Raw genomic sequence first — 259,885 nt, forward strand, 5'->3', positions numbered from 1 at the left:
CTGTTGGTATTTAGGGTTGGGCTGTGTGGAACATGGGAAAGTGGGCAGTGGGGGTTTGGTGGTGGAATTCTTGCTCCCCTTGAGAGAAACTGAGGTTCAGTCCTGTGTCTAGGTACTTCCTGTACAGCCAGGACCCACCTGTCAATGTAGGCCTGTGTGACTAGGATGCTGGGAGAGCTTCCAGACTCACACGGATCAGGAAGAAAAACTAGCGAGCCACTTCTGAAAAATCAGCCAGTGAAGAGCCCGTAAATCATAATAGACTGATCCAGCTGCAGCTGGGGTGGTCACGAGCCAGGGACGGACTTGAACTTGAGCTTACAGCAACACCAGCAGGAACTGGAAGGCTCCCCGGAGCTGCTAGACACGGTGGAACCTGCAGCCAGCCCGAGGAATTCTCTCTGGGATGACCTCGGTCCTGCCCAGTCCTGCTCCAGGCCCGACAGGCACTTCAGCAACATCTTTCAACGGAGCTGTCACTCTAAGCCGAGTCCAGTGCTTGCAACAGCTTTTGGGTTGATCGCAAACAAAGTCTTGCCACACTGTCGTAACAGCATTTCTCATATGTCACATCACAAAACCTTGGCTTTGTACTTGACTGGGCTATGGATCGAAAGCTCTGGCAGATTCTAGGATCCGTTTTTCTTCTTGGGTATATCTGCGATTCCTAGTTGGGCTCCCTCGAGTTTCTTTAAGATGGGCTCTTCATCGGCGATGTTCGAATCGCTGCAGGTGCTCTCCCTCTCCCCCACCGCAGCCATCCCCACCCCTGACGAGGCACACGGGATTTATTTCCATTCTTTTCCCAGCCCTCTTCCTCCGACCCCACCACATGCCTCCAGATGCCCTGCCACCAAATGGTGTGCACTGAGTCCTGTTTTTCCTCTTCTAGAAGGAAAACTCAGGGAGAAAAATCTTGGCTTCAGTATTTATCAACAAAATGTAACCTCATTTTAGATCAGTGTCATGCCTTGCTATTTTAATGAGTTCCTTAGGACTCATAAAATTTGCTAAAGAAACCTTGATGGTGTAGTGGTTATGCATTGGGATGCTAACCATAAGGTCAGCAGTTCAAAACCACCGGTTGCTCCTTGGGAGAAAGATGAGGCTCTCTACTCCAGTAAGAGTCTTGGAAACCCACAGAGGTGGTTCAGAATCCCCTCGATGGCAGTGAGCTGAGTGAGTTCTGAGTGAAAGTTGTGGAGGTCCCTGAGAAGAGGCCGGTTGGGGACCCAGGCATAGTTCAGATCAGACCATGTGGCTGGGGAGCCACAGTGGAGACAAGGGACACAGAGAGAACCCTCCCATCTGCGGCGTGGACCAGCGCACACGTGCGTGGCCTAGGCAACCTGTGCTCCAGCTGTATGGAAATCATCTTTGGATGAGCAGAATACTATTTTGATTGCATCGGGGCCTATCTTTGCAAAGCCCCCTGCAGGGATTCAACTGCCCCAGGGGAACCCTGTGTGTTGCCAACGCAGTGAACCTTGGAACAGTGTGCCTTTGCACCCCAGGGGTTCTCACAGACAGTGCATTTATAGACACACAGATGTGTCCCACAGCAACACCAGCAGCTGTAAAAATAAACCCCAACTCACGGTGGCTCAGGCCTCACATAACAACCCCAAGGTGGGGGGCGCTCCTTCTGGTGATTCAGGGACCCTGGCTCCTTCTGTCTCAAGATCCAATGTCCCCTGTCATTTTTCCTCACCTCTCACTGGGAAAGCTCACCCTCCCCCAGAGCAGGCTGCAGGGGGTCCTGGCTGGCAGAGTCTCTCTCTCTCTCTCTCTCTCTCTCTCTCTCTCTCTCTCTCTCTCTCTCTCTCTCTCCCTCTCCCTCTCCCTCTCCCTCTCCCTCTCCCTCTCCCTCTCCCTCCCTCCTCCCTCCCCGCCCCTCTCCCTCCCTCCCCCTCTCTCCCAGCAGACTTCCTCCAGAGTGGGGACTGGTTATCATCGCCCATCACTGTGGTGCGTGGAGTCCCTGGTGACTGAGTAGAAAGACCCCATTGGGTTTTCTTGGCTGTGATCTTTTCAGAAGCAGACCCCAGTTTCTCCCGTGGAGTTGCTGGGTGGGTTTGGTTAACAGACACATGCTTAACCGGGGTGCGAAGAGGGAACGCTACATTTTGGTCTGCAGACGCTGTCTCCACCACACCATCTGTGTTTATGTCTGGCTTAAACAAGCAAACATCCTCCAAGATGTCTAAGCACGGGCATGTGTGAACACTGGAGCAGATGGGAGGAGCCCTGGTGGTGGAGTGGTTCCGAGGTCACCAGTTGGAAACCAACAGCGGCTCCAAGGGAGAAGAATGAGACTTTCTCCTCCAGGCAAGAGTGACAGTTTCAGAAAGCCACAGGGGCTGCCTGAATCGACTCCAGGGCTGAGAGCGAGCGAGCCAACTTCAGTTTCTGCACAGCGAGCGGAGGCCCTCGGGAATGCGCAGACCAGGGTGGGGACACTAGGAGCTCTGCGAGCCTGGGATTTGCCACGCCCACTGTCCTCATCACCAGGCTATTAATTTTCATAAGGATGCAATCAATTTTTAATGGAAGAAACACATATGGAAAAGTTTGAGGCGCCGTATGCCCGACTGTGTACATTTTTACCACAGTTAAAGAAAATACAGGCAAGCAAGAGCTGCACTGCACAGAAGCAGCTCCAGGGCCTGGCGCTCCTTAGACAAGATGCCGGGGTGGGAGGGCAGTTGGCGTCAGGCCAGGGGGCTCTCGAGAGGCTTCAGCCCGCACATCCACCATCTGTTCTATGTCAGCCTGCTCCGGACTTCTCTGTGTTCTGCAGGGCTCTCGCTCCTTCTGCGAACTCACCCAGGGCTCCAGCCGGTTTTGCACACTTTATACTTTACTGAAAGCACTCCCCTGAAACATGCATATCCTTAGGGCTTGTGACATGAAGAACAGGCCAATGGCCAAAAGCCCCCTCGATCTCTTTTGTTGTGTTTTGGGTGCAGTCATCCCTTATAAGGGCAAGGAGGGACCCAGTGCTGGAGTCTCTTAGACTTGAGCCATCACTCAGCTTGGCACCCGAGAGCACCTGACCTTGGGCATGATTCTTGGCTTCTTGGGCTTCTGTGGCCTCATCTGTAAAAGGGGGCAGAACCATTCACCTTGTGCAGAGTTGCTTTGTGGTACAGTGGTTAAAGCATTTGGATACTTACCAAAAGATTGTTGGTTCGCATCCACCTGCAGTTCTGAAGGAGACGGGTGGGAGTCTGCTCCTGTCAAGGCTGATTATGGCCTTGAAAGCCCAGTAGGGGCAGGTCTGCTCTGTCCTATGGGTCACGATGAATTGAAATTGACTGGACAGCCATGGGGTTGGGCCATGTTGGTGGTGTGGGCAGAGGATCTGGGTATGGGTGCTGCTCAGCGAGCGCAGCCAGTCATGGGGAGGAAGTCGGCCCTTACCCTCCACACCGCATCCCACTTCACTGAGCCAGTCCCGCTCCTCAGCTGACTCGCCCGCCCAGGACACTCCCATTGACTGCTCTGTGGGCCATTTCTCTCCAGGCTCTCACTGGCCCATGGATGTATATCCTGTACACAGACCTTTCCCCAGAAGGTGCCTCTTCCCACCTCCCCCATTTACATTTCATTGCATTGCAGTCTTTCTGCGCCTGAATGACAGCCCTGCTGTGCTCTTTCGCTCTAAGTCCTGGGTGGCCTTTGTTTCTGTCCCCTCACAGGCACTGTCTGCACCTCCAGCCACCCTCCAGGTCAATGCCAGATGCACCTTCTTCAACTCTTCCTCTTGGGACGTGTTCCCCCAGGTAAGACACTTGCTAAGGGCTGCCTTCTCTAAGCATCCAGAGTCTTTGACTTGAAGCTCTAACTTTGTAAGCTGATGGCCCAGGTCCCGCGTGATCTCTTTCCTTTATCTCCTTCTTCCTGCCATTCACATTGAGCCCACTCTACTCTAAGCCAATGTTTAGCCACCTGAAGTCACTTGATTTCCTTGAGAAGAATCCAGTTCTAGAGGCTCTAGTTTGCTTTCTGAATTCATTTTATCACTCTTAGAACCCTACCGCCAGCCTAGGATTTAGTCCTTAATCTTCGCTTTTAAAAATATTGTGAATTAGGTAAAGATGTGCAGAGCAGATCATCATTTTCCCTTTCATCAACCCATACACATTTTGTTTAATGTCGTCAATGGCAATTCCCTCAAACCAACACCCCCGATCCCCTTCCTTCCCAGGCTTCCCTACTGCGGGCTGTCAGTGTGCGTCCGGGGAGTGGAGCGATGGTGCACAGCAAAGACCAAGTGCAATTCACTGGGGTTTAAAAATGAGTGTTAGAATTGTTCAAGGTGAGCTTTCAGAATTCAAGTTTCTTTAAGCTATAGAGTTCTGCAGATGTTTTTAATTGTTCTACTTAGTAATCTGAAAGGGGACCTGGTAGCACACAGGGTAAAGTGACAGACTGCTAACTACAAGGTTAGCAATTCAAATCCACCAGCCACTCTTTGAGAGAAAGGTGAGACTGTCTGCTTCCAGAAAGATTCAGAGTTTCAGAAATCTTATTTAGAGTCACTATAAGTCAGAATCCCGTAGAAGAATATTAAAATGACCGAGTACTGACAAAATAACAAACAAATCTGTCTTGGAAGAAGTACAGCCAGAATCATCTTTAGAGGCAAGGATAGCGAGACTTCATCTCATGGACTTTGGACATGTTGAGAGGAGAGACCAGTCCCTGGAGAGGGACATCATGCTTGGGAAAGTAGAGGGGCAGTGAAAAGAGGAAGGTCCTCAACAAGATGGAATCACACAGCGGCTGCAACAATGGGCTGAAACATAAGCACATCATTGTGTGACGGGTGTAGGAGCGGGCAGTGTTTCTTGTGTTGTACACAGAATCGCTGTGGGCGAGAATCAACTCAATGGCATTGAACAACAGTAACAACCTGTGTCAGAGTCAACTGGGTGACAGTGGGAGGATCCAGTAACCTCAGAAGCTCCCGAGGTGCTATGGTGAAGGGACCTGACTATTAACTGAAAGGTCAAACCCGCCCAGCAGGAGGACGCGCTGGTGATTTGTGCCCATAGATACTGTTGTCAGGGGGCTTGATGAGTTGGTTCTGACTCATAGCAACCATATGCTCCACACAAGGCAACACCCCGCACAGGTCTGTGCTGTCTGCAATCGTCACGATGTCTGAGTCCATTGTTGCCGCCACGGTGTCAGTCCATCGTGTTGAGAGTCTTCCTCTCCTTTTGCAAGTTCTCAACGTCATCAAGCATGATATTCTTCTTCAGGGGCCGGTCCCTCCTGATAACATGCCCCCAAAGTATGTGAGATCAAGTCTCCCCATCCTCACTTCTAAGAAGCATTCTGGCTGTCTTCTTCCAAGACAGATTAGCCCATTCTCCCGGCAACCCATTGTACATTGTACATTCTTTTCCAGCACAGAGATTCGGCTGCACCCATTCTTCTCTGCTCCTCCTTGTTCATTGTCCCACTCTCACCTGCACACCAATGACAACACCATGACGGGCGTCTTTGTTTTGTCCACTGGTAAGAGTTCTTCGGCAGCGCCGTGCAATGCATTGTTGGATTTCTGGATGCTGCGGCTGCCAGCTGTGCATCCAAATCAATGAGAGCTTCGTCAAGAGTGTGGTGCAGAAGACCGTACACTGTGGTGTCACCTGGGGTCGCTGAGGGTCAGATGGATGTGGTGGCACCCACTGACAATGCCATCTACGAATCTCCCTGCGATGGGCTAGGTACCTAGGATTACTAAATTTGACGGGTGGGTGTCAACTGTTGCATTTTTTAGGCCTTTTTGGTAGCGAGGAAAAGAAAACTCAGAAAACTTGAAGTAGTAGAAGGGGGAGAGAGAGAGATTGAGAGAGAAAGAGAATCTGTGAGTACCTCGCCCATGCACCTGTCAGTTTGCTGTACGGGGGGCTGTGCCTCTGGTATTTTGCCGGGTTTCCTCAGAACTTCCAGACTAAGACGTGCTAGGAGGAAAAGCCTGGGGAGCTACCTCAGAACATCTTATAAGTCAGAACAGAATATCATCTAATGGACTCAATCGTGAGTGTGGTGCAGGAACAGGCAGCGTTTTGTTGTATTGTACGTGGGACTGCCATGAGTCTGAGTGGCTTCATGATAGCTAACAACAACATCAACAACACGTAACAAACAGAGGAGCATGTCACAGTCAGAGAGAGCCCTGTAGTCGCCTTGGGAGGAGTGGGAACCGGGTGAGGCCCATGCCTGTCCTGGTCCCAGGGTCCAGGGAGAGCCGGCAGGCATGTAGTAGATGGGGACCCAGCCTACCGATGGTCATAGTGGTGAGTGTGTCCTTTTAGACTTGCTGACACCCCTTCAAGGTACATGAACTGACGTTAGTAAACGTAAGGGTCACGTGGGGAGGCTTGGTTATTAGGGGAAGGGTTTCTGCTTTGGCAGTACTTGATGTTCAGCCAAACACTTGTTAAGAGGTGGCCATGAAGGAAAAGTGACCAATATTTTGAAAGGTAGAAGGGGATGGAGAGGGAATGAAGTCCATTGACCCTGAGGGGGTACGGCACAGCCCCGGTGTGGGAAGGGTCTTCTCCCCAGACACTGTGTCCAATGAGTAGCTTCGGAGAGCTCTTGACCTGAAGCATGAGCCCCAAGGCAGGGCAGGCTTCTGATGTGCTGTGAGTCCCTGCCAGCTGCAGGCTTGAAGGGGAGCAGAGCCGGTGCCAGCTTCTCACTATGGCTCCCATGGAGCTGCGGAAGAGCTGCGTGCACACAGAGCAGCTGGGGGCAGAAGAGCTGCTGGGCTCTGCCACCAGCGTGCTGGGCACTAAGAGAAGGCAGGCCTGCATGATGCTCCTGCCATTTCCAGCAGTCACACTGACAGCCTCTAGTTTTCTAGCGGGCCAGTGGAGGTTCAGTAGGAGAATTCTCACCTCCCTGTGGGAGACCCAGGTTCGTCATTGGAGGTTTCCAGGGTGCTATGATGCTGAACAAGTTTCAGCAGAACTAAGACCCGAGGATCTCCTGTAAACCGGCCGGCGCCAACCCAATCCACTCACCACCCATTGTGAGCATGCGCAGGACTGGGGGAGGTACACTGTTCTGAGAGAGTCCGCATGCGTGGGAGGCCCACTCAGCACAGTCAATGATCAGTTTTCTAACACGACTAGGATGTGACCATTCCATTGACTATCACGTTTCCAAATAGTTCCTGGGAGACTTACTTTCTTTTAAAAATCACTTTATTGGGGGGCTCATACAGCTCTCATCACAATGCATCCATCCATCCATTGTGTCAAGCACATTTGCACATTTGTTGCCATCATCATTCTCAAAACATTTTCTTTCTACTTGAGCCCTTGGTATCAGCTCCTCACTTTTCCCACTCCCTCCCTTCACCATCCTCCCACCCTCATAAACCCTTGATAATTTATAAATTATTATTTTTTCATGAGACTTATTTTCACACCATCTCTTTTGTAGATGGCATTGCCCTGCCCTCTCTCGCCATCCCCCAGCAAAAAAGATGTGTTGAAATCTTTGGTCTCAGTACCTGTGAACATGACCGTCTTTGGAAGTGAGGTCTTTGCTGATGCAGCCAAATTCAGATGAAGTCATACTGGATTATGTGGGACCCTAAATCCAGTGACTGGTGTGCTTCTGAAAAGGCCATGTGACACTAAGGAGACACAGACCCTGAGGGAGAAACAGCCATATCATGATTGAAGCAGATATTGGAGAGCTATCTCCATAAACCAAGGTGCGCCAAGGTTAGCGGGCAACCACCGAAAGCTCTGAGAGAAGAAAGGCAGGCTCCTCCCCTGGAGACACAGCGGGAGTCAGTGGTGCCAACCCTGGCTTTGGGACTACTGGCCTCCAGCAAGTCAGAGAACCCACTGCTCTTGGTTACAACCATCTACTTTTGGTACTTTGTTGCCCAAAGATTAAGAAGGAAGTTAATGCCACATTGTAAAATATTTCTGAATTTCAATTGGTATACTCTGAGATGTCATATGTAGAACCACCTAGGGGGTGTGGGAGAGAAAGGTGCGGTTTGCCCCCTGTGAGCAGCTACAGTCTTGGAAACCCACAGGGGCAGTTCCACCCTGTCCTGTGGGGTCAAGATGAGTCAGCATGGCCCCGTGACAATGAGCAAATGGAGAGTGGATTTGACCTGGGGAGTCCAGGCCAGGGATGCTCTGAATCCACAGCGGTCAGCAGACTCTGCTCCATCATATCTGAGGACTGAGTCAGATCTCTTCGTCACCGACTCCAGGGAGGAACGCCTGACAATGGAATGGGGCTGGAGAAGGAGCTAACCACACAGCTGGTTCGGGGTCTTCTGTTCTTTGAGGACCCAGATGGGGACTTGAATGCTCTTTTCTTACCACGAGTGTCTGGCTGGTTCTCACACAGACACCCAGTGCCTGCCTGTGGCTTTGGGGACAGGCTGTTTTCTCCACCCAGTGTCTTGGCCCCAGGGAACCTGTGAGCACTGGAGACTGTCTCTGCAGGAGGGCAGCTGGCCTCAGCCATGGAAGAACGTCCATGCAAGGCGAGCGTGGGAAGTCTTGTGTTTCCTGGCACAGAAATGAAATTGTCGTGTGAACGTCCTGGTCGACCTGAGCAAAGGCCAATCCCTCCAGGCTGGTGGGGCCTCCACTGCAGAGAATGGAGATGGACCATGATAAGACTCTGCTCATGGGGTCATGGGAGTTGAGAGTCTCTGTATTGTGTGCTTGTGAGGAACTTGCTAGGGAGCAGTGGGCATTTGTCTGGTGCCAGCAAGACTGCTCCCCTCCACCATATCCCTTCCACCCCACCCCCAGGGCCGTTCGCCATCCACAAGAAGGCCAAGCCAAGAGATTGCTTCTCAATCTTAACTGCTCCTTTGAGGGATTTTGTGAACTGTGCTTCTCCTTTGAAGCCAGGATCCAGTTGTTTCCATTCCGTTGCTGCTGAGTTCTTTCTAAGAAAGGTGGGTGCCGTTACTGTGCAAATAACAGGGGACCTGTCCTGAAGGAGCAGCGGGGGCTGTGGTTGGGAAGGAAATGAGAGGCAGGGAGGGGATGGAGGGGATCAAATGCTGCCAAAATAAATACATCAAAAGCTCTCAGGCTCCCCATGTGTAGAATTTCCTGAGCTCCTGGGAAGACCCCGGGTGGACATTTCTCTCCTTCACGCATTGAAGTCCGTCATATAAAAAGCCCAAGGAGAGTGTCCGTGACACTTCAAACTGGATTTAGAGAGTGGACTTTCCAAAATCTTTTTCCTAGTCCTAGACAGGACTTGTGAGATCATTGTTTCCCACTGCCTGAACAGGTTGTGACATTGATCGTGGCATATCCGGTGTCCCCCATGTCCTTCCTGAGAGAGTGGTGAGCATCCAGGGTGCCCTCCCCCAGCTCCCCTTGTTCTCATTCGTCTTTCTTCTTGGTTCTCCTTTCTCTAACCCCATTATGCTGCCAGTCAGTAAGCATTCTCTCTCTTTTGTGGCTGTTGACTCCTCCAACCTAGAAGCAGAACTTGCCAAGCAGCTGCACCTACCCACCAAGCTTCCAATAGACTGGTCTTCAATGAAAGAAAAAATAAACTATGGAATTCATAGTTCTCCACAGGCTCCCACTGACGTGTCTTGGGTAATGAAATGAAGTGCCAGACAAATTGTGTTAAGACAGAGTCCCGTCTTCAGGGAGACTGGGTTTGACAGGTAGAGTAGGCCCTCCTTCGTCGCGTCTCCACATCTCCAGTGGCTGCAATCACTGTTTCCACAGCTCTCGTAGCTGATCCTGCAATCAGCTCTAACTTCTGCAGGGGCCCATAAATCAATCTCTGCATTTGACTTGTCATCTCTGGCCTAAACACAGCCTATTAATGTGTTACTAAGTTGAGCATAGCAATAAATGTTTGCTTTTTGTTTTTATTCTTCTAGATCAAGGAGGATACTCTTCTAGGAACATTTTGACTTCAGTAAATCATTCAACTGAGCCTAGGAGTACCAACTCAAGTAGAATTACTGGTGCTATCAACATAGTTGGTTGATATGATTGATACACTTCTGCTATTTCCTGCATATTAATCTGTTGCTTATTACAACATGTTTTGAGACCCACTAATGCAGAAGAAACACAGCTGAGCAGTCAAGAAACAGTCTCTGCCATGCATCCACCCATCCATCCACCCATCCATCCACTCATCCATCCACCCATCCACCCACTCACCTATCTGTTCTTTCATCTCAGGAATACTTGCAATGTAGCGCTGTACCAGGGATTCTAGTCGTGAACCAATATTTTAACAAGGAGGATATGCAATGGAAAATCAGAGAACAGATACTAACCTGAACATTAACTCAAACAATCTGCGTATGGATTTATTTCTATGGAAAACAACTAATATTTTCTGGAGGTCACGCATGGGATATGGCTTAGCTGGATGCCTTTGGCTCAAGGTCTTTTCTGAAGTTGCAATGAATCCATTGGCCAGGGAAGTGTTCTCATTTGAAGTCTCAACTGAAGTTGACATATTTGTTTCCAAGCGAATTTATGCGTTGTTGGCAGGTTCGGTCTCTCACCACATGAAACTTTCTGCATGGCTGCATCATAACACGGCGGCCAGCTTCTTCCAGGGTGAACCATCCGAGGGAGGAGAACACCCAAGGTGGAGCCACCGCCATTTCCATAACCTAACCTGGCAAGGGACAGTTCATGAATTCTGCCATAGTTTGTTGAGAAGTCAGTCTGTCAATCCAGACTAGACTCCATTTAGGGGACCACACAAGGGTACAAACACCAGGGCATGTGATTATTGAGGACCATCTCATAGGCTTCTTACCAAAGCCTGGGTTTAGCTGCTAGTACCAGCCCAGCCTAAGTGTTTTAGCTAATAAAGTCTTATTTTTCTATCGTAGCGAGAAACCAGGAAGCAGATAGTTCCTGATTTATTGAAATCTCCTAGTATTTCACTTATGGCCCCATGATCGCTACTAGAGCTCCGCCATCATATCTGTCCCAAGCAACAGGAGCAAGTGGGTAATGGGGTGGGGGTGAGGGGGGGGGGGTCAGGAGAAAGGGCACCAGACCTGAGGTCGATCTCCTTCATTCCAGGAAGAGCCACTCGACACAGTTCCCTCACTCGTCCTTAGGGAGACTGGGAAATGCAATGTCTCCGCCAGATCCTCACTCAAACTCACCACCATCGAGCTGACGCTGCCTGACTCACTGCTGCGGGAATACTGCCAAGTTTTTGCTGCTAAGAAAAAAGGGGAGAACGCATACTGGGTGGACGAGCCAGTTGCCAGAGAAAAAGTGAGAGAACATTCTGGATGGTTGCCCTGCCTTTCCCTGTCCGTCTCAGGAGCACAGTAGGCTGCAAACCTCCTGGCAGGGTTGACGATCTCTAGCTGTTCCGACCTGCCCAACCTCAGCCAAGACCCCTGCCTGCTGCTCCTTGTTCTCTTGATGTCAGTTGGGTCGTTTGGTGGATTACTTTTGTGGATATGCTTGTTGGCAACTATCACTGCGTGTTGTCTGTTTCCTATTGTAAACAGAATACATTCAGACCACAGATAAACCCCCAACCGCCCTGTCTCCCAGAAAATGTTTCAGCCATTCTACAGAAACCCTACTGATAAACATCCATGTAGTCCAAAAAGATCTCACTTTAAAATTGTCGCCAGCGTTGCACTTTCTCAGAAATAATAAAAGGTGTGAAGGCCTGCCCCAGGAAGATGTATTGAACTCTTAGTGTGGAAGACTGTTAGCATTGATCATACTAACCTGAGTTCCGGGCCCTGGGAACTAGAGAGGATAGGAACAAGGAAGAAAATGGAATTTGAAGAAGATGGAAGAACCGAATAAAAATTTTGAAACTGGGGAATTTGTCTCTGGTCACTTACCCATACAGTCCTCAACGTAGTGGCCACCTCCCAATGTCCCACTGCCTTCCTTTGGCTGACACTAAGGACACTTTATCATAGAAGGTGGGCAGCAAAGGGACAGCAAGGTGAGAAGATGGACGTACACCTGGAAAGAAGGACTCCTGTGCACCCAGTGGCCCTGGAGGCGGTTGCTTCTTCATAAAAAATGGTTGTGAGCTGTGGTGGTCAGGGTTCATGTCAACTTGGCTGGACCAGGATTCCAGTACTTTGGCAGGGAGGCCTTCCCCAGGAGGGGCTCTAACACAGTGTCATCAGCTTCGTGCGAGGATATGCTGAAAGCACCCAAGCCGCCGTGGGAAGTACTCAGATCACTGTCCTATGATGCTTCTTTGGGGATGTGACCTCCTTCCTATGTAAGGACACTCTGTGCAGGGCTTCTTCACGTCCTGCTGGCCCGGATCCTGCATCTGATGCTTCGGTTCTTTGGAGTGGAGCTAATGGCCAGCCATATTGCCTGCCGACCCTAGGAGCCATCAGAGCCTGCCATTGGAGTCTGCCATATGCATTGCTGACCCAGATTCATCTGCCTCTGCTTCTACCAGCCTGTGGCCTTCCTGCTAACAGGTTTACCTTTCTGCTTCCTGGTTCATCAGCCCTGCCACATACACAAGTCAGGAAAGCCTCCCACATGCATAACAGTTGACCCACAGACTTGAACCAGATTCACCCACTTCTACAACTGTGTGAGCCTTTCTCTCTCTCTCTCTCTCTTTCTTTCTTTCTTTCTTTCTTTCTTTCTTTCGGTTTAGGGTAAGGATAATCACTGGGGGTAGGTTTACAGTTAGTGCTAGAGTTAGGGTGAGGGTTAGGATTAACGTTAGAGTTAGGATAGGGTTAGGGTGAATGTTGGGGCTAGGCCTAGGTCTATGACTTGGATTAAAGTTAGGGTTGGGTTAGCTTTAGGCTTAGAGCTAAAATTAGGGCTAGGATTATGATTAGGAGATATCTATACCTAGGGCTGGCGAGTCACTTTTTTGGAATAAATTTGATATACAAACAAATTTGAATTCTTGATTTATAAAATAAAGAACTTTACATTTAAGTCAATGTAATTTAGTCTCATAAACAAGCCTATATCTCACATATAGACCTATTATGTAGTTTAATACATGAACTCAATTTGTGTTCTAATCGTCAGCTTTTAAGGGCGTTTGTAAAAAGAGTTATTTATTCAATAGACTATGCTTAATGTGTCAGGCATGGTGCAGTGGGCATAGGGAGAAAAAAGAGCAAGCCCCTGCCCACGTGTTAGTGTCTTTGCAGAGAAAGGAGTTTTCACTGCAGAGACGAGAGACCACTGGAAGGAGACCAACCAGGGCCAGTTTGGTCAGTCCTCGGTGCTCCTTGGGCGCGAGGGTCTTCTTTTCCAAGTCCATAGCTCCATGACCTACCAGGTGCTCACTCAGGTGCTGCAAGCAGCGGGAGGGCGGCCACGCAGCCACTCGTGTGTCTGTGAGGCGCGGACAACTATTTTCTGCCCATGAAAGCGATGGGTACCAACATCTCACCCCAGAATCACTGGGTTCCGTTTTCTGATTTGGGGTCTGGCCTGTAGCAGCTGCCCTCCCCCCACCCCCCACCTCGCCAAGGTTCAAAGCCAGGAAAGAATCTGTATGTTAGTAGGATCTCAGAGCAGAGGATGTGTGGGTCCTGGGAGCAGGCAGCTGAGCACGTCTCGGCTTGTCTCTCCCTCGGACGCTGGTTCCTTTGCTGCACACAAGGAACAGCCCACGGCCACAGAGGCAGTTACCCCCAGCACCCTGACAACTCCCCCAGGGGCCAGGAGGAGGGGTGATGAACCCAGAGAGGCCCAGCTAAGCCTCACATGAAAGAGGCCTCGCTCAGCTGAGATGCAGGATGGCCGTAGGGGGTTTAAAGCGTGTGGGAAAATGCTCGCGTTGCAATGCTATGTGAAACAGAGCAGGGTATGAAGTTATGTATACAGCACGTGAACAACTATGTAAACACAGAGGGGAGGGGGAGGGGGGAGCGGAAGGAAACACACCCAATGATGACTAGGGCTGACCGGGAGGTGGGATTCGTGGCTGCTTCTCTGCTGGAAGTTCTCGACTTTGCCCAGACAGCAATGACCACTTGTGTCACCATTTCAAACAACGCGATCGCTATGAGCCTAGACCAACCCCCGCCCCCAGCCCCCTGCCCTCGGTCGATTCCCATCCGTGGCACCCTATAGGACCAGGGAGAACTGCTTCTGCGGGTTTCTGAGACCCTTCGCCGTTTGCGGGCGTCTTTGGTTCTCTTCTGCCGTTTCCTTTTTTCTTTTCTATTTTTAAAAATCATTTTATTGGGGCCTCACGCAACTCTTTTCACAATCCATCCATCCATCCATCCATCCATCCACCCATCCATCCATCCATCCATCCATCCATCCGTTGTAGAAAGCAGAGTTGTACATTCGTCACCCTCATCATTCTCAAACGGCCGGCCTTGCCGTGGGAAGCCCCGCGCAGCAGTATCACACTACGAGGGCCGATGTGTTCCCCAACTTTCAGACCATCAAACTCGTAGCTCCCCCCAACTTCAAGATCTTCTCTCCTCCCTCACGTGGTCAGCTTTAAGCAGAACCTGGCGGGGATGGCTGTCCGCAGGGGACTCCATGGATGACGCCCCCCTGCAGCCTGGCAACTGCGTGGAAGGAAAGGGCTGAATCTGTGGTAGAAAGGCTGCCGAGGGTTTGGGGGGGCTGACCTCCCTCCGCACGCAGGGATGGGCCTGGGGCTGATGTTGATGGTGGTCCTCCTCCCCCTGTGAGGCGGTGGGAGCGCCTCCGACCACACAGCGGTTTTACACACGGAGACATGGGAGCTCCAGGCCGGACACGCTGCTAGCAGCTCTGGATGAAGCGAGGGATGTGGGGTGACTGGGGAAGTCCCACGGGCCACCCTGGGAGTGCTGTGCCCCTATTAGTGCTACTAACAGTAAGCTTACATTCGCTGTCATCCATGCGTTACAATACATAGACGATATTTTGTCAACATGTTTTCGGAAACCAGTGAGGGAGAGCCAAGTGGCACTCACTCAGGGGAAGGTCCTGGCACACACTCTAGCCTCTTGGCCCGAGTGCCTCTGTGTGCCCAGATCGTCCTCCTGGTAGTGACCATGTCCCTCCAGCTTTGACCCATGGGAAATGGGTTCTCTCGTTTCCAGCCCCGGGCCATGGCAGTTAGCTAAAAACCCAGTTTTATTTTGGGTGGCAATGTGCCCAGGGAAGACTAGCTTGACTCTGGAAGGGGCCGTGGAACTTGGTTCTGTGCATAGAAACATTATATAGCACTTTGGGGCAGGCTTCCTAATGCACTTGTAACCTGACTTGTCACATGCTCATTATACCATTTCATCCTCCCTCCCTCTCTTCCTCCCTCCCTCCCTCCCTCCCTCCCTCCCTCCTTCCCTCCCTCCTATTGCTGGATGGAGGGATGTGGACTTACCGGCTGGATCTCCAACAGCCTTCTGGAATTGTGAGGTCAGCTTTCCCATGAAAGCCACACTCTAGAGGTTCTCAAACAACTATGAACAAATTCCTGTGCACACTGCACATATCTTATTTTGAAATTTAAAAAACAGGGCAAAAACACCCAGCGGGCTGGATAAATGTCCTCAGCGGGCCGAATATGGCCTGCGGGCCGTAGTTCGAGGACCCCTGCTAGGAGAACCAGGACCAAGCCAAAGCCACTGCCATCAAGTCTATGCCAACTCACAGCAACTCTCCACGGGGTTTCCCAGATAGGAGATCCTCAGGGGAAGAGACAGCCTCATCTTTCGCCTGTGGATCAGCTGGTGAGTTTTGAGCCACTGACCTTGAGATTAAACCACTGCGACCTGTCTTTCAGGCTCAAGAAGTTAAATGCAGCCAGACCCAGTCCTCATCGAGGTACGCGCAACACGCCACGGTGTAGGGAAAGGGTCCAGGGCCACCTGGGAAGGACGCTGCTACAGCAACAGCATGTCCACCATGAAGACCTGACGTTTGCAGAGGGCTTCACAAGGACCCAGCCCAGTGCCAGGCACACCACCTGCCTCAGCTCCTGGAATCCCCGCAGAGTGGAGTGGCAAGGGTTCCCTGGCAGCTAACCATGTTCATTCTCAGTTTACAAATGAGGAAATGAAAACTCAGGAGGGTCACTTTCTCAAGGTCAGGTTCCAATCTGGGTCTGTTTGACTCGGGACAAACCCTTCTCGCCCACAAGGGCCCTGTGAAGCTGGTGCAGACGTGAACGCTGGAGCGCCGCCCAATCAGATCTGGGGCTCTGTCTCATCACAAAAGTGAAAGAAGCAGTGGGTGGGGGTGGGTGGCGCTGGCTGGCTGGGCAGAAAGGCACAGGCAGCCCCTGCGGGGGACTGGGGCCACACAGCGGAGGTGGGGACACCCGGTGGGTATCTGGGGACCTTCTTCTCCAGCCCCCAGTCTGTTTGTCCCCGTGTGGGAGCAGAGGTCAGGTCAGGAGCCCCCACGGAGAGCCACTGTCGATGAACGGACTGTAGACGAAGTTGCTGACTTGACTCACCCACGAGTGGCTGTTGGAAATGTGCCACCTCCCCCACCCTTCTTTTCTTACAACACAGTTAAGGTCTATTATCATGAGTCGTTCAAGGGTAAATTCCAAGCACCTGGACGTGCCTGCACGTTTGTGTGCTTGTCTCCATGTGGTGTTTTGGAGGGAGTCGTCCGGGGCAGGGCATGATGGAAGTACAAAGTGAAAATAAGGAGGCGCATCTCATTGCCATGGAGTCGATGCCGACTCATAGCGACCCTAGCGGACAGAGTAGAACTGCCCTGTGAGTTTCTGACACTGCAGACTCTCAACAGGAATAGAAAGCCTCATCTTTCTCCTGAGGAGCGGCTGGTGGTTTCAAACTGCTGACCTGGCAGTTAGCAGCCCAGCATGGAACCTCTATGCAACCAGGCTCCCCAGGAAGCTAATGCTAACTACCCTTTAAACATCAGGAGGGTATGTCAGAGAGACAGGACCCCACGCCCGGCCACACCAGACTCCTTTCAGTGAGAGAGAAAGATGGACAAACCAACCAACCCCTTGCTTTCTGAGCCAGCATTACTTGTCCCAGCCTTGACCTGGTCACACAGCTAGAGGACGTGTCTGAGGAAGGTGTCCCACCCTGCCTGGAGGCAGTTTTCATCAGACTAAAATGTTATGTAGACACTAAAGGGGCTGTTTGGTTGTTTTCTTGAACGTTATCGAGCCTAGGAAACTCCCAGTTACACCCAATGTGCGAAATGATGGAAACCATGATCTGCCACTGTTATGGAAAGAAGCCGTTTCTAAATTCTTCCTGTCCAAAAGTGGAGCGTTTTAACTGCCTGGCTCCAAGGAATGGTTTTGTTTGCGCGTCCCTTTCTGACCTTCCCAAAGCTTAGTCAGCCTCTGTCTAGACTCGAGAGTCCGCAGGTGCATACAATGATCCAAGCCGACTCTGACTCGCAGTGGTCCCATGCGGGTCAGAATAGAACTGCAGTCTCCTGACAGTTTCAGAGGCTGATTTGGGGGAAGTAGATCACCAGGCCTTTCTTCTGAGGTGCCTCCGGAAAGCTAAGCAAGTTAACTATTACATCACCCGAGGGACTCTGATACAAACACTAAGCTCAGAAGGCTGCAGATGCCTGTGCTGGGTGTGAATGACCCTGGGATGTGTGGACTGGGCACGCATGCCCTAGACGTACAACCAACACTAGACTGCCTCACCACTTTCATTTCGTACAATAATTCTTCTGGGTGCAGACAGATTGGGTTTGTGGGTAACATACAAGAAACCCTGGCGGTGCAGTGGTTAAAGCACTTGACTGCTTACTAAAGGTTTGAACCCACAGCCATTCAGTGGGAGAAAGAGGCAACTGTCTGTTTCTGTAAAGATTCGCAGCCCTGGCAAGTCTATGGGGGCAGCCCTCCTCTGTCCATGATGCATGAGGCTCTACTTGATGGCAGTGGCTGGTTTGGGTTTGGGGTTCGAACTGCCAACCTTGTGGCTGGTATCATGAAACATTGCACTACCCCCATTCCTAGGAACATGAGTGACATTTACTTAACTCAGAAGTTGGTGGGTGGGAGCCTTGGCCTTTGCCATTTATTTAATAGACATCACTGTTGCTAGTCAATGCCTTCAGCATGTTCTGAGCCCCATTCCCTACTTGTCTGTTTTGGAAAGCATGCTCGGTGCTTGTCTCCTCACCCCAACCTCTCCCCAATCCCGTCAGCCCGACCCCAAGCCCATCCAGGCCGCCCCAGTGCCCTCACTGTCCTCACGGCCCTGCGTGGCCAGGCTAGGGCCCTCTGGTTTCTGCTTTCTTCTCACGGCACTGGCAGATGGGTCAACCTTCCCAAACTTCCCTCCCTTTGCATCTGAGCACTTGCCTTCCTGGCCCTTCCTCTCTGGAGCCAACTTGTTTGACTGCTTGAGAGTGCTGGGCTCTCTTTTCCCTTCCCCTTCCTTCCCCCCACCCCCGCCCCTGCCCCCCTCCCCAGGCCCTACTCTCTCTCTCTCTGGCCAGATCTTAACCCCATCTCTAGGCCATTGACTCCCAAATCTGCCTCCAGCAGTGACCTTGCCCCACCTCCCAATGAATATGGCTGAACTAGAGGCCAGAGTTTCTCCTACTCAAGTGCCTCCTCTCTCACTCAACCCTCCCCAAATCAGTCAACAGCACCGCTCAGCTGCTCAGACCAGAACCCCCGGCCTTATCCATGATTCATCGCACTCCATCACTGCCCCACACCCCAGTCCTTCTGTGAACTCCACCTCAGTCATCGCTGCAGCCGCTCCTTGTCCCTCCCACTCTCCCACAAACACGGGCTCCTCACTGCACCCGCAGAACCTGCTTCCTTCTGGATCAAGGCAATTTGCCTCTACACGGAGCAGTAAGAGTCACCCTTTGAGAATTCAAGTAAAGTCCAGCCAGTCTACTGTTTAAAGCCCTTCCGTGCCTCCTCCTTGCTCTTGGCATAAACTCTGAGGAGCTCCTTCAGCCCGTTCCAGTCACCTCTCCCTGGTGCTTACCAAGCATCAGCCAAACTGGCTCCTTCGGGTCCTGCTTAAATGGTACCTCCCCAGAAAGGCTGGCCTGCCCCACCTATCTCAGACACCGTTGCTGGGGGCAGTCAAGTCAGTTTGGGCTCAGGGCGACCCTGTATCATCCTCCCCACCATGGTTATGTTGGGGCTTGTTGCTGCATCCACTGTGTCCACCCATCTCCTTGAAAGTCTCCCTCTTCTACCCTGGCCCGCCACCGTGTGACGTCCTTCACCAGGGCCTGGAAAATGTCCTGATAATCCGCCCAAGGGATGTGAGAAGAAGTCTCCCCACCCCTGCTTTTAAGGCGTGTTCCGGCTGTATTTCTTCCCAGACAGATGTGTTTGTTCTTCGGGCAGTTTGCGGTACTCTCGATAGTCTGTGGCATTTTGCTTTTAAAACCAGTTATCTAGTCAATCCCGAACCCATGTGTGTCAGGGTTGAGCTGTACTCCACAGAGGTCTCTGGGGCTGGTTGTTTGAGAAGTCAATTGCCAGCTCTTTCTTTCATGCTACCTCTCAGTGGATTTGGGCACCAAGCTTTTGGTGTGTAGCCGGCCATGCAGCCAGAGGTGCTCCCCAGGGCCCCATTAGGCCGCTCTTTCCCTAGACTTTCCCCCCCTTTAATTAATTTTTTTCACAGTTCATATCAATAGCTCGCATTTTTCTTGTGTACTTAATTCCTGACTCACCCCACCAGAATGTAAACCCCATAAGAACAGGGACTTTTATTGTCTTCTGTTTCCTGCTGAATCCCCTACCCACCCCCAGTCCTTATAGCGGCACTTGGCATCTGGTGAGCATTCATCAAATATTTGTTGAATGGTTGAGTTCCAAACTTCCTGCCTTTTGCTCCATAAACCTGAAACCTCTTCCAGGCCTGCTTTGTTAGCAACGGCAGCTCTTTCTCAGGCACTGAGATCTCAAAAGTGATGCCTTTTAATGTAGGAATCACTGATCTGAAAGTTTAGGCTTGTGACAGCATCGAGTGACTCAAAGATTCTATTGATGGGAAAGGGGCCTAGTAGTCAACCACACACACCTGGCACTTTACCATGTCCATGGTATTTTGGAATACTACTCAATACTCAGTCCTGGCTATTCTAGGTACTTTATACATATTAAATTTTAGTTCTCATTTACCGCCAAAGGGTCCTGGTTGGCACAGTGGTTAGTGGTTGGGCTATGATATGAAAAGCTGGCAGTTCAAAACCCGCAGCTGCTCCTCGAGAGAAAGACAAGGCTCTCTACTCCCGCCAACAGTGAAAGTCTCAGAAGCGTAAAGAGGAGAGTTCAGTCGGTATCGACTCGAGGGCAGTGAGTTGGTTAGTTTATATAACACTGTGAGGTGGGAAATATTTCTGCCTGCACTTTGCAAATGGGCTGAGTTTATTCAGTGCTGTAATGCTGTGTGGCAAACGTTGTGGCTCACAGCGATTGTCATTTGTTAGCTCATCGTTCTGTAAGTTAGAAATCTGGGCAGATATGCTGAGGGTCTCACATGTCAAAATCAAGGGGTCAGCTGGGCCTGATTCTTTGTCTTGAGGCTTTTTCTGGGAGGGGAATCCCCTTTCAAACTCATTCAGGTTGTTGGCAGGACCCAATTCCTTATGGCTACAGATCCAAGGACCCTGCTTCCTGGATGGCTGTCAGCTCCCGGGTTGCCACATTCCTTGGCTTACCGTCCCTCGTGTTTTAATTCTCTGACTTCCTATACTGCCAAAGAAGACATTCTACTTTTAAAGAGGCCTCCTGATTGGGTCAGGCCCACCCCTACAATCTCCATAGATTAAAGTGAGTTGCCTGGGAAATGTAATGTTTTCAAAATCCATTTACAGAAACACTTAGGGTAGGGTTGGATTGAATAAGCAGGAGATGGAAGTCCTGGAGGGTGTAGGATTTAGAAGTATACTCACCACACTGATATTCAGAGAACTCATGCCATTTGCTCAGGGTCAGGCAGCTAATATTGCAACCTGGATTTGAACCAAGGAATACTGGCCCACAGTCCAGCACCTGACGAACCCTCTACGCAGAGCTTCCCAAACTTATTTGACCTACTGCCTTTTCACACGCAAAAATTTGCTCAGCCACAAACAAAGAGAAGGCACAAATTGACAAGTGGGATATACTAAAGATAGGTCACCTGTGCACATCAAAACACTCATCAAGAGAGTCATAAGAGAGCCCACAGACTGGGAAAACAGCTTTAGTAATGACACATCTACAATACTCTGCCAACTTATAATAAGAAAAAACTAACTGCTCTCTGAGGAGGTGGGCAATGGACCTGAACAGAATTTTCACAAGGGCAGAAATCTAAATGGCCAACAAACATGTGAGAAAATGTCCCCAATCATTAGCCATAGAGAAATGCAAATTGAAACAACTATGAGATACCACCTAACACCCTCAAAGATAGCCCATTTTAAAATATCAGAAAGCAACAAGTGTTGGAGGGGCTGTGGTGAGATAGGAACTCTCGCACAATGCTGGTTGATAAGTACAACCACTATGGAAATCAATTTGGCGATTTCTAAGACAGATGGAAATTGAGCTACCATACGACCCAGCAATCCCCTTACTGGGCATATACCCCAAAGAGGCAAGAAACAAACCACAGCCAGACATCTGTGCTTCAAAGTGCATCGTGGCACAGTGCACAATTGCAAGGAGTTGGAAACAACCCAAATTTCCATCAACAGATGAATGGATCAAAACACTGTGGTACATACAGGCATACAATGGAGTACTACATGTCCCTAAAAAGCAGCGATGAACACATGAAGCACATCGCCGCATGGGAAGAACTGGAGGAAATTATGCTAAGCAAAGTAAACCAAGCGCAAAAGGACAAGTACAACATGAGTCCACCGAGGTAAGCTTAAAAAAGCAACAACCATGCATAGGGGAAAAGCTACTGTACACACAAATCCCTGGGGTGAGGCCAACCCCAACCCAGGGATACATATGGAACCAACTAAAAAGGAGGCAGAAAGAAAGAAAGAGAAAAGGCAGGGTAGTGGGGGAACAGGGTACTAACCCACCCAAGGGGAGGGTATCGTTTGTATCTCCCCAGGAGAAGGAGAGAGGGACCAGGCTTTAACCCAGTGCACCAAGATATGAATGCAACATACCAACATGAAGCAGGGAACCAACAAAGAGGTCTGTGGGGCTAGCCCCAATCCCAACGACGACGTGGACAACCCCCGACCACCCCCTCTCCTGCCACCACCCCAGAAGTATGTACTTCAGAGGACAGCACTGAAGCTGAAGCTCGGGGAGAGGGGTTCTGCTGATCAGAAGCAAACGAAGAGGGAAGGAGCGAGAGTGATACACACACTGGCCCACCAAGCCCCAAGGCCAATATTCCTGCTCTGAGCAGCTAATGCACAGAGAGGACCATCGGGCCGGCCCTACCACGAGACACGACGTCCCTCATTGACCCATAGCACTTCGGGGGACAACACGGGAGGCACGGTGCAGGAATTGTGCCCAATCTGACCCCACCACACCAGGGCAAAACACTAAGGGTATGCAACAGAGCAGCAAGGGGAGCAAAGCAACGAAGTCCCCAAGGAATACCCCCCCCCAAAAAAAAGACTCATAAAGGTCAGCAGACAGACCTCAGCAATGTCACTGAGAAGAATCACTGACACCCAAATGAAGGCCAACACGATAGTGGGACACGAGAAAATCAAAAGGAAACAGAGGAAAGAACTAGGAGGTAAAGGACATTTACAGAGGTCTAAACACAGGCATGTGCACATGTAAATGCATTTATATACGATGACGGGGAAATAGAGCTATGTGCATAGTTAGGCATTAAGGCAGCAGAAGGGCATTGGGCCTCCACTCAAGTACTCCCTCAATGCAAGAACACTTTGTTCTAATAACCCAGCACTCTGTGATGCTCAGCTTCCCAACAGGATCGCTGAAGACAAGATGGGTGCATAAGCAAATGTGGTGAAGAAAGCTGATGATGCCCAGCTAACAAAGATATAGCATCTGGCGTCTTAAAGGCTTGAAGAAAAACAAGTGGACATCTTGCTGAGAAGCAACAAAGCCCACATGGAAGAAGCACACCACCAACCTGTGTGATCATGAGGTGTCCATGGGATCAGGTATCAGGCATCAAAGACCCAGCACAAAAAATCATATCAATGTGAATGAGGGGGAGGATGGAGTGGAGCCCTGTGGTAGTTACATAATCTGTTGTCAATTTGAGACTTATGATCAAAGGGGTGGAGTTTAGCCTGTCAATCAGGTTGCAGCTTGATGACCTCATTTGGAGGTACTAAAGAGATAAGTAGCCCATTGGAGGCCTTGCAAGACGTTCCTGCGGACAAGACATATGGAACTGCACTAGAACCGTGGAGCTGGAGGAGCCACATGGAAACCCCTGCCAGTGCTGAGATGTTTCCACCGCCACTGGATCCACAAGACTTCCCAACCACTGGCTTGTGATCTTCCTGCATTTGATGTCATGCATGTGTTTTGTGAGTCTGAAGAGGACTTTATAGATTGATATTGGACATATGGGCTAATATCGGACCTATGGACTTGATCTGGACTGGGCTGGGATGTTTTCTCAATATTCAATTGCTCTTGTATATAAAGCTCTTTCTTTCTTTCTTCTTTTGAGTGTTAGAGGATTTTATTAAGAATGGACAGCAGAAAAGTGGGTGAAGGGAGACATCGGACAGTGTAAGATATGACAAAATAATAATTTATAAATTATCAAGGGTTCATAAGGGAGGGGAATCAGGGAGGGAGGGGGAAATGAGAAGCTGATGTCAGGGGCTTAATTGGAGAGCAAATGTTTTGAGAATGATGATAACAACAAATGCACAAATGTGCTTTACACAATTTGTGTATGTACGGATTGTGATAAGAGTTGAATGAGCCCCTAATAAAATGATTTTAAAAAGAATGGATATAGAATTTTTTCCAAATACTTTTATTGGGGGCTCTTACATCTCTTATCATAATCCATACATTCATCCAGTGTGCCAAGCACATTTGCACATATGCCGCCATCATCATTTTCAAAGCACTCCTTTCCCACTTGAGCTCCTGATATCAGCTCCCCATTTCTTCCCCCTCCCTTCCCCGCCCATCCTCCCTCACAAACCCTCGATAAGTTATAGATTATTTTTCCATATCTTACATTGTCCTCCATTGCCCCTCTCCCACTTTTCCATTATTCATCCCCCTGGGAGGGGGATTGATCCTTGTGATCGATTCCCCCTTTCTCCCCCCATCCTCCCCTAATCCCTCTGGTATCTCTACTCTCCTTGTTGGCCCTGAGGGATTTATCTATCCTGGATTCCCTGGTTGTGGGCTCTTACCTGTAGCAGTGTACCTGCTCTGATCTAATCCAATTTGTAAGGTAGAATTGAGGTCATGACAGTGGGTTAAAGGAAGCACCAAAGAGCTAGAGAAAAGTTGTGTGTTTCATCAATGTTATACTGAACCCTGACTGGCTCATCTCTTCCCTGTGACCCCTCTGTGAGGGGTTGTCCAATTGTCTATAGATGGGCATTGGGTCTCTGCTCCATGCCCCGCCCCTCCCCCCTTATTGGGCATGATTTTGTTCTGAGTCTTAGATGCCTGCTACCTGATCCCATTGGCACCTCATGATCACACAGGCTGGTTTGCTTCTTCCATGTGGGCTTTGTTGCTTCTCAACTAGATAACCACTTGTTTATCTTCAAGCCTTTAAGGCCCCAGATGCTATATCTTTTGATAGCTGGTCACCATCAGCTTTCTTCCCCACATTTGCTTATGCACCCATTTTGCTTTCAGTGATGGTATCAGGAATGTGAGCATCACAGAATGCCAGATTGTTAGAACAACGTGTTCTTGTGTTGAGGGAATACTTGAGTCAAGGCTCAATGTCCAACTGCAGCCTTAATTCTTGATATATAGATATGACTACATGGTTCTATTCCCCTCTCATTATATATATATATATATATCTGTATTTAGACCTCTATAAATATCCTTTTTCTCTTGGTTCTTTCCTCTATTTCTTTTTACTTCCATCTTGTCCCACTGTAATATTCCACCTAGTAATTCCTCACTCCTACATTGTCCTTGATTAAGCCTCATTAGACACCCTACGCCCTTCCTTCCATTGATTTTAATTCACTTATTGTTCCTGTGGCCCTGGGTTGGTTTCCCGTCTCACTTCCTTTCTTCCACCTCCCCATCTTCTGCATCCCCCCGGGACCTATTGGTCCCTTTCTTTTTATTGATCCCACCTATCTTATCTAGATACAGACGCAGATACATTAAGTGCAAACACCCAGCGAAGCTAAATAAAACAATGAAGGAAGTGTAAACCAACAATAACGAACAAAAACAACAAAAAGAAAGCCACTGACAAAAGTGAAAAAGCCTATAAATAGTTTAAGGTCTGTTTGTTGGCCTTTAAGAGTGTTTTCCAGTCGAGTCTGATGGGGAGCTACACTCTGTCTCCCAAGTCTATTTTTGGTATTCCCCTGGGGTTTCATCACTCTGCTCCTCCTACTGCCCTGGTGCGTGCTCTCAGTGTCTTGTCCCAGCGTGATGGGGCCAGACTGTGCACTATTCCTGCACTGTGTCTCCAGTGCTGACCCCGCAGAGTCATGGTTCAGTGAGGGACGCCGTGTCCTGTGGTGGGGCCAGCCCCATGGTCCTCCCCGCGCATTATGTGCTCAGAACATGAACATCGTCCTGGGGCTTGGTGGGCCAGGATGTCCTTTTCCCCTCCCCATCCCTTTGCGTTTCTCCCACGTGTTTAATCTAACACGCCCCTCTTCCCAAGCTGTAGCCCAGGGCTGTCCTCTGAAGTGCATTCTTCTGAGGTGGGGGGTTGGGGGTGGTGTCCACATAGTTGGGATTGGGGCAGGCCCCTTAGACCTCTCTATGGGTTCCCTGGTACATGCCCGTATGTTGTATTCACATCTTTGCACATTGGGTTGAAGCCTGGTCTCTCTCTCCTCCCCTGTGGAGATATAAACAATACTCTCCCCTTAGGTGGATTAGTGCCCTGCTCCCCTGCTCCCCATGACTTTTTTCCCTCTTTCTTTCTCCCTCCTATTTAGTTGGGTGTCATATATATCCCTGGATTGGGGTTGGCCCCTGCCATGGTTGCTGGACCTCACCTCAGGGATGTATGTATATAGAAACTTTTCCCCTATGCCACGTTTTGTAGTTGTTTTGTTTTGTTTTTAAGTTTACCTCAGTGGACTCATGTTGTACTCATTCTTTTGTGCTTGGCTTACTTCACTTAGTACGATTTCCTCTAGTTCTTCCCATGCAGCAATGTGCTTCACGCGTTCATCACTGTAAACCTTTCCTATACGCATGAGTGTCTAAGAATTTGTTTCTCTAGTCTACCCAGACTAACACAAGACCCAAAGTCCATCTGTAGACAATTGGATATCCCCTTACAGAGGGGTCACAAGGAAGGATGAACCAGTCAAGGTGCAGTATAACATCGATGAAACACAACTTTCCAAGGGGACGGACAATAGAAAAGTGGGTGAAGGGAGACTTTGGACAGTGTAAGACATGAACAAATAATAATTTATTAATTATCAAGGGTTCGGGAGAGAGGAAAGGTAGAGAAGGGAGGGGAAAAATGAGGAGCTGATATCAAGGGGTCAAGTAGAAAGAAAATGTTTTGAGAATGATGATGGCAACATATGTACAAATGTGCTTGACACAATGGGTAGATGTATGGATTGTGATAAGAACTGTAAGAAAGAGCCCCCAATAAAATAATGTTGAAAAAATTGCTCAGCACTCCCCATGCAATTTGAAAACTGTTTTACTATGGCCCATAGGCCAGGCTAAAGTGCTATCTGCTTTTGTATCACCCCTGGATCATTCCATTCCCCCTGGGGGCGATATCATACATTATGGGAAACATTGTTCTATAGTGTAATAAGAAATCTAGTTTCTAGTGTAGCTGTGAGAGACCAGGTGGCGTAGGGGGTTACTTGTTTGGGCTGCTCACCTCAAGGTTAGCAGTTCGAAATCCCCAGCCACTCCTTGCGTGAAAAATGAGGCTTTCTACTCCCATACAGATTTACAGTCTTGAAAACCCAAAGGGGCAGTTCTATCCTGACCTTCGGGGTTTCTATGTGTGAGAGCTGACTTGATGGGAGTGGGGATAGCTGTGGAGCAGATCTCTAGCAATCCTATGCAGCCCTGTGGGTGGGACGCAGTGGGGGCACTCATTTGGAAGGACTGGGGTTATCCGTGTGCCGGTCTCTTCCACTAAGCCCCACCCACCTTGATTATAATAGAAGACAGGTACAGCTGAGAAAGCCAACACACTGCTCTCAGGTGGACCTTGGGAACTTCACAACATCGCACCAGTTAGCAGGCTTACACTGCCCACAGGTCTTGGTGACCGCCACACATCCTGCACGTTCCTCACCAGCGAGTCAACATGACTCCCATGAATGAGACTATGATTGTGCAAATGACCATTTAACCCAAATGGTAACCGTGCTCACGCACGATGCTAATTAGATCAGCTTCTGGGTGGCCCTCCTAAGTCTTCAGTAATTCTTTTTCTCCTGGCACTTAACAGTGGCAGGGAATCATCTCCCAATGCTAATGTCACTTTCTATCTAACTTGGTACTTCTTCTGTGGAGAGGAGTAAAGATGAGGCGGTACCAAGGTGAAAGCACTTGCCAGCTAAGTGAAAGGGTGGAGGTTCAAGCCCACCCATCAATCCTTGGGACAACAATGAGGCTCTCATCCAGATTGACACACGTGGGAGCCCTGTGGGGGCACTTCCACTCTGTCCTGTAACATCGCTATGAATTGGAACTGACTTGTCAGCACCGGGGTTGGTTTTCTGGTCAAACATGGGGGCCGACATCCGCCTGGGCCGTGGTGAGAGGCAACCAGCTGCTCTGTCCTCTCGTCAGGCCGCCACGGGGCCGCGGGTCAGGGAGTGGAAGGGGCCTTGCTTGGCTTGGTGTTTGCAAGAGCTGCGTGTCTGTGCCAAAGTGAGGAAGACAGCCACTCTGCTGCACGCTGTCCTCTTGGGGAGGCCCCGTCTCACCCACACCCAGGCTCCCTGCCCTAGGCACCAAGCTGTCCTTTCCATCCCCCGCCAGCGCTCTTGGCTGCTGTCTGTGCTCTGCACCCTGTGAAGCCCTTGACTGTCCTTTCTGGGGTGCCCTTGCTGTGCTGAACGGCCATGGATCTTGCCACCAGCAGTGTGGTCCTCAAGGCAGAGGCGCTTTCACAGGGTGAGTCCACAGAGTCGGGTGGATGTGGATTGTACATTTTGGGTTGCTTTTACCCCTGAAGCCAGGGAGTCCTTGGTTAAGATGGGAGAAAGTATGGCACATCTACATCGTGATTGTTGGGAGCCCTGGTGGCATAGTGGTTACTCATTGCCCTAATTACTACAAGGTCAGCAGTTCAAAACCACCAGCTACTCCTTGAGAGAAAGATGAGGCTTCCTGTACAGGTACAGTCTTGGAAACCCCCAGGGACCGTTTTACCTTGTCTTAGAGAGTGGCCCTGAGTTGGAGTCAACTCCGTGGCAGTGTGTTTTCGTTGGACTTTCTAATTGGTCAGATGTTACCGGGACGTTACCCATTGGGACCAAAGAGTTTAGAATCGGGTGTACCTTTGAGGCCATCTGGTTGGGGATGCTAACACAGACTCCCCTGGACACCCACACAGAGCAGAGTGAGCATGAGGGGCCGGTGCACATTGCACTGTGAGCTTCATTAAACCCATCCCCACCTCTCCTCGCACCACCGCTCTCTCCTGTCCCATTAAATCATTTCCATCCCTATGCAGAGGTGCTGTTTTCACCCCTATTCACCAAGGAGGAAATCCCTCTGGACTCCACAGCCGCCCATCACACATTTCTAGGAATTGTTGTCTGGGCTCTCTGTCTTCATTTCTTCACTTCCTTTCTCTCCGAACCGTCTTCCGCGGGCCTGCACCCTTCCTCCCCGCTGCAGACCCACTGGCCTGTCCCCATTCCCTGTCTTCCTCGGCCTATCGGCAGTGACCTACTCACGAGCAGCTCTCTCCTTCACTCGCCTTCCAAGACACCACACACCCCTGGCGTCCCTCCTTCCTCCTGCCCCAGACTGTCCCGTCCGCCCTGCTGGCTCCTCCGAGTCCCCCTGCCCTCCTTACACTGCAGGGCCCGGGCAGACTCCTGGCTGTCATCTTCTGCTCTCATTTCTGTGGTGGTCTCACCCAGTCTGGGGACGTCCCCACCTCACTCCATCTAATTTCAGATGCCTCCCATTGCAAGATGCACTGTGAAGTTGAGCTTCTTGAGGGAGGGGGAAAAACCCGCCCCAGTAAGCCAGCACCATTGGATGGGTAGTGGGAAACAGCCCCATGTCAGATGGCCCTTTGTCAGCACCCCCTGCACTGCTCTGGGGCGAGTGGTGGCAGGTCCTGGCCGCAAGCCCCCAGTGAGGAAATCAGGGCCAAACTGCTCTCCGTTTCCCCCACCCACTGCATCGCTCTCAACCGTGGACTCCTTGGTCATCTGGCGATGGAACGACAGCCAGGTGTGTGCTCCAGGGGTGTGTTGAGCCTGGCCTCTCTGAAGGTGCTCCTGAAGTTGTGGAGTGTACGACCTGAGCAACCGCATTGTGTGGGCATCCTTCACTCCTTTTCATAATCAAATAACAATAATAATACACAATCCCTTGAAGGAGTCCTGGCAGTGTCGTCGTGAAGCGCTCAGCGCTCAGCAGGCGCAAGCTGTGGGGCTCCGGGTCTATGAGGAAAGCACAGCCAGGGGAGCCTTCCGAGGCATGGCTACTCTGTCCCGGCACGTCATTCTCAGTTAGAATCCACCCCACGGCGAGAGGTTGGCGAGGCGTTTGAAATAGCAAAGCCCAGACAAGACTCTTCGGTTGCATCCCCTCCTCCCCAAAGCAATGGGCAGAGAGAGTCCTGGACCTTGCTCAGCTGGGTACCCCTACGCCCACCAGCTCAGCTGGGTACCCCTATGCCCACCATTTGGGGAGAAGAAACCCCGCTCCGGGGGACGGAGGCTTGGGAGCCCATCAGGAACCGATCACAGTGGCCATGGGGTGTCGTCAGGTCTTGCTTGGACCAAGGAGTAGAGTCCATCAGCCAGTACCAAAGGTCAAGGCTGCTCCCCAGAAGGGCGAGCCGAGTGAATGTGGGCACCCATGGGATCTACTCCACAGGCTCAAAGGCAGAAAGAGTGGTGTCTGATGAGAGAGAAGAGACTCGGGCCGGAGCTTTGTCCCGTGACCAGGAAGAGGCTGAAGATGTTGGAGGAGAAGAGTCTATCTCTAGGGAAGTGGGGATGGGAGAGAAGGCAGAGGCACTCGATTTGAGATGCGGGGCTGAGTCTTCTCTTGTAGCAGGAGGATGGAGAAGAGACCTGTTTGTTCAAGTGAAGGAAGGAATGTCCCCTCGGATGACCTCACATCCTCTGTGTGGGAGGGACATGTGTCTGCGGGGACACCGTTCGAGTGTGTGATTTCATGATCCGGGGGAAGTTCAATGGGGTACTTCTAACAGATTCTTTCCATTAACTAGAATTGCTGCCATTTGAAGGGAGACATCCCTGAGACCAGACTTTGGTCTTGCTTCTCAGTGGAGTAGAAAACCCTGGTTTGCAACTACGAGCTCCTCCCCGGCCTGGAATACTCATATGGTGCATTTGGGAGACCAAATCATGAGGGGAGGAAAGTGTATGCACAGCGGTTTTTCAAGGTCAGTGGTGGGAATCTGTACGGCAAGATGATGAAGAACTGGGCGGGGTGGCGGAGTGTGGGGAGGGCTCTGTAGGCAGCCTGTGTAGGCTCACATCTTGTTCTGCAGCGTTGACTGGCTCCCTGACCTTTCTGTGCCCTGGCTTGCCCGATAGGAAATGAGAATAACACTATTTGCCCCCTGGGCTTATTTTGAAGATCAGGGGGAATGTGCATATTGAGGACAGTCACCAAATGACCAAATGCAAAAAAACAAAAACAAACCCAGAACAAAAAAAAAAAACCCTCATGTCATTGAGTGGATCTGACTCAGAGCGATCTTGGGGACAGAATTGTCTGTGGGTTTCTGAGGCTATTGCTCTTTATTGGAGGAGACGGCCTCATCTTTCCATCTCAGGATAAATGGTGGGTTTGAACAGCTGACCTTGGGGTGAGCATCCCAACATGTAACCCAGTCTGCCACTAGGGCAGTGATGTAGGCTGCTCAGCATTCATTAAACACTCTTAATGGTGAGCCATCCATCGTTACAGAAGTTCTGCAGCATGCCAGAACACGTTGGCTTTGGGAATGAAATGTGTTTACCTTCCTAATTCAGTGCCTCATAAATTTTCACAGGGTCTTTGAATGGTACCGATGATTTGTCCTTGATGACTGAACGTTGGCTGTTCTAACCCACACCGAGGCACTGCGGCACAAAGAGGTCTGGCAGTCTGTGTCTGTAAAGATTGCAGCCAAGACTGTGCCCTGGAGCAGTCCCACGGCCCTGCTCTTTCTTTGGCCAAAGAGCCTGGAGATGTTTACAGGATGTTTCCAAAGTGTGGTTGTGTAAATCAGACCCTTTCGACACATAGAGATCCCACGTGGCAACGTGGCAGAACCCCCCCCCCCTCGCTTTTTCTAGGCTGTGGTCTTTCCAGAAGCAGATGGTCAACCTTTCTCTTAGCCATGAGGTGCTTAGCTGTTTATACCACCAAGTGCTTTGTCTGCAAAGTAGAAGATATAAACATCACTGCTCTTTCCTTGCTGATGGGATAGGCAAGACTGAGCCAAGCTAAAGAGAATCCACTCTAGAAAATCCCAGAAGGACACTCATCGGTGGGGGTGGAGTCGTTGCGTGCATTGAGGAAGGCTCCCTGGTGGTGTAGTGGTTATGTGTTTTGGGGTTTTTATTTTTGGATACTGGGGATGACCCCCAGGATTCACGGGAGGACTGGCCGCACTCTGCAGAGAGAACACACTCCCACTGGCCCTCCATGCAGGCTGCACGATTGCTGCTTTGAGGGAAGGCTGAGTTGCAAGGCTGATGTCCTGCCATGGAATGTTCCGGAAGTCTCAGTGTAGCTGTGCTGTTGCTAAAGAAACCAGAGCTGGAGCGATGACATCCCTGGCTAGGCCCTTCCAACAGGAGGATGTGGCTGCCACTTGCAGCTTCCATTTCCCTGCCGAATGTTTCCAATGGCTTTCATTCAGCCCTGGTACTTATTATATTTTTATTCATGTGTTTTTTGTATCTTCCAGGAAAATAATTACTTGGCTTAGTAAAATATTTCCTAAATAAGGAGGAGACTTGCTTCCGCCACATAGGCTCTCTAGAGAGCCAGGGTTCTCAAAAGAAATAGAATCCATAGCAGAGATAAATCCATGCAGCACTAGATACAGGTCACTAGGCACACGTCACTAGACCTATGGGCACGAGGCTGTGAACTTCAAGGTCAGTGTTGCAAACTCACCAGCGACTCCCATGAGACGGTCTGCTTCTTCTCAGACAGATTTACAGCCTTGAACACTCTACACTCTACAAAGCTCACTACAAGTCAGGATCGACTTGCTGGCAGTGGGTGTTTGGGGTTTATATATCAATATGTATGAAGGAGGTTTTAAAAGTGTGTAGGAAAGTTCTGTAATCTTTTATTAATTTTTCCCCATGAGCTTGTTGAAATTCCCTCATGTATTTCATTATAGATAGATAGCTAGGCAGACAGATAGACATCTAGTTATACATATTGTGTTAGTCTGGGTTGGCTGGAGAAACAAATTCATAGACCCTCATATGTGTCTAAGAAAGAGCTTTACATACAAGAGCAATTGAATATTGGGAACACAGCCCAACACATTCTAGATCAAGCCCATAAGTCTGATATTAGTCCATATGTCTGATACAGATCTATAAATTCCTCTTCACACTCAAACAACACACGCAATGATGCTGAGTGCAGGAAGACCACAGGCCAGTGCGTGGGAAGTCTTGTGGATCCAGTGGCAGTGGAAGCATCTCAGTGCTGGCTGGGGTCTCCATGTGGCTCCTCCAACTCCAGGGCTCCAGCTCCATCAGTGTAGCCCCATGTATCTTGTCACCAGGAAGATGAGGTAGAGAGTCTCTCTCACCTCCAGGGAGGAAGACAGGAGTTCCCAGAATCCTCAGGAGAAGGCCATGCCCACACAGAGTCCTCGTTGGCTGTGGCCTGATTGACAGGCTAGATTTCACCCCTTCAGAAGCTGACAGATCATGTAATGACCACATATATATTAACCATTTGTAGGTTAACTCAAACTCACTCAGGGGTGTGTCGGAAGACAGGCCTGGTGATCTTCTTCAGAAAGGTCCCAGCCTGGAAAGCTGGGTGGAGCAGCTCTACTCTGCACATGTGGGATCCTGGGGAGGCTGAAAAAGCTTGATGGGAACAAACTACAAGAAGAACACATCTGCAGATAGAATGTTGAAAGTGCCACGGGCTGCCGGAAGGACAAACAAATCTATTTTGGAAGAAGTATGGCCAGCGTGCCCCTCAGAGGCAAGGATGGTGAGACTTCATCTCATCCTTTGGATATTGTGATAGTTACATCATTGCATGTCAACTTGAAGTGTAGGGGTGGAGTCCAGCCTGTCAATCAGTTTGCAGCCTAATAGTGCCTCCTTGTGGGCGTGACCTTCCTAAAAGAAGGGTCCTGGGAAACTCCCCATCTCTCTCTGCCTCACCTTCCTGCTGGCGAGCCACTTCGAGAGCTGCTGGGGACCTGCCAGCTCTTACAGCTCTTATAACAATCCATACATCCACTGTATCAAGCATATTTGTAGATATGTTGCCATCATTATTTTCTAAACATCTACTTTCTATTTAAGGCCTTGGTATTGGCTCCTCTCTTTTCCCTCCCCGCCCCTGACCCCTTGGTAAATTATAAATGATTATAACTTTCTTATCTCACACTGACCAGTGTCTCCCTTTACCTCTCAGCCAGATTGCTGTTTCTCCAACACCCCCAGGATCTCTACATCCTCCTCATTGTTGATTTTAATTCCCTAGTTGTTCCCCTGTCTATGGTGTTGTTTGTTCACTGCTCCCTTCCCCCTGCTTCCTCCTCCTGCCAAGTCCCTCCAGACCCATCGGTCCCACGGCTTTCTCCTCAAGCTTGCTTCTTAATTTTCTTGTCTAACAGCCGGAGCACCAGGTGGTGATTCTAACTGGATGCCATCTTGAGCTCCATGATCTTTTTTTTGAAGCACCTTTGTAGACAGGTGGTGGACAGAAAGATCTAAAAACCAGACTCACTGCCATCAAGTCCATTCTGACTCATGGTGGCTTTAGAGGACAGGGCAGAACTGTCCCTGTGGGTTTCCCAGATTGTAATTCTTTATGGGAGTAGAAAACTGGAACTTTTTCTTGAGGAGTGGCTGGTGCTTTCAAACTGCTGACCTTGTGTTTAAAGGCCAACATAACCCCACCAGGGTTCCTCCAGATGTAGATAGAGAGATGATAGATAGATAATCAAGCTAAACCAGACAACTGATGTCTAGTCAATTCTGGGTCCTAGTACCCCATAGGGTTTCCAAATATTTATAGAGGCAGACGGCCACATCTTTCTCCCACAGAGGTAACCTTTTGGTCAACAGTTGAGTGTTTTAGCCACAACACCACCAAGGTTCTTGATAGGTAGACATTGTTTAAAGGAATCGACTCCAGCAATTTTAAGGGTCTGCTAAATCCAAAATCTGCAGTTGAGGTCAGGGGGGGATGAGATCGGGCTGGCTTGTGCACCCAAATCTGTAGATAAGACGAGACAAGGAAAAGAGTCAGGCGGGAGTGAGGGAAGGCTGGCAAGATGTCGATTTAGAGTTTGCAGGCAGAACGCCCCCTGGAGGAATTCCCTTTTTTGCTCTCCAGGCCTTTACCTGTTTGGACAAGGCACACTCACCTCAGGGAAGGTAATCGCTACTGTTCTTGCAGTCAAGTGATGGCGTCCCGTCAGCACGACACAGCCCAGATGGTGCAGCGGTTCCCCCACTGGCGGTGTGCAGGCAGGCTCGGCGCTGAGCTCACCCACGGGCTCCATGGTCCGCCCACCCTGCTAAACACCACAGACTTAGAAATGCTTTGAGGGCAGCTCTTCTCTGTGGCAGAGGATGGCCAGGAGTGAGAGCACGTTTGTGATCCACCTGTCCATGGGTCCCAGGTTTGGCATGGTCCTCACTGGCCTCGGGTGCAGGAATCAGCAGGCCTCAACTATGTCTTTCTGGAGAGGCTGGGAGAATTCGTTTCACAAGTTTTCTAGAGGTTGCCCTCATGCCTTGGCTGGCCCCCCTCTTCCTCCTGTCACCTCTCTCTGGGAAGCAGTCTTCAGGGAAGTATGGACTCTGATGGTGCTGGTGCTGCTGAGCACAGGTGTGAAATGAGACATCCAAGGGCAGACACTGGCAGGCCCCAGGAGCCCGTGTTTTGCTGCCCCTTGGTGGCATGCTTGAATGAGTTCTGCTTGGGGGACAGCCCCCCTCTTGCTTTTTCTGCTGTGGGAAGAGAGATATGTGCATGGGTGGGGAAAGACTCATTGTGAAAGGCACAGCACAAAGGTGAATCAGAAAGGACTTTAATCTTGCAGAGACAATGATTTTGGAGGTCTCCTTTGAACCTTCAGGCCCTCACACATGCCGCCGGGATGAACTTGAGGGCCAGAGGGATGGGTTCGCTTGTACAGGGAGCACATTCTTCAGCACTGCTCGTAACTTTCGACCTGGAAGTTAAAGAGTCAAGACCATGGCCCGCAATAGCAACAGCAGGGCCCACTGCTTCGTAACAGCAAGTAGGCTAGTGCGCGACCCAGCATTCGGGCACCAGAGCGTAGCTGGAAGTTGAACTAGAAGTGACCCATCACGAGGATAAGTGGAGTGACCCACACCTCTGTGTCTACAGCCACAGCAGCAGTGCCGACACCAACGCGCTTCGCACAAGACGTGACTGCTGGAGCCCATCCTCCACCTTCCCCCCAAGGTAAGCACACTGGCAGGCATTGCACCACTGAGCTGGCCCTAGATTCCAGAACCCGCCTGGCCCTCACGCCCGGCCGCCTCCACTGCACTGGATAAAGCAGCCATGCAGGGAATCTGAACGCGTGGCCTCCCTGCCATCCTCTCCTCGGTGAACTCAAAGCCTACCTCTGATACAGAACGCTGGGATTTTCTAGATCGAAACCCAACGGAACACAAACAGGACCAGAGCTGGGGAATGATGAACAAGCAGTTTCCCCAAGAAAACTCCAGCTGGACAAAAGGAGTCGAGTCTGCTGCTTGCTCCTGGGTGAGAGACAGGTGGATGCCGCCCCTCCCAGGCTCGCCTGGGCCTCGTGTCCTCCTCCAGAGCCCTTTACTGTATCTGCTGTAAGAGTGTCGGAATACGGCCTGCCCAACATGCCGCCTTAAGTCCAGCAGGGTTTTCAAGACCCCAGCGCGCCATGAAGCAGCTTCCATGACCCAGTCGTTAAACGCTTGGCTGCTTTCCGAAAGGTTAGTGGTTTCAATCCATCTGGGGTTCCCAGAAAGAAAGGGTCGGCCATGCGCTCCTATAGGGTGCAGCCTGGGAGATCCTCCGGGGCAGTTCGTTCTACTCTGTCCTGTGAGGTCCTGTGACTTGGCACCGACCTGATGGCTTCCACACCTGGCATGTGCGGGCCTCCAGCTAGGATTGGTTTCAGGTCTCGGGGAGTGGCTCCTCCCACTCTGTACCTGCTGCGCCCCGCCCAGGCTGGCTCTCTCTCATTGCCCCCTGTACTTCAAAACCGCTGGAAGCCGTGGAAGACTGCCCTGCCCCCTGGATTCTCTGAGGGGAAACTGGGGGGGCCGAGCTCATCGGAATGTTAAGGTGCATCACTAGACGGGGGTACCTGTTCAATGATTGAATTCCTTGCAACTTTAGTAATAGGAGCCTTGGTGGCGTAGTGGTTACACATTCGTCCACCTGAAAGGCCAGCAGATCGAAACCACCAGCTGCTCCGTGAGAGAAAGATGAAGCTTTCTACTCCCGTCAACAGTTAGACTCGGAAACTTAAGAGCAGCAGTTCCGGGCTGTTTACAGGGTCGCTGTGAGTCGCCATCGGCTCGATGGCAGTGCGTGTGGAGTTGGCTTTTCGTCTCCGGACCTGGCAGGTCCTTGACGTTTAGAGACAATTGGATTCTTAGTTCTGTAAGGCATTTAATCCTGAAAACACGACGTGCTGCTAGCTGCCATCACGCCACGCATAGTGACCACAGCGGAATGACCTCCTGCTCTGTCCTAAGCCAGCCCCAGGCCCCTTGTGAATCTTCAGGGGTGTCATTGGCTGGTTTGGAGAAGACGTGTGCCAATCAGGTCTGGTCAATCTGAGGCTGAAACCCCCCCATCAGCATCAGAGAAACACCCAAGCCTCCTGACAGACTGGGTCAGAGGCAGTGCCCTGGCTGGGACTCGAACCAGGTCTCTTAAAAGGCCGCAATGCTGCCTTTGCACCACCAGTCCCCAAAGCGGGGCAGATACCTATCTAATCAACAGCTCATACATCCGTTATGATTTTTTTTAAAAATCCTGTGCATTGTTACAGCAGAAGAATGCATGCAAAAGAAAGCATCTGGAACTAGGGATTAGTAGGGCAAAGTCAACCCAACGTCTCAACATCTAAGACGACGTTGCATGTCCCCTCCCTCCTCTGAAAGGCCTTGGGAAGAGCCTGGGTTCCCAGCGGAGTCCTGGGATGCGTTATGACCGGCAGCGGAGCCTTGGGATGCAAATGCACCCGAAAGCCGTGCCTTGTGTCTTTCAGTTGTCTCTCTGTTTCCTGAATAGACCCGGCACCGCGTGTAGGCGACCCCCGGACTGCATGTGGGGACCGCAGGGAGTGTCTGCCTGGCTCCGGCTGGCTCCGGAAGGGCTGCTCCTGGGGAGGGCTTCTGAGACCTTGGGAACTGGACCAGCCCAGCTCAGAAGTATGAAGAGAATGTGGGGAGAGGAAGTGGAGGCTGTGAGTCAGCATGAGTCATATAGTTCCAATGAGAATGAGCCTGAGGTGTGCGCTTTTTTTTTTTTTTTGTCGTCTCAGCCGAGTGGGCATCATTGGGAAATGGAGAGAAATAAGTAACCGTCGGGGCTGCTGCTTGGGTTGTTCCAAGCTTGGCATTCCAGGCCAAGGCTGCCCGGCCCCGGCTCTCTCTTGCTGTCTTCACGGCTCTCTTCCTGGGACAGTGGAGTTACCAGCTTCTCCATGGTGAGTAGGTTTCTGGCGTTTCCTATGAGACTTTTTGAAGTTTGCCTCTGGGTCTGAGCTGTGCTGGGGGGCGTGGGGGGGGAGGACTGTGTCCAGGTGTGGGCACTGTGTTTCCTTCAGACTTTGCAGATGCATCGTTTTGAAAGAGGGGCTTCCCCTAACTCCCATCCTCCCAGAGCGACTGCCCTTCAGCCTGGCTGTCTGCAGGCATTTCCTGGGCATTCACTGTGATGGAGAAGGCAGCATGCTTTCTTGGAAAAGATAGGGGTGCTTGCTGGGGAAGGAGCCTGCAGGAGGGCTCCTGGGCTAGGTGCCTCGGGGACATTTAGAGGTGGAAGTGAGTATACTTGTGCTACCCTGGGGTCCCTCCCAGCTTCTCAAGTGGAGAAGGAAGCAGGGGCCCCAGCAGTTTCTGACCTTGTGGGCTGAGCTGCCAAGTTCCTGTCCAAGAAAAAGTAGGACTAAGAACCCCTGAATGGTGCCGGGCGCTGATCTTAATGCCGTTTCCTTTTTCTGGACACCCCAAAGGCACAGTTTGCAAAAAAAATCAGCCAGAAAGTGTGCTGGGGGGTGGGGTGGGGTGGGGCAGAGGATGGAGAGGGTGGAGGCCTGGCCTGGCCTTGGGGTGTGTTTCACAAGCCGTTGTGATTCTGATGAAGTTTAGTTTGACTGTCAAGTGAAAGACAGGAAATGTGTTTTTTTTTTCTTCTTTTCAAAATGCCACTCTAGTTACTGTAAAAGAAACAGTTAAAATCTCATGCCTTGTGATAAACTTTTTTTTTTTTTGAATTTGCTTAAAAAAACAACCCATCCGTGAGCAGGGCATGACAGGGAGCTTTTTCAGTACCGTCATTTGAGTGCGTGGGCTTCCTGGGTTAATAATGAGTCAGCTCCCCGTTTCTAAAATTGGAGTGGCTCAGAGAAACTTCAGTCTGCCCTCAGAGCGTGTGGCTGCTCTGTCTCAGAGTAAAACCCACTCGGACACGCCACTGCTCCCTGCTCTCAGCTTTGTCCATCGCTCCTGGGTGCTGGGACTTGGGGGGATGTTGTCAGGGCTGGCTAAGGTGCGTGCCTTTCTCGGGTGCTTGTCAGCTGCTGTAGATGGTTCTTGGTTCTGCCTGGAGGACATGTAACAGTGTGTTGACTGGGATAGACTGTGCTTACTGTGGCCCCGGGGAGGCCCGGGCCCAGCAGCTGCCGCTCGTAGAGTCCTGTGACCTGTTCCCATCAGCCACGGTGGCTGAGGGCCTGGTCTGGCCACCGAGTGAGCTTCCGAGATGACATTGCCACATGTAGCTCGCAGCCTGGGCAGATGACTTCAGCTTACAAGCAGACAGCAGGGTTCTGGAGGAGAAAAGCTCAGGTGGAATGTGGAGGGAATACGTATTTGTGGGTGCAACTCACAGCTAGATGCAGCCCTCTTTGACGGTGCCCCCTCATCCAGGTTGGGTTGGCCTCCTTCTCATGGCTGGTCTTCTGTGTTCATCATGTGCGGGTCTGCAGCACACTAATGCCCCACAGCAGCAGGGGAGCCTCTGAGGCCAGGCTTATGACCCTGGGCTGCCGCTGCTCAGTCTCCCCAGGACGTGGCCTTCAGAGTTCAGTGGCTGTGGTGGGGACTCAGTGGGTGAGCGGCAGCCAAGTGCCAGGAGGAAGGCCCTCCAGGAGATGCAGCAATGGGCCTAGACATTGGAACAAGTGTGAGGCTGGCACCGGGCCGGGCAGTGCTCCGTTCCATCGTGCATAGGGTCCCCATGGATCGAAACCAACTCGAGGGCACAAACAGCAAGTGCCTGTTCTAGGACCTGGGCATGAAGAAGCCCCTCAGTATGAGCACTCCCGGTTCCACCAGCTACCTGGTCTCCTGTGCCTGCCAGGGCACAATCCCGAGTACCTTGAGTGGCTTATAAGGGCAGAAAGCTATTGTCTCACACTTCTGCAGGCCACACGTCCAGATGAGTGGACTGGCCCGGCTGAGCCCTTCTGAAGGCTCTGGGAGGACAGAGTCCATGCCTCTTCCTGGCATCTGGCAGCACCGGCCATTCCTTGGCTTAGAGAGGCGGCATCACATGATGGCCTTCCCTGTCTCCCCGTCCCCATGTCTCTTGCCCTCTTTTTACACAAGGGCATAACGGGCAATGTCCTCAGAGACCCTACATCCAGACAAGGCCCCCTTCACTGGGTGGGCATCGAAGACTTCAACATACTTTCTTTTGGGGGGGGTGACACAATTGAATCCATAGCATTGGAGGTGTTGGGGTTTTCCAGCTCTGAATTACCTCCATGAGTTTTTCAAGAAAGATCCCAGTGCAGTTAGTAGTTGTTACCAGGCTGAGTCACAGGTGTGCGGGTGTCTGGCTAGCCCTCAGCAAGGCAGATAGGGATCTGGGTCTCCTAATGTCTGCACGTGGCCTCTCTTAGTGAATTATCTGTGTAAAAGCTCAAAGGTATCCCATCTTCATGGAAAGACCAAACCAAACCAAAGCTAGTGTCAGGATGTAGATTCTAACTCATACTGGCTCCCTGTAGGGTTCAAAACATAAATCTTTATGGGAAACATCTCATCTTTCTCCTGAGAGGTGGCTGGTGGGTTTGAACCACCAACTTTGGGATTTCGTAGTCCAAAACGTACCCTGTGGCACTAACATGGCTCTTTTTCATGGGGATACAAGAGTTGGCAGAAGACATAGGGTGTTCGTCTATGACTCAGCAATCCATGCACCTTAGCGTTTTCTCTGAGTCCGGGTCCAGAGACTGTGCCGAACTGAATGTGCACCTGTCTCTGGGTCCCAGGACTTCAAATCCTCCTAAAGGAGCCCTCGTGGGCCGTGGTTTTCATTATTGGGTGCCGCCGCCATTGTGTTGGTTCCAGCTCACAGCAACCAGGTGTGAAGCAGGAGACTCTGCTCAGTCCTGCCCAGTGCCCACTGCTGTGGTCCGGTTGAGCCCGCTGCCGCAGCTGCTGTGCCGCTCCCTGTGGCCTGCCAGTTTGTAGTGTTGGTACCGGAAGTTCCGTCCCTGGTACTTCAAATGCCAGCAGGGTCACCTACGGTGAACAGGCTTCAGCAGAGCGTCCAGACTAAGAACAGACGAGGGAGAAGGAATAGGCTGTCTACTTCAAAGGAACTCACCGCCCAAACATGCTGGATATCGGCCGAAGAAGTTTTCCGATGGGCAATTTTTGTTCTAGACGTTGCTTGTGTTCATTCATGTAGATGAAGGCCTTTGTAAGGGCTTCCGGAGTTGACTCCCCTCTCAGCCATCCGAAGCAAGTGTGTGATTATTTTTGTAATCTGGAGAAAGGTCCACAAGCAGAAAGGAAGCCCCTGGGCATGTCTGGACATGGAGAGTTTACTCCTGTGGTTTGCTTGCTGGTTCCTACGGTCCAACTACGGAAAGGCTGTGCCCAGCAGAAGGAAACCACTGGCTTGGTGGCACTGTGACAATTGTTGCTCATGCTCTGCCAGCGGGGCTCTCTCAGCCTTGGGCCTGGCCTGTGGCTTGCTGGCCCCGGGTCCCATGCTCCACCCCCTGACTTGGGCCTTAGGTACTGCAGTCCAGAAGGTGCCCTCAGTCTTCGGCTGGTGTCCGCACCACCAGCTGCTGCTGCTTGGTGAAGCCATCCCCAGGCTGCAGGCGGGGGAAGACGTGAGTGCCCTCTCGCACACATTGATTGCAGGCCATCCCTGGGCCGGCAACACATCATGGTTTCTCATAGGCTCCTGGCATCCAAGCCTCAGCCCGGGCCACCCCTGCACAAAGCAGGTCATCTGCCTTCCTCTTTGAAGGTCCCCCAGAGCTTGGTTTGTCCCCTTCTCCCATGCCTTGTTTTCCCAGGAGCTTGCCGCATCTTCGCGCCTCTCTCATTCCACCCTCTGGATGAGAAACTGTGCGGAAAGGGCCAGGCAGGGCTTCCAATGCTTCTGCCATCACAGTGCCTGCACCACAGCATCCTCTCTGCCACTACCTAGCGGCAAGGCGGGGCACAAGTGACCTAACTTCTTTGTGCATCACTTCATCCTGCCATAGAGTGGGACGTGCCTCCGGTGCTCATGTAGAGCCCATGAAAGGGTGTCTGGAAGTTGTAAGGGGACTCGGGATTCAGAAATGCAACCAGATCTCCTTGTGTCTGCTCAGGCTCGGGCTCTCTGCCCTGCTCACCTCCTCAGGCAGGGACTCCCGTGCCCAGGAAAGGGCAGCGCTTTTGCTGCCCTTGGTGACATGGTACGTTTGTTCGGCATTTGCAGGAATAGAACTCATCACTGAACTGACTGCAGAGGCCATGCTCTGCTCGCCCCAGGGCCAGCCATGGCTCTAGACATCCCCGCCGCGAACCTCTTTGCCATCCTTATCACGCGAGCAGTCTCCATTCATTCAGCTTCCACCTTGGGCCCCAGGATAGAAATGTAGCCAGGCGAAGGCCAGAACCTGCAGGACCCCTGACCTCAGACCTGGCCAGGTCTTGGTGCACACTTCCTGTCTAAAGCCAAGGATGGTCGGCTTCGGGTGCTCTAGGGTCTGGTTAGTTGAAAACCACCCCAGTGCGTGGAGAGGACTCACCTGGAAAAAAACAAAGTGAGGTAGTGCCCTTGACACGACACCCCGGGTGAACATAACCCGGCCATTCCTTGCCATTTCTGAAGACGATCGATCCAAGGGTGGGCAGTGCCTTGGATGGAGGCCAAGCCCTCACAGTCTGTTCCCCGGGAAGTGCCAAGGACGTGCCACGGGCCTTTCTCTGTCCCCTGCGGGCTCTGAAGCGGCCTCATGGGTGGTTGACTGGGCTCTGCGCACCGGGGACTGCCTGCATGATGTCAACAGTGAGCTGTGAGTTCGTGGCCAGGTTTTGCCACTCCCCTTCTGTGTTCACATTGCAGGGCAGGCTGGCAGTGAACTCGGCCTCAGGCCTGTGGGGCTGGTCTGGACTTCCCACAGATGCCAAGAAGGTGCTGCTTAGACCACAGAACTCAAAGACAAGCCCACTGAAGGCAGTTAGGCCCACTGGGAGGAGGTGTGGGTGGGATGCTGGGTTGGTCTCAGATTTCTAATACGGGCCTTGTTTCCACGTGTGTCCCTGGAAAACCTATTGGTGACGCGGAACCTCGCCGTTGGTGATGGGGCTGCTTCTGGCTTCCTTTCAAAGGCTTCCTTGACAGGCGCTCTCACCTCCCCGACCTTCACATTGACCCTACTTAACATACCTGAGTGTTTTATGACGGCAGATGGTGTGCTCTTTCAGCCGTCCTCTCTCAGAACTCTACCACAAACTCACTGCCGTCAATCGATGCCAACGCATAGCGACCCTACAGGGCAGGGCAGAACTGCTCCTGTGAATTCCTGAGACTACTATGGGATTAGAAACCTCTGTCTTTGTCCCCAGGAGCAGCTGGTGGCTTCGAACTGCCGACCTTTGGGAATGCAGTTCATTTCCACCAGGGCACCTTCTGGCTCCGTCACAGTGGTGGAAGTAGACAAGATTGGGCTCTGAGGAAACAGGTTGATTAGATGGTGCGCCCTCGCTCCACGGCAGTGGACGTGCCTCCGTGACTCTGTGCCCCACACCCTCTAATGAGAAACACAGGCTTTGTTGCACTATGTCCTGCTCGCTGGTGGCACAGTGAGACCACGAGGACGCCACAGGACAGCACGGTGTGAAGGTGGGCCCGTTTGGTGTCCCTCCACGCTGTGCTCACACCCCTGCCGGGACCTTGCGGCCCTCCCCCGTCTTGGCTCTGGGGAGCCCGGCACTGGTGTGGAATGATGCAGCGGGAGGTGGGAGAAATCATGGCTGTGGGTCAAGCTGCGCGTCCTTGTTTCCGGGACAGGAGGCGGGGTGGAGAGGCACAACTGCTCTGGTGGCCAGAAGGGCTTTTCACGCCACGGCCTCCTTTTCCATCAAACCTGAAATCGAGATAACCACAAGCCTTAAGAACCGCTGCCGTACACAGAGGAATGTGATCCAGAATGGATTCTTTAGTACCTACTCGTTAATTCGATGACATCTTATTCATTTTTATTTTGCTTGGGGTTTATTTCCTGCTGACTTTAAAGTAAATTAAGAAGAAAATGTGTGTGTGCGTGTGTGTGTGTCCCTGAAGGTGAAGTGGAACCACAGGGCCTGCTTGTGAGCATGTAGAGGTGTGTAAGGACCTGGGGCTGGGTGGGGTTGGGGGGGCCCCCATGGCATCGATTAGGGAAATGGGCCCTTCCCCTTGCCGCCGAGGGCAACAGAGTCAATCGTTTGTTTTCATGCCGTGTAAATAGCCGCGTTCGCTTCGGAAATGACCATAGGACTTTTCGCAGCCGATGTGTGATGTGTCCGTGGCGCCTCCATCACCCATCACTCTTCCTTCTCCGTGTACGAGTCCGCTGTGTACACTCAGGTGCGTAATGGGAATGCGTTCCACTCTGCAATGGTTGAGGTATCTGAAATGCATCATCCCTTGAATCTCTCCGTCTTCATATGAAATCTGTCCCCATATCAGCTCTGCACGCTGACCTTCCCATTTCCATACGGCTCCGAGGACAGTCAGGATCTTTTCCTCCTGCCGCCGTCGTCGTCAGAGACACTGACGGCATCGTGTGAGGTGGGTGCCGTGGTGGCGGCTTCAATGTCTCAAGATTCGCAGGTGTGGGTCTGCAGGCGCGGTGTCAGCTGGACAACAGCTTGCACTCCTCGGTGGCTTGGCCCCCGCTGCAGCTATTGTCACGTGCCGCCGAGTCAGCTCCCATTCTCCACCAAAGTCCCCGGTCGTGTCTTCTGGGGTCACCAGCCTAGACCTCCCACCTCAGCCCAAAGAGCAGCCATGCTAGCGAAGGAGGCAGACACCTAGGACTTTCAGGGTGAGGTTTTGCGGTGTCTTCTTGTAGCTTCTTGAACTCTCTAGAGCAGCAGTGGCCTATAGTCCTCTCTGTCATGCTGGACGGACATGGCCTCAGAAGCATATGGAAATCGGACATTGAATGAGGAAAAATGGTGTGAATGAATGCATGTAAATGATGGTGCTGGCAGAGAATATCAAACGTATGGTGGATTGGCCAAAGAACAAACAGGTCAGTCTTGGAAGAAACCAGAATGCTCCTTAGAAGCAAGGATGGACAGGCTACAGCTCATGTACTTTGGACATGTTATTGGAGAGACCAGTCCCTGGACAAGATGGACTGACACAGTGCAAGGACAGGCTCAAGCACAAGAACCACTGTGAGGTCGATGCGGGACCAGCAGGATCCGCTTCCGTCGCCGGTAGGGTTCCTGTGAGTCAGAACCGACTTGACAGCACCTAACAGCAGCAGCATGCCTGCAGCACCCACCCACCCACATGGGTGCGTCTCTGCCCTGCCTGCCCCGCGGCCACTCCCCAGACTCCAGATTTTCTCTCCTGGCCACTCCCGGAGTCCAGCAGAGTCTGTCTCTCTTTGGGGAGGGCGCGCAGGAAGGCAGCCACAGCCCAGGTCAAGCCTTCGCCCTCCCGCCAGCGTGCTGCTTTCTAAGTTACAGGGAGGCAACTCATCATGTTTCCTAGTGATGCGGCTGTTTAGCGCTTGGCTGCTAACAGATGGCTTATCGGTGCCAACCTACCAGTAGCTCTAAGGGAGAAAGCCCTATGGGGCAGATCGACCTGCCAGACCCAGGCCCCTAACAACCACAAAGCAGGGAAATGGACCTGATTGCCTTGAGATTGACTTTAGTTCCGGCAGGAAGAAATCGCAGGAAGGCGATGCCCATGGTCTTTAATGTGATTAGCTGTCATTGTTGGAAACGACGCCATTTCTTCCTCTGGGGACAAGCTCTCCATGCCACATCCACCCCGAGTCCCACCCTCTGGTTCCTCACTTCCTTTTCTCCGGCTCACGGCAGCACTACTTGTCAAGTCAGTGACATCTTGGTACAAGAGGTTTCTCTCCCCAGTCGTTCATTTAGCCACTCAGGACTCAGCAAGGCGGGCTGATAAGTGAACATGGTGGGTGCGGCCAGTGGTGGGCGAGGAGGCTGCGCAGGAGAGCAGGGGACCAGGAAAGCTGTGTGTGTGGAGGAGCCGTCTCATGTGTCGGGTGGACCCTCGGGCCCCTCTGATGGGAGTCCATTGGAGCAGAGTCGCAGAAGTCAGGACTGTGGATCCATGTCTGCTTTTGTCTTTCCAGAATGAATCTGGCAGCCAGAGCGGGTGACCAAGAGGGAGTTGGGAGCTTGAGGGGAAGCCGGGACTATGTCAATGCTAATAGGAAGGGCTGGCTTGCAGCCGGGAGCCCTGGGACTGAGTTTGGCTCTGCTTGCTGCCTGCATGGCCATGAGCACGTCACCGAACAGCTGATGCTCTGTGACGCTGAGGGGAGGCGGCCACAAGAGCAGAGCTTCTGGGACCAGCGTGGAGTCGTCACTGCTTTGAGGGATGAGGTCTCTTCACGATGAATCTTGTGGTGTCACTGCCCTTGAAGGGCCTTGCCCACCACAGAAGCCCCTCTAGGTGAACCCCACCCCCGCCCCAGGGGTGTGTGATGTTATAACAAGAGGTGACACAGCCCAGTTCAAATCAAGAAACTAGCTGGGGCCCTTTTCAGACTCGGGTAGCAAGCGGTCACCGATGCAGACAGGTGAAGCGGGCAGCAGGGAGACCATAGGCCGGTGGGTGGGTGCAAAGTCCCATGGATCCAGGTACACTGACAGTGACTGCTTCCGACAGTGACTGCCCCGGGCTTGGCTGCCCCCCGGAGGAAGATACAGAGTCCCATCAAGGAGGAAGGGGCAGGGGCAGAGAAGAGAGGTTCTCAGTGTCTCTCAAATAGAAAAGGCCTGTCCAAGGAGGCATGTCAGGCAGTGGAGGAGAGGCAGGTTGAACCCAGCCCTACCTGTGCACACAGGGTCAAATTGACATAAAATCTAACTGTACGGGGGGGGGGGTACCTTGTACTGCCACTTGCAGGCTTGTTGGAGGTGCAAGCTGTTTGAGGTCAGCTCCCAAGCTGGAAGTGGACAGCGAGAGCCCACTTTGTGGCTCCGCGGAAGAAAGGCGTGGTGAACTGGTGAACTGGTTCCATCAAGACTACAGTTAAGACAATGGAGCCGCTCTGCTCTGTCACACGTGCGCTCACCGGGAGCGGGACATGACTCTGCCGCAATGGTTTGGTGGCTAGCAATGATTGAAAGCCTGTTGGCTGGCACATGCGCATACTGGACGTAGCTCTGCCCCGTGAGGACCCTCAGCCATAGCCATGATCCTAATTATGGTCATGATGGAGCACACTCACTGAATATGCAGTGTGCTCTAAAACCAGCTGCTTTATACAAAGACCCTCCTTTCCTTCAAGCAGAGCTTCCAGGACGTCCAGGCGTGACTGCTAGTGTTCTAGCCCCTCCCACGTCCCCTAGCTCCCGTCGAGGACAGCGTGTGGTCACATGCTCAGCCTCCCTGGGCCCCAGGCTGCCTGCCTGAGCATGGACCACCATTCCCCACCGTGCCAAGTTCAAGTGAGCACAGCCGTCTCTCTCACTCTGCAGGCGGAGGGTCTTTGGCAACTGCCTCCATCAGGTAGAGTCACTCCGCACCCTCAGAGAGCTGGCATCCTGCCTGTTTGAGGTGGGGGTGTGCAGCTGTGCCACCGTTCCCTCGTCCCACCTGCTGGGTGCCCATTGGTTGGTCCGGTTTTCTGTTTTACCTAGAAATTTACACTTATCCTTGAAAGTCCCCATGACGTACTCGCGATGCGTTTGGCTTCGATCCTCAAGGTCAGCAGGTCTGAACTATCAGCTGCTCCTTGGGAGACAGATGGGGTGGGGTGGGGTGAGTTGGTTCGCCGTATCAGACACCCTCGGGAAATCGACTCAATGGCAGTGAGTGCGGTTTTGCTTGTTTGTTGGTTTTTACACTTCTCCTTCGTCTTACATTCTGGGGGTGGCCACATCTTCTCTGGTATAAGGCACCTCTGGAGGGTGGAAGGGGACTGTGTGTGACTCCTGACGTAAAAGTTGGCCTTCCAACCCAGCCGGTGGTGCCAAGGAAGAAAGGTGTGGCGATCTGCCTCTGCTCAGATCACAGCCAAGAAGATCCCGCAGGGCAGCCCCACCCCATCTCTCAAGGGATCCGTATGCGTCCTGATGGCTGCCAAGGCAGTGGGGCTGTTTCTGGTGTGTTTCTCTGACACCGAACGCAGAGCTTGGTGTCATCTGCACGTGGGAGGTGCATACCCTGCCTGTCGTCACCCAGGTGGCGAAAATCTTTGGGGTCAGCTTGGACCTGTGATGCTCCATTCGAGCTCATCCTCAAGATCGCAGGCATCCCAGACCCTCGGGTACCGACTAGCTGAATCTGAGCGTGTGCCTCCCTGCACATGTGGCACAGATTGGGAAACCCAAGCCCTGCTCCCTCCCAGCCATTGTTGCCGATTCACGGCAACCCCGTGTGGCATTGCCCAGGGTGTACCTCTTCACAGGAGCAGAGAGTCTCCTCTTTCTCCTGCAGGGCAGCTGGTGAGTTTGAACTCGTGACGTCTCAGTTTCTGAGACTGGCACTATTCGTGGGAGTCTAGGAGCCCCATCTTTCTCAGAATAATCTGTGGTATTGAATGGCTGGCCTTGTGGTTACCAGCTCAACGTGTCACTCATGACCCTGGGGCTCCTGAATGGGAATACAGGGGTTATAAAGCACAGGGTCCAATTCAGTGTGCCATATGATCCTGGGGAAAACTGGAGTTCGTCGCGATAATTCGGACATGCCATGCCAAGCTCTTCTTCCAGAGAAGAGGCCAGGAATCCCTCCCTGCTGTCCTCAAGCTTGGTGAGGATCGTGGCAAGCCCAGCTTGCTGGATGGCAGATAACAATGCGTACCCACCTCAGGCACTCAGAACAGTGGCACACTTGCTCCCATGGCTGGTGTTGTGGATATAGGCACATGCATTTGATTTGTTTCGGATAAGCTTTCTGATCGGGCACCGGGGTTGGGGGTGGGGGGAACCAGCGAGGCTCCTCCTGTGTGGTGGTCTCTTTGAAGTCCCCAGGAGAACCTGCTCTGAGTCATGCTTCTCGGCAGCGGGGAGAAGGGAGATTCAAACTGAGCGCAGACTGCCACCCAGCAGCACCCAAGGTGACTGCACACTCAGAGCTCCCATAAGCACCCGTTACATGCTCAGCACCTGCTTCCGTGGTTCCTTCTCCACAGGAGGCACCTGAAAACAACAGGAACATCCCCCTCCCCCCAAGGGGGGGCCAAGTGACTGCCTGTCTTCCCCTCCCGCCTCATAGCACAACCCCCTCTCAGCACGTCCTTCCTAACGCAAACAACCAACCTGTTGCCAGTTAGCTGATTCTGACTTAGAATGACCCTACAGGACAGAGTGCTGAAAAACAAGGATACTCTTTACTGAAGTGCCCCTGCCCCAAGCCGTGGTCCTTCCAGCAGCCTTCTCCGCACGTGAAAGTTGGACATGGAATAAGGAATAGCGTAGGAGAACTGAAAAGTTTAGAAGATTGTATCTCGGACAGTCAAAAGAATAAACAAATCCATCTTGAAAGAAGTACAGCCACCATACTCCTTAGCAGCAAGGATAGGGGGGCTTTGTCTCATGTGCTTTGTACATCTTGTCAGAATGGACCAGTCCCTGGAGAAGGACTTCATGGTGGTAGGTGGTGATGGGGTTGGAGAGAGAATGGGAGGAAAACCTGAGAACACTCTCAGAGTAAGTCCAGTCCCTGGAAAAGGACCTCATGCCAGGCTGTGGAGTAAAAAGAGGAAGGCTCTCAACGAGAGGGGTCAGCACAGTGGCTGAAAGGATGGACCCACGTGGAGGAGCAGTTGTGAGGATGGTGCAGGCGTGGTGCTGGGTGCTGTGGGCCACTCTGAGTTGGAACTGACCACATCAACAACAGAGACAGAGAACTGCTGTCTAGTTCCTGAAGGTCCGATAGCCCTGTGATGGGAAATTCCTTCAGGCCTCTACCCGCCACCTGTCCTGCTGTTACCCCTAGTCCTTTCATCTCAGCAGCTCACCAGCTGGACCAAATGGCACTGAACCCCTCATTCTCTCTCTCCGGTTCCTTCTGCCTCCTCCTGCGATGTCTTCTCTTGTCCTTTGGTCTCTCCCACGAGCCTCTGTCCCTTTCCACAGGCTTGCCCTCTCTGTGCCTCACCTGCCCCAGTCATTCGCCACAGACAGTTTGCTTAGCCGTCCACTCGTACAGAGGTAGCCTGCCACATCTCTCTGAGCACTTGGGGAATCCAACTGCTGATCCTTCCCAGTTAAAGGCCCAGCGCTTTAACTGTCATGCCACCAAAGATCCTCAAAGTCTTTTGGGATTATTTCCAAGAGGATCTAATTTTCTCATGGAGCCTGGCCCAGGGAGCTCATGGCCTCGGAAAGTCTGTTAGTTGGGGTGGCCCCGATCCAGGCAGCATCAGGGGCTGGCCGGTCAGGGCTTCTCATCCCAGGTGGTCGCCGACTTTCCATGGATGCTTTTCAGCATCAGCTGAGATGAACCAACAGAATGCCTCCTTTAACCTGCACATGTGGCGAGTCAGGGGACCGCGTTATCAAGTATGCTTTATGTTTTACCTAATGACTAGGGTACAGAAATAAAGCTGGAGAGCAAGGTATCCAGTGAAAAGCACATTCCCATCCCAGCATCCCATTCAGTGCACGCTCACCTCTCCATAGCCATTCCCATAGCGACTACATCCCCGCTCTCTCTTACAAGGAAGACTGCAGTGGAATCGCTGCATATGAATGATGCTGCTGGGAACTGCCCAAAGAACACACCAATCTATCCTGGAAGAAGTACTGCCAGGAGGCCCCTGCTTCATCTCACAGCATTTGAACATGTCGTTCAGAGAGACGTGTTCCTGGAGAAAGGCATGAGGCATGGGAAAGTAAGGGGCAGCGAAAACGTGGCAGACTCTCCATTAGATGGGTTGACGCAGTGACTGCCGTGGCGGGCTGAGACGTAAGAACCATTGTGAGACCGGCGCAGCACCGGGCAGTGTCTGGTTCTGTTGCTCACCGGGTCGCTACGAGTCGGAAGGGATTCGAGGACACCTGACAATAACAGCCACATGTCCCCTTCTAGAATTTCCTAAGCCAATACCAATCTGCTTGCCTACCTGCCTTTTCCACAAAAGCAACCCCATGCTAAACAACCTTTGCCCTCTAGAGAGGCTGGGTCTGCATCTTCGAGGCACAGCTATCCCAGGCTTGATGGACAAGGGAATGGACAGGATTTCAGGGGGACCTGGGGCAACTGTGTGTCAGGGCTTGGAGGAGACTGTATGTCCCTCCATGCTTCATGAGGCCTGGCCCTGGCACTCAGGGAGGGCATCACATGTGGCCTCTGTGACCCTAGAAAGCCCCATGTGGCCAGACTATGGTGAGCCAGGTCCACGGGCTAGCCCAGCACCAAGAGCCTCAGGAGCCCGTTGGAACTTTGACCAGAGTTCTTGTCTCTTGCTGGCCAGCCCCTCCACCCCCACTTCCAGATGGTGAGGAGCTGCCAAGGGATGTCAAGTCACATGTCATGCAGGGACCTTTCACCTCGTTTCCCAGGCCTGGAACCAGGTAGGCAGCAAACCTAACACAGACATGAATTTGACCGATGGTTCAGAAAACAGGAACTGTCAATTCATGAGAATTTAAAGAAAATAAAAAATAGTTTAAAGAACTGAGAGGTTGCCACATTATAGCGAAAGAATACCAGGTTTGGGAAACGAAAAAATGTAACCATTTTCACCTTGAAGCCTCCGCGGAGTCGGTCCCACAAAAGGCAACCGCACACACGTTCACGGGCATTTCTTATAAAGCGACGGTCTTTACGGTCAAGAGGTTTCTTTCTGAGTGCAGGCAGTCCCCGGGTTACGAAAGGCCCACTGGCAGGCAGCTCCCATTTGTCCGTCAATGTCATGTACGTTTGCCCTCACTCTGGAAGGCTTGGACCAACCCTGCTCCGAGTCATGTCTTTACCATCCCCTTCGCTGGTGGCACATGCAGTTTTCAAACCACTGAAAGGCTTCAGGTCTCTCCTTGCACTAAATCTGACTGCTCTGGACTCAATTCCGACGCAGAGCGACCACATGGAACAGAGTAGAACTGCTGCTTGGGGTTTCTGAGGCTGTCAGTCTCTACTAAGGCTGCCTCACCCTTCTCTCTCAGAGCAGCTGGTGGGCTGTGCTGTTGCAACTTACCTACACATCCTACTAAAAGGATGGATTCCATTCCCAACCCAGGGATGGTCTCTATTTCCTGAGAAGTGATTTTACTAGTCAAGGTGGATTTAAATGATGAGTACTCATCAAGAAAGTGAAACTTTGACTTAAAAGTGCAGGGCAAGACTGACAGACTCAGAACAAGAGACTGGCCCCACGGCCCCCTCCCCACAGCCTCACGTGCTCCACCCCCAGTTCAGGGCATCCCAATCCATGGGGGTGGGGTGGGGGAGGAAGTGCCAGCCACCCAGAGACGGTCACCTTAGGCGTGTGACAGGGTGGCTGGAGGCAGTTAGGCTCCAGGGCGGGCAGGTGGAGCATACAGCCACATGCTGGGTGTTCATTAACCATTTGCTGCAAGTGTCCATGTTTAACTTTTTTAAAAACATTATTCTTTTTTATTATTTGTCAAATTGAGAGCATTATTTGAAGGCAGAAACCATGTGTGAAGAAAAAAAACCTGACTATGGGTGGTTGAGAACTGGCTATTTCCATACATTGATTTCCCTACAGAGAGTTTTGTCCTAATATCTTGGCATCCTGTGAGGCTCACTCTCCCAACAGGATCGCTGAAGACAAATGAGTGCATAAGCAAATGTGGTGAAGAAAGCTGATGGTGCCCGGCTATCAAAAGATATAGTGTCTGGGGTCTTAAAGGCTTGAAGGTAAATAAGCAGCCATCTAGCTCAGAAGCAACAAAGCCCACGTAGAAGAAGCACACCAGCCTGGGTGATAATGAGGTGTCGACGGGATCAGGTATCAGTCACCAGAAGACCCAAAACAAGAAAAATATAATGCTGAGAGCATAGGGGGTCAGAACCAAGACCTCAAACCCATCTGTAGGCAATGGGACATAACCTCACAGAAAGGTCACAAGGAAGGGATGAGTCAAACTAGGTGCAGTATAGCTCCAATAAAATTCACAATATTCCTCTGGTTCCTTGAGGTTTCCTCACCCCCCACTATCATGACCCCAGTCCTGCCTTTCAGTTCTGGCCAGACCTGAGCATGTGCACTGGTACAGATCAGAGATCACAACACACAGAATCCAAGTCAGACAAACCCCTCGGGAACAGAAATGGGAGTAGTGACACCAGGAGGGTGGGGGAAAGGTGTAGGGAGGAAGGGAGGAAGGGGGACTCAATCGCAATGATCTACGCATAACACCCCCTTCCTCCTGGAGGATGAATAACAGAAATGTGGGTGAAGGGAGACAGTGGTTTCTCAGTGTAAGATATGAAAATAATAATCATTTATCATTTATCAAGGGGTCATGAGGGGGTGTATGTGGGAGAGGGCGGGGAAAAAGAGGAACTGATACCAAGGGCTCAAATAGAAAGTAAATGTTTAGAAAATGATGATGGCAACCTAGGTGCAAATATGTTTGATACAACTGATGTATGGATTGTTATCAGAGCTGTAAGAGCCCCCAATGAGATGATCTTGAAAAAAAGAAAGAAAAGGTTCACAGTCTGCTCACCGGTCTCTGGATGGTGTGAGGGGTTTGAGCCCCATCACACTACCGGGAAGGTCCATGGTTCTAGCCCGGCCAGTGTCGCCACGACGGCAAGGCCTGCAGAGCTGCGCGGGGAGACTGCCACCACGGGATCCCTGTGGAGCCCTTGGTCCCAATGCAGAAGGCAGTCCGCTCATCTGCACCGAGTCTGGCTTCAGTTCCATCGCTCTCAGACACCTGGGCCGGTCTCTCCCACTTCCCCTTTGCTCTGTCGGAATTCCATGAACATTCTGGGTTTGAAGGAACCCATTGCTTTGCGGGCCTTTCCTCTGCTTCTCCTGCTTGCCTCTTTTCTCTGTCGACCGGTCTTTGGTTTCCTGGGGGGATTGTGTGTGTCTGTGGGCCACTCCGCTCCTGGAGCTCTCTACGCCGCTCCAAGGACTGTTTTGCTTCCAGAGTCTATGTCCACCTCGAGGTGACAAAGACACACGCCCATTCCCTTTCTCCTGGTGTTGGGCTCTTTCAGTTTTGAGATGTAAACTCTCCAGTCCATTGGAGCGTAGTTTTCATTGGCACTTGGACATGGCGGCCTTCATTTCCCCCTAAATGGACAGGCGACTCTTCCAGCACCCGGCATGCAGTACTTCACCGTGTCCTGCTAACAATGTGCTGATTTCTGTTCGTACTTTTTATGCGTAGCGGGAGGTGAAAGGGTCGAAGTCGGAGACTGTAACTGAGTGTGTGCACTGGGAGCTCTCCTCTCTTCTCCTCAGAAGCTCCTGAGACTTCAAGGCAAACGGACAGAGGGAGTTTGGGGCTTTCACTCACCTCCAAAGTATGTACACAGAGAACGGGAAGGGCCCCGGGCAGGGAGAACCAGAGGCAAAGCGAACTCACTATTCTGGCTCCCAGTGGCCCTGTAGGACAGATGTAAGGGTCTCTGGGTGGGAGTAGAACACCTCATCTCTGTCTTGTGGAAAATCTCATCTTTCTTCTGCCAAGCTGCTGGTGGTTTCAAACTGTTGATCTTTTTCTTTTTTATATCATTTTATTAGGGGCTCATACAACTCTTACCACAATCCATATAGACATCAATAGTGTAAAGCACATTTGTACGTACAGTCATTGTACAAAACATTTGCTCTCCACTTAAGCCCCTAGCATCAGCTCCTCATTTTTCCCCTCCCTCCTCACTGCCCCCTCCCTAATGAACCCTTAGTAGTTTGTAAATTATTATTTTGTCATCTTTCCCTGTCCAATGTCTCCCTTCATCCACTTTTCTGTTGTCCATCCCCCAGGAAGGAGGTCACATGTAGATCCTTGTAATTGGTTCCCCCTTTCCAACCCACCTTCCCTCTACCCTCCCAGTATTGCCACTCACACCACTGGTCCTGAAGGGATCATCTGCCCTGGATTCCCTATGTTTCCAGTTCCTATCTGTACCAGTGTACATCCTCTGGTCTAGCCAGACTTGCAAGGTAGAATTGGGATCATGAGAGTCGGGGGGCGGGAGAGTAAGGAAGCATTTAGGAACTAGAGGAAAGCTGTATTTTTCATCCTTGCTACATTGCACTCTGACTGGCTCATCTCCTTCTGGAGACCCTTCTGTAAGGGGATGTCCAGTGGCCTACAGATGGGTTTTGGGTCTCCACTCCACATTCTTCCCTTCATTCACTGTGATAAGATTTTTTGCTCTGATGATGCCTGATACCTGATCCCTTTGACACCTCATGATCACCCAGTCTGGTGTGCTTCTTCCATGTGGACTTTGTTGCTTCTGAGCCAGATGGCCGATTGTTTACCTTCAAGCCTTTAAGACCCCATACACTATTCTTTTGATAGCTGGGCACCATCAGCTTTCTTCACCACATTTGCTTATTCACCCACTTTGTCTTCAGCGGCTGTGTCAGTAGGGTGAGCATCATAGAATGCCAATTTAGTTGAAGAAAGTATTCTTGCACTGAGGGAGTACTTGAGTGGAGGCCCAATGTCCTTCTGCTACCTATACTAAACCTATAAATATATGCACATAGATCTATTTCTCCATCCTCATACATAAATATATTTGCTTATGTACATGTCTTTATCTAGACCTCTATAAATACCCTTTGCCTACCAGCTCTTTCCTCTCTTTCCTTTGATGTTCCTCCTGGCCCACCTCAGTCCTCACCTGGGTTTCAGAATTCTTCTTGGTTACATTACCCTTGGTCATGCCCTACCAGGCCTCCTATACCCTCCTCACCACTGATTTGGATCACTTGTTATTTCCTTGTCCCTGGGTTTGTTAACACCACTACCTTTCCCCCACCTCCCCCTCTCTCATGTCCCCCTGGAACTCAGTCCCGGTGTTTTCTCCTCTAGATTGTTCATCCAGCCTATCTTATTTAGACAGACCTGCGGAGATAATAACATGCACATAAACAAGACAGAGTAAAACCAAGGAACAATATACAACAAAACAACAACAAACCAATGACAAAAAACACGAAACAAAACACAAGAAAGAAAAGCTTGTAGTTAGTTCAAGGATTGTTTATTGTCCTGTAGGAGTGTTTTCCAGTCCAGTCCGTTGGGAACCACGCCCTGACCCCGAAGTCCACCCTCAGCATTCCCTGGGTACCTCAGTGCTCGGTTCATTCCCTGGCTGTTCTGTTGCACTCCCTTAGTGTATTGCCTTGGTGTGGCAAGATCAGATCTGGCGTAATTCCCACTGTGTCCCTGGTGTTGTCCCCTGTAGGGCTATGGGTCAGTGAGGGGGTGTCATGTCTCATAGTGGGGCCGGCCATGTGGCCCTTTTTGTGGACTGGCTGCTCTAATTGGGAATATTATCCTCATGGCCTGATGGGCCAGGATGTTCCCCACTCTCTCCTCCTCCCCCTTCATCTGCTCCTGTGTGCTCTGATCAGATATGTCCCTCTCCTGGAGCTGCAGATTCAATGCTATCCTTTGAAATAAATTCTTTTGGGGGGAGGAGCAGGTGTCCACGTAGTAGTTGGGATTAGGATTGGGGCCAGCCCCCCAGATCTCTCCACTGGTTCCCTACTCCTACACCAGCAAGTTGCATTCATATCTTGAAGCACTGGGTTGAAGTCTGGTCCCTCTTTCCCTGTGGAGATATAAACAGTACCTTCCCCTTGGGTGGGTTAGTGCCCTGTGTCCCTGGTACCTGTTTCTTTTTTATTATTATATATTTTTTCCTTTCCCCACCTCCTTTTTAGTTGTCTTCTATGTGTATCCCTGGATTTGGTCTGGTCCCTGCCATATTTCCTGGTCCTCACCCCAGGAATGTTTGTACACAGTGGCTTTTCCCTGTGCCCCCTTTGCATTTTTTTTTAAAAGCTTACCTCAGCAGACTCATGTTGTACTTGTCCTTTTGGGCTTGACTTACTTTGCTTAGCATGATTTCCTCCAGTTCTTCCCACGCAGCGATGTGCCTCATACGTTCATCACTCTTTTTAGCGATGTGTAGTACTCCATTGTATGTGTATACCACAGAGTTTTAACCCAATCATCAGTTGTTGGAAATTTGGGTTGTTTCCAACTACTTGAAATTTTGAGCTGTGCTGCAATGAACATCGGAGCACAGATGTCTGGCCTTGGTTTATTTCTTGCCTCTTCTGGGTATAATAAGCCCATCGAACTGCTGATCTTGTGGTTAGCTTAGCAGGCCAACACATAACCACTACACCAGCAGAGCTGCTTAGAACAGAGAAAATGGAGAGACCCTAGAGCTAGTCAGTGGAGCCCTAAAGAGAACTGCGTGTGTGTGTGTGTGTGTGTGTGTGTGTGTGTGTGTGTGTGTTTGAAGGGGTGTCTGCTGATCCCACCCTCAGCTTAACAAAGGCTGAAGTTCCACACTGGTGGGTGGACCAGACCCAGAAGTGTCCCTTGACACTATGCTTTCATTATGTTCAGTTTGTAACAATGAAAATACATCCTGCATATCAGATATTGACATGACGATTCATAACAGTAGCAAAAGTATAGTTATGAAGTAGCAACAAAAATAATTTTATGGTTGGAGGGTCACCACAACATGACGAACTGAATTAAAGGGTTTTGGCCTTAGGAAGGTTGAGAACCCCTGACCTAGAGTCACAGAGACCATCAGTGAAAAAACAAGGACACAATTAAAGGCTCTCTACATTACATTACATGGTGTACACAAGGCATGAATATATTACCATCCAGAATGAAACACACCCACCCTACAGAAGACAAACTAGACGGTGGGGACCTTGCAAAAATACAGCATTTTTTGCACATCAAAAGACTTCATCAAAAGGGTGAAAAGAGAACCCACACATGGGAAAAAATATTGAGCAATGATATATCAGATAACAGGCTAATTTCAAAAATCTATAGAAAACTACAGCATCTTACTAAGAAAAACACGAATTACCTAATCAAAGTGGACACAAGGCCTATCTAGATGGCCAACAATCATAGGAAGAAATGGTCACCTCTGCTGGCCGTAAGAGAAATACGCACCAAAACACTAATGGGATACGACTTCACACCAACACTCACAGCAAAATTAAATTTAAAAAGAACACCAGAACATAACAAATGCTGGAGAGGACGTGGGGAGAATGGAACCCTCATACATTGAGGGTGGGATTGTAGACTTGTCCAGTCACTCCCCTAAGTAAATGCGAACACAATTACCTCATGACCCAGCCATCTCTCGACTTGGCACAGACCTTAAAGCAATAAAGAACACAACATGAACAGATGTAGGCACACTGGTGTTTATTGCAGCAGTTTCTATAGTAACAAAAACACTGGAAACAATAAAACAAAAACCACAACTGAGGAGTGGATAAATCAACTCTGGTACATTCATGCAAGGGAATAGTATGCATCCTTCATAAAAAAGACAAGACCGTCCGATGCCTTGAGGCATGGGAAATTAGGGAGCATGATGCTCAGCAAAGTCAGTCAATCTCACAAAGAGAAATGTCTTATGACACCATTCTTATAAATAAAAAAAGTAAAGGAAAAATGGTTTTCACGCTCAAGGATAAGACGTTAAAGACTACTACCAGGTTGGAGGTGGGGAAGGGGTTTTAAAGGAAAGGGAAAGAATGGGAAAATAAGGGAGGAGGGAAGGAAGGTGTGAAAAGGGGAAGAAAAATTAAAAGATGTGTAGTCTCAGAAACCTTGTACAAATTGAGTACAAATTGAGTTCATGGAAGTGGGTTATCTATCTGTTGACAGCATCCCCTACCATCTTTTAAGGCATAAAAAGGTAAAATCATCCACCAAGATTGAACCTTGCAAACAGAATAATCATCAGTGGAGGGAACTCACGGCCATTGAGGAGGCTCTGACTCATAGCCGCCCTGTAGCAACCGAGTGGAACTGCTCCTGTGGGTTTTGGTAGCTGGAAATCTTAAGGGAGCAGAATGCCTCAACTTTCTCCCAGGGAGTGGCAGGTGAGTTTGAACCGCTGAGGTTGCAGTTAGCAGCCCAACACATAACCCACTCTGACGTGAGCCCTCTTTACAGTTTACGAAGCAGGAGCAAGTAAGCAGAGCTGTGTGAGCACAGCTTCTGGCCCCCGGCTCAAAGTGGGGCTTATTGGTGGGGTGCTCAGCTTCCTGCAGGAAGCTGGCGTTTGACCTCTGACCAGCTCGCCTCTCGTGTGGCCGCCGCCCACCTGCCAGAGGACTCTTGTGTGGTCCTGCCACGGTGGCTGCCAGCCGCAGAACAATGGTGAGACGGGCCCGCGACCAGGCAGTGTTTCTTTCTGCTGCCCATTGAGAGGGATGCTTTGAGTCAGAGTCGACTCCACAGCACCGCCACCGCCATAGGGCTGAGCCAGGGTCAGTGAAGCGTCTCAACAGACAGACCAGGAAGGAGGATTTCTGGAAAGCAAGCCCATGAAACCCCTACAGCTTCCAATGGTCTGGTCCCGCAGCGCCTGGGGCCGCCACGCACAGTTAACAACTACCACGATGCAGATGAAAATATCCCGGATCTATTTCACTGTAGAACCCGGTGGCATACGAGTGGTTACGAGTTGGGCGGCAGTCTGCGGTTCAAAACCACCAGCGGTTCCTAGGGAGAACGACGAGGCTTTCTACTCCCGTCAAGCATTACCGTCTCGGAAACCCTCATGGGCAGGTCTACCCTGTCTTGTAGGGTCCCTGTGAGTCAGAATGGACTCTGTGGTCCTGAGTTGACGAGCAGAGGAAGTCAAACCTTCGCAGCCCCTGCCCTCCGATGCTGCTTGCACTTAGTTTTTTTAAATGCGCGTGTCTGTCACTAAAGAAACCAAGGCCACTTCCGTTTTCCTTTGCCTCCTTTGAGAACCGCTCAGACCAAGGTGGAGATCTGCGGGGTCAGGGATCTGGAGGGGGTGAACCTTCACTCTCTTTTTTTACCATTTATTTTAACTTGATTTCATTTCTCAGGATTTTAAAGAAAAGCCTGTTCTGTGCTGCTGCACAACCCGTCACATCAAATCAAATCAATAAGACTATCCTCTCTCTCTCTGTTGTTTTACGTTTGTTTGTCTCTCCCTCCCTCTCTCCATCATTTCTTGTCCTTGCCCCCTCCATGCCCCTGCCCTCTTCCCTGGCCTCCTCTGGGTCTTCAAGATCCTATCCTTTGGTGTGGAGAAACGCTTTTCTTTTTCTTCTTATAACAATGGTGTCATTAGATAGTTATCTTGATAAGGCTGACGAACTTTCGCTAAACATAATGTCCTCCAGTTTTATTCATGGCTTGTGGTGCTTAACAGAGTTGTCGTTGTTCTTAATTGATTCATAATAGTCCATTGTAGAAAGGCTCCCTAGCTTGTTTATCCATTCCTGTATCATCGGAGTTTGGGGTTGTTTCCATATTTAGCTCTTATAGAAATAGCTCCGATCAACATAGGTGGGCCTATGTCTGTTGGTGCCGCGTTCTCTATTTCTTTAGGATCTCTACTAAGTAGAGGGATGCTGTCTCATAAGGTAACTGCAATGCTGAAGGACTCATCATACTAATGTCTGTAGTGGGTGTGCAGGTCTGCATAGTGGGTGTACAGGTCACATAGTGGGTGTGTAGGTCTACATAGTGGGTGTGCAGGTCTGCATAGTGGGTGTACAGGTCACATAGTGGGTGTGCAGGTCTACATAGTGGGTGTGCAGGTCTGCATAGTGGGTGTGCAGGTCTACATAGTGGGTGTGCAGGTCTACATAGTGGGTGTGCAGGCCTACATTGTGGGTGTGCAGGTCACGTAGTGGGTGTGCAGGTCTACGTAGTGGGTGTGCAGGTCTACATAGTGGGTATACAGGTCACATCGTGGGTGTATAGGTCTACATAGTGGGTGTGCAGGTCTGCATAGTGGGTGTACAGGTCTACATCATGGGTGTGCAGCTATGTGTGAGCTTTCTGATCTCCCCTCATCCTCTCCAGCATTTATTATTTTGTTTTGTTTTGAAATTCTTGCTGAGAGTGTCGTTGTGAGGTGGTTTCTTATTGCTGCTTTAATTCGTATCTCTCTTATGGCGAATGAGCATGAGGATTTCTTCATATGGTTCTTGGTGGCCTGGAGTCATCTTTACTAAATTGACTACTCATGTCTTGTGCCGGGTCGCTGATGTTGTTAGCTGACACTCCTTTTGATTGGCGATCTCCTTTGGGTCTGAGGGTCAACTCAAATGGCTTACGTGGCGCTGCAAAGGAGCTGCATGGTCCAGGCCAAATGGCAGCATTTCTCTGTCCTGAGAAACCGAGTTCAATGGCAACTAGCTGTGTACAGTCCTAAGCCCCAGGAGATGCAGGGGCAGGAAATGTGGGCAGCCACGGTGGAGACCCCAAGGGCTGTGTGTCCCCTCCCAGGGAGCCCACTTCCCCCCACGCTGCCCCAGAATGACGAGGAAAGTGCCCCCAAAGTGATTTCCTTCCTGAGCTCAGCGTGATTCCAGGCCTTGTTCCAGGTAGGTTGGGAGTTTGCTGTCAGCCTGAGACTTTACCCAGGCCTCTGAGACTCCTTCTCCATGGAATATCCTCTGACTGCCCTTCTGAAAGGAGAATCTTGTTTCAACATTGCACCTGGGAGTTTTAAAGTAAATAGAATGCAAATACTTCTTCCTCGGGAACGTGTATTCATTTCTGAGTGAAGAAAGAATATGCAGGACTGGGGTTGGGGGCAGGGGTGGTCAGGAAAATAGTTTGCATAATTGTGTTTGCTGCAGAGTGAAACTGAAACTCCAGTGGTGTGTGGGCGAGGCCTTGTTTCCTAATGTCACAGTGCCTCCCACTGAAAGCTGTCCCCATCCCCTCCAGCGGGCTCACAGAACCAGCCTTATAGCCGAGGCCCTGGGCCTAGGCCAGGCAGTGTGGGGCCAGAATGAACACTGGGGCCACACCCAGGCTGCCCACAGGCTCTCTGCCCTTCACCCTATGAAGAAATACACACCATCTCCCCCCACCCCCACTGTCACAGTGGGGTCTCAACTTGAGGGACATGGCGGCATCTAATAATAATAAATAATAATAATGATAATAATACGGGGGGGGTGTCATTAATTTCTAGAGAGTTTCTTTTATTTCCCCTGAAAGTCTGTTTCTGAGTCAGCTGGACAGTTTCAGAGCCTGAGGCCTGAGCGTTTGCTGTTGCCTGGAGGGGCAGGGCCTCCTAAGGGCAGACACCTCTCCGGGACACTCCAGGGCCCGCAGCCTTTCTCCGACTCGGTCGACAGCCCTGAGGGACAGGCAGGCCTTGAAGATGCTGGTGCGACCACCGCAGTAAGGCAAACACTGCCATCCAGCTCGCCAACCACTTCCCCCCCGGGTCTCAGGTCCATCATGTCCAAGTCGTGCTGACCCCGTAAGCGCCGCCGTCTAGGAAGGTGCAATAGTGCGATGAGAACGCTGGACGGCGGTGAGAATGGCTGCACTGTGAGCCGAGACACCCATGAGAACACGTGCCGCACGCAGGTCGCCACCGCGCTCGAATTTGTAAGAGGACGGATGGTTTGCAAAGCAAGCAAGGAAAGCGAGGCAGGCCTGGATAGCTAGCGTTTAGGGTCGGGGTCGTTTTGAAGCTGGATGACTCGGTGTGTCCTATGGGATTGTCCCGTGTCTCCCAGCGGCCAGGTGAGGTGTTTCGGCAGTCTTCGGGCGTGCTTGATACTTCCGATGCATCGGAGCCCCGTGGCTGACGTCAAAGCGCAGGTACAGGAGTCCTTGCTGCTTAGGCCTCTGGCGTTTTCTTCCTACATGCTGGGATCCGGAGAAGAGAACTGAGTTATGATCCGTGTTCATCTCCACACGTGTTGGTTGCGTGTCTCCTCTGCCCCAGGCATCCTGCACCTTTTTCCCCTGGGGCTTCACCAAAGGCATGAGCAGGGAGTTGTGAGAAAGATGGTAGTCTTCACACGCGTGTGCTTCCTGGAGGCCAAACCTGCTATCAGGCTCCGGATCAGACTTAGCAGGCATGTTCCTTCACATCATCCTCCATAACCAGGAGAGGGTACAGTCAGGACCCCCGTTTTGCAGAAAAGGAAACCGAAGGACAGAGAGGTTCAGTAATTTGTCTAAGGCCATCAAGCAGGGAGGTGACACACTGACTGGATTTGAACCCAGGCCGGTGAACCCCAGAGTGCATATGTTTACCTGCCAGTGCCACTACCCCACACGAGGAACACAGCCCTCAGGGAGCAGAGAAGGGAGAGATTTGAGACTTCCATCTGTTTGAGCCTCAACTCCAGAAAACCATATCTACCGCCATTGAGCAGGCCGAGAGGACGGAGCCGAACCGCCCCTGTGAATTTCCAGGACCATAGCTCTTTACTGGAGCGAAACACCTCCCGTCTTCGCCCCTGGAGAACCTGGTGGCTTGCACTGGGAACGCTACAGTTAGCGGCCAATGCTGAGCTCACTATACCACCAGGGCTCCTGAGGAAGATCAGGGCATGTACCAAGAGGAGCTGGCAGGTCGCTGTGTCATGAAAGGGAAGGGGTACCTGAGTTGGATGAACAGATACGTTGGCATTTTCTGTTCACGACCACAGAACACAAATATCTGACAGGGCATGGGCCCACACTGAAGGTACATTAATTTTAAAGAAACTCGCTTCGTTGTCCTCCTCCTGCATCGCGCGCCTGTGTTTTGTGGTTACCATCCATGAGGGTGATATTCCTTTCAGACTCATGTAGTAAGACGTCTCTCGTCACACACATTCACTCTGGGCGTAGAGCGAGTGAACAGACAGCATGCGAAAGACTATTTCATCAAGATATGACGGGTGGAGGTTTCACTCATTGATACTAGAAAGCCGCCCTATAAGTCATGGGGGAAGACAGCCTTTGGGGACATCCTGAAATAGGCCCTGCTAGACAGAAGGAGGCTGAGTAAGCTGTGGAGAAGGCAGAGCAGGAAGGGAGAGGTGGGCTCTCCTGGCCGGGAGCAGTGACCATGTTTCATTCGTCTTTGTCCCCTTTCCTGTTCCTGCCCCATCCCACCCCCTAACCACCCCCAGCCATCCTTTACCCTTTCCGTTGTGAACGGAGGGACGGCGGACAGAGCAGTCATCCATTTCGGCAGTCCATATTTCCTGTTCATGTCATCTCATCCTTATTGCCACCCCCCACCCCCACTCCCACCCCCTCAGTGCTTCAAGGTACCCTGAGTTATCCCCCATGGCCTCCCCTCACTTCTGGTTTCCATTCCTCCTTCTTCCTGACCTTTCTGAAACTTGTCCTTGGGGGAGGCACATGGGCAGTGGGGGAGAGGGTGGCCCCTGGGCCTAATGGGCTCCCCCTGCCCAGCCTGGCCCTTGCTGTGTCTCAGGGCACCTTGTTTCCTTCAGCATTTCGACCACTGCCAGGGGAGGCTGGTGGAGAGTCCCCTCTAATCTTTGTTGTGATTGGTGGGTGCCATGGAGTCGGTTCTAACTCCCAGCGAGCCCGTGTCTGACAGAACCAAATGCTGCCCAGTCCTGGGCCTCCTCACATGGTTCTGATGTCTGAGCCCTTCGGGGCAGCCACTGTGTCTACCCATCTTCTCGGGGTCTTGCTCTTTTTCATTGCCCCTCTATTTTACCAACCACAATGTCCTTCTCCAGGGACAGGTCTCTCCTGAGAACATGTCCAAAGGTCTGTTTCTAAGGGGCATTCTGGCTGTACTTCTTCCAAGACACATCTGTTTGTTCTTTTTGCAACTCATAGTAATCTAAATAATTTTCACCTACACCATCATTCAAATGCATGGATTCTTCACAGTAAGTGATCACCTTAGAACTATGACCCTTTTTATTTATCCTCAGGTTTGTACAGTGACACGTAAGGGAAGACCGGGATGGGTGAAATGTCAGACCTTAGCAGGTGTCTTTATAGGTAGAGTTATTTTTGTGAAGTAAATTAAAGCGTCTAGTTTCAATAGTTTTTAAAATTGCATTTGGATCAAACTTATATCGTCATTTCTCATTATTTCTAAGAGTAACCTGGGTGAACACTTCTGAAAGTTCTTTTAAAAATGTTTTACTGAGTTGTGATTGTCCATGAGATGCCATGCAATGCCCAGAGGCCCATAAATATGTTTGCGCGCTCTGGTACAATATTAAACCAAGCCCCTTTGCATTCGAAGCTCTTCACGCACGATCCTAGCATACTTGGTCAGAACCCACAGCAAGGGACACTGGGGCCCCCCAAAATATACGATTCCTGGGGTAGAGGGAATTGGTTTCTTACCAGAGGAGACGTTGAAAAGGAATGAAGGTGTAATGAGTCCATAAGAGAATATCCTCCCATGACTTAATTAGTCTCTGTGTTTCAACAGTCATTTGATCCAGCTCTCTGGCTTTTTCGTAGGTTGGTTTTGGTCTTTCTGGATATTGTCATTTCCATATTGTATACAATTGGTGCACAATATTAGGGGGGCTTAGAAGAAGAACTTGCCTAGGCAGCTCAAGTGGGAGAAGGAGTCCTTGCCATGCTGAGGAGCAGCAGGTAGTGAGGAGAGGCCTACTTTCCTGTGGATTTTACTGGATCCTTTGGTGTGTTTCCTGTGGATTTTACTGGATCCTTTGGTGTGTTTCCTGTGGATTTTACTGGATCCTTTGGTGTATTTTTACTGGATTTTACTGGATCCTTTGGTGTGTTTTTACTGGATCCTTTGGTGTGTTTCTGTGTCTGTGTCTGGAGTTCAAAGGGATGAACTTCTCTGTCTTGTGTTTTGTGCATATTATTATCTCTGAAGATCTATCTAGAAAAGATAGGCAGGATAAACAAGCCTGTCACAGGACTGATGGTTCTGGGAGACATGGGATAGGAGGAGGCAGGGAAGAGGAAGTGGGTGTTAACAAACTCAGGGACAAGGGAACAGCAAGTGATCTAAAATTAGCAGCAAGGAGGGTGTAGGAGGCCTGGTAGGGCTTGATCAAGGGCAATGTAACCGAGAGGAATTACTGAAACCCAAATGAAGGCTGAGCATGATAGTGGGACAAGAGGAAAGTAAAAGGAAATAGAGGAAAGAGCTAGGAGGCAAAGGGCATTTATAGAGGTCTAATACGGGCATGTACATATGTAAACATATTTATATATAATGATAGGGAAATAGATCTATGTGCATATATTTATAGGTTTAGTATTAAGGTAGCAGATGGACATTGGGCCTCCACTCAAGTACTCCCTCAATGCAAGAACATTTTGTTCTATTAAATTGGCATTCCATGATGCTCACCTTCCCAACAGGATCACTGAAGACAAAGTGGATACATAAGCAAATGTGAAGAAAGCTGATGGTGCCCGGCTAACAAAAGAGATAGCGTCTGGGGTCTTAAATGCTTGAAGATAAATAAGCGGCCATGTAGCTCAGAAGCAACAAAGCCCACATGGGAGAAGCACAGCAGCCTGGGTAATCATGAGGTGTCTATGGGAGCAGGTATCTGCCATCAAGAAACAAAAAAAATCATATCATTGTGATTGAGAGGGAGTGCGGAGTGGGGACCCAAAGCCCATCTGTAGGCAACTGGACATCCCTTTACAGAAGGGTCGCGGAGAGGAGACGAGCCAGTCGGGGTGCAAGGTAGCAACAATGAAACATACAACTTTCCTCTGTTCTTTAATGCTTCCCCCCGCTATCATGATCCCAACTCTACCTTACAAATCCGGCTAGACCAGAGCATGTACACTGCTACAGATAGGCACTGGAAACACAGGGAATCCAGGACAGATGAACTCCTCAGGACCAGTGGTGAGAGTGGCGATACCGGGAGGGTTTAGGGAAGGTGGGGTGGAAAGGGGGAACCGATCACAAGGATCTACATATAACCTCCTCCCTGAGGGATGGACAGCAGAAAAGTGAGTGAAGGAAGACGTTGGACAGTGTAAGACATGATAAAATAATAATAATTTATAAATTATCAAGGATTCACGAGGGAGGGTGGACAGGGAGGGAGGGGAAAAATGAGGAGGTGATACTAAAGACTCAAGTAGAAATCAAATGTTTTGAGAATGATGATGGCAACAAATGTACAAATGTGCTTGACACAATGGGTGGATGCATAGATTGTGATAAGAGTTGTACGAGCCCCCAATAAAATGGTTTTTAAAAAGGAGGAAAGAAAGAAGCAGAATTCCCTTGGGAGACACTCTCCTTTGGCAGCACAGAGAATATAAGGGCAGAGGCATTTCTGAGTTAGCTAAGTGTATTTTTGCTTTAAAAAAAAACAAAGACAGAAAATCCAGCTCCAAGTAGCTGAAGCAAAACCCAGGATTTACCAGCTCATGACCAAAGCAGGTGCAGGGCTGGCAGAGATGTGGCTCAAATGCTGCCAACAGGTTGCCTTCCCTTCTCCGGCTGGCTCAGCATCTAATGGGCCCACGCCTTCTCAAGCAGCTCAACTCTCATGGTATCAAGGCAGCTACAGCTCAGTCTTCCAGGTTCAAAGCCGACAGGAAAGAATTTTTTTTGTGTGTCCCAGAATGCCCTACCAAAGTTCCGAGACCCACTCTGATTGGATCAGCTATGGTTGCTCACCGCCCCTGATCCAATTACAGTGGGAGGAGTGGGCCGTGCTGGTTGATTTAACATCATATCTGATTTCATGAAAAGATTGTGCGTGGGATGTTGTTACCACTGTTACTAGGTGTCATCGAGCAGATTTGGGCCGTTAGAGATCCATGTGATAAGACCAGAACTGCCTCGCCGAGTTTTCTTGGCTGTTGTCTCTACAGAAGGAGACAACCAGTCTTTCTCTCCCAAAGCTACTAGATGGGTTCAAACTGCCAACCTTCAGGTGAGCAGTAGAGTGCTTAGTCACTGTCCACCAGCTTTGTTTCACTACCTTGATTTCCACGTACTTACTCACCACTTTGTCACACTCGAAAGGAACCCAAATGCACCGCCATGAAGTCATTTCTGACTCTTTTGGGGACCCTGTCAGACAGCACAGAGCTGCCCCTGTGGGTCTCCAAGACTGCGAGTCTTGACGGGAGTAGAGCGTCTCATCTTTCTCCCTGGTGCTTTCAGAGTGCTGACTCCGCAGTGGCAGCCCAACACATCAACCACTGCACCGCCAGCTCCCGGCCTAACGGTCGCTTTCGCCGGCTGCCTGGGAGAGGGGGGACCTCAGTCAACTGCCAAGGTTACCATTTCAGCACTCCCTTATTCCTAAACTCATGGGGTAAGTGGGGACAGGAGAGTTCCTCTTCCCACACGGTGTGCTCTGCTTCCCTGTTCCCCCCAGTACCTCATCAGCAACTGCAGCTCCTGGTGCCAACCCCATCTAGTGCCTTCCTTGTTGGCCCGAAGAGTCGCCTGTTGTGCCTAAGGAGGCCTTTCTTGTTTGAGGCCCTTTTGTAAAGCAGGTGCAGGAGCGTAATCTTTCTGAGTTAGGATGGGGGTCGTTTACTCAGAACCAACCGAGCTGCTTCAAAAACTCTCTGTTGCCGATGAGATGGTTTGCCTTCTCTCCTGCCCGAGGAGCGGCTCCCCCCTTAGCAGAAGTGGTAGAGACACGTTCGCCTCTGTTGGCCAACCACAGGGATGTTCTCTTTAGTAAACGGGCATCCGTCTAGATTTGACTGTTACAAGGGAAGGCTGATCAAAGACACCAAGAAGAACAAAACCACCCCCCCTTTCTCGGTCCTCGACCCCCAAGACGACACCCGGCAGGCCCAGGGTGTCGTTTGGTGGCCTTCATTCGTATTCTGACCGTGCAAGTTTTGAGTTCACAGTTAGCACCTCCGAGTCCTTCGGGCCATTGAGAGAAAGACTATTTGATCTCTAGCCTCATAGTTTGTTCATAGTGTTCATAGTTTGTGGCTGATGAATCAAAAAGGTTCTGCCCGGCACTGACTGGGTTCACCTTTCAGCTTTGACGTATACCTTCCCTGACGTATACCTTCCCCCTTACCAGGAGGCCTCTCCTTGCCCACTGCTCTCATTTCCAAGCGCACAGGTCAGGATATCAGGATAAACGAGGCAAGGCCATAACCAGGAATGCCTACAGAGTGTGAGATGTGAAAGGCGGGTGACCATCCAGTGCCTGATTATTGGGGCAGGGGAAGAAAAGTTGTATGATTCCCAATGGTTTAGAATGATTCAGAATAAATGAGAGACGCCGTTTATAAGAGGAGGCACGAACGAGAACGCTCCCGTGGGAGTGTGTCAAACCCCAGGGCTTTCAAGCAAAGGGAACCGTCAGGCCATTTCTGAGGGGAAATAGGGCCACCAAAGCCGTTGTTTTAAAGTTCTCCGTTCCGTTCATCTCACTGACCCCGGACCCTGCGCGAGAAGAGGGCCGAGGCCCACAGGCCGAGTCCACAGAGAGTTCGGACGGTTCCTTGAGGACCCCATGCCATTGCTAGAAGGAGCCTCGTGGAGACTCAGTTTCTCTGAAGAGAAATCGAGATTTCCCATCTCGATGTCCTCCTCTGACCCGGGGACTTCCAAGAACACCCTTCCCTTGAGCACACACCGTCACCCTCTCCCACACGACCAGGCTCTGCCGCCCGTGTTATCGGGGGCAGGGGAGTTCTAGGTTCAGCGTGTTTGTGGCAATGTCTAGCAGACAGGCAGAAAACAAGCCCACGCTTCATTTAGCTATGCATTTATTGTGAGGCCCATGCATGTCACCATCACGTCTTTCATCTTTTAAAAAAACCTGAGGTTGTTTTAAATGGTCCTTTGGAATGTTCTTTGATGTGTGTCTGGTGAGTAGGACTTGGGAGCGCATGCGTTTGTTTGCTTTTCCCTGATTCATGCAGACTTTTCTTCTGCTTTTAGATAAAGTACTAATAAACAGGAAGTTGGGGGGGGGGGGAGGCCCGATTGTTCTGCACGTTGTTTTTCTCCGAGAGCTCTCTGCGCGGCTGCATGGCGATGGATGTCCTATTCAGAGTAGTCCCTGTAGGTGGTGGTGTTCCTACAGAAATGAAGCTGCCCCAGGCTGCCCCGGGCCCGGCCGCCTGCTCAGCTGCTACCTGCCTCCCGAGGCCTGAGCCTTGGGCATATATGGGGCTTGCTCAGACACCCTCGCGGCCTCCTGGTCATTGTCCAGAGCCAAGTTGTAGAACATTAGGGGCATTCTTACAGAAGATGCCTTTTCCTTCTCCCCACTCCCCACACTGAGTGCACAGGGCTGCTGTCTTCACTCAGAGCGGGGTGTGTGTGTGTGTGTGTGTGTGTGTGTGTGTGTGTGTGTGTGTAAACAAACCAGGAGCAGACCATTTAATAGGAACGTGCAATCCTTTGTTTATCTTTTGAGCAGTTAATTAGCTCTCACCGGGGCGGGCTGCCATCAGAACACGTGGTGAAGGACATCGGAACCTTATTCTCTTTAACAATAAATAAATACATACAAACCCAAGAATGATGTTAATAGTCGCAGCCACAGGCACTGGGCAAGGATGGAGACTCCCAAAGTAACTGGGGGCCTGACCTTCTGCCTGCGGGAACCGAAGGGTCTCGAGCTTCTGCCCCCTGAGTTGCAAGAAGAAGCTGTAAGTGGGAGAGAGGGGGGAGCAAAGCTGCCGGGAGGAAGCAGGCCTGACTTTGTCTGGAAGCGTCTATCAGTCAGGATCCCTGACAGGGAAGTAGAGGCAAAAGAAGGCCTCACGTGCACAACTCCCGGATGCTGCCCTCCCTCTCACTCTCAGCCCCCAAGGCCTCCTCTAAGCTTACCCTCTCCTGCCGCCCGGCCACTGCTGGAGCCAGGGCCACCTGGACTGGTGTCTGCTTTGGCTTTGTGTTGTTCCCACAGGAATCACTGTGCAGAGGACAGTGGAGCCGCGGTCCCAGGCTGTGGGGATGGGCGGCCGCGGCGGGGATGAGGACGGGGGCCAGGTGTGGAGACCTGAGGAGTTTTGAGGCCGATTGAGAACGTTGTGGTGGTGGTTCAGGTCAGGAAATAGGAGGATGCTCACGAGGTTCTCTCTGGTGGGCTTCCACCTGGAGGAACCTCTCCTCTGCCCCCCCCCACCAATGACCACATCAGACTTTCACCAACTAGCAATGTGGGGAGTTTCTGGGGTTTGGCCATTTGTAGGGAAGCCCAGGAAAGCATTCCTCATGGGAGTGTGTGACCCTTCACTGAGGTCCTGGCAGAGGGTCTCAGGGGGCAAGGTTGCCCTGTTGAAGGGCATCTTAGAGGGCAGAGTGGAAGCTTAAATTGCACGGAGCAGCCTTCAGGAGTCTGGCACGATCCTTGGGAACAGCGGTTCTCAACCTGTGGGTCGTGATCCCTTTCCCAGGGGTTGCCGACTCATAGGCAAGATTACAGTGATGAAGTAGCAGTGAAAATCATGTTCTGGTTGGGGGTTGCCACCACCTGAGGAGCTGTCTGAAAGAGTCTCAGCATTAGGAAGGTGGAGAACCACTGTCTTGGGAAGATGGTTTCCTTAACATCTCGTCTGCTGGCTTCAGGGCTGACCACTTTCAGGGGTCCGCAAACTTTTTAAACAGGGGGTCAGTTCACTGTCCCTCAGACCTGTTGGAGGGCCAGACTATAGTTGGTTTTTTTTTAAACTATGAACAAATTCCTATGCACACTGCACGTATATCTTATTTTGAAGTAAGAAAACAAACGGGCCACAAACACCCGGTGGGCTGGATAAATGCCCTTGGTGGGCCACATGTGGCCCGCGGGCCGTATTTGAGGACTCCTGACTTTAATAGTCAACATTACCTTTTTGGACATTTTTTTGGTCTTTCCAGAGCCAGGAACGACATCCACCTGAATCAGTCCCTGTTACGACACTGAATGTTTTCATTCCATAGACCAGACTCCTGCTGTGTGTGTGTGTGTATGTGTGTGTGTGAACATAACATTTGTGGATTCAACACCCCCCAAAATAAAGTCATGGTTACATATTCTGCAAGAACCCTTGGGCTACCTGTATGTGTCTGAACAGCCTTCATTCGCGCTGAAGGTCTTTCTTAGATAATGACACTCCATGGCTAATGAGCAGAGAAGTCGCCTGTCCAGTCGGTACTGAACTGCTTCACCCATTTCAGTCTTCCAGTTGCCCATGTGGTCGATTCTGACTCACAGCGACCCTAGGGGAGGAGCAGTATTGCCTGGCAGGGTCTGTACGGCTGTCAATCTTTACCTGTGCAGACTGCTCTACCTTTCTCCTGAGGAGAAGCTGGGAGGTTCAGGGGGTTGGCAGCCGAAGGCTCTCACCACGGTGCCACAAGGGCCGATTTTGATTTCAGTATTACTCATTAGAAAATAATGTTCTCACCCACGGCGGCCCAGAGTTCTGCGAGGCCCCCATGTGCCTCCACCTGTAGACGTTTGAGACTTTTGCCCACCTCGGTGGCTGTCACAGTCAAATGTGAATTGACACACAGTGATGTGTGGCCCCGCTTTGGGAGGGCGCTTCCCCCTGCCGCTGCCACAACATTTGCTGTTTTTTTTCAGGAGTGTGAATCGAACGCCCACCCCAGAGTCCAAGGAAGGTCACATACCCTGGGCTTCTGCCACTGGAAGGGGAGAGTTAAAACATTCCTACTCCCCCTCCATCTCCTCAAAATAAATATCACAATTAAACAACCCCTTCACGGCAGCCTTGTTTATCTTCTTGTGAAATGGTAGTGATTTCTCAAATGCATGCTGTTTAGCCCATTTTTAAAATGTCAATGAACCCAGCCTAATCAGTATCTATATGTGTATGTGTGTGTGTGTATATATATATATATTTTTTCTTTTTGACATTCTATACTTTAGAGGGGATTGAAAACCCATTTCATCTGTTTATCTTTGAAACTTCCCCAAAGGTGGTTTTTGCCAGCCTCGGTGTTGATAGTACTTTCGTTTTAGACACAGCCATTGGCGCTCGGTTAAATAAATGGTCACTCCTGGCTTGGTGTGTGGTCGGGGGCGGGGGGGGGGGGACGTTGATTTCAAAATACAATGGTGGATGGGAGTGGCCTGCACATGGAGCCCGGCCTTGCCCATCTACCGCACAGCCAGCTGTTGCCCTGGATAGCACGTGGCTGGCGCAGGGGATTGTTGAAAAGGAAAGAAAGGAGGAGGTTGAGTGGTGTGATATTAGAGTTTGTTGTGCTTACCAGTCGGAATGTTCCATTCTTGTCTAGAGAAATGCTACATAATTAGCTACCCCCCAAGAAGCCCCAGTTGGCGTAGTGGTTACGAATTGGGCGACAAACCACAAGGCCCGCAGTTTGAAACCACCAGCTGCTCCCAGGCAGGACGGGGAGGCTTTCTACCTCCGTAAAGAGTTGCAGTCTCAGAATCCCACAGGGGCAGTTCTCCCTGGTCCTACGGGGTCACTGTGGGTTGGAATTGACTCAAGGACAGTCAGTTGAGGGAGGCACCCCCATGAAATCATTTCCCCAAGTCATTAAGAGACCCAACAATAGTTGTGCCCAATCAAGAAGTTGACTTTTTCTAGATGTTTTTTCCTCGTTTCCTAGGAAGTCTATTCATAAACCTTTTCGGTTCTTGTGTGATACACCACCCATGACATAGTTTTTGTGCATGTAAACACTGTGATGCCGTTTAGAATAGTTGATGAACCTCCATTTCTTGCTACGGTCAGAAGGAGCATTTGTAGTAACCCTGATAGGAGACGGTGCAGAAATTAAAACAAGCTGGAATTTACACAGTTCTAAATTAAACGCAGTGTTTGACTTTCGTATTTTCATCTTGGCCAGGTTTCGGTCTCTCTCTCTCTCTCTCTCTCTCTCTCTCTCTCTCTCTCTCTCTCTCTCACGCGCACACACACACACAGCATCAAGGTCCGTTCGAATCTAGAGTAAATATGATTTAGAATGATTTCAAATTAGAGCTGTCAGATGCGGACTGACACGTTTTGCTATTGTTCTGATCTGACACATCATGCTCTCTCATCAATAATTCACATACCAGGTCAGTGATTTTTATCTTCCTTTTCATCTGTTTTGCATGCCATTAATATTTCATGTTTGCTTACCTATTAAATGAATATTTCACGTAAGCCAACCTATGAGATTAATATTTCATATTTGCTCGCCTATGAAATTAATTTTTCTCTGATGCAGCAGCCCCTGATTAGCGCACAAACCAGGAAAGCCAGCACAGGACATGCAGAATCTTATTGTGGGGAGCCAGGGACTCCTTCTGCCTCTTACACACACACACACACACACACACACACACACACTTGTGATTAACAGATGGATTTACAAAATAAACTTGCCTTTTCTATCAACAAGGAACACTGTCTCTTCCTCTCCCAACCCCCCTTTCTGGTTGATTCTCCTCTGTTTTTTTGAACACTAAGAAAATGAGTCAGCTTCAGTACCCTCTTCCGGAGAATTAGTCAATGTACGCTCGGCTAACATGCACCCGGGGTTAAGGCCGGGATTCATCACTGGCTTCTGGGAGTTTCACAAAACTCACTTCAGGGCTTGAGAGAGAAAGAGCATGGTGGTGGGTGGAGTACACCCCGTGGTGTGTGAGATGGTAATATGGTTTATTTTTACTTCTGAAATGACTTTTAAAATGTCAACTTTACAAGTGTGTCTTTTACCAACCCAAACAGCACGCCCCGCCGTTTCCCGGGCTGCCTTCATCACACATGTCCCTGCTGAGGCGACTCAGACGTCGCGGCTCCACTTGCAGGGGCGCGGCCGCTCCCTACGGGTGTCACGTCCACGTTGCAGGCCAGAGCCAGGGCTCCGTAGCAAAGACACTGTCGCCCCGTTCAGTCGTCAGGGTGCCAGGAATGTGTGCAATGACAGATGCACACAGGTGAAAAGAAAACGGTGAGAGAAAGAAAGCAAACCATCGTGATTGCCAGGACCCGAGGGGAGAGAACATGGGAATCAAACCAGCCAACAGACCAAAGACCCCTCAGAGCCGTTGACCGCAGGGACACCTCTTCTACTGTGTGGAGCATAGAGCACGACCGTATTTGAGTCAAAAGCATTTTTTCCCTCATGAGTTATTTTTTGTTGTTTTTAAGACACATTCAGAGAAACAGGGCATTGGAATCACTAATTTAACAAAGGCAGGCTTTGGATGTGATTTTCAAGGAATCATGGACGTGATCGAAGGGACGGGGTTGGAGCAGGGGTGCATACCCCGGCAGCCCAGGCCTCTCATCCCCCTGCAACCTGAGCTGAGTCCCACGGGCGGGCTGTTGGGGAGCCCAGCCCACAGGAGCCTGTCCAGGGCCCTCGTTGGCCTTCTGGTGCCAACTCCCCCCCCCCACCCGCAGTCATTTCTGCTCCCCGTGAGTAGACGTGCCCCTGACGAGATGGGCTTCCTGATAAAGCCTGCCAGCGAGATCACTTGAATCCCCCAGCCTTTTCTCTCGACAGCTTCATGAGTTAGACTAGCCGGCCCCCAAGCAGAGGCTGGTTCCACTTCACCCCTGACCCCCAAGCAGGACAAAGCAGCAGCCTTTTATGACATGGGAATGTTGAGCGTGAAGAAAACTGCTTCCCCAGCAGTCCCCAACCCACGGGCTCTCCAAGAACACAGCACATGCTTCACGACACACAGACCGCGCGCCACTTCACGCCGTCGCGGCGCCTCTCGCGCCCGCCCGTGCTTTCCCAACCATAGCTCACCTTCAGCTGGTCTCTATTATTCTTCAGTGTGTGTGTGTGTGTGTGTGTGTGTGTGTGTGTGTGTGTGTGTGTGTGTGAGAGAGAGAGACAGAGAGACAGAGAGACAGAGTCGCATGGGTTCTAGGAGGAAATGTCATTCCCCAGGCCTTATCCTATGGCATGGCTTCCTCAAGTGCGTTCTTGAGCCGCAGTCTCTTTGTAAAATGCCCCCCCCCCATGGCTACATATAAAGCCCTGGCGGTAGAGTGGTGGGTCATCAGGTTGGAAAACTGCCAGTGGCCCCTCGGGAGAAAGACGGGGCTTTCGACTCCCATCAACAATTACAGACCCACAGGGGTCGCTGTGAGTCAGCATCGACTCCATGGGAGTGAGTTCTGTGGTAATAAATAAAGGAGCACACAGACATATACTTTTAATTCTGCTGGACAAGAATCAGCTTTAATTCCACAGCAATTGCCACCCCAGTGACAGCATTCTAGCACAAGGCTTGATGGGAGGCTCTGAGTGTCCGATTTCAGTTTTAATCGCCATCTCCATGGAAACGACAGGACCATGAAGAAATTGCCCGAGCAAAGAACCGCAGATGCCTTCAGGGCAAGCGTCTCCTCGAAACGAAAGCATGACGTGCTTTTTTAATTTCCAGATGGGACAGGACCGCAATTAAAAAAAGCCAGCTTGCCTTTTCGCTTTCTAAAATATGCCTCGCTGGAGACAGACAGCGGCTCAGCCCTGTCCATCTCTTGCCCACGGAGAGTGAATACTGTTGAGGACAATGCGGCAGGGGGGGCAGTCCTCGGGCTGAATTTATAATGGGGGCTTGCACACGGTCCCAAAGAGAAGCCGGAAGCGTCCCAGTCAAAGTCAGGGTTGTCCGAGGCTAGGACTGCGGTTTGTGATTCAATTCCCTGGGCATTGTGGGGCTAGTCTGTAGTTCTCTTAAACTGCTAAGGATATTCCTGATTCTGAGCTCCTTAGAACCCCTCAGTGCAGAAAAGAGGAAGGCAGAAAACCCAAGGTGCCCCATAGGAAAACCACTGAGAACAGTCTTGCCGTGAGAAGGCTCTTTGGAATTTTGTGCTGAGCCTGCCCGAATGGAGTTTGGGCAGGAGAGGGAACTTAACTATCACCTGTGTGAAGGTTACCAAGACCTACAAAGTAAAAGACATGTTTATCTTCGTATATGAAAAGGGGGAACTAGAGTAATGGAGCAAACTAAAATTTAATATGAGAGATAAACTTCCAGAGAGGGAGCATCCGTGAGCGTGTGGCATGGGCTTATCAGAAAAGCCACACAAACCTGCACTGGCAGAGTCAGGGTAGCAAGAAGGTCGGGACGGGAAGCCAACGAACAGGTAGGAGAGAGAGGCCAGCAGGGTGTGCGTGGGCCGGGGTGGAATGTACAAGGTCACGCGTTTGGCCAGGCTGCTGGCTGGCTGGGCAGTGCTGGATGTCCACAGAACATCCTTCCGGCAGCAGGGCGGCAGGGATGCTGAAGCTGATACTATAGCTCTGCCCTGGTTGGCAGCTGCTGGACTCTCGAGTTGCTGGTCAGCTGCCCTCCCTCCAATGGGCCCTTGCCTCAGGCCAATCCCATGGGCACGTGGAGATGGATCACTCTGTGCTCATCAGGGTCTCCGTGAGTTGGCACCGTAACCCACAGCAACGTCCAGCCCCTAGCTGTGACTGCAGAGCCAGGGGCGCTGACTGCCAGGTGTGGGGAGCCATAGTTCTTCGGTGACACAAATCCCAACCCCATAGGGAGGGCTTACGGGACTGATCGTGGGCACCTACACTAGCCCAGACGGCAGGCTATGGAGCGGAAGCGTTTGATTGCCAGGGAAGGGCACTGAGTCGGTATGTTTGCTCTGAAAAGCGGTGTCATAGGCCACCTGAGTCTGTGAGCCTATACTCTAGAGGGCCTCCCTGTGGGGCCAAGAGTCAGTCAAGACCCAGTCGTGGGAGCCTGCCTTCCAGTCCAGGCCTGCCCGGCTGCCCCCTATCGCCTCACGCCTCTGAGTATTCTATGGCACAGGCTCTCCCAGGGCACCTCAGGGGAGCCCCTGGGCCTTGGGATATAGATGGGACTCATCAGGGGGCCTGGCTCTGTGTCCTTGTACTGTGATTTACCTAAGGAGCCACGTGGGGGTGCTTTTCTGTCTCTACAAGTGTCGTCTGTCCAAGGAACAAATTGACCGATGAGTGGGCCTGAGTCTTCCTCTCTGGGTGGCTTGGAGGTTCACAGTCAGGAGCCCCGATGAGCCAGCAGAGACTTTGAAAAGGGGGGAGAGCATCATGGTGTCATTGGAAGAACCGATCAGTGATTTTTATGAAAGGCATCACGGATTTCTTTCTGGTGCCAACCTCTGCTTCATCCGACTCAACTCAGTAGACACCAGTCCTGAACAGCAAGAGCCGGACGGAGGCACCTCTGATTTAGGAACCCCTCCCCATTGGGCATCCTGGTGATGCAAACCTGAAGCGGTTGGCTGCTGAGCCCAGGGGCTCCCTTGGGAGAAAGGCCCAGGCTGTCCAACAGCTCAGAAAACAAACCAAAAACAACCTTCTGGGACAGTTCTCTCTGTGTCATGGCGTCCCTGGGAATCGAGTGCCCTTGATCCAGCATGCTGCCCACTCTACCCCGTCTTTGCTCTTGAGGACGACCACTGGGACGTTGGGTAATGGAGGCACCGCCGAGCCTTGATTATGAAGATGAGCCACACGCAAGCCTCTGGAGAGAAATGTTACTTCGTTAGATAAACAGCCTTCGGGCCGTTTTTCTTCTCTGGTTTCTTTCAAGGTACTGGCTGGCATGGCTGACAAAGAGATTTACAAACAAAAACGGTCGCTATTTAGTCTGCGTGGAGAGGAGAGGTCTCATCCTGTCACGTATTGGTTGCTCGGGGAGCCTGTGGAATAGGTCAATGAAGGGCAGAATGAATCCGTTCAGATTCAGGGTTGACCCGGATGCGGCCGAGCCCCAGGGCCATGACTGTCTGTTGGCTGGGGTGGGGTCCCTTTAGAAGAGAGCTGCAGCCATGTCCCTCCCTCAATGCCCGGAGTGACCCTTCCTTCATGGCTTTACAGTGCCATCAGACTCCCCCCCCCCTGTGCTCTCAGAGCCCCAGTGGCACAGAGGCTTCAGCACTCCACTGCTGAATAAAAAGTGGGGCATCCAAACCCACCAGCGGCTCCGTGGGAGAAAGAGCTAGGGATCTGCTTCTGCACAGACTCCCCAAAGCATCGAGGCAATGCTGACTCATGGCGACTATAGAGGACAGGTGTGGTACCCTCGTGGGGTTCCGAGGCTGTAACTCCCTCTCTCTTTTAAAAATCATTTTATTAAGGGCTCATACAACTCTTATCACAATCCATATATACATACATTGTGTCAAGCACATTTGTACATTCATTGCCCTCATCATTCTCAAAACATTTGCTCTCCACCCAAGCCCCTGGCATCAGCTCTTCATTTTTACCCCTCCCTCCCTGCTCCCTGCTCCCTTCTGAACCCTTGATAATTTATAAATTATTATTTTGTCATATCTTGCACTGTCCAGCATCTCCCTTCACCCACTTTTCTGTTGTCTGTCACCCAGGGAGGAGGTCACATGTAGATCCTTGTAATCGGTTCCCCCTTTCCAACCCACCTTCCCTCCACCCTCCCATGATTGCCACTCACACCGCTGGTCTAGAAGGGATAATCCCCCCCCTGGATTCCCTGTGTTTCCAGTTCCAATATGTTCCAGTGTCCATCCTCTGGTTTAGCCAGATTTGTAAGGTAGAATTGGAATCATTTTAGTGGGTGGGGAGGAAGCATTTAGGAACTAGAGGAAAGGTGTATGTTTCATCATTGCTACACTGCCCCCTGACTGGCTCATCTACTCCCCCCCACCCCCAGCCCTTCTGTAAGGGGATGTACAGTTGCCTACAGATGGGCTTTGGGTCTCCAGCCCGCACTCCCCCTCATTCACAATGATATGAGTTTTTGTTCTGATGATGCCTGGTACCTGATCCCTTTGGCACCTTGTGATCACACAGGCTGGTGTGCTTCTTCCATGTGGGCTTTGTTGCTTCTGAGCTGGTTAGCCGCTTGTTTACCGTTAAGCCTTTAAGATGCCAGATGCTATGTCTTTTGATAGCCGGGCACCATCAGCTTCAGCCATCAGCAAATGTTCTTCGACACATTTGCTTTTGCACCATTTGTCTTCAGCAAATGAATCAGGGAAATGAGCATACAATGATATGATTTTTTGTTCTGTGATGCCTGATAATTGATTCCTTCTGCACCTCGTGATCACACAGTCTGGTGTGCTTCTTCCATGTGGGATTTGTTGCTTCTGAGCTACATGGCCGCTTGTTTACCTTCAAGCCTTTAAGACCCCAGACTCTATATCTTTTGATAGCCAGGCACCATCAGCTTTCTACACCACATTTGCTTATTCACTCGCTTTGTCTTCCGTGATCTTGTTGGGAAGGTGAGCATCACAGAGTGCCAGTTTAACGGAACAAAGTGTTCTTGCATTGAGGGAGTACTTGAGTGGAGGCCCAATGTCCATCTGCTACCTTAATACTAAACCTATAAATATATACACATAGAATGATTTCCCCATCATCATATATAAATATATGTGCATATGTACATGTATGTATTTAGATCTCTATAAATGCCCTTTGCCTCCTAGTTCTTTCCTCTATTTCCTTTTATTTTCCTCTTGTCCCACTATCATGCTCAGCCTTCATTTGGGTTTCAGTAATTCCTCTTGGTTACATTACCCTTGGTCACGCCCTGCCAGGCCTCCTACACCCTCCTCACTACCGATTTTGATCACTTGTTGTTCCCTTGTCCCTGGGTTTGTTACCACCACTACCTTTCCCCCCACCTCCCCCTCTCCCATGTCCCTCCAGAACTGTTGGTCCTGTTGTTTTCTCCTCCAGATTGTTCATCCACCCCATGTTATTTAGACAAACCTGCAGACATGCACAAAAACAAGACAGAGCAAAACCAAGCAACAAAATAAAACAACACTGACAACAAGCCAATGAAACACAAGAAAGAAAAGCTTTTAGTTAGTTCAAGGTCCTTTGTTGGCCTTTAGGAGTGTTTTCTGGTGGAATCTGACGGGGTGCTAAGCCCTGGCCCCAAAGTCTATTTTTCGTATTCTCTGGGGACTTCATTGCTCCGTTCCCCTTGCTGTTCTGTTGCACGCCCTTAGTGTTTTGTCTCGGTGTGGTGGGAGCAGATCGGGCACAATTCCCACACTGTGCCTCCAGTGTTGTCCCCTGTAGGGCTATGGGTCAGTGAGGGATGTTGTGTCTCATTATGGGGCCGGCCATGTGGTCTTTTCTGTGGATTCGCTGCTCTGAGCAGGAATAGTGTCCTCAGGGCTTGGTGGGCCACAATGTGCTCCACTCTCTCTTCCTCCACTTCAGCAATGATTAGAGCAATGATTAGAGATTCGGGTTCAGACCGGCTCTAGATGACATCACTTCATGGCATCACCAAGAAAACCCTCTTTCCAAATAGGATGACACCATGGGGCCAGGGCCGGTGGTGGGAGATGGGGACAAAATTCCATAGTGAGGGGCTCCATGGGGTGGCGCTGAGGTACCCTGGCATCAGGCAACAGGCCCCTGCCATCCTGACCAGCTCTGCAGCAGTCACCTGTGGCACATGAAGAACCGCCCCGAGCTCGGCCTTCCTCAGCTCCAGAGGGGGCAATGCACTTACATGCCTCCAAAGCACATTTGATCATGTGCGGCGTGCACCCTGCTAAGCGAGTCCTTGGTGAGCGAGCTCTCTTCTTGATACTGTTTGCCTCCTCATGCCCGTTCTGTGCCAATGCTGCAAATGCCCTTCAGTCTGCAGCGAGCAAACTGGTACCGGCTGCTCCCTGGCAAGCTCCATGCACCCTGCCCTCTGTGCCTCCGGTCGGCAGATGTTCACAGAGGGCCGAGGAGCAGCAGCGCAGGCTGGGGTGGGGTGGGTGGGGGTGCAGCTGCACGGGGCCTACGTGCTGCTGGGTGCGTGACAAGATGCGTCCTCTCAGGGAGAGGGAAAGAGAGGTGCCTTCCCAGCACAGAGTGACCTTTGGACACGGTGGCATGCAGTGCGGGGAACCCAGAGAGAGACCGCTTACCCCATCTCCATGCACCCCCTCCCTCCAGTCTGGTGCCTGGCAGACTCAGGCCACTCCCGGGGAAGGCCCGCGGGGAGGGAGGGTCCAGGGGGCTTGGGGACTTCGGTGGGAGATCACTAGGGCTTTTTGCTCATCCCTGGCGAGAAGCAAAAGCAGACGATTGGCACAGCTGTGGTTTTGTGCTTCGAAGCAAGCGAGTGCGAGTGACATCAGCGCCGTGTTCCAGGTGACTTCTGGGAGAGACATTGCGGTGAAGAGCAGCCACGTGCAACGCCTGGAACCGCCATTGCCTCTGGTGTGTGTTCTGATGCGCTTTGATGAGGTGGCTTGCTTGGCTCTGTTCCAGGAAAGACAAACAAACAAACAAACAAAACCAAGCACAGGCTGACAGCTGAGTGAGATCCACTGCCAAGTGCCCACAGTCCATCCTCCCCGTCCCCAGGAAGGACATTCACTAGAGAAAGACTCATTTCTACACACACCAGCCCAGCGTGAAAAGGGGACGGCAATCCCATTGCAGGACAAGGAGGGTGTCTGCTGCTCTTGGGAGGGAGGAGGCACTTGAAGCTGTCTTTCCTGGGGATCTGTTCTACCTGGTCCAGCAACGAGCTGGCTGTGCCGTCTCATTCTAAGAAGGCGATTTGGGCATATTCCTTAGCGACAGGCAGCCCGCGTGGCCTCATAAACCCAGTGAGAATAGGATCAACAGCTCAGGCAGCCAGGGAGGGAGGCAGCCTGTAAGGGTCAGGCCAGGCCCACCCCATCACTTCCTCCCCACCAGAAGCAAGTGGGAAGAAGCCCCAGCCATGTGGGAAGGCCTTTTGATTGGTTGAAATACAGGGTCCCCTTTGATTTTGCAGCCTTGTACTATTGCTGTTCCGAATCAGCTCCAAGCCCAAGGGCCTTGGACCTGTATACATTTTTTCTCTCTCTCTGAGTTTTCCAGACCAGGACTTGAAGCCCATTGATTGACCTGAGACATCTGTGTGCTGCCTCATGCGGGAGCGGGCAGACGGGGCCTCTCAGCCCATAGAATGTACACCCAGATCCCCCACAACCCTGTACTTAGAGGGAGGGAGGGAACCCCCTCACTTCACACCCCTTAGCAGGGAGGCTTCCCCGAGACCCGTGGCTGGTGTCTGTGGCTCCTGGGAGACAGGCTGTACTTCAAGCAAGCAGACGAGAGTTTTTTTTCTGGACGGAAGTTTGGCATCCTGAATTTTGAGTTTAGAAAATAAAGCAAAGTTTTCCTATCTCACGCTCATGAGACAGGTTCCACGCAGATGATAGGTCACAGGTGCTGTAGGCTTCTGTATTTTTTCTTTCGCTAGCAGCTCCATCAGACCCAGGGTGGAAGCATCCTCTGGCCTGACCCTCTCCTGGGGTTGCAGGGAGACATGTACGGGCACCTTTGCAGGCCATGTTTAAAAATAAGAAATGATCAAAAATCAAAGAATTGGAGAATGGTGAAATGGCAAGTGTTTATATATATACATATACATATATATGCATGTATATATATATTTACTATAATTGGGGGGAAAGTGAAGAGATGGGTTTGATGAGAATCTTTTACAAACAAACTATGGAAACTAATTGGCCAGTGGTCACAGTTTCATAAAGCATCTTTTCCTCTGCAACCTTTTAAAAAACGGTTGCTCTGTGCCAATGAACTATACCTGCAGGGAGGGTAACAAATGTACAAATGTGCTTTATACAATTGATGTGTGTATGGATTGTGATAAGCGTTGTATGAGCCCCCAATAAAATGATCTAAAACAAACCAAAAAAGAACTATACATGCAGAAACTGAATGAATGTATGTTCAGCTGTGTACATTTTCACCCACATTTTTTAAGGAAAGACAATAAAAAAGAAGAAGATATGTTGCTCCCTACATCCACATATGATGTTAATATTCTGAGGGTGTACAATTAAGAGAGAGGGGCTGGGAGGAGCAGATCGCCTGTTTGAGTGTACGTTTTGCCCTGTAACATTGCGGATCATTTCTCCTTCTGTGAGAAAGTGCTAGGAGGTCACGTGTGTGCGGCTCTGTGGTTCGGGGCTGCCGGGCTGTGGAGCAGTGGTTTCTGTCGAGCCTGCTATGGCTCCTCTTCACTTATCCTTGCCAGCCGAGTTTCCATTCCCAATGAATTAGGCATTTGGAAAAGAGAGAATGAGTGAGTCACGCTTTCACCCAACACTGTTCTTCTGATAGCTACCTGGTGGCGATGCCCTTGTTCAGCCTTGGTACAGTACGGAGGGATCGTTCTTGGTGGCTAAACATGCTGTCAGAACCACTGAGCCGTGATCCTGGGGGCAGACACCTGAGAGCAGGTGTTTCCCGGGCTCTTTGGCTGTTCCTTTAGCAGGACTCCTATTGAGACCGCTTTCTTCCCGGTAGAGTCCCGCTGGGTTTTCCTCCATGACAGTAGGGAAGAATGAAGTGAAGGAGCCCGCCTTATCTGAATAGCCTTTCTTTCCAAGATACGCCACTGTGAATGTGGGGGCAGAGGGGCCTTCGTTCTGGGTAAGCACCGTGCTTCGTGATGGCCCTTTGGTGTCGTGTTCGCTGTGGTTTGCTTGCCTCGGCCACGTGTGAAAATGGGCTCTCGCCACGCCGTCCTACCTGCCCCCGCTTTCTCTTCAAGACGGCCTTGGGAGAGGTGTGAGGGGCCGTGGAGAAGGCCGCACTGCAGCAAGAAGGGTTGTGTCTTCTCGCCGGGGTTCCAGCGAGGAGGTCCACAAAGCCAGGTGTGCTGGCAGGAGTCGGCTGACATCTCAAGCAAGCATGGCCTGGCGAGCAACCTGCCAGCCTCTGACCTCTTTAAATGTCAGCCCCACCGCACAGTACAGATGACATGGTGCCTCATGATCAAACTCCCTTTAACATGCACTTCATGTAAATACACTTTTTGTGAAACCGCAAGCTTGCTTCTCTCGGTTTTGTTTTCAGCTGGCTTTGATAAGGACATCGGTTGGCATCCTACAGCTAATTAAACCGCTTCCAACCAACATCAACGAGAGGCAGTAGGGGACTGTCAGAAACAGCTTTCTCCATGGCCCAGGACCAGCCTCAATGATTTTCCAAATGTCCCAAGGCACCCCGTCAGTGGGGGAGTGATGTATGTAGCTTGAAGCTGTGTTTGTGAGCAAGACGGGACTGCTTTTGTGGGTGAAGTAGCTGGAGAGCCTGAGCTGCTTCTGTCAGCTTGACCAGAGCACCGGCACGGTGGACCAGAGTCCTAAATACAGAGAGAAAACAAGACAAACTACAATGTAATTTAGTTCTGTGCTCACTCATAGGTTAGCGCTGGACGTGTCATGCCTTGCTCACACTTACTCTTTCTCTCCCTGGGTGTGTGAGTACACTGCTCTCTTATTACCATGATCTGTCCCTACAGGGAAAATAGTAAGTGACGTGTGAGAGATGTTGCTTCTCAGAACCAGAATCCTGAGTGGGCTCGGGGTTTCTCTCGGTTTTGCTGGGGCTAGTTTCTTTCCAGTAGCATTTATATCTAGATTCTGTAAAATGATTACTTGATTTAAAAAAACAAACAAACCACAAGATAGCCTAATTTTACAGTGGAGTCTGTCTTAGCCCCTAATGTCAAATCGCTTTCACAAAACTTCTGTTAGCATCTCATTCAAGATGGGCTAGCTTCAAGTTTAACATTTCTTTTTAATTTTTAAAGGATCTAGTACATGAAGAGGAACGTCCTCTATCACTTATACTCAGGAATGCCTGTACACACAGTAGTGGTATTTTAACATTCGGTGTCAACAAATGCATCTTATGAAAAAGAGGAAGAACAAGTTAGCTAGGTGGCACGGGCAGTACTCATTGTGCTGAAAACATTGATTTTTTTTTTTTTACTAAGGGAAGGTTCACATTTTGATTTATATACTTGCCAAGAAAGAAACAAAGAAAGAAAGAAAGAAAGAAAGAATTTGGCTTATTTTCCCTTTTTTCTACCGCTTTGACTGTTTCTTCAGTGAAAGCCCGGTGATGTAGGAACTCCGTTCTGAAGGAATTCCCGGGTCACAGACACAGTCGAGGGTGAGAGGACTTTGTGCCATGAACACGGCTTTTCAGTTGTGGTAAAGAGAGAATTAAAATGACAGCGGTTCTGAAGAAAGTGCTCTGTGACCATGTCATGTTTCACTCTTTCCAGATGACTAAAATCACCATCATTTCCCAAGTCCTACGTAGGGAGGAGGGGGGTGGATGGCTCAGAAGAATGGCAAGAGCTACGAGCTAAGGTCAGGCTGCTTCTGAAAGTGAGTATTGGGGTTATCTTGGACGGGGACCGGGGCAGGTAATCTAGTGTCACCCACGCGCACTGAAAAGACCATGAAAGTCACACAGTTAGGTGACTCGGATTCCTTGTCAGCTTTAAAAGAAGTGTTTTGTCCAAGGTTTTGTTGCTGCTGCTGCTGCTGCTGCTTGCTTTTAAATGTGCTGGCCTCGCCCACGCCAGGCTACTTGTGTTGAAGAACCCGAAGAATCCCCATGAGATTGACAGGATTGGAACATACGAACCTGAAGCTCAGACTCTGAGCCACACACGTTACCTGTGGGGTTCAGCCTCATCACACTGGCTCGAGAGCTGAAGTTGCTCTTACCTTGAAATCAACATCAGCTCAAATCCACACAACCCCGTGCTGTGTGGCTTTTTTAAAAAACTGACCACGACTGTGTCTCTCCTTCGCCTTCTCGGTGATTTGCAATTTCTCACGCCAAGTTCTCTGTCAGTCCGTGTTTTCAGGGCTGTCCCCGAATGTGACTTGCCCCCCAGTGCCTCTTCACTGTTGACCTTTCTGTCATGTGTTTTCCGAGCCAGTCTCCTCGAGGAGAAGTTAGGATTTCCAAGTCCCTGGAGAATTTTGAACTAGGATTGAATCATCAGGGTACATATTTGTGCAAAGGAACGTGGGGGAAGGAGTTAAAATTTTGGATTTTTTTTTAATTGTTCGACAAGGGAAAGACTGCTGCCTTCACTGGTGTTTTCCAAATTGTTGCTCAATTTAATTAGCCAGAGCCCTGAGAAGTATTTCTTTGTAATATAGATGTTAAAAATGGCTCAGCCTTTCTAAACACAATGGCAAAGACTAATGGCCCTAGCATTGTCTGAAATCTCCAGAAATGTCTGCAGGCTGCTGTGAACAATTCTCTCTCTTTATGGAGAGTTGTTTGGGCTTTTTAGAAACTCATTAATTTGATTGTAAGTGCCTCAGTGTTATCAGGAAAAGGAGCTTTAGAGGATGGTTTCAGAATGTGTCATTTTCTCCTTGGTTTAATCTGAGACAGTGTGTGGGCATGCTGGTATTTTACGAGGCTAAAGATGCTGTACATACTGCTTTCCCTTCAAATAGAAGGGAGCCTTGCAAACACAGGAGGGTTTTTTGCTTCAGTCTTCGGCCTGAAATTCTCCTCTTCTTCCTCGTAGTCATTCGTGGGGGGTTTTAAAGGAAGACGTCTTTGCTTCTCCTTTCTCGTTTTCAATGTGTTATAGCCAAAGAAAAATAAATACGTGGACGAGGGATTTCAGCTTTCCTGGATTTTTATGTTGGGGGCTTTTATTTTGATTTTAGGAATTTGTTTGCTCTGTTTTGTTTGAAAGAAAATCATGTGTGTGTTTTTTCATTTTAACTAGTTTCACTATTTTTTAAACGCAATTGTTGGTGGCATAAAGCTGCCGTTTGGTTTCAATATTAATCTATAACATGAAGGACGTGGGAGTCGTCTATTTTCGGTAGTAAATAACTGCTTAGACGATTGTTTTACCTTGGCATAATTCAGTCGACTCTTTTACAGTTTTGCTTTGCATCAGCAAACAGTATTTGGTGTGTTGTGTGTGCGTACGAAAACTACTAGATGTTGTGTCATTAAAAGTAAGGTTTCTGGTGCCGTGGTGGTCACGGAGAAAGAATCAGGGGTGTCATGAAGGGGCGTCTAGAACCCAATCCACAGGTGAACTCTTCTTTTTCCCAGGATGATTGATTAGGAGGTTTCAGAAACCGAGTTTATGAGAATTCTATTTTTAATCTGTGTGCGGTGTTGTGGAGGTTCAGACTACAGAGGGGTTAATTTAGCACGAAGAGGTCTCTTTTCTGCTGGTACTGCGGCGCGCTCACCTTCTCATAAACTGTATTTGGTAGCTTAAATGTTGAAAGCTGTTTGGGAACAACATGTCTGCTTAAACCATGACAGAATTGGCCACAATTTGCCGATTGGGCTGATAACAAAAGCCAGCAAGACAAAATAGGTAGAAAAACAGTTTGTTCGGTGATGGGAGACCACTAAAGAGCTCTTTGCATAATTTTTTTCATTCTGATGTTTATGATGTGATGGGAGTAACACGAAGAGACTTTTTTTTCCCTTGCCCAGAATTTTGATTAACCGTTTCATCTGCGACAGCCTTTACACTTTGCAGAAAGCAAGCTGTGCCCCTGGCACTGATGACCTGAGTGACTTAAACCAGCCTTGTGCCTACACTCACCCCTTTCTGCCAGGCTTGACCCGGCCGGCAAGGTCTGGAGCGTGTACCTTCATGAGAGTGTGCCACTCGACAATCTTGAATTGCAGGACTGTCCCTGCATTTTGGCAAGTGTAACATCACTCTTTGATCGTTTGCTCTTAAACAAACAACAACCAAAACAAGCCATCTTCTCCCTGGGCATACCTTGGATAAAAACTCCTAAGAATTAAAAGGACATGTTGGCTCTCATGTTACCGTCCCAGGCTGTACACGGTGTTCATGTTTTACCCAGGCTAAGACTGGTTTTCAAACGGCAGAGGAGGATGACGGCACCCTCTCTCTCCCAGTTGGGTTGAATTCTCCTGCCTCTTGTGTGTGTGTGGTGGTCTTAGTTTTTGCCTTAAAAACCAGATCCTCCTGGGCACTAGTTAGGATGAGGTTTGTCTTTCTACTTATCTAATCTTTGTTTTCACAAATAAATACAAATAACTCAAACTGAAACTTGATGGCTTTGGTGATAATAAAATAGCAGCCACGGGGAAATTTTCTTCATTTCAATGTTCTTTCACAACCCACATTGAGTTTCGGTAGGAAAATTGTTAACCTTTTCAGCAGCATGTTCAAACATAGCTTCATAATAGACTCCTGAGTATGATTTGCAGGTTTTGGTTCTATTTTGAGAATTTTTTTTTAAGTATGCTGAGTTTTGTCTTTTTTTTTTTTTTTTGAAAGACCAATTGCATTCTTTGACAGCGATCAATCGGAATGACTTGAAATGTTTAACCTGGAATCTTTGCAACCTGCTCACGTTTCCTTGTGTTTATATTTAGTATTTATTGGGGTGGGGGTGGGGGTGGAGGTGTGAGGGGGCAGAGTGCAGAAGCGGGGCTTCTCCTGTCTGCTGCTCTCCTATTGTCTGGATCCTGGAGAGAAGAGGCTCCCTGGCCTCACTGTGCGCCTCTGTTCTCCCTGTCTCCTGGAGTCCCTGCCGCAGGCATGTTTAGATCCAGTCTGACCACATTTCACGGAGGGCAGATGGCTCCCCATTAGGCTTCAGACTGCTGTCTGCCTCTGGTGGCCTCTTTTCAGGGCCCATCAAACTGGAGCCAGTCTGACCAGTCTGGGCTTGTCCTGAAGTTCTGTGCAGCCCAAGGCTGTGACTGAGGCCCGGGCGCTAGGGCTGTGCTTTTCTGAGCAGAGGAGGGCTGTGCCGGGAGACCTCCTGCTTCTTTACCTGACCCCCCTTGAGTGAGCTCGGGCCAGGGGGCAGGAGACGCTGGTGAAGGTGTGCTCTCCAATGCAGTCTCTGTGCTAGGTGACAGGCAGCACCTCCCAAACCAGAACCAGAGGGGCCCTCTTTGCCGCCTCCCACCAGCGCCACCAAGTTGGGAATGGGAGTGGAGGGAAACACCACATCTCCAACAAGTGCCTGCACTTTCAGTGCTTACGCTTTCTGTGTCGTAGTTGGGCCTTTGTTTGGGGGTTGTTGTTGTTGTTGTTTTTTCTTCTCTAACTTCCTGTATGAGGTTACTTTTAAAAAAAAAAAGATAAACTCTTTTTTTTTCTCCTCCTTTTTTTTAATGTCCTGACCATACTGTTGACTCCTACCTGCCCGGCTGTGAGCGCTTGGTTGGCCCTCTCCACGCATGCATCCTCCGAAGTGGGGAGGAGTGGAACTCCCGGGCAGCCTGGGCCTGGGCCCTTCCCACCCCCAGGTGTGAAGGCAGAGAGAGCAAGCAATGAAAGGAAATTGGGTGTGGGGGTACCGGCCATCTCCAGGCCCTCCACTGCCAGCTTGTCCCTGTGGGCCCATGTGACAGCGCTGGTGCTTATGTTTTCCTGTGAGTGACCTGAGCAGATGAGCCACCTTCAGAAAAGGAGGCTTTCATGAAGAATCCAGGCCGGGCGTTCTGCACAGGGCCCCCTCTAGAACTTGGGGGGACACCAACTCAGAGGACCGCTGATCTGCTGGCTCTTTCCCAGGGTTCTCAGGAGACAGTAGTTGACTAAACTGTAGCCATCAGGAGAGAAGCAACCTGAAGCCACCCACAGTCCCCAGAGACCCTCCCACGGCCCCGTGTCTAAGAGCAGAACTAGAGCAGGTATCACTTGACACCCAGGTCTTTTGAGCCAGCTGGGTGTAGGTGGGGTTGTTTAAACACACAGCCCGGGCCCCAGCCCTGGAGTCTTCAACTTGGAGGGTCTGAGGTAGGGCATTTCTGTGGTTTTGGTTTTTCTCTTTCCCTCCCTCCTCCACTCCCCTTCTCCCAAACCATCAGCCTATTTCTTTTGCTACAAAACCCTTCCCCGCACCACCCCCTCGAGTTTTTCTTTTCAACGGTGACCTCATGAAGTATCTGCCTTTATGTGATGGCTGACTGCCCTCAACATAGCATCTTCCCAATCCATCTGTGGCGTGCGGTGTTTGACAGAGACGCTGTGTGTCCAACAAGTCCCCGGCAGGCTGCTCACCCGGGGGCCGGCTTTGCGAAGCACTGCTTAGGTGCAGGGCACCTGCTGGTTGCAGGCTCTAGGCCTCTCTCTAATGGGCGTGTTCTTTTCATGGGTCCTGACACAGCGCTAGAAGCAAAAGCAACCTTGTAGAAACCCCTTTGCATTTCTCAGTGGCCGTGTAGATGGCCCTGCGAGCTCACCTGCAGCCCGGGCCTTTCACGGTGTCAGCCAGACTCGGCCGGTGTCCCCAGGCCCCATGCATAGGCTGTGCTCCTGGGGCTCCCGTGTCTGAGCACTGCTGGGCTCCGTAGGGTTTTCTCTCGCCGGGTCTTCGGAGGTAGGCGCTACTGTTGCTCTTGTGTGCCCTGGAGTGGCTTCTGACCCAAAGACCCCAGAGAACAGAGCAGAACGGTCCCCCAGAGTGTCCCAGAGTGCGGTCTTTACAGGAGTAGATGCCACTAGGTCTCCTCTGCCGCGGAGCTGCTCATGGGTTCAAACCGCTGGCTTTTTGGTTGGCGTGCCTTCAGGGTCCATTGGCTTGAAAGAAGAGCCTTTACCTTAGAGGTAGAGTGTCTGTTTCTATTGGGCGTGGTGTTTAGCCCACTCAAGGTGGGGCCAAGGGCATAACTGGACCAAGAACTAATGGGAGAAGGGTCCATCTCTAAGTTTCCAAGCCTGTAGTATAAACTAAGAGAGTATTTCCTAGGTCCCTCTTGGTACCCCAAGGTGGGCAAACCTCTAGGCTGTTCCAATCACCCGTGAGCCCCGCGAGGGGCACACCAGCACAAGCGGGCTGTTGGGTTGAAAACTGGGCGCCATCCCTAACCCACTGGTGGATCCTTGCTCGCTAAGAGAGAGGGGACGGATTGTACAACCTTCAGGGTGGAGGCGCTGCTTCAGCGAGAGCTCCGCAACGCTGACTCGTGGAAGCAGGGCTGGGATAGGCTCACGGTCCACTGAAGGGACACTGCAGGTCCCACGCAGGGACCCAGAGTCTTTCAGAATTGTGTCATGATGCGTGGAGTACTTGTAGAAACTGCTTGTCAGGGGAGGTCCCCTTGGGGAAGGCTGTGGAAGAAGGAGTCCCCATCGCAGATGCGAGCAAGGCAGGCTCCTCTAGGGGACCCAAGCCACACTGGCAAATAGACATCGAGCCACATGACCCTAGAGAGCAGGGGAGAACGGCCCCAGAGGGTTTTCAAGGGCGGCGTCTTCACAGAATCAGATTCCCACCTCCTTCTGCTGCGGAGTAGCCGGTAGATTTGAACTGCAGACCTTTGGGCTGGCAGCCAAGTGCTTTCACCCCGGTGCCACCGGGACTCCGGCTCTAGAAGACAGTCTCCTAGAAAGCGACACATAGGACCCGCATCGCTCACCACTGCAGTCAGCCTGCAGTAAGCCAGAAACACTTTCGGCGTGTGCCTCCGGGTTTGGAGGTTGGAGACATGGAAAAGTGATCTCAGAGCCGACAACTTTGGGGTCCTGAGCCGTCGGTCCCCTGTCACAAACTCTCAAAAAGAAAAAGTTGGCGTTCCTACATGGTTGGAATCAGGTGGGACTAAAAGCAGGGCGTGAGGGCCTCCCTCGTGATTTTCCCATGTCCTGAAGAAGGAGCTCTCAGGGCCAAGCAAGGGTGAGAGAATGAGGTTGGGTGTGGGCGTCCCGCGTCGGTGGCTCTGGCCGGGCATCTTAGCAGCGAGGCATTGGCGGTGTGTTACCTGCCACAGCAAATGCAAGGCTGTGATCTTCCCGTCCGCCTTTGTTGTAGCAAACAGTTCACGTGCTCGGCTCCTAACTGCAAGGTGGGAGGTTCAAGTCCATCTCAGGGGCCCAGAAGAAAGAAGGGAGGAAGGAAAGCAATGGAAAGATCCAGCCATTCAAATATCCAGCCAGTAAAAACGCTAGGGAACACAGTCTACTCTGACATGCACGGACGGGGTCTCCACGGATTTCAGTTAACTCAACAGCAACTGGTTCTTGGGAAACTGCCGCCCAGGAAGTAGAGGCTGAGATCAATTCCAAGCACGAAACGCTCAGCCTGGTGTCAGGGCCGGGTTCTGAGACCCTGTTTCTGTCCCCTTCTCTGTTTCCCAGGCGAGGTGCCCGGCTGGGAGAGTGTCCAGGAGAATGCCTGGCCTACACTTCAGGTCCCCATGAGGACGCGCGTTCCCCGTCTGAAGTTAAGATTTACTGCGAGTGACCCAAGCCCATCCATCCCTCAGAGCTGGGGGAAAGCAAGCTCTTCGGTACAGTGTTGCCCCAGTGGGAGGGGATAAACACGGCCCTTTGTATTCGCTGCAGGAAACGGCCCAGCTCCGTTCAGCTGGGGGTAAGAGCCGCCCTGCGCGCCTGCTCACCAGTGGTCCAGCTCCGGGAGCTACAGGTGTTTTCTGCACACCCAGCATATGATGGTCCATGGCGGGCCCTGGGTTGTGATGTGTTGATGAGCTACCCTTTGAAAGTCCCGGGCTGGGTTATCTTGGGTCAGGGGCTCGACTCCTTCCGTATCCAACGCAGATGTTCCCAGACAAGCTGACGCACACCCTGCAGGGGAAAGCCGAGAGTCGGACTCTTCTTCACTTTGGCTGCTGTGCTTCTAGGTATTGGGTTTGTGGGGGGATCCTAGACTCCAAGCTGGGAGACCAGTTCCAAGTCCTAGCTGTCCGCCTCCTCCTTCCCACGCCTCACTTTCTTCACGATATAGCCAAGCTTGGGTCCTGAAAATCCTCCCAAACGTTTGCAATTTTGCTCAGTCCTCAGCTCCCCGCCCCCGCCCCCGTGGCTGAGCACTTCATTCTGATGTCTGGGCTGAACAGTGGGCTTTGGCTTCTCACCCACCCTCAGAAGGGGTGTGGTTGGTCAGGAATGGGGCCCATAAGCCACCTCCATTTCGCTGTGAGGTGGACAGAGCAGATTTCCCCATCCACCCCATGTCAACCACTGATGCGTTCCCTACTTCCTCTTTCTCTTCGCCTACTCAGGAAGGGACCGTGTAAGAAATCCCAGCCCCAGACGCCTGATTCTCAGCCTGTTCGCTCTCAGGACACCACCAGGAAGTGGGTTTTCCCAAATGGCTTCATCCTGGCAGCGGTCTCCAGAGCACATATGGAACCAGCTCCCATAGTCCGGCATTTCATTGCTACTAGCAAATGAGGACTTTAAGGAAGAAAGGGGGCATGAAGATGGCAGGCGTTTGTGCGAATCAACTTTCTTCTCTGTATGAGACACCAGGGAGAAACAATGCTGAGCTGCAGAAATAAACACAGCCTGTCACGCTGCCACGGGGGGTTGTGACAGGGCGAACCAGGCAACAGCGGCTCTGCTCTCTGTGGCCTGCAGTGTTGCTGCGAGTCCTTCAGAAAAGGGCTTCTACCGAGTTGCAGAGGCTGGGCAGAATCTGCCCTCGGCGCTGGGGAAGGCTGGTGTGCAAGAAAGGCTTCTGCCCAGATATGTTCGGGGCAGTGAAAATAGAAATGCAGCCACATGGTGTCTGCTCCCAACTCCTTCTGAGTCTTCTCTGCACTACTGTGACTTGGGAGTCTCCAGGGAAGAATGTAACCTGTTCCCAAATTGTGTACGCTTCTCCCTCTTCCTCCTGACAGGGCTTCTTGTGCCTTGGACCCAGGTCACCAAACGGGAAGGGTCAAGGGGAGTGATTTTCAGGGCCATCTAGGCTTGGGCTTTGGGCTGGTGAACGCAGAGGGGTGGTGGGGAACCCTAGGAGGCTTTTTGTGGTCACAAGCAGAGCCCATCTGTGGTAGTTGTGTGATCTGTCAACTTGCACAGGGGTGGAGTAGAGCCTCTCAATCAGGTCACAGCCAGTGAGGCCTCCATGTGGGCATGGCCTTAGCCTGCGGATTCTGGGATCTCCTGCCTCCTTCATGGCCCCTGGAGGTGGGAGACAGACTCTCTTAGTGTGCTTTGTCTCCCTGGGAGACATTGCTGTTGACAAGCCACATGGAGCTATGCTGATGCAGCCAGAGCTCTGGAGCTGGAGGAGCCACGTGAGGACCCATGCCAGCACTGAGCTGCTTCCACAACCACCAGTGGATCCACAAGACTTTCCACCCACTGGCCTGTGATCTTCCTGCACTCAGCATCACCACATGCCACTCACTTACATGAGTCTGAAGAGGAATCTACAGACTGGTATCAGACATATGGGCTAATATCAGACTTATGAACTTGATCTGGACTGCGCTGGGATGTTTTCTTAATCTACAAGGACTCTTTGATATAAAGTTCTCTATTGCACACATATGAACGTCTCTGGATTTGTTTCTAGTCTACCCAGATTAACACACCCTCCCATCTCCAACCACGCAGAGCAGCTGGTTGGAGACCATGGCTGGACATATGCTGGTCTGGGCGGTCTCCCTCCCCGTGCGATGCTGTCTGCAGGCCTCTCCCGGAGAAGAGCTTCCTCACCAGGGTGACCCAGCTGCGGATGTCAACACCACGCTGGCTTGTCAACTTGTGAATTCGCCTGTCCCTCTGTCTGTCATTGGAAGAATCCTTCCACTTGTTTGGGAGAGCTGAGAGCGGTTCTTCTACAAACAGTGGCGTCATCCTGGCCTGAAGGGACACAACAGTGTTTTGCAGAAATTTCCGGGGCGGCCACCTCACTCACCTGCGTGGCTCAGGCGCGTCCTCTCAAGATTGCCTGGAGGGCAGTGGGGAAGCTGTTCTCAGGGCGGCTCTTTGGGCAGCCTCTCCCACACTAGCTTGGGCTCAAGCTTCCCAGCAAGTCTCTTGGTGACCTTGTATGAATCCTTAACTTGCCCACCAGGAGAATGCCCCCAGCCAGGCCAGGAGTCCGACCCGGATGGGGAGGGTCAGAAGTGCCTCGAACCTGACTGTGAACCCGTAGGGTGAGCTGAAGATGGCCGCGGGCTTCTGGGAACGCCCGCTTGGTCGGCCTCTTCTGAATTCTTGCAGACAGTCGCCCTGCCCCTCCATCACCACCCACACCTTTGTTGTTGATTGCTATTTGAATATATGCTGATCAATTTGATTCCTCAGCCTACCGTGGCCTTTTCAGTTTCCCGGGCCTAGGGTGACTGTCTCTGAGTGCGGTCGACAGTGACCTGTGTTTTTCATGCATGTTTTTGTTTCAGAATAACTGGGAGATGAAACAGGAAGCGCTATGACACACTTGATCGAAAATGACACAGACGAGAAATATCAGGACTCAGCCCCCTCAGTGCCTCTAGCTGCTGCCAGCACAGGGGGGAGGGTGTGCCCCTGGGGCCCGAGTCCTCCCACATTCACCCAGGACGGGCTGGGCAGACTGCGGTGCCATCACGGTGGGGTCTGGTTTGTTTCCCAGTTATGCGGCCAGTCTATGTGTCTTGATCCTTCCTTCCTTCTTCATGAAAAGCAAACACTAAAGAGAGAGAGAGAGAGAGAGAGAGAGAGAGAGAGCTAGCGGTTCGTCTGCTTTTTTATTAGCTATGTATTTAAATGCTCACTGAAAGGTTACTGCATAGCATGTGGAATTAGTCTGCGTAGAGTCACCAGTAAGCTGTGCCATCCCAAGACAGATCAGCATGACATCTCAAAACACACCGCTGTGCTTGTGCCACCGCACACAGCCATGCCACCAGCCTCCCCCACCCTCTTGTTTAGACTTCGAGAAGAGCTCTCAGGAGTCCGGACTTGCTCGCTGACCTTTGAGAGAAAAGTCTGGGGGCGTCTTTCCACACCCACCCTGCTCAGGTCCTGCAGAAAGCGGCCCCTGACTCATCACCAGCCTTGAGTTGGCCCTCTCTGCCGCTGCTCTCCACTCCCCCACTGCCCCCACCCGTCCCCACAGCTGCTGGCTCACTTCCTCATCCCACAAAGATTTATTTAGGATTTCCTGAGAGGTACCGGGGACTAAGTCTTGGGCTGTTACCCACAAGGCCAGTGGTTCAAACCCACCAGCTGTTCTATAGGAGAAAGATGAGGCTGTCTGCACCCATACAGATTTACAGTCCTAGAAATCCACGGGGACAGTCCTACTGTGGCCTATAGCAGCGGTTCGTGACCTGTGGGTCGCGACCCCTTTGGGGGTCAAACAACACTTTCCCAGGGGTTGCCCAGGTCATAACAGTAGCAAAATCACAGTTATGAAGTCACAACGAAAATAAGTTTATGGTTTGGGGGTCACCACCACAGGAGGAACTGTCTGAAAGGGTCTCTAGGCATTAAGAAGGCTGAGAACCACTGTCCTAGAGGGTCACTATGGGTCATAATTGAAGGCTCTCTGCTGCTAAGGTGAAGGTTGCTGACGTAAACGCACCTGAGGCACGGCGGAAAAAGACTTGGAGCTCTCCCTCCCAAAGGTCTCAGCCATTAGAAACCTAGCGTAGCGCACCTGTACTCTGATACCCGGGGGAGCCCTTGGGCTGACCTCCAGGAGGCACTCGGCTGGTGGTTTTGTTCGGTTCTGTGTTGTGTGCCAGGCACTGGGGACAGAGCCGTAGAGGAGACCCACACGAGCCCAGGCGCCCAGCTTCCCCAGCCCTCCTGGGTGCTGGGAGTGAGTGTCCCTGGGCCTTGGCTCCAGAGGTGTCAGCGAGGGCCATTTGGCTTTGGTTGCTGGATTGCCTGAGCCCCCGGATTAGCAAGTAAACATCCCTTAAGATGGGTAAACATCAAAGCAGTCTTTTCTGGAGTGTTCATTCGTGTCCCCAACCCCGAGGAAGACCACTCTGATCTTTACCCACTTTGGTCTTTGCCCTGTCGGCCTTGTGCTTAAGCCGAGCAGATGCGGAAGAGTATATTAAAATGACCACTTTGTACGCCTGCACGACCTCTCTTCATGAACGCAACACTCGGGGCGTCACAGGAACCTCCGTGTGCCTGGCACAATTGGTGGATCCGAGTCTCTAAGCAAAGGCCCCGCCCAGGAAGGACCATGTCCTGAGAGGACCCTTCTTCACTGGTCATTCGCCGTCTCTCCCATGACACCATTCTATCTTCTTCGCGGGACTTACCAGTATCAGGGATCGTCTCATGGACTCGTTGGCTAGTGTCACTTCCACCCCACACTTCAGCTCTGTGAAGGCAGATTCCAGTCTGTCTTCTTCCCGAGCCCGCCCCCTGCAGCAGGCACTCAGCTAAATGCATTCGTGGGGACCACCGGATCCATTATCTTGTTGCTGCTCATGGCAAAGCCGTCCTGCTAAGCAGCCCAGCCTTCTGACCTCTGTTTGATGGGTGGGGACACTACGGATCCAGCTTTGAATCCTGCAAGGGGGGTAACACAGGGGAGGACCACTCAACCAGGGAGGGGCATGGGTTCCTTGCTCATTGAATAAGCAAATTCTCCCCAGAAGCCAACCTTTCCTTCCCCCAAATAGCTTTTCTTTGCTCACATTCCTGGGAGGTCCAAGGCACCATGCTGGGGTGGGTGATGGTCTCAGGAGGGTGTCTAGGAGGCTGGATTCTCCTGTGGCTCTGCCTGCCATCTTGGGCAAGTCGCCTAACTTCTGAGGGTGTGCCTTTCTGTGGCTGTGTATGAAGGAGAACTGAAATGAATGGTTGCTAAGATTCCACCCTGCCCCGAGTGGGCTGGTTTGTTTTCCTCTGGGGCTCAGCAGGGGAGGAGACAGACATCGTGGACAGTAGGGAGACCAGGTCTGTGTCTGTGTGGCCATGCACCTGCCCTGGCACAGCAGCGCCCATTGGGAAGGACATCTCCCTTTAGGGGACACTCTTTACCTTGCCCTTGAGCAAATGGAAACTTCCTGCTGTGACCATTCTCAACTAGGCCTAGGGAGGACCTTTGGGAAGATGAAGTCAGCCCTCCCTCTAGGGAGACGCAGCAATAGTGCAGATGGGGTTTCTGGGATAAGCAGATTCACGGGGGTGATAGGGAGAAGGAACAGAGGAGCGTTGACCATACAATTCAAGATGATTTGGCGCAGTATCTCCACCCTGGCCTGACTTTCAACTCACGCAGGGGCTCAGGCCCCACATGGACCGATTACGGCAGACTCTGGAGGCCGAGGACGGACCTCAGTATTCCTTAAACTCCTGAGGGATTCCTTCCAATGCATAGTCAGGGTTGGAAACCACTGGCTTAGAAGTGACTCTCTGTTCAAAAAGGTGACCACTGGACGCAGGTGTCTTCTGAACACGTAACCTATGACTTGTGTGCCCGAAGAAATGAATGTTTCCTCAGAATGAAACCACTCTGACAGGAATTTGTATATAGCATTATTCGCCCCTGCTGCCTTTAACTCCTGCAAACCTCCCAATGGCTTCTCCAGGACCTTTCAATGCCTCCCCGTCTCGAAGCACTCCATTCTAAATACTCGCGTATGACTTGTGGTTAGCCCGTTGAGCAGCGGAGGCAGAGAACACTCCCACTCTCACAGAGCAGTCTGTCAGGCAGGGGAGAGCTGTCTATAACCTGCCCAGTGACCTTACGGCGCAAAGCAGCCCGCGTGGAGAGACAAGTTGCTACTTTGGTTACTGTGACCGGCTGGCCCTTCCATCCAGCTCTGGGCCCGGGCTTGTTCAGTAGCAGGGCCGTCCGCGAGACTGGCATTCGGAATATCACAATCACTGTGGCGGCGGGTGAAGAACCTCAACTGTACTGCAAAGGCCTGAGGCCCAGTCCAGTCACTCGGCATCGACTCAGGTAGCCTCCTTGAAGGGAACTCCGTGAGCTATTTCATGACCATCATTCAAGAATTTAGGCCCGTGCCACGCCAGGCCCACCAGGAAGAACTTTTGGACAAGCCAGCTGTCAGACGTGAGGCCATTGAGACAGGCTCAGCCGGCTTGGGGTTACAGAGATGGAGAAACAGAAGCCAGAGTTGAATCATTCTCGGCATAGCCACTCGTATGAGGGAAAACACCTTACAGCAAATAATTAGACCAACTTGAATTTCAGCGCTTTCCCTTGTTCAAAGCACGTTGCCATCTCTGACCTTTGGCCTCGTAACAGGGCCATAAGGAAAGTAGGGCAGGGCTCTTTAATGCCTGTCTAAAACCCCAAGACCGTGTTCAACGCTATGGGAAGGGCTTAAAAGTCAGAGGTCACGATTCTGTCCCTGCCCTCCCCCCTGGACCACACACACACACACACACACACACACACACACACACACACATCTCTGGGCATACTCATGTGTCTAGGAGCATCACTGGAATTAAGTGGATCTAACTAACATGAAATCAACCCACTCCTGCCATGAATTCTGTTTGGGCCAGGAACCTGGGACTTCGTGCGCATCCCATCTTGCCTGGGTCTGGCTGCCTAGCCTCGGGAGCCCGAGTCTCTGGGGCCACTTCCTCAGAGCTTCGCGTATCAGCGGCCAGCTTTGTCAACGCGGTAGTTTGTCGTATCTTGTCTTGTTTTGTTTGGGCGAAGGTTCCCACAGCCTCTAACAATTTCCACACAAGCCGCCCAGTCATCTCGGTCAGGACCTTCACAACACCGGAATCTTCTCAGCCCCGTGCTGCTTGATCTGCTTCGTGTACGTCTCAGATCTGGCCACCGTCTCCTTCCAAGTGGATGTGTACATGCTACATGTCAGAACCCAGAACAGAACCCCCGGGGCTCCGTGCGAAATGGTCCGAAGGACATTGCTGGGGCAGGGGCAGCCCCAGGCTCACAGCGGCACCTCTGAGCCGACTTGGCAGCCACGTCTCTGTGTGAAGCTGCAGAGAATCATTTCAAACCACACTTGCCGTGGAGAGGATGCAGCCCACGGTCTTTCCAACCGGCCAGCCTGACCGGTCAGGTTGTTCCCAGCCTCAGAGATGGGGGTAGGAATAGGGCCACTGACAGGGCAGCTATTTGATCTTATTTGGGCATGGCTGACCACCATTCGTGTGACTCTTTCCTCTTAGCTATACCGCCATCTGACCCAGCTTTTGCATCTTATGTAGATGGGATGCGAGGCTTTCAAATGCTTTACTGAAAGCAAGACACGCTTTCTGGGGCATTCCCCTAATCGACTGTTCTGGTGAAACTCGTCAAAACAGGAAATGAGGTTAGCATGGAATAACTTTCTCTCAGAGAACCGGTGGTGTCTCCTCTCCTAAAACCCATGGCTCCCTTCCCAAAGGCTTCCGAGTTCTGGCCATGCCTCTTCCAGCCATGCCTGGGCATCACAGTGAGCCTCCTCTCCTGCGGATTTTACCATCTAGTCCTTTGGAGGAAAAGGTTGGCCCCGGTGGTCCATTCCTCGTTTCCCACCACCTCTCCCTTTCCCTACGGTGTCTCTCAGAGGTTTGCAAGTTGGTCTGACGCTAGAGCTGGGCAGCCTTCAACCACAGCAGACCTGGGATCGAGCCCAGGGCCGAGTGCTCAGACTCGTTCCTCCCCAGCATGGGTTGTTTGATCCACAGGTCCCAGTTCCATCGGAGCCGATGCCAGAAAGAGAAAACGGATCCAGTGGAGATTAAAACTCAGTGGGAACAATCCACCCTCCTCCCCTGCTCCACATGTGAGTTTTGGCACGGAGGCGCACTGTAATTGAAACCACGTGGCCTGGCTTCTTTCAAGTGAGTCCCCGAGTTGGGTTTTTTTCTTTTTTCCCTTCTCTTTTTCTTTTTGCATCAGCTATCAAAAGCAGCCAGGGTTTCATGCAAGCTGCATCAGGCATGTCTTTGTTGAGGTGTCCTGACAAGTGGCTCTACTTTCATTGCCTCGATGGAAATGTCTTCTCAAGAATCCTGAAGTGTGACTCAATTCTTGTCCATGAGTCCCTTCAGGAATCAACCTGGAGGAAAGTGGGGCTTTGACTCAAGGCATCCTGGGAAGACAAACATCTCCAAACATTAGATTTGGGTGACCTCCTGGAGATCCGCCCCTGTGGGGCTCGCCGTTTGGTAATCATGGGTCTGTGGTGGAGCTGGCCCTTTAAAACCGCCCAGAGCTCCCCTGGCTGCCAGGGTTCCCGCCTTCTTCTTCAGTCCCGGCACACCTGTCCCGCTCTGCCCTGGTCTCCAGCCACAGCATCTTCAGGGATGACCGCTTCACAGAAGGATTCATATTGTTGTTGTCGTTAGGTGCCATCGAGTCAGCTCTGACCCACAGCGACCCTGTGCACAACAGAATGACACACGGCCCGGTCCCATGCCAGCCTCACCATTGTTCCTGTGCCTGAGCCCATGGTTGCAGCCACTGGGTCAGTCTGTCTGAGCAAGGGCCTTCCTCTTTTCCACCATCCGTCCACCTTAGCAAACATGACGTCCTTCCCTGGGGTCTGGTCTCTCTTCATGACATGTCCACAGCAGGGCAGGTGAAGTCTTGCCGTCCTTGCCTCTAAAGAGCCCTCTGGCCGTACTTGTTCCAACACAGAGTCGTTTGTCCTTTTGGCAGTCTGTGGTACTTTGAATCTTCTCTGGCACCGCGGTGCCGTATGCAATGAACTGATGGATTCATAAAGGCACACCATTATAATGTTCTCGGTTACAGTCTGGAGCTTCTGCTTTGCACCAGACACACTTTTCAGTGAGTCGCAACATCCATTCCAGCCCTCACAACAGACCCCCAAAGGCAGGTTGTTGTTCCATGTCTCAGCTGAGAAAACTGGGTGTTAGAGAGGCCAAGCAATTTCCCCCAAACAGTGAGACCTCAGACCTTATGATAAGGAGCCAAACGCGTAAGCACTGTGCCACCAGGCTCCTTTGTGGGGAATGTGGTGTTTCTCCTTCCAAGGTCCTGGTCAGAGAGGAGGAGGACTCAGGCCAAAAGAGGCCAGTGAGGAGGCAGCCTCAGCTTGGCAGCTCCTGGGTCTTCCCCTTCTCAGCAAATAGAATCCCGGGCCCTTTGAGAACCAACTGGGCAGAGAGAGAGAGGGTGGATGGATGGCAGAACCGGAAGGAGAGCTGCACCATTAGAAGGGGCCCTTGCTTCCATTCGGAAAGGAAAAGCAGAGGTCAGGAACACTGACACATCCCCGACAAACTCAAGTCAACAGCATCCCTTCCACGCCGACTCATAGCGACCTCCCCGTGGGTTTCTGAAACCGTAATGGTTTAAGGGTGTAGGAAGCCGAGTCGTTCTCCCAACAGAGCTGCTGGTGGTTTCGAACCGCCGACCATGCAGATCCCAGCCCCACGTGTAACCACGACATAGGTACCATCAAAAACAAATGCAGTTCCAGCTTGCCGCCCTCACCACAGATTCTTATTCCTTGATTGATATGGCTGGGCCTCAGCAGGCGGCCAAACACAACTCACACGATTGTCTGTGATTCCTTTAGGGAGGCAACTACGGGGGCTGTTCTGTTCATGCCTAGGAAAGCTCAGCTCAGGCCCCTGAACCATTTTGGCTCCTCCATGCTCAAGTCTGCTGATTTGGACACTAAATTATAGAAGCCACCCCTACCTTATGCCTGAGGTCTCTGAGCAGCCAGGCTCTGCGCTACTTACCTAAAGATTGTGGGCTTGAACCTGCCCAGTGGCACCACAGAAGAAAGCCCTGGCTTCTGTCTCAGGGATGATGTACAAAACCAAATGCACTGCCAACAAGGCAGCTCTGGTGCCCGGCAACCCAACAGGACAGGGCAGAACGGCCCCTGCGGAGTCCCGGGCTGTAACTAACTCTTCCCGGAGTAGAAAGCCTCATCCCTTGCCAATCTCATGGGTTGAAGTCCAGTGTGTAACCCCTGGACCTAGAAACCCCTATGGGGCAGTCCCACTCTGTAACCCATGAGCCTTCATGACCCAGGATTGCCCCAGAGTAATGGACACGTGTCCACCTGCTCTTTTTGCTGGCCCCCTGCCCTAAGTTGTCCAGGGCTTTGCAAGCATGAACTGAACACAGCCGTCATGTCTTTAGGGAGCCAACATGTTTGGAGATCATCTGCAGTCGACAAAGTCTGCCCCCGAAGAAGCAGTCAACCACGGGCCAGTGAGAGGGAGTGTGTATACACGTGCACATGTGTGGAGATGTGGGGGGGTGCGCGGTGAATGTGAGTGTGATGTGTGTCAATGCGGGAGTGGGCTCTGATGCATGAAGGCACACGTGGTGCATGCGTGCGGTTGTGTGTGACATATGCTGTGTAATGGTCTATGGGGCATCTCTGCACACACGTGTGCATGGAGTGTGTGTGGGGGGGATGGATGCGGGGTGGAAGTGGGAGAATGCAAGTTTGGGTGTCTTTGTTCCATGTGCGTGTCCTGTGTGTGGGGTGTTGGGGTGGGGTGTGAGTGGGGGTGGGTAGAAGTGGTGTGGGTATGTGGTGTATGTATTGGTGTGGTGTAGGTGTCTGTCACGAGTGCATGGTTTTGTGGTGTGCGTGTGGTGTGGATCTGTGGTTGTACATGTAGTGCGTGTACACTTGAGTGGGTGTAGGGTGTGGATCACACACTCCGGTTCCTTCCTGAGTCTGTGAAAGACAGTAGACAGCTCACACCCTTCAGGGCCCTTCCCCGGCAGTGGAAGCATCTGTGTGACCTCCCCCCTTCGCTGGCCGGCACCCACTCACATACATAGCACATGCTAGCCCCATCAGGCTGTCATGACCACCCTGACCCGCGGAGGCAGGCTTCAGCTGGGATGCTCACCCCCACTGCGGCTGGCAGGCAGCAGGCCTCGGGAAGGATGTGCTTAAGGCCACCATCCCCCGAGAAAGTCCCTTCCTCCTGTGACCCTCGATGACCAGGGACATGCAGTGAGTGTCCTCAGCTCCACCTCTGCATCACGCTTCCTTGGTGGATCAGGGAAGAGTGCTCTCTGCCAGCTTCCCCTGCAGACACTGCGGAGGGAGGCGACTAAGCCCGCAGCAGCCGGCCTTGCTCAGGGTCTGAGCTGGAGGATGTGCTGGGTCCTTCTTTGGCCAGCAGCCGGCCACTGCCCTGTGCTCCCCAGAACCCTGACCCTCTCTGGTCCCCATGCTCTGGGGGAGCATGCCCTATGATAGAGGAAGGGACCCTGTTTTTCCTTGACCTGTCTTTTTCTGTGGTTAAATGACCCAGAAAAGCATTTCTGAGGACATGGTCCATGGTGGATTTGGGGTCTGGGCTGCCAGCGGCAAGGTCAGTAGTTCAAGCCCACTGATCTCCCCACTCCTGGGGAAGAAGAGGAAGTGATCTGCCTCCATAAGATGTAGCCTCAGAAACCTGAGGGAGCAGTCTGCTCTGTCCTGTAGGGGGGCTATGGGTCAGAATCCATTCCTCAGCAGTACAGTTTGGTTTGGTTTGATTCTGGGTGTTCCTCCCTTAGGGCTGGAGACTCCACAAATGACAGCTCATGGTCAGATGTGTCAGCACTCCTTAAACCTAGGTTCCTCACACAACATCCTCTACTTCTTTAATGCCTTGCCTCCTCTTCTCTCCTCCCCCCCCCCACCCGCCCCACTATCATGACCCCAGTTCTACCTTGCAAACCCGGCTAGACCAGAGCACATACACTGGTACACATAAGAGCTCTGGACACATTAAATCCAGGTTAGATAAACCCCTCAGGAATAGCAATGGGCGTAGCTATACCAGAGGGGATGGGGAAGGTGGGGGGGGGGGATTGATCACAATGATTGACATACTAACCCCCCACCCTATCCTCCCCTACCCACCCCCACTGCCCTGAGGGGGATGAGCAACAGAAACGTGGGTGAAGGGAGACAGCGGATGGTGTAAGATATGAAAACAATAATAATTTATAATTTACCAAGGGTTCATGGAGGTAGGAAGGGGAGGAGGGTGGGGGAAGAGGAGCTGATATTAAGGGCTCAAGTAGAAAGACAATGCTTTGAAAATGATGATGGCAACCTATGTACAAATGTGCTTGACACATTGAATGTGTGCATTCTTATAAAAGCTGCAAGAGCCCCAATAAAAGGCTTTATAAGACAAACAAATGAAGGCTACCTGGGTCTCTAAACAGATTGACGTGGGCAAATAGTCTTCCCACACCCACATATGAGGATATTGGCAAGAACGCATTTGCAGTTGGCAGGCCTGTGCTTAAGCCTCTGTGCCATTAGCATGCCTTCAGGCCTGAAAACATATCCTGCACTGTCAGCACAAAGCGCAGGTTCATGCAGGGGCTGCTGACATCATTGGCAGGGCTCCCTGAGCAATAAAGATGGTTCGTCCTGGGTCAGCCCCAACCAAGGCTGGCACTGGAACCCACCCAGGCGTGCTTCAGAAGGAAGCCTGGTGATTTGTGTCCATAAGATTTCAGACCTCCCTAGGGGGCAGTTCCACTACGTAACACACGGACTCATCCCGTGTCGGAATAACTCTGTGTCACATTTGGGGTTGCTTTGTTTCGTCTTTATCATTATTCGTATGTTAGTCCAGAAGATCTGAGTTTATAAGGAAAATAAATATGTCAGGAAGTAGTAGAAACATGTCGCAGGGAAAAGTAGTCTGATGGGGCTCTAGCGAAATAAGCCAGAAAATATAACACACCCAAGGGAGGGGGTTATCTAAAAAGGAAAGATAACAGCCATTTCAGAAAGGAAAGAAAAAAAGTGCGTGGGGGCAGTGTGTGTGTGAGAGACAGAGAGAGGCCAGCCTAGGGCCGTCCTGCCAGAGCGCGGCTTCCTCCGGCCCCGATAAGCTTGAACAGCCCCGTCCTGCCTCTGCAGGGCCAGACAGGGTATAAGAATGTCAACGGACTTGAATAGAAATATTTTCTTTCTTTTCCTGTAGTCTCAATGTTGCTGGTAAACAGGGTTCATACAGTAAATGAATTGTTTTTCTGTTTTGTTCATTTTTTTTTCTTTCTGAGAACTGATTTTTGAGGAAGTAGGGAGGAAAGAAAAGGATTTTTATTAGCTGACTGTCAGTCAGAGGGATGATTCAAAACCTTGTTATTCTGCTGCTTCAGGGGGTTATTTCATCAGCCCTTCCCACCCCCCAGTTCCCAGAGCTCTATTTTCACATTTAACAACAATCAGAACTGTATGGATGTTTCCCTTGAAAACCAGCCAAACTTACAAGAGGCAGGGCTGTTCTGTAGTAGGTTTCTGGGACACGGCAAACATCCGATTGTTGTTTCTCATTAGAAACGCCCTGCCTCCATTATGGTTGACTGGTCCTCCCCTCACCGTCCGTTTCCGAGAGGTTGCAATGGACGGCAAGAGGGCGTCTGAAGTTAGGCACGATTCAACTGCAAAACCTACTTTCAATACTCAAGGTGTTACCTATTTTCCTCCAGGCAGGAGGTGAACAGAGGACTCTTTGTCAACAAACACTGCCCATGCCCAAGGATTGTGCAAGATTAGTTGGTGATAAATGATCATGGTGACAGGAGACCAAGTCAGAGCAAGGGAGACCTGGATCCCAGCACCGGCTTGTCAGTAGGCACAAGGTGCTGCCGGTGCACAGGAGAGCAGCAGCAAGCGTTGGGAAAGATCGGGGAGCAGGACAGAGAGCCTGCTGCTGCCGGGCTGTGGGGGAGTCAATCGTGCAGCACACGACTTGACAGTGAGCCCAGCCACAGAGCACGTCTGCCCTCTCGGACAAGCTTCCCTTAGTTGTCCTCAGGTCAGTGCCAGCTCAGGAGGACCCCATGTGTGCAGACTGGGGGATAGCTCCGTAGCTGGGGGTTTCAAGGCGAGAAGAGTGTCGGGCCTTATTTCCAAGGTGCCTCTGGGAAGGTTGAAACAACCATTGTTCTGTACCACCCTCACTGTTTGCACCCACAACACGTGTGTCTGTTCAGTCGCACGTGGGAAGCATCTATCAGTCCAATAGGTCTGTTACCGGAAGGGACCCTGAAGAACTTGAGAATTAACATGTCAAGTCTTCTGAAACACAGGCAATATTCAGAAGGCTTCCAAGAAATTCTTCCCTTGGCTCTTAGGAGGAGGAGGAGGAGGAGGGCCAGAGAAGAAGGGGATGAAATAATCCCCAGCATTTTATTCAGATGATTTGCAATCATGCACAATGTGGGCGCAGGGCACTTCCTAACACCCTCAAGCCCCCCTTCCCACCGCCTTTCTGCCAGGACAATGAGAGAGAATGGCTCCATTCCAAATGGTGTGCTTATCTGATTGACCTCATGCTGCTAATCATGTCTTATCTCTGCTCGCAAATGATTAGCGTCCCTTCCCCCATTCCTCCGGTGTATGGCTCCTTAAATCCCGTGAGCATGCGCACACGCGCACACACGCACAATGTGCTCTGCAGAAAAAACATCGCTACTGTGAGCTCTTCGGCCCACTGGGAGTCTTGCTCTGGAAGGCCTGAGCTAGCTCGACGGGCCAGCTCTTGGACCCCCAACCCCCAATTACAACGGCCCTGCAGATAGATGCTCTCCAGAGCCAAACAAGGTGAGAGCCGTCAGGTGGATGTGCCCATCCTTCCCTACCTGCACCCTTTCCAGCGGCAGGGAATCCGAGCCCGGGCACACGTTTGTTGAGACTGTAAAGTGTCCGGCCTCCTTTGTAAGGCTCTGTTTTTTTTTTTTTTTAGAAACTCAATTGCCTGTGGTGAATGCTGTCATGTCATTTCTTTGTTTTTCTTTTCCCTTGAATCACTTCAGACCGTTTGAATGGAACCAACTGTGTGCCATCTACAGATGCAGGCACGCTCTTGAAAATCTCGTCTAGCACCAGTGGAGCCGCCACCGCCACTGCAGCGCTGGTTGCGCCATTGGTACTGGTGTGGACTGGGCCCCTCCTCTCGGGCCCACCCGGAGGGCATGACTCCAGAGCTCAGAACTGAGCCTTTGGGGCGCTTGCCAGATAATGAAATATGTGTTTTCTACATCAAAGACTGCATGGGAAATGTGACTGAATCCAACTTGCATGGATTTCCATGTTCTTGTAGCAAACTGACATTAAATACTTGTTTAATTTGAGGCGTGTGCACAGACATGATTCACTACAAGAAACCTGGGTCCGTAAATAACTATTCCATTGGTTATAAACTTCCCTAATGATAAATGATGGCAACTTTGACCCCCTAGCCCCACTGAGGTGGAAATGGGTTCCCTCAGCTTAATGCCCGAGTATCGCAAATCGGGGAGCCCTGGTTACACGTTGGCTTGCTCACTGCAAAGCCAGCAGTTTGAAACCACTAGCCAGCCCATGGAGAAAGGCCAGGCTTTTTACTCCTGTCGAGAGCTAGTCTCAGAAACCCACAGGGGCAGGTCTACCCTTGCCTACAGGGTTTGCTGAGCGTCAGAATCCACTCAGTGGCCGTGCGTTGAGTTTGGTTTGGCAGCAAGTTGGGAGACTGTTTCCTTGAGTCGTATTTAATGTTTGGGGGCCTTGAGGGACCTGTCAGGCAAGTGTTGGGCTGCTAACCTCAAGGTTGGCAGTTCAAACCCACCAGCTGCTCCTCGAGATCAGGCTGTTTGTTCCTATAAACGTTTATATCCTTGGGAACCTTATACAGGGTTCTTATGAGTCAAACGGACCTGATGGCAGTGGGGGGGGGGGTTCGTATGTAGTTCAAGCAGGGGAATTGTAGTGTGTACTGGGGGGCTGGAGGCAGGGGGTTGGCTCACAGGCAGAGGCTAATTTAAGCCATTTGTGGCACACTGGCTTCAGTGACAAGACATCCGAGGCCTGGAGAGCCAGCGATTCTTCTAAAGCAAAAGGTAGAAAATTGTACTAGCCAGTTTAGGACAAACCTTTGAATGTATGCATAACCCTTGCAGGGTTAGTCAATAGCTGCAGGAATCGAACGATTTTCAGCTTGATTCACGGCATTGTCTGTGACCTTCCCGCGAAGTACAGTCTCCCAGGATCTCTCTGAAATTCTGTGAGAAATCCATCCTTCCGTCTGATTGAGACAGGAACCTAACACACACTGAAGAACTGCTGTTCTAAAAGCAGGTGCTTGCTCTGCCCCACAGTCCACGGGACAAGGAACAGCCTCACTCCTCTTTGTAAACGGAGAAGTGAAGAACCCAGAGTGGGTGAACCAAGCTCTCTGGCATTGAGTCAGTGCCAACTCACAGCGACCCTTTCAGACAGGGTAGAACTGCCCCTGTGTGTTTCTGAGACCGTGTTCCTATAATTCTGTATGGGAGTAAAAAGTGCCATCTTTCTCCCACAAAGCCGACTGGTATTTACAAACTTCAGACCTTTTGACACGCAGCCCGATCCTATACCACCACACCACCAGGGCTCCCTAAAAGCGGGCACTTACCCCAAATGACCTGACTCATCAAAGTCAGTACTCAGAGCAGGCTTGCTAAACCAAACTCTCCAAACATATTAAATAAATCTAGCTTTTGTAATCCCCTGTGCCAAGTGGATTACAGGTTGATCTCCAAACAGTAAGGTTGGCAGTTCAAACCACCAGTTGCTCCTGGAGAAAGAGGAAGGTTTCTACTCTGGTAGAGAATTACAGCCTCGGTCTGAGGAACCTGCCCCAATCCTACTACATGGACAGCCCCCACCCGCACCCTCCCTACAGAAGAATTCACTTCAGAGGACAGCACTGAAGCTACAGCTCAGGGAGAAGGACATGTCTGATCAAAGCACATGGGAGCAAATGAAGGGGGAGGAAGAGAGAGTGGAGCACATCCTGGCCCACCAAACCTTGAGAACAATATCCCTGATCAGAGCAGCCAAAGTACAGAGAGGATCATAGAGCTGGCCCGACTATGAGACAAGAGATCCCTCACTGACCCATAGTGCTACAGGGGACAACACTGGAGACACAGTACAGGAATTGGGCCCGACTTGACCCCACAACACTGAGGTGAAATACTAAGGGTGTGCAAAAGAACAGCAAGGGGTACAGAGCAACAAAGTCCCCAGGGAATACCAAATATAGACTTTGGGGCCATGCATGGCACCCCATCAGACTCGACCGGAAAACACTCCTAAAATACAACAAAAAGATGAACTGTTTTACAGGCTTTTCTCTTTTGGTCATTTTTGTTGTTGTTGTTTTGTTTTCTTTTGTAGGTTTGTTTTGTTCTGTCTTGTTTTTTTGTGCATATTATTATCTCTGTATGTCTATCTAGATAAGAAAGCTGGGATAAACAATCTGGGAGAAAACAATAGAAGTGATGAGTCTGTGGGGACAAGGAAGAGGGGGAGGCTGGGGAAAGGAAGTGGGTGTTAACAAATCCAGGAACAAGAGAGCAACAAGTGATCTAAAATCGATGGAGAGGAGGGTGTAGGAGGCTAGGTAGGGCTTGATGAAGGGCAATGTAACCAAGAGGAATTACTGAAACCCACATGAAGGCTGAACATGATAGTGGGACGAGAGGAAAGTAAAAGGAAATAGAGGAAAGAACTAGGAGGCAAAGGGCATTTGTAGAGGTCTAAATACAGGTATGTACATAAGTAAATATATTTATATATGATGGGGAACTAGATCCATGTGCATATATTTATAGGTTTAGTATTAAGGTAGCAGATGGACATTGGACCTCCACTCAAGTACTCCCTCAATGCAAGAACACTGTTTTATTAAATTGGCATTCCATGATGCTCACCTTCCCAACACAATTGCTGAAGACAAAGTGGGTGCATAAGCAAACGTGGTGAAGAAAGCTGATGGTGCCCGGCTAACAAAATATATAGCATCTGGGGTCTTAAAGGCTTGAAGATAAACAAGTGGCCATCTAGCTGAGGAGCAACAATGTCCACATGGAAGAGGGACACTAGTCTATGTGATCACGAGGTTTCAATAGGATCAGGTACCAGGCATCAAAGAACAAAAAATCATATCATTGTGAATGAGGGGAAGTGCAGAGTGGGGACCCAAAGTCCATTTGTATGCAACTGGACATCCCCTTGCAGAAGAGTCTCGGGAGGAGACAAGTCAGGTTGCAGTGTAGCAATGAGGAAACATAAAACTTTCCTCTAGTTCTTTAATGCTTCCCTCCCCCCCACTATCATGATCCCAATTCTACCTTACAAATCTAGCTATACCAGAGGATATACACTTGTACAGACAAGAACTGGAACATAGGGAATCCAGGACAGATAAATCCCTCAGGACCAATGATGAGATTAGCGATACCAGGAGGGGAAGGGAAAGGTGGGGGAGAAAGGGGAAACTGGACACAATGGTCTACCTATCACCCCCTTCCTGGGGGACGAACAACAGAAAAGTAGGTGAAGGGAGATGTCGGACAGTGTAAGACATGACAAAATAATAATTTATAAATGATCAAGGGTTCATGAGGGAAGGTGGGCAAGGGAGGGAGGGGAAAATTAAGGAGCTGATACCAAGGGCTCAAGTAGAAAGCAAATGTTTTGAGAATGATGATGGCAACAAATGTACAAATGTGCTCGACACAATGGATAGATGTATGGATTGTGATGAGTTGTACGAGCCCCCAATAAAATGATTTTAAAAGAAGAAGAATCACAGCCTCGGGAACCCTCGGGTCGCTATGAGTTGGACCCTAGGGCAGTGAGTTTGGTGTGAGTTTTATGGGATTGGTACTTCGCTCCGATTGGTACTCTGTCCCGCTTTATGCCAAACAGCTAACTCCCAGTCAGTCCAAATGGGAGCACACCCCTAGCGGACTCTCCCCCAACACCTGCTGCCCGAGGCTGTCTTCTGGACACTAGCGCCACTGTCTTCTGGACCGTGTATCACAAGGGGACACCAGACAGACCGGGGCAGGTGGCTGGCTCTCACTTCACCAGGTGAGCCCTGGAGAAGGTACTGCCTGGTCCGAAAGCAGGAGGAGGGGAGCCACCCCTTCTGTGCCTCATTGCAGAAAGAGTGTGGGGATCATGGGACACGGGAGCCCTGCTTCCCTGAAACCAGCAGCCATCACGCCAATAACTACCACCACTTCACACCTGCAAGCGAACCCGGGAGCAGGCAGTGCGGAGGCTTGCATCTCTAGTTCCAGTGCCAGGAGGTGGCAGAGTGGCCTTGACTTACCACCGAGACCATCTCAGGCTGAGAGCCGAGGCCCGGACAGCTACATTGGCACCGCCTGTCCTGCGGTTGAGCTCCGACTGGCTAGAATCAAATACGACGGCTGCTGCTGTCCTCACCGCTGAGGACTTTCTGTGCCCAAAACCTGTGCGGGCTCACAAAAACCAGGGCACTTGATCACTGGGGCCCGACCCGGTGCTCTGAGACAGGGGGCTGGGGAGCAAGGGCGGTGGGAGGAATCACTCCTTCCCTGAAAGCTCCCATCCATTGCTGGGTAAACATCATAAATCTATTGCTGAGAGACAGGCTGCATGTGTGCTCAAATTACCTCCTGCTATAACCGGGGCTTCCCGTGTTCATGCTGTAAACATGAATAACGTTGTAGCCAGCACCGCTCTGATTAATGAGGCGGCTTTGCCAATGTCAGGGCTGCGGAGCGGCCCCCAGCCCCTCCCTTTTTCTCCCCATGGCTTAGTAACCACTTCAGCAAAAATGTCCCCATTAAAAATACAAGGCCATGGAGTGCCATAAACATGGAAGGATGGGGCAGAGCAGCGCCCGGGTCTGTCTGCACAGAGACCCGGGCAGCGCCGTACAAGGCAGGCTCCTTACATCCCAACGCGGTCACCGCACGTTCCACCATAAAGGCCACTAACTCCTGGCCTCGAACCCGTGGGGCCCTGGTCCAGCTGTGAGTTACACTTACGGGGCCAGTCGTGTCCTGGGTGGCCATGGGGTTGGTACAGAGAGCGTCAGATCTAAGATGACCAGTGAGCGCCCCCACAGCAGTTCAGGAGGTGACTCACATGAGCACCTCCTGTCCAACCCAGGAAGTCTCAGGGCAGCACAAACAGTAGGCACTTGACGACTGACTTTGGGGCTGGCTGGGCAAGCCCCTGGTGGTGTAGTGGTTATGCGGCCGGCAGTTTGAAACCACCAGCAGCTCCACGGGCGAAAGACTGGGCTTTCTACTGCCGTAAACAACGACTATGTCGGAAGTCTACAGGGGGGCGATGACAGCGAGTTTTGGTTTTCTTCTTTGTTTGCTTGCGTTTTATAGGTTTGGTTTGAACTCACTCAGGAATGCCAGGAGAGGAAATACCTGGTGACCCACTTACAGACTCTCACCCTGGAAACCCTGAAGAGCAGTTCTCCTTGGTAACACGTGGGGTCGCCATGAGTCAGCATGGGCAGGGCAGCAATGGCTTTGAGGGGGGCGGTGAGGAGGCGGGGTGGCACATTGTTTGCTTGTCTGGTCTAACTGGGAGAGAAAAAGAATTTGCCCTTCTCAGATGCTGGGTTCCTGGAAAAAACCGGGGGGAAGGGGGGGAAGGGGTTCTAGTCCGTGAGCCTTCCACACATCCTGGGCTCTCGAACACGAAATGCCAGGTGTTTCCAGGGACCTTGCTGAGTCCTTTGAAAGATGACAGAGGGGTTTGCTTCTTTGATCCCATTTCCTGTCCACTACCACCCTGTACCACGGCTGGCCTCGCTCCACGTGTCTCCACCTCAAGCCGAGGTGTCATGAGCTGGAACCTGCGACTGCTCAGGCTCCAAATCCAGCGCTCTCCAGCCACCCACACTACCTCAGTTCCACATCAACAGGGCGCCGCCCAGAATTCTGGCTGGATTCCCTAGAGGTCGTGGAGAGAGGGATATTCTGGCTGGGGTCTGAAGGCTCTTGGCTGAGAGCAGAGACTCCCACAAAGATGTTGACTTTCATTTGATCGACTCTGCGGATCTTCACAAACTATGGATAGCATGGAGAAGAACTGGACTTCCAGAACACTTCACTGTGCTCATGCAGAACCTGTCCGTGGGTCAGGAGGCCTCCGTTTGAACTGGCCACGGGAATTGTGTGTGGCTTGACATCAGGAAAGACCTGCGTCGAGGTTGTATCCTTTCGCCGTACTTATTCAATCTGTGGACTCAGCAAATAACCTGGAAATGCTGGACTGGATGAAGAAGGTGTGTGGCTTCGGGATTGGCAGAAGGCTCCTTAACTACCTGTGATCTGCAGACGACACAAGCTTGCATCCTGAAAGCCAGGTGGACTTGAAGAAGTTGATGAAGATCAAAGAGTGCAGCCTTCAGTGTGGACGGCAGCTCAGTAAAACGAAAGCAGAAGTCCTCACCATTGGACCAACAGACAAACCCATGAAAAGCATAGAACACCTTGAACTTGCCCAGGATTTTCTTTGACTGAAGCCCACCACCCGAGTCCAGGAAAGCAGCAGAGAAGAAATCAGATGGCCCATTGCATTCGACAGAGCTGCACAGGACCTTTTAAAGCATTCAAGAGCAAAGAGGTTGATTTGAAGACTAGGATGCACCAGGATGTTTCTAGTCATGTCATGGGCACGGGAGAGTGGCACACTGCACCAGGAGGGCTTCAGAAGAACCGATGCATCCAAATGATGGTGCTGCTGCCGAATACCGAGGTGCCAGGGACGGCTGGAAGATCCAACAAATCCTACCTGGAAGAAGTACAGCCAGACGCACCTTAGAAAAGAGGGTGGCAAATTCCCACCTCACGTATTTTAGACATGTGATCAGTAGACCAGTCCCTGAAAAATAGAGGGCTGATGAACCACAGGAAGACCCTCCAGATGGACTGACACGTGGCTGTGACAATGGGCTCAGGCATAACCACTGTGGGGAGAACAGGGACCAGACGGTGTTTTGGTCTGTAGTGTGTGGGGTCAATAAGAGTTGAAATTGACTATCCCATCCTTCTCCTCCATCCAAAGCCCTATTCCCACGGCCACTACACACACGCACACACACACACACACACGCACACACGCACACACGCGCACACACACTTCTCAATACCTGAATCTTAAACCGCAGCATAATCTTGATCTGTCCAAATTTCTGGGGACTTGGAAGCTAAATTTTCCAGGGTTCTTCAGAGCCAGTTCTGGTTTCCTTTTAAGCCAGGGTTCAACGCACGTTTCCTTGAAAGCAAACATTTTTTAGGCTTCCCAGGCTGTAGGGCCTCTGCGTCAGCTACTCAGTTCCGGCAGCAGGAGGCAAAAGCAGGCAGAGGCAATGCACCAATGCATGAGAGTGGCTGTGTCCCACTGGAATTTTATTTATAAAAACAGGAATTTAGCCTGTGGCTCAAGACCCTAGAGGAGCCCTGGAATGGACTGCAAACTGCAGGGTCAGCTTTTGACCAGCTCCTCCTCGGGAGCAAGACAGGGCTTTCTACCCCCATAGAGAGTCACCGTCTCAGAGACTCCGAGGGGCAGTTCATCCCTGTCCTATGGGGCTTCTATGAGTCAGCATCGACTCAATGGCAGTGAGTTTGGTTTGGGTTTTGGAAAGACTCTGGGGTTTTAGACATGAAAACTCAAGAAACCACACCTACTGCTAGGGAGTCGATTCTGGTCCACAGAGTCCCTGTAGAACTGGGAAGAACCATGGGTTCCCAAGGTGGTAGATCTTCCTGGGAATAGATAGGCATCTTTCTCTCTCAGGGCAGCTGGTGAGGTTTGAACAAATGACCTTTCATTTAGTAGCTGAACCCAGCGCACGATTCCCCAACCAAACCCAGGGCCACCGAGTTCCCTCCAACTCCTTGCACCCTATCTGATGGGTCAGAGCACAAGCTGGGGGGGCCAGGTGCTCCAGATAGACAGGGCTTCACAGGGAGATGCCATTAGTAAGGCATTTTGCTAGAAGAGAATTCTCTGGACCAGGTAGTTTGGGCGACCCTGGACTAGGCAATTGAACTGTTCCATGACTGCAGGACTTCTCAGGAGCTTTAATACATTGATGGATGTGCTGAATCTCTAGGGAAGGAAGGAGGAGCCCAGGTGGTGCAATGGTTAAGCGTTCAGCTGCTAAACGAAGTGGCTTCAACCCGCCAGCAACTCTGCGGGAGAAAAGGCTAGACAATCGGATGGACCCAGTAAAGATTACGTCACAGCCCAGGAAACCCAATGAGATCTACTCTGTCAGGGCGGTGACTCTAAGTCAGAGTCAACGCACAGGCACTAAGGTACAGCAGGAAGGGAAGGTAGTTCAAGAGTCCCAAGCTCAAGTGGGGAGTCCTGGGTGTGCAGACAGACATCTTCTAGGCCAAGACTCTTCTAGATGCCAGGTCCTTAAAATCTTCATGCTCTCTTCCTTTTTGCCATCTTCCCCGATGGTGCCCACTCAAGGGTACCTGCCTCATTTGCTCCCACATTCACCATTGTCACTCCAACCTCCGACTTTGGTAGCCTTGCCTTCCCATGAGCCCCTGGGCTTGGATACAGTGAGAAGTGGGTGGGGAGTGTCTTGGAGACTGGTGTATCTTCGTTTGTCCAGCCTGCTGCTGGAACCAAGATAGATCGCTTGAAGGTCTGCTGTTTATGACCTCTGGGAATCGCTTGCTCTGTCCATTGGGTTTCCAGGAGCTACTTCCTCAGAAGTGGACGGTCCATTCCTTCTGCATAGTCTGTTCTTAGTCCGGAAGCTCCGCTGAAACCTGTTCCCTTGGGGTGACTGCTGGCATGTGAAGTGCTGGTGACAGCTTCCACCATGGCAGCAACCCACCAGCCTCCACAGCACAACACACTGTCAGCCAGACGGTGCATCTGAACCGCGGTGCTGGCGACGGACGACCATCGACAATACCATGCTCGCCTTGAGAGAAGTACCGCCAGCACCTCCTTAGAATCGAGGCTGGCGAGCCTTCGTCTCACCGATTTGGGACATGTCTCCGGGAGATACCAAGTCCCGGGGAAGGACGTCGTGCTTGGGAAAGTAGAGGGGCAGCGACAAAGAGGAAGGCCTCCGCAAAGAGGAAGGACGGACACAGGGGCTGCAGCACCAGGCTCAGATATAAGAACCATCGCAAGGAACTCACAGATCTGGACCGTGTTTTGTTCGGAGCGTTGTTCATACAACAATGGTCTCCCTCAAGGAGCCCGGGAGCCTTGTCAGGAAATCATCGGGCTGTTAACCCGAAAGTCGGCCCTTCAAACCTGCCTGAGAAGCAGGAAGCTAGTTGCTCCTGCAGAGCTTTAAGGCCTCAGAAACCCGATTGGGGCGTGTGTGTGTGTGTGTGTGTGTGTGTGTGTCTGTGTGTGTGTGTGTGTGTGTGTGTGTGTGTGTAGGAGTCAGAATCGACCCCATGGCAGGGAGAGGCATCTCCCAGAACCTCCTAAGTGTCCCCAGGCTCCTGGCTTGAGAGAGCAGATGACAACGGACACCCCCCTATTAAGAAATCCGGCCCAGCTCCCACAGAGCCTGAGGCAAGAGCCGTGGGGTGGTGAGTTCCAGCCCGGGAACTAGACCATCCCTTTGGGGAGGTCGCCACAGAGTGACACCCTGGCGGTGGCCTCAGGGGAAAGCAGGACTTGGAGGTGAGATGAGGCTTCTGTGACCGGTTTCTCAGAACCTCCCTGTGCCAGCTGAGGCGCCTGCGGTTCTGTGAAATGGAAATGCTAATCCTTGCTAGGGCTAGGGCCAGGGCTAGGGCGGTGCGGAGCTCTTTGCAGGGGTGTGTGGGAGCTTCGTGGCACAGGCCCGGCGCTTGGGAAAGAAGTATTGGAGAGAGGTCTTTCCGGAGGACAGGGCTAGAGGCAGGGCAGACCTCCTGGGTCTTCCGAGCAGGGAGGCTTTGCCTTTGTGGCCATGTGGGAGATCTGATGGGAGGGTCCTACTGCTTGCAGCGTCTGCTTTTGTTACTCTCCAGAAAAAAGCCGTCACTGACTAAAAGAAGGTCTCCAGAGCCCTTCCCAGTGTGCAGAGCTGACAGCTCACAGACTGCAGTGTTTGTCCTGGGGACAGTCCCTCCCGCCGGCAGTGGTCAAGAGGTGTTGAACCTTATTTATAATGTTTCAGTAGTTTGCGAGGAGCCGGGGCATGATTTCTCTAATTCTCTGTGGCAGGACAGGCCGTGGGCGAGTCCCCTTGTATGAAGCTCCTAGCAGAGGCCCCAAGCCTCTCCATGGTGCGCAGGAGCAGGTGTGAGCAGAGGAAGACATTCGGGGCTTAGGGGACAATGCAATTCTGTCCCCATGATGGAAACCATTGCAAACAGAATGGCGGTGACTGCAGAGCACCATGGACAAGTATCGGGATGTGTTGCATACATTATGTATTTATCACAATTTTTTTAAAACAGAAGTTAATTTTTAAGAAATCATTTTATTGGGGGCTCTTACAACATTCCAGGCATCAATTGTATCCAGCATATTTGTACATATGATGCCATTATCATTTCCAAAATGTTTTCTACTTGACCCCTTGGTATAAGCTCCTCTTTTTTCCCCTCCCTCCCCCACCCTCCCAAGAAGTTAAATTTTTAAGAGACAAAGGTGACCCGAGTCAGAGCTTAACATTGAAGCATTTTCTAGCCAGGAAAGGAAGAGGGGTGTGTGAAGCCTCTAAGCCCAGGCTCATTTCCATGTCAACAGGGTGAGCTCGGACAGGGGGCATTTGGTCAGATTTGTTGAGCCTTCCCTCACACCTCCTTTTCCTTTTCAGCGGTGATCATGATGAACACTCAGCACCAATGGCAGACCAACATGAAACACACAAATCTGTCACCCCCAGAGCAGCCTGGTCCTTCTGCGGAGCCTTTGCTCACAACCCAACTGCTCCCTTTCCTCCCTCGCGTCCCACCTGGTGTGGACAGAACTGTGTCCCCTGAAATGGACCTCTGTCCCTGTGATGGTGATTCTGTTCAGAAGCAGGGTTTTTCGTCCGTTGTGTTAATGGAGCCATAACAGAGTAGGGTGGGTCCCAACCTAATTGCTTCCAATGGTGCCTTACACTCATGGCCATCAAGTTGATTCTGACTCATCTTGACCCTCTCGCAGCAGAGAGTTGAACTGCCTTGTATGTTTCTGAGACTGTAACTCTTTACAGGAGTAAACCGTCTAATTTTTTTCTCTCTCTGAGCTGTTAGTGGTTTTGAACTGCTGGCCTTGTGGTTAGCAGCCCAACACATCCTAAGCCACTATGCCACCAGGGCTCTCCATGGTCCCTTCTAAAAGGGAGTAGACACATAGAGAGACACAAATACAGAAGGGGAAGGATGTCTGATGACAGAGACAGATACATCTTCAGGTCTAGGAATATCAAGGACTGCCAGCGGCTACTGGGAGTCCTGGTGGCCCTGTTGGCTAACCTCAAGACCAGCAGTTCAAACCCACCAGAGGCACCAAGGGAGAAAAATGAGGCTGTCTCACTCTGATTGAGGACAGGCTCCCTGGAAGTGGGCACTGGAAGCTGAGAGGGACAGAGAGGGACAAAGAGGACCTTGGCTGGAGCAGACAGCCTGAATTCAGACTCTGGGCCCCGTGCGGTGCTGAGATAAGGAGTTCCGGTTCTCTAAAGCCACGTTCTGAGTAATTTCCTCGCGGCAGCACTGGGAAACTAGACGCCAAACCTCAGTGGGGCTCCTTCTCTCTGGCCCAGACCCCATTGGAATCCACAGGAGTTTAGGAACCTATGCGTCCCCTACCCCCATGCCCATCCCCACAGCCCCAGGATCAACGTCTCTTGTGAGCCCAGGCAGCCCTCCCAGCCCCTGCCAGGGCTTTAGTGGAAGCCTTTTGTGGGTATCTCCCTTAGGTGAGGTCTTTGTGTTTCTGTCTAGGGAGCACTTGCTCCTGTTTCCTTTTGTGATGGGAGGCTGTCATCTCCACAAGCACCTCCCACAGGAGCACCCAGTCGGGTCGCCCAGGCCCGCAGGGAAACCTCCAGCCTCCACTTGATCCTGGCAGGACTCGTGAAACCCACTGCCGGTCGGACCCACTCCCACTTGTCCGTCCCACCCGGGGCAGACCGAGTGGAACTGCCCCCGTAGGTTGCCAGGTCTGCATTCCTCACAGAGAGACAGACAGACCGCCACGTCCTTCTATGGGGCACCTGGTGGGTGGGCACCATGGTCCTTTCCTTGCTCCAGCCAGTGGGAAGGTGACTTTCCTCACCACAGGGAACAGACTGGGTGAGTGCCAGCATTTTGGAGCGTGACAGGTGTGAGTCCCAATGCCACCTCTGCCCCTGCCTGGCTGCCCCAAGCCCAGACCCTGCCCCATGGGGCTGTTGTAGGGGAGAAGCAGTGGAGGGCCTGGGGGTGACTCATGGCAGGGCATCATGGAGGGCTGCTGCCAGTCCATCCTGGGGCAGCTGTGCCAGATCAGAGGGAAGCGCAGCAAGCCACTTGAAAGGGCCTTTGACTCATTCTGCGGTAACCAACTGTGCCGTTCAGGAAGTGCTTCACAGACGGGGCCGGGTTCCGGCTGCCCCCCAGGCCCCTGCCCTCTCCTCAGAATTCACAGTGTGAGGGGGGCATTCCCAGCAGCACCCTGCAGGCCATCATCAGTGCTAACAGCCAGACCCGTGTGCTTGGAGTCACTGGAGGCTGGCCGAGCCTGTGCATGTGTGGACAGACTGCTGGGCTCAGAGTGTGCGTACCATCCCTCAGGCCTTCTCTTCTTGTCTGTTCTGGGAACTTCCATGCACCAGGCCCTGGGTGCCAAGGAGGCCTCTGGTAGGCAGAGCTGTATATTGCAAAGAGCTAAACTTCTTACCATCAAAGGATGGGGGGCCTGAGGTACCCAGAAGTGAAGGAATGCCAGGACCCCTGGGTAAGTCCCAGAGCTGGGATTGTGCCAGGGGAGTTGAACACTAGAGTTCTCCCTCCCATCCTCCAGGACCTGAAACCCCGTGGGTGCTCAGCTGTCTCTCATAGAGAGACAATCCCCATGGTATTGATTCCAAGTCATAATCACCTATCTGTAAGCAGGCACAGCCAGCCTTTCTCCCAAGGAGCCGCTGGTGGGTTTGAACCGTCCACTCGGCAGTCAGCAGTCCAAGACCTAGTCCACAGCACCACAGACCCTCCAGGCTCAGCAGCCAGTTTCCATGGCCCATGAAGGCACCCAAGGTGGTGAGTGCAGATGGGGAAATAAATGAGTGAACCCACACAAGCCGCCTGGCAGGAGCTCCGGAGGCCTTGGGCCCTTTGTCACAGCGTCGAAAGGCCCTCTGTTCCCAACGCTGGTTTGGGGAAGCAGATTACCAGGTCTTGCTTCTGAGGTGCTTGTGAGTCGGCTCAAATCTCTAATCACCTGCTTAGCAGGCAAGCACATGAGCGGTTTCCTCCCCAAGATGGATGAGGCACCTTCATACCCCGCTGCTTCTCAGGAGACATGAACATGTCGAATGTGGAGGCAGTTACAGCCTCACTATCACACCACTCTCTGGCCCTGCCCATCGGTGCCCGGTGCTCCCCACACCAGCAGCCCTGGGAGTAGACTTGGCTGCGTTTTCTGTGCACGCCAGGAGCTTCCCACTCCCCAGAGTCCCAGGCACTGACAGGGTCTAGGAGCCATCTGGGGGAAGGGTCCCGGGCACTGGTGCGGGGTCTAGAGACCATCTGGGGGAAGGGTCCCGGGCACTGGTGCGGGGTCTAGAAGCCATCTGGGGGAAGGGTCCCGGGCACTGGTGCGGGGTCTAGAGGCCATCTGGGGGAAGGCACAGGCATAGTTCCCTGATCAGGAGAACTCACTCCCTCGCTGACTTCTATCCAGTCAATCCCGACTCATAGCGACCCTCTAGACCAGTGTAGACCTGCTCCAGCAGATTTCTGAGACTGTAGCTCTTGACGGGGGTAGAAAGTTTCAAATTGCTGAATTGTCGGTGGTGTGCCTGGTGAAGGTGCCCTTCCGCTCCCTGACAGGCAGGCAGTTTGAATCCACACAGAAGTTCCTCGGGAGAAAGGAGTGGCAATCTACTTCTGAAAAATCTCTGTGGAGCACAGCTCTACTCCATTGGGAGTGGCTCCGTGGCGCCTGGCTTTTGCCACTGGGGATAAGAGACTGGGATGGGGTGAAGGGAGGCCAGAGAGAAAGAGGCTGCCCTCACCCTGACCCATGGGTCCCACCCAGTCCCATGCATTGCTGCTCGATCCCTGGGGGACTTCTCATGGAGACGGGAGCGCCTCAGGGAGCAATGGGCCAGGACTGAAGAGTCTGGCTCCCAGACACAACACCAAACCCACTGCCCTCAGGTGGGTTCGAGCTCATGGTGACTCTCCCCTGCTTCCCAGGCCTCCCTCCGATGAGGAGACTCAGTGGCCCAAGCAGGGGACTCTGGGCCTGTCTTAGTTCCCCATTCACAGCATACACTGATTCCCCCGGCAGTTAAAAGAGGGGGCATCTGCTCTAGGTCCTCAATCCCAGGAGCCTGAGTGCCCCATGCTGAGTCCCCAGCTCTGTCCTCAGGACAAACCTGTGGGGGTGGAGGGAGAACTTAGCCCTTGCCTCCCCACCCCTGGGAGCCCTCGTGTCAAGGAGGAAGCTGCCATCCTGATTGCTCAGAAACATCTGTTCCCCATTTGTCATTGTCAAGCTCTGATGTCTTCTGGGACTACCTTTGAAGGGCAGTTTTTACTGTTGTCACCAAAAAAAAAAAAAAAAAAGGAAGTAAACAATTAGTCTCCCCTCCCCCGCCCCTTTTTTTGGTGTGGGACTTTTTTCCCTTGGCAGAAGTAAGCCTTTTCAGTAAACAGGCACATTACCCAGTGTCCCTCCCCCACAAGCAAGTCTTTAAATGCACCCTCCCCCCCCTCCTCACTGGGCTGAGAAACCAGGAGAAGGCTGTGGAGCTGAAATGGGAGTCAGCAGAAGCAGCAGGAAGCCTGTCCTCTTTACCTGGGCAGCTTTCTGCATCTCTGGAAGGAGACCCATGGGTTAGTGCTTTGTGCTCCGATCCGGATGGTCCCCAGCTGCCACCCTTAGCCACACCAGAGCGTGCAGCGCTGTGGGGCAGGCACCGACCCGTTCTTAGACCTCCCAACTCTTACCCCAGCCCTTCACGGCAGCCGCTCCAGTTGCCAGGGGTGGATTCTGCCCGCCTGGTGCTCACTGCCACCCAGTCCATTCTGACTCACAGCAAGCCCACTGTAGGGCAGGGCAGAACTGCCCCTGTGGGTTTCTGCGATGGTAACTCTCTATGAGAGTAGAAACCTCTTTCTCCATGGTTTTGAACTGTGAACCTTGTGGTTGGCAGCCCAAGGTGCAACCACTGTGCCACCAGGGCTCCGCGTGTGGAAGCTGCTAATGCTCACACCAGGAGGCCTGGGCGATGTCTAATGGTGGTCAACTTAAAGGCTACCCTGTTTGAACCCACGGAGAAGAACCTGGGAAGAAAACCCTGTCAAGTCTCTTCAGAAAAGTCAGTCCTTGAGACACATCTGATCAGAGCACACAGGGAGAGAGAGTGGAGTACATCCTGGCCCACCAAACCCCAAGGATGATATTCTTGCTCAGAGCAGACAATGCACAGAGAGGACCAAGGGGGCCGGCCCCATTACGAGACATGACGTCCCACTGACCTATAGCACTATGGGGGCAACACTGGAAACACAGTGCAGGCATCGTGCCCGATCTGACCCCACCACACCGAGGTGAAACACAATAGCAAGGGGAACAGAGCAACGAAGTTCCTTGGGAATACCAAAAATAGACTGTGGGGCTAGGGCGTGGCACTCCATCAGACTCCACCAGAAAACATTCCTAAGGGTCAACAAACAGACCTTGAACTATTTGCAGGCTTTTCTTTTTGTTGTTGTTGCTTTGTTTTGCTCTGTGTTGTTTTTGTGTTTATTATTATCTCTGCATGTCTATCTAGATAAGATATGTGGGATAAACAATCTGAAGGAGAAAACAATGGACTGACGGTTCTGGGGAGACATGGGACAGGGAGGCCAGGGAAAGGAAATGGGTGTTAACAAACTCAGGGACAAGGGAAAAACAAGTGATCTAAAATTAATGGTGAGGAGGGTGTAGGAGGCCTGGTAGGGCTTGATCAAGGGCAATGTAACCAAGAGGAATTACTGAAATCCACATGAAGGCTGAACATGACAGTGGGACAAGAGGAAAGTAAAAGGAAATAGAGGAAAGAACTATGAGGCAAAGGGCATTTATAGAGGTCTAAATACAGGCATGTACATAAGTAAATATATTTATATATGATGATGGGGAGCTAGAACTATGTGCATATATTTATAGGTTTAGTATAAAGTTAGCAGATGGACACTGGGCCTCTACTCAAGTACTCAAGTACTCTCTCAATGCAAGAACACTTTGTTCTAATAACCCGGCACTCTAATAACCCAACACAATTGCTGAAGACAAAGTGGGCACATAAGCAAATGTGGTGAAGAAAGCTGATGGTGCCCGGCTAACAAAAGATATAGCATTGGGGGTCTTGAAGGCTTGAAGATAAACAAGTGGCCATCTAGCTGAGAAGCAACAAAGCCCACATGGAAGAAGCACACCAGCCTGTGTTATCGCAAGGTGTTGATATGTCGATAGGATCAGGTATCAGGCATCAAAGACCCAGAACAAAAAAATTAGATCATTGTGAATGACGGGCAGTGGGGAGTGGACACCCAAAGCCCATCAGTAGGCAACTGGACATTCTCTTACAGAATGGTCATGGGGAGGAGACAAGCCAGTCAGGGTGCAGTATAGCACCATTGAAACATACAACTTTCCTCTAGTTCTTTAATGCTTCCTTCCCCCCACTATCATGACCCCAATTCTACCTTACAAATCCGGCTAGATCAGAGCATGTACACAGGTACAGATAAGAGCTGGAAACACAGGGAACCCAGGACAGATAAACCCCTCAGGACCAATATTGAAAGTAGTGATACTAGGAGGGAAAGGGGAAGGTGCAGGGAGGAAGGGGGGACTGATCACAGTGATCTACATATAACTTCCTCCTAGGGAGACAGACAACAGAGAAGTGGGTGAAGGGAAACACCGGTGTCAGTGTAAGACATGAAGAAATAATAATTTATAAATTATCAAGGGTTCGTGAGGGAGGGTGGTGGAGGGAGGGGGGAAAATGAGAAGCTGATACCAGGGAATCAAGTAGAAAGAAAATGTTTTGAAAATGATGATGGCAACAAATGTACAAATGTGCTTGACACAATTGGATGGATTGTGGTAAGAGTTGTATATGCCCCCAATAAAATGATTTTTTAATATGAAAATAATAATTTATCATTTATCCAGGGGTCACAGGGGGTAAAAAGAGGAGCTGATACCAAGGGCTCCATAGAAATTAAATGTCTAGAAAAGAATGATGGCAACATAGGTACAAATATGCTTTATTCAATTGATGTATAGATTGTGATAAGAGTAGCAAGAGCCTGCAATAAAATGATCTTTTAGCAATTAAAAAACGAAAATCAACCTTTGAAAGCCCATGAAGCACAGTTGTGTTCTGACACACATGTAGGCCCCATGGGCTGGGGTCGCCATGAGGTCGGGACTGCTCCACAGACACTAGTCTGGTTTTGTCCATAAGCCCCTGCTGGATTCAGAATGGCCACCACCTGCCCAGTCTATGGGGAACTCAGGGTGTGTGATGGAACGGGGCCCACCAGGTGTTCACGAAGGGCCTCGGTTGGTCTCAGGGCTCTCTCTCTGCTGAGCCCAGGAAGACCTGGGGCCATTCTTCCAGATTTCAGGGACATTTTCCAGGTTGGGAGGGCAGACTTCCCAACCCCCACCACCCTCGCCTCCCACCCGCAGGAGGCAGAGGAGCCTGGGACGTGACTCCCCACTGATTTAGGGAGGGTCTGGCTCCTCTCAGCTTCCTGCTTTTCTTGCAACCAAGTGCAGGTTTTGCTGCCAGGAACGCCGTCTCTGGAAACTGCGCGCCTGTTTTCCCTCACAGGTCTGCAGGCCACCAACCCGGCCCTGGCCCCGGCCCCCTGGACTCAAGTCCAGGTGCAGGCAGCGCTGGTTCCTTCTGGAGGCTGGAGGGCAGAGTCCCGGCCCCGATGTTGGAGGCCAGCTCTATCCCTTGGTTTGCACTACTCCGGTCTCTCCCTCCGCTGTCAGGTGGCCATCTCTTACTTGACCTCCTTGTCCTCTTCGGAGAAGAGCCCTAAGGGCTCTCTCTAATAACTTTTCTTACCTCAGCTTAATCCCTTTTGTCATGCTGGATAACATGCTCACGTTCTGTTCTGGGGACTGAGATGTGGACATCTTTGGGGCTTCATGTTCGTTCCAGGAAGTTGCAGTTGGCGATCCTTGGACATCTCCTGCGTCACTGTGTTGCACTTGTGGTAACCCTGGTAACCAAGGAGCCACCCACCTTCATGGGGCGAGCTCCCCAGGCCCCCCCATCTCTGTAGCACCCAGGTCCTGCTGGGCCCTGCTGGTGATAACTCCACTGTGCTTTCTCTCTCTCGGGAGGAGCAGGATCCAAATGCCAACTTCTGCCTACGGGGCTGAGGGGTACCAGGTCATCCTGTTCCCACCTGGTACAGCCAGGATTTGGGAGTACATTGTCTGGCTCAGCAGCGCCTTCCTGTCCACAGTGTTCCTGCTTCATGCCCATTCTTGGCCAGGCCTAGTCTGGAGCCCTGGTGGAATAGCAACAACACATTGGGCTGCTAACCACGAGGTCAGCTGTTCGAAACCACCAGCTGCTCCGCTGGAGCAAGAAGGGGCTTTCTACTCCCGTAAAGAGTCACAGGGTCGGAAACCCACAGGGCCAGCTCTACCTTGTTCTATAGGGTTTCTATGAGTCGTCATCGACTCAATGTCTGTGAGTTTGGCTTATTTGTTCATTTTTAAAATCCGTATTGACACCAATGTTTGCATAACCCCCGGGGTAAAAGATGGCTTTGAGTTTAGCCGCCCGCGAGGGGCAGGCTGGTGCGGTAAAGAGTGCTGGCAGGGCACCTCAGTCTGTGTGCAAACCCATCAGCCGCTGGCAGACGGACAGTCTGCTTCCATAATGACGGAGCGGGTGAAGCAATGGGTGAACGCCACCAGTGGGAGCAGCCTGTTTCCGTGGCATTGACTGGGCCGCTATTGAGCTGCCCTTGCACTTCAGAGAGGAATCACTCAGGTGCAACTAAAACGTCACAGAATGCCATGTGTTGTTCCTTTTTTGACGATTCGCTACAATGTTCTACTTAAGCAGCATTCTCCTCAACCGGAAACAATACCCCCAAGTTGGTTTTGTTTGAGGGCAGGGGCATTTGGACTAGTGAAGTGGATGTTGGTGCCACATCATCGAAGGGCTTGGAAGGATTCGCCTTGACTTGTGCCGCCCTGGTGTGAGGTGGTTAAAGCACTCAGCTGCTAACCCAAGGGTCCTGGTTGGAAACCACCAGCTGCTTCCCTGGAGCCATGTGCTGGAAGGCAGTGGATTTGGAGACTGACTCGAAGTCCATGTACCGCACTCAGAAACCTCTAGGACAGCAGTTCTCAACCTGTGGGTCACGACCCCTTTGAGGGTTGAACTATCCTTTCACAGGGACCCCCTAAGACCATCAGAAAACACATGTTTCCAACGGTCTTAGGAATCGAGACACCACTCCTCTATCCGTCTCCAGGCGGGTCTGCCCACGTGCAGATACGCTCACCTACGAGTACCCGGCATGAAGACTGTTACCTGTGCTACACCACGCTTCAAGACAACATTTCATTGATTTATCATTAGAAATAAATATTTCACAATATATAATGACATACTGTTTTTGTGATGAATCACGGTGCTTTAATTATGTTCAATTTGTAACAATGAAAATAGATCCTGCATAACAGGTGTTATATGACGATTCATGACAGTAGCAAAATTACAGTTATGAAGTAGCAAGGAAAATAGTTTATGGTGGGGGGGTCATTAAAGGGTCCCGGCATTAGGAAGGCGGAGAATCACCGCCCTAAGATTTCTCTTGTCATTGTGAAGCCGCATGCACCAAGCCCTGGGGCATTCACCAAGCCCTGGGGCGTTCACTCACAAATTCATAGGGGCTGTTGCTTTTGGATCCTTCAGTGTTGGCTCTTCTATCAAAGCCCCCCAGGAGTTCATGAAAATAGCTAGATTTTCACGACAGAATCAATTCCAGTAGTTGACTCAGTTCTGACATGGTGTTTATGCCAGGTCAATGTGGACACTGCTTGCTCTAGAGGCGAGTTCATTTGAATTTCAAAGGGAGAGCAGTTGCCCTTAAGCTAACCCAGCTCAGTCAAGCCTGTGTGTGTGTGTGTGTGTGTGTGTGTGTGTGTGTGTGTGTGTGTGTGTGTGTTCCCCTCTCGGGTGTCTCAGGCTCGACACTCACTTGATGGCAGTGGGTTTTGTATCAGGAAGAGACCTTGGCACCAAAGCATCTCCCAACTCTGACCGTGGAGATTTTCAAATGTGGGTCCTCTGTGTCCCCTTCTGTTCTCTCTCCTTACAGGCCTCTCCCACGGCCCGCCTCCAATACTTAGATCCACTAGAATTACATCAAGGAACCATGATAACATAGTGGTTAAGCACTTAGTGGTCGAACCCCCAAACAGGAGGTTCCAGCTCACCCTGTGCAGGAAGAAAACCTGTTGATCCGCTCCTGTAAAGATTGCAGCCCCCGTCTGTGGGTCACAGTGGACACTGCAGCGCCCAGCAACAGAAGTAAGGGCATGTCACAAAGACAAACATATCACTTCTCTTTATTAACTGAGCTCATGGTGTCCTTGAGGCCCCATTGCTATTGCTGGCAGCAAAATATTTTACTAATTAAACATTCTTGGAAAACCTCCCCCTCACTGGGATCCAAGTTACAGTCACCTCCCCATGTTTCCCCTCTCCTCTTCCCGCTCACAGCGAAGCTAGTCCCGGGACAACTGGGATGTGCGATTTGTGCTACAGGGGAGGGTGGGCCTGTCAGGAAGCATGGCTCCCCACTCCTAGTTTTCCGGGGCCAGCCCCTGAGCTCACTGATCTCTGCCCAGGTGTCCGTGGCCACAGTGACCTGCTCTCCCCATCGTCATCACCGTTCTAAGGTGGCTCAGGTGCATGCCCACACTGACTTAGCAGAAAGCCAATGTAGGATTACACCACAAGTCGTCTACCCATTGACCCGCTGATGGCCATCTGAGCTATGTCCACCTTTGGAATACCATGAATGAATCTGTCAGTAACATGTACGTGTGATTTTGTGAATAGCTGTTTTTAATGATATCTTGGGGAAGTACCTTGGAGAAGCATTGTTAAGCCACACTGTACGCATATGACTAATCCGTGAGTACTTGCCAGTTTTCCAGAATGATTTTGCACACCTATCAGCAAAAGATCAGCATTCCAGTTGCTTTCTCTCTTCATCAACACTTTGTGTGGTCAGTTTTTTATCATACTAGTTCCCGGAACATGGTATCTCACATGGTTTTAGTGATGTGTCAGGCTGCTAATCTGAAGGTCAGCAGTTTGAGACCACTAACATCTCCGCAGGCAAAAGAGGAGGCTATCTACTCCCACAAAGAGTGACAGGCTCAGAAACCCGCAGGGGCAGTTGCACCCGCCCTACAGGGTCACTGTGAGTTGATATCAATTCGATGGCAGTGAGTTTGGTTTGGATTTTGGAATTGCTAATTACATTGATTACTTTTTTAATAATCCTACACGCTGTGTTGTTGAGTCGTTTCTGAATCATAGCAATAAAACAACACTTGGTGAACACACTCTCGCCGCCATGCTGTTTGAAGCCCCTGCTGCAGACACTGTGTCAGTACGTCCTGCGAAGGTCTTCCTCTGTCTGTGCTGACCCTTTGTATCACCAAGCACGGCGCCATTCTCTTAAGCTTAGTGTGGCCAAACGACATGCCCCACTTACTTAAGACAGAGTCTCACCAACCTCGATGCCAAGGAGCGTTCTCGATTTCATGACAGAGTTCTTCATTCTTCTTTGCCAATATAATTCAAAGGCATACGTTCCTCACCTTACGCATAAGTTCGTACATCTTCTTGAGCTATTCATCGTCCAGCTGTCACATGAACACGAGGTGATTGAAAATACCACTGGTCAGTTACACAGTGGGCTTACTAACCGCAAGTTCAACCCCGTCAGTTTCCGTGTTTCAGCCAAGATCCGTCTAATCAGCAAGAATATCCATCCTTCTGAAACTGGCTTGACTTTCTGGCAGCTCCCCGTCAATGGGCTGCTGCAACGTCTTTGAATGCCTGCCATAGAACTTTACTTTTGTGTGATATTAATATGTTGCTGGATGATTGCTGGAGCACCTGTCTTAGGAATAAGAATAAATATGGATCCCCCCACCCCCGTTGATTGGCAGGGTAACTGTCTTTCAAATTGCTGGGCATACACAAGGGAGTGTGTACAGAGTTGCATCCCTGTGTTGAAACATTTCGATTGGGGGTCCATCAACTCGTGGGGCCTTACTTCTCGCTAATCCCTTCTTCCTTCCGTACCAGAGGTTCTTACTCATGGGCTACCTCCTGAAATGATTGAGGATCGATCGGTTCTGTTTGGTGCAGTGACTCGGTTATTCCTTCCATCTTCTTGTGATGCTTCTTCCCCCCCCCCCAATATTTCCCCCAGGGAATCCTTCAATATCATAACTAGAGGCATGCTTTTTTTCCCTTTATCTCTTTCAACTTGAGAAATGCTGAGTGTCCCGGTCTCCGTGTATTTCATTTTGATACATGACTTCGTCCCGTCCAATCTCCCTTTGAAATCTTCTCTTCAGCTCTTCTACTTGGCATCAATCCTTTTGTTCCTTTTTGCTGTTCTATATTCAAGAGCGAGTTTCAGCATCAATTCAATTTCATCCTTTTTTTTCTTTTTTATAACCTGTTGCTTTCTTCATGTATGATGTCCAAAACTTGTCTGGTCTTTGGTCATTCGTGTGCAATGTATCAAGTTTATTCTTGAGATGGTCTCTAAATAAAGATATAATATACTCAAGGTTGTACTTTGGGTCTTTGTCTCACCCAGATTTAATTTTCTTCATCTTTAACTTGAACTTCCACAGGAGCAATTGAGGGTCTGTTCTGCAGTTGGCCTTTGGCTTTGTTCTAACTGATAATACTGACCTTCTTCATTGGTTCTTCCCCAGATATAGTCAATTTGATTCCTGTGCATTACATTCAGCAAGGTCCATGAGTATGTTAGGCTGGACTCCCTAGAGAAATAAAACCAGTTAGATCTATCTATCGTGAGATTTGTATTAAGAAAATGGCTTATGCACTTGTAGAAATGGGTCAGCCCAGTCCACTTTCAAGTCCATGGGTCAGATGTTAAACCGGAGCCTTTTCCTGACTCAAGCAGCTTCGGGGGTTGATGAGATCGGGATTGGCAGGAACTCTATAGGTTGCAGAGGGGAATGGATCCAAGGTCAGCTGGTCAGGCTTGTGCCTGGATCCAAGGTCAGATGACAGACCACTGATGGCTCCCCAGATTGGCAGGCAGTGTGACAGGCCATAGGGTCAAGTCCAAAGAATCAAAGGCCAATTATCCAGATAAAGAATCCAAGCCCAGCAAGAACACAAGTAGGCTTTCCACAGGGCCTGTCTATATAAGAAGTTGGCCACCCTGCCTAGAAAACCCTTCAATTCCATCAGGGCTGTGACCTGAGTAAAGGAGTTGGACTCTATCCTAGAAGTATGGCCAGCGTACTCCTTAGAGACAAGACTTTGTCTTAGGTACTTTGGCATAGTATCAGGAAAGATCAGTACCTGGAGAAGCACACCGAGCTTGGTAAGGTGGAGGAGCAGTGAAGAAGAGTCAGGCCCTCAAAGAGATGGATGGACAGTGTGGCTGCAATGATGGATTCAGGCATAAGAATGTTGCAAGCATGACGCAGGACCGTGCAGTGTTTCCTTCTGTTGTGCATGGGGTTGATTGGGTCAGAGTCCACTCGATGGCACGTAACCACAGCAACATCGTCTTACGACTGCTTGGCTACCCACAGCAGATACCATCATGGAGTTGATTATATTATGCTAAGTCATATCATGGGGGAGTACTAGGCCTTGACTGCTAAACCACTGAGAATTCTGACCCAGCCAAGCTGACACAAAACCTAACTATCACAATGAGTGTAGTCACTGTGTTTTTGTTTGTTTTTTTTTAGAAAAAGTCTTTTCAAAGAGTAAACCAGTGGTCTTGAAAAAATCTCTCTCTGGTGTCATTTTTACCATCAAGGCCATATTTTCCTACTACTGGTCTTTCTATTTTCTCAACTTTTCTATTCTAATCATCAGTAATTATCAATGCACCTGGAATGCACGTATGATCAGTTTCAAACTGAAGAAGTTGGTAAGCATCTTCAGTTTGTCATCTTGGACATCGGTGGTTGGTGCATCGATGTGAATGATAGTTTGGCTGCCTGGCTCTCCTTGCAGGTGCGTGTGGATCATACGCTGTCCTGGCAGCACTATACTTCAGGACAGGTATTGAGATGTCCTTTCTGAAGACGGAGCTACCGCTCTTCCTGGCTTAATCTACCCTGGGATTGGCTGATCAAATCAGCGAATCCCAGCCTATGTCAGCTCACTCGTGCTTAGGATGTCTATCTTTATGCATCCTACTTCATTTCTGAAGACTTGAAGTTTTCCTACATCGATGCTCTACACAGGCACACTGTTTCTTCTCCCTCTGAGTCACGCTCCGGGAGCCAGCGAAGGTGCGAGAGCTTTGCTTCAGCCACGTCATGAAGGGGACCTACTCTGAGACGGCACTTGTAGTTCGAGTGCCTCCTAACATGAAGGACTTAACTTCAGGCACTTCAGAAGACAACCTTCACAGGTGTGTCTGGTTTTATTTGTTTGTTTATTTCAAGTAGATCACCAGGTTCTTCTTCTTAGTCTGGAAGCTCTGCTAAAATCTGGTCAGCACGAGATTTACCCTGCTGGTTTTTTTTTTTTTTTAAAGCACAGCATCACTCCCAGCATCAAAGCGAGAAGCAAGCCATCACAGTATGACAAACTGAACAACATGTGGTGTATACACACACACACACACACACACACACACTCGTCTATACACACATAAGAGAAGGCTTCAGAAAAGTCCATGGAAAAGTGGAATGGAAAGATCATGGACATTTTCCACAAACTTTTCTGAAGCCACCTCATGCATGCGAATGTGCCTTCTTTTGAGAATTACATACATGTGTTTTAGTTGCCTTTGAACCATTTCTGATTCGTGGCAGCCCCTGTGGACAGAGTCGTACTGATCTCTGGGATTTTCCGGTCTTCCCTTCAAAGGCGGATCACCGGGCCCGTCTGCCAAGCCCGGCGAGTGGGTCCAATCACCAACCTTTCAGCTCCTTTTAAGAGCTGAGCCACGGGCGCCAGCCTGGGGCTCTCATGCACAAGGTGTAGGGGTGTGTGTGTGTGTGTGTGTGTGTGTGTGTGTGTGTGTCTTTACATGTACAGATATGGGAAGGCTTTTACCAGTTCATGGAGAGATCTCAATATCTTTTCATTCAATTTGCCACGAACATCTTGAAGCCCTCCGGTATATTCTTACAGATATAAAGAGAGAAACGTCTTCTCAAAACCTGTGGAGTGTCTCTTTAAATTTTCTTAATCACCTCTTTCAAAGATAAGAATTTGATGAAATCCAATTTATAATTTACAATTATTTCTAGGAATAGTGCTTTCTAATATTTGTTTGAGAACTGTTTTCCCCACGATTACGAAAGTCTTCTTATGTTCCGCTAGAAGTGGTACCAATTTAGGCTTTTACACATAGGTCTGTAACCAATAGGCCTGTGTTGCTTAATTTTTACTTGGAGATTTTCAAGGTACTTATTTGTGGATTGTTTTAAATGTAATAGAAACTATATTACATCACATAGGCAGCAGGCAAAATAATAGGCAAGTGTCCTTTATTGAAGTTAAAGAAGAGGGGAAATACTCTTTTATACTTATTTATACAAGTATTTACTATTTCTAATATTTTCTTTCGTTGCCACACATCCAAGTTTTTGTCTACTGTCATTTCTTTTTCACCTCAAATCATTCCCTTTGAGGTGAAATCATTCACCTCAAATCATTGCGTTTCCTGATGATGAATTCTCTCGGCTTCACTCACCTAAAAATGTCTACATTAATTTCTTTGTTGTGAAGCAGAGAATTCACTGGATGTAAGATTTCAACAGGTATGCATATCATTTCATTTTCTTTGGCCAAATAGGATTATTCTGGATTAAAAAAATCAGGTGTGATTTCATATGACTGGTCCCCAGATGTATGTAACATGATTCATATCTTTAGTAATTTTTCTTTGGAGACACAAGACTTTTCTTATTAAGAAGTTTGCTTAGGATGTGCCTAAATGTGTGTTGTGTGTGAGTGTGTTTATTTTACATGGAGTTTATTGAAAGTCTTAGGCTTGTAAACTCGTATTTAGAATATTTGCAACATTATTATTGCATGTATTTTTGTATGCCCATTCTCTCACCTCTGACCTTCTGAGATTCCAAGCTCATATATAAATCTGCATAATATTTTCCCAAGTCCCAGAAATGCTTATATTAAAAATAATTTTCCTCTATGTGCTTAAGATTAGAGAATTTATAGTCATCCGTGTTTAAATTCACTAACTACATACCCATTGACTCCAATGTACTGTTAAACGTATCCCTTGATTATCCATTTTTTATCTCTGTTAGTTCTAGAATTTCATTTGGTTCATTTTTTATTATTATTGTTTCTATTTCAGTGCTGACCCTACTCCCTCCTCCCATCTGTTCACTCATTATGGCCATGTTGTCCTTGAGCATGTTTATAAGAGTTTCTCTGACGTACTTGCTGCTAATTCCAACACCTGGGTTACCTCAACGTCTATTTTTATGGAATGATTTGTTCTCTTAACAATGGCCCGTGTTTTCCTGTTTGCTCGAATGGCCAGTAACATTTGATCATTAACTGGGTTTTATGGGGGAAAGCTTTGACAGTTTGGGACGATGATGTCTTGCTGTGACAGCAGTGGATAATTCTGACACATCAGCCTTCAGTGGGTCTCCTTGGGCTTTCCCTTAGTCTGAGCGGAAATCCTCAATCCTGGGGCACAGGTATATCCTTTCTGCTCAAGGTGCTTAACAGCCCTTTCAATTGGCAAGATTCCGTGGACAGCAGATAAGATCCCTGCTCAGCTCTTTCGGCCTTTAGTTATTGCTTCCCATCAGGCCCTTACGTCTCTCCCCCAGAGATGCATTTCAGGCATCAGCCAAGGATTTTAGGGGAGATTTTAAGATTTTGGGACTCATTATCTTGACTCTCTCCTTTCAGAACTGGTTCACTCAACTTCCAGCCCCTCTGGGAGCTCCATACTCTGTCCTCCGACACCTCGAACAGGGAGCTGGTGGCTCTCTTCCTGGCTGGCTGGGGGAGTCCTTCGCGAAGCAGCTGCATCAATAGATCTCGAGTGAAGTTCTGTCTCTCAAGAGCTAAGTTTCTTCCAGGAGTGGCCTGTTTCCAGGTGCTCTCCAATGCTCCAAAGAAGAAGTGTTCTTTTGTATAAGGTTCGCGTCCGTGACTGCTATCTGCAGGAAGATTAGTGCAGGAGGACTGGACGGTCTTCTAATCCCGTCGTTTCGGCTTTGAAACATTATCCCAAGTTGGTCTCCTCAAAGATTTAGATTTAATTCCTACTGGCTGATTTCTTTTTTTTCCCCCAAAGAAACGTTTTGTTGGCAGAGAGTTCACTTATCACACAATTCAAAAGTTCAATCACATCAAGAAGAGTTAGAGTTATACAATCATTACCATAATCAGTTTTGGAACATTTTCTTATTTAAAAGAAATCATTTTATTGGGGGCTCTTACACTTCTTATCACAATCCATACATACATCTTACACCAGCTGCTGTCCCCCTCACCCACTTTTCTCTTGTCCATCCCCCTGGGATGGGGGGTTATATGTCGATCATGGTGATCGGTGGTCCCCTTCTGTCCCCACCTCCCCCCTCCAGACTTCCCCTTACCCTCCTGGTATCGCTGCTCTCATTATTGGTCCTGAGGGGTCTGTCTGTCCTGGATTCCCTGTGTTGCGAGCTCTTACCTGTACCTGTGCACATGCTCTGGTCTAGCCAGATCTGTAAGGTAGAACCGGGGTCATGATTGGTGTTCTTAGGTGCCATCAAGTTGGTTCTGCCCCATAGCGACCCTGTGCAACCTGGAAGGAAACACGGACGGGTCGGTCCTGCACCATCCTGACAGCTGTCCCTGTGCCTGAGCCCACGGTGGCAGCCACTGGGCCAGTCCATCTCCTTGAGGGCCTTCCTCTGTTTTGCTGCCCCTCTGCTTTACCAAGCATGATGTCCTCCTCCAGGGACTGGTCTCGCCTCACATCCTGGTGGCGCAGTGGCTAAAGCACCTGCCCACGCCCTAAAGGAGTGAGTGGTGGTTTTCTTCCGGCCAGTCCGTGGGGGGAGGGGAGCGATGGGGCGGTGGAGGTCACTGCTGTCATGATTCCGGCTTTGAAACCCTCTGGGGCAGTTCTGGTCCATCGTCCAGGGTCCCTCCGAGTCAGAATGGGCTCAATGGCAGGGGAGTTTTTGTTGGTGTCGTTTTGAATTTGGTCCTGATTGCAGAGCGTCTGGAATAAAACACTTCCCATTTGCTTTGCATCCAGCCAGGCCAGCAGGGTGGCACCCGGAGGGGAGGCAGGCCCAGGAGCCCCACACCCTATGGCACAGGCAGGGCTTCTGCTGCAGGGGACACTGGAACTGGCCTGCTAGCAACAGGATTCTGGGAGGGAAGGACGGCCCTTCAGAGCCAGGCAGATGGAAGAGGTATAGGAATGGCTTCCTGGAGGGCGGTGTGGGTCGTCTGACCATCTCTGAGTGGAGGCTACTCCAGCGGCAGCGAGCCTGGAGGCTGTCCTGGCCCCACTGTGAGCCCTGCAGCTCAGTTAGGTCCTTCCGATCTTGGGGCCTGGCTCTTCTACCCAGGGAACAAGGCAGGAAGCAGACAGAGCCAGGGACCTGCCGGCTGTGCGGTGCTAATCCTGAGCCTAGAGTCAGGCTGAGATACTTCCTGTAGATACAATATGAGGGGACGCACTGACCATTTCATGTCCTGCAGCCCTTAGAACAGAGATGGGTGTGTCCCACGGAGGGGTGGGTTCTCATCATATGCCTGATCTCTGGCCCTCCCACCATTCTCCCAAAGCATGAACCCCGAGAGGCTTGCTTCCTCTCTCCTCTGAGTTGTCCTACCATTTATGACAATTAAATGAGTTCTAAAGTCAAGGGCCCAGGTGGTACTGTCAGGGAAGCACTGGACTGCTGATCTAAAGGCCAAGGGTTCAACTGACCCGCTGCTCCGCAGGAGAAAGATGAGGTTCTCTGCTCCCAGAAAGAATCACAGCCGTGGAGGCCCCACATAGGGTCACGATGAGTTGCGACGGACTCGATAGCAGTGGGATTTGGGTGTTTTTAGGGGCTCCCTGTGTGTCTGGATCCAAAGCACCCAACAAGAGGGTGTGGGGTCAGGTCCATGGGACCCCTCAGACTTCAGGCCTGTCTCCTGAGCGGGGACCATGGACTGTATTCTCTCTGCTCTCCCTGGAGTGCCTCCCATGAAAGGCTTTGAGAATCTGGATACTCGGGACATATTGCCCAAAGATTCGTAGACATGAACTTGGCTTGCTGCCAGACTGCTCTACTCCCAGCTCCCATTCAGACTAGCTGTGTGGCCTCGACTGAGAAAGGGAACCTCTCGGCGGTGCCTTGGTTTCCTCATCTGTCAAACTAGACCAGGAGAGCTCCAGCCTCACCCTGTCCGTATGGGTACGAAGTTCGTTCTCCAACAGCTGTGGCTCATAGGAAGCGCCACGTGCATGTGAGTCCTGCCTAGTATTCGGCTTCCTTTCTTTCTCTTCCCCACACATTTCAATTTTCTAAAGGAGGCCCAACCTCTGTATTGTTAAAATAAGAGGGGAGTCTACACCACCCTCCCAGCTCCCAAGCCCTGGCCTGAACACACCCTGCACTGTGGTTTCCTAACCAGAGCCCCCAACACTCCTTTTGTTGTCCGTGTGCCAGGGTAGGGGTGCTGGCACACCAGACAGGTATATTTTCTATGATCTGATTTTGGATCCCACATTATTTTTCAAGCTAGAAAGTATCTGTGTAATTTCTTTTTTCATAATCCTCAACAAGGATACCTTTTTTTCAGAGAATTAATTATTTTAGAATGAATCTCTGCACCCTGTCCACCACTTGTCTGTCAGCTTGCCGTACTGTGGTGTGTGTGCATGTGTGTGTGTGTGCATGTGTGTTGCTGCGATGGCAGAAGCTGTGGCACCGGGACTTCTGACTCCAGCCAGGTCATCCAGAGTGAAGAGGTTTGGCAGAGCTTCCAGACTGAGAACAGGCGGCAAAGAACAGACGCGGCTGCCCGGAGGAGTTCTGAGGAACTGGCCGCTGAAAACCTTGTGGGCAACAGCACAACACTGTCAGATCATGAAGTCTGGATGGCACGGGGCCGGCAGGGGTTCATTCTGTTGTACATAGACAGGCTCACTGTGAGTAGGAACCAACTCAACGGCACATGCGCACCCCATGAGAACCACGTGTCTTGGTGAACACAACAGCAACCACGACAACAACAAATCAAGGTCAAAACATTCTTTCCCAGCCAACCTCAGGCAAGCTTCCTTCCCTGGAGGCGATCGCTGGCCAATTGCTGCAGTTTCTGGCCAGGGGGCCTCTAGGACAGTGTCTCCGACACCTTCTCCAGAGCCCAGGTGGCAGAGTGGTTTTCTGCATTGGACTGCTAACGTCAAGGCCAGCAGTTCAAAGCACCAGCAGCTCCTCAGGAGAAAGGGGAGGCTTTCTAGTCTCATAAAGGACTGGACATCGGACATTCCCTCACAGAGGGTCACAGGCAGAGATGAGCCAGTCAGGGTACAGTATAGCACCGATGAAACACACAACTTTCCTCTAGTGCTTCAATGCTTCCCCGTCCCCCCTACTATCATGACCCCAAGTCTACCTTAAAAATCTGGCTAGATCAGAGCATGCACATGGGTACAGATAAGAGCTGGAAACACAGCGATTCAGGACAGATAAACCCCTCAGGACCAATAATGAGAGTAGCAATACCAGGAGGGTAAGGGGAAGGTTTGGGGAGAAAAAGGGAAACCGATCACAATGATTGACATATAACCCACCGCCCTCCAGGGGTATGAACAGAAAAGTGGGTGAGGTGATATAATGGTCGGTATAAGACATGAAAAAAAATTATAAATTATCAAGGGCTCATGAGGGAAGGAGAGTGGGGAGGGAGGGGGAAGTGAGCCATACCAAGGGCTCAAGTTGAACAGAAATGTTTTGAAAATGATGATGGCAATGTATGTACAAATGTGCTTAATACAATTGATGCATGGATTGTGATAAGAGCTGTAAGAGTGCCCAATAAAGTGATATATATATATATATATATATAACTGAAGGAACTAGGAGAAAATGATAACCCTGCTTAAATACATACCCATAGTGTTCACAGTAAAAAAAAGAGCATTTGCTTTGAACACCGCTGTGATAATTATAATTTTTAAAAAGCTCTGTAAGAGTCCCCACTAAAATGACTTTTTAAAATTACAGTCTCAGAAACCCACAGGGACAGTGAGCTCTACCACATCCTCCAGGGTGACTATGAGTCGGAGTTGGGTTTTGAGTCCCGTGGTCCAGGAGGGTCCATCAGCACAGCTGATGCACCGTCTGCACTGGAGTGACTCTGTATCCTCCTGCCCCCTACCAGCAGGGCCATCCTAGACTCCCTGGGACCTTCTACCCGGAGGAGCTCAGGAACCCCATTTCAGTAGCTTGAATATCATTGCAGCAGGAAACTTTCGCATGGAGCCAGGCTGACCTTGCAGGAGCAGGTCTGAAAACCCCCATCAGCCTGTGCCTGATTCCCCAGCTTCCAGTGTGAAGTCTGCCTGGTCTCATCTCCTTAAGCGGGGTCTCAGACCTGATAGTGCTCCCAGGAGTTTGAGCTGCTCCCCAGGCCCCTGCCAGAGCCCGGGTTCCTCAGAAACTCAGCAATGAGGCTAAAACCAAGCCAAGTCAGCTGAATCATGCGACCCCAGAATAGAACTGTGCGCCATGGAGCATCCAATGGCCGCTTTTTCAGAAGCAACACGCCAAGCTGTCTTCTGAGAGGTACCAAATGAAGTCCAGCTGCCCTCCTCGCATCTCTGGGGCCTACCAGCCAGGAGGCCTTCTGGGGCCCACTGCCTCTGACCCCTCCCTTCACTGCATCCATGTCTGGCCACCCAGATCTGTCTGCCTGTAAGACTGTGCCCCCCAGCATCCTCACACACTGTCACCCAGCCCATCTTGGTCATTTCTACCCCACAGGACAGGGGAGACTGCCCCTGCGGTTTTCTGAGACTGTCATTCTTTACCAGAGTGGAAAACCCCATCTTTCTCTGTGGGGCAGCTGGCGGTTTCGAACTGCTGCCAGGGCTCCTTCCCAGCATGCTATGTGGATTCAAGTCCGTGCTGAGTCTGGGAGACTCACTGGACCCGGTGGGGCCTCTGTTTCCTTGTCTGTAAGGGGGTGTGATGGCCTCCCTGTGCCTCACAGGCGTGGTAAGATAGCAGTCCCTTTGTCTTCCCCCCACCCACCCCAGGACAAGTCTTTCCCAGATCCCTGGACTTCCCGCCTAACACTCGCTCAGCTGTGGACTCCCATTCTCATACCAGGCTTGAGACTAAGGAGTTAGAAGCAACTGAGCTTTGTATCCCTGCTAAGCCAGTTGCACCCCTGCGACCCGTCCCAGGAGAAGGTCCTTCTGCAGTTTCGGGGAGGGTGGCCAGTGGTGACTAATGATGGCCCACGCTTACTGGGCAGTGAGTGTGAGCCAGGTACTCTGCCAGGAGCTGTGTGCGTGACCTCATGCATGCGTGTGACAAAAGGTGACAACTGCTGTCTTGATAGAGATGCCCCCACGGAGGTGCAGAGCCCTAGAGTGGCATGGGTAATGCTGCACAGGTGAGGCATGGCGGGGCTGGCATCTCCCCCAACGTCGTGGAATGGCGGGAGCCTGGAGAGGCCCAGGACAAATGTGCAGGAGCCGCTCAGAACACACTCAGCCCCCTCCGCTGGCAGGACCTTTCACACAGCTCTGCAGGGGCGCCCCATCTTCTTTGCAAGCCTTTCCTTGTCTCTGGAGGAGAACAACACAAGAGTCTTCTTCACCCTTGATGCTGGTGTCAGGTGCCGTCCAGTCAGTTCTGCCGCACAATACAGCAGCAGGAAAGGCCACCCGGCCCTGCGCCATCCATCTCCCGGAAGGTCTTCCTCTGTCACGGACCCGCCTGCTACCTCATCCAGCACGGTGTCCTCCTTCAGGGTCCAGTCTCTCCTGACTACACGTCCAAAGTAGGTGAGATGAAGCGTCAGCATCCTTGCCTTGAGGGAGCTCTCTTGTCTTACTTCTTCCAAGACAGATGCGTTTGGCCCGTGGCAGTGCAGGGGACTCTCCGGCTTCTTCTCCAGCACCATCAGTGTTGAAATGCGCCAGTTTCATCATTCTTTGTAGGCCCCTTGATAAATTAAAAACAGCAATAGGCCCAGGGTTAGGGCTTGTCGCCCTCGGTGGTTAGAGAATATTTTACCCAGAGGCACCTCGGAAGAAAGGCCTGGAATCCAATTCCAGACTGAAACCCTGCTGAGCACAGTCCTGCTGTGACACACCGAGGTCCACAGGGAGCTGGAGTGGAGACGACGGCACATGGTCACATGGTCCCCGAGGCACAAAGCAGTAGCCCCCCGTTTGCAGAAGGCTGTGGATGAGAGCGAGGTCCCCGAATTCATTTGCCGAGTGCCCTCATGTATTCAGTCTCTATTGAAATCCCTTGGACCATCGCCCTCGGACAGGGCACAGGAAACAGAATACATGCAGATGTTGGGTTTGCATGGAATGTCCTATCATTTGTTTCTCCTTTGTGTGTGTGTGTGTGTGTGTGTGTGTGTGAGTTTCAATTAACGTGTTTTATTCAAGGACCTACCCGGGTGTTTAGATTGGAATGAGAATAACAGGGACAGGTGAGGGAAGATTATGCTACATTTTAGCATAACTGCATCTGCAACACCATAGGGTGTTTGTTCTTTCTTCTTATTCTTCTTTCTAAAATCATTTTATTGGGGGCTCACACAGCTCTTATCACAATCCATCCATGCATCCATTGTGTCAAGTTCATTTGTACATTTGTTGCCATCATCATTCTCAAAACGTTTGCTTTCTGCTTGAGCCCTTGGCATCAGTTGCTCATTCTTCCCCCTCCCCCACCTTGCTTTCCCTATTGACCCACCTTTAATTAGTTCTGATGTATATTGTTTTCAGCTTTCGTTTGGATCGAGGTCTTCCTGTGCTTTCTCTGGTTGCAGCTGTTGGGGTGTCTCTGTGGGCACTGAGTTCCTGTCCAGGATAGGTATATCTGTGGGGAGATTAGCTGGATCCACAGTTCCTTGAGATTAAGGCATAGGAGCCCAATGAGGGCTTTCTCAGGGAGAGAAAGATGGGGCTTTCTACTCCCATAAAGACTGGTAGTCTCTGAAACCCACAGGGGCAGTTCTACCCAGTGTCACAGGGTCGCGATGAGTCAGGATTGACTGGGTGGCAGTGAGTTGGGTTTGGGTTTGGGTTGTGGCAGGGGAGGTGGGGAAGAAACAAGGAGATACTCCTACTGAGTGCGAGAATGGAGAAAAGGTCCTAGAATGGATTCTGGTGATGATTGCAAAAAACGTCTTTTTCCAATCTTTAAACCATTGAATGGTCGGGTGAGTGAATGATATGCCAATAGAATTGTTTAAAACCAGGAAGAAAGAGAGGTAGTTCTAGCCTGGCCTATGGCAATGGTCACTTCCTCTCTTGGCAGTCATGGATGGGATTATTCCCACCCGACCTCCCGGTATCCCAACTCACACACCGCCCTCAGGTCCATGCCGACTCATGGTGACCCTACAGGACAGGGTAGAACTGTGCCTGTGAGTTTCTGAGACGGTCACTCTCCAGGAGTAGAAAGCCTCAGCATTCTCTTGCAGAGAGGCTGGTGGATTCCAACCGCCGACCCTGTGGGTCGCAGCCCTACGTGTACCCAGTACACCACCAGAGCTCCACCCCCAGCCCGCACACCAAGCATGTGTCTTTGGCTGGGCCGCGATTCTCAGTGGGTTGACTCTGCTGTCGTCAGTCAGTCTGTTTTGAGGGGGCCTAGTGGACTCAGGTCATCGCCCTGATCCAATAATAGGGCTATTTCCCCAGGGCGTGGCCTGAACCACTTTTTCTATTACAAAAGACAAATGAACCAAGGAGAGATCTGATACCATCCAGAAAGAACTAGCGCATCCTTTGGACCTGGGGTCCCTGAACCAAGGAGCTGCTAGACCCCGGGGAAGATAGACACCAGGCCACAGGTGTGGAAGGGACCTTCCCCTAAATTTGGCGCTCATTTCTAACTGCCTAAGCTGAGGGGCTACAGCTGAAGTAATCTACTCCTGAGATTCCTGTACCACCTCACTCCCATATCTGCGCATCATCATGAGGGAGATCATATCATCAAAGTAGTCATAAGAGCTTCCTTCCAGCGCTGAAATGGGTACAGGTCTCTGTGCACTTGCAGGGTGGCCTGTGGGGCCCACAGCTCTAGCCCCCCACTGCTGCAGATAAAGCAGTGACAGGGATGCTTGTTCCCACCTGCAGGTGTGCCGGCTTGGCCTCCACACTCACAGATGGATCCGGGCCAGGTGATCTCACTTCTAGAATAAACCAGTTGCTTTCAAGTCAATGCTAACTGGTGGCAACCCGTGTGAGACAGAGTAGAACCGATCTACGGGTTTTTCTTGGCTGCTGTCTTGAAAGCAGGAGGTGACCAGCCCTTTCCTCTGCAGTACCCCTGGGTGGACCCAAACCACCCACCTCCCAGTGAGGACAAGCCAATTGTATTACCAGGGACCTCCATAGTACTTGGCAACGGGGACAGATATATTCACACATTCTGAAGAGAGACTTGTTTTCACAAGGACAAGCAATTCAATCTTGCTGCTTCTGTTCGGTTGTAAAATTCTACCCTTCCCCAACTCCCCCATTTGTTTTTTCTTAAAAAAGGACTATCCTCTTGTGTTACTTGGGGCCCTGACAGTCAGGGTCGCCGCTTCTCCTTCCAGCTCTGTCCCCGGGAACTAGGCCACTGCTTTTGCACTGTGCTCCCCAGACAGCCAGTCTTCAATGTACAGGCTGTGTCTCGCACGGGTTTTACAGTGGGATTTCCCCAGGTCTGGAAGACTAAAACAAGATGATCGACGGGCATCATGGGGTGGGAGGAGGCTGGCCAGCCTTTCTCCCAAATGTCTGTGCTCAGGTCGCTTGTGTTTTCAATCCTCAGACTAGTCCGGTAAGAAGCGGACTGGGCCAGCTGAGTGCTTGTTCAGGAGACTCATTACAAGTCCTCTCTATCTCCCTATGATTGATGGGATGAGACCCCAGCCCTAGGGTCCTGCGAGAAGTGGCCCCGAGGCCCAGACTCCCATGGATCCACCCTGGGCAGGGCTTGCTCACTCTTGACAGTTGGTGGCCTGCTAGTTCCCGACTGTGTCCACTGTGGCCACCTCTGGGAGCTGAGGCCTGCTCCCACCAATTCTTACATACCCAGCACCCCACAGACCCTGCCAGCTCTCCCCCCGCCCCTGACCCTCTGAGACCAGCACCCATGCCAGACAGCGGCCGGGCTGTCTTCTGGAGCCTGTGGTCCACAGGGTGTGTTTCCTTTCTGCAGCGGCTCATAAAAGTTCACCTCCTGCTCGGGGCCACTTGGTCTTTAATCTTCAACCTCCTTGGCTGCTGCGCTCCCCGTTTCTTTCTCATTATGCCTCTCTTTTATTTATTTATTTATTTTTAATGGAAGTTTCCTATTGAATTTTTATGACGATACAGAGACGTGGATGGGCTCCAAAAAACATGAAATCTTTATGGCCATTTCTCTCCTGGAGCCTCCTGCACAAATGCTCGTGTGTGTGTGTGTGTGTGTGTGTGTGTGTACTTGGTGGGGGCTGGGGAAGTCCCTCTCATCCGTGCTGACACATGGCCGCTTGAGTGGCACGCAGCTGATCCTGTTATTATCACGGCCTTAGGACCGCAGGGGAGGGCTGTGCGGCTCAGCGAGGCGAGAAGCAGGGCCGACGTGAGCCATGGAGGATGAGACATCTTTCCCAGGTACAATCCCTTTCCCTTGGTGGCAGCGACATTAACACCAATCCTGATCCAAAGCAGCCCGGGCTACGTGACAATACGTTTGTGGGTGAGTGCCGCTGAGCCTGGTCTCAGATGCTTTGTCCTCGGGCCTCCTGCGATATATGAGTGTCTGGGGTCACTGGTTCACCAAGTGCGGTCGGGACAGTCCGCGATCCAGGGGCGTCAGGGACCCGGGTTGCTTTAGAAGGGTGTGCGCACTTCACCTGTGCCCTGGTGGGCGTGAGCAGGCGTGCGTTTACAGCAGAGTCCTGGGAGCCACCCCCTACTAGTCAGGCAGATTGGGGCCCTTGGGTTTTGTAGTCACAGCCCATGTGTCCCATCCTCCTGAAGGAGGAAAGAGGCACGAAAGCAAGTCAGCCGTGTCAGCGGATGAGGAGATTTCAAATTGTCATCTGTGCCCTGGACCGCGGGGAGGGCAGTCAGGGTAGCTGTCTGCAAAGGCAGAAAAGGAGATGGGACTCAGCTGAGGCCAACCTCCCACTCCCAGAGCCATTGAGCTGAGTCCAATTCACAGCAACCCTAGAGGGCAGGGAAGAACCACCCGCTGTGAGTTTCCAAGGCTGTAACTCTTCATGGGAGCAGACAGCCTCGTCTGTCTCCCTCGGAGCAGCTGGGGGGTTCAAACCACTGACCTTGTGGGTAGCAGCTCATTGTTTAGCCCACTAGTCCACTAGGCAGGGAGACTATTCCAGGCAGAGGGAGCGGCAAGTGCAAAGGCCCTGAGGTACAGATGAGCTCACTCGGAGTTGAGAGGCAGAAAGAAGGCAAGGGTGGCTGGGATGTCTGAAGACTGAGGAGCGAGACTGGGATGGGTCACACCGAGAGGCGTGAGCAGCCTCCCTCACTGCAGACTCTCATTCCCAGCATTTTATGACAGTCGTTTGAAACCACCAGCACCCCATAAGCTGAACCTTTCTTCTTCTGTGAAGAGTTGCGTCCCAGAAACCCACAGGGGCAGTTCTCCCCCCACCCCCCCACCCCCCGTAGGGTTATGATAAGCCAGAATCCACTGGATGGCAGTGGGTTTGCTTTTGGGGAGGTGCTAATGGTTGGCTCTCAGCTCCTATCTGAAAATTGATGGTTCGAACTCACTCCCAGGAGAGCTGAGAAGCGAAGAAAAAGCCTGGTGACTTGCTTCCATAAAGATTGCAGCCCAGGTAACCCTCCGCAGTAGGTCTGCCCTGTGACCCGTGGGGTCCCCTTGGGTAGTATCAACTCTATGGCAGTGGGACAGACAGGGAGTCCCATTGCGATTATAAATGGTTGGTGGTGTGGTTGGTTAGTGGTCATGTTGGACTGCTAACAAGAGAGTTACAGTCCACCCCGAGATGCCTCAGGAGAAAGACTGCCAATTGGTTCACAAACATCAGCCATGGAAGACCCTGTTGAGCCAGTTGACATGCTTGGGGTCACTGGGCAGCTGAGCTGTAATGGGAGCCATGGAGGGACCTCGGGGAGGGACATCACGGCATGACCTGCTCTTCGATTTCAAACCACTGTTTGACTACAGGGCAAGGAGTGCCCTGTGCAATTATATTAAAACCAAGACGTCAACATTTGGGGTCCACAGGAAAGGTAGCTGAGTCCTCCTCCCCTCCAGAGGTTTGGGGGGAAGGGTGGTAGTGGGATTCCTGGGTCTTCAAGTTGGTTGGCTGTAGGACCCCTTTCTGAAGCTCCAAGATCTTGTGCAGGAGTTGGCCTCAGTCTGGGTGTTGAGGCCAAGTGAGAAACATGGTGCCATTGGTCTCCTTGTAATCTACTGGCTCAGAAGACAGAGCCCATAAACGGGGCGCGGGAATTTTTACACAAGGAGTGAGTGGGTGAACTATTCAGTGGGCGGGAGGAACTGTCAACAACACACACACTGAACAGAGACCTTATACAAAAATCTAACCCAAAGTCTAAGTGCAAAATGCAGCTTTTAATATAAATTGCCAAACTCTGTAATATCTAGAAGAAACCACAGACAACCTACATGACCTTGGTCTAGGCTGAACAAGGAGGTTTTCTGGTACAACAGCAAGCCATGGTCTACAAAAGAGGAAGCAGACACGTTGGACTTTATTACAAGTGCAAACTTCTGCTCTACGGGAACTGCTGGTACAGAGAACGAAAAGAAGGCGAGGCAGGGCCAGGAGAAAGGATCTGTGCGCATATCTGGTAAAGGAGCTCTCCTCCCACTGTCTTTTAAACCTGTTTCCCCAGTAAAATTTGCGAAAGCCCCTGGTCCACACAAATCTGAAAATGTAGCAGAAAACAAACCACACAGCTTTCAAAAAATGGACAAAAGGTCTGAAGAGACACCTCGCCAATGAAGATGACAGCTATGGATAAGGAGACATCACTTGTCATCAGGGAAATGCAAATAATCAAAACAGCAACCAACGACCCCTACACACCCATTAGCAGGGCTGACATCCAAGAGGCTAAGGCCCCAATTGCTGGCTGGGGTGCAGAGAAGCAGGAACCATCATGGCCGGTCACTGGGGATGCAAAACTGAAGGGCCCGTTTGGAAGCAGTTTCTTTCCGAGCTACACATAACCTTGCCCGCTATCTGGTGCAACAATCACACACCTAGGTATTGATTTCCCAACTGATTGAAAACCTGTGTCCACAAAACCCTGCATAGAAATGTTGATGGTAGCTCTCTTCCCCATTGCCCAAAGCTGGAAGTGTCAAGCACATCCCTCAGTAAGTGACTGGATAAGGAAGCTATGGTACATCCATACACTAGAATGACTGAATCGTATATATATATATACACACACACACACTGGGGAGGGGGGAGCCAGTTCATATAGACGGTGCTGTTGTCAGGTGGCATTGAGTCAGTTCCAACCCGTAGGGATCTCATTCACACTAGAAGGAAACACTTCCTGATCCTGCCATCCTCACAATTGCTCCTGTGTCAGAACCCATTGTTGTGGCCTTCCTCTCTCGTGATGTCCCTCCATTTGCGCAAGCATGATGTATCGATGTTGGCTCCTTCGTGTCCACTCTGACAAATGTATCATACGACTTAAGATATTAGCGACGGGGGAACGAGTGTGGGCTCATGGGGACAGCTGTACTAGTTTTCTAGAACGACTTTTCTACAACTCTGATGTTAACAAAAACTTTCCCTTCACCCACCTCTTCTACCTTCTCCCCTGCTACACTCCCCCTCTTCCCCCGTTCCCCTTTCCTTTAAAAACAGCAAAGCCTCACACATGCATCTGGTCTGGGTCACACCTGGCTCTCTTCCCCTGCTTATGTGATTTTGTGTAAGTCTTAGCAGAACTCCGGCCTATTTGTTCTTGTTCTCGCTGTTGCTAGGTGCCATGAGTCCGTTTTGATCATCGCATAGCTGCACCGTGTACAATCGGATGAATTGTAGCCCGTTCCTGCTCCCTTTCACCACTGCCGTGGTGGAGCTCATTACTGTAGCCACTGTACCCATCCACATTTTGGAAGGATTTCCTCTTTTTAAATGACCCTCTACTTGATCACACATGGTGCCCTTCTCCATAGACGAATCTCTCCTGGCAGAATACCCCAAGTACATGAGACAAAGGCCCTCCGCCCTCACCTCTGAGCAGCAGTCTCGCTGTACTTCTTCCCAGACAGATTGATTCCTTCTGTTTGCACTCCATGGCCCCTCCCATGTGCTTCGGCCACATCACCATTCAAGTGCACCGGTTCTTCTTGGTTCTTCCTCATTCATGGTCCGGCTTCACATGCATATGAAGTGACTGAAAATGCCATGGCTTGGGTCAGGCACAGCGGTGGTATTTTCATTTGAAAGAGGTCTTGTGCAGCAGACTTGCCCGATGTAATCGGTTGTGCGATCTCTTACCTGCTGCTTCCAAGAGACTGCTTGTTCATCCAAGCAAAAGGAAATCCTTGACAACGTCAGTCTTTCCTCCACTTATCATGATGCTGTCTCTTGGTCTGGTTGTGAAGGCTCTTATTGTCTTTACGTTGAGTTGTAATCCACACCAGAGACTGCAGTCCCAGCTCCTCGCCAGCAGGTTCCTCGAGCAAAGTGGTAGCATCTGCATATCGAAAGTTGTGAATAAGCCTTCCTCCCATCCTGTTGCCATATTCTTGACATTGTCCAACTTCTCTGATTAATTTCTCAGCATACAGTTTGAATAACTGACTCCACAGCATCCAACAGCAGTTGGCCAAGCTGGAAAATACCGTGAAAGAACTATTCTTATGATCCCAACCTTGTGACAGAGAGCATCGGGGCTCTGATCCGGTGACAAGGACTGAATGTGCTCTTTCTCTTTCTTCCTGTGAATCTGCCTAGGAACAGCTGACCCAGACACCATGGAGAACCTGACACGTCCCCATCACTGTACATGGCTTGATGCGGCACTGTCACCTAGCAGACATCACCTGGCCTTTGCGTGGCCATGTGCATTAGGAAGCGTGCCAGGTCCCAAAGGAGAAATGACGTCCTCTGGGGTGAATATCTGCAGTGGTCATCCTTTAGCCACCCGAGTCCCCAGGCACACGCCGGGCCCTACAAGTGGGGGCAGAGCTGCTTCTGCTTCTGCGGAGTGCGATGCAACCGCCAAGTGCCCAGAGGGTTGAAGCTCCGAAGAGGTGGGGGGAGATCTCTGTGAGCCGAGCAACCTTTGGATCTCCCCTTGGCTCCCCCTACCCCGACCACAAGCCTTTCTCTTGATGCAAAACATGTGTTCAGATGGAAAACAATGGAGCCTACTCGTAGGTTGGCAAGGCTGTTTAGCCTTATGCCTCCTCGCTGGTTGAAAACAGATCTATGTCTGAGATTTTCAGAACGTTTTAGATGGAAGTCACTCACTGTAGTTCACTCAATCCACGGACTTGCGGGATGGAGCCGGGGTCTGTACAGCTGCCACTTGGCACTCCGGGCAGAGTCTGTACAGCCTGTTTGTACCGAGGGGCTGGCCACCCTCCCAGCTGCCCACGGGGAGCGCTGGGGAGAAGTCAGGACAAGGGGAGCATGTTAAGGTTAAAGTGATATGCCCAGGGGCCAAGAGAGGAAACCTTCCAGAACAAGGGCATAGTGTGGCCACGCCAGTCTAGAGACAGTGCTGACCATAAAGATGGCATGTTGCACTATATGACAGATAGCCCAATTTGCCAAGTATCTGTCCATGTGACCCCGAGCAAGTCAGCTTCTCTTTGTAAAAAAAAAAAAAGGAGTGGGGGGAATGCTTTCTAAAGAATATTCCAGATCAAAAAGCATAAGAACTCATTTGTCACTGGCTCAAGTGAAAGGAGCTACATCTAGCACTCCTCTTGCTCTAGTTAATTTTCTGTCGAGCCAGTGGCCCTGCTAATGAAGTGGTTTGCGAGTTGGTCTTCTCTCCACAAGGCCAGCAGTTCAAAACCATCAGCTGATCCTCCTTGGGGGAAGATGAAGCACTCCGCTCCTGCAAAGGCTGCAGTCTCAGAAAGCCACAGGGTCAGTTATGCCCTGTCCTACAGGGTTGCAATGAGTCAGAATTGGCTCATTGGAAGTGAGTTTGTTTTTGGGTTTTAACACTGTTCTATGGGGAGGGGTAGGGGGCTTTGGTGATTCTGTGGTAGAGTTTTTCCAGGAGATTATTTTACTGGGTTTGATCCCCAGCCACTGCAGGAAGAGCTGTCTGTCTGTCAGTGGTGATTGGCATGCTGCTAAGGCGCCCTGGTGGCACTGTTGGATAAGCAGAGTCACCAGCTCTGCTCCCCTAAAGATTTGCAGCTCAAGAAACCCTGGATCATGTTGTTATGAGTTGGCAGGGGTTTGATTTAGAGGTGATGCTGAAGGCAATGTCAGGTGAGTGTTGGACTGGTAATAGCAAGGTCAACAGTTCCAGCCCACCAGCCATTCCTTGAGAGAAAGATGAGACTATCTACTTGCATAAAGAGTTTAGCCTTGGAAGCTGAAATAGTTAAAATATATTATCCCAACCTGGCTGATAAACACATGTAGGGTTAATTGAAAGGTGGAAAGATAAATGGCTCAGTGAGCCTCACCTTTCTAGTTCTCGGGTCTCTTGTTTTGTGATGGTTGGACCAGGGTGCAGCTGCCTTAGCCAGTTCCCTGCTTCAGCTGGCAAGGCTCACTTTCTGCAAGACATCCCCAAGGAGAAGCCGCATGGACCTACCCTGATGCAGCCCTGGGTGCTGGAGCAGCCGTATGGAGACCCCTGCCAGCGCTGAGATGCTTACACATTCATTGATTCAGCTTTCTTCCTGCAGTCGGCATCATTGCATGTGTTTTGTGAGATGGAGGAGGACTTTGCAGATCGGTGTCGGGCATATGGGTTAATGTTGGACTTGTGGACATGGGCAGCACTGGGTTGGGATATTTTCTTGATATACACTTATCCTTTATGTGAAACTCTCTCTTATAAATATGAGTGCCTGTGAATTTGTTTCTCTAAAGTACCCAGACTGACACAGAAGCCCTATACAGAGTCCCTATGAGTAGGAAGCCACTTGGTGGCCATGGGTTCCATGCTAAACAGGTCTCAGTGGGGCTTCTTGACTAAGACAGACTAGAAAGAAATGCCTGGTGATCTACTTCCCAAAGCCCTGTGGATCACAGTAGTCTGGCCGTCACCTAGTCTCAGGCACGGCAAAGGCAGGGCAGGGCAGCACAGCACTCTGTTATGTGCAGAGTGAAGATGCCTGAGTCTGCGCTCAAGCCCCGATGCCAGCAGCAACAAGCACTCCTGTGGCTTTGCTCTTTTGGGGAGTGGGTGGTGGTGTCAGCATCTGCAGGCAGGCTGACAGACACAGATGACAAGAGTCTGGGAGCAGGAGACATCAGGTTGTCAGCCCTCCACAAACTCGTCCTGGGTCACCCTGCCTGTAAACCACAGAAGGGTGAAAATGTGACACTTTCCATCGAAAATGCCTCCATGGTCATCAGCGCCACCAACCAAGGAGATGGAGGAGAGAGCACTGGGGACTGGAGTACATAATAGAAAGGAGGGCTAATAATCGAGATCAACCAAAACCAAACTCACTGCCATAAAGCCAATCCCAACTCCTCGTGACCCCCATACCACACAGAAGAACACTCCCTGTGGTGTCTGAGGCTGTAACACTTTCCAGGAATAGAAAGTCTAGTCTTTCTCCCATGGAGCAGCTAGTGGTCTCAAACTGCCAACCTCAAGGTGAGCAGCCCAGTGCGTCACCACTACACCACCGGAGCTCTTCCTATAGAGCAGGTATTTGGTGGTAAATGTAAGGCGACCAGTAGATCTCAGGCATGAGGGAGCCAAAGGAAATAAGAAAGGGCTGCAGCTGTGTTCAAGCCAGCAGCCCTGGTGGTGCAGCGGGTTATGCATTGAGCTAGTAACCACGAGGGTAGCAGTTCAAAACCACGAGCCGCTCTGTAAGAGAGGGCGAGGCTCCCTGCTCCCATGAAGAGTTGCCATCTCAGAAACCTGCAGGGTCCGTTCAACTCTGTGCTGCAGGTGTGCCATTAGTTGGGATCAACTTGAGGGCAGCGAACTTGGCTCGGGTTGCGTTCAAGAAGTGAAGTCAATGATCAGCCTTATTGTGTGGTGCACCTGGCCATTGTGAAGGAGCCCGGATGGCACAGTGTGTGAAGCATTTGCTGCCAACTGCAAGGTCAAGTGCCCCTGCTGCTCCACAGGAGAAAGAGGAGGCTGTGTGCTCCCACAGAGCGTCACCGTGTCGGAAGCCCGCAGGGTCGGTGCTGCTCTGTCTGTCCTGCAGGGTTGCTTTGAGTGGGAATCCACTCAACGGCAGTGGGTTGGTTTTGCTTTTTTGGGGAAAGGGGGGATTGTTTCTTGTTACTTGAAGTCAGTAGCTGACAGGAAGTCAGTTTGCGACTCGCAGCCACCCTCTGGGATAGAGTGGAGCTGCCCTTGGGTTTTCTGGCCTGTCCCCCTAATAGGACCAAGACCACCAGGCCTTTTCTCCTCAGAGCAGCGCTGGGTTCAGACCACTGAACTCACCGGTTCATGGCCCGGCGCTGAAACATCGCACCAGCCAGCCACAGTGCCCATAGCTCCATCACGGGGAGGGGCCGCCAGGATCCTGGGCACGGTGGCATGTTCTGCACGGACTTCCCAGGACCTTGGAGTCACCAACTGTGAGGACACGCTCCCAGGTGGTGGCTGGTGACCCGGTGCGATGACACAGGGGTGTCAGGGAGCTTCCCCACCCACTGGGAGATGCTTTCCCACAGGGGCTATGCATCTAGTCCCTGGATAAGGCAAAGCCAGCTCTGTCGGGGAACCCACTCCAACGCCCACCCCTGCACTCTCTGTCATGGGCTCCCCCGCCTTATTTCCCTAACTGATGCGTCAGGCTCATCGTGGTCACTTATACCTGAGTCATGTGGGCGCACTGGGGGTGTTCTGGAAACAAGTTGCGGGAAGGAATGAGGCGCTTAGCCAGAGCCTGGGCGTTGCTGTGAGCTGAGAATGAAGAAGAGCGTGAGGAGCGCAGCGGGTCTTGCCCCTCATCCGTTGTAGAGGGTCCTCCCCGGACCATGAGGGAAAGAGCGGACCTGCCTGGCTTGGGAGGCCTTCGAAGGGTGCCACAGGAGTTCTGTGGGGACAAAGTAGCATTAGGATTTAGCGAGCGAGCGCCGAGGACCCGACCCTCCCCTTCGGCTGAGGAGGCCTAGCCTGCACTCGCCCTTGTGGAGTTGACTGACTGAACAAGGGCGCGGAGGATGAAGGTCTGCACAGCGCGGCTGCAAGAAACTTCAGTGTCGAGTTTCAAAGGGATTTCCCTTACCCTGGCCTTGTTACCCGGCTTTCTACGCCCAGAGAACAGCCTGAGGTCCCACCGAGTCACAAGGCAGGAGAAAGGGCTGATGCACACTGGGTCTGTCCCTGTTCCCGGTGGCCCCAGGCACGCTCCGTGCCATTGCCGCTGCAGCTGCAGACTGAGCTGGTGTCTAGAGTCGAGTCCGGGTGTGAACGGAGCTGTGCTGGACACCCACCACACTGGAGGGCAGGAGGCTGCACCAGGCCTGGGCTGGGCTCTCATGCTTCTGGTGCACACCCATCTGTGAGCCCCCACCCCACCTGCGCCTCCTTCGCGATGCCTGCGCAGTGAGCTCAGGTAGACAGGCTGCTCCCAGGTCTAGCTGGACCCACCAGAGCACGATGTGACCTCACTCTGCCTCCGCTTCGTCTGCTGTCAAGTGAGGGCTCTGTTGTCCCTACCCTGCCCCCTCGGGGTCAGGTGATGCTCCCACAGCAAGATGGAATGGCTTTGGAGGACCCATATGCCAAGGTGGCAAGAGGGATTATCATTAGTACACTTGATGCTCTGTGCAGCCCCAGTTGGCAAGTGCTGGCTGGCTGGCTCCTCTCCTGTGGGCATCCTAAGTGCCTGCTGGCAGAGACCATGTCTAATGAGTAAAGCATACCTGCTCTGCCCCATGCCAGGCTTTGCACACAGCGGTGCACTGCCAAACCCTACCCCCAATTCCCTGTCTGCCGTAGCCCACACTGAAGCCCCTCTTCCCTGCAGCGAAGAAATCCCACCCCATTGTCCTGCCTTGGTGAGCACCCAGGGCTCCAGCCAGGTGAGCAGGCCTGCAGGAGGAGGGCAGAGCATCCCATGCACACACCTGTGGCTTAGGCTTCTCCCTCCGTCACCCTCTCTATGGGTTGTTTCCAGGGCACCTCCACAGAGAGGACCTGGCAGCTCGGGGCTGGGAGCAGAGTGTAGGAAGCAGTCTTTTCAAACTTCCCTTGCTGCTCCGCCTGCCAACAGCCCCGCCCCCAAGTTGCCTTATTTACCCTGACTGCCAGGCCCCTCTCGGCTGCTCTAGGAAAGCAGATTACTGTCCAGAGCAAAGTCCACGCTTGTCTCCTCTCTGGAGACAGGTCAAGTTCTGAAAGCAAGGTTGCCTGCAGCCCAGGGACACCCCTGCAGTTTGTTTTATCTGTCTCCACCTGCAGAGCCAGGAATTAACCTGCTGCCCGGGGCCCAGGAGGGTAAGGAAACCGAAGCTGGCCAGTGTGCGCCTGCCACAACACCCCGCCTTGTTCTCTGCGACCCAGCATTGTGCGTGTGCGGGCCCCGGGCCCCCATCTGAATAGAACTTTGTGGAACTTGATATGTTTTCTTTCTTTCCTGCAGACTCCCCGTGCCAAATGTAACTGCGCCCTGATCTGCGATCTGTATATACAGTGTCGTTGCGGGAGGGTGGGGGCAGGCTGGAGGCCATGGGGAGATTGATGGGTGGGCGAAGTGGGGGAGGAGAGTACAGACGTGTGCACATGTGTGTGGGTCCCCCGCCTCTTTATCTTCTCCCTCTTCTAATAGCTTGCCTGCTCTGCACAGTTTGCTATCTATAACCTAAAGCGATGGTCCAGACATCTTTCTCATGAAGCCTCTGGAGAGAACCCGTAAGCTGTGTGCATCCCATAATGCATCTTCACAGATGCCCTCAAGTGCCCTTGTCTGGGAAGGGCTGGCACTGTCGGAGTTAAGGTCAGGCCTCTGGAAACTTGAACTTCCCCACAAGTGCCAATGCAGTGAGGAGGCAGAAATGCAACAGTGCACCAACTTGCACACAAGCCTCCGAGGGCCTCTGAGTAGACAGCCTCTGGCCTGAGGCCCGCAGCGAGCAGGCCCTCCTCACTGCCTTCGTGCCCTCTGCCCCTCCTTGTCTGGAGTGCAGAGGAAGGAAAAGCTGCTGCCCCAGAGGGTTCTGGGGGTAGACAAGAACACCCACAGACCCCCTAAACCAAAGGCACAAGGCAGGTTCCCAGCTTGTCTGCCGAGAAGGCGGAGGGAGTGAGTGGCAGGGAGGGGGACAGTTTGTAGACAGCACCATTCATTGATGGCCTGGGGTGACTGACGAGGCATCTCGGCAGTACGTGGAAGCCTTGCTTCACTTTGCGAGAGATGGCAGACAGACGGACTGACTGGATGTGTGGGGCTGCCCTCTGGGGGGTGCGGGCTGGGTGGAGGTTAGGAAGTGGGCCCTTGCCTTCAGGAGTGGGAGGCAGGGCCACCAGGCGTCCCTGCTCACTTTTGAAACCAGGCAACTGTGGTCAGACATAAACCCCGGCTTTCCTGGTAAGGGGGGTTGGCTTGCTTGGGTCATCCTGGGCTATATTTAGAGCAGAAAATACGCTGGCTCAGAGAAAAGCAGCCATGTGCCCTTCTATAGCCTCACCCTATGCCGGGAACCCCACCCAGCGGCCCTCGGAGCCACCCTGCTGGGGAACTCTCCACTCCCCCGTTTCTTCTTTTCAGAAACTGAGCAAGCATTTTCCTGCTCAAGCACCTTCGGGATCCAGGAAGCCGCTGGGGGCAAGGGCCTTCTAGAACCCAGGAGTGTGGGGGTTGGAACCGCACGTGCCAGCTCAGTGACGCTCACCCAGAGCTCGCCCTCCTCCTCCCACTGCGAGAGTCCTGTTACCCCATGGGCCATGGGTCCTGCCTCAGGCCTGGGGGCTGTCTCCTGACGGCCTGGACTCACACACCAGCACCTGCCCATGTCCTGCTTCTAACCGTCCCCAAGTTCTCCCGGCAGACACTACAGCTGCAACAAGGGACTCAAACACAACGGAGAGGATGCGCAGGACCGACCGGGCGTTGTTTCACTCTGTTGCACACAGGGTCGCTATGCACACAGGGAACTAGGAACAACAGCGATGTAACTGCAAGGTGAGCAGTTCAAAACCACCAGCCGCTCTGCGTGAGAAAGAGAAAGCTTTCTATTCAGCTAGAGCTACGGTCTCGTCTCCGAAACTCACAGGGCAGTTTGCCCCTGTCCTGTAGTGTCCCGAGGCATGGGACTGGGCTCTACGGAGTTAGAGTTGTCTCGGAGAGACGTTGGATTGCGTAAGTGTTCTGTGTGTGCGTCTGCACATGATTTCCCAGAAGGGTGAATCTAGCTCTGCCCCGCACCCCTCTGGGCTCAGACTTCACTTCCCACTTCACTGGGGACAGGGGGACTGTCAGGATGAGGCAGGCCGAGAGGACACAATCCAGCTGGGGACCTGCTGCGGTCTAGCGGCAGCCTGTGCCACGTCTTATCAGTGGGTTTTGTCTCTCAGTGAAGAGACCAGGCACAGAGGCCTGGTTCAGGGACCTCCCTTCGCTTGCTCTCCACATCTTGCCAGTCCTACGTGTGAAACGCAGCAGGAGAGAGCCCATCCACCGTGGCCCACTGTCTCCCACTTTCTCGCTGCTGGCTAGACTCCTGCTCCAGAGAGAAGCCCTCAGGGCCTCTGGGAAATGTCCTGTGAGTCATGTCCTTCTCCTGGGTGAAGCCCAGCCCTGGCTTCCTGTTGCCCTTAGAGAAGAACCCAGTCTCTTCCCGGTGCTCGACACACCAGGCATGACCGGCCCCTCCCGGCCTCAACCATTTCCCACTCACTCTATAACAGCCACAGGGCCTCTGCGTTTGCTGTCCTAGACCCTGCTTTCCCCTCAGGGCAGGTGGAGGTGCTGCCCTAGCTTGTGTTTGCACCCTGCAGCTGCCTCCAACACGTCTATTTTCCAGGGTGGGGCCAGAAACTCCCCCACTGCGGCGCTGGACCCCTGCCCTGAGCCCCAGGTCCCGCAGGAAGGAAGTACAGCAGCACCCAAGTATGAGGCGGGGCCGTGGTGGGACCCTGGGAACGGAGCAGCTGCTTCCTCCTGGCAGAGGCTGCAGTCGTACCCTCGGCCCCTGGGCTCACCCCCGGGCGTCTGGGGAAGCAGCTTTGAGCAGATGGTTCCTTTTCGGTGGGGCTTTCAAATCCAGCAGCCTCTCCTTGGGAGAAAGATGAGGCAGTTGACCTTAGAGACTGACCGCCCTATGGGACAATTCTTCCCTGCCCTGTTAGGTCACGATGAGTCAAGAGGGACCCAATGACAACAGCTTTGTGGGGGCTTTTTTGTAAGGGGAGGGGGGTTGGTTATGTGATTAAGATCCCTGCGCATGGGGGTTGGGGGTGGACAAGATTGTTCCAACAGACCTGGCAGTGCCGTGGAAGAAAGACCTGCCAGTCTGCAGTCTTGACGATTTCAGCCAAGAAGCTCCGGTGGAGCAGGTCCACTCTGGAACACCCGGGTTGCCCCAGGTCTCGGTCAGCGGCGGGGGATTTGGTTTGATGTTAGTGCCAAAAGGAAACTTCGTATGAAAGAGAAGGCAAGGCAAGCGCCGGGAACTGTTGCACAGATACCTGAGACAGCTGCCTGTCAACTTCACGTGCGTCTTCCTGGCTGCTTTTAAACACCCCCCCCCCCCCCCCGGTCACACCTTCCTTATCAACACTTTAACAGGCTCACTTTTTTTTAATTAAAATCCAGTATCGCCGAACAGGCCGCGGAGTCGGAGCGAGAGGCTCTTTGTTCTAAAGATCCAAATATAATGAAGCTGCCATTCACAATTGTTTTCCACTGGGCTGCTTATTAAAAAAATTATTTTCAATGAATAGAAATAGGTAAATTTTCACAGCATGGGGTCTGTTAGGAATGAAAACCTTCCAATCTCATCCCAGCCCCTGGGGGTCCTGTGGGGGTGGGGGTAGGGGGTGTCGTCAGATGTCAATGTCGGTTGATTGTTTCAGAGGCCCGTGTGACTGGTATTCTTGTGTCCTGGGTGCCCTTGATAGCTAGATGTCACGTTTTAAAGATAAGGTACTCGATGGGTGCTGAGACGCTTTTCACAGTGCACCCAGAGTAGAGGAAAGCGTTCTGGGGAAATTGCAAGGCACCAGGACCAGAGCCCAGGCTGAGGCACCCATTGCCCCTGTGACCCAGCCCTCTTGCCCTCCATGTCTCCACCCGGGTCAAAGCCAGGGCAGTTCCTGCCTCCTAAGGCAGCAGGCATTGCAAACATAGGCTGCATGGAGGGGGGGGGGGGTGTTTTCAAACACCTGAGCTAGCTCTGTAGAGCCTGGGAACTGGTAGTTCCTGGCACTTCTCTGCAGAAAGGCAGGAGCCCTGTCTGCACAGTGTCTGCCCCAATTTGCCAGCGCTGCTCCCTGTGGGCCCCGGACATACATGAACTGTGGCTTTGTACCGCGGAACTTCACATGAAGAAAGACCTTGCTCTCTTGAGACGACCCCATTCCTGATAAGTGGCCACACATGGGGCAAATCGTCTGTGAGCTTGGAACTGCAGTTTTCTGCTTTCTTGTGGGGGCGGGGGGGGGGCTGATGAAAAAGCCCAACAAGCTCACCGAATGCCACCAAGTACATTCGGATTCACTGCCATCGAGCCAATTCTGACCCATTGCCACCTAGATGACCCAGCAGAACTGCCCCTGTGGGCTTCCAAGAGTGTAGGTAACTCTTTGTGGGAGTGCAGAGCCTCCTCTTTCGCCCCAAGAGTGTGTGGTGGTTTCCAACTGCGGACCTTGTGGTGAGCCTAACCTCGCCTAGCTGGTTGCCTCGATGCCAAATGGGATCCTGATGTCTGGCAGCGGAGAGCAGTGACCCATGCGGCGCTCTCACTGTATTTACAGAGGGCAGCCTGGTCACCAGTCCTTCCGTCCACAGTGCCACTGGGTGTGTTTGAGCAGCCAGCCTTTCGGCTAGCGTGGTTGTCAAGTGCTCTGCACTCGGCGGTGATGCACAGAGTCGACCCCCCTGCACGTTTCCTGCGGTGCAGTCTTACGGGAACGGCGTGCCAGGCCTTCACCCAGCTCCGGGTTAGCAGGGGAGCACTTCGCCGTGGCGCCACCATGGCTGCTGATGTGTGAAAGAGCACTCAGCCCCAACCCAAACCTCTGCCATGGCGAGGATGCCAAGCCATGGGGGAATTCCTCGACGTGGCAGACACCTTCATCTTTCTCCCATGGGGTGCCAACTGAGACTGAACCACCAACCGTGTGAGGGGCAGCCCCACGCTTCGCCCAGAGCCTCGCCAGGACTTCTTAGAAAGCGAGCACTAATCATAATGGTAACAACCGCACAAACTCACTGCCACGAAGTCTATTGCAACTCACAGTGGCCTTATAGGGCAGAGTTGCATGCCCCGTGGCTTCCCAAGGCTGTAAATCTTGACTGGTGAAAAATGCCTTACCAAGGGGCAGCTGGTGGGTGCGAACCCCTGATCTTGTGGTGAGCAGCCCAGTGCATAACCCACTCCACCCCCAGGGGTCCTTGTCAAGAGCAGAGTGTTCCCATAAAGAGGTCCCAGTCAGCGCACCCTCCCTGCACGTCCTGGGGCGCGGTGCACAGGACACGGGGTCTCTGCGCCACCTTCTTCCTCCTCCGTGGCTGCGTGGGGAAGAGGAGCCGGGATGACCGAAACGCACGGCTTCCTCACTGCGGTCTCCTCTCTGATAACAAAGGCCTGGGCCCCGCTCGGAGGCCAGGCAGAAAGGCTGTCGGGACATCTTGAGTTTGTTTGTAACTAATCTCAAATAATTTAGATCTTTCTAATTTGCAGCAAATCTGATTCCCTCAACATCTGTGGTAAAATGTTAGGAGCACGTGCTGAGGCCAAGTGCAGGAGGGGCTTATTTTTTCCACAGCCAAATCCATAGCTACCCTCCAAGTTGTAATCTTATCATATTTAACTGGTTCCACATAAACAGATCTATGTATATTTTCAGTAGTTTCAGCTGAAACCTGTTAAGAACAGATGTGCAAATGGTTCCGTGGCACTGATCCATTTAAATGTATTTTTCCATGAACAGCTTTACACACACACATACACACACACACACACCACACCCTTGCCCTTTCTTGGAGGAGGGGGGGAACGAGAGTGGAGCCCTCACTAAAATGGATATTACACGCTTCTGAGTTCTCCACAACCAGTGTTTACTGTTGGTTTTCAAGCGGCAATTTGGCACGTGAGGCTGGGAACGCAGACTGGGTGCTTGGCAGACAGTGTTTGCACTGAGACAGGGGGCGGCTGGGAGGTGGGCCCCGGAGCCCCCTGTGGCTACCACTGCCTTCCTCCTCTCCCCCCCTACCCCCCGGCAAACCAGAGGTCACCAAGTCCATTCCTGCTCCTGTGTCAGAGCCGAACCATGTTCCACCGGGGTTGCCCTGGTGCATGTCTCAGCAGTAGACGGCAGCATATTTCCTGACTGCACCCCACCACCCAGGGGCCCCAGCCCTCCTCACGCCAGTCTTTCTCTGCTGCAGGAAGAACAGGGCAGCCTCCTGACCTGGAGACTTGAACAAGTCACGCACCTGGTTAACGCAGAGAGAAAGCAACTGAGAAAGAGAGCCAGAGAGAGAGCCAGAGAGAGAGCCAGAGAGAGAGAGAGAGAGAGAGAGAGAGAGAGAGAGAGAGAGAGAGAGAGAGAGAGAGAGAGAGAGAGAGAGAGAGAGAGAGAGAGAGAGAGAGAGAGAGAGAGAGAGAGAGAGAGAGAGGTTTACTCATGATCTCAGTCTCATAGACGGTGAAGAGGGTGCACGGAGGTCATGCGTGCGGACCAAGTCACCAGGCTAGCGGGAGATGGAGTTTATAAGTTCAGTTTGTTACCAGTAAGAGACTAAAAGCCCCATGATAGCCGAAAGAACAAACAGCTCTGCCTGGGAAGGACGGCGAGCCTTGGTCTCAGGTGGCTGGACGCATTGTCAGCAGAAAAGGGCCTCATGCTGGGTGGAGAGGAGGTGCCAGGGAAAGAGGACGCCCCCCAGTGAGCTGAATGGGCACCGTGCCTGCAACAGTGGGGGCCAGCGTGGGCACAGTTGTGAGGATGGCGCCGGCCGCCGGGCAGTGTTTCCTTCGCTGTGACTCGATGGCACTTAATGGCAGCAAGAACGAGAGCGTGCCACCGCCTGGCTGTCCGTCTGGGGCCCTGTGGGAGCTAGCTGTGTGCGGAGATGGTATGGGAAGCAATACCAATGGCATTCCATCGCCAGCAGGGTCACCCGCGGTAGACTCGTTTCCGCAGAGTTCCGGACTGTCCGAGATAAGCGCTGGTGGATGATCTGCTTCTGATAATTAGCCAAGGAAACCCCCACGGGACACGGCAGAGCACGGTCCAGCAGAGAGCTGGGAGGTGAGCCCTCTAGGTCCGAAGTTACCCTAAATGCACCGTGCTCACTGCAGTGGCCTGGGGCAGAGCAGCCGGCAGGGAGATGGAGCAGGCCAGGGCAGGGGTTCGGCTGTGCATGGGGCTGCCGTGTACTGATACAACTCACCGTGCAAAGGGGGCATGGGCACAGGGTTGCTGCCTGGACGCTAAGGGTTCCAGATCTCTTAGGGAGGGGCCCTGGTTTCCAGAGTTCTGTCCCAGCAGTCACCTCAAGAGAGAAGAGGATTGCTTCTCCTGCCTGTCTTTCCTTGTGTCCTGTTGGATGTCCAGGATGGATTTAGGGACACACCTGTGTGTTTCCCCACAAGCTGGGACTCCATGGCTCTGAGAACAGAGAGGGCAGAGAGATTCCCTGAGTCTGAGCTGAGGCGTCTTTGGCAAGGTGGGCTCTTCTACCACCTGGCAGGAGAGGGCCCCTCACCGGTCTCCAGGGCCAGGCAAGGGCAGCTGAGCAGCGTACTGGCCAGCTGGCTTGGGAGGTGAGCCGAGCTTTCCAGGGCACAGTGTAGTTACTTTGGCCTTGATGAGGAGGAAAGAGTTGAATTAAAGGATTCATTAGCACAGCTGGTTCACACTGACTGCCCTCCCGGCCAGCCCCTGTCTTGTGGAGAATCCCATTATCCTAATCCCAGGGCCAGGTGCCAAGGGCTTCTCCTGCTGGCTGCGACTTCCTGCTCTGGGAGGACCTATTCCTCCCCACCTCTCCCCGAAACCCCTTGCGGGCTGTGTCCCCCCACCCCAGATCTGTTGAAGAAGCAACCCTAGGGATCAGTTCCTGTTTTCCAGAACCTTGATCTTCTCCAGGACTTTCAAAGGCACACTCTATGTCGTTCTTTTGCCTCATTCTTTTCTTGCCTGCTGTTTTTGCTCCTTTCCCCAAACTCAAAGACCTTGGTCTCTCTAACCCATTCTGGAGTTTCTCATAAAAATCCCAAGCCAAACCCACTGTCGGTGCGTCTATCCCAACTCACAGTGACCTGGTGCGGCGGCGTGGGGCTGCCCCGCGGGTCCCCGAGACTGTCCCTGCTTAAAGGAGTAGATAGCTTCGTCTTTCCCCCCTGGGGTGGCTGGTGGTTTGGAACTGCTCAGTTTACTGAAGCAAAAATCAATAGGTTAAGGACGTGGATCCATTCGTCAGACTCGCATTGGTTGGGTCCACATCTCTAGGCCCAAGACCCAAACCTCCAGAAAGTGGGTGATTGCATGGAACTTTGGGGTTCACTCAAGAGAGTCCACTTGGACTATCACAGTCTCCTCACTGAGTAAGCAAGAGAGATGCCTCTGGCCAGGGTTCAGTCCCTTCCTGACGGAGGGGCCAAGGTGGGTGGGGCTCGTCAGACTCCCATCCAACTGCATCTTCTCCATTGAGCTGACAGACTGCCAGTATCCGCCCCGCTACTGCCCCTGCTTGCCCAGTCTGCAGAATGCGGGCACATCCTCCCTCCCTCTGCTTCCAAACCATTTCACAGTCGATAGAGTGGCAGCCCGTGCCCTTTCTTTTCCGCCTCAAATGAAAGGAACCAGCACACAAAAAGCACTCACTGCCCTTGAGTCCCTTCTGAGTCGGGTGACCCTGTAGGACAGGGTAGAACTGCCCCTGTGGGCTTCCCAGGCCATGATCCCTCACAGGAGACGAAAGTCTCTTTCATGACAACTTTTATATACACGTGTGTGTGTGCGCACGCGCGCACAGGTGTGTGTATGTGTAATGCACCTACTCCTAATGAAACACAGGATAAATTACAGAGAACGGCGACATAATGATTACAAAAAGGTATATGAGGCATAACCCATTAGTGAGCTACATTTTGTTCAAAACTGAGATCCTGGCAGAATAACCCGCCTTTGTGCCGGAAAGCATTCAGCTGTAGCAATGACTAATAATATACCCAGGGATCTGTTCCCTTTCCCCCCTTTTGTGCCTATTTTCATAAGTTAATAACTCAAGCATGAAAATTGTTTCATGCTGAAAATGAGGGGGGTGGCAGGACAAGAGCTGGGTGAATGACGTGGGAACAGCTTCTCGATGCTGCTGTTCCTTAACGTCATAGGGCTGTTTTTACGGGGTGAGGGGCAAAAGTCAAGGTGAGTTGACCTTAGCCATGTGGCCTTGTTAAGCTCCTGAAAGTGCGGGAGTGTGTGAATCATCCACTGCCATCGAGTCGATGTGCACTTATAGCAAGCCCATAGGACAGGGTAGAACTGCCCCTGTGCTTTTCTGAGACTGTAACTCTTTTCTTTTTTTTAATAATTTTATTGGGGGCTCGCACAATGCTTATCACAATCCATACATCCATCCATTGTGTCAAGCACATTTGTACATTTGTTGCCATCATCATTCTCAATACATTTGCTTTCTACTTGAACCTTTGGTATCAGTTCCTCACTTTTCCCCTTCCTCCCCCATCTTCCCTCCCTCATGAACCCTTGATAATTTATAAATTATTTTATCATATCTTGCCCTGTCTGACGTCTCCCTTCATCCACTTTTCTGTTGTCCATCTCCAAGGGAGGAGGTTATATGTAGATCCTTGTAATCGGTTCCCCCTTTCCACCCCACCCTTCCTCCACCCTCTCAGTATCGCCACTCTCACCACTGGTCCTGAGGGGTTCATCTGTCCTGGGTTCCCTGTGTTTCCAGTTGCTATCTGTACCAATGTACATTCTGTGGTCTACATATTGGGGTATAAGACCTCATCTTTCTCTCGTGGAGCAGCGGCAGTTTTGAACTGCTGACCTTGCACATCTCAGCGCAATGCATAACCACTAGGCTGCCAGGGCTCCTTTTAAGAATGTATTGCCCACAGAGCAGTTGTAACGGTCATCGAGAGTAATCGCTCAGTAAACAGGTATATGTTTCCATCTGGTCTAGGTGGGGATTTTTCTATAGGGGTGCCAAGTAGAATCAAAATAGTGTACATGGTCTTGTGTTGGGCTCACCCATCGTCAGCTAAAAATGCTCATCCAACACACAGATCATCAACATAGCCCAGCGAGCTGACTGGATCCTCGGACAGATTTCTGGGTGTGGGTTGGATAAGCCTACTGCTCTAAAAAAATACCTCACAGCCGTCAAGCCAATTCCAACTCACAGAGACCCTCGAGGACAGAGTGGAGCTGCCCTGTGGGTTTCCAATACTGGAACTCTTTATGGAGTAGAAAGCCTTGTCTTTCTCCCGAAGACAGGCTGGCGGTTTCAAACTGCTAATCTTGAGGTTAGCAGCCCAGCACATCACCCACGAAACCACCAAGGTTCCTTTTAAGGTCTTAGTAAGTTTCTAGAGCCATGGGAAGAAGAAGAGAACCAAGATGAATAATTGGAACACTTCTTATGGGTACACGTCTCTGGGGTTTGCTGAGCGTTTATTTTCATGTACATAAAAACAGCAAGTCCAATTGGAGGGGACCAGATTTCAAACAATATTTCTCTTTTCTTCATTTAAAATCACCTCTTCTGTGTTTGGCGGTTGGGAGCCCTAGTGGCAGAGCGGCTTCTGGGCCAGATTGCTCACTGTACAGTCAACTGTTGGAAGCCACCGGCCATTCCACAGGAGAGAGATGAGCCTTTCTCCTCCTGTAGAAATGCATAGTCCTGGAAACCGACAGGGGCAGTTCTACCCTGGCCTGTGGGGTCTCTCTGCGAGTCAGAACTGACTCCCTGGGGGTGAGTTTGGTTTGTGAGTGGCCTTCCTTTGGGTCCGGCGACCTTCAAAGACACAACAAATCCCAAGGGTCCTCTCGCAAGCACCAGCGTACTCTCATCATTCAACAACTAACAAATGTCAAGTGGTTTCCCTTGGCTACGCCAACTTTAAGGTGGGAAAGGGTGACATAGTTGAACCATGACTTACACACTTGTGCCCTTGCCTTTATTTCACAGATGAGAAAAGTGAGGTCCCCGAGGGGAAGGTGCTGGGCAGAAACCTCCAGGCCTGGGTGGAGGCATGGCAGAACGCGGCACTTCTGACATCTGCTCCAATACCTTTCCTGGCCTTCAGAAACTTGATCTTCAAGAAGGAGACGACGAGACCAGTAAGACAAGCATCCTTGTTGATGGCCCCCATGGATGTGTAGTGAGATCCTGCAGCATTCTGGGTCCCGAGCACCAGGGCAGAGCAGTAGACAGGACAGACGGGGTCCCTGCCTACAGAGGGAGCAGGTGCACAGCCCTGCTTGGAGGAGCTGCCTAAGCTACAAGGCAGCCTGGATGCATTATACACAGGCGCCATAGAAACAGATCCACTTCAGGTGGGTGTATTTTCATCAGTGACTCAATCACAGCAAGAGGAAAACAAAGTGCCAAGTGCCCTGGTGCTCATTTGCCACCCTGTCAGAAAGGAGTTCGTGATTTTTTTTAATGTTGTGTGTCTTCATTTTTTATATATATAATCTTTGTTCAGTTTGAAATGTTGTACACCTATAAATTGCTATCCAGATAGACCGCCGAAATAGACACAAACAGAAAAGACACACATCTTCCTATCACATGAAAACCTTTTATGTTTTGAGTGTCACGGCTAGGTTTTGTGTCAACCTGGCTGGGCCAGGATTCTCTATGGTTTGGCAGCGAGGCCTTCCCCGTGATGGGATAAACGCAGTGCCGTCTCCCCGCCCCTCTCTCCCATGGTGGGCCCTGCTCTGGGCCCAAGATGAGGACGCAGTGCAGCCTCCTTGCTTAGGTCACAGCCCTGATGCGCGGCTTGACGATGTTCATCTTGATTGCCTACAGTGCCGTCCTTCTTAACCACCCCTCCCCAATGCCCAAGGGCATCTGAACTTTTTTGTGGGCTTTGACCATGATGTTTTGAACCAAGGATTCAAATCGAATGTTTAGAAAACAATGGCAGCAACATATGTACAAATATGCTCGATGCCATGGATGTATGGATTGTTATAGGCGCCCCCAGTAAAATGATCTTAAAGAAAAAAGATGATGTTGTGAAACTGAAATTTGAAAGGGATGAGACAGAACCTTCTGTGTGCCTCAGTTTCCTGCTCTGTCCGGTAACGCTTTGTTAAGCCCATGCTGGACAGTCTCCTAGCTTCCAAGGCCAAGTGCCCGGCATGGGCACTGTAGTCTCAGAATGAGGACTCACTCTTTAGTATCCCCTCTGTGGTCTCACTTGTAAGGTTCCATTTATGTGCTAACTATACGTATGTGATGTGCACGTATATATCAAACCAAGTGCCGAGCAGACCTGCGCCCCGGGTTCCAAGGCTGCAACTTTTTACAGAGGCGCCAGCCTCGTCTTACACTGGCACTGCTGCAGAGGGGTGCAAACGGCTAGCCCAATGCAGAAAGTCATGCCCCTGATCTATACATACTTCCGACGTCTTGTCTTTTTCCTTGTGGATTAGTTTGGGCTTCCGAAGAGATCTCACTGGTCCTTTAGGAGTGGCTGAAACGGCTCTTAATTCTCCAGCTTTGTTCTGGGAAAAGCAAAAGGCAGCAAATAGGTGCCAGGAGCCTGGCTTGGTCAGGGTCCAAGGATCAGGGTGTGCAGGACTGGCAGCTTGATGGCCGCCAGGTTCACCTTCCATGAAGGGACAGCTGTGGGTGACACTGCACACTGGACCTGCCGGGTCTGCAAGCTGGCCCTTCTCCCACCCAGCAAACAGACCCATGGGGCTGACATACTTAGAGGCTGCCTCCCTGGGCCCATCCCCGCTGGGGAAGTCGCCTGAGGAGGGTGAGCATTGACCTTCACCCACTTCCATCTTGTCCATCTGACTCACAGAGACCCTACAGCAGTGGTTCTCAACCTGTGGGCCGTGACCCCTTTGGGGTTGAACAACCCTTTCACGGGGCTCACCAATTCATAGCAAAATGACAGTTATGAAGTAGCAACAAAAATAATTTTACGTTTGTGGGGGGCAGTCACCACAACATGAGGAACTGCATGAGGAAGGTGGAGAGCCACTGCAGCCTACAGAAACATGTAGAACTGTTACCTGGGGGTTCTGAGCCTGTGCGACTGGATAGACACAGGCCGTCTCCTCTTCCTCCTGTGGAGCAGCTGGTGGGTTTGAACAAACACCTTTGTAGTGAGTAGCCCAACGCTTAACCCACTGCACCAGCAGGACTCCTTGGACCTTCGTGGTGAAACCACTGAAGAGAGAAATCGTTGCATACAATCATCCACAGGTGGAGTTGGCTACCCCGCTTCCTCAGCTTGCCCTCACCTCCTGAGCCTCGGCAGGGACACGAGCTCCATAGACTGTCTTGTTTCCAAAGGCAGAAAAACAAGCCAACACAAAAACCCGGCTCCCTTGCCTAAGGCTTTAGCCTTCTGAGTGTAAAGCCGGACCCTCCGCCGGGCTCCTTCCTCTGCCTGAGACCGGGACACGCACAACTGCACGTTGGGTGTGGATACACTTGAATGACGGTGCTGGCTGGTGAGGAACGTTGAAAGGACCCTGGCTGGCCAGAAGAGCACGTCAATCTGTCTTGGAAGAAGTAGAGCCCGGAAACTCCTTAGAGGCGAGGATGTTGAGACTTCGTTCCATGTACATGGACATGTTGTCAGGAGAGACCAGTCCCTGGAGAAGGACATCATACTTGGTGAAGTGGGAGGGGCAGTGGCAAAGGCCTTCAACAGGAGGCACTGACACCACGGCTGCGACAGTGGGCTACAATGTCACAACAGAGGTGAGGCAGGCACAGGGCCAGCAGTGTTTCATTCTGTTGTGAGTCAGAACCCCCCGACAGCACCTGACAGCAAGACACACTGGCAGTCAGGGTTTGCCTCAGGAAACTGTCTAGAAGAGATGAACTGGATGTACTCTGCCTTCCTGTCTTTCATTTGATCGGGCACCATGTCTCCTGTAGGAAGGCCTAGCCATTGGGGTGGTAAAAAGATTGGGGTCATAACGACCCTGTCATTTCTTACACCCACTGCCAGTGCAGGAAAGCTCCAGGTTCATGATGATGTTGCCAACGTTATGGTCAGTCATTTTATGTTGTAGTCATTCTGGCGGGTTTATCGTGGTGTCTCATTGTGGTTTTAATTTGTACTTCCCTGATGACTGATGAAGGAGCCCTGTGGTGCAGTGGTTATAAGTTGGGCTGCTAATTGCAAGATCAGCAATTCGAAACCACCAGCCACTCTGGGGGAGAAAGATGGGGCTTTCTAGTTCCATGAAGAGTTACAGTCTCAGAAATTCATAGGAGACAGGTCTGCCCTGCGCTATCGGGTCACTGTAAGTCAGCATTGGATTGATGGCAGTGACTAATGAAAAATAGACCTGGTAGCATTCTCAGGTAAGCGTTTGACTGCTAATCACAAGGTTCGCGGTTCAAACCTACCAACCGCACCGCAGCAAGATGGTGAGACTGTCCGCTTCCATAAAGATTTGCAGGCTCAGAACCCCTATATAGGATTGCTATGAGTAGAATCACCTCCATGGCCGTGAATTTGGTTTGGGTTAATGGCCACTGAGGAGTCTTGGTGGCATCGTGGCTTAAGCACTGGGTTCCTGACTACAAGGTCAGCAGTTTACCCTCCAGCCAGTCACAGTAACTCCTACCAGCCAGTAACCAAAACCAACCAAACTCACCGCCACCCTCTAAGACAGAGTAGAACTGCCCTTGTGGATTCCCGAGGCTGAAAAATCTTTTCAGGAGTAGAAAGCCTCTATTTCGCTCACAGAGCAGATGGTGGTTTCAAACCACTGACCAACTTGTAACCCACTAGACCACCAGGCTTCCTCCACCAGCCAGCAAGCAGTTCAAAACCACTAGCTGGTCCTCAGGAGAAAGGTGGGGCTGTCTGTTCCCAGAAAGAGTCATCAATTCAGAAACTCTGTGGAGCAGATCTAGTGTGTCTAGGGGTCAGGACTGACTGGATGGCAGGGGGTGATTTCGAGGTGATGAATTAGAGGCGCACGGTGGTGCAGCAGGTTAAGCATGGTGCTGCGTTGCAGGGAGAAACAGGTGATCTGCCGCCATAAAGATTACAGCATTAGAAACCTGCGGGGCAGTTCTGTTCTATCCCGCAGGGTGTTTGAGTCAGACTTGACTCCATGATCGGAGGTGGGAGTGGTGGAGCCATGGTGGTGAAGGGGTTAAGCACTCAAGTGCTAAGGTCATTGTTCCAACCGGCCAGTCTCAGGGCAGTCTGCTTCACTGAGCTTTCTAACCATGAAAACTCTAGGGGCAGGGCTCCCCTGCCGTATAAGGTCACTGTGAGTCAGAATGGCCTTGACAGCAACCAGTTTTCTGAAATGACTAATGATCTTTTTGTTCTGTTTGTTGTGCAACTTTTCATAGGTATATTTACCATTCATCTGTCTTCTTTGGTGAAATGTCTGTTTGAAGATTCTGCTTGCTTTTAATTTGGTTGTGTAAATTCTCATTATTTAATTTTGGGGGTTCTTTTTATAGTCTGGATACAAGTTCTTGGTTAGATGAACGATTTTCATTTCCTCCTGCTCTGTAGCTTGTCTTTCATTTCTCTTAACAGCAAGTGTCTCTTGATTCCAATTTTGAAGCGGTCTAATTTGTTAATGTCTTATTTTATGGGTTTTACTTTTTATTGTTACAGCTAAGAAACCTGTACTTAATCCAAATTCATAATGATGTCCCCATTTTCCTCTAGAAGATTTTTCTTAAATTTTAGGTTTGTTTTGAACTTTAATCTGTGATGATTCGTTTGAATTGTTGTTGTTTTTTTGTAAGGGAGTGAGGCATGGATCTGAAGTGACTTTTAAAAAATATTTTGGCCCTTAAAATTATTATTGCGATTCCAGGGATATTTGTTAGAAAAACTATCATTTCTCTACTGCATTATCTCTGCATCTTTGTCAAAAATGAATAGTCGACACATAGTTGGATCCTTCTGGATACTCTGTCCCAGTAGCCTATCGATGTTTGGGAGGGGACCTTCATTCAAGTTTTCTTGAACTCAAGAAATGTTTCTTCAATTTTATTCATTTTCAGAGTACTTCTGGCTGTGCTAGATCCTTGGTATTTTCATATGCAATTCAGAATCAGCTTATCTTTCTACAAAAAATGGAAATCTTGCTGAAATTGTGGTCAGGGTTTCATTGAACAGCTCAGTAAGACAAGAACTACTTTGAAATATTTACACAGTTGATCCACGAACACAGTGCATTTATCACTTTAATTTCTCTCAGCAATGGTTGATAATATCCAATGAGCAAATGCCAATATTTTGTGAGGAATAGCCTCAACATTTTATATTGTGGTGCTATCGTAAATGGTGTTTAAAATGGTTTTTATTTCCAGTTGTTCAATGCAGGTATATGGAGATATAATCGATTTTTGTATATCAATCATATTCTGTAGCTTGGCTAAGCTCTTTTCTTTCCGTTTTCATAGGTTTTTTGACAGGGTTTCCTACATGGGCCTTCATGTCATCTGTGGTTTAAGAACATTATTTCCGATCAGAACCCCTTTTATTGTGATCCCTTGCCATATTGCACAAGATAGAAATTTCAGTACCCTCATGAACAGAATTGGTAAAAGTTTCTGATTCTTAGGGGCAAGACATTCCATCTTTTTCATCGAGAAGGATGATGTTAATCCAACTTTTTTGAAGATGCTCCTAGTCAGGTTGAGGAAATGTCCCCTAGTCAGGTTGAGGAAATGCCCACCCACTCCTAGTTTGCTGAAAGTTGTTTGCTTGTTTGCTAGGAATATCTTTTAAATTGTTTATCAAATGATTTTTCTACAGACATCTATGGAGACTTACCACAGCCTATGAGTGCTATCATTTGGGAAGGTCGCATTCAGTACAGCGTGCTCAATCTTTATTCTTGTTTTACATAGTTCCTCTACGTACATTTAGAATCACACCCATCAGGCTGTATTACAATGTTTGTTTCAACAATAAGATACTAAACTCAAGCGGAGAAGGAATGTCTTTTGTTTTTTAACCAATATTTTTGCTTACTCTCTTCCTTCCTAATATTCCAGCTAGCCTTCTGTTTAGAAACTGCTTTTGGACCCTCCTGTAAGATAGGCCTGCCGGTGACACAGTCCCTTCATTTTCCTTCTTCTGAGAATGTGTCCATTTCTCGAACGTCCTTGGAGGATCTCTCCTCTAGCTCTGCAATTGTGAGTTGGCAGTTCCTTTCTCCGGGACTTGAAAGTTCCAGGGTCTGGATGGTGTCTACTGACATTTTGCTGGTTTGAATTGCTTTTTGATTTGCTTTTTTCCCTGGCCTTTACTTTTCAAAGTTTGATTACGATGTGTCTTAGTATGGAATTCTCTGATTGTATCCCCTGTCAGGTTTGTTCAGCTTCTTGACTGTATAGATTTAGATCTTTTTTCCAGATCAGGAGAGTTTTCAGCTAGTGTTTCTTCAAGGACTTTCTAATGGTGCCCTCCTTCCTCCCCCCTCTTTCTAGAACTCCTATGACACAAAACTTAGATCTTTTGTTAGAATCCCACAAGTCTCTAAGGCGCTGTTCATCTATTTTTTTTTTCAGATTATTTTCTCTTTGTTGCTCAAGTAGGTATTTTTGATTGTTTTAGCTTCTCGTTCACTGAAAGTTCCCCTCCCTGTGTCCCCTACATTCATCTGTTGAATCCATCTTTAAGGTGTTTTTTTTTTTTCATTGAGTTTTTCAGTTTTAACCTTTCCATCTGGTTCTTCTTTCTACTTTCTATTTCTTTTCTGGGGCTTTATTTTATTTGAGAGTGTTTGCAGTACTTTTAAATATTCTGATTTGTAGTACTTTTAACTATTCTGATTTGTAGCACTTTTAAACAAATACTTTTAAGTGTTTTTGGTGATGGTTTGTTTATCTTTTTTTTTAAATCATTTTATTGGGGGCTCTTACAGCTCTTATAACAATCCATATATCAATTGTATCAAGCACATTTGCACATTTGTTGCCACCATTATTTTCTAAACATTTACATTCTATTTGAGCCCTTGGTATCAGTTTCTCTTTTTATCCTCCCTCCCACCCTTGTGACCCCCTTGATAAATTATAAATTATTATTTTCCTATCTCTTTTAAAATATCATTTTATTGGGGGCTCATACAACTCTTATCACAATCCATACATCCATCTACTGTGTCAAGCACATGTGTACATTTGTTGCCATCATCATTCTCAAAACATTTTCTCCCTCCCACACCCTTCCTCCCTCATGAACCCTTGATAATTTATAAATTATGGTTATTTTTTCATATCTTACACTGACTGATGTTTCCCTTCACCCACTTTTCTGTTGCCTGTCCCCAGGGAGGAGGTTATATGTGGATCATTGTGACTGGTTCGTCCTTTCTCTCCTCACCTTTCCCTTACCCTCCTGGTATCGCTACTCTCATTACTGGTCCTGAGGGGTTTATCTGTCCTGGATTCCATGTTGCTAGATCATTGTAACATCTCTGCCATCTAGATATCTACATCTGTTGGCTGTTTTCTTTCATTCTGTTTGAGTTCTTTGTGAGTCTTGCACTGAGTCATTTTCGATCATTATTGTGGGGTGGGGGGTGGGATGAGCGTTCTGGTTCCTAGGCTTCCACTGAGACCTTCCTGGTTGTGGAGGATGGGGTAAGAGTGGCTAAAGGCCTCCTTACCACTGAATAGTGGAAGTCTAGGGACCCGAAACATCTGTCATCAAGTCAAATCTGACTCAGAGTCTCTACATAGGATTTCCAAGTCTGCAAACCTTTATGGGAGCAGACAGTCTCACCTTTATCCCAGGAAGCAGCTGGTGGGTTTGAACTGTGGTCAACATACATATCATTAACTGCAGTTCAACATCTGTTTATACTTGCATTTTTTAATTAAAAAATTATGCATACTATGAAATGTGCAAATCTTAAGTGGCCCACCTGAGGCGTAGAACCCACCTCTCGATCAAGACAGAGAACTTTTCCATCACCTCAGAAATCCCAACATGGTCTTCCCAGTCAACCCAGCCCTCACTGACCCCAAAGGCACACACTGTGTTTGGTGACCTACCATCCTAGATGGTATTGGCTGGCTCCAGGGCCTGTGTGAACGGAGGCACCCAGAAGGCAGCCCTCTGGGTCCAGCTCTCTTTTGTTCAGCTTGACTTTTTCTTAAAATATCTATCCATGGTTTAGAATTCATTCCTATCTGTTACTAAGTAGTATTCCATTATGTGGATAGACTTGTTGGTTCACTCTCTTACTGAGCTGTTCAAATAATTTGGCTATTACAAATAAAGCTGAAGAGCTGTTCTAAGAGGGGCATCTACATATGCATGATATAAATAATATGAGTGAACCATCTGAGCAGCACTTTTGGTGGTTGCGTTAGTCTGGGTGCTTTAGAGAAACAAATCCACAGAAACGCATATTATAAGAGTTTTATATAAAGGGTAAGTGTACATCAAGAAAACATCCCAACCCAGTGCTGCCCAAACCCACAAGTCCAATATTAACCCATATGTCTATTTGACACCAATCCACAAAGTTCTCCTCCATCTCACAAAACACAAACAATGATGCCACTGCAGGAGGAAAGCCAAATCAGTGAGCGTGTAAGCATCTCAGTGCTGGCAGGGTTCTCCACATGGTTGCTCCAGCACCCAGGGCTAAATCAGGGTAGGTCCATGTGGCTTCTCCTCAGGGATGTCTCGCAGGAAGTGAGCCTTGCCAGCTGAAGCAGGGAACTGGCTAAGGCAGCTGCACCCTGGTCTGACCATCACAAAGCAAGAAGCCCAAGAACTTGAAAGCGAGGCTCACAGAGCCATTTATCCCTCAACCCTTCAATTAACCTCACGTGTTTATCGGCCAGGTTGGCACAATAAACTAACTACCTCAGTGGTAATGGTCTTTGAAAGTACCACTTACGGCTCTGACATGCTCAGTTGGCAGTTTCCTTAAAAGACGTCAAGAATCAGTCCTTACTCTGCTCATGTGTTCATGAGACCACTACATAATGAGCCTGGTCTGTGTGCCCAGACTCCTCCTGAGCGCTGGGGTTCGGCTGTGGAAAGGATGGACCCAGGGCACTGGTATGTGCGGCTGACACTGTGGTCGGAGGGAGGGGGTGGAGCGGGCGGCAGCAATAAATCAAACCGCAAAAGACCTCTAACAACATCAGTGGGCAGGTGGGCAGAGTATCGGTGTAGCTCTGGGGGCCAGGGGAGGCACTTTGGAGCAGGTGAGATTTGAAGAAGACACAAAGGTCTTTCCCTCCTTTCTCCTTCCTCCCTCTCCTGCGCTGTAGCCGTCTCTTCCTTTTCTAAAGATAGGCCTGTCACGGTCCTTCATTCTTGGGAATCCGGGGCACGTCAGAGGTGAGTCCCCAGAGGCAAGGGGGGGCACAAGGCTCAGAGAGGCAGCCACTGGCCAAAGTCACTCTGTGTGACAACTCCTGAGCCTGCCGGAGGTCACAGGTCTATCCTGTGACCCTGGGTTGGTGGGCAAATCTGCCTGAAAGGTCAGCTCACCCCAACCCTACGCTCTCCCAGCCACTCTGCCAAGCCCCTCCACAGCTGGAGGTCCTTTCCCACCAGAAAAGTGGAGTCAGAGGTTCTCCCAGCTTCCTTTGTGTGTCCTGGAGCCGTCCCCTTAACCTCCCCCAAGGCTGGCCAGTGCTGAAAGTCAAGACTAAGAAGGAACAAAGTCATGGTTGAGGGCCACCACCCTACATTGCCATCATTTGTAGCCTCTTGTCACCACACCCTCTGAGCTGCCTCTCAGATGCAAACACTGGCCTGGGAGCTCTTTATAACTTTTCTCCTTTAAGAGGCCCTGAGGGTGGGAGCTGCTGAGCCCTCTGCGTTTACAGGTGGGAGGCGGGAGCGTCTGAGAGCTGCAGAAAGGCTAACGCAGAGTTCTAAGCCACAGCCGTTCCTTCAGAAAGCCCTTGCTTTGCGCTGTCCTGTTTCATTGCTTCTTCACTTCTGAATAAAGGGCAAGCACGTGCTTCAGTGAGCTGAGTTTTAAGGGATCACAAAGAGGGAACAAGGGAGGAAAACAACCCAAACCCAAGAATGTTTATAAGGGGGAAGTCAGGCGGTGATGGGCCTGGTGCTGGGTCTGGGAAGGTCCGCGGAGAGGGAACGTCTGGTGTCGGCTGTCAGGCGGAGAGGGAAGGACAGTGCGACATGATGGTAAAAGCTGGGAGCCTGGCTGGAAAAGTCAGGGATCCAATCAAGTCTCTGCCGCTAACTGCGCGGGTGGCGAGTGGGTGGGCAAGTTGTTTGGGCCTCTCTGCTTCTCTTTCCTCATCAGTAGAATGGGGTGATAGGGCGTTCCCCTAGGGCCCCGAGGGTGGGTACGTGAGACGGTGCCTACAAAGTGCAGAGACAAGGCCAGGCTCACAATGGACGTGCCTTCAAGGCTGCCTGCTATTCCTCTCCGGTGCTCTGGAAGGCTCCCTGCACTCCTGGCAGGTGCCGCAGACACAGATGCTATAGATGGACAGGACAACAGTGCTTTATAAACAGGCTCAGCCCAGCTGTGGGGGCCATTTGTCCCACTGGACCTCAGAGGAGTCTATTTTCAGGCACCTGGACTCGCTGTGTCTTGGGAGGGAGGGACCTTTGAGGTGTCTTCTGACTGGAGAGGTCCTGACCTCTCTTTGCGACGGCAGCGGCAGCAGCTGCAGGAAGAGAGCGAGAAGTCACCTCGGTTGGCCCTTGGCCTCGCCAGCTGTCATCTTTGGGAACGTGTTTATTCTCTCCTGAGGGAGGAGGACGCCGAAGGCGAGCATGGGGCGGGGGTGGACGGTGTGTTGGCCACGAACAGCAGGCCACAGCACGGCAGGCTTGTGGCACTGCACCCTGACGGCACCAAGAAGATGGATTCGGTGAACGTATTAGACACAGATTACATTTCTTATCCTAATGTGGCTGTTGGCTCCCTGCCCGTGGATTTTAGCCTCCGGGCAAAAACCAATTTGCGTGGGCAAGAGTTCACTGTTTATCCGTTCCATACACGAGTCCAGGCTCCTTCCAGTCTCCTTCACCCAACTACACGCACGCACACGCGCGTGCACGCACACACACGCACGCACACATTCACACACGCACACACACAGGTGCTCGCCTTCATTTGGCCATGTCAGCCACATTCCCATGGACCCCCTTTTCTTTCCTGGCTGCAGACCCAGCTCTGTATTTGGGGGCTGCAGGAACCGCCGAGGCGATCGTGTCACGATGTTGACTTTTCTAGAAAAGCCTGCACCCATTTCCACCTCTAGCAGACTCCCTGGGGCCTCTGCCTACCAACTCCTCTTCCCCCCAGACAGGTGCACTCATAGGTCTCCTTTGTCAGTTGAGGTCTGCAGGACGCTGGAGCTTCCCCCTGCCTTCACATAGGGAAAGGGGGGCCCAAGAGGGGACATCATCTCCCCAGGGCCCCGGGTGAGGGGCCGTCTGCACTCCTCAGGAAGCGGGAGTGGTTAGCCGCCTTGGAAATGCCCACAGCCCAAAGCCCGGGGCGGACTGCACAGGTTGTGGGATTCCAAATCCCTGTGGGGGGTGCAGAGGGCCGCTAGGCTCGGGGTGCTTGGGGTGGGCTCATTCCCATCCCACGGTGAGCGATTCAGTGGGAGAAACGCAGCTAGGGCTGCGCCCCACATGCCCCTCTCCGCCTTCCCTCCATCCTGGAGGGCATCACTGGGCTACAGGGATGGAGTTCTTCCTTCCTCTCTCCCTTTGTGTTTTCTCTCCCCGCACCCCCTCCGCCCCCTTCCCTCCCTCCTCCTGGTCTCTTGCACTCTCTCTTCCTCATCTTGCCCCGAAACGCTGCAAGCTGTGCTTCCTGCCGGACACCGGCCAACACAATCCTTTTCTTGTGAGCCAAGAAAGTGAGCACCGCATGCAGGCCCGGGCCGGTCCCCTCCTGTCCACAGTGTGGAAGGCCAGGGAACCGCTCTCCTTGCACGTCCACTGGCAGGTCAGCCCCCTGATCGCGGGGGCAGGGTCTCCTGAAGAAGCAACCCCGGTTGTCACATGGGGTACCCAAGGTTTGCCTTTTGCATAGCAGACGCCTCTGGCTCTGCCCAGGTGTGAAAAGGCCGGAGGCAGGGGCCAGGTCCTGAGGGTGACTCTGGGCAGCCCCCGGGCAGCTGTGTGCGCTGCTGCCTACTGCCCTGCCCGTGTTGGGTTGGACACACACACACACACACACACACACACACACACTCACAGCCGCACCCTCCGGAGTCCTGCCAGGCCTCTCACTCAGCACTTCCTTAGTCATCTCGTTAAATAAATACAAACTTTCAAAGGTCTCAAGTTGCACTGTGGCACCTTGTGGAGTGGGGGAGGCTTGGGGCTGTTGGGCCTGCCAAACTCGGTTCACGCACGGACCTCTTCCAAAGAGGCCAGCCCTCTGCTGGACCCACCCCTGCCAGCCCAGAAAGGAGAAGCCCGGCCTGCCTAGGGGCCAGGGTAGCCTCTCAGCACATGGGCCCAGGAACAAACTCAGCCCGATGAGTCCCCCGGCAGACCGCCAGAGCCCCTGAATGCCAAGAGGACTTCTGTCCTCCACAGGAGTGGCAGCTGTGAGCGTGCGCCTGCCAGGCACCTCCGTGAAACGAGAAATCAGCCTGTTCTCCACTCAGGGCGCCTGTCAGAGGAGCCAAGGGGTAGGTGCCAAGCCAAGCCCACTAGGGGCTTGGCAGAAGCTTGTCACCCACAACTGCTCACTGATTCCAAAGGCGGACTGCAAAGCCAGGAGCTTGCGTGTGGTGACACTGTGACAGCGTGCGAAGCCACCGTGCACACGGTGTCATTGGCAGGAGCAGTGGGGCCCTCGGCCGAGTCTCCCCGGTTCCTGTGGTTCATTGGCTGGCACAAGGAAGGGAAGGGGACCCTGGTCATAGACTGGTCCACCGCCCATCTAACTCTCCATCATACCGACGTGTTAGAAACCCCCCTACATTTTAATCCCCTCTGCCCTCAACAGGACCCCGAGTGGCAAAATGGTTGAGATGTCAGCTGTTGGGACCTATCAATCTATGGGAGAAAAAAAAAATCATTCGAACTCCTTCCACAAAGAGTACAAAATAAACACCCCAAAATCGCTGCCAGAGAGTCTTGCCGACTCAAAGCACACCAGAGGACAGAGTGGAACTGCCTCTGTGGGTTTGTGAGACTGCAACTCTTCTTGGTTGTTGTTAATTAACTGGGATTCGATCCATATAACATCCCATCCAAGATGGTCACTCTTTAAGGGAGTAGAAAGTCTCATCTTTCTCCCACAGAACAGCTGGTGGTTTTGAACTGCTGACCTTGCAGTGTGCAAGTAACCTTCTACATAACCACTGGACCGCCACGGCTCCTTCCAATAACGAGTACAGCCTCAAAAGCACCTCCGGGCTGTTCTCCTCTGCGAGTCGGCACCACCTGTACGGTTCACAGCAGCCCACCCTTCCATGTTGTCAGTGGTGGTTTTGAGAGACTCCAAGATTCTGCAAAACACACCCTACACCAAATAGAGAAAAGCTCAGCCCAGAAGCGTGGGCAAGAGAACTGGGCTCCGGCGCAGTGGCACAGCTCTACCCCACAGAGAGCAGGGGCCCGGGGTTGTCTGTGTGCCTCAGGATGCCAGGTGGTGGTGACCACACCAGGGCATGGAGGGTGTTGTTAGCCTGGGCCCTCGGTTGTGTGCCCATGGTCCCTGGCTACTCCTGTGGTGGAAAGGTGCAGTTGTAATACTTACTCATTTAGAAACATCCATATTGTACAAGTAGCTCCAAGTATTTTCCAGTTCATGTTTTGGTATGTCATTTTTCAGTGTGCCATGCCCTTGCACATCGCCGAAGATGTAAAGGATCCAGTAGGCTGACACGAGAAGGATTTTTCTATCTACCCAGTTCCTAAGCCTGCCCCGCCCCACTGAGATCCCTTCCTCACTGGCAACCACGGTTACTGGATTCTTAAACAGAAACGTTTCCTGTTCAAGCCTACCCAGTGTAGTTCGAGGTAGAGGAATAAAGATATTTGTGGTTTTGATAGGTATGTAAATGAGCCATTCCAGAGGCGCAGGACAGTGAAAGGGGGCAGTAGAGAAACAACAGCCGCAGAACCAGGAGACCAGTTGGATACGGTGCGGTGGGCTACTGGTAGCCATCTTGTTCCATCTCTGGTCCTATAGCTCTCTGGCTTCTGGGTATACAAGGTTCTCAGCACAGGGACCCCAGGCCCAAAGGATTCACTCAGCTCTGGCTCTTCTTTCTTGGTAGTAGTGAGGTTCCCTACTTTCCAACTCTGGGAGGGCTCATTTTAAATCTAATAGGATGGTAGAATTGACCACTCTACTCATTTGGGTGCTAGATGTCTTATTCCCATGGCCCCATCCCCTAAGGCTGTTATATACCTTATTTGCAGGCTGTCCAGTCCCCTCAGTGGCCACAAACACTGTAACTGTGTAGTCCCACCGTATCATTTGGAGAGAATGATGAGGTCCTGGTGAGAAATAACAAACACTCAGTAAAATCAATCCATGACTCTTCATGAATCCCGTTGCCATGGTCCAGTCAATTCTAACTCATAGTTTCCTGACTATAAATCTTTCTGGGAGCATACAGCTTTTATCTTTCTCCTAAAGATAGGCTGATGGATTTGAACCATCAACCTTGTGGTTAGCAGGCCAACCTTTAACCCACAGCACAGTATCAGTTCACCACCATGGACTCTATTCGGACTCATGGGACCCTCTATCACAAGGGAGACCTGCCCGTCTGGGTTTTTGAAACTGTCACTCTTTACAGGAATAGAAAGCCTCATCTTTCTCCTGTGGAGCTACTGCTGGTTTTGAACTATTCACTTTGTGACTAACAGCCCAATGCATCACTCCGACAGCCCAGGGCTCCTCACACTGCAGTAGGATCACAGAATTCCCCTGCAGGAGCACTGCCCTGCCTTCCAAACAGCTGGGATGAGTCCTAGGAGCACCTGCTTTGGAGCACTGTGGTGAAGATTGCGTGTTAGCACCTTGAGACCTCCTGAAAGGTGATGAACAGCCGCTCCGTGTAGATTTCCATTGCATTTCTCTTCTTGTGCACCACGAGGGATTTTCAGGTGCATAAGAGCTACTCGTGTGTACTTTGCTGTTGGATTTCTGTTGGATTGTTGGTCTTTTGTTGATGTCTAGTAGTAAACATATTCCTTTTCACCACTACGTCTTCTTCTTGAATTTTGCATTTTGAGTTTATGCTTACAAAGGCACTCCTGCCTCTGAAATGGACACATCAAAAGCATGATTTTTTTTCAGTTCTTGTCATGGAATGAATGAATGTTGTCGTCTTCCGGAATGTGTCATCCTTCCTAACTTGTCTGACACTGGGGATGATTCCATTTGGGGTGGGTTGTCCTTGCTACCATAAGAGGCGGGATTAGCTCAGGCTGGGTCTTGAGTCCATCTCTTTTGATATTTAAAATAATTTTTAAAAAAGATTGAAGGAGGCTAAGGAGTAAAGATGGGGGAAGCTGGATGCCAAGATACATAGGAATCATGTGGAACCAGGAAGCAAACGTTGAACAGACAAGAACCTTCCTCCAGAGAGTAAGCCTTCCCGCAGAGCCAGCGCCCTGCGTCCGGGCTTCTAGCCGATTCACTGGTGAGAAAATTAATGTCGGTTGGTTGAAGCCAGCCACTTGTGCTATTTCTGTAACAGCGGCACTAGATCATGACAACAGCATTTTTAGGATTTCATTTTTTACTCTAGAGCTAGTTTTGAGATGTAATGTGAAGGATGGATTTGGTTCTTTCTTAGAGGGCTACCATGTTGTCCCACTGTAATTTATTGACTGATCCAGCGCCCCTTGCCCAGACCCCAGATTGAAGTGCTAACTTTCTCTGCCACACAGCCCTGGCACGCACGTGGCTCTCCTTCTGGACCACCTGCTAGGAGGAGCAGAGACATCTTTCCATGATTGACACAAAGGCACAGGCTCAGAAACCCAGTGGAGGAACCACCGCTAATGGCCTTTCCTCTTATCTATAGTTTAAAATACATCATCATCAACTAAACCTTGTTCACACATTAGGTCCCATGACTTTATCTGTTTGCCCAACTTCTAGCTGGTCGATCCCAAGTTTAACACCTCCCCCCGCCCCACCCTGTACAGAGGGCCCCACTGGTCAGAAAGTAAGCTTTCATTCTATTTGCCCTAAATAAAAAGTCCAGACACTAAAAGCAGCCAGGGAAATAAATCTAACTCGGAGTGGCTTAAGGAAGAAATTTATTGGTCTGCACCTGAAGTGTCTGAGACTGGCTGGACTCCAATGACGTCACCCAACCTGGGTGTCAGTCACGGCCTCTCCCTTGGTGCCGGCTCTCCTTTAGGGCCCCTCTGCTCTAGAGGAGGCTGGCTGCCCCTTGGCCACCAACAGCTCAGCTCCCGCACAGGCTGTCTGCTCGGTAGTCCAGGTGACTCACCGCGACCCTGCAGGGCTGGGAAATGAGTTCGGTGTTACTGAACTGTGGCAAAGCAACTTCTGGACGCCTTTTGTCACCGTTGACACGATGCCTACACCTCTCACAAAGTGGAAGACTTCAAAGATCAATCCACGCCGAGTAGACGTCTCCCAGGAATACAGTTGCCCAGTGCCTGCTGGGGATGGCCACGGGCAGCTGGGGGGATCTCACCAAGGGCACCCCAAGTTTGGCAGACCCAGAACCCCATCCTTCTTCCCTAGAGGGTCCGCTCACTGAGAAGCGGTGAAGTGTGTTTGAGAAGGCAAAATCGGGATACACCTTGCTGTATCTGTCTTCAAACGCGGGCAGCTAGACTCCATGGGCCCCACAGCGACTTTTGATTCCCAAAGCCACACGTCACCACGGGCTCCACCTGCTTCATGTACAAGATTTCCAGCAACCTGAGCATACTGTCATTCTCAATATCGTCGAGGACACAGTTTAAGACATTTTGCTTTGACATTTGGGGTTTTTTTGGTCATCAACAGATACCATTTTTCAAAAGTTTTGTTTCTATTCTTTGTTGTGGGGTTGCTGCTTCTTTCCTCTCTAAAAATATAAGTAAATAAAGCATCATCTGTAAGCCCATCACCCAGAAATAACCACTAGAAAGAAAGCAACGTTAAAGAATTTGAATCATCCCCCACCCCCCGATGGTAACAGGGATGTGTGCATTTTCTCTTGTAATACACGGATGATAATCTCTGTAGGTTTTTTTTTCATTAAGAAATAGTCTTTTACAATATGCTTGATGTCTGTGTAATAGCTCATTTTATAAGCATAACATGATTAATTTTAACAGTTCCCTGATTGCCTGCCTCTAATTAGGAAGAAATCCCTAAAAATGTCGCTACTGGTTACAGTAAACGCAGCCCATTGCACTGACAACATGTGAGACAGGAATTACAATGATTATCAGTTTACAGACAAGGAAACTAACAGAGTGAAAGATTCTCTCTAAAATATGGCCCAAAGACGCTCAGTGGGCGAGTGCCGGCAGAGAGCAAGTCCAGGCATGCCCTGGCATTTCCACAGATGCTATTGTCCGCATTTTGGGGGGGGCATTTCCCCAGGAAAAATTCCAACTCCGGGAGAGCCCCCGGGCGTTGCAGCGTAGACCTGTGTTCCATCAGGTCCCCAGATCTGTCCTCGGAGGACCCTCAGTGTGGACTCACACATCCTACCTTTCCATAGGAGCGCGCGCATCCACTGTTTGTACTTCCCCGGCTGGCCCCCGGTGTATGCTCCTGTCCGTCTGCGTCTCTGGAAAGAGACACGTGAGCTGACTGTTGGCTTGTATTTCTTTGTTGTTCCTCCGTGTGCTCGTCTTTTCGATTCTTACAGACAAAATGCAAAAACGTAGACCTGCCCGCGGGGGTTCCTGAGACTGGAACTTTTTAGGGGACTAGAAAGCGCCAGCTGGCTCCTGTCTTACCGACCATCTGCATTTATTTTCCTGTAAAATGTTGGTTCATATCTTCTGCCCAGTTGTTCTGCTAAAGTTATCCTTAGATGCACACACATACACACACCCACACACACACACCCACACCCACACACACACACACACACACACACACACACACACACACACACATCATAAATATTCTCCAGAGGGTTTTTTCTGGCTTTTTAATTTTGCTTCCTGATTTATGAATGAGAAGTTTCTGAAAAAAATAGGATATCTAATAATATTTCTTCTGGAATTATTTGTTCATTTTAAGCTGTGGGGAAAAACCATCCGATAAACAATTGTTCATCCTATTTTGTTTGGGCTATTCCATCGGTTTCTGTTTTCACATTTGATTGTTTAATATACGTAGACATTCATGTTCATTCCCTTCCCGGAAGGCCGGTCTCCAAGTAACTGAACCAGCTCCAGTGGAGCCACCTTAACCATGACCTGTTTAATTATACCCACGCTTTGATGATGGGGTTGTCGTAACTGTACCTCAATACTCCCCCGAGGACAGCATGCACACATTCTACCTCCACCGAAGAAAACAGAAAACCACTCACTGTCCTGGAGCCTATCCCAGCTCCTAGGGACCCTACAGGACAGGAGAACGGGCCCATTGGGTCTGTGAGATTCAAATCCTCCAGAAGCGAAAACCTGAGCTTCTTCCCTGGGGAGTAGCTGGTGGGTTAGAACTGCTGGTGCGATTTGAGGTCAGTGGGCAATCCATTATGCTGGGGTGTCTATCTACTTCCCCCACAGACAGACGAAAGTCACATGGACCTACAACCCACGACTGAGTGATAGTAATCCCATGGTCAACAAAAATAATCAAATGTTCTTTTGTTCTGGAGCGAAGGTACAAGTCTGAGAGAAAACTGCTGCCCATAAAGAGGGCTCCTTGCTATCCATTTGCAGCTAACACCTGTACCTAGCTGTTCACCGAGCCCTGGTGGCACATCTTGTTGAGCTCTCTGGTGCTGATCAACGACTGGGGGTTCCATTCCAGCTAGCAGGTCTGTACGATAGAGACCTAGTTATCTGCTTCTATCAAGACACCACACCCACCCAGTGCAGTGGAGCCCATTTCAATACACAGCCACCCTGCATGTAGTTTCTTGTGGTATAAATCTTGACAGGAGCTGAGAGCCTCGTCTTTCTTGTGGGGAGTAGCTGGTAGGTTTGAACGGCTGACCGTGCGGTGAGCAGCCCAGTGCTTTTCCGATGGCACCATGAGGGTTCCTTCTATAAGGATTCTAAAACAAAACCAAGAAAAGTTAAACCCACTGCCAGCAATCGATTCGGACCCAAAGCAACCCGATAGAATAGAGTAGAAACTGCCCTTGGGGGTTTCCTGCCCTAAATCTTTATGGGACAGCAGCCTTATCTTTCTCCCACAGACCAGGTGGTGGGCTCAAACTGCTGACCTTTTCGTTCGCAGCTGACATGCATAATCCACTATACCATCAGAGCCCCTTCCTCCCGAAAGACTCCAGCTTAGAAGATCCCATGGGGCATCTCTGTTACAAGTGGTACCTTTGAGTCTAAGTCAAGGTGATGGCGTATCACAACAATCAAGGGGGTACTCCTTGGTGCTCGGCTTTCTGTAACATCATTTCAATTTCCATTCCCAGGGGTCACAATACTCTGACCCTTACATCTTAGTCTTCAGCGTGTTCCACATGCACCTCCAGATCACTTTGTCCCCTTGGCTCTTTCACTGCTGTTGGGCATTTGGGTTTTCCCTGGGTCTCGTTTCAGATAGGCAGCTGCCAAAATAACCTAGCCACCCCCAGCAGGCTCTTCTAGGATGCATTTCCGATGCCTGGTGCTTTTCTTGGGACCTATTCCTACTGTATTTTTGTGTGTGTGTGTGTGTGTGGGTTGCTATGTATTGAACCATTGCTCTCAAAAACCTGTCTTGCCATCCTAGCTTTCCACTTGTGGATATGATCCTGATTGGAAATAAGGCTTCTCATTGTTCTGTTCACGAGGTCACATCAGAGCGGGCCGAATCACAGCCTAAGTATTTCTGCGGGATACAAAAAAATGGGAAAGACACAGAGAGACACACAAGGGGGAAATGGATGCCATGTAAGAATCATCTCCTAGCCAAAGGACGGAGGGGTACCCAGAACCAGTGTCGTGGTGGGTTATGAGTTGGGCTGCAGATCACAAGGTCAGCAGTTCGAAACCATCAGCTGCTCTTCAGGAGAAAGGCGAGGAAGGCTTCGACTTTAGAACAGAGCTGCCATCCTGGGAACTCGTGGGCCATTCTACTCTGCCCTGTGGGGTCCACTCGACGGCAGTGGGTTTGGTTTGGGGGTGTGTTTGTGTTACAGCAGCATGAGGTGCCTGAGACATGGATGTTGATGGGGGGCTGGGCTTCAGAGCTCATCCTGTTAAGATGAGTTTGAGTCATTTGACTCGGTTAATTTTTGCAGTTACTGTTCCTTTACACCTGTCGTGACTGACACCTCTGACACACATGACTTTGAGAGCTTGGATTGAAATCCATGTCTACAGATTAAGAAAGTCGAGTGTGACCTGACTGAGTCGCAGAACGATGGCAGGGAGCTGAGGTCGGAATCCAGGCTCTGTCTGCGCAGTCAGGGCTCTGGGATGGCCTAGAGAGGGCTGGCACCACAGGAGCCTCCGCGTGGCAGCAGCGGCATTGCCTGTATCCTTGGCATCATGATAAGAACCTCACCCTCCTCTCGTTTTCCTGGCCCTGCTCTTCATGTGCCTTAAAAACCCTCTTCAGTCGTGGTTCTTTTTGTAGCCCTCCTCCCCTTGAGCAGGTTTATTGACATATAATTCAACTATCATATAATTCAATACTCAGATCCTAGTAAAAAAAGTTGCGTAATCATTTCCACAATTTAGAAAAAAACCTATTCTTTCTTGTACTCGTTGTTAGCTCCCCATTTCCCTTGACCTACCCCTGATGTGCCCCCTGGGAATCCAGTAACCCAGTTACAGTCTCCATATATTTACCTCTCCTGGAGTTCACATACTGAAAACCATACAAAACAAACACAAAAAGGGAAAAGACAAAATAAATCAGGAAAAGCCCCAATCAGAAAGAAAGCACAGTAGTGAGGTAATAATATCAAGAGGGTAGGGGGATGGTCTGGGGAGGGAGAAAGGGGGAACCCATCACAAGGTTATTCACCCCAAGGAGATGAATAACAGCAATGTGGGTGAAGGGAGACCATGGACACTGTAAGATGTGAAATAATAATAGCAATATATAATTGATCGAGGATTCACAAGAGTGGGAGGGTGAGGGAGGAAGGGGGAAAAGAGGAGCTTACACCAAGGACTCAAGTAGAAAATGTTTTGGAAATGATGACAACATATGGACAAATATGCTTGATACAACTGATGTATGGCATGGTAAAAGAGCTATAAGAGGCTTCAATAAAATGATTTTTTAAAAGAAAGCAGAAAATATTAAAAACTGCAAAAACTTTAAAGTTGACCACACTGGAGATGAAATGATAAGCTACAGCATCAGATGATACGGTGGTGTATTTTCACCTCACTGTATCTGTAGTAATCCCTACAACGCTCTGTGTCTGACAACAAGGCCATCTGCACCCTGGTCTATGGTCGGAGGGGAGTGTCCCGAAGCTTAATCCACAAGGGAACGCTACGAAATGGATTTGGGGCTGCCGACCAAGTGTTGACAATTTAAGCTCTGATACCATTCCCTCCTTCAGGATATGAATCTTATTTACAGTCCTTGGATCCTACAAACTGATGTGCTTCTTCCATGTGAACTTAATGCCTCACTTAGATGGCTGTTTAGAGACGAGCCTTCAAGACCCCAGATGCTATTCTTCCTGAAAGCCAGGCACCATCTGATTTCTTCGCCATGTTTTGTGATCACACCCCTATCTTCAACGATCTCTTCATGAGGACAAGTACAGAGTAGCGTCACCTCCTAAGAACAAATGGTTCTGACAGTAGGGTGTTGCCCCCTTTTACCCTTCCTGGGCTTTACCCTTCCCAGTGTTGTTCTCAGAGGTTCAGGTCCCTCGTGTGGGTTTTCCTGGATTCTGTAGCCCCTCCACTCCCCACCCCTGCCCCTTCATCTGTGTTCATCCATTTCTAAAATTCTGAGTTCATCAAAGCCACTCTGTGCGGCCACATTGGTGCTGTATGTGTTTCCTCTCGTTCTGTCCCTCTCTGAGAGTATTCAGTTACTCAGTATTATTCGGGGGGTGGGGTGTCCTCCTAAGTCTCTTGTCTCACTTGGCAACTTTGAGCGTTTTGACCTCATAGCCTTTCCATCCATGGTATTATTTTGGGGGGCACTATCAAATGTATTTAGTATTTTTGTGCCTGAGCTTCTGTACCTCAAATTGGTCATGATAATACATTTCATTTCTGAGAACCATTGCAAGATTGAGAGAAATCATGTACCCAAACTCAAACACCAAATTCACTGCCATCAAATGAACTCCAACTCATTGCAATCCTGTAGGACAGAGTACAGCTGCTCTCATGGGTTCCTGCGGCTGTACCTCTTTTAGGGGAGCAGACAGCCACATCTTATTTCCTTCGGTCAGCTAGTGGGTTCAAACAGATGACTTTGCGATTCACGATCCAAATCTTACCCACTAGGCTACCAGAGCACCTTGAGATCACGCATCGTCGTTATTAATACTAGTTGCTATTAATAACTAGTTATTAATACTAGTGTTATTAATAGCGGCCTATTACTGGAGGGCCCCCTGGGTGGTGCAAAGTGTCAGCTCACTCAGCCGCTAAGGGAAAAGTTGAAGGTTCAAGCCCACAAAGTACTTTGGAAGAAACGCCTGGCAATCTACTTAAAAAAAAACCCAAACCCCAGCAGCGGAAACCCTACGTGCACAGCCAGACACGAGGGCGCCATACATGTGAACAGACTCAGTGACACCTGGATGTTTTCAATGATTGAAGGTCTTGGAGGCTGACCTTGACAGAAACCCGACTCGACCCGGACACGGCACATCAAGAGAAGCTCTTCGCTCAAGAAGGTTCCCCCAAGGGCTCCCCACCAAGCCAAGTCCCGGCAGGCCTCCACTGGGGTCATCAAGACCCAAGTCTCTCCTCGCTCCTCAGCCAAGTCACCTGCAGGCAAGATGGTGGGGACAGCTCCAGACCTGAGGTCATCCTCAGCTCCCAGCTCACCAGACCTGTGGAGAAGAGACAGGATCGCTGGGTGCCTATCCCTGTGAACTGGGGCCATTTCCAGAAAGGGGCCAATCAGCTTAGGAAACCTGTTTTCCCAACCAGAAGCATACCCGGGCGTTCCTGGAGGCCATTGCTTCAGCTGCATCTCCTCCCCTCTGCAGCCAGGCCCTGCAATCAGCTCTTCACCAGCAGACCTGGCTCGACACCCCACCAGAACTGAGATGGATGGCTCCGAGCCTCACCTCGTCAGTCCTGCCTCTCGCTCCCTCACCCGCCTCCTCCATTCCTGACCTTGACTCCTGTCTTTGACATCTGCTAGACATCTTAATGGGCTCCTCTCAGCGTAGTCCTGATAGCTGGTAATGAATAGGCCCTGTCTTTACTCTTTGACCCCAAGGAGCCTCTCCGATGAGTTTTCCACACCTGGTAATTGACCTTGGTGTCACTCTGCCCAGGCCTGCAGGATGACATTGTAAGTTAGCTCACATTTTTCTGAAAAAAGAGTCTTGATCTGCCCTGATCCAGGTCACTCTCTCTATTCTGCTGGGACCCTGTGGTGTCCCATGTGGCCTGCCAGCCAGTTAGTTCCAACGGCAAGGTTGTCAATTTGATTGATTTTTGTGGAAGTAACTCTCCTCTGGGCCTTTCTTCCAGGGACCTTCTGGGTGCTGGATCCTCCTGACTTTCAGCCCGCAGCTGAGCATGTTAATTATTTGGACCGCCTTCCGCATTTGTTTGTCATCTCCTCTGTTACAAAGCATGCTGGGGGCATCGTGGGTTATGTGTTGGGCTGCCAACCACAAGGTCAGCAGTTCAAAACCACCAGCCACTCTGAGAACGAAAGGTGAGGCTTCCTACTCTCACAAAGATCCACAGCCTCAGAAATACTCAGGGGCAGTTCTACTCTGTCCTGTAGGGCTGCTAGGAGTTGGAATTGACTTGATGGTGGTGAGATTTTTTAGCTTTCTGTTACTGTGGTGGTGGCTATTGTTTGGGTAGTGGGTATTGTTTTAAGCAGCCTTTGCCCCTTCATCATCTCAATTCAGCATCTCTTTGTGGCATTGCATCTACTGCTGTAAAGTCTTCATGAGACTTGGCCTTCTCTATGGGAGTAGAAAGATGCCCATGTGGAAACTTGCCCACAGTGGAAATAGATCTCTGTGCATGTATTTATAGGTTTAGTATTAAGGTAGCAGATGGACATTGGGCCTCCACTCAAGTACTCCCTCAGTGTAAGAACACTTTGTTCCATTAAATGGCATTCCATGATGCTAATCTTCCTGACATAATCGCTGAAGACAAAGTAGGTACATAAGCAAATGTGGTGAAGAAAGTTGATGGTGCCCGGCTATCTAACAATATAGCATCTTGGATCTTAAAGGCTTGAAGATAAACAAGCGGCCATCTAGCTGAGAAGCAACAAAGCCCCCATGGAAGAAGCACACCAGCCTGTGTGATCATGAGATGTCGTTGGGATCAGGTATCAGTCATCAAAGAACAAAAAATCATTTCATTGTGAATGAGGGAGAGTGTGGACTGTGGACCCAAAAACCCATCTGTAAGCAGCTGGACATCCCCTCATAGAAGGATTGCGGGGAGGAGATAAGCCATTCAGGGTGCTGTGTAGCAACAATGAAGCATATAACTTTCTTCTAGTTCTTGGATGCTTCCTCCCCGCACCCCTACTATCATGATCCCAATTCTACCTTACAAATCCGGCTAGACCAGAGGATGTAAGGTGGTACAGATAGGAACTGTAAACACAGGGAATCCGGGACAGATAAACCCTTCAGGACCAATAATGAGAGTAGTGATACCAGGAGGGGAAGGGGAAGGTTGGGGAGAAAGGAGAAACTGATCACAAGGATCTATATATAACCCCCTCCCTGGGGAACAGACAACAGAAAAGTGGGTGAAGGGAGACATCAGTCAGTGTAAGATATGACAAAATAATAATTTATTATTTGTGAGGGAGGGGGGATGGGGATGGGGGGGGGCAGTGAGGAGCTGATACCAAGGGCTCAAGTAGAAAGAAAATGTTTTGAGAATGATGATGGCTACAAATGTGCTTGACACAATGCATGCATGGGTTTATGGATTGTGATAAGAGTTGTATGAACCCCCAATAAGATGATTTAAAAAAAAAAAAAGAAGTTGCCCACAGTGGCCTCCCCCTGCCAGTCTTGCTTACTGGCTTTGGAAGGAGAGACTGCCCATTCACTCCGGTGGAGGCACCTGACAGCGTTCCTGTCCTGAGCTGAACCTGGCTTTCCAGCTCCAAACCCTGCTTCCCTGCCGGGCCCATGGCTTCGCAGTGCCGGGCCCTCTTTGCTGACTTCAGCAGCATGAGCTGTTTTCAAGAACCCAAGCTGAGCTCCGTGTGCAGTGCTCCATCTTCTCTGGTTTTATAGGTTTCTTTAGGCTTTTTGCATTCCTCTCTGAAGTTTCCCCGTAAGCTCTTTCTGGTCACATTGGCAGGTCTCCTACAGCATGTTCCTCTTAGATTTGGGTCAGTACAGCCTGCTTCCTGCCAGGACCCCGCTGTTCTGGGGTGGATCTGGGCTGCGGGCCAGGAGACAGAATTCTCCACTCTGACACCATCCGCATACCCAGATGTTCCCCTCGTATACTTCCTCTCTCCTCCTTTCGCTTCCAAAGTCACGGACTGCAAGTCAAAGAAGGAATGAAACCACCACCTGTAGCACCAATCCCTTCAATTTCCTCCCCTGAGCTTCAAAGTCCAGAGAAATATACCGAATTTAGCCTGGCGGGACCACAGACTATCAGGCTTGGAAGAAAAGTGAGAAGCCTTCACAGGTCTTGATTCAAGTGGCATCTTTGATCATTTGGTTGTGGCTGACTAGGTTGCCACATCAGGGCAGGGCTGGGAAGGGTTTGGGAGTGATTAGCAATGTCTGCATGGATGTGGTAAGGGAAAGTAATAGCATATGAGCTAAGTATTTGCCTACAACCTGCACTTGGTTTTACAAAGCAGGAAACCGAGTCACAGGCATCTCGAGCTGTCTGAAGCTGCAGGAAGCTACAGGCTTGGAGAGAGACTCCAGGCTGTCAGAACTTTCCTACCAGTAATAGTGACTTTTCTCTTGCCCTGGAATTCAGCCTCACCGGAGACTATCGGAGTCCAGTGACTGATTGTGTGGCACTTCCCGTGCATGACGCCAATTCCACTCGCAGCCACTTCTATTCTTGGGAAGGAGTCCTGCTGCCCTCGGGCCGGAGGGTGGTGTAGAACACGGGGAAGCTCCTCCCGAGCTGTGCTGGCTACAGAATTGCAAAGACTGTCTGTGAGCTGACCTTGTAGCTGGGACTTCCTGTGAGCCTGCCATTGAAGATGGTTGGGAGCTGCTGTCCCACTAGAGCCTACACCCTGCAGTCCCTTCCGAGGGAGGAGAAAGCAAACAGCCCACGAACCTTTCTCAAAAGCTTGCCACACATCACACTCAAGTTGCCAGCTGGGTTCACGTCCCAAGGTGGCATGACGCATTAGGCCTGGCTGTGAGGACACAGAAATGAAATATCTTCATCCTTCTGGGAACTAGCTCTTCATTTTGAAAATCAATTTGGTTTGACTGTCAAGGCCAAGGTCTTTATCAAAGTCCAAATGCATGCATAGAATGACACGGAGCATGCGTACTGATGGCAAGAATCAGGCAGAAGCAGATGGCCCCTGGGGCTTGTGGCCACCCTCCAACACTCACTTAACCCCCAAGGACTGGGCCCTTTCTTTAGGGCCAGGGCTGCCAGAGTGGGGGGGGGGAGGGGGGCTTCCCAATAAGGAGTGAAAGCACTGCTGCTTCTTAGGAGAGGAGATTGTGGGGACTGGGACGCATTCTCCGGGCCTGCCTTGGTAATGGGACAGCATCCTGTTTTATTAAAAGCCTGTTGCTGGCAGGGAAAGCAGTCTGCCTGCTGTGTGGGCAGGGGCCAGCACTGTGAGCCGACATGGAATCGGGAAAGGACAGGGCTGTGTTTTAGCTGATGAAGCAGTAGGGCGTGTGTGTGTGTGTGTGTGTGTGTGTGTGTGTGTACGTGCTTATTGTGTGTGTGCATCCATATCCCTCTCTGGCACCACCTTTCCCCCACCCCTTTCCGAGCCCCTCAGCACCCCCCTCCCCTCCTGAGACACCCTGCAGGAGGCCCTGACTGGCCAGGGGTTATTTACAGAGCTGGGCGGGGGTGGGGAGGGAAAGCAAAGCCTTTGTCTTCTAAGTCTCCAAACGCTACACAATGCATTTATTTCCCAAGAAGCCTCCTTCTTGGTTTCCTTAAATGAACGAGGGAAAGAGATTCACTTCAAAAGACGCCTGAGTCATGATCGTCATCAGCGCTGGTCAATTTACTATGATTTCACTTTTCTAACATTGGGTTTGGGATGAGGACTATAAACGTAGTTGATGTTTTTTTCTCCCCCAGTCACGTTTCATGGCGTCCTTGCTCTCCGCTTCCTTTGCCTTTATCAGCGGAGAAGCGGTATTTGAAGAGACTCGGCATCTCCAAACGCGCCCTCCGCTCCAGGGATGTCACATCTGGCCCCGGGGCACCAGGGGTTTTGCGTGCAAACTTTTTCATCGCATCTTCTGACATGGTTTTAAAGGGCCCGTGGGAGCCTTCCCTTCATGGAGTAAACTAAAGGACGCTCAAACGCCTTCCACTTTTACAAGTGAAAAAGAACAAAAGCTCGTGAGCTTCAAGCAGATTTTCAAAATAAAGTTTGAGGGTTGTTTCTTAATACCTTAAAAGAAAAACCTAAATACGTCTCAATAGGCTGGTTAGTGGTCTGCGCATGATGTCTCTGAGTCTTTTTAAAAAGTGCAGTGAACAGGTCCCATATGAAATATAGCCTGTGGATAGATTGGATTTTTTTTTTACTCTGAACTCAAACAATAAGCTTTTCATGGAGTGGCAGAATACAATAATATGAGCTGCAAACAATTTTTGTTTTTAGAGTCAGCAGGCAGAGATAGATTTGGGGGCTGGTGGAGGGGCAGCAAGGACACATGTGAAACGGACCTTCATGCATCGCTGGAATGTCCACAACACCTTGTGTGAAACAGGGCCTTATGCCACGTGGGTGGGCTCCCGGCCCTGCGTTTCTATTTTCCCTTTGAAGCATCTCAAATAAGCTTCCTGCCTTAGCCAGAAGGGAGCGTCATCCTGCTGAAAGGGGTTCACTTCTGTGTCTGGCCCTCGGTCCATGTAGTTAGTGTTTTCTCAGTCCCTGACAGATGTCTCTGCTCCCGGAAAGAGTGGCAGTGCGGGACCCACAGGGGCGATTCTACTCTGTCCTCCGGGTGGCTGTGACTCATGACTCGTGACTCGTGACTCAGCAGCAGTTCTAGCAACCTGTAGCTTTCGAGGGCACGCATCCTTTAATAGCTCGCAGAGGTGTTTTCTTCGTTGGTGACTGTCTAGAGCAATATCCCCGAGTCACGAGCACTAACATTGCTCGATTCTACCTTCAACAAGACCCTCCCGCTCACTGCCATCAAGTGAATTCTGACTCATCGTGACCCTAAAGGACAGGGTAGAATGGCCCCCGTGGGTTCCCAAGCTTGTAACTCTTTATAGGAAGAGACAGCCTCATCTCTCCCCCAGGGAGCAGCCGATGGTTTCAAACAGCTAACCTTGCTATTAGCAGCAGCCCAGCTCACGACCCACTCTGTGATCAGCACACCCGGTTATTTAATAAGCGTTGGCTTCTCTTCCAGGTGGATCCTTCTAGGGCTCTTGTGGCTGTGATCCCTAGCGCTGGTTTGGCTGGAGCCAGGAGGCCTTCCACAGTCATGTTTGTGTGAGAAAATTAAACCAAGACCACCCTCCCACCCTCCAGAAGTGCAGGAGACCTGAAATCCAAGGCAGCTGCCTCTGAGTCAAAGCATGCACACGCATACAGCAAACTTTTAATTTTCTCGATTGATTTGTTAAACCCTTTTATTGTGAATTACTTGAAGGTTTACTGAGCAGAGCATCGCTTTCACATCCAACAATTTAGACATGTTGCGTTTGAACTTGTCCATTGGAATCTACTTCGTCCTCCGCTTCCTGTTTCCCAGTCCTCCTCCTCCTCCTTTTTTTTTGTAATTTATTCCCTCCTTTTCTAACCCTTTGTCCTTGGGCAAGGAGCCCTGATGGCAGGTGGTTATTTGTTAGGCTGCTAACTGCAAGGCCAGAAGTTTGAAACCACTAGGCGAAAGATGAGGCCTTTTCTACTTCCCTGAAGAGTTGCCATCTCAGAGATCCGCCGGGGCAGTCCGACCCTGTCCTGTGGGGTCGCTGTGAGTCGGCATCAACTCAGTGGCAGCGTTTGAGTTTGGTCCTTGGGGGACTGCCGCTTTTAAAAAAACCTTAACTGGTTTGATCTTCACGGTTTCAGATCTGAAGGGTCACTAAGGGCCATGGCCTTGGGGCCTCACTAATCTCTATCCAGCCAATTTTGCTCAGCCTAACATCCTCCAGGTCCAGCCCTGTCATGATGTCCAGAGACGCTGTGCAGATTTATCATTCTTCTTTAACATCGCTTAGCATTCATTATGTGCACGTAGCAACATTTACTTATCCCTTCCACGGATGAGCGTGACGGTGTTACCATCCTCTTGCTATTGTGCATAGTGCCGAGATGAATATGTCTGTGTATGTGCCACGCCATGGCTCTTATTTCTCTAGGAAAGAACGCAAGTAGAGGGACTTCTGGGTAATACGGTATTTCTAGTCCCAACTCTTGAGTCAGAGTCATATCATTCTTTTTTTTAAAAACGTTTTATTAGGGGCTCATACAACTCTTATCATAATCTGTACATACATCAATTGTGTAAAGCACATCTGTACATTCATTGCCCTCATCATTTTCAAAGCATTTGCTCTCCACTTAAGCCCTTGGCATCAGGTCCTCTTTTTCCCCCTCCCTCCCTGTTCCCCACTCCCTCCTGGGCCCTTGATAATGTATAAATTATTATTTTGTCATATCTTGCCCTGTCCGACGTCTCCCTTCACCCCTTTTTCTGTTGTCCATCCCCCAGGGAGGAGGTCACATGCAGATCCTTGTAATCGGTTCCCCCTTTCTAACCCACTCACCCTCTACCCTCCCAGTATTGCCCCTCACACCCCTGATTCCCTGTGCCTCCAGCTCCCATTGTAGCTGCACCATTTCACAGTCTCACCAGAAGTTGATGAGAGTCCTAGCCTCCCCTCACCCTCAACAGCGTTTGCTGTTTTCTGTTTTGGTTTTTCTTTTTTAACATATAACTTTGCTATTAACGATGGGATGACATATCTCATGATTGTTTTGATTTGCATCACTCAGCTGGCTAATGACCTTGAGCATTTCTTCGTGTTTGTTGGCCACCTGAATGTCATTTTTGGTGAAATGTCTATTCATGTTCCCCTGCCTATTTTTAATTGGGTTACACTATGAAATAGTACAGTAGGTACATAGGCACTTATTATTGACTAGGAAGACATACGTACCATAGATTATACGTAGACTGTACCATTATACTCCTGACCGCACAACTGTTTTGTATGCAAGAGACATAAGTTATAAATACGGCTGAAACTATGGCGCAGCCCTCACAATCAGACAAGATCATGCTGACTGGTTGGCTAGAGATGGATGGAACCCTGAGACGATGGCCCCAGAGAGGATGGCCCTAATCACCCTTCAGGTTTGAAAGTACGACCCCCAAACAACAGGCAGGTCCATGAGGAGAACACTAAGTCTAGAAAGCCCCCTACGTCTGAGAACCCTCAGCCAGTCGAAATCACAAAGGTAGCATTCCCCGGGGGGGGGGGGGGGGGGGGGCACGTTTCAGCAGGGTCAGGAAAAAGGGAGGAAGGGAAGTCGAAACACAAAAAGGAAGTGGGACAGTGGCGGTCCACTGGGGAGACTGCCATCCATGGGTGAAACCAAGTGTGGGTGACGTGTTGACGGACAAACTCATTTGATCTATAAAGCACCACCCAATTCACAATTTTAAAAAGGGGGGATTTTTTGTTTTGTTGAGAGAGATGCAGGTGCCGCCCAAGGGAAGCGATTGAGTTTGGTGCATCTTGTTTGCCAGTTAGGAGACTCTTTTGACCTTGTAGAGGCCTGGTGGCGCATGGGGTTAAGCGTTGGGTTGCTATGGACAAGGCGTGTAATTCAAACCTACCACAGCTGAGGCAGTCTGGAATGGCTGAGAGCCCTGAAAACCCTCTGGAAGGATTTTATTCTGCGTGATTGGCTTGCTACGAATCAGAATAGACCCAACAGAATGGGTGTGATCTTAACCTGTTACCTGGTCCCCCTTTGGGTTGTGATCCATGGAGCAGAGAGGGGGCTTTTAACACCCATAAAGAGTTCTATTCTCAAAAACTCACGGGGGGGGGGCAGTTCTAGAGTGTCCTATAGAGTCCCTGTGACTCAGCATCAACTTGCTGGCAGTGAGCTTGGTTGGTCTGCTTGTTTTTGTTTTGATGGGACCACAGATGTGTATGTAATCAGATGTTGTCCAAATGCACATGATGCGGCACAACTGTACTCAGGAATTACTGTATAGTTTCACAGTTGAATTTTTCATTTCATCTTAAGGCCTTCAATAGTCAAGTTTACAGGATGCCTTCATCTAGCCCATTCTCTAAAACAATCTAATGATGCAAACCTAAAATCATGTGAGCTCAATATTTATAGATATTTAAATATTACATGAGTTCATTTTATAGTTTTCAAAATCCTTAGGAGAAGAAATATATGGAACAAACAAGGACAACCGAAAGCATGTGAAATCCAGCCTGCTCTTTCCGAAACTGTAGTTTTAAGGGAAAGGATATTGAATAAAGTGGACCTTTCTCATCCTCTTCTGCTCCCTCGTGACGTAAGAGAAAGCAGAAGGTCTATTTATGGCTGGGCAATGAGAGAGAGGGTGCTTTTGGGTTGTGAAGAACAGGTCGTGCCCTATCAGTTGGCTCAGTGGCCCATGTATTGTGTCTTTGTTGGTAAATGTAAAACATGCATTCCAAGTTTTTATTGGCGTACTTTCCCACGAACCACCAGGCCAAAAGCTCATCCCGTCTGTGTCAGGCCAGGGTCCCAGTTGGGAAACAAGGAGAATGCCGATACAGACAGTCTTGCATGGAGCAGTTAGATGGTTCTAATTAAGAAAGCGCCAGGACGTCCGGGGCAGGCTGCTTCTAGGTAAATGCAGTTGCCGGCTCTCAGTGCCCGAGGGAGGGTTCTTCGTTCAGGACGCTGCACGCGGAAGGGGGAAGGTTCAAAGAAAGCACGGTCATCGGTCACACAGCCAACTCTTTCCACTATCACCAACGTTTGGTGGGGAGGAGGAAGAGACGGCTTGTTTAGGTTCTCACAAGGAATTCAATATCCTGTTGATGACATCCGGAGCCGACTCAGGGAAATGTGACCACGGAATGATGCCCTCGATCCCCTCCAGGAATGCAGAGGGCAGAGCCGGGAGCCTATGAAGTTCTACCGATCGTACTCTTTCTACTTTCGGGAAAACCACTCCGGAAAGAAAACGCGTCTAAAAAATAAATTTTTTAAGAGGTTGTCTTGGCTTCTGGTTCCAGAACAAGATGGTGTCCCTCTGAACCCCCTGGATATTATTCAATAGGGACTGATGATGATAGAAGCTGGAAGGCAGAAAGGGGTCTGGCTAGGAACCCGAAGACAGGGAAGTACTGAGTTCCCTGGGTTATGTCCTTATCTAGGACTCTGTGAGTACTACACTGGGCACTAAGGGCCACACCCCGAAATGACCAACAAAACCCAAACCAAACCTGCAATCTGCAAATCCGTTGTGGCACATAGGAGCCCGGAGGACAGGACAAACAACTCCAGAGGTTCCGAGGTTATAAATCTGCCTCATCTTCCCCCTGCAGAGAGGACATGGGTTCAAACCACCAACCTTTTGGTTACCAGCCCAATGTCAAACTCAATACATCACCAGGCGCAACAGGAATAGGCAAAAACAAGCAAGCAAATTGAGATCGTTAGTTTATTGTGCCAATCTGGCCGATAAACACATGTGGGATTAATTGAGGGCTCGGTGAGCCTCCCCTTTCTAGTTCTCGGGTCTCTTGCTTTGTAATGGTTGGACCAGGGTGCAGCTGCCTTAGCCAGGTCCCTGCTTCAACTGACAAGGCTCACTTCCTGCAGGACATCCCTGAGGAGAAGCCCCATGGACCTACCCCGATGCAGTCCTGGGTGCTGAAGCAGCTGCATGGAGACCCCTGCCAGCACTGAGATGCTTACACGTTCACTGATTTGGCTTCCCTCCTGCTGCCAGTGTCATTGTGTGTGTTTTGTGAGATGGAGGAGGACTTTACTTTGTGGATTATTGTCGGATATATGAATTAATGTTGGACTTGTGGGCTTGGGCAGCACTGGGTTGGGATGTTTTCTTGCACTTAACCTTTATATGAAACTCTCTTATCCATATGAGTTTCTGTGGATTTGTTTCTCTAAAGCACCCAGACTAATACACAAATGGAAGCACATCCTGTTCTCTCTGACCAAAGACCCCAATAAGGAGAAGGCTAGCAGAAAGCCCAGGGCCCACCTCCTTCATGATGAAAGGTTTTTAGCAAGTAATTTGATCTGCCAGCAGCAGTAAGCCTCAGCAGTCCTGAGTCCCCGGATCCACGCTAAGACAGCAGAAGTGAAGCCCTGTGGCTCCCTGGCCTCCACCGGCAGCAGAAGAGCCCTGCCCTGTGAAGGTTGCCCAGGGACAGCAGATAGCCTGGGAACGTGCCCGATGCCCCTTCAGAAAGCACCAGCATGGATTCAGTAGGAGCCCCAACAGCACGAGAAGAACAAACAAACAAGAAGACCACTGCCAAGGCTCGGAAGACTAAATACACACAGGAACTCAAAGCCACAAACGGCATCCAAATTTATATATTAAACAATGCGACTGCTCACATGGAAGATTGAAATGGGATAAGGAGTCTCCTACCATAATAATGAAAATGTCCAAGACGCAATTGAAAACCGCCTGTCATATGAAGAACACCAGTAAAACACCATCTGAACGAGAAGAGCTAGTCTAACGGCACCGACCCTGAGCTAAATCAGATGTTGGCGTTATCTGTCAGAGATGTCCAAGCAGCTGTCGGGAAAATGCCTCAACTTCATTTGCATATATGTGTAAATATGTAATGGATGTATTCAAATGGAAGTCACAGAATGGAAAAATACAGTAACTAAAAGTAAAATCTTAATGGAGAGGCCTAATGGTAAGATGAAGATAGAGGAGAGAATCCGTTAACTTGAAGATGCTGTGGTTCAAGTTAGCCTGTGACCCAGGATGACCTTGTGCACATTGGATTGAGATGCTGCCCAGTCCTGCATGATCAGGTATGTGTCAAACGGTTGCTGTAATGGACTAAAATTGGGGCAGTAGATCCCCAGGCCTTTCTTCCTTATATGTCTTCGACTGGACCAATTTCTGAAACCCATTGAGCATCATGGCAAACACACAAACTTCCATCGGCAGGTGGGCGGTGGCAGTATCAGATCCTTACATCCCACACCGAAGGTGAGGATTCCACACGGAATGCCGCTGTCTCTGAACTTGAAAACCAGCCAAGAGAATTTACTCCACTTGAACAGCAGACACAAAATAAATTTTCTCCCCAAGTGAACAGAACCGCAGCGGTCTGTGGGACAAGAACAAGAGAGACAGCCTTCTTGTCCTCAGCAGCCTGGAAGGAGAGAAGAAAGCATGGGGAGGACTGGGGGAGGCACTACCCAAATAGTCAAAGTCGTCATGGCTAAAGACCACCAAACATAGCCAAAAGGCCACCCACAGATCCAAGATACACCCAAAGAGTTCCACACCAAGGCACATCCTAATCAAAATCAGAAGGCTGTAGACAAAGGAGAAACCCTTGGCCAGGGTTAGAGAGGAACATTATCCATCAGGAACACCAATTGGAATGACTATGAATTTCTCATCAGCAACCATGAAAGCCGGAAGGACGAGGGCACAACATTTTTCAAGGGCTGAAGGTAGGAAATGATCAGCCCCACACCCGACACCCTAGATTCAGCGAGAGCTGAAAAGAGAAGTAGAGAACTCCATAATGATGCTAAACCCTCCTGTCGGCAAGTCATAGGACAACTAGAGAGAGAAAATCAGCAGAGACAGAAAAGAACTCAACAGCATTGTCAACCCACAGGGCCTAACAGACCATTATAGAACGGTCTGCCCGACAACAGCGGAATCCACGTTCTTTCAAAGGGCCTGGCTAGTCTCTGTCCCAGGTGAGACAGCAGCAAACCTTGTAAATGGTATGGAATTAAAATCATACCAAATGGGTTGTCTGATGGTCATGGAATCAAGCTAGAAATGAAAAAAGAAATTAGTCCCCGGAAAATGTCTACACCTGGAAACTAAACAACACAGCTTCTGAAGAGGCAGTCACGAAGGCGGTGATAAAACACACAGGACTCTGAGATGGGGCTGGAACTGCACTGGAGGCAAACAATGGCGCCAAGTACTTACTTGCATTCGGAAAGAGCAAAGATCTCAAACGACTGGTCTCCGTTTTTCTCTCTCAAGAAATTAGAAAAAGATCTAAATCAATGCCAAGCAAACAGAAGGAAAGCCTATTAAGGAGCAGGGGCCAAAGTAACACTTTAAATAATAGGAGAAAAAGTCCTTAACCCAAAAAGATGCCTCTTCAAAGCTGCACACAACTGAAATCCTCTAGCAAGAAGAGGAAGGAGCCTTGGTGGGCAGTTAAGCTCCTTGTTGGGCTGCTAACCAAAAGGTCAGCAGTTCAAACCCACTAGCCCCTCTGAGGGAGAGAGAAAGGTGAGGATTTCAACTCCCTTCAGGATTACCATCTCGGGAAGCCAGAGGAGCAGTGCTGCTCTGCTCTTGAGTCAGAGGGGCTCAACGGCAGTAAATGTGAGCTGAACAAGAAGAGATACAAAAGAAAGAAGATGCAAACCACCGAATCAGACATGGCGCGAGGACATTATAACAGAGTCCGTAGCTATTAAAGGGATAAGGGGGCGGGGGGACTATGAGCAACTCTATGCTCATAAATTCAATAACTTAAAAGAAACAGACCAGTTCTCCCCTAAACCACAAACTACCCAAACTCAACCAAGATAAACTAGATAGCCTGCATAAGTCCTGTAGCAACAATTACAGATGAATAAATGTTCCTCCTCTCAAGGAACTCTCCAGGCCCAGATGTTCTCACTGCGGAATTGGACTCAGAGTCAAGGAAAAATCAATGCTGTTTCCATACAGCCTCTTCCAGAAAATAGAAGCGGAGAGGCCACTTCTCAGTTCTTTTATTATGAGGCCAACATTACTGACAAGAAAACCAGTCAAAGACAACACACACACACACACACACACACACACACACACGGAAACTAGCAGCTAATATCTCTCATTAACTTCAAAGCAAAAATCAGCACAACTTACCCAATCAAGCCCAACCCGCATCAAGAGTAAGACCCGGTGAGGAAGCCAGGCTTGTGAGTACTCTAGGTCTGTGAGTCCTAAGCGTAATGACAGCCACTAAAGTCAACCGAGCGTCTCTCACTGACAGTAACATCGCTTGTCCCAGCAGCAGCAGCACGGTTTGAACTTCAGCTGTTACTTAGTCCACAGAGGCATGAGCGATACTATTCGTCCTGGCCAAACTCAAAGCCAAACCCATTGCCATCAAGTCGGGTCTCCAGGACTGTGAATGCTGATGGGAGAACAGAGCCTCTGGGGGGTTGGAACCAGCCACCTTTCGGTTAGCAGTCCCATGCTCACCCCGCCACACCACTGGGGCTCCTTTGAGCCAGAGGAGCTAAGTCGCAGAAAAATAATTTGCCCAAAGACACCACTATTAGACAGTAGATTTGGACTCCCTGCACCATGGTCCCATGCTTCCCTGAGGCAGGAGCAGCTTGGCTCCGGGGCTCACTTCCCACTGGCCAGGTGGGTACAACCTGGCATGGGAGACTAGGCGTGCAGCGGGTGCCAGGGGAAAGGAGAGCCAAGAGTCATCCCCAGCCTTGTTGTCATGGCCTCCAAACTAATGAGCTGCCGGAGTAGGACGAGGGCGGGTGGTTAGTCAGAGTAATCCTCAGGTTCCTTGAAGGATCCAAAGCTCTGCCCACGTCTAAAAATAAACTCCGCCACTTCTAGTAAGGACTCGGGCTACACTGAAGTCATTCTTTCAGGTGCCGAGCGAGCGTGACGGTGCGTCACTGATTTAAAATAGGAGTGGGGTCAGAGGAGCAGCAGCTGGGCTCACCAGTGCCAAGTGGGAAGTTCCCCAGCTGGTGGTTCCTAATATGTCATGCTGGGGACAGCAGCTTCCTGTCTGCGTTTTTATGTCGAGGGAAAGGATGTATAAATATCCCACTTGCCTGGCCCTCTTCTCATTGTGAGTAGGCAGTAGTGATCCGTACTAGACGCTAATGCATTGTCCAGAAGGAGTCCTGGTGTCGCAGTAGTTAAAGCACTCTCTAGATAACAGAAAAGGTTAGTGATTTGAAGCCACCGAGTGGGAGGAAGATGTGGCAGGCAGCTTCTGTAACAATTACTCGTGGAAACTTGATGGTACATCTACTCTGTCCTAGAGGGGCGCTATGCAGATTTGACAGTAATGGGCTGTTGGTTTTGTGTGTGGGCATTATCTTGAGAATTAGCATGTGTCGATATTAGGAGCTTTGGAGAGGGCTCAGACGCTCAGGTACCCGATGTACAATACAACACAACACTGGCCTTGTGCCAGCCTCACAGTTGTTATGGCGGTCAGCCTGTTAGCAACCACTGTATCAATCCTTCTCGTCAAGAGTCTGCCTCTTTTTTCACGAACTCTCGACTTTACCATGTATAATTCTCTTTTCCAGGGCTAGTCTGTCCTGAGCATATGTCCAAAGTAGATTAGATGATGTCTCACAATTCTCAGTCCAAAGGAGCATTGTGACTGTACTTCTCCAAGATAGATCTGCTTTCCTTCTGACAGTCCACGCACGGCATTTCTAAGGTTCTCCAGGACACCATAATCCAGATCCCTCCATTCTTGTCCATTCTTCCTCATCTGTTGCCTAGTAGGTACCTGGAGTTACATTAGAATAGGGGAGAGCTTCAATACGACCTTGTATCACCCTTCAGGTTGCCGAGATGGCCAAGGTCAGAGAGAGGAGGGGACATGGGAGCAGTACACAGGTTCTGCAGGCTGTCTGGCAGCGATTCCACATCAGGGCGTTGAGGACCAAACAAGCTCTTGTTCCTACAGAATCAGCCCCTTTTTCTCTGTCTCCTACCATCAGATGGGTGCAGCTGTTCTGTTTTGACTTTGAATGTTTGCAATTACTCCTGTCGATCGCTACAGAACATGCATGCTACAATCTTCCTCCAATCACGTGGATCTAAAAGTGGGTTAGCCAAGGGCCCTCCAGCCCGCAATCCAATCACTCACGCTGTGAAGAAGGATGCTCTGGGACACTGACCCACACAGGTCAGCAGATGGTGCCACCCAGTATGTCCTGCGTGACCTCTGATGCCAATATCACCCACAGATTTCTCCACATCTTTCTTGACTCTGTTTGCCTCTCTGATCTGCAGGACCTCACAGAATAATAAGGGCCCCAAGTACCTCTTACCAACCACACACATTAGTGTTCAGGACATCGGAAGCCATTCTCTATTTCTGCCAGCCCCCTTACTTACAGCATTTTCACTTTGGGTAAGCAAACCCCAGTTTACCCTATCAGTAGCTGCCAGGATTTCTTTGACAGTAAATGTGTTCCCTGTCACTCACCATCTTCACAAAGTAAGAGCTCCTGCTCTCTTTGGTAGCTCTTCACTCATAGTCCTATCAGATGCAGAATGGTTCCATTCGATTTCTGACCCAAGACAAGCACCCTCACACAGAATCAGCTAGTGCACTCTCCAGCCGACTTCAGTTTTGGATGAGAGAAGGCCCACATGTCCAGAGAACTGTCCAAGAAAGACCCGTTTTCACTCCACTGCTCCAAATGGAATGCTGATGGTCACCCTAGACTCCACATCCAGGATGACTGGGCGCCCATGCCCCCGAGCCCAGCGGGGCAGGGAGATCAGACAGAGAGACGCCACCGCTATACAGGGACATGGGCTGGCGGGGAGGACTTTTAGCTAGGGAAGACGCCATGGAAAAGGAATCACCTAATAGGTTCGTCAAGGGAGGGAGCGGCTTGGTCTCACCACTAGTAGTTGAAAGTCATCAGAGAGCGACTGCAAGCGTCACAAATGGGCTTTGGGAAGACTCTGTGAAAGTCCTGCAAATGAATGTTAAATTTTAGATGTTCTAGAACATACGCGCTTACTGGAAGAAAAACCCCATGACTTTTAATGAGATTCACAAAAAGAAGTAGGTCAAGTTCTGATCTGAGAAACAAGATGATGGAATGGGAGAAAAATGTAGAAGGGAGCTCAATTCTTACAATCGCCAGGCTTACTCACCCAGTTAAGACTAGGTGAGTAAGCCTATCACTATGAGACACTCTTTAAACTTTGAATGGAAACTGCTCCCGAAAGTCAACATTTACTCAAAAGCAAAAATGAGAAACTATCGAGGGGGTAGGGAAGCTAGACTGATAGAAATGAAACAACCAAAGTGTAAATGATGAGAATATTGACCCGTTGTGAAAAATGTAAAGGATATCACTGAACAATGTGTATAAAAACTTTTAAATGAGAACAGAATTTGATGTATACATTTTCACCGAAAATGCACTCCTAAGAGGAAAAAGAAAAAGAAGGAGGTGCTAAGGAGGACTCTAGGCGGGAGCATGTATGGAAGCGATGTGCTTCCCCCAGTCAAAGATGAACGAGATCATAGTCGGTGTAAAAATAATGGTTTCTCAATGGTTTGGACCACCATCAGGAGTGGTGTCTTACATGTTACCATGGTGTTGTGTGTTTTGCATACTGTAGTGTCTTGCATGTTGCTATGATGCGAGAAGCTAACAGGTATTTCGAATACCATCTGGGTCACCTATGATATGCCACTTTCCTGAAGCTTCCAGACAAGGGAGACGAAGAAGAAAGGCCTGGAAATCCACTTCCAACAATTGGCCAGGGAAAACCACACAATCACCACCGAGCACTGGTGACCCACCCTTACCAACACATGTGCAGATGGCAAAGGAGTGGGCAACGTCCCCTTCTGCTGTGCTTCGACTTGCCAGGAGGTAGAACTGACTCGGTGGTGACCACCAGCAACACCAGCTCTTTGCTTGGCGGGATCCATTATGATCTGGCGCAAGCCCCAGACATCCCAAGCAATGGGGAGTGTGAGCCGTAACAGCTAGTGTGCTCTATCCTCTTTCGCTGTCTTAGAAGTTGTGTTTTTCGGCAAACAATATTAGCCTTGGCGGCAGGTAATTGTTTATTTTTGCAAACAATAATGCAAACAATGGCTTCCCCGTTGGCAGGGGACACCCACTCTGCCTTGGCCGTGGGACTGGCTCGGACCAAGGAGGCATGGGGGCACAAATGACAACGCGCTCAGTCCGATAGCCCAACGCGGCGCACTCTTCTCTTGATCTCTCCTTCCACCCCGTCCGTCCAATCAGGGACCCGGGGAAGAATGAAACCCACACCCCCTCGGGGCTTTCTGACACCAAGTCATCGGACAGATGCCTAGGGAAGAGAAGTGTGTGGCACTTCCGGTGAGACCCTGGAGTCCGGAAGGATGGACCAGAGGAACCATTTTGCACCTGTGGTGGAAAAGCTTCAAGCGAATGCGGGGATCTGTGGGGTGGATGGCGTAGTGCTTACAGGTGGGGCTGTTCAAATCCACCAGCAGCTCCCCGGGAGAAAGCTCCCGGGGGCTTCTACTCGGGTCAAGATCTACAGGCTCGGAAACCCCGGGGACAGGGGGGCAGTTCTACCCTGGCCTATAGGGTCGCTATGAGTCACCATCGACTCAATGGCAGTGAATTTGGTGTTTGGGGTTTATTAGATGTACTAAGCCAAAGACTATGACACCCAAACAGGACCCTTAACCTGGATTCCAGTTGCCTTCAGTCTCCTAAATGGTGTCCTTACGTGATGCTTTTATTTTTGTGCATTTTTCTGGAATGTGGTCCGTGGCTCTCATGAGCATCTCAGAGGTGCTGAGCCCAATAAGCAGGTGCAGCATCACTTCAGAGAGGAGACACAAAATGTAACTGAAGTGGGGAGGGTGGGCCCACGCAGGACAGAGCGGCTCTCGATTTGGAGTGTGTGGGTCCTAGAGGACAGAGTGGGGGAACCCAGAATCCGAAAGCAGAGTTTGGGGTCTGTTTTCAAAGTTCAGTGCAAAATCTTGGTACTGATGCAGCTTGACTGATTCCCCAGCTACCCCAGAGACCCCTGAGCCTCTTCCAATGAGGACCTGCTGAGATCACCAGTCGTGCCGCTCCTGCGCCACTCCCTGGAGACCAGGCCCACCCCAGAGCAGGGCACTGGGCCAGAGAGGCCTTCGCAGGGTCTGGCACTCAGACACACATGTCCCCAGTGTCTGGGTCTGCTCCCCACCCCTCGCCAGAGGTCAAGGACCTTATCGCTCTCAGAAGGCAACCAGGGAGAGGACCCCAGCCTGTGTGCCACCCCAGCCGCTGCTCCTGTGCACTTCTTTCCAAGATGAAGGCTGTCCTTCATTCCTAAGCCTTCCTCCCTACGTGTGGGCGTGGGGACGCATGGACAGAGTTCCCCGGAACTCAGGTCACCTGCCCTTCTAAGTGCACCAAAGATGCTCCTTTGCTCTGCTTGGAAATAGGCCTATACTTACAGCCTCTTGGCTGGCTCACTCACTCATTCACTCACTCGGCACCCACCCATCCACCCACCCACTCACTCGCTCACTCTGTGAGGGCGCCGTCACTATCGCCAAAGCAAGGGGGAAAGGAATGCAGAGTCCTAGGAAGATCTAAGAACAGGCACCAAGCATTCGGGCAGTTCTGAGTCAAGACTTCCTCTTAGTGCAGCAGCGAGTACCTGGGCTGGACGGGAGCTGACCACAGCAGGGCACCGCCCCACACCAACACAGAGGAAGGGTCTGTCAGGGTAGGACAGGTGCCCAGCAGGACACAGACCCTGGCCAGGTCCCAGCATGCGCACCTACTTCTGTCTCTTCCAAACCCATCTTGACTTCAGACAGCCTACCAACTGTTTGCATTTTGACCAACTCATTGGCATGAAGGGCCAGCAGTACACACTGGCACCATAAACTTCCCCTGCGGTCCTGTGTTCCCCTGCCTGCTGAGGGGCTCCTAAGCACTCCCGTGTGCTTGCTTGCTCCTCAGGATGGCAGCGGCCTCAGTTGGCTTGCAGAGGGACCCCGAAGGTGAGGCACCAGCCTCCCAGGAGTGTGAGCTCCCTGGCTGTCTTTCTGGTTTCTCTGTGAGTCAGTGGAACCACCGAGCAGCTGTTCCCAAGGAGACACAACAGTCACAGGCGAGGGTCACGAGGGTGCATTTTGACCCCCCCAAGGAGGCCTCCCACACCAGCTCATTGTGGATCCACTAAGTCACGGCCAGCCCTGCTCAGCTGCCCATACCAGTGGCAAACCCCAAGGCTGGGCACTTCACTCCGGCAGAATCTGGGCATTTCTGCCACGTGCTTAGCTGTCGCAGCTGATTTTTTAAACGAGAATTGACAATTTTCCTGTTTAACTCAGAAATCAAAATATGTAAAATCCGTTTCTCCAACACCAAAGTAACAGGGGGACGATGTTCTCCCGTGTGAAAAGTCTTAATTTTTGATGGGTTGGGCAATCACACAGAATATGTTTTGTTTTTAATAAATAAAGAAACCAGCAAAGTTACAATTATTTTTAAGTGAGGGAGAGAGTGAAGACTCACAGCTGTAAAATCCTCCAGAGTTCTCGCCCCACCCCATCCCCACCGCCCTCAGATGTTAGCATCGGTCTGAGCTGCTCTCGTAGGAGGGAAATTCAAACTAAAGTGGACTTTCGGATTCCTCCATGACATCCAAACTCATTTCAAACAAACACAAGCAATGTTCAGAATTTGGGGAAATGTCAAGGAACCACCCCGTTGAACACTCGCTGTGAATCCAGTACATCAGTAGGAAGGGTCTGCGCCGCCGACAAGGTGGAGGGAGATTCCCAATTCACACCCAGTGCAATCAAGTGTCCCCAACAACTTGGCACTTGGCTGATTAGTTAGGGTTTACACACACACACACCATTTTGTTTGTTTTTGACAAAATGTCTTCCTGAACTCTCTAAGGACCCTGAGTCAAACATGTTTTACGGCGCTTCTTGGTTCCCGGAATCCTCTTTGCCTCTTCTGGGCCGGCGGGCGGGCGGGCGGGCGACTGGAGGGCGCAGTGCAGGCTGCTCTGTGCTGCTGGAGGGCTGGAGTAGTCCCTCTGGGGATGAAGTAGGAGGTGGCATCGCTTTCCCTGTGCGGTCAGGCAGGCTGAGCACCCCATATCAGAACCCAGCAGGAGTACCCAGCTCTGGGATTCTTGGGCCCCTCAGAGTCCTGCCCCTTCTGGAAGAGCCTGCATCTCCTTAGGGACCTCCCACTGAAGTTAGAGAAAGAAGGTCATTGAGAAACTAGACAGACAGTGCGCTCCCGGGGACCCCGCTGGTAGGCCAGTCCTGGTCAGCACCAGGGGGAAGCCTCACTCCTGGACTCAAGCCTGAATTCCTCCTGGATTAACTGCACGACCTGACCCTCACGCTGCCATCTGCCTCCCAGGCACTGCCAAGTCCTTTGGTCTACTGAGATGTCTCCTGATTTTCCTCTTTCCAAGCTCTGGGGGTTTATCGTGTGGGCAGTGGATGTTTTGGGGGGCATCAGAGGAGGGGAAGGCACATAGTCACCCCTAGCTTCCCCAAGTCTCGCCTCCACCCAGGTGTCTCTTCATACAAAAGGCCTTCATGGAGGCCTGGGTGAATCAGAGTTAGACAGCTGCTGTGGGGTTGATGAGGGTACAGGAAAAGCAAATGTTGCTGGGTCCTGTGCCAGCCAGTGAATTGGAGTTCACCACCGAGGTCTTGAGGCCAGTCCACCCCCTGAGGGTCTCCCTCACCCTCAGCACCTTCCTGCTTCACCAAACAAGATGTACTCCTCCAGAAACTGGCCTCCCCTTCCCATGATGTGTCCAAAGCCAGAGGTCAGACTTGGTGCAGTTTTCCTGGGCTAATGTTGGGAGCAGATTCCCAGACCTTTCTCCCTGGTCTGCCTCAGTCCAGGAGATCCGTTGGCACCAGCGTACCACACAAGTAGCAGTGCTGGCACTGGGCATACTGGCAGCATAATGCCATCCTCACCAGGGGCCTTAGGCTGGAGCCTGTGTTAGTCCCGGGGGACTAGGGAAACCAATCCACGGAGACACTCATGTGCATAAGAGAGAGTTTTATGTCAAAGAGTAATTGTACATTAAGAAAACATCCCATCCCTTGCTCACCCAGGGCCCAACGGGGGACAATACTGGAGACTCAGTGTTGGGATTGGTCCAGACTGACCCCGTGACACCGAGGCAAAACACTAAAGGCGTGCAGCAGATCAACAGCGGGATCAGAGCAGGGAGCTCCCGAGGGAGTGCAAAGGACACACTCTGGGCCAGCGTATGACACCCCATCAGACTTGACTGGAGGACACGCCTAGAGGTCAAAAATCAGACCTTGATCTATTTACAGGTTTTTCTTTCTTTTTAAAATTATTTCTTTTAAAAATATTAATTTATTCTTTTATGGGTGATTGGTTTTCTTTTTTGTTGTCATAGTTGTGTTCTCTTTTGTCGCTTTGTCTTGCTATGCCTTTGGGTGCATACTATTATCTCTGCAGATCTATCTAGATAAGATAGGCTGGATGAACAGTCTGGAGGAGAAAACAAAGGGACCAATGGTTCCGGGGGTCATGGGAGAGGGGGAGACGGGGGTAAGGAGGTGGTGTTGACCAACCCAGGGACAGGGGAGCAACAAGTGATCCAAAATTAGTGGCAAGGAGGGTGTGAGAGGCCTGGTAGGGGATTCAGCAAGGGCAAGGTAACCAAGCAGAATTACTAAAACAAATGAAGGCTGAGCATGATGGTGGGACAAGAGGACAGTAAAAGAAAATAGAGGAAAGAACTAGGAGACAAAGGGCATTTATAGAGGTCTAAATACAGGCATGCACATATGTAAATATATTTATATAGGATGGTGGGAAAATAGATCTATGTGCATATATTTATAGGTTTAGTATTAAGACAGCAGATGGACATTGGACCTCCACTCAAGTACTTACTCAGTGCAAGAACACTTTGTTCTATTAAATTGGCATTCCATGATGCACACCTTCATGACATGATCGCTGAAGACAAATGTGTGCATAAGCAAAAGTGGTGAAGAAAGCTGATGGTTCCCAGCTATCAAAAGATATAGCGTCTGGGGTCTTAAAGACTTGCAGAAAACAAACAGCCATCTAGCGCAGAAGCATCAAAGCCCACATGGAAGAAGCACACTAGCCTGTGTGACCACGAGGTATAGAAAGGACCAGATATCAGATATCAAAGAACAAAAAAAATCTTATCAGTGGGTACCCACCTTCCTGATATGATCACTGAAGACATATGTGTGCATAAGCAAATGTGGTAAAGAAAGCTGATGGTGCCCGGCTATCAAAAGATATAGTGTCTGGAGTCTTAAAGGCAAATAAGTGGCCATCTAGCTCAGAAGCAACAAAGCCCACATGGAAGAAGCACACCAGCCTATGTGACCACGAGGTGTCGAAGGGATCAGGTATCAGGCATCAAAGAACAAAAAAAATCATATCATTGTAAATGAGGGGGAATGCAGAGTGCAGACCCCAAACCCATCTGTAGGCAAATGGACAACCCCTTTCTGAAGGGTCGTGGGGAGGAGACGAGTCAGTCAGGGTGCAGGGTAGCAATGATGAAACATAAAACTTTCCACTAGTACTTAAATGCTCCCGCCCCCCACTATCATGATCCCAATTCTACCTTACAAATCTGGCTAGACCAGAGGATGTACATTGGTACAGCTAGGAACTGGAAACACAGGGACTCCAGGACAGATGACCCCTTTGGGACCCGCAGTGAGAGTAGCGATACCTGGAGAGTGGAGGGTAGGTGGGGTAGAAAGGTGAAACCGGTTATAGGGACCTAGATATAACCTCCTCCCTGGGGGGTGGACAACAGAATGTAGGTGAAGGGAGACATCAAAAAGTGTAAGATATGACAAAATAATAATAATTTATAAATTATCAAGGGTTCATGAAGGAGGGGAGCGGGTAGGGAGGGGGGAAAATGAGGAGCTGATGTCAAGGGCTCAAGTAGAAAGCAAATGTTTAGAGAATGATGATGGCAATAAATGTACAAATGTGCTTGACAGAATGGATGGATGTGTGGATTGTGATCATTGTACAAGCCCCCAATAAAATGACTTTAAAAATAAAAGAAACAAAACATCCTAGCCCAGTCCAGATCAAGTCCAATATTTCCCCATATGTCAATACTAGTAAATTCCTCTTTAGACTCACGCAGCCATGCAATGATGCCAAATGCAGGAAGATCACAGGCCAGTGGGTAGAAAGTCTTGTGGATCCAGGGGTGGTAAAAGCATCTCAGCGCTGGCGTGGGTCTCCTCCACGTGGCTTCTCCAGGTCCAGGGTTCTGGCTGCATCAGCCTAGCTCTATGTGGCTGGTCAACAGGGATGTCTCACAGCGAGTGAGCATGTGTCTTGCCTCCAGTGAGGTATTTAACTATCTCCTTAGCGCCACCAAATAAGGTCAGGTCATCACACTGCGAACTCCACCCCTTCACTCATAATGGTCTCCACGTTGATAGCAGATTATGTAACTGCTACAGAGCCCATTGTTGCAGCTACTGTGTCAATCCATCGTGTTGAGGGCCTTCTTGTTCATTGCCCCTCCACTTGACCGAGCACGATGTGCATCTCGGAGCTGACTTCATCGTCTTGACGTTGAAACGCCTGCAGGCTGCCCTCCTCCTGAAAGCCAGCCCCCTTGGTTTCCCTCTCGGACAGTTTCTCCCGTCTCCCCTGGCTGGGGAATTCCACATTTTAAGACACCTTATATGACGACATAGAAGCCCTGGGGGTGAAGGAGGAAGTGCAAGGTCAGTGGTTCAAGTCCATCCACTGCTCTGCAGGAGAAGGATGAGGCAGCAAAGATTTACAGCCTCGGGAACCCTGGGGAGAGTCCACTCCATGCTAGTGGGATGGGGTCCACAGGGACAGCAAGCCAGCCACCTGGAGCAAGGACTAAGCCATAGCCCTGTTCTGGCCTCTTCCACCCCCAACTCTCACTTGGCCTTCTGCCCTGCACTCTGGCTCCTAGTTCGGGAGGTCCCCTTCTCTCCCTTCTTCTCTTTATCCCTTTATTCATTGACTGTTTATTGGGCTCTGACCCCACCCCTGCCCCCTCACTCTGACACCTTCTCAAGTCCCCACGCTCCCTCCCCTGAGGCCCAGCAAGCTTCAGCCCCTGGCTCCCTCTTCATTGTTGGCCCCAGGGCAGGTTCAGACCCTGCCTCTGAGTAGCCACTGGAAAACCCAGGCAGGGAGGGCCAGACGGTGACAGGCGAGCTGCTCACACCTTGGTCACAGTCACTGGCCCACATCAATGTGGGCACGCAGCACTGGACTTTCCCAGCCCTCCTGACGAGGTGACCCCCTTCCAAACACAGATGTTCTCCCAACACAGATGTTCTGTCATATACATTCTTCCTAAAATGTATTGTTAGGAAAAAAGAAACATTCCCGTGTGTGTGTGTGTGTGTGTGTGTGTGTGTGTGTGTGTGTGTTTCCCCCACTAGACAATAAGAGCTACAGACCGCTCTGTTTTTCCTCGGTTACCAGGAAGGAGCAGACATGCTCGGTCTTGATGTCATCGTCAGCTCCCCTTTCTCTCTCTTCCTGCCCGCGGCCGAGTTTAACTTGGAGTACTGCATGGATGTGCTGTCATGAGTTGAGTGAGAACCGGTCTAGCCCTGCCGGAAGGGTGTCCAGCCACCCACTCTGGACACACTGCCCTGGCTCTTCTTCCTACATACCACCCAGTGGCTCCCAGCCCCTGCCAGGGAATCTCCTTCCAAATTAATGCACAATGGCTCTCCCCACCAAGCTTTCTGGTCTGCCCATGCCATGGACTTGGGGTCCAATGACACCCAGAGCAGGTCCTGGCTGCTCATACCCCATCCCATGGAGATTTCCCTAGAGAGAAGCCATGGTTCCAGGGAGATGATGCCCCAAAGCCAGACCTCTTGGGACTCCTGGCCAGTATCCCAAAGCGCTCTTGCTCTTCCCTGACACCTGGCTGGGTGACAAGCCACACCTTGTCTCAGCAGCACCAAGGGGAAGGTGACAAAAGAGGAGTTTTGGTCTCACAGGCCCAGGAAGGGGACCTTGGCAAAGAAGGAAGTGGGAAAAAGACCACCAGGCCTCAGGGAGGAGTTCTGTACCTGGCTACTTCATCCCAACAGGTCACGGCAGGTATGCAATGCGTTCTGACAGAACCCTCACCAGGGCTGGGACTGGATCTCTGCAGGTCTTTCTGCAACTTCCTGCAGCTGCTGGACGTCTCGACATGCACAGTGATGGAGAAAGAAGCGCGTGGGTGCCTCTTCGAGGGTGGCAGCTCCGTCTTTCACAAAGGCCCAAGCCTCTCACGGCCTCAGGGAGAGAGGCTGCTTTCTGAAGCACGGCCGCTTCTCCTAGGGGCTTCCGTAGTTACTGTTCAAGCTTTTCCTTAGCGGCCCAAACAGTACAGCCACACAGCCTTTCCTTACTGCCTTGCACACCCTCTCCCAGAGCTCAAGAGCCATACAAGGCACTTTAAAATAAGCAAGTAGAAGGCGTGGGGCCTCTGTTATAGCCAGGAGAGCGCTTCCCATAAAGTGTCAAGTTCACACCTGGAGCCTGTGTCCTCCACGCTCTCCCTCAAATACAAGAACGGGCAGGTCGCAAGCCCTCTGAGGCTGCCAGACACCAGGCCATTCTTCTTGGTGTTGAGCAAGAGAGTGAGCCATCCACTCTTTTCAGACTTGGCACCAAACCAGTCCCTGGGGATTAAAGCTCCCATTGTCTACTGCCCTGAACCTCTGCCACAGCTCCTGCCAATCGACCCGAGCAAGGACCAGCACTGGTGTCTGGTCATCAAATGGGCCAGTGTCTCAGACAGTCGCACAAACAAGCCTTGGTTCTCTCCAATCATGGCTGATGCCTCCTCTTTCTCCTACACACACACACACACACACACACACACACACACACACACACACACACGGCTGAGGAAACTTGAAAGGTGTGAAAGAAAGCCTGGTTAAACCTGAGGTCCCTGTAGGCTTCGCTCTACCCAAGACAGCAGGCACACTCCAAAGATGGTCTCCAAATTGCTTCACACGCCATTTTTGTTTGTCTGTTTGCCAGGGATACTTCTGCCCCAGATTGGTAACAGAGTTGGGAGGGGTGCTGCTGCTTTGGGGAGAGAGTCTGCCCGGCCACTGTAATGCCTTTGGGTTCTACCGCAGACTATCTTTGAGAGCCTTGGAAAGGCCCGATTCTGGCTGGCTCTGACCCTTGGCTTGAGGTGGGAATCATTTTGCCCACCGTGGCCAGCCCATCCCTTTCATCCTTCTCATCCCAACCTAAGAGGTTCCTGTTGGCCCCACAAGACTGGCCTAACCCCACCTCTCATGCTTCTCACCCGACCCCTGCGCCACGGTGCTCACTCTGTGGCCCCTCCCTCAGCCCACTCGCTGTCAATGAGGCTGTTCTTACTCATCGTGAAGGACCCTCCGGGCCAGAGTGGAACTGTCCCTGTGGGTTTCTGGGCCGATAAACCTTTATTGGAGCAGAGAGCCTCATCTTTCTCCCACGGATCGTTTGGTGGGTTTGAACTGTGGGTTTAACGTCCGTACATCTGCCGCAACCACTTTCCAACACACTCTGCAGGACCGCTATTAGCAGCTGAACTCATGACCCGCGAAGTCACCAGGGTTCAATGTGGACTCAACGAAGTGAGTTTGGTTTAGTCAAGCGATGGGGAGTTTAGGCGAGTGATGGGGAGTCATCCTGAATTCTTGAAGTGGGTCCAGTGTAACCACACGGACCGCTTCACAGAGGAAGAGAGGGGGAAGAGCTTGTCAGAGGTGTGGCATAGCCCGCCATTGCTGGCTCTGAAGATGGAGGAAGGAGGCCACAAGCCAAGGGCTGCGGTGACTACGAGAAGCTGCAAGCGATCCTCAGTTTACAAGAAAATGGAGAGTGTAGTCCCATTTCAGCCAAAGAACTGAATTCTGCCAACAAGGGAGACGCAAAGAAGCAGGCTCTTTCCTAGAGCCTTCAGAAAGCACGGCCCAGCCGAAGCTTCCATTTCCAAGGGCCAAGGCCCATGTCGGGCCTCTCAACTCCAGCACTATGAGCTATGTAGCATTTTATGTCATGGGTGGTGGATTCCAACTGTTGAACTAGATTAGCACTCTAGCGCGTGATCCACTAAGCTACCAGGGCTCTTGGCCTTTCCCTAGGTGAGCCCAAGTCCATTTGGGTCTCTGACGTAGTCCTCATGCCTCGTGTCAAGTCTGGCCAATAGCAGACACAAAAAAGATTCCATGAACGAGACACCCTGGGATACGCAAGGTGAAGATTCAGCTGGAGAGGACAGGGAAGGCACCCCTCAGAGGAGCTGTGGCAGGCAGAGCTCAGCACCATGGGGAGCGCAGGATTTCCAGATCAAAAGAGCTGCCCTGTCTACCATCAGGACAGGCTGAGAAGCAGGGTCTGCCCAGCGGAGCAGCTGAGGTTTTTGGTCAACTGTAAACAGGTGCACAGTGAGAGGGGCTCCTCGTTGTCTGGGGTGCAGTTGCCCAGGCTAGGGCATGTGGGAGACCCCTGACTCTACATCCCTCATAAAGCCGCAACTGTTTTTGACTTCGACTCTCTCTTTCTCCAGAAGACAGAGCAGGGAGGGACCACAACTCGGCCATCCCCACGAAGTCAGATACCCAGGCACTTGGACCCTGCAAGCTACGAGACCAGGCATCAGGGCACTTCCCACGGGTCAGCAGTGGACACAAAGATGGAACACCCTGGAAGCCTGACTCTGCAGATGAGTTTGAAGGCAAGATTTAGCTCCCACTGGTTCCCAGCTCTTTACCCAGTGCCCGGCCCAGTGACTCTGAACAGGGGCCAGGCGACGGCTTGCAGGGAGAAAGCCTGAGTGCACAAACAGAGAAAGGACTTTTTGCTCTTTGGGTTTTGGCTTGGAACAGATAAGTGGCACATAATCCACATGTCCTACAATGAAGAAGTTCAGTCATATCAAGAAGAGTTGTTGGACAACCATTGTCATAGTTGATTTTAGAACAATTTCTTCTTTCTTGTCCTCGTCGTTATTAGCTCCCCATTTCCCTCCAACATCCCCTGCCATGCCCCCAAGAAACCATTAATCCAGTTCCTGTCGCCATCGATGTGCCTCTCCTGGAGCTCAAATACAGGAAGACATGCAAGACCAACCAACTGACTCCAAGGGCAGAGTAAAGCCTCAGTGGGAAAGAAAGGAGAAAATATTGCAGTGAGAACAAAATTAAAATGGGTCAAAAGGAAGATCAAACGATAAGGTATGACATGTTACTCTAGCTGCATCGGCAGTGATCCACTCTCCAGTGCCCTCTGCGTGGCAGACAGCAGGCTGCCCACCTCCCTGGCCTGTGGTCAGAGAGGAGTCACCGGGGGCTTAATCCACGGCTATTTCCCAAGAAAGGGTCTCACGAAAAATTGTGTGATTCCCGTTTAGTATTAGGAGACCTAATCATTAGAATGGGAAAAGATAAATAACAATCCTCTCTTCATATATTTATAAATCATTCCCCCAGTTCCAGCACTTACTCTCCCCAGAAGCCCCCGGAGACAGTGATCGGGAACTTTGCCCAGTGTCCATGGCGGTGAGAAAGGGGTTGCGTGGTGGATGGAGAACCACCTGCAATGAGAGGAACTGGGGGCACAGGCAGCAGCAAGGAGAGAAATCCACCACATGGGCGGGGCCATTGCAAAAGGACTCCATCGTGTTAGTGAACAAAACTCAGTGAGCAATACTCTTCTACTCTTTAAGATTTAGGTGTAGGGTACAAGTCTAACCACCTGGACAGGAAGTCCCATGCCAACCTCAGGATGGTGAGAAGGGGCTGGGGGCCCAGGAGAGACTTAAGCTGTATCTTTAAAAAAATCTGAAGCTGATATGGTAAAATTTTACTATATCTGCCTAGTGTTATTACCTGCCCAGTGTTCTCGTGATTAAATGTATTTGTTATATTATTCTCTGGATTTACAAAATGTAATCTTTTGAAGTCTTTTCTCTCATTTTTTTAATTGTAAATTGGGTGGGAGTTTCCCTTTAGTTTTCCATTCAGTGAGCCAGACACATGTTGCTTTGTGACATATCCTACAGAGTGACCCTCTTTCTACTTCCTCTCAGTGTCTGCTAGTTCACTCTGTCCATCTCTCCTTGCCGTCCTACCTTCTGAGCTTTCTCGCCGGCAAACACCGCCCTTTGGATCCCTTGTGGTGCAGTGTGCTAATGTGTGTGTTACTGTTAACCTGGTTGGACTGACTGTGACTTGGCTGAAAGTTAAGCCGAGGGAGCTCAGTTCAAGGCTTGAAGGGGATCGAAGGGCCTGAATCATGAGACTCTCTAGAGTTCTAAAAATGTTTTTTAAGGGTCAATAATTTTTAAAGCATCTCAAATGACCCGAAATAATTTAGGAACCAAGGGGTTGTTTCATGTGGCATTTGAAATGGAAACTATTAGAGCTGTTTTACTTGAGGCATGTACCTGGGATTCATCCTTGAGTTAAATTCTCCTAGTTGCCTCGCTAGGAACCTTGGTGGCATAGTGGTTATACGTTGGGCTGCTAACTGCAAGGTCAGCAGTTTAAAGCCACCAGCCAGTCATAGGGAGAAAAACAGGGCTTTCTACTCCTACAAAGGGTTACAGTCTCATAGGGACAGTTCTACTCTGCCCTACAGAGTCACTATATGGGTTGATCTTGACTCTGTAGCAGTGAGTTAAATTGCTGTTGAGTTTCCTAGTTACTCAATTCGGTCTCCTGTTCAGCAGGCTTCCCTCTAAGCTAGGGGTCCTCAAACTTCTAAACCAGCGGGCCAGTTCACTGTCCCTCAGACCTGATGGAGGACCGGACTATATATATATGAACAAATTCCTATGCACACTGCATACATCTTATTTTGAAGTGAAAAAAAACAAACAAGCAGGGTAAAGTCACCAGCGGGCTGGATAAATATCCTCGGCGGGCCATAGTTTGAGGACGCCTGCTCTAAGCAGTACAAGTCTCCATGAAACTCTGCAGTCTCCTTGCCACAAAAATCCCTGCCTCTCTTCCCTCTACTTCTTCACCCCATGTCCTCCCACTGCATCTACCCTGTTTCCCCAAAAGTAAGACATCCACCGAAAATAAGACCTACTTGCAGTTTTGCCTCTTGCTGAAATATAAGGCATCCCCGGAAAATAAGACCTCCCCAAAAATAAGGCCCCCCAAAGCTTCCGTAACTCTGGACTCTGGACCGTAGAGGTTGGCACTGCCATGCAGTTCATTGTTGGCTGCAGTGCAGCTGGAGCAGACAGGAAGTGCGAAGTCTCTTTTAATAAAGCAATAAATAATAAATGTGTAACGTATTCTTCTTCATGAAAAAATAAGACATCCCCTAAAAATAAGACCTAGCGCATCTTTGGGAGCAAAAATTAATATAAGACACTGGTGTGAGGGGCGATACTGGGAGGGTAGAGGGTGAGTGGGTTAGAAAGAGGGATCCAATTATAAGTATCTGCATGTGACCTCCTCCCTGGGGGGGCGGACATCAGAAATGAATGAAACAAATGAATGAAATGCCGGACAGGGCAAGATATGACAAAATAATAATTTATAAATTATCGAGGGCGCGTGAGGGAGGGAAGAGCAGGGTGGGAGGGGAAAAAAGAGGACCTGATGCAAAGGGCTTAAGTGGAGAGCAAATGCTTTGAAAATGATGAGAGCAAAGAATGTACAGATGTGCTTTATACGATTGATGTGTGTATGGATTGTGATAAGAGTTGTATGAGTCCCCAATAAAATGTTTTATTTTTTTAAAGACACTGTCTTATTTTCGGGGAAACAGGGTAGGCATCTGGTGGCCCCATCTTCAAACCACCACCAACAACCATTCACCTGATGATAGCACATTGTCTGTGCAGTAGAAACAATGGCTCTGCACCATCCAGCATGCATTTGAATCCCCAGAATTTCGGATTCAGCAAGTCTGGGATGGAACTGCAGAATCTGCCTTTCTCAGCAGGTGACTTTGAGGACTCAGGGGCGCCTGACCCAATGGGAGAGTTGGGCATCCGATAAGGAAGATTGAAGGAGAATCGATGTGTTTCAATGATGGTCCTGGTGAAGAATATTGAGGGTGCCATGGACTTTCACTGCCAAAAGAACAAACAAATCGGTCCTGGAAGAAGTACAGCCAGAATGCTCCTGAGAGGCAAGGATGGCGAGACTTCAGATTAGGTCGTTGGGCCATGTTGTCAGGAGAGGCCAGTCCCTGGAGAAGGACATCATGCTGGCGAAAGAAGAGGGGAAGCTAAGAAGAGGGAGGCCTTTAACAAGATGGATGGACAGAGTGGCTGCAAAAATGGGCTGAAGCACAGGAGCCATTGTGAGGACCGGGCAGTGTTTCATTCGGTTGTGCATACAGCCAACATGGGTCGGAACTGACTCGATGGCACCTAGCAACACCGACAACGATCAGCACTCAGGTTGTGCCAGTGCCACAGATTCAGGAACCGCATCTTGAGAGCCTCTGTGGTAGAGAATGCTGCAAGGGTACAGCTCCTGCACTGTCCCTTCCTGGTACCCTCTGCCAGAGCGCACCAGCACATCCCCGAGGCTAAGTCGTAGTCCCTCCGAGCAGAGGACCTATCTAACCATGCTCGGTTTTGTCTGCGCCGCAAGCAGCTAATTCTTGACCAGAAGAGTGCCTTTATTCAAAAGTCTAGATTATTGGCTGAAGAACGAAGGGGGACATGTGGGGGTCGGGGGGTGGGGTGGGCGATAGGTCAGAAAAGCAAAAAAAGCTGAAAGATGAAGAAAAGCAACAAGACCAGAGGAAAGACAGAAATTATAAAGTAGATGCTCCCCCTTCTTGCTGCTGCAAAGTGACCCCAGAGTTGGCAGCTGCCCACTCCAGCTGAGAGAGGACAGAGGGACCATTTCTGGTTCCTGTATGCAAATGTTCTCCCCCACGCCCTTCCCCATGCTGGTGCCATGCTCGCCAGAAGAGGGTAAGTTATGACTGGCACACATTCTCTCTTCTGAAAACTCGTAAGCACCGGATTTTGTTGTCACCATCTCTTGCAGGGCCTTCTGAGTTTTGGGATTTTTCTTGGGTCTTTTCAAAGCTTTCTTGGAGCTGACCTGGCGATCTGTGTCCACAGGACCTGTCCCTGGTGGAGTCTGCCACCAGGTATCCATGGCAGAGGGAAGAGGAAGTGTAATTAGTGGGGGGGCTTCCTAATCTCAGGAGCTTGGGACTTAAAAATATTCAGTCTAGAAGCAGAGGAGGAATAACAAGACGGCAAAAAGGACAACGTGGGGAAGGAATTAGATTCGTGTCCAAGAACCTCCTCCTGTAGGAGTGGACACTGAGTCAGAAAGATTAAGTGACTTACTTGAGGTTTACAAGACAAGAAGGTAGGTGAGAATTTGAATTCTCTAATGACCGTTCTCAAGCGGAAAGAAAGCAAGTCGTCTGTCTTTGAGATTAGACCTGTTGGTCAGTCTCTCCCCTGACTACCACCTAATGGACTATGCCTCAGAGCTAGATAGGAACAGGACCTGGATCTTGTGCATGCAAGCCCTACCACCAGTCTGGAATGTTCTCATCCTGTCAAGTGCATTCCCAGGAGGCCCGATGACTCCTGGCTCTTGGTGATTGGCCTATGACAATATCCTGTGGACGCAGGACTGCTCCTTCATTGATCCTCTGCTTCTAGGATGGAGCTGGTCACTTGTGTGGTGGCCCAGCCAGTGTGGACCATGCTCCCCATGGAGGGAACTATGCAAGACAAGAAGATGACTGACCAACCCAAAACACTCCAGGCACGTGCAGTTGTGGCATGCTCACTCTGTGTCAGGTACTAGACCTGATACCGTGTCACTGTCATGAAGGCTCTGTAGAAATCACCCCATGGCTGGGCACAGGAGTGGGGCATGGGGGAGAACGGGGGGCTCAGAGGCCAGACCTTTTGGTACAGCTGTTTTCTGAGCAGAATGGGGCCAAGGCAAGAGGCCAAGGAGCTAGGAAAACATGCTGGAGGCGAGAGGGCCCGTGAGCCTCCAGCCTTTCCTGTGCAAGATGGTGAGAGAGCGCTGGCCACTGCTTGAGGGCCTTGATTTTCTCATGTCCGCAAAGAGATTTACTGAGATGACACATGTCAAGCTCTCAGGATAGTGCTTGGCTCCCCCCGGGCCATCAGTCAACGGATGGCGTGTTTGCCTGGCGAAGCTCTGGTGGTCAGTTGCTTGGTCAAACTGTGGTCTACGGGCTCTTAGGAAGTTGCTACCTGAGAAGAGAGCAGCTTGCCCTCCCTGCTGTGAGTGAGCATCATCCAATCGTGGAGGCCTGAAGGAAGGGGAGGTTTCCCCAGAGAGAAGTCGGCGTCCAGACTGTAAATAAACACCCTGGCAGCATGCCTCTCTCTCTCCCTGGGCCTGACCAGGGATCTGGGAGACAAGACTGATGGAATTTCCAGCCCACCCCCTGACCTACAGCACCCAGCCTGAGACACTAACCAAATATAATGTTGCCAGTCTGACTGCAGCTTGGCCTACCCCAACATTCTTGGATGGACAGACCCTTCTCCGGTGGGACCTTTGTCCAGTACCCCTGCCCCGGCTCCCACTCCCTGCAGGCGTCCCTTCCCACCCCCCAGGACCCAAAATAGAAGTGAGGCAGGAAGCTGCACATGGGCCCAGAAGCCTTGTACTCTTCTCTCTGAAACCACCAGCAGGGAGGTGGGGGGGCAGAGGGGGGGGTACTGCTCTCTCATCTACAAAATGGGGGTGATTTCTGCTTCACAGGATAGTTCAGAGGGACACAGGGGACAGTGGGAGTGATAACACTGTGTAAGCCACAGGAGTGAGCTTGGCACCCTTGAACTTGGGGCAGGCCTGAAAGCTGGGTGGGTTTTGTCAGGTGTCAGCCTGAGTACCCATCATTATTTTCTCTCAGAAATGGGGGCCTCTGTGAGCTTTCCCATCACCTTCTCGGACACCCATGTGCGTGTAACCCGGCAGTCAGCCATCACTACGGCCAGGGAGGGCTTTCCTCCAAGTCTCAGACAAAGAAATGACTCTCTGACAGCGCACGTGTCAGTCATGAACTGACAGACCCTGATCCTACACCGGGCCGGACTTCACCAAGGCTGGTGTTCAGCGGGTCGCTTGGGCAATACACTGGCTTAGGTCTGAAAGGGGTCGCCTCCCTAACTTTACCCCCGTGGACACGCACCAGGCCTCTGTGTGACTTTTTTCTCGTGGAAGAAACGGGGAGCACGGTGTGGCCGTTGCGCTCACAGCTCGGTGTGAATCACGGGCTCTAACCTAAACACATCGCACACTAGCCGCTCCTCACCGCAACCCTGCCAAGTGCGCACAACTAGAGAAACTGAGGCCCACGCAGAGCGATTAAGAAGAGAGCCCGTTCAGCTTCTAGGTTGGAGCCCACGGGTCCGTGCTCTCTGCGCTCTGCTCCATCCCCAAAAGGAGCACATGTTTCTTCCAGGCTGGTCTTGCTGCTCAATGTCCCAATGAGGCCCTGGAGGAGGCAGCCGGCTCCTGGATCCCCGGTGCAAGGCTTTGGGAACACACTGGCCCCAGACTTCCGTACTGGCTCACTGTCCAGGTCTGAGCAGCTGTGGCCACAGCCCCTCTCTAATTGGGGCTGAGAGGGGATAGCCAGCTGGGCATAGCCGTGGCATAGCCAGCTGGTCCCAGGCCTTTCCCTGGTCCCTGGCAGAGGCATTGGGCAAGTCTGATGATGTCACCCTTCTCCTCGTACCACTGGGCATTCTCCTGGAGTGGGAGTGAGTGACGGGTGCGACCTGTCCTTCCTTGGTTTCAGCACCCTGCACACCGGCATCCGTGCCAGGCGCAAAGGTAGGGCATGAAGCCAAGAGAGAGGGTCAGGCCCTGGCTGCAGAGCAGGAAGAGCAGGCTAAGCTGCCATGGGCTGGCCAGAGTTGGGGCAGGTTGACCCATGTGGGAAGGCCTGAGGCCAGTCACGTGGAAGGCAGGTCTGAGCCAAAGAAGAAGGCAGAGGAGAGAGGGTCAGGCCAGGTCTGAGATCAGGAAAGGGGCAGGGCCAACGGTGTGGCAGGCCCTCGATCCAGTCCCTTCACACAGTTCCCAGGGGACACGGGAACAGCACCTGCCCTGTCTACATCAGAGGCCCCCAGCCAGTGAGCCCTGGTGGAACCAGTGATAGGCTATGAGTGGAGATAGATGGGGATGTCGGAACAGTGCTGGAACTCAAAGGGAAGGCCGTGTCACACGGACATTTTGGGATTCTAGATTTACCGCTGAGTCTTCAGGTTACTGCAGTTGGGACTGAAGGTTACCTCGGTGATGACCAGCTCCAGCTACCTGAGTGTTACCTGCCCCCTTCTCATCTCCTCCCACAATGACTGACCACCTGCCAAGTCTGCTTCAGAGGGGCATTTGAACTCTGCCCATCCCACCCGCCTCCTTGAGGGAGGTTTCACCCTAGTGACCATTCCAGAGGTGGCAGAAATAGGGACAAGTCACAGCACGACCCGGGTCCATCAAACAAGAAGAAGGAGAGGTGGACACACGAGGAAGAGAGACGGCCCAAGTGGGGATGGCCCTTGGAGATGGGTACCTTAAAAGGCCCTGGGTGCCACAATCTGGGTGTCACCCTTGTTCTGGGCACCGCTCCGTGCCCCAGTTCTGTCTGCCTGTGGAATGAATGCAAGTGGTGGATCTCAGTAGGGTGCCCGTTGCTTGGCCTGCGGACGGACCCCCTGCCATCCTCTAAGCCAGCGGCCAGTCAGCACACTTTTGAGATGGAAGAGCCAATGCTGTCTCTCAAAACACTTTAAAAATTATGTGAGAGCCATAATATATATTACAGACCAATGGAATCACCATGCTCTGCATAATATCCTTTCATTGTTTTTCAACTTTACTTCAGAGCCAAATGTACATGCAGGAGCCGCAGTTGGCTCACCCTGTTCTAAGCCGGGCTGCAAATTGACCTTCTCCCATCACTTCCAGGGGACCCTGAACTCATGTTTAATTAAAGCTCAGTCTGTTGTCCTCTGCCTTTCTGCCTTCCCATCTAAAAGCAACTTCATGACAACAGAGGCATCAGGAGAGTGACCACTCAGAAGAGTCCAGCCTCGGGTCTGTGCCTGGCTGTGGCGACCGGAAACCGCAGCAGGACCTCACAAAGATGGTGCGGTGCATGGCCCAGTTCATAATAGATGGGGAAATTGAGGCTCAAATGGTGAAGTGACCAGCTCGGAATCACGTGGCTGGGAATGGCACCCTGGAAAAGGACCATGCAAAATTAGGCTCTGAAGATGCTACCCTGATTCTCTTGGACATGATGCTACAAATTCTCCCTACCAGCAGCCTCTCTGCAGTCCCTCACACCGGAAAAGAGACTTTAAGTAAGAATAATCCATGTTTTCAACCACTTGTCTGTCTGTCATACTGTGGTAGGTGTGTGTTGCTGGAAGCGGTGCTACTAGGCTTGAACAGTAAGGATGTTACCTGGAGCAGTGAGGTGCGCCTGACCCAAGCCATGGTCTGTTCAGTGACCTCCTATGCATATAACACTTGGAAAAAAGAAGAGTCGCTGCATTTGAATGCTGGGGAAGAGTGTTGAAAGTACCACGAACTGCTAAAAGGACAAGCGGGTCTGTCTTGAAAGGACAGCCAGAGTGCTCCTTAGACACATCTTCCACAGTTTGGACATGTTGTGAGGAGAGACCAGTGCCTGGAGAAGGACCTCGTGTTTGGGAAAATAGAGGGACACAGGGAGAAAGAGGAAGGCCCCCTAGGAGACTGACTGGCATTGAGGCTGCGACCACGGGCCCCTCGGAGGAAGGATTGTGAGGCTGGCCCAGGACAAGTGTTTCCCTTCTGGAGGGCGGAAGGCCGCCACAGCAGTCAATGCCGCTGGGGACAGGCTTCCCTGTGGGCCTCTCCCCGTCTCATAATATCCTCGTCATGCCTCAGTCTTCCCAAATGAGCCCCACCAGCTGCTCCTTGCGACGCTGCAGCTGTCTGCTTTTGTAAAGACCAGTCTGGAACTCGCTGGGCTACGGCCCCTCTGACCCTAGCCGTCTGCCTCAGTGACAGTGGACATGGCCATTTGGGTTTGGGCTCTCCCCCAAGCTGCCGGCACGGCGACCCACTATCCTGTTGGCAGCAGCTCATGCATGTGGCGGCTTTGCCTTCAAAACCGTCGCAAAGGAGGATTCACCGGATTCGCTCACCTGGTTCCTCGGGGGGCTCATTGGTTACAAAATGAGAACAGCGACTATTGATTCGCTGTGTCTTAGTTCGATAGTCCTGGGGGCGGGGGGGGGGGTGTTGGTAGGGAGGGGTAGGAGGGCAGGTGGGAAGAGGCAACAAATTACAAAGCTAAAATGATGTCCCGAGTCATGTGTGTGTGTTTGGGGGTGGGGGGAGGGAGAGTTAAATTCAAAAAGGTCATGTCCTTTATAGTTTTTTTTCAACAACGAAAGAAAGAAAGAGAGAGAGGGAGGGAGGGAGGAAAGAAAAGAAAAAAGAAAAGAAAAGAAAGGAAGGAAGGGAGGGAGGGAGGGAGGGGGAGAGAGAGAGAGAGAGAGAGAGAGAGAGAGAGAGAGAGAGAGAGAGAGAGAGAGAGAGAGAAAGAAAGAAAGAGAGAGAGATGGGGGCAGAATAGTACCCAACAGGCAGGCAGGTTAAAGTGCAAACCTCCAGCCCAGAGCTCCATTGTGGGCGCCAAGGCGAAGCCGTGGAGCAGGAGCCGGGAGGGAGGAGCGCATCTGATCCTGGCTCCAGTTACCAGACGAGTGATCAGCGTGTTTAACTCTCTGTGGTTAATATCGCGGACGCATTTGGCCGTCGTCGGGGTTTCGGGCACGGCCCAAAACCTGGATCTGCCTGGTTGTGGCCAAACTTTGTTTTTAACCACTAATTAAATTCAGGTTGTTTGATTCACATCTGGCTGATGAAGTCAGTGCATGGCTCAGGGCAGCCTGCTTTGCTGACCAGAGGCCAGAGCCCCAAGCGCCCAGTGAAAGCACATCTTTTCCTGGGGGTACCAGGCCCACCCTCCAATTCGGCACTTTAGCTCCATGAAGGGGCGGGGGGAGTTCTTTGGACAAGCCCAGTCTCTGACCTTACCAAAGCAGAAAGCCAGGTGTAGGGATTGAAGCCCCTGAATGTTTCCCTCATCCGTTGGCAAAGTTAAAGAATTATACATGTGAAGTCCCTAACCAACACTGCCGTCCTCCCTAGGTGTGGCGGCTGCTAATCCCAGCAGCCCCCAGGAAACCAGCTTTGGACGCCCTCCCGCACCCCCCATCCCCACCCCTGGTATTGCGAGTGGCGATGGGGAAGGATGGGAGGGCAGGGGCAGCCCTTGTTCTTAATGGGGTCGGCTCTGGTTTGGGAGCTGCCTTGCGCACATGGCTCAGAAGACCCAGACCCAGTTACGCTAAAGGCATGTTACGCTAAAGGCATGTTACGCTAAAGGCATGGCCTGTTACGCTAAAGGCATGGCCTGGCATGACGGCCTGGGTGGGAGCGGGGCGCCCCCACAACGCTGCAGTGAGCACGCGGGTCCTAGCGTACCTCAATTGTAATAGCCCTGGACTGAGGGTGCCCAGGCAGGGGCGCTTGTCTGGGCAACATGGCCCCCACCCTGACTAGCAGAAGGAGCATGGACGGTGCTCTTCAGAGCAGCCTGGCTGCCCAAGCCCCCTGTCAGTAAGAGCCAGGCTGCCTGCCACCTCCGTAGGCAGCTGCAGGGCAGAAATGAAAACCACTCCAATCCTGACTGGTCGCCATTGACCCTGCGCGTGGCAGGTGCTCCCGTCTCCTTGACTGCCGTTCATTGCAGAAGCAGGTGGCCGGGGCTCTGCTTCTGAGGTGCCATCAAGTGGGTTGGAACTACCGGCCTTTAGGTTAACAGCAAGCTGTATGCACCACCAGGCTCCCGAGACCCCTCCCGGGAAGCCTTCCCCCACACTCGCCCCTGACAAACGTCAGGGTGGGCTTGCTTCCACATCTCCCCCCTGAGACCCAGAGTGCACCTCTGTCCCACAGGGCCCCGTGCCGGCCCCCACGACCTTGGGGTGCCCTGCCTGGTCCTGGAGTAGAGAAACCGTGCTTTTCCCCTAGTGGGTGCGGTGGATAGGGTTTCTAATATATTCCTCGGTGACTCTTCATCAGCTTCAAATGTACCAGGATGTCCTGAGGGCAAAAGAACCGATTCCACTCTGATTAGCAGAAAGCCTCTTGGCCTGCCGCCTTCTCATTTTGAAATACTGACACGAAGCAGGGGGAAATCACTCAAGCTCAGTTGCTACTTCCTGCACTTAATTAAGTGGCTCTGCAGGTGACTCAACCCTCTCATTTCTCAGAATGACATCAGACTTATTTTCCATTTTAATAGCCTGCTTACCTAATTGATTTTTTTAATCCAATTTCACTTTCCAGTGCAAAAATGTATATAGATATATTTTTTCTCTTTGATCTGATTGCTTCACTCCAGGAAATGCTGAGTCCCAGAGGGGCTCAACTCCAACTATGACGAGCAAGCCCCTCGGTGTCTCGGTCACCAACGGCCCGGGTCAGAGCTGGAGGAAGGGACGGCGGTGTTTGCCTTATTTTCTGGTCACCTATAGAATGTCGACAGGCGCTAGAGTTGCAAATACAATGAGCCACCTGGCACCACTCTGAAGAGCACTTAGGTCCTGAGGTGTCATCGTAGGCCCTACGAGGCCCCACCCACGCCGTGGAAGCCACATTTGACCCTTAGACCGGGCCTGGCCCAGCCCAGAGAGCTCTCTCTGGCCCGGCCGTGACATTCTGCCGGTTGGCGGAGGGTCCCTCTGGCTTCCTCCAAAGAGGGAGTGGAGCTCATGGGCCATCTTTATGCGGCCCTGGGTGGGGGCAGAGAGGGTTTAGCACTGCACTGGCATCCACAAGGTCCGTGGTTCAGGCTCTCTTTCCTCAAGAGAGAGATGAGACTCTCTTGTCCTCTTGCCCCATGAAGACTGGCAGCCTTGGAAACCCTGAGTGACAGTGCAGTCCGTCCAGCCGGGGACTACGAGCTGGAATGGGCTTGAGGACTGGATGATGGGAAACAGTGCACGTGCTCAAGAGGTTGGGGGTTTGAGTCCACCCAGCAGTGGAAGTGGAGTCCACCGTTTCTCTGTGGTAGATCGCCACATCTTTCTGCCCAGATCTGATGACTCAGCCACTGGAAACCCCAGGGCCCACGGCTCCTCTCTGTCCCTCAAGGGGATCACCTCTGTGGCAACATTGCACGTGGCTATCTGCGTGTGGCTGTCTGGGATTTGGCACCGGGGTGGCATAGTGGCATAGTGGGTGATCTCAAGGTCAGCAATTCAAATCCACCAGCCACTCTGTGGGAGACATATGAGGCTTTCTGCTCCCAGGAAGTTACAACCTGGGAAACCCACCGGGGCAGTTCTTCCCTATCCTCTATAGTTACGATGAGTCCCAGTTGACTCCCTGGCAGTGAGTTTAGGGAGCTTGTCTATGATTTCTTCACACAGCAGTAGGTTGCCATGGTTGTTTATTAAATAGTGTTGTTTTTGGAGGGAAATGAGTAATTGCTCATCTTAGTGGAACATGAATTGAATTCAAGGGCTTTGGTGAGACCAGGCGCCAATGTTCAGCATGGTATTTGACAGTTGTTTGTTTTTGTTCTTGGAGTTTGCGGTTTTGTCTTATTCTGCTTCTTGGCTCCTCTGTCCGGTGCTTGGATGAGTTGGGTGAATTTCATTCTGGGTATATGTTGAGGGCTGGGTGCTCCACTTTTATTTCCAAAGGGCAGTTCTTCTCCAAAGACTGGTCTATCCCTAACAGCTTGCTCAAAGTAGGTGAGACCAAGTCTCGCCATCCTTGCTTCCAAGGAGCGTCCCCACTGTACGTCTCCCAGGACAGATCCACTTGCTCTTTTGGCAGTTCCTCCCACTTCCAATCACCTTCACCCGCACAATAGTTCAAATGCATCCATTATTCGGCAATCTTCCTTACTCACTGTCCAACTTTCACAGAGATTCCTGAGACCTCCTAAAAATTAGCCACCTAAGTGCGTCGCAGAGGGGCCCTGAAAAAGAGAAAGGCCTTTGACGAGATGGGCTGACAGATGGACTGCAACCATCAGCTCATGAGAACAATGGTGAGCATGGCGCAGGGCCGGGCGGTGCTTCATTTTGCTGCACGAAGGGTGGTTATCAGAGAACCGACTCGATGGCCCTCACATGAGCATCAATGGCTTGCAGCCAAAGAGAACCCGTAGACGGAGCAACAGTGTTGAGCAACAACTTATTGGACAGTAGACTAAGCTCTAAAATTCATTAAAAATTTCAAAGCATCCACAAGAAAAATAAAAGTAATCGAATTTTAAAATGGTTGGAGGACATGAACTGACATCTCACCAAAGAAGACTCCCAGAGAGCCACAGACACAGGAAGAAACGCTCAGGAGCATGAGCCATTCGCGAGATGCGAATCAAAACAGAAATGAGATCTTATTTCATCCCAGCATTAATAGCAAAGTTTAAAGAAATAGGAAATAACAAATGCTGGGGAGGGTGTGGAGAGATTAGAACCTTCGCACTCTGCAGAAGGAACTGTAAATGGTGCAATCACTGTAGAAAGTGGTATGAAGCTTCCTCAGAGTAGAAATATCATATGGCCCAGCAGTCGCTCTACTTGGTTTATAGCCTAGAAAAATGAGAGCCGGCGCGCAAATAGATATGAGCACACCATGTTCATCAGAGCGCTGTCCAGTGAGAGCAAACAGAGGGAGGCAACCTAAATGCCCGGCAGAGGAAGAACGGGTCAGCTTTGGTACCGAGTCATAATGCAATAGTACGCAATCCTAAAGAATAACACCACGCTTCAGAACACAGATGAATCTGGAGAACGTTGTGCGGAGCGGAATTGGTCGCTCACAAGGGGCACAGCAATATTGTATGAAGCTACAAGTATTAAAAAGTTAAGAATAGATTTTTACATGAAAAGAAACCTTTTTGGATGTTTACCCAGGCCTGCAACCGTGGCTCGAACGTCACAGCGCTGTGAAGCTGGCGCGGCATCAGCCAGCTTTGTTCTGCTGTCCATAGGGCATGATGAGTCACAACTGACTCGATAGCACTTCGTGGCAACTGCAGGGTGGGAGGGAAGGAGAAGCCACGGGCTGGAGGGGGGAGCAGTGCGGAGTGCGATGAAAGGGGAGGCAATCGGCAATAAGAGGGAGGTCAGGGAAAATGATGGCGGCAGGGTGAAAGGTATCAGAGGCAAATACTGTTCGATACTCTATCCTACAACCATGAGGATCTATGAGCAGGTGCCTAGATGGACATCAAGGCTGAACAGGTGAGAGGGGGAAAGGTATACAGACAACCATATATATATGCATGTAAATATATCCATATACATGCATGTATATGCACACACACATTTATATGTTTGTCAGAGGATAATTGTATATCCTGTGCTGCAACTGTATCCAGGAATGTGGTAAGGCCTAAAAAGGGGCAAGTCGTCAGAGCTGCTGAGACATTACCTGAACCCCTGATCCTACATCAGGATGGTAGTTTTAGGGGCCAGTGGCATAGCAGCTCACCAAAACGATGCTCTATATCCTAGTTTGGTAAATAACAATGGGGTCTTAAAAGCTTGTGAGCAGTCATCGAAGGTCCAACTCTCGGTCCCTCCCCATCCAGGGTTAAGAAGGGTGCTGACAACCAAAGGCGCATGAAAACAATCCAACGGCCTCTTGGACCACGGCAACATCGTCTCTGCAACCCTGAGACGAGAAGAACTAGATGGTGCCTGGCTCCCACTACCAACTGCTCTGAGAAGGCTCACGTTAGAAGGTCTTGGCCAGAGTGGGAGAAACTGTGAAACAGAACTCACCATCATGAAAGAGACCACATTTACTAGCTCGGTAGAGATAGTGGAGTTCCCACCCCAAGACTATGACTCTTACCCTAGGATTCACCTTTGCATTAGAATAATGAACCCCAAAACCCCCAAAAGTCCCATACCCTCAAAAGCTCGTTGCCACTGAGTCAACGCTTATTCACAGTGGTCCACTGTCGGTTTCCAAGACTGTGACTGTTGACGGGGCAGAATGCCCAGTCTTTATCCTACAGAGGGGCTGGTGGATTTCCACTCCTGATCATGCAGCTTACAACCCAATTTGTAACCACTGTGCCAGCAGAACTCCTAATAATAATCAACACTTGAGATTAAAAAGGTAGCTTTACCCAAGGATCGAGGTAGGAAGAAACGCCTAGGACCAGGAAGCACAGGGAGGAAGTGGGATAAGCCATACGGGGTGGTATTGCAATCGACGAGTGGAATCAGAACGTGTTTGAATGTAAAACTCTGCTCATCTCTGTCAACCTCCACCTAAGTCACAATAATTCTTTTTTAAGAAAAAGGACTCCAGACTGAACGTCACAGGAAGCAGCTGTTTGTCAAAAAGCCTTCATCCATCTTGTGTCACTGGTCTGCGCTTAGCCCACAGAACAACTCTGGGTGTATTCCTCACACCCTCTCAACCCAGGCCCTCACCCTCTCCCAATCCTGTGTCCCCAGGGAATAAAGACCTGGGCATGTCTGTCTGTTCTATGCATCTCATACTTCCCCTAGCAAATGTACTGGTACGCTGTGCTCCGTCAGCTCTCCCCCAGGAGAGAGGGGGCTGTAGCCAGGGCCGGCATGGGAAGGAGGCGGCCGGTGTCTAAAGTTCTCGTCACCCTGGGTATCCTTTGTGCAATTGAGGTTGGGGCAGAAAGTGTCACCTCTCAGTCTGTTTCCCTGGGATGCCATGTAGCAGAGCCTTCACCAGGGCCTGCTGGCTGCAGTGCCCTTCTGGGAGTGCCCATTTCCTCTCCATTCTGCATGGCACATGTGAGAGCAGCTCTCTGTGCAGCCCCCAGAGTCAGCCTGCCTGACTCTGTGATCCCTGCAGGTGGGATCTGCCACAGAGATGCGCTCACTATCTCTATTCCGTCTCTAATGGAGGGCCGACAGGACTCTTCCGTCTCCAGCTTTCCTGGGCTTGCTGTAACTGTCCGGAGTGGTCCAGACTCTTGTTCTTTAGCCCACCTTTCCCAAGTCATGCCCCCCCACCCCTCAGTTCCCTCCCCAGACTCCCTCCTGGTCTCACCTTTCTCGCTGCATGTGACCTTAGTTTACGGTCCACACAAGTCTATGGAGTCTTCTCTGTAAACAGCTTCATGCCTAGATGTCTTGACAAATACATGCCCAGTCTATCACTTCCGACCTTTCCCAAGAAGGTTGATACTTCTACCAGGAGGTGGACCAGCAGCTTACGGACGTGGTGGATGCCAACAATACTTATTGACCCCACTGTGCAGACCCTCGCTTTCCCTTTGAACCCGTTTCTCTAAACAGCAGATGCACTGAGCTCAAACTAATATTTGGACTATTATTTTGCAAAAAGTGCCTGTAGATATTGGTTTGTTGCAGCAAACACTTCGTTTGGCAAATAGTCAAGGGCTGTCTTACCAGAATAGCCCACCTGTGTGTCTGCAGATGTGTAAAGAGGATACCAACGCTGTTTGAAAAGGGCGAGGGTCGGGGAGACCAGCTTGCTGCCCCAGCTCTTTTCTTCCATGTAAAGCAGTACGGTAGGGACAGTTTAGCTGGGCCCGGGTTCAAATCTTGCCTCGGCCACTTTATCTGGGTGTTCCTGGGAAAGTTGGTTTACCTGTTGGAGACTCAGTCCCCTGGAGCACAGAGTAAGGGCGATGACACCTGCTTCACCAAGTTGATGGAGGTTTGAATGAGAAAATTGAGGTCACCCACTACCGTAGGGCACGGTTCTGAGCTGGCCCTCAGGACTCGCTGGTACTTTGTACCTTGTGTCTTAGCTTCTTAAGACTGCCATCAAAAAGCACATGTATTAACATCTCTTGGCTCCTTGTCCTGGGGTGTGGTGGGTGGGTGTGGATTCAGGGTGCTAGCAGAGCCAGGTTCCCTCTAGAAGGAGAACCAGCCTGGTCTCCCATAGTCCCTGGCAGCCTCAAGCACTCCTTGGCTTGTAGCTGCAGCTTTACTCCATCATCACCTGGCCATCTGATGACTTTCTTCAATCTGTGTCTCTTCTCCTTTTTTTTTTAGAAGGATGCTGTTTGGATGGGACTGGCATTGACCCTACTCCAATGTGACCTCCTGAGAACTGGTCACGTCTTCAAAGATCCTATTTCTAAATAAAGTCACATCCACAGCCACCAGCTTCTCGTGTGTCTCTCATTCCCAGGAAACTAGGTAGCCTCTAGCCCAGGATCGAATCACCTACCTGCTCCAGTGAAGTCCTACCGCAGGGACGTGTTCTGCCCAACACCCCAGCCTCGTGTGAAGCGCTCTTTGCTGTTTCATGCTATTGGCTAGTCGGTTCTGACTTACAGCGGTCTGTGGGACAGAACACACGTGCCCCAAGGCTTCCAAGGCTGTCCTGAGCATTTTACCAGGTCGATTCTCCTCCAGAGCCACTGTTGGGTTTCAACTGCCAATCTATTGGCAAGGCTAAATGCTTAATACTGTGTCACCAAAGCTCCCTGAAGACCCCTACCAAGGACTCAAGGAACTGCGGGGAGGCCAGGGAGCTGGCAAACCCAAGCCCTTCGTTTTGTGGATGACAAAGCAAACCAGAACGCGCAGTGGATCTGCCTACAGCCAACCAGCTTGTCAGATCAGAACTCTGGGTGTGATTAGGTCGCTGCTCAGCCCTTCTCCTCATACCAGCTTGCGGTTTTCTAGTCATCCTGATGGCTCACTTTTTGGCCATTGATCTTCTGAAGTCTATTGAGGTGGTGAAAGTCTTCATAGGAATCTTTTCAGCCAAATCATCAAAGTTTGAGAAGTTCCACTTAAGAACCAAGGGCCGCAGCGTGAAGCAAAGCCAAGGGACCCTCTTGGAGAGCTCATGGAGGGGCTTACTCTGCCAACCCTCTGGGCACACTTAGCACAGGAATGAAATCCATATGCTTGCAGATGACTTCGCCATGAAAGTCATAAGATTTAGCTACTTGGTTTTACACAAAGCCATTAGGTGCTCAAGAGGAGAGATAAGATTCCAATCCATATGTAGGAATTACCAGGACGCAGCAGAGTACCGATGAAACACACAATATTCCTCTGGTTCCTTGAGGCTCCCTCACCCCCCATCATCATGACCCCAGTCCTGCCTTTCAGTTCTGGCCAGACCTGAACATGTGCACTGGTACAGATAAGAGCTCATGACACACAGAATCCAGGTACGATAACCTCTCAGAAACAGAAATGGGAGTAGCGAAACCAGGAGGGGAGGGGAAGAGAGGAGGAAGGAAACCAATCACAATGATTGACACATAACCCTTACCCTCCCCTCCCTCCAGGGGTATGAAAAACAGAAACTGTGGGGGGAGGGAGACAGCAGTCGGTAGAAGATATGAAAATAATGATAATTTATCGTTTACTAAGGGGTCAGGAGGGTGGGGGGGCAGAGGGAGGGAAAACGAGGATCTGATACCAAGGACTCCAATAGAAAATAAATGTTTATAAAATAATGAAGGCAACATATGTACATATATGTTTGATATAACTGATGTAGGGATTGTTATCAGAGCTGTAAGAGCCCCCAGTAAAATGATCTTTTTATAAAAAAGAATTACCTTACCTATGGGCGGGGCCAGGCAGTCTGGGACTGGCTGCAAAGACTGCCTCTCAAAAGCCTGCCCCCACACCAGCTTCTGATATAGTGGTTCTTCGCCACCTTAGACTTTAGGCAGGGCAGACCCTTCCAGGATTCAGTTGCCTGACCTGCAGAGCTCATCGGGAGCTGGGCTCAAACCCTTAGCAACAACACATCAGCAAATAGTGATTGACCACATGGTCCGGTCCAGGGACTGCTCGGGACAAAAAGTGTAGATGGGAACAGAATATAGCAGGTTCTCTGCCCTGGTGACGCGTTCAGCCTGCTCCAGCAGACAGCCATGAGACAAGCACAGCCGAGACAGTGCACAGTCCCGAGAGAAAGGTGATCTAGCTCAAGGAAGGGTCCCCCGCGGAGTTAGCACGAAAGAATGAGTAGCATCGGGTATGTGGCGACGTGACCAAGTTGTCTTGGTCCTGGACACATGTCCAAAGAAGTGAGATGAAGTCTCTCCAACCCCGCTTGTGTTTCAGCTGAACTTGCCCTCCTTTGATAACCATTCAGACCAATGGTTAGATCTGATGCGTAAGGAATCTGAAGGGTTTTACAGGCTGGGACCCTGCCTTCTCTCTAAAAAAAAACAAATCTAACTTTATTTTTTTGTTTTTATTTACATATATATGCATTTTCCCCTCTGCCTTGTGGAATCTAATCTATACAAAGAAAAGCGTATTCTGTGTATTTGTACTACTCACCTCCTCACATTAAATCAGCAATGGTGGCCCATGAACCCCCCATGAATGTGGTTCTTTCATTGTTCTTTATTTCCCCCCTCCCTCCCTCCCGAGGTACCTGTCCCTTCCCTTCACTCCCCCAGCCCTTGACCCTGGCCCCATAATTGTCTTTAAAGTCTCATCCTTTGGTGTGAAACCACTTTTAGTTTTAGTGGCATCATGAAACATTTATCTTTATGAGATTGACTAACCGTGCTGAGCATAATGTTTGCTAATTTTGCTCGTGTCTTAAGGTGTTTGACAGACTCATCGTTGTTTTTTTAAGGATGCATAATATTCCATTGTATGCATGAGACAGTTTGTTTATTTCCTCCTCTACAATCAGAGTTTTTTCATTGTTTCTATCGTTTGCTATTATAGAATTCACTACAATAGATAATAGACACAGGTGTTCACCTGTCTGTTCCTGCTCTGTTCTTTATTTCTGTAGCGTCTATACCAAATAGAGAGTTTGCAGGAACATAAGGTAATTGTGTTTGCATTTGTTTAAAGGAGCTCTATAATAGTTTTCATAGTAGTTGTACAATTCTACAATCCCACCAGAACACACCACTATCTCCCCATATTCTCCAGTATAATTTTCTTTTATTCCTTTTCTAGCAGTGTTGGTGTAGGATAAAATCTCATTGTTGTTTTAATTTGCATATCTCTTAGGGCTAATGAATGTGAACATGTTTCAAACTATTTTTGGCCACCTACATGTCATTCGTGTCTTGTGCTCATATTTAGTTTGGGTTATTTGTACTTTTCTTATTAAGGTGCTGTCATTTTCTATAGATTTTTGAAATTAGCCCTTTATCGGATATCACTCAATAATTTCTTCTCAGTCTGTGGGTTCTCCTTTTACTCCTTTGATGAAGTCTTTTGATGGGCATAAATGTCATATTTTGGGAGTTCCAGTCTATTTTTTCTTCTGTTCTGTGGGTATTTTTCATTATATTTATAGTGTGTTTGTGCCTGTATTAGGGTCCTTAAAGTTGTACTTATTTGGGGATTGATGGTCTTTGTGGTTTTAGGGTTTATATTTAGGTCTTTAATCCATCTTGACTTCACTTTTGTACATGGTGTGAGATGTGGGTTTTGCTTCATTCTTTGGCAGGCAAAGATCCAATTTTTCCAACACTGTTTATGGAAAAGGTAATCCCTTTCCCAATTAATATGTTTTAGTCTTTTATCAAAGTTCAGGTGTCTATATTTAGTTGTATTTCTGGGTCTCAATTCTAATCCATTGGTCTTCATGTCTATCATAGTACAAATGCCAAGCTGTTTTGATTATTGTGGACAGAATAAGTTTTAAACTCTGGGAATGGGAGGTCTCCTACATTGTTTTTGAGTTTTGATAGTGTTTAGTTTATCCTGGGTTTCTTTCCTTTCCATATAAAATTGGTGGCTAGTTTTTCCATTTCTTTCAAGAATTGTGTGGTGATTTATATCAGAACTGCATTGAATTTATAAAGTGTTTTTGATAATATTGACATTTTCACTATATTTGATCTTCCTATCCAAGAGCATGGGACCTCCTTCCATTTGTGTCTCTTTTAGGTTCTTGTAAAAGGGTTTTATATTTTTCTTTGTATAAATTTTTTGTTACTCTGGTAACATTTATTCCCAGATATTTTATCTTATGGGTAGTTATTATAAAGGGTTTTATTCATTTAATTTCCTTTTCAGTATCATCTTCTTTAGGATACAAGAATCCAACGGAATACTCTATGTTGTTCTAATAGCCTGCAATATTGCCAAATTTTTCTATTAGTTCCAGCAATTTTTAAAATTGAATCTTCGGAATTTCCTATATAGAGAACCATCAGTAAATAGAGAGCTTTATTTCTTCTGTACCAATGCCTTTTGTTTCATAGTTCTGGCTAAAACTCTGGCTAAAGTAAGACTGATGATAAAGGGCAACCTGGCCTGGGTCCTATTTGACTCTCGCTGCCACTGAGTTGATGCTAACTCATCGGGACCCTGTAGGACAGGGTAGAAGGGCCCTGTGAGTTTCTGTTACCGTAACTCTTTACAGGAGTAGAAGTCGCATCTTTTTCCCTCAGATCAACTGGTGGTTTCAAACTGCAGACTTTGCACATCACAGCCCAATATGTAACCACTACACCACCAGGGGTCCTTTGTTCCCAGGTGAAGGGGAAATGTTTTCAATTTCTTTCCATTAAGTGAGACGCTGTGTTAGTCTGGGTACTTTAGAGAAACAAATCCACAGAAATTCATGTATAAGAAAGTTTATATAAAGGGTAAGTACACATCAAGAAAACATCTCAACCCAGTGCTGTCCAACCCCACAAGTCCAAACATTAACACATATGTGTGACACCAATCCACAAAGTCCTCCTCCATCTCACAAGACACACACAATGACACCAACTGCAGGAGGAAAACCGAGTCAGTGAACATGTAAGCATCTCAGCACTGGCAGGGGTCTCCACATGGCTGCTCCAGCACCCAGGGCTGCATCGGGGCAGCTCCATGGGGTTTCTTCTCAGGGATATCTTGCAGGAAGTGAGCCTTGCCAGCTGAAGCAGGGAACCCTAGTCCAACCATCAGAAAGCCAAAAACCCAAGAACTCAAAAGGCAAGGTTCACCGAGCCATTTATCACTCCACCCTTCAATTAACCCCACATATGTTTATTGGCGAGGTTGGCACAATAAACTTTAACTCAGATGCTATATATCATTTCCCATATATGGCCTTTCTGATCCTGAGGAATTTCTCTTCTATTCCTATTTTTTGAGTACTTTCATGAAGAATGGATGTTGAATTTCTTTAATGTCTTTTCTGCATCAATTGATATGATAATATGGTTCTTGTCCTTTCTTTTTTCCTGTGGTGATTACATTGGTTGTTTTTCTAATATGAAACCATCTTTGCATACCAGCTATGAATCCCACTTGAGTGGTGTATTTTTTTTAATGCTTTGATAAATTCTGTTGGCTAGTATTTTGTTGAACATCTTGGTGTCTGTATTCAACAGGGATATTGCTCTATAATTTTAAAATCTAGTGATGCCTTTGCCTGGTTTACACATTATGGGTATACTTGCTTCATAAAATGAGTTTGGTAATCTATTGTCTGTTTCTATATTGTGAAATAGCTCAAGTAAGATCGGTGTTAACTCTTCTCTAAACACTTGGTACAATTCTCAATAAATCCACCTGGTGCCAGACTTTCTGGTGTGGGAACTCTCTTTATTAACTCTTTTTACTTTAATGCAGAAGGCAGTGTGCTTAATTTTAATATAGACAAGTGTATCAGTCCTTGGCCCTTGGTTTGTGCTTTTTGTGTCTTGCTTAAGAAGTGTTTTTCTTTTTCCCCATGACCCTATAAAAGTACTCTATTTCAGTTGTAAAGCTTTATACCCAAGTCTTTAATCTATCTGGATTCGAGACAGATAACTAGAAGACAGTCTCACTGAAAGAATCTGCACTGAGGAAGCAGTCAGCACACCCAGCCAGAGAACCTACCACATATACTCGAATATAAGCCAACCTGAGTATAAGCCAAGGTGAGAAATGCAGGATGTGAATTAACACAGAGCAAGAGGGGAGGGACGGAGCGCAGCCACAGACACATCCTTACCAGTTCAGCTGCCGGCGTAAGTGAATCTGCTTCTGCGAATAGGACGGCTCTGATTGGTTAGATGTGAGTAAACAAACATTCAAAGCCCTGCGGTGTCAGCGGGGCTTTGAATAAACGGCGGAGAAAGGGCAATCACGCACGAGATGTTACACCTCGGTGGGGTACCACTGACCCGTGTATAAGCCGAACTCCAGTTTTTCAGCACATTTTTTGTGCAGAAAAACTCGGCTTATACACGAGTATATACGGTAGGTTCTTCTGTCTGCTGGGTTGCTCCGAGCAAATGGTCCTCCAGGTGCCCACCTGACAAAATGAGGTTCGGTTTGGTCATCGAACCTGCCACAGCAGCTCCCCAACCCTCACCCCTTGTTTCCACCTCTGGTTAGGGTGTGACACTCTATAAAAGTGTGATGAGAATTCCAGAGAATTCCCTGTGCCCTGTCTCAACAGCAGCCACGCTGATACAGCTCGGGCCACTCTCCCCATTCTCTGCTTTTTCTTTTTCTAGAAATAAAGCAAAGCACCTCAAGGCAGGTTTTCCAAAGCCTACTTCCTGGCTAGAACTCCACTTTAAATCATGGCTCTCTGACATTTTAATTGTAACTGTCTTGCATGTACCCGGGGCCAAGGGATAGGAGGAGAAGCCTCAGTAACTAGAATCCTTATTAAAACCATATATCCACCTAGGCAGGCATTTCTGGAAGCTCCAACCAGCAGGACATTTAACCCTAGCTGCTCAAATCGTTTCAACTTGAACTGGAGGAGGTGCCTCTGGGTTTCACAGGCTCTTGGCTGCATAAAGGAGCCTGGCGGCACAGCGGAGAAGCACTCTACTGCTAACTGAAAGGCCAGGAGTTTGAGCCCACTGGCTGCTTCCAAAGGGAGGAAAAAAAAAAAAAAAGATCTAGCAATCTTCTCCCGTAAAGATTCCAAACCCAAATCAAACTCACTGGCACTGAGTCCATTTCGACTCACAGTGACTTTACAGGACAGAGTAGAGCTTCCTCTGCGGGTTTCTGAGAACCTAACTCTTTATAGGAGTAGAAAGCCTCATCTTTCTCCTGCAGAGTGGCTGGTGGTTTCGAACGACTGACCTTGCAATTTGCAGCCCAATGCGTACCCCACTAAACCACCAAACTGCCTCTGTAGAGATTACAGCCTAGGAAGCCCTATGGGCATTCTACTCTGTCCTGTAGGTTTGACCTAGCAGCCAGAATAGACGTGCCACCACACAATGACAATAACAGTCGGGAACGTATCCCTGGGAGTGAGTTGCTGAGGTTAAAGACAGCCCCGATCTTTGGCTTTCCCACTGATTATTATAACAACTGAGGATACGAATGGACTTATTATCCCACATCACTGGGAACTGCCCATCCTGGCGGTCCCAGACCTTGGGAGGAATCCAGGAGAATCCACAAGGCCATGGTGGAGGGCCTGACAGAGAGAAGCCATGTACATAGGGTGTCGCGGGTGGTGGTGCAGGTAATGATAGAAGCTCCAGTACGGAAGACCAAGACACAGGGGAGGGGTGGCTGGGCTGTGGGAATCCGGGGCAGACGCAGCAGGGCCTGAGAGGATTTCCAGGAAGCCAGGTCATAACACTTAGCTTGTCTTCTGCAGACAGAGAGGAACTGATCTCTCTGGCCCAGTGCGGTGTGAAGCCTGCTGGTCCACACATGACTCCCCCCATGGCCCACCTGCACGGGTAGAGGATGGCAGTCCCCAGAAAGAGGGAGCCATGAGCTGGGCAGGCATCCCAAGGGTGCACAGTGGCCAGTCTTGAGCAGCTTTGTGGAGCCCGACTTCCCTGTCAGCCCGGTGCTGCTGCCTTTCAGCTGCCTCAGCACATGAGGTTTATGGTTTTCGGTATTTATTTTCTGGTCCTGGCTTCGGGCCTGCATTTCTATTCACAAGAAGGCATCTGAGAGTTGGAGCTCTGGGCCCTTGGAGACAGTGCCTGGCAGCACTCAGGGAAATAAAATTCTAGCCTGGGTCCGGCGCAGCTGACTCGGGGAGCGGTCCTGGCGGGCCTCCCCTGCGCCCCCCTCCCTCCTACCCCTTGGATCCGGTGCTATAATAATTCAGGGGCTTGTGCTGCTTGGACAGAAACCTTCGTTTTTAATTGGACCCTCTGAGTGTTGCGCTTAGAAGGCTTTTTTCTTTGTTCCCTGTAACAAGCATCAGCGAGGGATGTGGGGGGCAGTGGTCCTGCGTCTTCTCTCCCTGCCTGGAAGCCAGCCTCCTCCTGGTTCAGGTCCAGAGTCAGCTCTGATGCTGATGCTTTGAAGGTGCCCCTGATCCTTGCACAGCCGGGAAGAAAGGTGATGGCCGAGGCTACCCAGTGGTGCTAGTCCAAAAACGCCGGGACGGGAACTTGCATTCTCACAGTGCAGGGGACTGGGAGGTCTCCCTCAAGGTGGCGGATCTGGGAAAGGACTCTCTCCCTGCTGGCTCTGGAGGAAGGTCCTGGTCTCTCTCCAGCCCCTGCCCCTCAGTCCCTCGGGGATCGGCCTGTGGCATGGCAGCTCCAGCTCCGGTCTGCATCTGTGCTTCCTTGCTTCCGTGTGCCAAAGCTAAAAGCCAAACTCCCAGCCAGAGTCCACACTGATTCCAGGAACCGGAAAGACAGGGTAGAACTGCCCCTGTGGGGTCCAAGACTGTAGCTCCTTACAGCACTGGAAATCCTCAGACCAGCCTGGTGGGGTGGCGGTGAGGGTGAGGGTGGTGACATGTAGCCAGCCTGGGCCCTGCTGGCCCCGAGTCTGGTCCTAACCCCAGCTGGGCTGCACCCTCGTTGGGTGACCTTGCTCCTGGCTCTGAGTCTCCCTTGCCAGATGGAGAAGACAGTGTGATCGTGCCAGTCCTGAGCGGACTTGGGGGGTGAGGGGACAGCACAGATGGCAGGCTCGGTGTACTCATCCCAGCCTTGCCTCCACAAAGCCCGGAGCGCGGGGCTTGGCTTGTGAGTGTGGGCAAGGACACAACCAACTACCCACCTGTGCTGGACCTACATTTCCTGTGGGAAGCATATCCGATCAACTCTACAAGCCCAGAAGAGCCTGACTTCATGTGGATCCAGTGGAGAAGGACGAGCTAAGCTCCAGTTAGGGACACAGGGCGATCGGAATGCCAGCACCAACAACTAACCCAACCCCTCCAGGCCCTGCCTTTGGAACTGCACCCACCCTCATCCCCACTGCCACACCCAGGCCCACAGAGACACATTCGCCCACACGCACACTCTCACACACACACGTACAGACACATTCATGCAAGCCCAGACACTCACTTGTATAGACACACACACACACATACACAACATAATCAACCAGCCTGGTGGACAAACAGTGTTGCCCTGGAACACTCAAAGAAAAATACCTTGGTTTACCATTTCTGCTGTATTTCACTTGGGCACTGAGTAGAGGCAGGGTATAGAGTAACAGATGCGTCTATCTACCTGCCCCAGGTATCAGGCAGGTGACTACCCAATCAGAGAACCACTCAGTTATACCTGGTGGCATTAGAAATCCCTGCAGTGAACCCTGGGGCACAGGGCGCCTGACTGCTGGTCATGCACTGGCCTCTGCAGAGAAGGCCACCTGGGCTCCCTTTATGTCCCTGGAAGCTCATCCAGCCCCTCTGGTCACAAAGGAGGTCCCTGTTCCAGGCTGGACAATCCTCCTGCTGCAGGAGCTAGCCCAAGGGGTGGTAACTGGATGTTGGGACTGATAGAAGGGACACAAGGGGACCCTGGACCTCAGAGAAAAGCACAGGGCAATATTGAATCCAGGTCCTTCCTTGGCCAATCCCCCCACAGTGTCCTCTGGAGCCCCAGCCTCAGGGCCCCAGGAGTCTATAGCAGCTGACGCAGGCAGTGCCTCTGTCTATTGCCCAAAGGCTGCTGCCTAAGGCAGGCGCCCCAGAGAGGGAAAAGGTAACCAGCCAGCCCCACCAGTGTCCAGGCAGCCAGTTTGGCAGTCAGGAAGATGAGGTACCAGTGAGGTACCAGTTCTCTTCAAAGCTAGATTCTCCCTACCCCCACCCCCTTCTCTCACTCAGCCAAGGGTGTCTTGTGGCGTGCCCAGTGTCTGTCCATCTGCAGAACAATCCCTCTGGGCGTTGTGCCTTCCTATCTGTATCTCCACACCCACCAGGGTGCTCGACTAAACAAATAGACCCGAATCCCACTGTGGCTAAGAAAAGGAAGGCAGGTGTCTATCATTGCTGGGTTTTCTTACGGAGATGCTTTATTTCTTTAACATTTCCCAGCGTGAAAGTCTTAGGCAGGATGCCCCCTGCCCTTGGCCCTCTGCCACCGATCGTCCCAGGGGTGGTGGTTAAATTTTGTAGATGAGGGAAAGAGCTGAACGTAGGTGGTGAAGAAATAGGAACTTACATAAGGAGGAAGATGAGAGTTTGGCTGCAGGTCCCTTGAACTCAGACAAAGTAGGTCTACACTGAGAGAGAGTCAGACAGCTGTCTTAGTCCACTCACATTTGCATCCTAAAGAATCACTCTGGCTAGTCTTTCAGGATCATGAAGCTGAATAGACCAGAGGAATATATGTCTGTCTCTGTTACGGGTGAAGGGAGAGAGGAGACTAGTGACCTCAATACTTAACAAGGGAGACCACTGGGGGGCCAAGCCCCATCCCATCCCAGCCACATTGGCATCAGCTTCTGGCTCCATCAGAGGACAAGAGGCTTAAAGCCTAACCTTCCCAGGTGCAGGCCTGGGCTCATCTGGGGTGATAGGAGAGCTTCCAAGAGGAAGGGGCATTTGAGCTGAGGTCCACACGCCTTCATAGCAGAGTCGTTGCTAATTGCCACCAAGCTGTTTCCAATTCATGGTAACCCCCAACACAACTGAACGAAACTGTGCCCAGTCTTGTGCCACCTTCATGATTCCATGACCAAGTCCACCATTGTGGTTACTGCAGCCTCTTCTAGTCTAGGGGTGTGTTAGGCAGGGTTCTCTAGAGAAACCAAGCCAGGACACTTATGATTAGATAGATAGATAGATAGATAGATAGATAGATAGATAGATAGATAGATAGATAATTAACGTGAATGAACATAACAGCTCAGCCCACACAGCAGTACAGAGGGCTCAGATCAACTTACTTCCATGGAACAGTTAATACACTAGAAGTCCTTCAACTCATGAGGGCTGTTGGGTCCAAGGTCAAGGAAGCAGACAGCTGAGTCTTCCCTAGGACAATACAAGCAGTCTGTCCACAGGCTGCAAACAGCAGGGTAGGTTACCAACAGTCAGCAGCTCAGGAGCTTAGCAAAGCAGACCCAGCTGGGATATCGAACTCAAGCAATGCAGGACAACAGGATCCGCCAGCCTCAAGCTCACCTGATGAATACACACCAGCAGCGTGGTGAATCAGGTTTGGAAGGAACTTCAAACTCTAGCAACACAATCCACAGGTTGGCTGTCCCACAGATGTGTAGCTCACAAGTTGAGGCAGAGAACTTGCTAAAGTAGCTGCACGCTGGTCCGATCACCAGAGAGCATGAGAGAGAGAGAGAGACAGGGCTTGCCAAGCCATTTATCTCTTTGCCCTCCAATCAAACTGTGACCTTATTAATCCCACAGGTTCCTGTTGGCCAGGTTGGCGCAATAAACCTACCTATCACAAGAGGGCTCACCTCCCGGCCTCTTATTAAGCAACCTTCTGCTGGGACCCACGGGGGTTTCCATCAGCTCATTTTGGGAAGTTGTCCATCTGTCTTAGCCTGGAAGTTCCACTGGGCCCTGTCCACCATAAGTAGCCCTGCTGCTATTTGAAATTCCAGTGGCCCAGCTTCCCGGGTCATAGCAACACGCTGGCCGCCACCTGATGGCAGCATAACTGATGGGGGTGGCGCCCAGTCCAGCAGCTGCAGCGAAAACGAGGAAGGCACTGAACCACAAGGACCGACACAGTGACTGCAACCGTGAGCTCAGACACACCAGCGATCATGAGGGTGGTGCAGGGCACGGTGGTGTTTCATTCTGCTGTGCACAGTAGATCTGTTGTCACTGTAGATTAAGATCTAGTCGATGGCACTTCACAACAATAGCTGCATCCAGAGCTCCAACTCGGGGCCTTTGGACCGTAGATCAATGTGTCATGCACACAAAGTTTTCTAAACATACCCATGCCCTTAACCAAGACATGGGCATCTCCCTGCCCCATGGAATTAGCAAAGCCATAGCAGCGGCCTCCATGGGACACACATGAAGAAGCATGCTGTCTTTTCTCTGTGCGCCTTCAACTCCACCTCCTCCAGTTGGGTGACATGGTCCAGTGGCCTTTATTACACCTCTGGTTTCATTGTCAGAGATAAAAGCAGGGTCATGAAAGTCATTACCAGCCGCAGGGCAGACGGCGACAAATACACACATGCACTGGCACCCCAGCCTGAGGGGTAGGGACAGAGGAGGCAGCTCACACAGGTGGGTTGAAGAGAAAACCAGACCACCACTATACCATTCCTATCACGGAAGAGACAAAGCCTGTGATTGGTGCTCCATGATTAGATCTGTAGCTGAAGCCCAGCCTGTGTTTCATTTTGTCCCCGAATTATCACAGAGGCCCATCGGTGGGTGCTGGCCACAAAGACTGCTCGGAAGCACCACCAATCACTAGCGAGACGCAGCCCCCCGTTCTGTGGCTCAGGACTGCAACGTGGGAAAGGCAGCCCGGCGGCACAACAGAGGAGTCAAAGAAATCGCTCCCAGAAACCAATGTGTCTCCCTCTTTACTTTCCCCTCCACTGACAAATTTGACTTGTCAGGTGCAAGTTCAACTTTTGGACAAGCCACTGAACTCTGATAATCTCCATGGCAACTACTGTGTCACGTGACTGCCCAGAAGAGAGGAGACAGGGAGAACAACAGTCTCCCAGACTGCTTTGCTTCTGGCCAACCCTCCATAGCAGCCTCTTCAGCAGGCGCAAAGCCTGGGCCTTGGTTGAAATCGTTAGCAAACAGCTTTGAAAGAGGCTGCAAGTATCTTAGCAGCTTTTCCTTCTAGTCACTGACCTGTATCAGCCCCAGCAGGGATCCACGACACCCCCACCCTCACTGTGCCAAACTCCAAGCTAAACCCAATGTCATCGAGCTGATTCTGAAGCATGGGGACCCCAAAGGGAAGAGTAAAATTGCTGAGGTTTCTGAGACTGTCCATGTTTTCATGGGAGCAGAGAGCCTCATCTTTGTCCTGTGGAGAGACTCCTGGGTTTGAACTACTGACCTTGCCGTTAGCAGCCCACCCACTGGATGACCTACAACATCACCAGGGCTCCTTAAGCTCCAAGAAACCTGTTGCTAGAGGGAGCCAGGACTGCACTGTAGAAGTGTCCTGACTCTGCTTTTAAATTAGCATTAAAATGTCTATTTCTTTGATCACTAACTCCTTTTCCTGAAAAACCAAACAAAATAGTGCATTTTAAACTCCTGTGCTGTGGCCCTTTGTTCATATAGTGTAAGAAACCGTCACCCTCCAAAGGCCCGTGTATCTTGTTGTGAGAGCTGCCACCCATACCAGGAGTCTCCAGAGGGGTACCAGAAGAGCATTGTCTGGCCATGCTCCTTCCACAATTAGATTACTGTGACTCAGAGGATTCTCACCTGGTCATGTTTAGAAAATAGATTCCCAAACCCCAAGCCTTTTTTTTTCTCTCGTCTGCTCTAGTCTGTCTTGGTCTGGAAGCTCTGCTGAAACCTGTTCAGTGGTGGCTTCTGATGAGGTGCACTGGCTGGGAATGTAACCCTGACCTCCCTCAGGGACTGAGGAAAACCCCGCCACTGGGAGACCAGCATCCCCACATGTCTGTTTTAGGTTGGTTTAACTTGGGTCTGAGGACTGGAGGAGCGTGTAAAGTTTATTAATGTTTCCAGATTCGTGAAATGAGAAGCATTTTCCCTGAGAAAAACATTTTTGACACGCTCCAGTGAGTAGGTGACAAAGAAGTGCTCAGTGGCCTGTGCTGTTAGGGGCCACCTTTTCCAGGAAGAGAGGTACCCCCTCCACCGCAGGCCCCCGTCTGCAGTCATCTGTGCCCAGGCAGCCTAGGCAGTCTCAGCTGAAGCTTGTCCAAGGCCCCGGAGCCCTGCTGTGTCTGTCACTGGACAAATGTCCCATTGTCTCCAGAGGAATGAAGTCTGAGGTCAACACAGTGATTCCAAACATCGCTTGGGCCTCTGCCCCTCAGTGGGACAGACAGGGTCACAGCCCCCTTTGCGGGATCGCCTCCTTCTGCAGACAGTGAGTGGGAAGTATTTGGATCAACCACGTTGGCATAGCGGCCTGCCTGGAGCAGCCCCGGTGCCCAACCCGACTGTGGGTGTGAGCATAGACAAGACTGCATTGGCAGATCCTGCTTGAAATGAGGAAGAAGTAGAACAGGCAGGGTCAGGGAGAGGAAGACTTCACCTCGCCACAGGATGCACCGATAGCTGGCTGTTGAGAGAGGGGGTTCACATACATGTTTCCTACACCCAGCAGAGATCCCCCTCCTCAACTCGGGGCTCACTGACCTTTCCCAGGCAGTGCTGGGAAGAAGTCAGGATCATACTTTGGAGGTGGGCTGGGAAGACCAGGTAGAACAGCGGCTCTCAACCTGTGGGTTGTGACCCCTTTGAGGGTCAAACAACCCTTTCACAGGGGTTCCCTAAGACCATCAGAAATCCCATAAATATTTCACAATATATAATTACATATTGTTTTTTGACGAATCACTATGCTTTCATTATGTGTAATTATGTCTTATTTGTAACAATGAAAATACATCCTGTGTATCAGATATTGACATGATGATTCATAACAGTAGCAAAATTACAGTGATGAAGTAGCAGTGAAAAGTTTTATGGTTGGGGGTGGGGGGTCACCACAATATGAAGATCGGTATGAAAGGGTCCCGGCATTAGGAAGGTTGAGAACCATTGATGTAGAGCAAGATGAAAATCATGAAGTAAGTCAAGTTAGCTTCTAGGTACACCCACCCCCAACTTCTCTTCCCTCTACTGCACCCTAGGGAGCCATCTCTCCGCCCCTTCCACCCACCAGTCCCCTTCAGTGTCTTGCCTTCCTACCTCCTGAGTTTCACTCCAGGAAGACAAGGTGCACTCAGCATTCAGCAGGAGACGAGCTGAGCCTCCAGTCATGGCGTACCTTGAAGCAGGTGGTGGTTCGGAACGACCCTGCTCCAGACGGCAGCCCAACTCCACCCCCACCCCCCAGGCGGTGAGTGTTCCCAAACATGCTCCTTGTTTAGACAAGGCACTGTCAGCCCCAGTAACTCTCCTTCCAGCAGCAACATGATTCTAGACCGTTCCAGAGGTCCCAGGCTGGAGGCTGGGGGTCACATTCAGTCTGGAGATGTGTTTGGTTTGGCCCACATTCAATTTTCATATTTCAGACCACAGTATTTGTCACGATTTAGAAATCAAGACGGTGCCTTTCACAGGACATATAGGCTTCCTTGTCGTTCGATTGCTGTGGCGTTGGCTGGACCTCACAGCAAGCCTAACGCACTAACAGGACGAACCCGCTTGGCCCTGCACGGTGCTCACAGGGCTCTTATGTGTGAGCCCATCGCTGCAGCCACTGTGACAATCCACCTCGCTCAGGGTCTTCTTTGTCACAGAGCCTCTGCACGGCTAAGTTTGCTGCTCTCCTCTGGAGCCTGGTCCCTCCTGTCACACGCCCAAAGTCAGTGAGACAAAGCCACACCAGCCTGCTTCTAAGGAACATTCTGGCTATGCTGCCTCCAAAAGAGATGCGTTTGGTCCCTGGCTGCCCATGGAAATTTCAATATTCTTTGCCAACACCATACTGCAAATGTATCAATCCTTCTCCTGTTTTCCTTACTAATTGCCCGGCATTCACACACATAGGACCAAAAGTCGAAATCAGTAGTTTTCCACCTTCCTCATGCCGCGACCCTTTCATACAGTTCCTCAGGTTGTGGTGCCCCCCAACCATAAAGTTACTTCCATTGCTACTTAATAACTGTAATTTTGCTACTGTCGTGAATTGTAATGTAAATATCTGCTATGCAGGATGTATTCGGCGACCTCTGTGAAAGGGTTGGTTGACCCCCAAAGGGGTCTCGACCCACAGGTTGAGAACTGCTTGCCTAAATAACAGCCCCTACCATTGAGTTGGTTGCAACTCACAGCTGATGGGTTTGAACTACTGACCATCAACATGAAGTGACTGAAAATACCATCGCTCTGGTCAGGTGCACCTTAGTCCTGAAAGTGGTACTTTTGCTCTAATACTTGTATAAGGTCTTGTCCAGTCTATCTGCACAACGTAATATGCGGTTGGATTATCTGACTCCTGCTTCCACAGGAGTTACTTGTGAGTCCAAGTGAAATAGAGTCCTTGACAACCCCCATCCTCTCCCTATTTATTGTGATATTTTTTATCAGCCCAGTTCTGAAGATTCTTTCCTTTTTATGTTGAGGAGTGACTGCAGGCTGGAATGTTTGATGCTCATCAATAAATAACTACTTCAACTCTTCATGTCTTCTTCACGTTCTGCAAGCAGGTGGAGTCATCTGTATGTCACACGTTGTTCATGAGGCCTCCTCTGGTTCTGATGACATGTTCTTCTTCATCTTGTCCAGCTTCTCAGATTATTTGCTCAGCAAACAGATGGAATACCTATGGAGAAAGGATACAATCCTGGCAGATACTTTTCCAAGTTTTAAACCATTCTGGAAGCCCTTGTTCTGTTCAAGTGACTGACTCTTTTAAAAAAATTTTTGAAACCATTTTATTTTATTATTTTTATTCAAACCATTTAATTAGGACATCATACCATTCAATAGTGCAGTCATATCAAGCAATGTCGTACAATCTCTTGGTCTGTGTTCCGGTTTGCGTGAGCACAAGCAAGTGTTCTGGAATTCCCATTCTCCTTAGTATTGTCCACGATTTTTTAGGATCTACACAGTCAAATGTCTTTGCCTAGCAAATGAAAGATAAGTAAACAACTTTCTGGTACTCTCTTCTCTCACCCAAGACTCACCTGACAACAGCAATGATAGCCCTAGTTCCATGTGCTCTTCTAAATCTGGTTGAATTGCTGGTAACTACCTGTCAAAATACTGTTACAGCCCTTTTAAAAATAATCTTCAGCATAGCTTTACTTCATGTGATATTAATGATACTGTACAATGATTTCCACATTCTATGATGGTAGCCTTTCTTTGAATGGGCACAAATACAGTTGTCTTCCAGTGGGTTGACCAGTGGCTTCCAGTGGGTTGTGCCTTCCACATTTCTTGGCTTTCTTTAACCACCTGGATTGGTAATTCATCAATTCCTGGAAACTGGTTTTATTGTCAATGCCTTCAGTGGAGCTTCGACTTCTTCCTCTAATATCAGTTCTTGATCACACACTACTTCTTGAAATAGTTGAATGCTGACCCCATTATTTTACTGTCTGTTCTTTCCATCTTCTTTTGATACATCTTGTAGAATTCAATATTTTGCCCATAGAATCCTTCAAGACTGCAGATCTGGGCTTGAAGTTTTCATCAGTTCTTTCATCTTGAGGTATGCTAAACTGAAACCTGTTCGGTTTTCTAACTCTAGGTCTTTGCATATTTCATTATAATACTTTACTTTGCCTTCCTGAGCTGCCCTTTGACATTTCCTGTTCGTCTCTTCTACTGTCCTTTAACTGTTCTTGGAAAACAGGAAGACCTGGCAACACTGGTCCTCCTTCTGAATTGAGGATTCCTAGTTGACTAGCAGCTGCCCTGTGGAGAAGGAGTAAGTATTCTCTACTCCACCCCAGTCCCTGTATGCTCCACAGTGTACTCACCTATACAACCCACCAGCACCTGACACAAAAAGCTTCTTGCTATCTGGAGAAAGCTCCCTCATCCCTTCTCTGCAAGTTTAGACTTCTGTTGCTTGAATGCATGTTCCTAGAGGTCCCAGGCATAAATGACAGCAGGACTGAAGTATTCTGTTTCAGTCAAGGGTCATTTGAATACTTATACCATTGTTTGAGGATCTTATTGGTCATGCATTTGATGGCTGGAACTGCTACTCTTTGGTGAGGTATGTGCTATTGGCTGGTATTAATTATTTCTCAGGTCTTATGTGGCCTGAGGACCGGATATTCCCCACCCTGGGATCATAGCCTTGGATGGTGGGTATCTGGAAGATGGCACTTTTGACTAGTCCTCCTGTGGAATGGGGGTGATGGTGTTGGTACCTGGGGTCCTGTGGAAGTTACATAATCACCTGTCAACTTGAGTGTTAAAGAGCGGAGTCTAACCTGTCAATCAGGTCATAACCAATGATGCCACTGTGTGGACATGGCTTTCTCCTGAGAATTCTGGGAACTCCTGTCTTCTTCCCTGGAGGTGGGACACACACTCTCTCTGCTTCACATTCCTGTTGACAAGCCGCACAGAGCTGCCCTGATGGCAGCCCGAGCCCTGGGGCTGGAGAGCCACGCCAGCACTGAGATGCTTCCACAAGACCTTCTACCCATTGACCTGTGATCTTCCTGCTTTCAGCATCATTGTATGTGCTGCATAAATCTGTAGATGAATTTATGGACTACTATCGGACATATGGGCTAATGTCTGACTTAATGGGCTAATATCTAACTTATGGACTTGATCTGGACTGGGCTGGGATGTTTTCTTAATATACAATTATGTTGGGGTATAAAACTCTCTCTTACACATAAGAGTGTCCCTGGATTTGTGTCTCTAGTCAATCCGGACTGATCCAGGCCCCTCTCCCTTGAATCCTCTCTCACTTCCCATGAAGATGGACTCTTCTCATCTCCAACACAAAGAAGTCTTCTGGGAAAGTAATGGGAGGTGGTCAGACAATCTTTGCACAGCCCAGACATAATGCCACACAGACTAGACATGAACTCCCTACTTATTGTATGCCAGGCGCAACAGGGGGTGGCGTGATGGGGAAGGTACCCATTTGTTTCTGAGACGACTCTGGGACTTGCTGTATCAGAGACTGAGTTTTCTCATCTCCCAGCCTGGGAGGCTCGGTGGGTGTGTAAGATGTGGACCTTCAGTGGTACTATTGGTTGCCAACTGTATTCAACAAGATAGGCTGGCTACACCATGGTTATACCCTGTAACCCCCAAACCCGGTGTCTGCACCCAACACAAGTTGATACCCTGGGCCAGCTACATGCCTGTCTTGGATTAAGGGTCACCCTCACTCAAGGATACAGGGGTGGCAGACTCCTCACCAGCAGTGTCATCAGTCTCTGTGTGGGGGCAATGGACATGATCTATGAAGGCCTGGGCCTCTTCCCTAATGGTACACCCATTATCTCAGCTCACATTTCATTGGCCAAGTAAGCCACGTCTAAGTTTAAGGAACATGGTCCAAGTCTGTGGTTCCAGGTGTCATGCTGTTCCCTGACGACACAGCTGGCACCATGACAGGGACACACTGTGCCCTCCCACGGAGTCCTTCTTGTGGAGTAGATGCAAGCACAATTCCCGCAGCAGTGTTTAGACACAATAGTGAAATAACATCATATTCTCCAAGAAAAGACCCCAAGGCTAGATGCCCCTCGGCTTCAGCATATAATCCAATCTTCAATAAGGGCTCGTATGGGATTTTTAAATCAAATGAGTATCTGAGCAGGTTCAGATGGCTCGTTTGCCCCATCCTCGCCCATCACAGTTCGGGGCTGATGCCAACAGCAGCTGTCATGTTAGGACATGGGGGCAGGGCTCTATTCGACTGGAGGCACTGCTTACATTAAAGCGCTGTCCTCAGGCTGACTTTGGATGACTAACATGAGTGAATACTTCTCTCAGGGTTCCACAGGTTTGCCTCTTTCCATTTCTGCATAAAGTCCCGGGTGGAGGGTAAGGTTTAGGGGCTTAGGATGCAGTTGAGAATGACGGGGAAGCGTCATTTCCATCCACAAACCATAGCCTAGTCCCAAAGAGAAGGGGAAGGGTAACGTCTCTCCACCATCGTCAATCCAGCATTGGGTTGTTAGCCACAGGTCAGCAGTTTGAAACTCTCAGTCGCTCTGTGGGAGCAAGTCATGGCTTTCTCCTCCAGTAGAGAGACAGTGATCCTCAACCTTTCTAATGCTGCAGTGCTTTCACACAGCTCCTCATGCTGTGGTGAACCCCACCCATAACTATTTTCATTGCTACTTCATCGCTGTCATTTTGCTACTGTGATGAATCGGGCGACCCCTGTGAAAGGGTCGTTCAACCCCCAAAGGGGTCACAAGCCACTGGTTACAGTCTCAGAAAACCAGAGGGGGAAGTTCTGCTCGGTCTATTCTGACTCATGAGTCAGGAATGACTCGATGGCAGTGCGCTCGGTTTATTTCAGTTTGAACACACAGCGTGGCCTTGCGCACACCCACACCTCCAGCATAACACACCTCTAGTATAACACACCTCCAGCATAACACACCTCCAGCATAACACACCTCCAGTATAACACACCTCCAGCATAACACACCTCCAGCATAACGCACCTCCAGTATAACACACCTCCAGCATAACACACCTCCAGCATAACACACCTCCGGCATAACACGCCTCCGGCATAACACACCTCCGGTATAACGCACCTCCGGTATAACGCACCTCCGGTATAACACGCCTCCAGTATAACACGCCTCCAGTATAACACGCCTCCAGTATAACACACCTCCAGTATAACACACCTCCAGTATAACACACACACCTCCAGCATAACACACCTCCAGTATAACACACACACCTCCAGCATAACACACCTCCAGCATAACACACCTCCAGTATAACGCGCCTCCAGTATAACACGCCTCCAGTATAACACGCCTCCAGTATAACGCACCTCCAGTATAACACACCTCCAGCATAACACACCTCCAGCATAACACACCTCCAGTATAACACACACACCTCCAGTATAACGCGCCTCCAGCATAACGCGCCTCCAGCATCACGCGCCTCCAGCATAACGCGCCTCCAGCATAACGCACCTCCAGCATAACGCGCCTCCAGCATAACACAAGGTGCTTTGGCAGGATACCACCAGGACTCCCTCAATACAGGAAAGATGCAACCCCGTGCTATGGCCAGTGCTGCTGCGTGCGCATCGACTGACAGGGCCTGCGCTCTGCATCTTGTATCGCCTTATTTAACCCCCCAAACCCTGGTTAGTCGCTGCTGTTATTATCTCTAGAGGGAGCCCTGGTGGTATAGTGGTGACAGGCTGGGTTGCTAACCACAAAGTCAGTAGTTAGAAACCACCAGCCGCTCTTTGGGAGAAAGAAGAGGCTTTTTAATCTGGTAAAGAGTTACAGTCTTGGAAATTCACAGGGGCAGTTCTACACTTCCCCCCCGCCCCCCGCCCCCAACCCGGGGTTGCTGTGAGTCACCATTGATTGAATGGCAGTGAGGGTTTTTTCTTTTTTAATTACTTCTGTTTTACAGGTAAGAATTAATTTGTGCCTCAGATAGCTCAGAATCCTACAAACACTCCCAAGGAGCACCTTGAGTTGAGCCTTGGCCTACGTTAGGTCTGACACAGTGCCCCAGCAGGCCAGGCTCCCACCCTGAGAGGACCCCCCTCTTCCCTCTCTTCTGGGAGGACCCCGTGTCCTTGCTGTGTCCTACAGAAATGTAGGACAGAGGTGAGATTCAAAGCAAGCAGCCCAAGCTTTGGGCCACGAAGTCCCGCTGCCTCCTAGGATGCGATGATTCCATGATGAGCCAAATGCCAATGACCACCCACTGCCTGCTTCATTGGCTCCTGCAGATGAAATGGTCCCAGCGGCAGCACAATTCCCTAAGGAGACAGACTGTCCTAAAATAAATCTGGGGGGCACTCCCAGCCATAAAGTAGAGGGAGTTTTATACAAATACGCCCAGGGCCTGCCCACCCAGCAGTGTGACCCACATTCACAATAGTGTCTGCACTTGGCCTAAGAATCTGAGACTGGGCACCTCCCCTCACCCCCACCCCTCACCTCAGAGGGCGATGAACCTGGCCAGTAAACCTGGTCTCGGGGCCTACGACTCAAGTTCCCTCTGTAGGGACTTGGCTCCCCTACCTATTCCCAGTCATGCTGACAACTCTTAGGGCTGGGTGTCCCTGCAGAGAGCAGCTGAGGAGAGCCAGAAGACGTGAGGGCAGGCAGCAAGAGGCCCACAGGGCAGAGAAAGGAAAAGCATTTTAAAAACAGATTCCAGCAGTCCTGAAACCCAGTCTTTGGGGTCTGTGAGTGATCAAGAGGGTAGAGTGACAGGCTTGAGGTGACTCCAGGTGGGCTGGAATAGGGGGGTATTCTTAATCCCCAAACTGGTTGAGGTGTGCCCTGCGTGGAGAAGACAAATCTAGCTGGGCTCTCTTTATAAAGACAGGGGTACATGCCTACACCGTGTTAGAAATAGAGCCATCAAAGGCCAGAGATCTGGGTTTACTCCTCAGGCACGGCCACGGCCACTGCACGTGGTTGGAAACGCGCCTCAGGGAAACCCCCTAGAGGATCAAGGAAGCAGACACGCAGAGAGTAGGGAGGGAGGAAGCTTGCTGTACCATGGAATTCACCAGCCCTTGGATTCTATTAGGAAACCGGCGAGATGCGGTGTCTGGAGTTGAGCTGCAATCTCACAGTCGGCAGTTTGAAACCACCCACAGCTCTGAAGAATAAAGATGGGTCTCTCTACTCCTGTACACAGATACAGTCTCAGAAACCCACTGGGAGTTCTTAAGTCGGCATTGGCTCAATGGAAATGAGTTTTTGTATTCAATTGTGGAGTACTTTAAGAAATATTTTTAATCTGTGGTTAAGCACCGGGCTATTAGCCTCAAGGGTGATGATTTGGGTTCTGGGAGTGACAAGATTGTGGCCTTGGAAACCCTGTGGGCCGTTCTGCTGTGTTCTGTGAGGTTGCTATGAGACAGAGAGAATCAAGAAGAGGTCCATGTTATTTTTCCAGGGTCTTCTTCCCTGGATGGCATAATGGTTCCTATACTCAGCTGCTATCTGTAAAGTTGCAGGTTGGAGTCCATACAGAGGTACCTCCGAAGAAAGGTCTGGCAATCCACTTCTGGGAAGATCAGCCATTAAAAACCCCATCGAGCTGAGTCCTACTCTGACACACAGGGGTTTCTCTGAGTCAGAGCAGACACCACCACAACTGGTTACTCTTACTTGGCCATCAACCTGACCAAGGCCCAAGCGCCATTAACCCTACTTTGCTGGAACTCATTGGACTGCCATTGAGGCAACAGCCTCCTCTTTCTCCCATGGAGGGGCTAGTGGGTTCAAATCACTGACCTTGCAATTAGCAGCCCAACGATTAACCCACCGTGCCAATTGGGCTCCAAAGGGACACAGCTCCGCATGGTTTAAATCAGGAAAGGTGAGTATCAGGGCTGTATCCTTTCACCATCCTTCCTGAATCTGGAAGCCAAGCAAATGAGCCAAGAAGCTGGCCAATATGAAAGACTCGGCAGGAGGTAGAGAAAACTCCTTAACAACCTGGAGGGTTGCAGTTAGCAGCTCAGCACTGGGCCAGCTGCGCCACCAGGGCCCCTTCTCCAATGCAGAGGCACGAAATAGATGAACTTCCCAGGCCCCGTCCTGAAGATTCAAATCAACCGCTAGGGCCGCCTCCCTGCAGGCCGTACACAGCTGCCGTGTCTGGGGTTCACATCCTTTTCTGGCTACAATGTATTTGATTGCATTTTGGCTTTGGGTCAAAAAGGGGAGTTGTGAGTTAAGGGAGGAGGCACTGAGGGGTCAGGATGGCAGGAGGCGGTACCTGTTGCCCCAGCCCTGAGCTGGGCCGGAGGTGAGGAGAATTGGGACCCTGGGACCAGCAGGACCAGGTCTGGGGTCCTGGTTGACCTTGCTGTGGTAAAAGAAAATGAGCCAAATCCGTAGAGCAGCCAGGCATGTCCTCCCTCGCAGCCAGGCGCAGAGCCCTGTCTCCCCTCCTCTCTGCCCGCTGTCTCTCTGCTAGGACGACCCTCCTGTCACCAGCTCCCTTCCCCTTTGGGTCCTCCTTGCCACTCGGAGCCATCCCCGAATCAGGAGTCACACGGGATGCTCAGAAGTATGTTCTTCTAGCTTCCTGATTGGTCGTCCAAATCCGCTCTTGTCACTGTTGCTGTCGTCGTTGTTGCTTGGTGCTATGGAGTTGGTTCTGACCCACAGGGACCTTGCGCACAGCAGAATGCAACACTGCTCGGTCCCGTACCATCCTCATAATGGTTCTTATGTCTGAGCCACTGTCGCTGCCTCTGTGTCCATCCACTTTGTGCAAGCCCTTTCTCATTGTCACTGGCCCACTACGTCCCCAAGCGATGCATTTTCCAGGAACTGGCCTCTCCTGACAACATGGCCAAAGCACGTGAGACCAAGTCCCACCATCCTTGCCTCCAAGGAGCATTCTGGGTGTACTTCTTCCAAGACAGGCATGTTTGGTCCTTTCTTCTTCTTCTTCAGCACCATGATTCAAAAGCAGTCATCCATCCTCAGTCTTGATTATTCAGAGTCTGACTTTCACGTGCACACGGGGTGATTGAAAACACCCGCACACGAGTCCTCAGAGGAACATCCTTGCATCTCAAGGCTTTAAAGAGGTCTTGTGTGACAGATTTACTCGATGCAATGGGTCCTTTGATCGCTCGGGTCTCAGATGTCTTTAAAAACTGTACTCTGCCAGGATGCTGCAACATGCCGGCATGAAGCAGCGAAC

The 259,885-nt window shown here is 50.6% G+C and overlaps 1 long non-coding RNA gene across 1 annotated transcript; it reads left to right on the top strand.

Annotated features, from left to right (window-relative positions):
• Positions 1 to 38,021: 38,021 nt before the first annotated feature.
• LOC142461337 (uncharacterized) lies at positions 38,022 to 235,364 on the top strand. The gene is made up of 3 exons (XR_012786885.1): positions 38,022 to 38,209; positions 166,612 to 166,763; positions 235,255 to 235,364. It is a non-coding gene; the product is annotated as an uncharacterized LOC142461337 (long non-coding RNA).
• The last annotated feature ends 24,521 nt before the right edge of the window (positions 235,365 to 259,885 follow it).

The sequence above is a fragment of the Tenrec ecaudatus genome, chromosome 11 (genome assembly GCF_050624435.1).
Source record: "Tenrec ecaudatus isolate mTenEca1 chromosome 11, mTenEca1.hap1, whole genome shotgun sequence".
Lineage (NCBI taxonomy): Eukaryota > Metazoa > Chordata > Mammalia > Afrosoricida > Tenrecidae > Tenrec > Tenrec ecaudatus.